This window comes from Stegostoma tigrinum, chromosome 13, assembly GCF_030684315.1.
Source record: "Stegostoma tigrinum isolate sSteTig4 chromosome 13, sSteTig4.hap1, whole genome shotgun sequence".
Taxonomy (NCBI): Eukaryota; Metazoa; Chordata; class Chondrichthyes; order Orectolobiformes; family Stegostomatidae; genus Stegostoma; species Stegostoma tigrinum.
Window position 1 is genome coordinate 289433 of NC_081366.1, and position 253068 is coordinate 542500.

Below are 253068 nucleotides of genomic sequence, written 5' to 3' on the forward strand. Positions count from 1 at the left end.
CAGGAGCAAAGAGGTCCTTCTGCAGCTGTACAGGGCCCTGGTGAGACCGCACCTGGAGTATTGTGTGCAGTTTTGGTCTCCCAATTTGAGAAAGGATATTCTTGCAATTGAGGGAGTGCAGCGTAGGTTCACAAGGTCAATTCCCGGAATGGCGGGACTATCATATGTTGAAAGATTGGAGCGACTGGGCTTGTATACTCTTGAGTTTAGAAGGATAAGAGGGGATCTGATTGAGACGTATAAGATTATTAAGGGATGGGACACTGTGGAGGCAGGAAGCATGTTTCCGCTGATGGGTGAGTCCAGGACCAGAGGACACAGTTTAAAAATAAGGGGTAGGCCATTTAGAACAGAGTTGAGGAAAAACTTCTTCACGCAGAGTGTGGTGGGCATATGGAATGCTCTGCCCCAGAAGGCAGTGGAGGCCAATTCTCTGGAGGCTTTCAAGAAAGAGATAGACAGAACTCTTAAAGATAGTGGAATCAAGGGTTATGGGGATAAGGCAGGAACAGGATACAGATTGTGGATGATCAGCCATGATCATAATGAATGGTGGTGCTGGCTCGAAGGGCTGAATGGCCTACTCCAGCACCTATTGTGTACTGTATTGTATTGTATTGTATTATCCTAAGATCAAACTACCCTGTATAACCTACATTTCACTATCATCCATGTGCATATCCAAGAGTTGCTTGAATGTCCTTAATGTATCTGACTCCACTACCACTGCCAGCAGCGCATTCCACATTCCCACCACTCTCTGTGCAAACAACCTACCTCTTACCTCTCCCCTATACCCTCCTCCAATCGCCTTAAAATTATGCCCCCTTGTAATGGTCATTTCTGCCCTGGGAAAAAGTCTCTGACTATCCACTCTATGTATGCCTCTCATCATCTTGTAGACCTCAATGAAGTTACCTCTCATCCTTCTTGCTCCAATGGGAAAAGCCCTTGCTCCCTCAACTTTTCCTCATAAGACCTGCCCTCCAGACCAGGCAGCATCCTGATAAATCTCCTCTGCACCCACTCTAAAGTTTCCACACCCTTCCTTTGATAAGGTGACCAGAACTAGACACAATATTCCAAGTGTGGTCTAACTAGGGTTTCACAAAACTGCAGCATAACCTCATAGCTCTTAAACTCAATTCCCCTGCCAATGAAAGCCAACTCACCATACACCTTCTTTACAACCCTATCAACTTGGGTAGCAACTTTGGGGGATCTATGGATGTGGGCCCCCAAGATCCCTCTGTTCCTCCACAGTGCCAAGAATCCTACCATTAACCCTGTATTCTGCATTCAAATTCCACCTTCCAAAATGAATCACCTGACACTTTTCTGGGTTGAATTCCATTTGCCACTTCTTTGCCCAGCTCTGCATCCTGTCAATGTCCTGTTGCAACCCACAACCCCAACAAACTTTGTGTCATCAGTAAATTTACTAACCCACCCTTCCACTTCCTCATCCAAGTCATTTACAAAGGTCACAAAGAGCAGAGGTCCCAGAACAGATCCCTGCAGAACACCATCGCACACCGAGCTCCAGGATGAATATGTTCCATCTACTACCACTCTCTGTCTTCTATTCGACAGCTAATTCTGTATCCAGACAGCCAAATTTCCCTGAATTCCATGCCTTTCTACTTGCTGAATGAGCCTACCATGGGGAACCTTATCAAATGCCTTATTAAAATCAATATGCAACACATCCACTGCTCTACTCTACCTTCATCGATGTGTTTTGTCACATCGTCAAAGAATTCAATAAGGCTTGTGAGCATGACCTGCCCCTCTCAAAGCCATGTTGACTATTTCTAATCAAACTGTCCAAATAAGCATAAATACTAACTCTCAGAACCCTCTCCAATTATTTGTCCATCATAGACGTAAGACTAACCAATCGATTATCCCTATTCCCTTTCTTGAACAATGGAATAACATTTACCACCCTCCAATTATCTGAGACTATTCCAGTGGACATTGAGGGCACAATCTCTTCCTTTGCTTCCAATAGTAGTGTTGGGTATATCCCATCTGGGACAGGGGATATGCTGAACGGAAATGCTGTTTCACATCAAGCTACATGATATTTTTGATTGGTTTCAATGGAATGGTATAACTTTTCAACAAAATGACTTCTTTTTGTTCAACACAAGTTGTGGAGTCAACACAACTAATTCCACTGTAAGAACAGAGCTTGCAGCGGTAAATGCCATTTACAGTAAAATGATTGTTTTATACTTCACACACTGCCTCTCCAAATTATAATCACCTTAGCTATACCATGATCCAATTAAAAACACAAGAACTAGGAGCAGAAGTAGCCCCCTCAAGACTGCTCCACTATTCAATACAATTGTGGCTGATCTTATCTCAGCCTCAACTCCACTTTCCTGCCCACTCTTCATAACCCTTCAACCTGTTACTAATTAAAAGTCTGTCTATCTCCTCCTTAAATTTACTCAACGTCCCAGTATCCATCCCACACTAAGGTAATGAATTCCACAGATTCATGACCCTTGGAGAGAAGTAATTTCTCCTCAACTTTGTTTTAAATCTGCCATCCTTATCCTGAAACTATCACCTTCCCATCTTAATGAAAAATTCAAACATTGAACTGTAATATGTGATGAAGTAGAACTTACTGAAATTGCAAGTGGAAATCCTAAATTCTACATAGAATCCCTACAGTGTTAAAGCAGGCCATTTCGTCTATTCAGACCACACTAGCTTTCTAAAGTTCATCCCACCTAGACATCCCTGCCCTATCCCCATAACCTTGCATTTCCCTTAGCTAACCTACCCAGCCTGCACATCCTGGACACTATGGGCAATTTAGCATGGCCAAACCACCTAACTGACACATCTTTGGACTGTGGGAGGAAACATCACAATGTTTTAATTTTTAGTTTACCAAGTGAAGTTTCTAACACATGATGTGTTTTTAATCTCATAGTACTCATTAAATAAGCCTTATAAAGCAGCAGCATTCAGCCTTCAGAATGTTAACCTAATCAGTGTACACTGTTTTCCAAAGAAGCCCTGATATTCAGATACCGAGAGAGTAGTGTATGCAGCATGATAGAAGTGACACATCAGGACAATGTGGCATCTCTAACACAGCAGACTGCTTGGGAATTGTCTGGAAAATTGTTTTTCCACTGGGCAATTCTTCTGCATCTTGAACCTCCAAAAGTATCTATTTCATTTGGAGAATTTGGAGGCTTCAGCTAGAGGCAAGTAGCTATGGACCAACGAAAGTTGAGACAACTAAATACCTTGCATATCTCCTCAGCTTCTGTTCAACTGACTCTGCCACTTAGCTCACACAGGCCTCCAGACCCCCAACACCCCTTGGACTCTGAATTAACACCCGTCTTCCTCCCTGAGACCTGACGACACCCCGACCCCACCAGAGACCCGATCCCTTTCCCCTACTGCTGGTCCCTGTATCTCACAAGATCCTTGGTGGGTACAAACACGGCTTCCAAGGACATGATACCACACCCTGCAGACACTCCCCCACCTCCAAAGGACCTGACAACCTCTCCATATCATACCGAATATTTCTCACCCGCCCTGACTAACCAACCTCACATTGACTGATCCCCTTTACCTTTGGAGTAGAAACCCCATCATTGGACATCAGTTTTCCCCCTAACTAGAACAGACAGCCTCCTCAACCCGCAAACTGACACTCAACCCACCAGACTTGGAAGCTACCAATCCCCCGGTCTGTCTGAAACACCTACTCTACGCCTGAAACACATCCCTCACCAACATCTGCCTAGACCCATCCCATCCTCGTCAGAATTTGCCCGTTGAGCTAAACACATCTCTAGAATTATTCAAGGCCATTTCAAATCTGTGTTTTCTAATTAGCTCTACTCACTCTCTTTCCCCACAAGTCTTTGTTTTTTGACAATACATTCAATTGCTTTGTAAGTCTGTGTTTGAAACTGTTAATAGCATCTCTCCAGCCGCTTCACCCCAGATTATAACACACGGCATTAAAAAAAACTCTCTCCAGCTGCATTTCAAACACTGGGACTGTCTGCATTAGAAACAAAACCAAATTGCATGTTTCCAATTCACTGTATTCTCATTGAGGCACAGTTGGGTCAAAATCCTGGAATTCCCTCCCTGAAAGCACTGTGGTAAACCTATAGCAGGAGGACTGCAGCAATTCAAGGCGACAGCTCACCACCACCTTCTCAAGGGCAATGCCAGATGGGTAAGAACTGCTGGCCAGTTCGCGACGTCCACATCCCACAAACGAATAGAATAAAATTCTCATCGATTTGATGTCAACACTGGAAACTGCTATCACAACGTAGCTAGTCAATCGCTTTTTTGGTTTGTTGTAAGCACCTTTATTGCCTGTACCTTTAGCTTTATGTGATATTGCTGTGAATCTCAAAGAACATCACAGCACAGGAACAGGCCCTTTGGCCCACCAAGCCAGGTTTCGACACCTGCCAACACCCCTCCCACAGCTGCTTGACACCTAAACAATCAACAGAAAATATGGAGCAAAATGTCCAAATGATCAAACAAATGAAGTTAACAAAACATACACCAGCAAAAGAAAGAAATTGTATTTGTAAGTCTATATGAAATAGGATCAGGAGCAGGCTGTTCGGCCCATCAAACCTATTCTGCCATTCAATAGGCATGGCTGATCTGACATTCCACATGTCCACCTTCCTGCCCTTTCCCCATGGCCCTTGATTCCCCTACTGAATAAGAATCTTTCTATCACAGTTTTCAAGATACATGAGCATTCTTCCCCCACAGCTCTCCATGGCAAAGGAGTTCCAAAACTCTCAACTCTGAGGGAAGAAATTCTTCCTCATCTTCATCTTAAATTGGCATCCCTTTGTTCTGAGACTATGCCCTCTAGTCCTAGACCCTCCCACAAGGGGAAACATCTTCTCAGTATTTACCCTGCAAAGCCCTTTAAAACGTTTCAATGAGATTATCTCTCATTCTTCTGAGTTCTGATGAGTAGATGCCTTTCACACCTGTCACTGCTGAAGTATTTATTGCCAATGAAACAGTCATCAAAAAGTGGTCACATGAAGTAAACTGTTGATGCAATACTAATGTACAAATCTGTGACCTATCAGCCACATGTTCTGCCTTTTTAAACTGAGAGCTGTTTTCCTCTTTTCGTTACATTTCCATTTGTGATTACTGCATCTGTAAATGTTGAACAGTATCATTAAGTATGTTTTAGAGCTGTGTGCATTATTGTATATGTTTCATATTTGTTAAGTGGTAAAATTCAGCCATGTTGCACTTCAAGGGATTGAGGTTAGGCCTCTACTTTATTGCTAGGATTATTATAGAGAATACAGATGAGTTAAGGATATAACTGACATGTGGAATTCCGGTGTTGTTGCCATCACTGAGATGTGGTTGACAGAAGGACAGGACTGGCAACTCAAAATTCCGAGTACAGAAGTTTCAGGCAGGGCAGGGGAGGGGTATAAAAGAGGCCATGGTGCTGCATTATTAATTAAGGAGCCACTTACTGCAATAAGGAGCAACATATGTTGGAAGGGTCATCAAATGGGTTTTGTGGATCAAGTTTAGGAATAAAAGGGGGGACAATCACATTACTGGGAGTGTATCATAGGCCCACAAATAGTCAGCGAGCAATGAAGAAGCAGGGATGTAGACAATTCACTAGGATGTGTAAAAACAGTGAAAGCATAATTACAGAACAGTACAGGCCCTTCAGCCCACGATGTTGTGCTGAACTTTTACCCTCAACCCAAGGTCATCTAACCTCCACCGTTACATTATAGTATCATCCATATGCCTATCTAATAGTGGCTAAAATACCACTAATGAGGCCAACTACCCTACCCTCTCTGGCAATGCATTCCATGCCCCTGCCACTCTCTGAGTAAAAAACCTATCTCTGACGTCTCCCCGATATCTGCCTCCACTTACTTAAACTATGTCCCCTCGTAAAAGCTACCTCCACCCTCGGAAAAATTCTTGGGCTGTCCACTCTATCTAAACCTCTGGTCACTTTGTACACCTCTATCAAGTCACCTCTCGTCCTTCATCATTCTAGTTCTCTCAACCATTCCTCATAAGACCTTACCTCCATTCCAGGCAACATCCTGGTAAATCCTCTCTGCACCTTCTCTAATGCTTCCACATCTTTCCTGCAATGAGGTGACCAGAACTGGACACAATACTCAAGATGGGGCCAAATCAGGCTTTTGTACAGTTGGAGCATAACTTCACGGCTCTTGAACTCAATCCCTCTATTAATGAAAGCTAACACACCATCCCCCTTCTTAACAGCGCTATCCACCTGAGTGGTAGCTTTCAGGGAACGATGGACACGAACCCCAAGATCCCTCTGCACCTCCATACTGCCAAGAATCTTCTGTTAACCCAGAATTCTGTTTTCAAGTTTGTCCTCACACTTTTCAGGGTTAAACTCCATCTGCCACTTCTCAGCCCAGTTCTGCATTCTATCAATGACCCTTTGTAACCTAGAACAGCCCTCCACACTCTCCACAACACGACCCAACTTCATATCGTCTGCAAACTTGTGAATCCACCCTTCCACTTCTTCATCCAAATCATATACAAAAATCACAAACAGCAGAACATAGAACATAGAACATAGATCTCAATGTTGTGCCGACCTGTGAAGCCAATCTGAAGCCCATTTAATGTACACTATTCCATTATCATCCATATGTTTATCCAATGACCATTTAAATGCCCTTAAATTTGTCAAGTGTATGACTGTTGCAGGCAGGGCATTCCATGCCCTTACTACTCTCTGAGTAAAGAATCTACCTCTGACATCTGTCCTTTCTCTATCACCCCTCAATTTGAAGCTATGTCCCCTTGTGCTAGCCATCACCATCCAAGGAAAACGGCTCTCACTATCCACTCTATCTAACCCTCTGATCATCTTGCATGTCTCTATTAAATCACCTCTTAGCCTTCTTCTCTCTAATGAAACAACCTCAAGCCCCTCAGCCTTTGCTCATAAGACCTTTCCTCCATACCAGGCAACATCCTAGTAAATATCCTCTGCACCCTTTCTAATGTTTCCACATCCTTCCAATAATGTGGCGACCAGAGCTGTACGCAATACTCCAAGTGCAGCCGCACCAGAGTTTTGTACAGCAGTAACATGACCTCATGGCTCCAAAACTCAATCCCTTTACCAATAAAACCTAACACACCATACGCCTTCCTAACAACCCTATCAACCTGAGTGGCAACTTACAGAGATCTATGTACATGAACACCAAGATGCCTCTGCTCGTCCACACTACCGAGAGTCTTACCATTAGCCCAGTACTCTATTCCTGTTCCTCCTTCCAAAGTGAATCACCTCACACTTTTCTGCATTAAACTCCATTTGCCACCTTTCAGCCCAGCTCTGCAGATTATCAATGTCCCTCTGTAACCTGTAACATCCTTCCGTACTATCTACAACTCCACCGACTTTAGTGTCATCCGCAAATTTACTAACCCATCCTTCTACGCCCTTATCCAGGTAATTTATAAAAATGACAAACACCAGTGGCCCCAAAACAGATCCTTGTGGTACACCGCTAGTAACTGAACTCCAGGATGAACATTTCCCATCAGCCATCACTCTCTGTCTTTTTATAGCTAACCAATTTCTGATCCAAACCGCTAAATCACCCTCAATCCCATGCCACTGAATTTTCTGCAATAGCCTACCGTGGGGAACCTTATCAATTGCTTTACTGAAATCCATATACACCACATCAACCACTTTACCTTTATCCACCTGTTTTGTCACCTTCTCAAAGAGTTCAATAAGGTTTGTGAGGCACGGCCTACCCTTCCTAAAAGGTACACCACTCGTAACTGAGCACCATGTTGAATATTTTCTATCCACTACCACCCTTTGTCTTCTAAGGGTCATCCAATTCTGAACCCAATCTGCCACATTTCGCGCTCCCCATGTCTCCTGAACTTCTGCATGAGCCTACCATCGGGAACCTTATCCACGTATACTACATCTACTGCTCCACCTTCATCCACGTGTTTGGTCACCTCTTCAAAGAATCCAATAAGGTTTGAGAGGCATGATCTACCCCTCGCAAATCCATGCTGACTATCATGAATCAAACTACACCTTTCTAAGTGATCATAAATCCTGTCTCTCCGAGCCCTTTCCAATAATTTTCCTGTATAAATATTAGTGATTCCAACTCACCCAACATTAATTGGGATAAAGATAAAATTGCCAGAGTCCTACCAGAACATGGGACTGTTCTCTCATTCCAGAGTGATGACCAGTGATAATTTAACCTGAGGGCTAACACATCTCAGGCGAGGGGCAAGGCTGAGAAAGAGAGTTCTTCAGGCCAAATTGGGTATTAGATTGCAAAACCAGGCAGCACGCAAACTGAGATAACAAGGTGTAGAGCCACAATAGGATTAGGAAGGAGGGTCTAGGACCAAAACATCGGCCTTCCTGCTCCTCTGATGCTGCTTAGCCTGCTGCGTTCATCCAGCTTTACACTTTGTTATCTCAGATTCTCCAGCATCTGCAGTTCCTACTATCTGTGAAGCAAGTGAACTGAGCTCTCTGATTCCTATTACCTGGATCATCATACAATGAGGGATTACAGGAGACAGATTCTTGAAATCAGGACAACATTTTATTGTGAACATGTAGAAGGTGCAGCAAGGGATCTAATTTTGAGAACAAAGCCAGGCAGGTGTTTGAGTAGCAATGAGTGGCCATTTTAGCAAAAATGTCCACAACACCATATGTTTTAAGCTTGTTCTGGAAAAGGAGAAAAGTTAGTCTGCAAGAAAGGGTAGTTGGAATGGGGAAAGCTGATATTATAAAAATAAGACAAGATCTGACCAAGATAGACTGGAACAGCTACATCTGGGTATATCTACGGCAAAACAGTGGGAGGTGTTCAAAATGGAATCAGTGAGAATACAGAGTCAACGTGTTCCCTTTAGAGCGAAATGTAAAAGCAACAAGCCCAGAGAAGCCTGGATGTCAAAGAATATTCAGGACTCTTAAGAAGGAAAAGGGAGAATTTATCGGGTACCAAAGGATTAAACCAACAAAGGTCCGAAAGGAGTATAGATAGTGCAAGGAAGACTTCAAATTCCATTAGGAAAGCAAAGATGGGTCATGAATAAACACTGGCAGGCAAGATTTGGGAGTATCCCAAGATACTCTGCAAGTATATCAAGGGAATAGAGTAACCAGGGAAAGAGCAGGGCCAATTAGTGACCAAGGGGGCAATTTGTGCATGAAACCAGAAGAGACTTGCAGAGTTTGTGTTTATTTGGGAGGAAGATGTAGGTTCAGAATTTGAGAAGAGGGAACTGAGAGATTCTTGGGTAGTTTGACATATGGAGTGAGGTGTTATTAGAGGTTTTGGCGGGTTTAAAAATGGACAAATCCCCAGGTCTAAATGGTTGTATCCCAGGTTTATGTGGGTGTTAAGGGAGGAAATTACAGGGGTCCTGACTCAAAATTTTAGTTCCTCTCTGGCCACAGGGGAGATGCCAGAGGACTGGAGGATAGCTAATGTGGTTACACTTTACAGAAAGTGTGGTAGAGATAAGTGAGTCAATTAGGGACAATGAGTCTCATGTCAGTAATAGGGAAACTACTGGAGAAAAATCTGAAGGAGAAAATTAATTCATCAGGTATAGTCAGCATGGCTTTGTTAGAGACAGATTATGCCAAACAAATTTGACTGAATTTTTGAGGAGGCAATCACATGTGTTGATGTGGCGCAGTTGATGTAGTTTATTCTGATTTTAGCAAAGCCTTTGACAATTCCACAGGACAATTTTATGGGATCCAGGTTAACTTGACAAGTTGGATCCAAATCGGCTTAATGGCAGGAAACAGAGGGTGGTGGTAGGAGGCTGTTCTGTGACTAGAACCTAGTGTCCAGTCACATAATACAGGGGTCAGCGCTGGGTCCCCGACTATTTGTGATATATGCATACGTTGATAGTGAGGAAGAAGGTCTGAAGTTCCAGGAGGATAAAGGCAGATTGGTCAAATGGGCACAACAGTGGGTGGTGGAATTTAACCCTAGTACATGTCAGTTGATTCACTTTGGCAGAAGAAACAAGACAGTACTCAATGAACTGCAGAGTATTGGAAGCTTAGAGTAGCAGGGAGAGATCTTGAGATGCATGTTTATGATCCTTGAATGCAGCAAGACAGGTCAATAGGTTAGTTAAGAAGGTCTGGAGGACAATTTCCGTTGTCAGTCGTGGCATTGGTTCCAAGAGCAGGGTGGTCATGTTAGAGCTGTACAGCATTTGGTTAGGACACAATTGGAGTAATATGTGCAGTTCGGTCACCATACAATAGGAAGGATGTGATTGTATTGGGTGGGGTTTGTTGCAGAGGAGATTCACCAGAATATTGCCTGGGATGGAGTATTTCAGCAATGAAAAGAGGCTGGTAAGCTTGGATTGTCTAAGGGAGAACCTAGCATAGGCATATAACATTATGAAGGGAATGGATAGGTTGGATAGAAAGCAAATGCTCCTCTTATTTGAAGGATCAATAACAAGGGAGCATACCTTTAGGGTGAAAGTCAAGACATTTTAAGGTGATTTGTGGAAAAATGTTTTCTGTCAGAAGGTATGTGACTCCAGGATGCACTTCTGGGGAGGGTAGTTGAGGTGGGAAACCTCTCAATACTTGGATTCTCTTGAAATGTCATAATATGCAAGGTGTTCAGTCTAGTTTGGGAAAGAAGGACTGGTGTAGATTTAGTGTAGTCCTTTGTTGGTGTAGACTTGATCGGCCAAAGGACTCTTCTCTCCTGTATGATGCTATGATCCTATGAAAATGCAAACCAGTTGACCCTGGGGCATATGTGAGATAGGGACAGAAAAACAGAGTTTAACAGAGTCTGACCATCTGGGTTGACAGGTTGCAAACAATTAACAAGTTAAATTTTAACCCAGTACCCAGGACACTGCCATGGATTTCTATTGCCACAATTACGTTGTTAATTGTTACAAATCAGCAACAGATTGGAAATTGCAGCCAGTGCCCATATTAGAGGGAGAATAGGGTAAAATCAAAACTGGTCATAGATTGAGATCCTGCTTTCAATTCTGCTGTTTCCTAATGACATTAAACAACCAACTCCATGTAAAAAAAGGACTGACATAAATGGAAAAACAATTTAAAACATAAAAGCAAAGAACTTGGCTGTTTTACCTGCTAACAGTCCAAAAGCAAGCAGCTGCAAATCTTAAAGCCAACGCTATATTTCCTTTACTTTATGGGCTGTGGGTGGCGTTGGCTGAGCCAGCATTTGCCTGTCCGTAGTTGCCCTTCAGAAGGTGGTGGTGAGCTGCCGTCTTGAACGATTGCAGTCCATGTGCTGTATAAGTGGACCCACAATGCAGTTATGGAGGCAATTCCAGGATTTTGACCCAGAGGCACTGAAGCAACAGCGATTTGTTACCAACTCAGAATGACAAGCTGCTTGCAGGGGGTCGTGCGCCCATGTGTCCGTTGTCCTTGTCCTTCTAGATGGAAGTGGTTGTGGTTTGGAAGGTACTGCCTAAGGATTACACTGCTGCTACTGATCATCAATGGTGGAGGAACTGGGTGTTGGTCGATGTAGTACCAATCGAGCAGGCTACTTTGTCCTGGATGGTGTCAAGCATCTGGAGTGTTGTTGGGGCTGCACCCATGCACACAAGTCGAGAGTATTCCTTCACACTCCTGACTCGTATCTTGTAGATGGTGGACAGGCTTTGAGGAGTCAGGAGTTGAGCTAATCACTGCAGGATTCCCTGTGTCTGACCTGTTGCTAAGGGCTCCTGGGGTGCAGTGGTAGTGTCCTTTCCTGTGGGCCAAGAGGCCTGTATTCAAGTTCCACCTGCTTGAGATGTGTGTATTAACATCCCTGAGTGGGTTGATTTTGAAATATTTAACCTGTTGTCATCACAGCCTTTATATTGGCTGGTCTAGTTTATTGTTCCTATGTATCTGGCGTCCTTTGATACTTTGCACTGGAAGTGAAAGTGGAAGAGAGTTCCTGACTGGCTTCTTTATTATGATGATTGAGGCACTGGTGTGAATTCATATCTGAAAGTAATGTCAGCAATGAGGAAATATTTTCAGGTCAGCAATGAGGAAATATTTGCAGGTCAGATTACTTCATCCTTGTATGCTTTTGGAACTTGTAAAATGTAAAAAAAGCTCTAAAATGTGAAGCAAATTTTAACTCATTAAATAATCTTCAGCAAGTGGGTCTAATACTTTAGGTGCCAGAAGCCGTTAACCACAATGTCTGCTGACTCAAAACCTGAATTTAGAGAGTCCATGTTCCAGTTTCTTGGAGTCTGATTCAGAAAGTGTCATATTTTAAATAATCAGCAATTGACTGAGTCCTTCAGAGATCCCAAACACTGGCAGGATGTTTCAGCAGAAAAGCTCGCTCAACTTTCCTTCTCTGAATTTCATAACGGATGTTGAACACATTGATTGCCTATGGCATTCTTCTCAGAAAGATTATTTTCGATAGAGTTTAAAATAGCACATATCACTGAAACAAGTCATTTGCCCAACTAAGCTGTATTTTACATGGTTCAGACTCCTTACAAGTCCTAAACTATTGGAGGAGCTAAACTAATGGTCTCACCTCAGCCTTTCAGCATCATTCTATTCACTTTTCTCTCATATTTTGAAAGCAAGGCTCTCTCTCTTTTGAAAACATTTTTCAGCTCAGTCACTTGTGGTGATTTGAGCTTTTCCTTACGTTCCTATTGGATTTTTTAAAATCACTTTGTAGCATTTATAGCTCCTCGACTTGAATTCTCTCCCATGGAAAGATTTTTGCTGAATCTACCCAGTCCAACAAATTCGTACTTTTAAAGACCTCTGTCAGGTCACCTCTAAGTCTTTCGCTCTTCTTAGGAATAGAAAAGCACAATTTGTTCAAGATTTCCTGACAGATGCAAGCTTTAAGTTCCGGCACTATCTCTACACATTGTTTTTGTGCTTACTCCTGTTTTGCTGTGCTTTCAAAGGAAAACTGTTCTCCAGCCTGCGTCATATCAAAATACACTTACGAATCTAAATCTAAAGTTCCACAGAACTTCCCTGTTGTTTTCTCTAGAAATTAATGCCAGTGTACTTTTAAACATTTTGATTCCTTTCTTTAACCTGTTATGCTGTTGGCAAAGATATGTAATGCTTTGCAATGTTGTTTATAATGATTATCGTACATGTATCCCTTGATCCACAACCTCGGCTACACCAATCAGCTTTTCCCTCTTCAATATGTTGGTGTTATTTCTGTTCTTCGTGTCAATGTATGTGAAAGTAATATCAAACAGAAAGAATGAGTATAGCTTTGATGCATCGATCTCTGGACCATGTGTCACTCTACATCACACACAAGCCTGCGCAGATAATTTATTCACGATCTGTTCGACTGTATGTGACCTCCTGCAACATCCGAATATGTGAAGTGAAGGTAAGTCCAGATGATTATCAGAAACACAAGTGTAGACATTCTGAGATAATAAAATGTGAGGCTGGATGAACACAGCAGGCCAAGCAGCATCTCAGGAGCACAAAAGCTGACGTTTCGGGCCCAGACACTTCTTCAGAGAGGGGGATGGGGTGAGGGTTCTGGAATAAATAGGGAGAGAGGGGGAGGCGGACCGAAGATGGAGAGAAAAGAAGATAGGTGGAGAGGAAAGTATGGGTGGGGAGGTAGGGAGGGATAGGTCAGTCCAGGGAAGACGGACAGGTCAAGGAGGTGGGATGAGGTTAGTAGGTAGATGGGGGTGCGGCTTGGGGTGGGAGGAAGGGATGGGTGAGAGGAAGAACAGGTTAGGGAGGCAGAGACAGGTTGGACTGGTTTTGGGATGCAGTGCGTGGAGGGGAAGAGCTGGGCTGGTTGTGTGGTGCAGTGGGGTGAGGAGACGAACTGGGCTGGTTTAGGGATGCGGTGGGGGAACGGGAGATTTTGAAACTGGTGAAGTCCACGTTGATACCATTGGGCTGCAGGGTTCCCAGGTGGAATATGAGTTGCTGTTCCTGCAACCTTCGGGTGGCATCATTGTGGAACTGCAGGAGGCCCATGATGGACATGTCATCTAAAGAATGGGAGGGGGAGTGGAAATGGTTTGCGACTGGGAGGTGCAGTTGTTTGTTGCGAACTGAGCGGAGGTGTTCTGCAAAGCGGTCCCCAAGCCTCCGCTTGGTTTCCCCAATGTGGAGGAAGCCACACCGGGTAGAGTGGATGCAGTATACCACATTGGCAGATGTGCAGGTGAACCTCTGCTTAAAGTGGAATGTCATCTTGGGGCCTGGGATGGGCCTGAGGGGGGAGGTGTGGGGGCAAGTGTAGCATTTCCTGCAGTTGCAGGGGAAGGTGCCGGGTGTGGTGGGGTTGGAGGGCAGTGTGGAGCGAACAAGGGAGTCACAGAGAGAGTGGTCTCTCCGGAAAGCAGACAGGGGTGGGGATGGATAAATGTCTTGGGTGGTGGGGTCGGATTGTAGATGGCGGAAGTGTCGGAGGGTGATGCGTTGTATTTGGAGGTTGGTGGGGTGGTGTGTGAGTTCATCCACTTCACCAACGCCTTCCTCCCCAACCTTCAGTTCACCTGGGCCATCTCCAGCACATCCCTCACCTTCCTGGATCTCTCAGTCTCCATCTCAGGCAATCAGCTTGTAACTGATGTCCATTTCAAGCCCACCGACTCCCACAGCTACCTACAATACACCTCCTCCCACCCACCCTCCTGCAAAAATTCCATCCCCTATTCCCAATTCCTCCGCCTCCGCCACATCTGCTCCCACGATAAGACATTCCACTCCCGCACATCCCAGATGTCCACGTTCTTCAAGGACCGCAACTTTCCCCCCACAGTGATCGAGAACGCCCTTGACCGCGTCTCCCGCATTTCCCGCAACACATCCCTCACACCCCGCCCCCGCCACAACCTCCCAAAGAGGATCCCCCTCGTTCTCACACACCACCCTACCAACCTCCGGATACAACGCATCATCCTCCGACACTTCCGCCATCTACAATCCAACCCCACCACCCAAGACATTTTTCCATCCCCACCCCTGTCTGCTTTCCGGAGAGACCACTCTCTCCGTGACTCCCTTGTTCGCTCCACACTGCCCTCCAACCCCACCACACCCGGCACCTTCCCCTGCAACCGCAGGAAATGCTACACTTGCCCCCACACCTCCTCCCTCACCCCTATCCCAGGCCCCAAGATGACATTCCACATTAAGCAGAGGTTCACCTGCACATCTGCCAATGTGGTATACTGCATCCACTCTACCCGGTGTGGCTTCCTCTACATTGGGGAAACCAAGCGGAGGCTTGGGGACCGCTTTGCAGAACACCTCCGCTCAGTTCGCAACAAACAACTGCACCTCCCAGTCGCAAACTATTTCCACTCCCTCTCCCATTCTTTAGATGACATATCCATCATGGGCCTCCTGCACTGCCACAATGATTCTACCCGAAGTTGCAGGAACAGCAACTCATATTCCGCCTGGGAACCCTGCAGCCTAATGGTATCAATGTGGACTTCACCAGTTTCAAAATCTCCCCTTCCCCCACCGCACCCCTAAACCAGCCCAGTTCGTCGCCTCCCCTCACTGCACCACACAACCAGCCCAGCTCTTCCCCTCCACCCACTGCATCCCAAAACCAGTTCAACCTGTCTCTGCCTCCCTAACCTGTTCTTCCTCTCACCCATCCCTTCCTCCCACCCCAAGCTGCACCCCCATCTACCTACTAACCTCATCCCACCTCCTTGACCTGTCCGTCTTCCCTGGACTGACCTATCCCCTCCCTACCTCCCCACCTATACTCTCTCCATCTATCTTCTTTTCTCTCCATCTTCGGTCCACCTCCCCCTCTCTCCCTATTTATTCCAGAGCCCTCACCCCATCCCCCTCTCTGAAGAAGGGTCTAGGCCCGAAACATCAGCTTTTGTGCTCCTGAGATGCTGCTGGGCCTGCTGTGTTCATCCAGCCTCACATTTTATTATCTTGGATTCTCCAGCATCTGCAGTTCCCATTATCTCTGTAGAAATTCTGAAGCTATTTTAATCCTTCAACTTTGAGTTGTGTCAGATAGGCATTGTTCTGACTGCACACACAGTAAGTTTATAGAATTGACTTTTCAGATTGAAGGTCTAAGGTAGATTTTGTAAAATCTATTGGAAGTATTTTATCTACTGCTTTAAGCAGCAGAGAAGAACCTGCTCCCGACTTTACTTGAAAGCTTCAACAAATTAGTCTGCTCCTTTCATGTGGACTTATTTATTTAAAAATAAATGCTCTTTAAACTCAGTTCTCACATTAAAACTTTTAGTTCTTCCAGGAGACAAAAGTGCCAGGTGGATGATCCATCTTGGCCTCCTCCAGTAATACAGATGCCAGTCTTCAGCCAATTTGATTCACTCCAGTGTAATATCAACAAACTGTTGGAGACACTGGATACTATGGGCCTTGATAACATTGTGGCAATAGCACTAAAGACTTGTATTTCCCAACTTTCCCTCGCCAAGCCATTGTAGTACGGTTCCAATTCTGGTAACTACCTGAAAAGGCAGAAAATAATCTGAATCTTCTCTGTACACAAAAAGCAGGACAAATCCAGCCCAGCCAGTTACCGCACATCAGTTTACTATCAATCACCTGTAAAATGATGGAAGGTGTCACCGACAGCACTATCAAACAGCATCTGCTTAGCAATATCATAATCAGAGACACTCAGTTTGGGTTCTTATTTCTCCTATTTCTTATGTTGTCATTAAAAGAATTAAGAGTTATAGTGAGTGGGCAGGTGAGTGGAGCTGAATCCACAAAAAAGATCAGCCATGATCTTTTTGCATGATGGAGCAGGCTCAACAGGCCAGATGGCCTACTCCTGCTCCTATTTCTTATGATCTTATGCTCCTCCAGAGCCACTCAGCTCCTGTAGAAGAGTGGACTTATTAGGGACAGTCAGCATGGCTTTATGCAGGGAAGATTTTTTCTCACAAGCTTGATTGAGTCTTTCAAAGGAGTGACACAGATGATTAATGGAGAGTAAGTTAGTAGATGTTGTCTGCATTGGCTTTACAAAAGCAGCCAACAAGATCCCTCTTGGTAGGCTGGTCCAAAAAATAAAGTTGCCTGAATTCTATGGGGAGTTGATAAGTTGAATACAAAATCCATTTGGCCATAGAAGACACAGGATACTTGTGGAGGGGTGTTTTTATGATTGAGGGTCTGTGACCAGTGGTGTTCTGCAAGGATTAGTGCTGGGACATCCATTGTTTGGAACATATGTAAATGATTTGGAAAAAAATGTAGGTGATCTGACTAATAAGTTTGCAGATGAAACGAAAATTATTTAGTGTGAATAGTATGGAAGGATATCAAAGGATACAGCAGGATATAGATCAGCTCGAAAGTTGAGCAAAGAAATGGCAGAATGAGTTTAATCTGGACAAGGGTGAGGTGATATATTTTGGGAGTTCAAATCCAAGAGGAAGATACACTGTAAATGGCAGGGCCCTTCGCAGCTTTGATATACAGAGGGATCCTGGAGTGCAAGTCACTGAAAACCTCCTGAAAGTGGCAACACAAATGGATAAGATGGTTAAAAAAAAACATTCAGCGAGCTTGCCTTCATCGGTTGGAACGCTATTATAAAAGTGGGTAAGTTCTGTTGCAGCTGTATGAAACTTTAGTTACGTCACGCCTGGAGTACTGTGTCCTGTTCTGGTCCCCACATTATAGGAATGATTTGGAGGCTTTGGAGATGGTGCACAAGAAATTTGCCAGGACATTGTCTGGGTTGGAGTGTATGAGCTATAAGGAGAGGTTGGACAACTTGGACTGATTTTGCTAGAGCATCGGAGGCTGGAGGGTGACCTGATAGAAGTAGATAAACTTATGCGAGGTATGAATAAGGTGGATACTCAGAGTCTCTTTTCCAGGTGGATATGTCAAATACTAGTAGGCATAGACTTAAGGTGAGAGGCAAAGTTAAAAGGATGTGTGTGAGGAAAGAATTTTTACACAGAGGGTGGCAGGTGCTTGGAATGTGCTGCCAGGGGAGGTGGTAAAACCAGTTATACAATGTTTAAGAGGTATTTAGACAGACACATGAACAGGCAGGAAACAGAGGGATATAGACTATGTGCAGACAGATGGAATTAGTTTGGAATAGCATCATGGTAGGAACAGACATGATGGGCCGAACAGCCTGTTCCTGAGCTGTATTGTTCTATATTCCATGTTCCATGTTCTATGAGCAGTGGCCACTGTTGGTTCTACAAACAGTCCACAAATTCAAAATTCTGGACTTTGGGGTCAGGTAACTGCCATTTGTTTGGCTTTAGGGGAGGGGAGGTCCCAGGTCACTGTGGAGAGGCAGGTGGATGAAGAGAGCAAGGATCACTTTATAGGGAAGCCTTCCCCAATCCCAATGATCAAACAGGGCAGCATGTGGGGCTATATTCCATCCTTCCATCATATCCTTAACCTCCTCTCAATAGCCTCAAAGCTGAAAGCAGTTGGGAGCACTCCTGAGATGGATGTTAATTTGTGCCCTGAAATGTGAGAGCAGGTAAGAGGTGTAAGGTAGGACAGTGAGTAATTTTATTGTCAACTCACGCCTCCCCGCCTGAGCTGCAAGCCGTGACAACGGGAACTGCAGATGCTGGAGAATCCAAGATAACAAAGTGTGGAGCTGGATGAACACAGCAGGCCAAGCAGCATCTCAGGAGCACAAAAGCTGACACTTTGGGCCTAGACCCTTCATCAGAGAGGTGCAAGCTGACCTGCAAGCTTGCTGGAAAGGAGTCATCAAGTCCCAGTGCTGGTATCTTTTCTCTCGATGGCAGTTAACAGGCATACTAATCTGGGCGACTTCCAACAACTTCCACATTGTGTGAACAGAATTTAAGAAAACAGGAAGTTTAAGATGATGTGGCACTTCGGAATGTGTTGGCTTGGAAAGCTGCCAAACAGTAATTATCACTTAAAGGCTTATTGCAAGCGAGATTCCACATGAAATCTAACTCTGAGCAGAAGATTTGAGTTTAAACCCAAATTCACAGCTTGAGCTGACAGTTAGTATTTCTGATATGTTAAACCAAGGCATTGGCTGCTTGTTCAATTGGATGTAAAAGCTGCACAGCACTGTTCGTAATGAGAACTAATAATTCTTTTGATACACTGACTAACATTCCTCCCTCAATGGTTACACTGAGAACAGATTAACCAGTCATTGTTAATTTTAATTTACTGCTTGTGGCACTAGGCTGTGCACTGCATGCTGTTCACACCTTCCTGCCCAGCAGGGTTGAGGCAGCTTCAAATCTAATAAACAAAGACAAGTAAAATACTGCTATTGCAGGAAATCTGAAGTAAAATAATCTAAAGAAACTCAGCAGGTCTGAAAGAATTAACTTTTTGGATCTAATATGGCTCATCTTCACAATTCAAAAGTAAGTTGTTCTTTGTGAAAATCTGAGGACATAAAATAATTTTTACTATGTTGAAGAAGAAAAAAAAAATCAAGCTAAAGATGTAAGATTGAATTTAACAGCGCAGAGGTATAACACTGAGGCCCTTTCTCCTGTTGGAACAGGATCTAAAGAATCCCAGCACACCATTTCAGAAGAGAGCAGGGGCGGTCTTTCCTGTGTCATGAATAATAATTACCCCATAATCACCATCACACAAACAAATTATCAGGTCATTATCACATTAGTCATTCCAAAATATTGTTGCAAATGTCTCGGGTTATTAAAGGGTGCCCATAAAGTGGAAACAATAACAACATGTGAAACATTGATTATATGTTAAATTGGGTAACAAAAAATATTCAGTTTTATACTTTTCACCTTAAGTTTTCAGTTTGTTTTGATTATGGGATGGGAAAAGCTTTACCTTGAGACAAACACAAGTGAGGCTTACATCTCCTGGTCAAAGGATGGAGGGTTAAACTTGGATAATGCCAGGTTGTGGGACACATACTTACAAATTAAAGATAATGGGAACTGCAGATGCTGGAGATTCCAAGATAATAAAATGTGAGGCTGGATGAACACAGCAGGCCAAGCAGCATCTCAGGAGCACAAAAGCTGACGTTTCGGGCCTAGACCCTTCATCAGAGAGGGGGATGGGGGGAGGGAACTGGAATAAATAGGGAGAGAGGGGGAGGCGGACCGAAGATGGAGAGTAGAGAAGATAGGTGGAGAGAGTGTAGGTGGGGAGGTAGGGAGGGGATAGGTCAGTCCAGGGAAGACGGACAGGTCAAGGAGGTGGGATGAGGTTAGTAGGTAGCTGGGGGTGCGGCTTGGGGTGGGAGGAAGGGATGGGTGAGAGGAAGAACCGGTTAGGGAGGCAGAGACAGGTTGGACTGGTTTTGGGATGCAGTGGGTGGGGGGGAAGAGCTGGGCTGGTTGTGTGGTGCAGTGGGGGGAGGGGATGAACTTGAAACTGGTGAAGTCCACATTGATACCATATGGCTGCAGGGTTCCCAGGCGGAATATGAGTTGCTGCTCCTGCAACCTTCGGGTGGCATCATTGTGGCAGTGCAGGAGGCCCATGATGGACATGTCATCAAGAGAATGGGAGGGGGAGTGGAAATGGTTTGCGACTGGGAGGTGCAGTTGTTTGTTGCGAACTGAGCGGAGGTGTTCTGCAGTTCGCAACAAACAACTGGACAATGTGTAGAGCTGGATGAACACAGACCCTCTAGGCCTGAAATATCAGCTTTCCTGCTCCTCTGATGCTGCTTGGCCTACTGTGTTCATTCAGCTCTACACCCTGTTATCTCAGATTCTCCAGCATCTTCAGTTCCTACTATCTCTAGAAGCTGAAGAGTCTGATTAGATTCTGATGTGTCATTATTTCTGGGCCATTTTGAACACAAGATTCTTCAGAGCAGCACTGAAGGAGTTGTTATTTTTAAAAATGCAATATTGAACCAATAACCTGTCTACCAATTGGATCAGTGTAAAATATTCCATAACTATTCACATGTGAGCAGTGAAGTTCTACCGAGCCAATAGTTACTCCTCAATCACATCGCTAAAACATTATCTGGTCATTTATCACTGTTGTTGCTAGGATTTAAGAACTGCAGTGGTTCAAGAAGGCAGCTCACTGCCACCTTCTCAACTAGGGACAGGCAATACATGCTGACGCAGCTAGTGTCCCCACATCCATGAATAATGGAAACAAACCAATTTCTGATTTTCCTCTACTACACCAGTAACTGGTATAACATAAATGCAAGTCTTTTCCATTCTTTTCACCTGCTGGAAGAAATTTGAGTAGCAGCACTCAGAGAACAAAAACATAAACTAGAGCAGAACGGAGACTAAAAACTGAAAGAAAAATGAGAGAATTTGGAAACTTTCTTTGTTGCTTCCTGTCGATAGTCAAAGCTGACTGAATGATGTGATTGTTTCAAAGGCTTTGATTAGAACAAATGTTTAGATATTGTTTTGGCTCCTTCCGTTTCCAGCAATTGTGTTCCCACAATTGTGTTCCAGTTTACTTCCTTTCCTGTGTAACCTACAAGACCTCACACTGAAAATATAATTCTCTCCAACTTTGGAACGTACTACACCAGTTTTCCGAGTAATTAGAGGCACAAATACTTATGCCAGCTGGGTTCTTAAACACCCCTTTCCAAAAAAAATTGGTGTTTTGGCAAGACTGGCCAATTACTGTACTGGAACTCAGGAACAAAGTTGAAGGACCTTCAGGTCTGCCCCACAATTCAATACAATCTTGGCTAATCTACCCACAGCCTCAACTCCACTCTGCTTTCCGTCCCCCAGTCACACCTCCCACAACCTAACCACCGCTACCCCAACTCCCCAACCCCACCTTCTCTGACTATCAAAAACAAACAGTCATGGTAAAGTAGACTGTCTCATTGCAGTGAGAGGATAATATTGGCCAATTTTCAGTATATTCCAGATCCCAACTATGTAATGCATAAAAAAATCCTCTTCTTCTTTTACCTGTTATCATTCTAGTCATCGACCGTCTGGCGAAAGAGGTTACTCAGTCTCTCAGTCTTGAAAACCTTCTGTTGCTTAAACAGATTTTTAAGCTGCCAATTCCAGGCCTGTTCAATATGACTGTTACTTCACCAATTTAATTGCCTATTCCTACTTTGAATGTCTGCAATGATCAGTGCTGCTCCCAGCAAATGCACATCAGAACTTTCTTCATGAGACAGCTCCACCTAAGCACCTAAGAACAATTAACAAAGAGATACATCCATTTCCAAAGTAAGTTAGTCTTACAAGCAAATCTGTTCAAAGACAAATGTGTTTCCAGCAAAAATATATCAGAAGCTGAAAATGAAAGATCACGGTGGCTCAGTGGTTAACACTGCAGCCTCACAGCACCAGGGACCCGGGTTCGATTCCAGCCTTGGGTAACTGTCTGTGCAGAGTTTGCACATTCTCCCCGTGTCTGCATGGGTTTCCTCTCACAGTCCAAAGATGTGCAGGCTAGTTGGATCGGCTATGCTAAATCGCCTGTAGTGTTCAGGGGTGTGTTGGCTATAAGGGGCTGGGTCTGGGTGGGATGCTCCAAGGGGTAGTGTGGACTTGTTAGGCCAAAAGGCCTGTTTCCACACTGTAGGGAATCTAATCTTCTCTTGGGCAGCACGGTGGCTCAGTGGTTAGCACTGCAGCCTCACAGCGCCAGGGGCCTGGGTTCAATTCCAGCCTCGGGTAACTGTCTGTGTGGAGTTTGCACATTCTCCCCGTGTCTGAGTGGGTGTCCTCTGCATGCTCCGGTTTCCTCCCACTGTCCAAAGATGTGCAGGTTAGGTGGATTGGCCATGCTAATTTGCCTGTAGTGTTCAGGGGTGTGTGGGTTATAGGGGGATGGGTCTGGGTGGGATGCTTCAATGGGCGGTGTGGACTTGTTGGGCCGAAGGGCCTGTTTCCACACTGTAGGGAATCTAATATGCTAACTGAGACCAAGTTTACCAAAACTCCTGAAGAGTTCTGAAAAGTGACCACTGGACCCAAAACATTAACTCTGATTTTTCTCCACAGATGCTGCCAGACCTGTTGAGTTTTGCAGCAATTTCTGTTTTAGTCACCAAAATTTCTGCTGTGTGCAGTCTGGGGTGTTTCACTTTATCACAAATAGAAGTGCCTTACCTGAATAAATCAGTAAAATAGCCAAAGAGAAGAATTCTACTCTGTAACTTACTGTTTACGGAAAAATACCTTAAACCTGACCTCAACAGAAACAGAAATTGCTGGAGAAACTCAGCAGGTCTGCATGGCCACTAGACTCAAACATTAACCCTGATTCTTCTCCATAGGTGCTGCCAGACCTGCTGATTTTCTGTCTCAGTTTTAGATGTCCAGCATCCCCAGCTCTTATTAATACTGACCTAATTTCCCAACTGTGGAATGACTTGACAATTTGCTGTGTCTGAGCCACTAATACTTGTTTCACAGTTTACAGTCATAGAGGTCTACAGCACAGAAAAAAGACTGTTCAGCCCATCGAGTTTGCACTGGTCCAAAAAAAACACCTAGTTATTCTAACGCAATTTTCTAGCACATGGCCCATAGCCTTGTGGATCGTAGCATCACAACTGCCCATCTGAATACTTCTTAAATGATATGAGGGTTTCTGCTTCTACCACCCTCACAGGCAGTGAGTTCGAGATTCCCACCGCCCTTTGGGTGAGATAGTTTTTCATTGCATCTCCTCTAAACCTTCTGCCTTGACCTTAAATCCTTGCCCTCTGGTCAATGATCCCATCAAAACAGAACAAGTTCCTTCCTGTCTACTCGATCTACACCTCTGATAATTTTATACATCTAAATCATGTCCTCTTTCTGTATCCTTTGCTCCAAGGTAAACATCCCGAGTCTGTCCAATCTCTCTTTATAACTGAAACTCTCTAGACCAGGCAACATCCTGGTAAATCTCCTCTGCAGCGTCTCCATTGCAATCATATCCCTCCTAAAATGTGAACTCCAGAACTGCACACAATACTCGAGCTGTGCTCTAACCAACTCTTTATACAGCTCTAGTATCACCTCTCTGCTCTTAAATTTGCCTTGGTATTAAAGGCAAGCATCCCATATGACGTCTTCACTAAATTTATCTACCTGTCCTGATCCCTGAAGGAATTGAAGGACATGCACACCGAGGTCCCTCTGATCAGAGTGCTACCATTCATCATGTGTTCCCTTACATTTTTTGTCTTGCCCAAGCTGCCCACACCAAAGGGATTCTATGATTCTATGTGCATCAGCTGAGGGTAGACTAAGAAGGTGATGAATAAATTGCAACATTGACCCCCTTCTCCATCAGAAAGAATATTGAGGATCTGATCTGTGCCCCTTCCCAGGAAGCAATGCTTCCAAGGAGGTTAACATAGAGATTGATGTCTACATGAGAGTCAACAAAGTACCATCAATCTTTCAGTGACTTCACACAGTTTGGAAGTCCAACACCACTCAAGTGAAGCTGCCACTCTAAATGTTGATTGTAGTACCAAGCATGATCTATGCCAGCAAGAACATAGAACATAACAGCACAGTACAGGCCCTTCGGCCCTCGATGTTGTGCCGACCTGTCATACTGATCTCAAGCCCATCTAACCTACACTATTCCATGTACGTCCATATGCTTATCCAATGATGACTTAAATGTACTTAAAGTTGGCAAATCTACTACCATTGCAGGCAAGGTGTTCCATTCCCTCACTACTCTGAGTAAAGAAACTAGCTCTGACATCTGTCCTATATCTTTCACCCCTCAATTTAAAGCTATGCCCCCTTGTGCTCGCTGTCACCATCCTAGGAAAAAGGCTCTCCCTATCCACCCTATCTGACCCTCTGATTATTTTATATGTCTCAATTAAGTCACCTCTCAACCTTGTTCTCTGTAACGAAAACAGCCTCAAGTCCCTCAGCCTTTCCTCGTAAGACCTTCCTTCCATACCAGGCAACATCCTAGTAAATCTCCACTGCACCCTTTCCAAAGCTTCCACATCCTTCTTATAATGCGGTGACCAGAACTGTACACAATACTCGAAGTGCGGCCGCACCAGACTTTTGTACAGCTGCAGCATAACCTCTTGGTTCCAGAACTCGATCCCTCTATTAATAAAAGCTAAAACACTGTATGCCTTCTTAAGGTAAGATTTAGTGACCCAACACCGACCCTTGTGGTACACCACTAGTAACTGGTCTCAGAATAGAACAAAAAGATGTCACATAGAATGGAACATCTTACATTCGTATTTACTAAACAAGGTCGGCACAACATCGAGGGCCGAAGGGCCTGTACTGTGCTGTAATGTTCTATGTTCTATGTTAAGGTCCTGGACATCAATTGAAGTAATAGCATCACTGATAAGGAATTGCTGAAAAGAACTGATCTGAAGTAGCTGTGTTACATTGTGATAATATAAATAAATATGAAGTTATTCATTTTGGAAAAAAACAAAGGCAGGATATTTATTAAAAGGTGAGAGATTGGGAAGTTCAAATGTCCATGGAGTGTCTATCTCCATGAATCACTAAATTTTAGCTTGTAGGTACAGCAAGCAATTAGGAAGGCAAACAATTTGTTAGCCTTCATTTCAAGGGTTTTTAAAACACAGGAGTAAGGATATCTTGCTGCAGTTGTGCAGATCCTTGGTGAGACCTTTTCTAGAATTGAGCAGCACAGTGGCTCAGGGGACAGCACTGCTGTCACACAGCACCAGGGGCCTGGGTTGAATTCCAGCTGTGGAGTTTGCACATTCTCCCCGTGTCTGCGTGGCTTTCCTCCGGGTGCTGTGGTTTCCTCCCACAGCCTAAAGATGTGCAGGCTAGGTGGATTGGCTGTGTTAAATCGCCCATAGTGTCCAGGGGTGTGCAGGCTAGGTGGATTAGCCTAGGGAAATATGAAGTTACAGGAATGGGTATGGTATTAGGATGGTTAAGATGACTTGATGGTCCAAATGGCCTCTATCTGCATTGTCTTATGTATTATATAGTTTCTTTCCCTTGCCTAAGGAAGGATATATTTGCCAGAAAGAATGTGCAACAGAGGTTCAGCAGATAAATTGTGGGAAGCACAGACAAAGTTGATCATGAGGTCTGGAGGGCAGAAGGTTAAAGTGAGGAGTAAATAACTTAAAGGAGATCTGAGAAAAGTGGAATATGATGCCTGAGGGGGTAGTGGAGGAAGGTACTCTCACAACATTTAAGCAGCATCTGGATGGGCATTTAAAATAACAAAATAAAAGTACAAAGAAGTGTAGGACTAGGCCTTTTAGCTGCCTATTCATGTGTCTGTCACAAAGCCTCTGAAACATTGCTATTGTATCTGCCTCCACCATCTCCTGTGGCAGCAAATTCCAGGCGCTTACCACCAACTGCTGCGAACCTACTCCATTTTACCTTAGATAATGGGAACTGCAGATGCTGGAGAATTCCAAGATAATAAAATGTGAGGCTGGATGAACACAGCAGGCCAAGCAGCATCTCAGGAGCACAAAAGCTGACGTTTCGGGCCTAGACCCTTCATCAGAGAGGGGGATGGGGAGAGGGAACTGGAATAAATAGGGAGAGAGGGGGAGGCGGACGAAGATGGAGAGTAAAGAAGATAGGTGGAGAGAGTGTAGGTGGGGAGGTAGGGAGGGGATAGGTCAGTCCAGGGAAGACGGACAGGTCAAGGAGGTGGGATGTGGTTAGTAGGTAGCTGGGGGTGCGGCTTGGGGTGGGAGGAAGGGATGGGTGAGAGGAAGAACCGGTTAGGGAGGCAGAGACAGGTTGGACTGGTTTTGGGATGTAGTGGGTGGGGGGGGAAGAGCTGGGCTGGTTGTGTGGTGCAGTGGGGGGAGGGGACGAACTGGGCTGGTTTAGGGATGCAGTAGGGGAAGGGGAGATTTTGAAACTGGTGAAGTCCACATTGATACCATATGGCTGCAGGATTCCCAGGCGGAATATGAGTTGCTGTTCCTGCAACCTTCGGGTGGCATCATTGTGGCAGTGCAGGAGGCCCATGATGGACATGTCATCAAGAGAATGGGAGGGGGAGTGGAAATGGTTTGCGACTGGGAGGTGCAGTTGCTTGTTGCGAACTGTGCGGAGGTGTTCTGCAAAGTGGTCCCCAAGCCTCCGCTTGGTTTCCCCAATGTAGAGGACGCCGCACCGGGTACAGTGGATGCAGTATACCACATTGGCAGATGTGCAGGTGAACCTCTGCTTAAAGTGGAATGTCATCTTGGGGCCTGGGATGGGGGTGAGGGAGGAGGTGTGGGGACAAGTGTAGCATTTCCTGCGGTTGCAGGGGAAGGTGCCGGGTGTGGTGGGGTTGGAGGGCAGTGTGGAGCGAACAAGGGAGTCACGGAGAGAGTGGTCTCTCCGGAAAGCAGACAGGGGAGGAGATGGAAAAATGTCTTGGGTGGTGGGGTTGGATTGTAAATGGCGCAAGTGTCGGAGGATAATGCGTTGTATCCGGAGGTTGGTAGGGTGGTGTGTGAGAACGAGGGGGATCCTCTTGGGGTGGTTGTGGCGGGGGCGGGGTGTGAGGGATGTGTCGCGGGAAATGTGGGAGACGTGGTCAAGGGCGTTCTCGATCACTGTGGGGGGAAAGTTGCGGTCCTTAAAGAACTTGGACTTCTGGGATGTGCGGGAGTGGAATGTCTTATCGTGGGAGCAGATGCGGCGGAGGCGGAGGAATTGGGAATAGGGGATGGAATTTTTGCAGGAAGGTGGGTGGGAGGAGGTGTATTCTAGGTAGCTGTGGGAGTCGGTGGGCTTGAAATGGACATCAGTTACAGGCTGATTGCCTGAGATGGAGACTGAGAGGTCCAGGAAGGTGAGGGATGTACTGGAGATGGCCCAGGTGAACTGAAGGTTGGGGTGGAAGGTGTTGGTGAAGTGGATGAACTGTTCGAGCTCCTCTGGGGAGCAAGAGGCGGCGCCGATACAGTTATCAATGTACCGGAGGAAGAGGTGGGGTTTGGGGCCTGTGTAGGTGCGGAAGAGGGACTGTTCCACGTAACCTACAAAGAGGCAGGCACAGCTGGGGCCCATGCGGGTGCCCATGGCCACCCCCTTAGTCTGTAGGAAGTGGGAGGAGTCAAAAGAGAAGTTGTTGAGTGTGAGGACGAGTTCCGCTAGGCGGATGAGAGTGTCGGTGGAGGGGGCCTGGTCGGGCCTGCGGGACAGGAAGAAGCGGAGGGCCTTGAGGCCATCTCCATGCGGAATGCAGGTGTACAGGAACTGGACGTCCATGGTGAATATGAGGTGTTGGGGGCCAGGGAATTGGAAGTCCTGGAGGAGGTGGAGGGCGTGGGTGGTGTCACGGACATAGGTGGGGAGTTCCTGGACCAAAGGGGAGAAAATGGAGTCCAGATAGGTGGAGATGAGTTCGGTGGTGCAGGAGCAGGCTGAGACGATGGGTCGACCAGGGCAGGCAGGTTTGTGGATTTTGGGAAGGAGATAGAAACGGGCCGTGCGGTGTTGGGGAACAATGAGGTTGGAGGCTGTGGGTGGGAGGTCGCCTGAGGTGATGAGGTCGTGAATGGTGTTGGAGATGATGGTTTGGTGCTCGGGTGTGGGGTCATGATCGAGGAGGCGGTAGGAGGTGGTGTCGGAGAGTTGGCGTCTGGCCTCGGCGATGTAGAGGTCAGTACGCCATACTACCACTGCGCCACCCTTGTCTGCGGGTTTGATGGTGAGGTTGGGGTTGGAGCGGAGGGAGCGGAGGGCTGCCCGTTCTGCGCGGGAGAGGTTGGAGTGGGTGAGAGGGGTGGAGGGGTTGAGGCGGTTAATGTCTCGACGGCAGTTGGAGATGAAGAGGTCGAGGGAGGGTAGGAGGCCTGGGGGTGGTGTCCAGGAGGAGGACATGTGTTGGAAGTGGGTGAAGGGGTCAGTGGAAGGAGGGTTGGGTTCCCGGTTGAAGAAGTAGGCATGGAGGCGAAGACGGCGGAAAAACTGCTCTATGTCCGACCGTGACTGGTATTCTTTGAAGGGTGGTTGCTACCTAGAATACACCTCCTCCCACCCACCCTCCTGCAAAAATTCCATCCCCTATTCCCAATTCCTCCGCCTCCGCCGCATCTGCTCCCACGATAAGACATTCCACTCCCGCACATCCCAGATGTCCAAGTTCTTTAAGGACCGCAACTTTCCCCCCACAGTGATCGAGAACGCCCTTGACCGCGTCTGCCACATTTCCCGCGACACATCCCTCACACCCCGCCCCCGCCACAACCGCCCCAAGAGGATCCCCCTCGTTCTCACACACCACCCTACCAACCTCCGGATACAACGCATTATCCTCCGACACTTCCGCCATTTACAATCCGACCCCACCACCCAAGACATTTTTCCATCCCCTCCCCTGTCTGCTTTCCGGAGAGACCACTCTCTCCGTGACTCCCTTGTTCGCTCCACACTGCCCTCCAACCCCACCACACCCGGCACCTTCCCCTGCAACCGCAGGAAATGCTACATTTGTCCCCACACCTCCTCCCTCACCCCCATCCCAGGCCCCAAGATGACATTCCACATTAAGCAGAGGTTCACCTGCACATCTGCCAATGTGGTATACTGCATCCACTGTACCCGGTGCGGCTTCCTCTACATTGGGGAAACCAAGCGGAGGCTTGGGGGCCGCTTTGCAGAACACCTCCGCTCAGTTCGCAACAAGCAACTGCACCTCCCAGTCGCAAACCATTTCCACTCCCCCTCCCATTCTCTTGATGACATGTCCATCATGGGCCTCCTGCACTGCCACAATGATGCCACCCGAAGGTTGCAGGAACAGCAACTCATATTCCGCCTGGGAACCCTGCAGCCATATGGTATCAATGTGGACTTCACCAGTTTCAAAATCTCCCCTTCCCCTACTGCATCCCTAAACCAGCCCAGTTCGTCCCCTCCCCCCACTGCACCACACAACCAGCCCAGCTCTTCCCCCCCACCCACTGCATCCCAAAACCAGTCCAACCTGTCTCTGCCTCCCTAACCGGTTCTTCCTCTCACCCATCCCTTCCTCCCACCCCAAGCCGCACCCCCAGCTACCTACTAACCTCATCCCACCTCCTTGACCTGTCCCCTCCCTACCTCCCAACCTATACTCTCTCCACCTATCTTCTTTACTCTCCATCTTCGGTCCGCCTCCCCCTCTCTCCCTATTTATTCCAGTTCCCTCTCCCCATCCCCCTCTCTGATGAAGGGTCTAGGCCCGAAACGTCAGCTTTTGTGCTCCTGAGATGCTGCTTGGCCTGCTGTGTTCATCCACTCTCAAATTTTATTATCCATTTTACCTTAAACATGTTTCTTAGTCATTCAGTTTTCTACCCTGGGATAAATACTGTAATTATCCATTCTGTCCATGTCTGTCATTGATTAAGTTTACAAAACTATCACATGTCATCCTTCAATGTTCAAATGAAAAAAAAAGTTTGTCCACTCTCTCTTCATAGTTAATACTCTCCATACCAGACTGCAGCCTGGTAAACTGGTTCTGTACCCTGTCCAATCCCTCCACATTCTATGGCGGTGTGGCGACCAGAATGGTACACAATATTCCAGATGTGGCCGAACTAAAGTTCTATACAGCTGCAACATGATTTGGCAGTTTTTATAATCTACAAACCAACTCATGGAAGCATTCACACCATATGCCTTCTTGACCATCTTATCCACTTGTGCTTCCACTTTCAGGGAACTGTGGACCTATGCCTGATCCCTCTCATGGTTGGGTGCTGCTGGGGGTTCTTCTATTTACCGTAAACTTTCTGCCTGTATTAGATCTCCCAGAATGCATCAACTCACATTTGTCCAGATTACATTCCATCTGCAGTTTCTCTGCCCATGTCTCCAGCCTACCTATATCTTGCTGTATCCTCTGGCAATCCTCCTAACTAGCTGCAGTTCCACCAATCTTTGTGTCATCTGCAAACTTAATAGTCAGCCACCGGCATTCTTCTCCACATGATTGATACATATTACAGACAACAGGGGTCCCAGCACTGAACCCTGTTGAACCCTCATTGGTCACAGATCTCCAGTCAGAAAAACATCCTCCCACTGTTACGACTAAGCCAGTTGTGTATCTATTTTGCCAGCTCACCGTGGATCCCATAAAACTTCACCTTTTGTAACAGCCTGCCATGAGGGACTTTGCCCAAGGCTTTGTTAAAGTTCATGTAGACAACACTGCCCTCACCAATCATCTTTGTCACTTCATCAAAAGCCTCCCCGCACAAAGCCTATTGCCTGTTGCTAATAAGTTCATATTTTTCCAAATGTGAATAAATCCTAGTCCTAAGAATTTCCTCCAATAATATCCTGACTGCTGATTTAAGATTCATCAGCCTGTACTTTCCAAGATTATCGCTGCTGCCCTTCTTAAATAAAGAAACAATATTGGATATTCTCCAGTCCTCTGGACATCCCCCGTAACTGAAGAGGATACAAAGATTTGACACAAGACTCCAGCAATTTCCTTACCTGCCACCCTCAGCATTCTGGGATAGATCCTATTAGGTCCTGGGGACTTGTCAATAGACAAAAGACAATAGGTATTGGAGTAGGCCATTTGGTCCTTCGAGCCAGCACCACCATTCATTATGATCATGGCTGATCATCCACAATCAGTATCCTGTTCCTGCCTTATCCTGATAACCCTTGATTCCACTATGTTGAAGAGCTCTATCCATCTCTTTCTTGAAAGTGTCAGGAGTGTTGGCCTCCACTGCTTTCTGGGGCAAAGCATTCCATATATCCGCCACTCTCTGGGAGAAGAGGTTTTCCCTCGATGCTGTTCTAAACGGCCTACCCCTTATTTTTAAACTGTGTCTTCTGGTTCTGGACTCACCCATCAGAGAACATAGAACATTACAGCACAGTACAGGCCCTTCGGCCCTCGATGTTCTGCCAACCTGTCATACCAATCTCAAGCCCATCTAACCTACACTATTCCATGTACGTCCATAAGCTTATCCAATGACGACTTAAATGTACCTAAAGTTGGCGAATCTACTACCGTTGCAGGCAAAGCTTTCCATTCCCTTACTACTATCTGAGTAAACAAACTACCTCTGACATCTGTCCTGTATCTTTCACCCCTCAATTTAAAGCTATGCCCCCTCGTGCTCGCCGTCACCATCCTAGGAAAAAGGCTCTCCCTATCCACCCTATCTAACCCTCTGATTATTTTATATGTTTCAATTAAGTCACCTCTCAACCTTCCTCTCTCTAATGAAAACAGCCTCAAGTCCCTCAGCCTTTCCAAATAAGACCTTCCCTCCATACCAGGCAACATCCTCGTAAATCTCCTCTGCACCCTTTCCAAAGCTTCCACATCCCTCTTATACTGCAGTGACAGGAACTGTACAAAATACTCCAAGTGCGGCCGCACCACAGTTTTGTACAGCTTCACCAGAACCTCCTGGTTCCGGAACTCAATCCCTCTATTAATAAAAGCTAAAACACTGTATGCCTTCTTAACAGCCCTGTCAACCTGGGTGGCAACTTTCAAGGATCTGTGTACATGGACACTGAGATCTCTCTGCTCAACTACACTACTAAGAATCTGACCATTAGCCCTGTACTTTGCCTTCTGGTTATTCCTACCAAAGTGCATCACCTCACACTTGTCTGCATTAAACTCCATTTGCCACCTCTCAGCCCAGCTCTGCAGCTTATCTATGTCTCTCTGCAACCTACAGCATCCTTCGTCACTATCCACAACTCCACCGACCTTAGTGTTGTCTGCAAATTTACTAACCCATCCTTCTATGCCCTCATCCAGGTCATTTATAAAAATGACAAACAGCAGTGGACCCAACACCGACCCTTGCGGTACACCACTAGTAACTGGTCTCCAGGATGAACATTTCCCATCAACTACCACCCTCTGTCTTCTTTCAGCAAGCCAATTTCCGATCCAAACTGCTATATCTCCCACAATCCCATTCCTCCGCATTTTGTACAATAGCCTATTGTGGGGAACCTTATCGAACACCTTGCTGAAATCCATATACACCACATCAACCAGTTTACCCTCATCTACCTGTTTGGTCACCGTCTCAAAGAACTCAGTAAGGTTTGTGAGGCACGGCCTTCCCTTCACAAAACCGTGCCGACTATCTCTAATCAATTTATTCTTTTCTAGATTATTACAAAATCCTATCCCTGAGAACCTTTCCCAACACTTTACCACCAACTGAGGTAAGGCTCACTGGTCTATAATTACCAGGGTTGTCTCTACTCCCCTTCTTGAACAGGGGAACCACATTTGCTATCCTCCAGTCATCTGGCCCTATTCCTGTAGACAATGACGAGTTAAAGATCAATGCCAAAGGCTCGGCACTCTCCTCCCTGGCTCCCCAGAGGATCAGAGGATAAATCCCATCCGGCCCGTGGACTTATCTATCTTCACCCTCTGAAGGATTTCTAATACCTATTCCTTCTGAACCTCAATCCCACCTAGTCTAGTAGCCTGTATCTCAGTATTCTCCTCAACAAAATTGTCGTTTTCTAGAGTGAATACTGTTGAAAAATATTCATTTAGCGCTTCCCCTATCTCATCTGACTCCACACACAACTTACCACTACTATCCTTGATTGGGCCTAATTTTACTTTCGTCATTCTTTTATTCCTTAAATATCTATAGAAAGCCTTAGGGTTTACCCTGATCCTATCCGCCAACAACTTCTCATGTCTCCTCCCGGCTCTTCTGAGCTCTCTCTTTAGGTCTATCCTGGCTACCTCGTAGCCCTCAAGTGCCCTAACTGAGCCTTCACATCTCATCCTAACATAAGCCGCCTTCTTCCTCTTGACCAGAGATTCCACCTCCTTTGTAAACCACAGCTCCCGCACTCTACAGCTTCCTCCCTGCCTGACAGGTGCATACTAATCTTGGACACAGGAGCTTTTCCTTGAATAAGCTCCACATTTCTAATGTGCCCATCCTCGGCAGTTTCTTTCCCCATCCTATGCTCCCTAAATCTTGCCTAATCTCATCGTAATTTCCTTTCACCCAGCTATAACTCTTGCCCAGTGGTATACACCTATCCCTTTCCATCACTAAAGTAAACATAACAGAATTGTGATCACTATCACCAAAGTGCTCACCTCCTTCCAAATCTAACACCTGGCCGGGCTCATTACTCAGTACCAAATCTAATGTGGCTTCGCCCCTTGTTGGCCTATCTACATACTGTGTCAGGAAGCCCTCCTGCACACACTGGACAAAAACTGACCCACTATAGTACTCGAACTATAGTGTTCCCAATCAATATTTGTAAAGTTGAAGTCCTACCATGACAACTACCATGTCTCTCTCACTCCTATCGAGAATCATCTTTGCTATCCTTTCCTCTACATCTCTGGAACTATTCGGAGGCCTACAGAAAACTCCCAACAGGGTGACCTCTCCTTTCCTGTTTCTCTCCTCAGCCCATACTACCTCGGTTGACAAGTCCCCAAACATCCTGTCTGCAACTGTAACACTGTCCTTGACCAACAATGCCACACCTCCACCCTTTTTACCATCTTCTCTGTTCTTACTGAAACATCTAAACCCTGGAACCTGCAACAACCATTCCTGTCCCTGCTCTATCCATGTCTCTGAAATGGTCACAACATTTAAGTCCCAGGTACTAGCCCATGCTGCAAGTTCACCCACCTTATTCCAGACGCTCCTGGCATTCAAGTAGACACACTTCAAACCAACTTCTTGCTTGCCGGTGCCATCTTGCTTCCCTGAAACTTTATTTCGGACCACCCTACTCTCAACCTTTTCTATAGTCGAGCTACAATTTTGGTGCCCATCCCCCTGCCGAATTAGTTTAAACCCACCTGATTAGCCTTCGCAAATTTCCACCCCAGGATATCGGTACCCCTCTGGTTCAGGTGAAGACCATCTTGCTTGTAGAGGTCCCACCTACCCCAAAAAGAGCCCCAATTATCCAAGAATCCAAAACCCTCCCTCCTGCACCATCCCTGTAGCCACGTGTTCAACTCCTCTCTCTCCTTATTGCTCACCTCACTAGCACGTGGCATGGGCAACAAACCAGAGACAACTCAGTTTGTCCTAGCTCTCAGCTTCCATCCTAGATTAGTCAAGCACGATTTCCCCTTCATAAATCCATGCTGACTCTGACCTATCCTGTTACTGCTGTCCAAATGAGTCGTAATTTCATTTTTATAATTGACTTCACCATCTTTCCTACCACTGACGTCAAGCTAACTGGTCTATAATTTCCCGTTTTCTCTCTCCCTCCTTTCCTGAAAAGTGGGACAACATTAGCCACCCTCCAATCCGCAGGAACTGATCCTGGAGCTATAGAACATCAGAAAATGATTACCAACGCGTCCACAATTTCTAGAGCCACCTCCTTAAGTACCCTGGAATGCAGACCATCAGGTCCCAGGGACTTATCAGCCTTCAGGCCTAACAGTCTATCCAGCACCATTTCCTGCCTAATATAAATTCCCGTCAGTTCATCCGTTACCCTCGGTCTTTCAGCCATTATTGCATCTGGGAGATTGCTTGTGTCTTCCCTAGTGAAGACAGATCCAAAGCACCTATTCAACTCTTCTGCCACTTCCTTGTTCCCCATGATAAATTCACCCATTTCTGGCTTCAAGGGCCCAATTTTAGTCTCAACCATTTTTTTCTTTTTACAGTCCTAAAAAAGCTTTTACTATCCTCCTTTATATTTTTGGCCAGTTTTCCTTCATACATCAGTTTTTCTCTTGGTCACCTTAATGTTTTTCAAAATATTCAACACCTCCATTTTTTTATGTTGTCATGCTCCTGAATATCAACGTACCCCTTCTTAGACTCACCATCCACCATGTCCTTCCCTTTTGTGAATACTGATACAAAGTACTCGTCAAGGACATTATCCACCTCCTCCTGTTCCATGCATAAATTCCCTCCTTATTCGTTGAGTGGACCTACCCTTTCCTTAGCTATACTCTTGCTTCCAACATATGTTAAAACACTTGGGAATTACTTAATCCCATTCACCAAAGACATCTCATGGCTCCTTTTAGCCTCCTAATTCCTTGTTTGAATGCTTGCCTGCTATTTTTTTTGTCTGTCTTCAGTTCTCTAAACCTTATATAAACCTTCTTTTTCTTTTTGACTGAGCTCTCAAAATGTCTTGACATCGAAGGTTTCAAATTTTTGTCATCCTTGTCCTTCATTTTCACAGGAACACATCAGTCCTGAGTTCTAAGCAACTCACATTTAATAGATTTTCACATGCCAAATGTGAATTTATCCTCAAACAGCTTCCCTATTTACATTGCCTGGTTCCTGCCTAATATTGTGGTGGTTATCCTTCCCCCACTTACATAATTTTACTTGAAGGCTACGCTTGTCCATACACATCAGCAACATAAAGCTTCCATAATTATGGTCATTGTCGCCAAAACACTTCCCCACTAAAACTCCAATCACCTGACCAGAGGTTTTTGCCATTAGTAGGCCATGGACTAAGTGTAGTTAAATGGAATTGCTGTAGTTTGGTGTTTGCCGGTTAAAACAGAATTAAAAGGGCCAAAGATCCTGTTTCTATTCTGTATGATTCAATGACAGTCTTTGGGGATTCAGAAGATGAGTTGCTCGTTGCAGTATTCCTGGCCTTGTAGTCACTAACTTGATTTGGGCAATGGTAATCCCAAGGTAGTGGAGGCTAGGTGCCATAATGAATTGGCTTGTAAGGACCGTTGTTCTGAACTTTTATTTCTTCATTTTCTATTTTTTTCATGTAAAAACTAATGCTGGACTTCTTATTTCTTTATTTTTTCTTCCTAAGAGCTTGCACTAAAGAATCTGTACCTAGGTTTCTTTGAACTTAAGATGATGCCATAAGTAGTGACTTGTAAACTTTTCATTGAACTCATGTGAGTATGTGTAACAATAAAGCTAATTCAATTCAATTCCATTCAATTCAGTAATGGCGATGCCATTAAACATCAAGGGATGATTGTTATAATGTCTCTTGCTGGAGATGGTCATTGCTTGCATTTCAAGTCATGGCACGGTAACACTGACTATAATATGTCTAAATCTTACCTTCAATTTGAGGGAGAGTGGAATTGGTCCCAGATTTTATTTTGAAAGAAGTGCAACACTAAGGGCATGAAAGTAGAGCTGACTAAAATGAATTGGGAAATTACTGGAATTAAGAATCTAATGATGATCATAAATCCATTGTCGATTGTTGGGAAAAGCCCATCTGATTCACTAACGTCCTTTCGGGAAGGAAACTGCCCTCCTTACCTGGTCTGACCTACATGTGACTCCAGTCCCACAGTAATATGGTTGACTCTTAACTGCCCTCTGGGCAGTTGGGAATGGGCATCAAATGCTGCCTACCCAGCGACACCCTCATCCCATGAATGAATTATGAAAGAAAAAATAGCTAAAGGATAGATCAATAGAGATGCAATGTAGATATTTTAAGACTGAAATAGATAGGGTTATCAAGGGTTTATTATCAAGGGTTTATTATCAAGGGTTAAGGGGAAAAAGTAGGAGAATGGAGTTGAGAAACTTATCAGCCATGGTTGAATGATAGAGCAGACTCGATAGCCTAATGGTCTAAATTTTTGGTCCCATGTCTTATGGTCTTATTTATGGGGATTTTAAAAGTACATGGGATAGATCTATTCTAATGAGTCAGTCAACCAATTTAAAAAGAGGTGAGATGAAATATTTTCGCTCAGAGGGTCGTGAATCTTTGATGGTAAAATCAGAGGCCTTTAATTATAATTTTAGGGCAGAAGTAGGTAGATTCTCCATAAACAAGGCAAAAGGCTATTGGGTTTGGTGGAAATGTGGATTTGAAGTTACAATCAGATCGGGCATCATCCTTTCCAATGGCATAGCAGGCTCGAGGAGCTGAATAATCTATTCCTGCTCCTTGTTCATATGTTTGTTTATATTCTGTTGTATCTTTCATAATGTTCAGAAAGTTTTCATGATGGATTGTACCAGTCTATGCTGTCATTTACTCACTGTTGAACTTAACGAACATAAGAATGTAAGAGAGAGAAAACAGAGTCAATGTTTTGGGTCCAGTGACCCTTCCTCAGAAATTAACTCTGTTTTCTCCTTCACTAATGCTGCAGACCTGCTGAGCTTTCCCAGCAACTTTGTTTTTGTTCCTGATTTACAGTGTCCGCAGTTCTTTCGGCTTTTATAAGAATGTAAGACACTGGAGCAGGAGCAGACAATCAAGGCCCTCAAGCCTGCTCTATTGCTCAATATAATCACGGCTGATCTCATCTTGGCCTCAACTCCATTTTACTGCCTGCTCCCCATAACCCCATAGCCCATTACTAATTAAAAATCTGTCTGTGTTAAATTTACTCAATGTCCCAGCATTCATCCCACTCTGAGGTACTGAACTCCACAAATTCTTGACCCTTTGAGAGAAATAATTTCTCCTCAACTCTGTTTAAATCTGCTACCTCTCATATTAAAACTATGATCTCTTGTTCTAGCTTGGTCCACATGGGGAAACATCCCTCTGTGTCTATTTTATCAATCCTTTTTTGCATCTGATATATCTCATTTAGATTTCCCTATTCTTCTTCACTCTGCACTATATAGGCCCAAACTGCTCAACTTCTCTTCATAAGTCAAACCGGAATCAACCCAGTGATCGTCCCCTGATCTGCCTCTAATGCAATGAAATCCCTCCTCAATTAAGGGGACCAAAACTGTACACAGTACTCCAGGTATGCTTTCACTAACGCCTTTACAATTGCAGCAACACTTCCTTACTCAACAATTGTCAACACCTGACATTGGGCTGAACTCTGTTGCTGACACATTGAATTCAATACTGTCAGGTCAATTGGGAAAGCTGAGCGAATGGCCTTCAATTCTAGTTATGTACTGCATTGACTGGAGTTAATGCTAAATTCCTTCAGTAACTGCCCCTTGATTTTGTGTAACTTCCCTTCCTTTGCCTTGCATAGTAAACAGGCAATCTAATTACGCTGCAGAAAATGACAGAGGCCACTCACATTTCCTCAGTGTCTAGACTGAGGAAAAGACAGTTTCATAAAAAAAAGACTGCCGGTGCTGGAAATCAAAAACACAAACAGAAATTACTGGAAAAACTCAGCAGTTTTGGCAGCATCTGTGGAGATAAAGCAGGATTAACATTTCTGGTCCAGTGACCCTTCTTGAGAACAGGCGTCATATCCAAACATTTGACACACAACTCATTCTAGTTGTAAAAAGTATATTTGCAAGTTTTGCATTAGTCATCCAGTGTTCCCTGCTGGGCTCCAGTTTGATGTCACTGGCGTGTATATTTTGGGATATTTCATTCTCTAAAGGTTTGTGTAAATGGTTTTGCTGCCTGGTCATCCCTTCCAGCTGAAAACACTCACTTTGATTTCAGGAGAGTGAGATTTTTTACGGCTGCCAGCACTCTCTGTCTGGATGAATGGACTTTGCACAGCTCAACAATGTGTGTTTGATTACTGCACAACATGTAAAAAATCAAAGCTTGTGATTTGAATACACAAATCTCCCACGCAGGAGTTCCACAAATGGAGGTTTGGCTGGTGCTGACTAACTCAACCAATTACTGGCAATAACATCAGGCTGTGCTCAGACATGTCCAAGGCCCTCCCACACAGCTGAGTTTGCTGAAACAGCACTGAGGGGTTCACAGAATCACTACTGTTTGGAATCAGGCCATTCGGCCCAACACCATCAGTCTGAAGAGCACCCCATCACACCCATCCCCCTATCCTGTAACTCTGCATTTTCCATGGTTAATCCATCTTATACACCCCTGGGCACTCTGAGCAATTTAGCATGGCCATTCCACCTAACCTGCACCTCTTTGGACTGTGGGAGGAAATCGGAGCACCCGGAGGAAACCTACACAGACACGGGGAGAATGTGTAAAGTCAACACAGACAGTGTCTCGAGGGTGGAATGAAACTCGGGTTCTTCGCGTTGATAGGCAGCAGTGCTAATCGCTAAAGTGAAACATCACCTTTTTTCCTCTCCACAGGTGTTTCTTCACGTTTTGAGTATTTGTAGATTGTTTGTTGATCATTGAGTCATTTCCCAGGAATATTGTTTCTCAATCTACAAAAACTGGTATTTTCCAATAAACCTGACTCTGTTCAACAGTGCCTTGCATCCTTACCCTCCTATCCCATGACAAATTAAAGCTGCTGTAGTTAAGGCTCAAGCTCACACCCTTGGCATTTAAGATGCCTCTACACTACCAGAGAAACTTCTCTAATCGAACCAATTTCATTGATCCCACCCCATCACTGTACCCAACCCCCTGGCACCACCACAGCTTCTGGGAAACTGACCCCAGGGCAAAGAGTAGAATGTTATTTTTAAAATTCTCATTGTTGTGTTCAATGTACTCCCATGGATTTGGCCGCAGCCCATATCCCAGCAATATTTTCTCAAAGATAATGGGATATTTTCTCAAACACTGCTTTCCTCTGAGCTGCCTTCTTGGTGTATACCTCACCTGTCTTCCTTTAGCAACATTATTGTCAACTGTGTAGGCTCTAATCCCTGAAATTCCATCTCTGAGTCCTGATCATCAGCTGTGAGTCACTCCTTCATTCTACCACTCCTTCTAAACTTACCTCTTTGACTAAGCTTCCCAAATCTTGGCCCAGTGTCATTTTGTTATATATCTATGCCTCGGTGAAGATTTTTGAAATGTTTTGCTAATTAAATGAAAGTTATTGTTGCAGTCAAAAAGCCAGACATATTTGTTGCCCCGAGATCTATTACAGGCAGGAAAAGCAAAGGTTAGAGATTGAACAAGTAACTAAGAAAACCTGAAAATGAAGTAAAAAGATGAAGAAGAACTGGAAACCCTCAACTGGGTCAGATGGAAAATAACTGAAACTTTGGCTGACAGAGCCTGGGTTGTTCAGGAATAAGCTAGCTCACTGAAGGACAAGGGCAACAGAGGCATGGGAACACCACCATCTTCAAGTTCTCTTCCACGTCACTCACCATCCTGACTCGGAAATATATCACTGCTCCCTCAATGTTGCTGGATCAAAATCTTGAAAATCCCTCCATAAAGGCATTGTAGGTCAATCTACAGCATATGGACTATGGCTGTTTTCCAATCTGCAGGAACCACCAATGTGACGCCACAGTTTAAAAAAGGAAGTTGACAAAAAGCAGGTAACTACAGGCCAGTTAGCTTAACTTCGGTAGTGGGGGAAATGCTTGAATCTATCATTAAGGAAGAAATAGCAAGACATCTGGATATAAATTGTCTCATTGGGAACACCCAGCATGGATTCATGAAGGGTAGGTGATGTTTAACTAATTTGGTAGAATTCTTTGAGGACATTACTTGCATGGTGGACATTGGGGAACCTGTGGATGTGGTGTATCTGGATTTCCAGAAGGCATTTGACAAGGTGCCACACCAAAGGCTGCTATATAAAATCAAGTTAAATGGTATCACAAGTTAAATGGTATCACAGGTAATGTATTGGCATGGATAGAGGATTAGTTGACCAGCAGAAAACAAAGAGTAGGGGTAAATGGGTGTTTTTCTGGCTGGTGGTCAGTGGCTAGTTGCATGCGTCAGGGATCAGTGTTGGGACCTCAATTGTTTACAATTTACATAGATGATTTGGAGTTGGGGGCTAAGTGCGGCGTGTCAAAATTTGCAGATGGCACTAAGATGAGAGGTAAAGCAAAGTGAGGAGAAGACACCGAAAGTCTGCAGAGGGATATAGATAGTCTAAGTGAGTGGGCAAAGGTCTGGCTGATGGAGTACAATGTTGATAAGTGTGAGGACATCCATTTTGGGAGGAATAACAACAAAATGGACTCTGTTTTAAATGGTAAAAAATTGCAGCACGCTTGGATGTGCTTGTGCATGAATCACTGAAGATGGGATTGCAGGTGCAGCAGGTGATTAAAAAGGCAAATGGAATTTTGTTTGCCATTGCTCGAAGGATAGAGTTTAAAACAGGGAGGCTCTGCTGTATAGGGTCCTGGTGAGACTATACTTGGAGTGCTATGTGCAGTTTTGGTCTCCTTACTTGAGAAAAGGTATACTAGCACTGGAGGGGGTGCAGAGGAGATTCACTTGGTTGATTCTAGAGTTGAGAGGGTTGGATTATGAAGAGAGACTGAATAGTCTGGGATTATACTCATTGGAATTCAGAAGAATGGAGGGAGATCTTATAGAAACATATAAGATTATGAAGGGAATAGATAAGGTGGAGGCAGGGAGGTTGTTTCCACTAGCAGCTGAAACTAGGACGAGACAGCATTGCCTCAAAATAAAGGGAAGCAGATGTAGGACCAAGGTCAGGAGGAACTTCTTCACCCAAAGGGTTGTGGATCTGTGGAATTCCCTGCCCAGTGAAGCGGTTGAAGCTACCTTGTTGAATGTGTTTAAAGCAAGGCTAGATAAATTTTTGAACAATAAAGGAATTAAGGGTTACAGTGAGTGGGTGGATAAGTGATGCTGAGTCTCAAAAAGATCAGCCATGATCTTAATATATGGCAGGGAAGGCTCGAGGGGCCAGATGGCCTACTTCTGCTCCTGGTTCTTATGTTTCTATAGCGATTCAAGAATACAGCTCACCACCATCTTCTGAAGGGCAACTAGGGACAGGTGATAAATGCTGACCCAGCCAGAGCACACACATCCCATGAGCATCCTGCAGTCCTGAGTTCACAGCTATTTAAGTGTTTGCAACATTTTCTGTTTATGTTTCAGATTTCAACACCTGTCCTGTTGTGTTTTTCTTCATTTCAATAATCTGCAGCCATTGAGACAATGACGCATCCTCCAATCAAGCAATTTCCTGCAAGATGTAAAAACATTGGACGGGAAGTCTTGGGTCTGTTTAGCAATAACTGAGGAATTCTTCTCCCCCAACTCAAAACAAAGCTGCAGAAGCTTGTGGTTTCCTGCTTTTTTCTTCCAATCCCAATCAACTTTCAATTTACCAAGAGTGTTCACCCTCAGAATCTTTGCCTGCTCCCTCATGAAGAAATTAGTTTTACTTGGTCAGTTAGTTTTACTTTGGGATGTAATTGAGCTTATTTTAACAAGAAGAGTCACAAACATTTTCCCATTTCAATGCTGGACAATTGCACTGACCTCTCAATGAGTCTTTAAGTGTAAAAGGATTAGGTGTGGGGAGTCTGTAAGAACAGGTTGTGAGAAGATCTCTTGGTTCTTTCTTTACATACACACACAGCCTGTCAGGGCTGCAGGACTCAAGTCTTCAGGTTGCGTTGTTTAGGCTTCACACACAGTTTGAAGAAATGTTAGGATTCAAAGCTATCTCACATCTGTTCATCAGTCAGGTCTCTATGGCACCATTGCTCCTTCAAAATGTACTGCTCACAACTCCAACATTTCAGCTCAATTCAGGTCACAAACCCACTTTGAGAAGCCTTATTCAAAACATTAGGAATCTATCACTTTTCAAATTACCCTGTGAAATCTTACTAATTAACACATGAATCTGGAGTCTCTCAATCACTCCTCAAACTGCAATAGAAGATGATTTAAACCTCTCAAAACAGTGAAAAATAGCTGTCATCATTTACCCAGGGTTCCCATGAGATTTCCCACAGGAACATAGGTGACAAATGGTCACTGGAAGGGAAAGGAGTTAATGGGGAATGGAAATGGAAAAAAAATTGTATGACTTTTGTTTATTGAGGGTAAAATGGAGACATCTGAGTCACTAGTAATCAGGGAACACAAAAGGAGGAAAGGATTTCAATAGTAAAAGTAGTGAAGGTGTGGGAAGGGCTTCAGCAGGTTGTCAGCCAGAGGCAAGAAAGATTAGATGGAAGTTAGAGGGAGATTAGCCCAAATTCTGCGGCCTTTGACCTCAACAGCATAACTTGCTAAATCCGGGAAATGACGGTGCAGAGATGATGTCACCAATAACTTCACGGTGTAAAGGATTCAAATCCACAACAGATTTCCTTAATAAAGTTCATGGAATTGAAACTGGAGCTGAATTCGGAATGAGATTCAGTGCAAACTGAATTCAGGAACAACTCTTGTCAGTTTTATACCATCACTGTGTAATAATGAGAATTACAATGATAGCCCTTCTGACATACTCCTGACAGAATTTCTACCTTCAATAAACTCTCCTTCTGTCAAATGTCAACCCTACCCTTATTTGGCATGAATTATTGTCCTGTAAGTTTCTGTTCTTAAAGTTTGATCCTGAAATAAAACAAAATCTAAGAGGATTGAAACACTTGTATGAAAGAAAAATGAATGACACTTTGTCATGTATTATTCATGTTTTTTCAGAATGAGTAACAATGTCTATCTACTCATGTCCCGACATAATTCATGCTTGTCCACATTCCTGCAATGGTTCCTCATACCATGTCCATGTCAACTTGAACTCTCATCCACTTTCAAAAGGCCCTGGTGCATTCCATGACAGTCCATACCTTGCAACCAAACCAATTGCCCTCCATGCCAAGCTGTAACTCCAATTCACCTTGATGCCTCTGTCGCCCATATGTCAACTCAGTGCCAATCCACATTCCCCCATCCTTTGTTCTTCAACTCTCAATGCCAACACAGCCAGTATTCACTTAAAGGAGAACTCAGAAGCCATGATGATATTAAATAAAGGTCTAAAATCCATCACTTTGTTCATTAAAGTGAAAAAAAACTAATTTATAAAGAGGCCACTCAAAATGTTTTGATCTCCTTATGTCCTTAATTTGTTCTAAAAGGTATTAGTTAATGGTGTTGGATTGGGAAATGGTAATGTACAAAGGGACCTGGGTTTCCTTGTGCACCAAGCACAGAAAGCCAGTAGGTGCAGCAAGCAGTGAGGAAGGTAAGATGTACATTGGCATTCATTGCAAGAGGATTTGATGCAGGAAATCTTACTGTCGCTGTCCAGGGCCTTGGTGAGACTGGCCTGGAGTATTGTGCGTGATTTTGGACTGCTTTTCTGAGACAGGATATACTTGCCTTAGAGAGAGTGCAGTGAAGGTCCACCAGGCTGGTTCCTGGCAAGGCAGGTTCGTGTACAAGGAGAGAGTAGGTCACTGGATTATAGAAGAAACAGGAGGGTATTCAATTCTGACAAAGCTGGTCAGATTGGATGAGATAATGATGATCCCCCCTGGCCTGGGTGTCCAGAACCAGGAACCACTGTCTCAGGACATGAAGTAGGGCATCTTGGACTGAGATGGGGAGGAATGCCTTCACTCAGAGCGTGGTGAACCTGTGGAATTCTCAGAAGAAAATTGTGGAGGTGAAGTCACTGAGTGTGTTTAAAAAATTAATAAAGAGATTTCTTGAAGCTGTGTGTGTCGGGGCATGAGGAGAAAGCAGGCATATAGCATTAAGATTGAAAATCAGTCATGATCATGGGTAAATTGCTGTCTTAATGAGATGAATGGCAGGCTCCTGCTCTTTATGTTTCTTTGATTGAAAACAAACTTGCGTATTCACAGCCTTGTGTTAAAGACATTGAATGCTTTAATGAGCATTTCATGCTCATAATCAAACTATGAACTCTTAGCCTTCACTGTGATCACAAATAATTCTACAACAATTGCAGTTATGGTTATGTTAAAACACTGCTATTAAAACTGCAAGCACACATTCATTTCAGCTCATAGACAAAGTCAGGGGCTGAAAGAGTCGATTATTGAAATAATTTGCCAATTAGTTAAAATTGACAGTTCCACAAAACTGTAATCTTTCTTTTATGAGAATTTGGCTATACTCTAAAAAAAGTCATATTTGCCCCACCATGGGATATGGCTATGGGAAAATGGGGTCAATTTGACCTCAGTACTGACCAGAAATGCCCTGTAAGATTCAGATTTTCCCCATGAGTCATGACTTGTCACCATCCCTATTCCACTGAAATTAGGATCTTTTGGAAATGGGGCAGGAGTTCCAGCTTTATGTTCTAGTGCAATTTTGGACAGACAATGGAGTTCACAACTCTTAAAATCTGTAATTATGTGCTTTCGGTTTCAATCATTCCATAATCTGTCAGCCATGTGTACTTCTTGTATGCTGTTAATTTTAAGGCAATCACTGAGAGTAATGCCTCTAATCTAAAGGGAATGCAACAGAATGCAGTTTTGCTTTGTGAACTTTTCAATACTTTAATAAGATTCAACTGTGGTATCTCACATTTTCAAAACCTCTATGTTCAGAGAATTTGACTGTTAGTTAGACTGACCTACAACAAACACAGAGAATGCTACAGAAACTCGATAGGTCTGGCAGCCATCTGAGGAGAGAGAAACCGAGTTAATATTGAGTTTCTCCAGCATTCCTTGTTTGTTTTAGGTTTCCAGCATTTGCATGACTTTGCTTTATATTGTTGTACTGATTCACTGCAAGTCATGCTGAAGAAATCTTGGAAATAGACAATGGACAATAGACAGTAGGGGCTGGAGTAGGCTATTTGGCCCTTTGAGCCAGCACCACCATTTATTACGATCATGGCTGATCATCCACAATCAGTATCCTGTTCCTGCCTTATCCCCATAACCCTTGATTCCATGATCGTTAAGAGCTCTATCCACCTCTTTCTTTAAAGTATCCAGAGAGTTGGTCTCCAGTGCCTTCTGGGGCAGAGCATTCCATATATCTACCACTCTCTGGGTGAAGAAGTTTTCCCTCAACTCTGTTCTAAATGGCCTACCCCTTAGTTTTAAACTGTGTCCTCTGGTTCTGGACTCACCCATCAGCGGAAACATGCTTCCTGCCTCAGAGTGTCCAATCCCTTCATAATCTTATACGTCTCAATCAGATCCCTCTCATCCTTCTAAACTCAAGTGTACACAAGCCCAGTCGCTCCAATCTTTCAACATATGATAGCCCCACCATTCTGGGAATTGACCTCGTGAACATACGCTGCACTCCCTCAATAGCAAGAATATCCTTTCTCAAATTTGGAGACCAAAACTGCACACAATACTCCAGGTGCGGCCTCACCAGGGCCCTGTACAGCTGCAGAAGGACCTCTATGCTCCTATACTCAATTCTTCTTATTATGAAGGCCAGCATGCTATTAGCTTTCTTCACTACCTGCTGTACCTGCATGCTTGCTTTCAATGACTGATATACAAGAACACCTAGATCTCGTTGTGCTTCCGCTTTACCTAACTTGACTCCATTTAGATAGTAATCTGCCTCCTGTTCTTGCCACCAAAGTGGATAACCACACATTTATCCACATTAAACAGCATCTGTCATGCATCCGTCCACTCACCTAGCCTGTCGAAGTCACCCTGTATTCTCATAACATCCTCCTCACATTTCACACTGCCACCCAGCTTTGGGTCATTGGCAAATTTGCTAATATTACTTTTAATGTCTTCATCTATATCATTAATGTATATCGTAAACAGCTGCAGTCCCAGCACCGAACCTTGTGGTACCCCACTGGTCACCACCTGCCATTCTGAAAGGGACCCGTTTATCACTACTCTTTGCTTCCTGTCAGCCAGCCAATTTTCATTCCAAGTCAGTATTTTGCCCCCAATACCATGTGCCCTGATTTTGCTCACCAATCTCCTATGTGGAACTTTATCAAAGGCTTTCTGAAAGTCCAGGTACAGTACATCGACTGGTTCTCCCTTTTCCATCTTCATAGATACATCCTCAAAAAATTCCAATAGATTAGTCAAGCACAATTTCCCCTTCATAAATCCATGCTGACTCTGACCTATCCTGTTACTGCTATCCAAATGAGTCGTAATTTCATCTTTTATAATTGACTTCACCATCTTTCCCACCACTGACGTCAGGCTAACTGGTCTGTAATTTCCTGTTTTCTCTCTCCCTCCTTTCCTGAAAAGTGGGACAACATTAGCCACCCTCCAATCCACAGGAACTGATTCTGAATCTATAGAACATTAGAAAATGATTATCAATGAGTCCACAATTTCTAGAGGCACCTCGTAAAGTACCCTTGGGATGCAGACTATCAGGTCCCAGGGACATATTAGCCTTCAGACCCAACAGTCTATCCAACACCATTTCCTGCCTAATATAAATTCCCTTCAGTTCGTCCATTACCCTAGGTCCTTCAGCCACTATTGCATCTGGGAGATTGCTTGTGTCTTCCCTAGTGAAGACAGATCCAAAGTACCTCTTCAACTCTTCTGCCATTTCCTTGTTCCCCATAATAAATTCACCTGTTTCTGGCTTCAAAGGCCCAATTTTAGTCTTAACCAGTTTTTTTTTCCTTTTACTTATTTAAAAAAAGCTTTTACTATCCTCCTTTATATTTTTGGCCAGTTTTCCTTCATACCTCTTTTTTTTCCTCTGTGTATTACCTTTTTAGTTATCCGCTGTTGCTCTTTAAAAGCTTCCCAGTTCTCTGGCTTCCCACTCATCTTTGCTATGTTATACTTCTCTTTTATTGTTATACAGTCCTTAACTTCCTTCGTCAGCCACGGCCACCCCTGCTTCCCCTTAGGATTTTTCTTCCTCTTTGGAATGGACTGATCCTGCACCTTCTGCATTATATCCAGAAATACCTGCCATTGTTGTTCCACTGCCATCCCTGCTAGGGTAGTGAGCCATTGAACTTTGGCCAGCTCCTCCCTCATAGCTCCATAGTTCCCTTTATTCAACTGCAATACTGACATTTCCGATTCTCCCTTCTCCTTCTCAAACTGCAGATTAAAACTTATCATATTATGGTCACTACCTCCTAATGCTCCTTTACTTTGAGGTCCCTGATCAAATCCGATTCGTTGAACAATACCAGATCCAGAATTGCCTCCTCCCTGGTCGGCTTCAGTACAAGCTGTTCTAAGAATCCATCTCGGAGGCACTCCACAAACTCCCTTTCTTGGGGTCCAGTACCATCCTGATTCTCCCAGTCTACCAGCATGTTGAAATCTCCCATAACAACTGTAGTAATATCTTTGTGACAGGCCAATTTCAACTCTTGATTTAACTTGCACCCTTCATCCTGACTACTGTTTGGGGGCCTGAGAATAGCTCCGATTAGGGTGTTTCTACCCTTAGAACTTCTCAGCTCTATCCATACTGACTCTACATCTCCTGATTCTAGGTCCCCCTTTGCAAGAAACTGAATATCATTCTTCACCAACAAGGCCACCCCACCCCCTCTGCCCATCAGTCTGTCCTTTCGATAGCACGTATAGCCTTGAATATTCAAATATGGCTGTCGCACAAAAGGCAGGCATTCATTTGGTCTTGATTAGATGCAATCGGTCTTCTCCTTGCCCTCCTGCACTTCAGGTCATTTTGAGATACCCACAGTCGTGTTTGTGGTGGAGTTGCAGAGTTTTAACCCAGGGAGACTGAAAGGTCACTGATTTAGTTCCAAGTCAGGGTTCTTTATGGCTGAGAGACTCTGAGATGCTTAATTTTCTAAGCCCCCAAACTCTACCAATGAGACTAAGGGCAGTAGCCTGTCAACTTCAACATGTTCTATTTATTTCTATTCTCTTTGTTCTGTCAGTTACCGAATCTCCTTCTCCAATGAGAAATAGTTGAGAAGGTTGCATTTGAACTTATTGGAGTTTAAAAGAATGAGAGGCGACCTTATTAAAACAATTAAGACTTAGAGGACTTGGCAAAGAGGTACAGCATATTATTAGGAAGGATGTTGCAATTACTGGAGGATTTAAGTTATAAAGAGACACTGGATAGGCTGAGCCTTTTTTCACTGGACCGTAGGAGGTTGGGAGGAACTTTATAGAGGTTTATAAAATCATGATGGGCATAGATAAGGTGAATAGCAAAATCTTTTCTCTCGGATGGGGGAGCTCAAATTGAGGGGCGTTGTTCAAGATGTGAGGAGAAAGATTTAAAAGGGTCCTGACAGGCAATTTTTTTCACACAGAAAATTGTTCAAATGTGGAATAAACTGGCTGAGGAAGTGGTAGGTGCACGTACAGTTACAGCATTTAGATGGCATTTGGAGAGGTACATGAATAGCAAAGGCTGAGCGGGATATGGGCCAAATGCAGGAAAGTGGGACTGGTTTAGTTTGGGAAACTTGGCTGGTGTGGCCAATTTGGATCACAGTCTATTTCTGTGCTGTATCACACTATGATTGCTAGCATTAATTACAAGGGGATTAGTGTACAAGATGAAAGACATTTTGACAAAATTTCACTAGACTTTGATGAGACCACATTTGGAATATGCTTTTTGATTTTGTCTCTGTTTTTAAGAAGGACTGATTTCAATTGACAATAGTAGCAAAGGTTCACTTGTTTGGTCCTAGGATTGAGAATGTTGTCCTATGATGAGAAGTTGAGTAAATTGTTAGAAGAAGGAAACATAATTACAGTGAAATGCCAAAGATTTGGAAGTTGGTTTACCAAAATGAGATGGTCTTCAACCAGGGCATGTGAATCTTTGCAGTTCTCTGACTGACAATGCGGTGAATATACCTTTTTTTGACTCTAAATTAGGCTGGTGTAGACAGAATTTTGGTCTCTCAAGTTATTAGCAGTGGATGGCAAAGTGGAATTGAAACAAACAATTGTATTAAATGGTAGAGAAGGATCAACAGGTGAGTGGTCCTCATCAACTCCCAGTTGTCATGTTCTTACAGTATCAGGGTGAGACTTAAGTTAATATTTGTTCCCTCCCTGGATTAAAAGCACCCAAGTAACTGCAGTGCAGCTGATGAGATCATCTACTCAGGAAAACTGTGATTAGCGACCCCATTTCGACAGAAGTTATACATCTCAGATTGTCCAGCTCCTACCATGAAGCCCCAGATCGAAGCCCTGATCTCACTTCCAATCATAAACAGAATACTCAAGCTCATGTTTATTATTTGATGAATTTTTTTCTCCTGAGTCACTAAAAGAGAGTCTATGGGTTCAATCTCTAATTCTAAGGCATTGCTGATGGAAAATCAATCCTGTCCTGTGGCCTCAGCACTCTCAGGAATCCCACATACCCTTTAAACCACAATGGCCACTGTTGTTTTAATGTACAGTTACTGCAGTAAGATATAATACTTGCGTGTCATTTTCATGGTCTAAAAATGTTGGTGAAAATATATCATTGCACAGCATGGTGACAAAGTAAAAGAAATGTCAGCGCTGGATCCCATTCCGTTAATGGGATAATCACAGAGTATTTTCATCCACTGTGAAGTAAACAAATGTTCACAGCTGTGCCACATTCCTGCACTGAAGGGCCAATGCAACAGACGGAACTCATTAGAAACTTCAAAAGGCACTATTTCAGCTGACTCCAACTAGTCATTGCCGATTAACTGAAGGGTTAAAAATAGGTAGTGGGCTCTGAATAGAGCACAGTGTTAGCATCCTTGCCTTTAGGCCAAAAATCTTAGTTTCAAGTTCTACCTGCCCTGGAGGTACGTTGTAACATGTTTGGGCAGGTTGATTGAAAACACACTTTTTTAAAAAAATGTATTAACAGGCAACGAATGAAATAGTCATGGAGACCGATGAGCAGGATACAACAGCAGCTAAACCCATTGCCTGAAAAACTTGAATGTAGTGTTAAATCTGAGGAAGAGGCCATTCAAACCTTCAAGATTCTTCACTGTTCAATTAAATTTTGCCTGATCTGCATTTTGATTTTATCTGCCCAGGATCCTTGAACCCATTCTCAGGAACAATGGATGCCCCGAGATCTGTCAAACATCTCTTTCTTCCTCAAGCTAGCTTGCTTTTAAAGGCATGATTTCAGCTATTGAATTAATTGGTTCAATTAATTATTTCTCTTTCTGACTCTACCCACCTTTGGTGTTCTGGCTCTGAACTGTAGCCTGTGTTTTTCATCCCTGGCTCACAAGTATGTGGTGATGTATTTTGGGATCAACTAGGAAGTTGGAGAAATGGCAGTTGGAGTTTAATCTGGATAAGTGTGAAGTGATGTATTTTGGCAGGTCAAGTGCAAGAGGAATGTATACAATCATGGCAGGATCCTTAGCAGCATTGACATATAGAGGGATCTTGGGAAGCAAGTCCATTGTTCCCTGAAAGTGGAAACATAAGTTGATATGTTGGTGAAGAAGGTTCACAGTATCTTGCCTTCATTTGTCAGGACCTTGAGTACAAATGTTGGCATGTCATGTTGCAGCTGTATGGAACTTCACTTAGGCCACATTTAGAGTATTGTGTGCAGTTCTGTTCCCCGCGTTATAGGAAAGTTACGGAGGCTTTGGCATGGAAGAGATTTACCAGGATTGTAGTGATTGGAACCAGGTGGACCTCATTGACTATGAGGCTCGTGATTGGGGCTGTTAACCAGGGCCAATCAGGAAAATGGTAACACAGTGTGGAACTGGAGGAGCACAGCAGACCACGCAGCATCAGAGGAGTAGGAAAGTTGACGTTTCGAGTCAGGGCCTTTCTTCAGAAAGCCAAAACATCGGCTTTCCTGCTCCTCTGATGCTGTCTGGCCTGCTGTGTTCCTCCAGGTCCACATTGTGCTACCTCTGGCTCAGCATCGGCAGTTCTTACTATCCCCAATCAGGAAAGTCTTGGCCGACCAATATAATCAGGAGATTAATATCTCCTCAGCTGATGACTGGCTCCATGCTGGCTGGAGTGTACTATATACTAGTAAATAAAGTGTGACTTGGTGACAGGACACCAGCCTTTGTGCAGTTAATTACAAGGATGTTGCCTGAATTGGAGTATATCAACTATAAGAAACTTGGGTTGTTTTCATTAGAGCATCAGAAGCTGAGGGTTGACCTGAGAGAAGTACATGAAATTATGAGAGGCATGGATAGGGTAGATTGTTGGAGTCTTTTCCCCAGGGGTCGAAATGTCAAAAACCAAGGGGCATAGGCTTAATGTCAGAGGTTGAAAATTTCAAGGAGAGGTGTGAGGCAAGTTGTTTTTATTCTTTTTTTTTAATATACTCAGAGGGTAGTAGGTGTCCAGAAATCAATGCCAGGGAGGTGATAGCAACATTTAAGAGATGTTTCAACAGACATAGGATATGCAGTTTGGATAAACGTAGAATGGCATCAAAGTCGGCACTGAAATGATGATCTGAAGGGCCTGTTCCTGTGCTACACTGTTCTATGTTCTGTGTGACCACTCCTGATACCTTGTAATATTTGCCGACTCTCCCAGTGTGTGGTACTGGGGAAGAGTTTTTGGCTTAGTTCGCTGCCACCATTCGTCCTTTGCGTTGACTAGATCTTGGGTCTATCTAGTGATTCGTTGTAGAAGATACACCACTGTTCAGAAGAGGGACTGTTCAGAGGCAACCATAGAAGTTATTGCATGATAACAATAAGTACAGCTACTTTTGATCAAGCAGAACAATCAGGACCTTAACAAGCTGGTACAAATATACCCATTCCCTCCTTGATCAGAACTCCTTGTCTCCACATTTTACACTTGGTCCTTTCTCTCAATTCTTCACATAAGAGGCAACAAAGATTAGAAGAGAAAACAAAATAGCCCCAGTAACAGATTTATGTCATTTGCACTATTGAATAGGCAATCATAATTGGGAAAGTATAAAAGTTGGAATAAAAGGGATACAGATATTGTGCAGGGGTTCAATTTCAGGGCACAATTTCGTTATTTCAGAAGAACACAACATGTGGAAAGACAGAAAGTGGCTGTTCAGCCCAGAGATTGACACTGATGAGAAACAACCGCCTAACTATTCTAATCCCATTTTCCTGCATTTGCCCTCGGCGTCTCAAGCGTCACGTTTCAGTACTAGTTAAATGTGATGAGGGTTTCTGTCTCTACCACCCTTAAGGGCAGTGAGTTCCAGATCTCCACAGGCAGTTTCACCCTCTTGGGTGAAAAATATTTCCCTCACAGCTCCTCTCAGCTACCTGCTTTTATCTGAAATCAATGACCCCGGTCAATGATCCATACCACCAAGGGGAAAAGGTTTCTTCCTGTTTATCTGCCTATGTCCCTCACAATTCTTTATATCTCAATTATGCCCTGCTCAAAGGAGTACAGTCTGTTCAATCTCTCTTCTTAACCAAAATTGTCCAGCCTAGTCAACATTCTAGTAAATCTCCTCTGCACCCTCTCCATTGCAATCACATCCTTTCTAGAATGTGGATTCCAGAACTACACACAATACTCTAACTGTGATTAGGCTAACATTTTATACAATTCCAGCAAAACTTCCCTTCTATTCAACTCTATATCTCAGCTAATAAGGTTAAGTATCTCTTAAGCCATCTTAACCACTTTACTCACCTGTCCTGATACCTAAAGGGATCAGTTTACATACACACCAAGCCCCTCTGTTCCTTGGTGCTTCCCAGGGTCTGAATGTCCATCATGTATTCCTTTGCCTTGTTTGACCTGTCTAAGTGCATCACCTTACACTTATCTGTATTGACTTCCATTTGCCATTGATCAGCCCATCTGACCAGCCTATTTATATCTTCCTTTAATCTAAGACTGTCCCCTTCATTATTTACAACACTACCAGCTTTTGGCTCAACCAGTAACTTACTGCTCAACTTTCTGACATTAAAATTGAGGTCATTTATATAAACCACAAGCAGCAAGGGCCCCAACACTGATGCCTGTGGAACCTGACTGGACACAGTCACAAAAACACCTCTCAACCCCTGCCCTCTGCTTCCTGCCTCAGCTAATTCTCGATCCAATTTGCCAAATTTCCTTGGATCCCATGGGGTCTCACCGTCACTATCACTACCAATTTGATGAAGATTATTTCCATATTAGCATTCATTAACCTGTATTCTGAAGTGGAAGAAGCATGTTGAGCTTTGGGTTTGACTTTGTATTCATCCACAATGTGTTAAGAAAATGGAAGACAGCTTTTGTTTCATTTTGGATTTGTTTAGATTTGTGGTACAGGGGTGCATGAACTTTGCTTACATACATTTAAAGAGATGTGTAAACCCTTGAGTTGTGCAGGTTAATGCATTAGGAAAATAATGGGTAGAAGAAAAATTGCTGGTTAGTGACAAGACTGCAATATCACAAAAGCATTTGCGAAAAATCCATAGGCAGAGGTGCTATTTGTTTAGCAGTCTCAAATACGGTCTGGCAGAAAATAAGACTTAGTGGCTTAAAAAGCATATAAGACACAGTTCCGAGATAATCGGAACTGCAGATGCTGGAGAATCCAAGATAACAAAGTGTGAAGCTGGATGAACACAGCAGGCAAGCAGCATCTTAGGAGCACAAAAGCTGACGTTTCGGGCCTAGACCCTTCATCAGAAAAGGGGGATGGGGAGAGGATTCTGAAATAAATAGGGAGAGAGGGGGAGGCGGACCGAAGATGGATAGAGGAGAAGATAGGTGGAGAGGAGAGTATAGGTGTGGAGGTAGGGAGGGGATAGGTCAATCCAGGGAAGACGGACAGATCAAGGAGGCGGGATGAGGTTAGTAGTAGGAAATGGAGGTTTGGCTTGAGGTGGGAGGAGGGGATAGGTGAGAGGAAGAACAGGTTAGGGAGGCAGGGAAGAGCTGGGCTGGTTTTGGGATGCAGTTGGGGGAGGAGAGATTTTGAAGCTGGTGAAATCCTTTTTAATTCTCATATTTAAAGTTCTTCTTTAAATTTTAATCAACATATCTCACTTTGATTCAAAAACAGCATACAAGCAGATAATCATTCATATCTGAGCTGCACAAAATCAGTCCCAGTGTTACTCACCAGAATCGCAGACATTTTCTCGAGAAATATTTATGCGTCACGGAGTCAAGCAGCACAGAAACAGACCAACCAGTCCATGCCAACCGTGCTCCCAAACTAAACTAGACCCACCTGACTTGTTTTGGCCCATATCACTCCAAACTTATCCTGTTCACAATCTTATCCATATGCCTTGGAAACATTGTAACTATTCCTGCATCCACCGTGTCCTCCGGCAATTCATTTCACACACTAACCGATCTGTGTTAAAAAAAAGGTCACCCCTCAGCAATGAGACCTCAGCTATTCACCTTATCGATGCCCCTCGTGATTTTATAAAGCTCTATAAGGGATTATCCCTGCACCTTTTACACTCCAGTGAAAAATGTTCTAGCCTTTCCCAAGAACTCAAACTCTCCATTCCCAGCAATGTCCTGGTAAATTCTTCTGAACATTCTTCAGTTCAATAATATCTCCCATATAACAGGATGACCAGAACTACACACAGTACTCTAGAGGAGGCCTCACCAAGATCCTGTACAATCTCAACATGACATCCTAACTCCTAAACTCAAAGGTCTGAGCAATGAAGGCAAGCATGCTAAAATTCCTTCTTAACTACACTGTCTACCTGTGACACAAGTTTCCAAGAATTATGTACCTGAATCCCTAGGTCTCTGATCGACAACATTATCCAGGGTCGTCCCATTAACTATATAAGTCCTGCTCTTGTTTGTTTTACCAAAATGCAAAATCTTGTATTTATTCAGAAGAGACTCCATCTGCCATTCTTCAGCCCATTGACCCCATTGATCAAGATCTCTTTGTAATCTTAGATATACTTCTTTACTGTCCACTATGCCACCAATTTTGGTATCATCCACAAACCTACTAACCATACCTTCCATATTCTCATCCAAATCATTTATATAAATGACAAGAGGACCCAGTACCAATCCCTGTGGATACCAGGGGGCCAGAAGCTTCCAGTGCCACTCTCTGTCTCCTGCCATTAAATCAATTTGATATCTGAATGGGAAGCTCATCTTGAATTCCATGTGATCAAACTTTAGTAATTGGTCTATCATGCGAAACCTCAAAGGCTTTACCAAAGTCCAAGCAAACAATGGTTACCGCTCTATCTTCAAACTTTTCTTGTTAATTCCCCAAAAAACTGAGTTAAGTTTGTAAGAATTGGTTTCCCTCACACAAAACTGTGCTGACTATCCCTAATCATTCCTTGCCTCTCCAAATGCATGTAAATCTTATCTTTCAGAATCACCTCCAACAACTTACCCACCACCAATATTAGATTCACAGGTCTATAATTCCCAGGTTTCTCCTCACAGCCTCTCTTAGATAAAGGCGCAACATTAGCCAACCTTCAATCTTTCGATGCCTTGCCAGTGATTATAGATGATACAAATATTTCTGCTAGGGGCCCTGAAATTTCCTCCCCAAACTTCCCACAATGTCTGAAATATTTTTGATCAGGTCCTGGAGATTTATTCACTTACATGGAATAGTGTAGGTTCGACGGGCTTGAGATCAGTATGACAGGTCAGCACAACATCGAGGGCCGAAGGGCCTGTACTGTGCTGTAATGTTCTATGTTCATGTTCTATGTTCATGTTGAACAATAAGTGAGTTGAGCTAGCTATAACTAATGCAAATAGCATGAAATGCATGCAGGATGTTGCCAGAAAGAACTTGATTACATTTTTGCCAATTTAACAAGGAGCTTTAAACTGGAAACAGAGTACTCTTAACTGATAATAAAATGTGAGGCTGGATGAACACAGCAGGCCAAGCAGCATCTCAGGAGCACAAAAGCTGACGTTTCGGGCCTAGACCCTTCATCAGAGAGGGGGATGGGGGGAGGGAACTGGAATAAATAGGGAGAGAGGGGGAGGCGGACCGAAGATGGAGAGTAAAGAAGATAGGTGGAGAGGGTGTAGGTGGGGAGGTAGGGAGGGGATAGGTCAGTCCAGGGAAGACGGACAGGTCAAGGAGGTGGGATGAGGTTAGTAGGTAGCTGGGGGTGCGGCTTGGGGTGGGAGGAAGGGATGGGTGAGAGGAAGAACCGGTTAGGGAGGCAGAGACAGGTTGGACTGGTTTTGGGATGCAGTGGGTGGGGGGGAAGAGCTGGGCTGGTTGTGTGGTGCAGTGGGGGGAGGGGATGAACTGGGCTGGTTTAGGGATGCAGTGGGGGAAGGGGAGATTTTGAAACTGGTGAAGTCCACATTGATACCATATGGCTGCAGGGTTCCCAGGCGGAATATGAGTTGCTGTTTCTGCAACCTTTGGGTGGCATCATTGTGGCAGTGCAGGAGGCCCATGATGGACATGTCATCAAGAGAATGGGAGGGGGAGTGGAAATGGTTTGCGACTGGGAGGTGCAGTTGTTTGTTGCGAACTGAGCGGAGGTGTTCTGCAAAGCGGTCCCCAAGCCTCCGCTTGGTTTCCCCAATGTAGAGGAAGCCGCACCTACAACCCCTACAACCACACATCAACGAATACCAGTCACGGTCGGACATAGAGCAGTTTTTCCGCCGTCTTCGCCTGCATGCCTACTTCTTCAACCGGGAACCCAACCCTCCTTCCACTGACCCCTTCACCCGCTTCCAACACAAGTCCTCCTCCTGGACACCACCCCCAGGCCTCCTACCCTCCCTCGACCTCTTCATCTCCAACTGCCGTCGAGACATCAACCGCCTCAACCTCTCCACCCCTCTCACCCACTCCAACCTCTCCCCCGCAGAACGGGCAGCCCTCCGCTCCCTCCGCTCCAACCCCAACCTCACCATCAAACCCGCAGACAAGGGTGGCGCAGTGGTAGTATGGCGTACTGACCTCTACATCGCCGAGGCCAGACGCCAACTCTCCGACACCACCTCCTACCGCCTCCTCGATCATGACCCCACACCCGAGCACCAAACCATCATCTCCAACACCATTCATGACCTCATCACCTCAGGGGACCTCCCACCCACAGCCTCCAACCTCATTGTTCCCCAACCCCGCACGGCCCGTTTCTATCTCCTTCCCAAAATCCACAAACCTGCCTGCCCCGGTCGACCCATCGTCTCAGCCTGCTCCTGCCCCACCGAACTCATCTCCACCTATCTGGACACCATTTTCTCCCCTTTGGTCCAGGAACTCCCCACCTATGTCCGTGACACCACCCACGCCCTCCACCTCCTCCAGGACTTCCAATTCCCTGGCCCCCAACACCTCATATTCACCATGGACGTCCAGTCCCTGTACACCTGCATTCCGCATGGAGATGGCCTCAAGGCCCTCCGCTTCTTCCTGTCCCGCAGGCCCGACCAGGCCCCCTCCACCGACACTCTCATCCGCCTAGCGGAACTCGTCCTCACACTCAACAACTTCTCTTTTGACTCCTCCCACTTCCTACAGACCAAGGGGGTGGCCATGGGCACCCGCATGGGCCCCAGCTATGCCTGCCTCTTTGTAGGTTACGTGGAACAGTCCATCTTCCGCACCTACACAGGCCCCAAACCCCACCTCTTCCTCCGGTACATTGATGACTGTATCGGCGCCGCCTCTTGCTCCCCAGAGGAGCTCGAACAGTTCATCCACTTCACCAACACCTTCCACCCCAACCTTCAGTTCACCTGGGCCATCTCCAGCACATCCCTCACCTTCCTGGACCTCTCAGTCTCCATCTCAGGCAACCAGCTTGTAACTGATGTCCATTTCAAGCCCACCGACTCCCACAGCTACCTAGAATACACCTCCTCCCACCCACCCTCCTGCAAAAATTCCATCCCCTATTCCCAATTCCTCCGCCTCCGCCGCATCTGCTCCCACGATAAGACATTCCACTCCCGCACATCCCAGATGTCCAAGTTCTTTAAGGACCGCAACTTTCCCCCCACGGTGATTGAGAACGCCCTTGACCGCGTCTCCCGCATCTCCCGCGACACATCCCTCACACCCCGCCCCCGCCACAACCGCCCCAAGAGGATCCCCCTCGTTCTCACACACCACCCTACCAACCTCCGGATACAACGCATTATCCTCCGACACTTCCGCCATTTACAATCCGACCCCACCACCCAAGACATTTTTCCATCCCCTCCCCTGTCTGCTTTCCGGAGAGACCACTCTCTCCGTGACTCCCTTGTTCGCTCCACACTGCCCTCCAACCCCACCACACCCGGCACCTTCCCCTGCAACCGCAGGAAATGCTACACTTGTCCCCACACCTCCTCCCTCACCCCCATCCCAGGCCCCAAGATGACATTCCACATTAAGCAGAGGTTCACCTGCACATCTGCCAATGTGGTATACTGCATCCACTGTACCCGGTGCGGCTTCCTCTACATTGGGGAAACCAAGCGGAGGCTTGGGGACCGCTTTGCAGAACACCTCCGCTCAGTTCGCAACAAACAACTGCACCTCCCAGTCGCAAACCATTTCCACTCCCCCTCCCATTCTCTTGATGACATGTCCATCATGGGCCTCCTGCACTGCCACAATGATGCCACCCGAAGGTTGCAGGAACAGCAACTCATATTCCGCCTGGGAACCCTGCAGCCATATGGTATCAATGTGGACTTCACCAGTTTCAAAATCTCCCCTTCCCCCACTGCATCCCTAAACCAGCCCAGTTCATCCCCTCCCCCCACTGCACCACACAACCAGCCCAGCTCTTCCCCCCCACCCACTGCATCCCAAAACCAGTCCAACCTGTCTCTGCCTCCCTAACTGGTTCTTCCTCTCACCCATCCCTTCCTCCCACCCCAAGCCGCACCCCCAGCTACCTACTAACCTCATCCCACCTCCTTGACCTCTCCGTGTTCCCTGGACTGACCTATCCCCTCCCTACCTCCCCACCTACACCCTCTCCACCTATCTTCTTTACTCTCCATCTTCGGTCCGCCTCCCCCTCTCTCCCTATTTATTCCAGTTCCCTCCCCCCATCCCCCTCTCTGATGAAGGGTCTAGGCCCGAAACGTCAGCTTTTGTGCTCCTGAGATGCTGCTTGGCCTGCTGTGTTCATCCAGCCTCACATTTTATTATCTTGGAATCTCCAGCATCTGCAGTTCCCATTATCTCTGATACTCTTAACTGATGTTTGAGTATCTGTATGGTTGGTGTTGAGACAAAGATTGGTTCAATCTTTACTTCTATTATTTGTAATAAGACTGTTTTGAATAATTCTTGCATGCTATAACATAGTTCATGCTTTATCTCGGTTGTTGTGCAATAAACTTTAATGTTCTATCACTAAAAAAACACTGGCAGCCTCTTGTGAATTCATTCAGTGATTAGATACCACAGCAATGAGACATATAAGATAATCAAAGGGTTAGATAGGGTGGATAGGGAGAGCCTTTATCCTAGGATGGTGACAGCGAGCACGAGGGGCATAGCTTTAAATTGAGGGGTGAAAGATATAGGACAGATGTCAGAGGTAGTTTCTTTACTCAGACAGTAGTAAGGGAATGGAACGCTTTGCCTGCAACAGTAGTAGATTCGCCAACTTTAGGTACATTTAAGTTGTCATTGGATAAGCATATGGACATACATGGAATAGTGTAGGTTAGATGGGCTTCAGATCGGTATGACAGGTCGGCACAACATCGAGGGCCGAAGGGCCTGTACTGTGCTGTAATGTTCAATGTTCAATGTTCAATGGCAAAAAATAACTTACAGATAATTATAGACCATAGTCTATTTGAGTATTGTGTACTCTTGTGGGTGCTACGTAATTGGAAACTCGCAATTGCATTGGAAAAAGTGCAGATGCAATTTACTAGGATGGTTCCAGGAAATTTCAGCTATGAGGATAAACTGAAGACTTTGGGACTATGCTCCCACAGAGAAGGTTGAAAGGAAATCAGGATGAAATTTTAAATATCATGACCAGGCTGAATTGAGTCGGTAGGGTGAAGCTGTTTCTGATTGTAAAGAAACACGAATGAGACAGTAGAGATTTAAATTAATGTGCATAGGAAGAAAGACTAGCACAGTAAGGCATATATTGCTGAGAAACATTTTTGGAGCAGGTTCAATTGATGCCTTCAAGAGGGTGTTAGATGGTTATTTGAATAGGAATAGTGTGCAGGGAATGGGGCAAGAGACTGACATTCAATGATAGAGTTAGTGCGGGCACGAAGGGCCAAATAGCTTCCTCCTGCACCACAACAACTCTGTCGTTTTGAGAAGGAAAGTTTCACACTGGGGATGTGAAAAAGAACCAAAGTGCTGGAGAAACTCAGTGGCTCTGGTGGCATTTGTGGAGAGTGAATCATTTCGAGTCTGATATAAGTCTTCTTCACAATTCCACACCCCTACTGCATCAAAATCAATGCCACTGAAGGTAAGCTCATAGGAGCAACTTAATCATCAGAATGAACTCAATTAACAATATAGGTGACTTCACATTCCTGTTCCACCCCCACTGTCCTCCCAACCTCACAGGACCCAGTAGTGAAGTTTTAGAACTGGATCAATCCAATTGGGCACACAGAAATCCAATCCACAGAGTACAAAAGTGAGAAAGTAAAACAAATAGGGCATCACAGTGGCTCAGTTGTTAGCACTGCAGCCTCAGAGCGCCAGGGACCCGGGTTCAATTCTAGCCTCGGGTAACTGTCTGTGTGAAGTTTGCACACACTCCCCGTGTCTGTGTGGGTTTTCTCTGGGTGCTCTGGTTTCCTACCACAGTCCAAAGATGTGCAGGCTAGGTGGATTGGACATGCTCAATTGCCTGTAGTGTTCAGGGGTGTGTGGGTTATAGGGGGATGGGTCTGGGTGGGATGTTCCAAGTGATGGTGTGGACTTGTTGGGCCGAAGGGCCTGTTTCCACACTGTAGGGAATCCAGTCTAATCTAAATCAAAGGAAGATGTGATACAGGGCATTGGTTAAGGGCTCCTGTGATACAGTGGTGTTATCCCTGCCAGGAAGTCTAGTTTCAAGTCGCATCTGCGCCAGAGGTATGTCATGAAAACTCTAGACAGATCCATTCAAAAAATATTGACAGGGCATCAATGAAACCACATTTGGAATAAAGTGAACAGGATTGGTCCCCTTATTTAAGGAAGGATACAGGAAAAAAAAGAGTTGGAAATATTTTGGAGTAAAACCTGGAATGAATAGGTCTTCAGACAAACAGTTAAACATACAACACAGAACATAGACTAGTACAGCACGGTACAGACCATTTGGCCCACAATGTTGTGCCAAACTATTATCCTGCGATAGGGCTACGGTTCCCCTACATTTTACTATCCATGTGTCTATCCAAGAATCGCTTAAAAGCCTCAAAAGTATCTGACTCCACTACCACTGCAGGCAGCACATTCTACATGCCCACCAGTTTCTGTGAAGAAACTACCTCTGACATCTCCCCTATACTTTTCTTCAATCACCTTAAAATTATGCCCCTTTGTAATAGTCATTTCCGCCCTGGGAAAAAGTCTTCGACTATTCATTCCATCTGTGCCTCTCATCATCCTGTACACCTCTAAAAGTCACCTCTCATCTTTCTTCGGTCCAATGAAAAAAGCCCTAGCTCCCTCAACCTTTTCTTGTAAGACCTGTCCTCCAGTCCAGACAGCATCCTGGTAAATCTCCACAGCACCGTCTCTAAAGCTTCCATATCTTTCCTGTAATGACATGACTAAAGCTGAACAAAATATTCCAAGTGTGGTCTAATCAGAGCTTTATAGAGCTGCAGCATAACCTCACAACTCAAGCTCAATTCTCCTGCCAATGAAAGCCAACACACCATACACCTTCTTTACAACCCTATCTACTTGGGTAGCAACTTTGAGGGATCAATGGTCGTGGACACCAAAGTCCTTTGTTCCTCCACGCTGCCGAGAATCTTGCCATTAACACTGTATTCTGCATTCAAATTCCACTTTCCAAAATGAATCACTTCACACTTTTCTGGATTGAATTCCATCTGCCACTTATTTGCCCAGCTCTGCATCCTTTCAATGTCTCATTGCAACCTACAACAGCCCTCTACACTGTCCACAACTCCACCAACCTCCGTGTCATCGGCAAACTTACTAATCCACCCTTCCGCTTCCTCATCCAAGTCATTTATAAAGATCACAAAGAGCAGAAGTCCCAAAACATACTTTTGGCACACCACTGGAAACCAAGCACCAGGCTGAATGCGTGCCATCTACTACCACCCTGTCTTCTATTAGACAGCCAGTTTTGTATCCACACAGCCAAATTTCACTGAATCCCATGTCTCCTTACTTTCTGAATGAGCCTAACATGTGGAGCCTTGTCAAATGTCTTGCTAAAATCCATACACACCACATCCACTGCTCTACCTTCAATGTGTTTTGTCACATCCTCAAAGAATTCAATAAGGCTCATGAGGCATGATCTGCCCCTCACAACACAGTGCTGACTATTTCTAATAAAACTATGCTTTTTCAAATATTATCTCTCAGAATCCTCTCAATTATTTCCCCACCACAGAAGAAAAACTGACCAATCTGTAATTCCCAGGATTATCCCTATTCCTTTTCTTGAACAAGGGAATGACATTTGCCACCCCCTCAAATCATCTAGTACTACTCCAGTGGACAGTGAGGATGTGAAGATCATTGCCAAAGTGTCAGCAATCTCCTTCTTCACTTCCCATAGTAACCTTGGGTATATCCTGTCTGGCCCAGGAGACTTATCTGTCTTCACGTTTTTCAAGATGTCTAGCACATCCTCCTTCCTAACAACAGCCTGTTTGAGCTTATCTGCCTGTGTCATGCTTTCCTCACAAACGTCAAAGGCCTGCTCATTGGTGAATATTGAAGCAAAGGATTCATTAAGGATCTCCCCTTCCGTCTCTGGCTCCGCACACAAGTTCCGTCCACTATCTCTGATTGGTCCTACCCTCACTCTGGCCATCCTCTTGTTCCTCACATAAGTATAGAAAGCCTTGGGGTTTTCCTTGATCCTACCTTACAAGGTTTTCCCATACCCCCTTCTAGCTCTCCCAAGTCCATTCTTCAGTTCCTTCCTGGCTACCTTGTAGACCTCTACAGCCCTGTCCGATCCCTGCTTCCGCAACCTTAAGTAATCTTCCTTCTTCCTCTTGACTAGGTGTTCCACATGTCTTATCATCCAAGGTTCCTTCACCTTACAATCCTTTCCTTGCCTCAGTGGGACAAATCCACACAGTACCTATAGCAACCGCTCCCTAAACAACCTCCACATTTCTGCCATGCATTTCCCCAAGAACATCTGATCCCAATTGATGCTCCATACTACCTGCCTAATAGCATTGTAATTCCCCCTCCCCCTATTAAATACTTTCCCATACCATCTGCTCCTATTCCTTTCCATGACTATAGTAAAAGTCAGGGAGTTGAGATCACTATCACAGAAACGTTCTCCCACCGGGAGATCTGACACCTGACCTGGCTCTTTGCCGAGCACCATATCCAATATGGCCTCCCGTCTAGTCGGCCTATCTACATGTTGAGTCAGAAATCCTTCCTGGACACACCTGACAAAATCTGTTCCATCCAAGCTATTTGCAATTAGGAGGTTTCAGTCTATATTAGGGAAGTTGAAGTTACCCATGACAACGACCCTCTTACTTCTGCACTTTTCCAAAATCTGTCTCCCAAAAGAACATAGAACATCGAACATTACAGCACAGTACAGGCCCTTCGGCCCTCGATGTTATGCTGATCTGTCATACCGATCTCAAGCCCATCTAACCTACACTATTCCATGTACATCCATAAGCTTGTCCAATGATGACTTAAATGTACTTAAAGTTGGCGAATCCACTACCGTTGCAGGCAAAGCGTTCCATTCCCTTACTACTCTCTTGAGTAAAGAAACTACCTCTGACATCTGTCCTTTATCTTTCACCCCTCAATTTAAAGCCATGCCCCCTCGTGCTCGCCATCACCATCCTAGGAAAAAGGCTCTCCCTATCCACCCTACCTAACCCTCTGATTATTTTATATGTCTCAATTAAATCATCTTTCAACCTTCTCTCTAACGAAAACAGTCTCAAGTCCCTCAGCCTTTCCTCGTAAGACCTTCCCTCCATACCAGGCAACATCCTAGTAAATGTCTTCTGCACCCTTTCCAAAGCTTCCACATCCTTCTTATAATGCAGTGACCAGAACTGTACACAATACTCCAAGTGCGGCCGCACCAATCTGTGTCTCTGTTCCTAATTTGGGGGGGGGGGGGCGCGGTGGGGGGGAGCAGTTCTACAGTTCTTTAGGAGGGTTTAAACTAGTTTGTCAGGGGGGATGGGAGCCAGAGCTACAGATCAGAGAGCAGAGAGTCTTTGAGGAAGGGTAAAGAGTTGAAGGCCAAAATGGCAGTCAGTGTGACAGGTTGAGGTGTGTCTACTTCAATGAAGGAAGTGTCAGGAAAAAGAGTGACCAACTTAGAGCATGGATCAGTACTTGGGACTATGATGTTGTGGCCATTAATGGAGACTTGGGTCACATAGGGGCAGGAATGGTTGTTGGATGTTCTGGGGTATAGATGTTTCAAAAGTAGGAGCGAGGGAAACAAAAGAGTTGGGGGAGTGGCATTGTTAAATCAGGGATGGTATCAAAGCTGCAGAAAGGGAGATTGTAAGGAGGGTTTCTCCACCGAGTCAGTATGGGTGGAAGACAGAAACAGGAAAGGATCAGTTGGACATGTTCAGTTTGTATCCGCCAGAGTTTAGAAGCATAACAGGCAACTTGATCAATATAAAATCCTGAACAATCTTGTCAGAATGTGGACACAGTGATTCCACATGTGGGAGAATCTAGAACTAGGGGTCACTGTTTAAAAATAATGGGTCACCCATTTTACACAGATATGAGAAGATTCTTTTTCCACAGAGCAGGTCGTGAAATCTGTGGAAACTTCTATCTCAAAAGATGGCGGAAGCAGAGTTTTTGAATATTTATCAGATCAGCCATGATCTATAGAATCAGAGTACAGCTTGAGGGGCCTGCTCCTAATTCGTATTTTTTTTTAAATGTGTTTTTGTCGTCTCTGTTCATGGGCTGAAAGGCCCTCTTCTTACTGTAACATTTCTGTGATTCTCTCCATTACTCTTTATCTTTCTCTTCCTTCTTTTTCACTGCTATTTTCCTTACTTCGATCGTACTCTCCTTTCCTTGGGTAGTTTGTTTCCTATCAGTTCAAAGTCCACTGAAGTATACAATCTACTTTTGAACTTTTGACTGTTTCCAATACATGTTTCTTAACCATCTGGGTGTAAAGTTTCACTTTAATTTGTCACCCAGTTTAGACTGTCTTTTTCACTATTGAGGTTCTGGTGAGTAACAATAGAACTGACTTTATGCAGCTCAGATATTAACAATTATTTTCTTGTTCATGAGCTGTCTTTGAATGAAAGCAGGATATAAGAGTTTATATGAGAGCTTTAAGTGTGCGAATGAGGGAGATAATGTGTCTCTCATATTCTTTCAAGTTTTCCACAAATGGTAAGAGGCCATATTTTCTGACATTTAATCACTGGTTAATACCAGCAGCAGAATAGCTCAGACAGAAATTTAATCAGGAAGTGTTACTTGAACTGTACCCATCAAAAAAAATACTCTGCTGATTTCTCAAACTAAGACCCGATATTTTGAAATCTATTTTAGTGCTCATAATTTCAATTCAAAACTTTTACTGTCTCTAAGTTTGGATGAGCTTGATTAAACCTGCAATGACAGGCGGGGTCCTAGGACCATTAGTCAAAAGCAGGAAAAGAAAGCTATTCAGTCCATCAAGTCTGCTGTACCATTCAATGAGATCATAGCTGATCTGATAATCCTTAACTGCACTTTCCTACCTTTTTCTCATAACCCTGAATTGTTTTAATGAATGAAAAGCTGTCTGTATCAGCCTCGAATATACTAAATGATCCAACCTTAAGTGAGGAAGTTTCTTAAATAAAAGCTGCTTTGTAAGTAAGCATCTGTTAATTGGTAACCAAATATCTGACTTTTCTGAACATAAAACTGATTTACTGCAATAAACAGTGTGTTGCTGGGTGCAAGTTTTTGTTGTAGTGGGAGGTGTTAGCATTGTATTGTGAAAGTCTCATTCCTGCACAGTCAGTGCGTTGGACTCTAAAGGTCGCAGTACACATTGAGGGAAGAGAAAGTAGTCACACAGCGGGTTAAACGGTCACCAATATAGGGCAAAATGAAGTGGGAGTAGGGAGAAACAGTCAGTGCTGGAAGCACAAATAATGGGCATAATGACAAGGAGCAGTGAGCTTAACAGAGAGATGAGTATTGATAATTATTGAGTGGAAGAGAACAGTTCAGGAGAAACAGGTAGTGAGGGTTAAGCTGAGAACAAAACACAATAATGTGAGTGGGGAAAATTTTCTCTGATGGAACTTTTAACAAAAACTTAGATTGTCAACAATGGAAGGAATTGAAAGAGAAAATGGAGATTGTGGTGTATTCTAATGAGGAATGAGGTTTGCAAACTGGTTTATTTCCTAACCACATGGTTAAGGTGAGAGCATAAAGATGTTGTCAAACTGCAGTAGATAGTACAGAACTGTATTTTTAACCTAAAAACAGGCCACTGGCCCAATGTACACCAATCTCCTCCTAACCATCAACATGGGAGAGAAGCAGCAGAATCCAGCACTCTCCCTTTCCACTGCTATTGATTTGTTATCATGACGTTTTCTCATCATCTTCTCAAAATGCGATTTGTTACAACATGAGTGGGTGAGCGATTTGATGCGTGCATCAAACTACTTCACGTACAAATCAACAAATAGTGGTTTGGTCAGTTCGGCAATATAGGTCAGGACTTCTCAAAGTGGGGGTCATGAGCTGAAATTTTGGGGTCACGAGCTTTGAGACAGCAGCTGCCAATCCCCTTTTTGCCTGCTCTCTCCTCATCCTCCTGCTCTGCCTCTCACTGAGGGTTTATGACTGTTTTCACGCCTTGATTTAGGGTCATGGAGTGAAAGGGTTTGGAAAGCGCTGACCAAGGTGGGGGCGCTATTAGATTAAGAAAGCTGATCTTTGCATCAAAAGAAGCAAGTTGTTTTGATTGTGACTCAGGTATTGGGTTGAGGAAGACTTCTATGCATGGCGGTAAAAGTTTTGGTTGGACAGCCCTGTTTTAAATCCCGAAATGTTTCATTTTGTCTATTGGAGGTTTTATCATTTCCAAACGGCAAGAGTTCATTCCCCACACCTCTGACCGTTCATTACAATGACTGACTAACTTTCCGGGTCACTGCTTGTACACGACGTTCTGAAGTATGAGCAGGGACTATTAGCATGGTACATATTCGGAAACACTTTGAATCAACAACAAGCTCTTTTTCAGACTGTGAAACAAATGCCAGTTGAGAAATGACAGTGAAACTGGGCATCTCTCTCATGTTCAGGAAATGTGAGTCAATCACTTCCAGACATCTTCTCCAGCAACACCCCATCTTCCTCCTCCTATTTAGCTCTCGAGACATGGTTCTAATCTGTCCCTTGACGAGGCTGACCAAAGGCAGATTCAGATAGGGCAGGGATGGCAGGATGCAGAGGGAGGGGTGTCAAGGAGGGCTTGCTGCCATGCCCACAAAACTTCTGAGGAATAGTAGTCCAGCTTTCTACTTGTATATAGCTCACTCGCTCATTCTCTCACCCTTCACACCCCTCCATGCTTCCTCTTTCCCCCATCCTCTCTCTGTTTTCCATAACTACTCATCCAGTTTCCACTATGGTGAGACATCAGGAACTATGTAATAGGAATGAGAACTCTTTGAAATAGATAATGAATAAGTTGAAATCTTTCACACTTTTGAACCCTTTCTTGTTTAATTCAGGTTTCAGGGTATTTGACTTCAATGTTGCTTGTCAATTATAATGTCTAGTACAATTTCAGGGGGAGAAATAAAGCAGATTACAATCTGGCAAACTCTGCTGGATTGCAGTTGAGCATTGGGCATTGGGCATGCAAGAGCCAAAAGGACTGAATTGCTGCCTGATGTTGGATCTCCTGACCCTAAGTGAGGTCAATTAGTCCATATCACTCCATTCCAGGTCATTCCTGTGCGCTGTTGGTGACCATCTGATTCACTTATTCTGTTTGGGATGATTAATATTTATTTTATGATTCTCTTCCGAGGGCAGATCTACATCAGCAAGAGTTGTGTTTGGTTGTAGCACAGCAGTGGTTAGCAGATTGTTTTCTTGTACTTATGTTTGTAAGACAACAGTGGCTGTGGAATCAAGAGTCGTATTGCCTTTTATATCCAGGTGACACGGGTGTTGTTGGCTAGTCCAGTATTTATTGCCCATCTCTAATTGCCAAGAGGGCAGTTAAGAGTCAACCATATTGCTGTGGGTCTGGAGTCACATGGAGACCAGAACAGGTAAAGATGACAGATTTCCTTCCACAAAAGGACATTAGTGAATGAAGTTGTCAGAAAAAAAACAAACAATCAACAGGAGTTTCAGGATCATCATTAGACTCTTGATTCCTTTTTTTTTCAAAAATTAAATTCAAGTTCCACCATCTACCATGGCAGGATGCAAACCTGATACCCAAAATGTTACCTGGGTCTTTGGGATTAATAGTCCTGTCACAACACCACAATGCCATTATCTCACTGTTAGCATCTTGCTGTTTCCTAAAGAAGGTCACTGTTTCTAGTGATAATGGGAATTGCAGATGCTGGAGAATCCAAGATAACAAAGTGTGGAGCTGGATGAACACAGCAGGCCAAGCAGCATCTCAGGAGCACAAAAACTGATGTTTCGGGCCTAGACCCTCTCTGATGAAGGGTCTAGGCCCAAAACATCAGCTTTTGTGCTCCTGAGATGCTGCTTGGCCTGCTGTGTTCATCCAGCTCCACACTTTGTTATCACTGTTTCTAGTGACTTGAAGCCAAGTGGCTCGACCTCCTGTGGAAGGGTTGGGGTTGGAGTTTCTTTCTCACCCAAGGCTGTGACTGTCCCACTGGACAGACTCGATGACCAGCTTAATGCCTGAAAAAGTTGCAAATGTTCTCGCTGGATTCAAGAAGGCTGAGAGGAAGTTTGATGGAAGTTTTCAAAATCAAGAATCACTAGACTGATTAGATCGGGAGAAGCGGTTCCCACTTATAAAACAAAAAGAACAAGATGGCATTGATTTAAATTGATGTGCAAATGAAGTCAGTGATGTCAGAAAAAACCTTTTTCAAGAAGCAAGTAATTAGAACATAGAATGCACTGGTGGAGGCAATTTCAATTAAGACATTCAAGAGGGAAATGGATGATTATTTAGAGAGAAATAGTGTGCAGGGAATTGGAGCAAAAGGCAGAAGATTGGTACTGGGCAACAGATGGACCAAATGGCCTCCTTCTGCATGAACACAATTCTGTAAGTTTTTCTTTTCTCAGATATCTAACAACTTCCTAGAGTTGTCACTCAAACAAAGCATTTATCCTGACAAATACCCAAGTGGTCAACCAATTGTTAAAAACAAACAGACATCCACTCAGACACCATAGAAAGATAATAATCTTTCAAATAACCCCTTATGTATCGCTCAGAATATTTATACAATTGTTGCTGATTTGAGAGGTGTAATAGCTTCTGAAACTCAGCCAACCACATAGGGTGGGGTTCTCTCTCAAAACAACAATTGAAGCTCTCAACAATGAAGTCTAGATGAGTCTCCATCTCAGGCAACCAGCTTGTAACTGATGTCCATTTCAAGCCCACCGACTCCCACAGCTACCTAGAATACACCTCCTCCCACCCACCCTCCTGCAAAAATTCCATCCCCTATTCCCAATTCCTCCGCCTCTGCCGCATCTGCTCCCACGACAAGACATTCCACTCCCGCACATCCCAGATGTCCAAGTTCTTTAAGGACCGCAACTTTCCCCCCACGGTGATCGAGAACGCCCTTGACCGCGTCTCCCGCATTTCCCGCGACACATCCCTCACACCCCGCCCCCGCAACAACCGCCCCAAGAGGATCCCCCTCGTTCTCACACACCACCCTACCAACCTCCGGATACAACGCATTATCCTCCGACACTTCCGCCATTTACAATCCGACCCCACCACCCAAGACATTTTTCCATCCCCTCCCCTGTCTGCTTTCCGGAGAGACCACTCTCTCCGTGACTCCCTTGTTCGCTCCACACTGCCCTCCAACCCCACCACACCCGGCACCTTCCCCTGCAACCGCAGGAAATGCTACACTTGTCCCCACACCTCCTCCCTCACCCCCATCCCAGGCCCCAAGATGACATTCCACATCAAGCAGAGGTTCACCTGCACATCTGCCAATGTGGTATACTGCATCCACTGTACCCGGTGCGGCTTCCTCTACATTGGGGAAACCAAGCGGAGGCTTGGGGACCGCTTTGCAGAACACCTCCGCTCAGTTCGCAAAAAACAACTGCACCTCCCAGTCGCAAACCATTTCCACTCCCCCTCCCATTCTCTTGATGACATGTCCATCATGGGCCTCCTGCACTGCCACAATGATGCCACCCGAAGGTTGCAGGAACAGAAACTCATATTCCGCCTGGGAACCCTGCAGCCATATGGTATCAATGTGGACTTCACCAGTATCAAAATCTCCCCTTCCCCTACTGCATCCCTCAACCAGCCCAGTTCGTCCCCTCCCCCCACTGCACCACACAACCAGCCCAGCTCTTCCCCCCCACCCACTGCATCCCAAAACCAGTCCAACCTGTCTCTGCCTCCCTAACCGGTTCTTCCTCTCACCCATCCCTTCCTCCCACCCCAAGCCGCACCCCCCGCTACCTACTAACCTCATCCCACCTCCTTGACCTGTCCGTCTTCCCTGGACTGACCTATCCCCTCCCTACCTCCCCACCTACACTCTCTCCACCTATCTTCTTTACTCTCCATCTTCGGTCCGCCTCCCCCTCTCTCCCTATTTATTCCAGTTCCCTCCCCCCATCCCCCTCTCTGATGAAGGGTCTAGGCCCGAAATGTCAGCTTTTGTGCTCCTGAGATGCTGCTTGGCCTGCTGTGTTCATCCAGCCTCACATTTTATTATCATGAAATAACTACTGACCACTTCTTTTTAAGTGCCAGTTGGCCATAAGAAGATAGCTGCCTTTTTATTGAAGTTCAATCTACAGAATAATTTCTACAAAGGTAAAGAGCTATTAGTTCATTTCAGATCACCAAATTCCAAATCACTGTTTCTACAATTTATAATGTATAGTTGCACTTCTTTCACAGAGAAAACTACCCTAATGCTCTTCAGTACTGATACAATGATACTGATGGTCAACGTGATAAAATCAACTTATCTTTTCAGAAATGGCTAAACAGGTTAGGCCTTTATTCAGAGATAATGGGAACTGCAGATGCTGGAGAATCCAAGATAACAAAGTGTGAAGCTGGATGAGCACAGCAGGCCAAGCAGCATCTTAGGAGCACAAAAGTTGACGTTTCGGGCCTAGATCCTTGTCTAGGCCCGAAACGTCAGCTTTTGTGCTCCTGAGATGCTGCTTGGCCTGCTGTGCTCATCCAGCTTCACACTTCGTTACCTAGGCCTTTATTCAGGAGAGTTTAGAAGAATGAAGTGTAATCTTATTGAAATAATCACGATTCTGAGGGGGCTTGTTAGGGGAGATATTGAGAAGATGTTTCTATGAGAAGAAAGTCTCAAACAGCGGACTATAGTTACAGAGTAAGGGTGAACACATTTATAACTGGGACGCAAAGGAATTTGTTCTCCCGGAGCATAGCAAAAATCTGGAATTCTCCAACCCAGTGAGTTGTACAGGTTAGATCACTAAATATATTTAAAGGAAAGCCAAATAGATTTTACCTGAAATATCAGGGAGCTGAAGATTATGATGGTTTGGCAAAAAAGAACAGATGAGGCCTGGGCAAATTCATGACCATCCTACAGAACAGAACTGTAGATTTCAGGGGCTGAAATGGCTTACTTCTGTATCTATTTCTTATGTTCCTATGAAAGCGAGAATTGAATAAACAAGTGTCTGAAAAGGCTTTTCAGACCCTCAAATTATATTACTCCAAGACACTGAATATTAACATCCAGACGCCCTGAATGTCCCTGGGTCCTTTCACCCAGGAACACATGTCTGGTAAGTTATTCAAATAATCTATACTTCCGAAATAAAACTCTTCCTAATATTTGTTTCTAATTTAATTTTTAATTGTTTCAGTTTAGATCCCTCGTTCGACTTTTCTAATTGGAGAAATATTTACATGTTAAATGCATTGTAACTCGATTGAGTTATTTTCTGGACCATCTCTGTCTTGACTAAGAACTAGCTTGCTGCAAACTCTCTCTCGACTCAGTGACTTGCACTCAGTCTGACCCCAGTTTAATTTTAGCTTGAATTACGATGTACAAGGAGAGCGTTGTTATTTGATGGCCTTCTACATGTGTTCTGAAAGAGTTTATTAATCATTTTCCCTAATGACTGATCACAAATGAATGTTTCCTTTATCAAGGAAATTCACTGAAATTTCGACGTGCCTCTTTTCAGCATTCACTGGACAGGGAAGCCATTTCTAATTATAAGTAAAGATAGGTCACAATGTCACAGGAGGTCAGATGTGAACTCCTCCTCTGCATTCCCATTTCCATTGCAACAGATTCCATAATATTTCTCATATACATTTCATTCAATGTTGAATATTTTGTGATGGAAGCTTTGAATTATTTTAATGGTAGCAACAGGAGCATCAAGGGTGTTTTCAAAAACATAATAAAATCAAGTATTGGTTTCGTCGATTGGGGTCAAAAGCTTCATATGTTGTTAAAATCCCAGATCTCTTTGGTCATCAATCATTTTAAAATCCTCCAGATATACTTTCAGGCTTCCCAATGGATTTTTCAAGTTCTCATCTAAACATTGCCAGGACCCAGGAGAGGCCATTAATGTTAAAAAGCATTATTTGTGTTCCATCAATCAACAGGGATTTCTCTCTTTACTCCTAACTGGGTAACTAAATCTTCCATGTGAACAATTCATCTGCTTAGATCTTCTGTTGTCCTAAATATCAGGAATATTGAATTACTTGTCTCTACAAGATTTCACTGATCTAAATTTTCTCTGAAGAAGCCCCTTCCCCAGCTCTGTACTCACATTTTTCTCTTGATTTTCTGCTATTTTCTCCACCACTGACACTCAGTAGCAACAGTATGGGCTATCTACAAAATGTAAGGTTCAAAGATCCTCACACAGCACTGTCCAAACCCTCGACCACTTCCTTCTATAAGGACAAGGGCAGACGACACATGGCAACACTATCCCTTGCAAGTACCCTTCAAGCCACTCACCATCCTGATTTGGAAATACATTGCTGGTCCTTCACTGTCACTGGGTCAAAATCCTGGAACTCCCTCCCTGCTGGCATTGTGGGTCAACCCACAGGTGGGCTGCAGTGGTTCAAGAAGGCAGCGGTTCAAGAAGGCAGCTCACTGCCACCCTTTTAAGCGCAACTAGGGACAGGCAATAAATGTTGGCCAGCCAGCGATACCCGCATACCACAAAAAAAAATCTCTGCCTCCTGACGTCTCATTGTCTCTATAGAAGTTCCTGTTTAGTCATCTGCCCAATATTTCCTTAAAGCAGGTTATATCTTGTTTGAAGATAGTAACAAGAAGGATCCCCGACCAGAAATGTCAGTTTTCCTGCTCCTCTGATGCTGTCTGGCCTGTTGTGTTCCTCCAGCTCCAGACTGTCATATCTTGTTTGACTGATTGTGATTCTGCAAAGTGGAGTATTTCATTATTTTTAAAAAATCAAGTTGTGGAATATTGTTGTCGATCATTGTCACGATCACATCTCAATGCAGCTCATGGAAATTCTGTTTTCTGTTATTTTCTCACAAATCCTTATCTCAGTTTATCTGGCATGTAGTGTCAAATATGTCAAAACATCAATGTGCTCATGAATAAATAAAAAGGCTTTTCACCTTGTGTTGAAATTCATTCTATTGCACTCAGGGCAAGTCTCTTAATGTTGGTTTAACCAAATCCAGCACTACTCCAATACACAACCTCATCTCGGCAGGTCAATATGTTTCACTTATCACTTGAACATGATAAATGTTAGAGAAACGTTACTAATGATATGTCACAACTGCAGAGATGGACAAGAAAGTATTGTTAAAAATACAATATTTCAGGAAAGGGAAGGATTTCAGGTAATCTAATTGCATCACTATTCAGTTCCAAGGGAGATCAACTGGCATTCCGGTAAATCATTCGAATACTTATTTAAAAACACAACGATCCTGAGAAAGGAACAGCAATTTGTCACGTGAAGTGAAGATATGATTACAGTCCATTTGCTTGTGATCACACAATGCAACACTGAAATTGCTAATAATGGAAACAGGGAAACCATATTCCTGGCTATTGGATCAGAACCACCCTTACCCCGAGAAAAAGAGAGCAAGGAGAGGACTAGTCCCATTTCAAACTTTTCATCAGTTGTCTTCCCTTGGTGTCACATGTTTCTCTAGAAAATTTTAACTTTACTCCTATCGGCATAGACAGGCCTTGCACATCTTTGTAGAATCTTTATTTCTGTTTCAAGTTATTGGATTTTCCAATGACAAGATGCAATATTGAATGAAAATTGTAAGTTTCTGAAAAATAATCTGAAGTAGTTCAGTCTCTGGAACTGAACAGTTATAAATGACTAAGAACGCACTATATTTCTTGTTTGAGCATCATACTGTTGTCTTAAAGACAATATCTCTTATTGAGCTGCTCTCTACACTCAAGTATCGATCTAAAGTGGTCATGAATGATGACTCAGCCAAGACAATGAGCTGGTAACATTTCTTTTTAGATGAATGTGCAAGGTGACCGGTATTTATCATGTTTATCATGTAGGCACTGTCGTGATGCTGGAAATGTGGCAGCTTGTGTGCACATAAAGATCCCACAAGTGGCAATGGTATTGTTTTATTAATGGTCATAGTATTGAGGGGAATTCCCCTGTATGCCTTCAAAATAGTCAACATAGAACAGTACAGGCCCTTTGGTCCATGAAATTGTGCCAACCTATTATCCCACTAAGTCAATCTACCCTGCATACCCTACATTTTACTATCCTGCATGTGCCTATCCAAGAGTCGCTTAAAAATCTCTAGTATCTGACTCCACTACCACTGTCAGGAGCCAATGTGAATTAATTTTTCATTGCTTACGCAGTGTCTAACAGATTCATCAAAACCCACTTTGTCTGTTCGCTGAGACTGAATTTCATCCAGAGTGTCAATAGAATGGACCATGATGGCCTGCATGCTGTCAATTCCATTGCCCATGCTAAGTTGCTCTGCTCAGAATTTAATGGGCTGTCATTTGGAATTGCTCTCCTTGAACCTACAGCTGTAGGCATCCAAAGTCAAAAATATAACACGGATTAGAATCATACTGAGAAGACTGAGGGAGCACCACACTGTTGGGGGATCAGTGCTGAGGGTGGGGCAGACTGAAGGACAGTTAGAGATAAGAGATTGCTGTTGGAGATGCAGTCCTCTAGATGAATGTAAAACTGATATTAAGGTAAAAAGGGTTAAGTTTAAAAAGAGATGAGAGAGGCAGGTATGTTACACAGAGGGTAGTAACTGCCTGGAATGCACTGCCACAGGAGGTGGTGGAGGCGGATGCAACAGCAACATTGAAGCAGCATCTGGACAGATACACAAATAGCAGGGAATAGAGGGATACAGACCATTTAATGGCAGAAGATTTTAAGTTTAGAAATGCATCATGTATCAACATAGTCTTGACAGAACTGTTGGAGCGAAGGAAGAGACGAGACTTGCTAGAGATATACAAGATCATGAGAGGCATAGATAGAGCAGATAGTCAGACTTTTTCCCCAGGGCCGAAATGGCTATTACCAGGGGTCATAATTTTAAGGTGATTGGTGGAAGATATAGGGGAGATGTCAGAGATAGGTTCTTCACACAGAGTGTTGGGCGTGTGGAATGCGCTGCTGACAGTGGTAGTGGGGTCAGATACTAGAGATTTTTAAGTGACTCTTGGATAGGCACGTGCAGGATAGTAAAATGTAGGGTATGCAGGGTAGATTGACTTAGTGGGATAATAGGTTGGCATAATTTCGTGGACCAAAGGGCCTGTACTGTTCTATGTTGACTGTTTTGAAGGCATACAGGGGGATTCCCCTCAATACTATGACCATTAATAAAACAATACCATTGCCACTTGTGGGATCTTTATGTGCACACAAGCTGCCACATTTCCAGCATCACGACAGTGCCTACATGATAAACACCAGTTAATGTTTTTAAAATTCACAGTGCAATGCAAATGGAAACAAAAAAACCCGTGATCCATCTGTGATGAGGATAAAGTCCACACTGAACAATCTGAATAACAGGAGTCATGTGACCACAGCCTGCCTTAAATTTCAAACTGACAATTGATAGAAACACCTTTCATTCATTGGTCAATGCCAATGTCAGAAAAGTGCCAATAATTCCAGATGCGCGTCAAAATTCAGCAGATCATTTTGAAACTCTGATCTTTTCTTCAGTGACAGATTCCACTAAAAATTCTCAAAGGACTTAAAGATTTTGATAAAGTGCTATGATTGTTTGTTCTTGTGAATCTTAATTACTATTTTCAAATGGAGATTTAGACAACAGTTCTTTTTTCTTTATTTATTTGTTTCTTTTAGAAAGAAATGAGCTTTTTTTGATATAAAAGCCAAGGTCTAGCTGCACAAATATGCCACAATGGTTCCTGTTTTATTACGGTATTTAAGGCTGGGTTCATTCCCACCCCCCTGACCACTGAGAATGTACATTGCAAAGATTTTTGCATCCAAAGCAAAATTACTCTGTTTTTCTTCAGCTTTTGTTCATGCCTGTTTCATGTTTGGCATCAAATGCAGCTTTCATTCTGCATTTAATGTTTTCTGTTGCAATGCATCTCCTGTATTTCTTAAAACTCAGTAAATATTGACACACAAGACAAAAGAGGAACAAAGGCTGGCTGGAGGCTTGTGGCTGCTTCACAAACTCAATATGTACCTAGGTTGTAAATAAAAACACTTTGTTGGATTCATCCACAGTAATATTTAATATAAAAGCTCAAGTCTTGTCCTGTTTTTGTTCTCTCCTTTCCATGGGCTGCTGACTCTAAATGGGTTATTCCTCAACAATTTGCATTTACATAGCATCTTCGGGAGTAAACCAACAATATCTCCAGCAGAAGCTCAGTGGGACTCACCACATAAACACAGTGGCTACAAGATCAGAGATAACGGGAACTGCAGATGCTGGAGAATCCAAGATAATAAAGTGTGAAGCTGGATGAACACAGCAGGCCAAGTAGCATCTCAGGAGCACAAAAGCTGACGTTTCGGGCCTAGACCCTTCATCAGAGCTCTGATGAAGGGTCTAGGCCCGAAACGTCAGCTTTTGTGCTCCTGAGATGCTGCTTGGCCTGCTGTGTTCATCCAGCTTCACACTTTGTCTTGGCTACAAGATCAGGTCAGAGGCTAGGAATACTGCAAACGAGTAACTCTCCTCCGCACCCCGCAACCCCAAACATTCCATCATCTACAAGATTCACGTCAGGAGTGTACTGCAACGCTCCCAACTTGCTTGATGGTAGCAGCTCCAGCAACACTCAAGCAGCTTGATACTATCCAGGACAAAACAGCTCACTTTATTGGCACTACATCCACAAGCATCCACTCCCTCTGTCACCGACACTCAGTAGCATAGTGTGTAGTATGTATAAGATGCACTGCAGAAATTCACCAAAGATCCTTAAACTGCAGTTTCCAAACTGATGTTACGTCCATCTGGAAGGACAAGGACAGCAAACACATGGGAACACCACCCCCTGCAGGTTCCCCTCCAAGCCACTCACCATCCTGACTTGGAAATATATTGCTATCCCTTCACTGGTGCTGGGTCAAAATCCCAGAATTCCCTCTATAATTGTATTGTGGGTCTACCTACAGCATAGAACATAGAACATTACAGCACAGTACAGGCCCTTCGGCCCTCGATGTTGTGCTGATCTGTCATACCGATCTCAAGCCCATCTAACCTACACTATTCCATGTACGTCCATATGCTTGTCCAATGATGACTTAAATGTACTTAAAGTTGGCGAATCTACTACCGTTGCAGACAAAGCATTCCATTCCCTTACTACTCTGAGTAAAGAAGCTACCTCTGACATCTGTCCTATATCTTTCACCCCTCAATTTAAAGCTATGCCCCCTCGTGCTCGCCGTCACCATCCTAGGAAAAACCCTCTGATTATTTTATATGTTTCAATTAAGTCACCTCTCAACCTTCTTCTCTCTAATGAAAACAACCTTAAGTCCCTCAGCCTTTCCTCATAAGACCTTCCCTCCATACCAGGCAACATCCTAGTAAATCTCCTCTGCACCCTTTCCAAAGCTTCCACATCCTTCTTATAATGCAGTGACCAAAACTGTACACAATACTCCAAGTGCGGCCGCACCACAGTTTTGTACAGCTTCACCAAAACCTCTTGCTTCTGGAACTCGATCCCTCTATTAATAAAAGCTAAAACACTGTATGCCTTCTTAACAGCCCTGTCAACCTGGGTGGCAACTTTCAAGGATCTGTGTATATGGACACCGAGATCTCTCTGTTCATCTACACTGCTAAGAATCTTACCATTAGCCCTGTACTTTGCCTTCTGGTTATTCCTAGCAAAGAGCATCACCTCACATTTGTTTGCATTAAACTCCATTTGCCACCTCTCAGCCCAGCTCTGCAGCTTATCTATGTCTCTCTGCAACCTACAGCATCCTTCGTCACTATCCACAACTCCACCGACCTTAGTGTTGTCTGCAAATTTACTAACCCATCCTTCTACGCCCTCATCCAGGTCTTTTATAAAAATGACAAACAGCAGTGGACCCAACACCGACCCTTGTGGTACACCACTAGTAACTGGTCTCCAGGATGAACATTTCCCATCAACTACCACCCTCTGTCTTCTTTCAGCAAGCCAATTTCCGATCCAAACTGCTATATCTCCCACTATCCCATTCCTCCGCATTTTGTACAATAGCCTATTGTGAGGAACCTTATCGAACACCTTTCTGAAATCCATATACACCACATCAACCGGTTTACTCTCATCTCCCTGTTTGGTCACCTTCTCAAAGTGGTCCAAGAAGACAGCTCACCACCACTACCTTCTCAAGGACTAGGGACAGTCAAGAAATGCTGATCCAGCCAGCAATGCCCATGTCCCACTAGTGTATAAACAAAATCTCAATGCCTGATGGATGTTATAGTGATAGGAAGAAACGAAGCCAAGTCACAGAAAGTGGTCTTTATGCCTTAGACTACTCTAGTCTATAGCTTTACCTAGGGAACCATGTTCCCACCACGTCCTGGTCTGTGATGCCAGGAACTCCACTGTCAGAGGGTCCCTCTGGCCAATACTAAGACGGAAAAGTGCTCAGACTCAACGTCAGGGAAATGACAGAGGAAGCTGCCAAACAAAGAATTTCTGCAGTAGGATACTGAATGGAGGAGAGTGGACTAAATCCAGAAATCACTCTCATGTTCCTATTGCACAGTGGAGTGACTCAAGTGTAGCAACTAGGATTAATCTGGAAACATATCAATTCCACACTGACTAGAGACCATTTGAAGAACGAACCGAAACAACACCATCCGGCCCAGAAGCTCAGCAACAGCTCCTGAAATCAAAATACACAACACATTCCGCCTGATACTCGGGAACATCTGGAGAAATCGATGCCTTATCCCAATGGCTCCATCAACGAAAGTGTCATTTCTAGGTAAAGACTGAAATAAAGCTGCAAGATAGCAACAAGGTGATAGATTTGTGCTGATATCTGGAGAACAATGTCCTGTGCTCAGACCAGCAAAAGGAGCAGAACGGAAACACTGAATCAAGACGCGGACACTGGAAAGGGATGAAAGTCCAATCGAAAGGAGATTAAAACTCTGCAATTCCTGCTCACAACCTCTTCTCAAAAGCCCGGTAACAACAATTAACTATAGCCAGCAACTCGGAAAGAGTTGCTGGTGTGAGAGAGAAATTGCGGTACCTTTTCCTGCTCTTGGTGTTAACTCCGGGAGTAGGAATTTTCCTCAGGCTTGTGTGTCTCTGTGCTCCGGAACCTCGTTCAGCTGCCTCCTAACTTCTCTAGTTGCTGTTTGAAGCTGTGGGGAGGAGAGTTTCTGTGAGATCAGGTTGAGGAGGAGGAGCAAAGGACTTCAGCGTTTACACAGCGAGGATTACACGCTTAAAAATCAGTCGCCTTCTTCCCCATTCCGGTCCAATTCTAGGCTGCAGGGTTCACAAAACTCCATTTCAAGCAATCAAACTGTCAGATATTCATGATCTTTGCGACTGTAAATTGAAATTAAAGTCCTGTCGATACTGATATGTCAGCTGTCAAGCCCTATCTGGTTCACTAACGTTCTTTAAGGAAGGACACTGCCATTTTTACCTAGGCTAGCCTACAGTTAACGCCAGACCCACAACAATATGGTGGACTCCGAACCTCTGGGAAATTAAGGATAGACAATAAACGCTGTCAGAGCCAGCTACACACATTCCATTATAGAGGATAACAAAGCGTGGAGCTGGATGAACACAGCAGGCAAGCAGCATCTCGGGAGCACAGAAACTGACGTTTCGGTCCTAGACCCTTCATCAGAGAGCCTCTGATGAAGGGTCTAGGCCCAAAACGTCAGCTTTTGTGCTCCCGAGATGCTGCTTGGCCTGCTGTGTTCATCCAGCTCCACACTTTGTTAGCTTGGATTCTCCAGCATCTGCAGTTCCCATTATCACTTCCATTAGAGAGGATCAAGGTTAATGTTTCCAATCTAGTAGGATTCTTTTTCAGAACACTGATAAATTGGGCTTCCTCATGCTTTTTCAGGTGGACGTCAAAGATGCTTTGGCACAAAAAAACTTCTCAAATGTCTTGGCCACTATTCCTCCCTTAATACCAGTAAAAGCAGATTACTTGGTCATTATCTCAATGCAATTATATGGAATCTTGCTGTGTTCAAATTGTTTATAACATTTCCTACATTAAAACAATGATTACACTTCAATCATATTTCATTGGTTGTAAAATGATTTGGGAGATGTGATTGGTGCCATGTAAATTAAAATCTTATGATTTGGGCGGAAGAGGCCAGTTGAACAGAGCTCAAGCAGTGAATGCAGTTTACTTATAATTGGGCAGCCCCTGATTCCAGTTACTCTGAGTGAAAATACTCCAGCTCTGTGCAGTTGAAACAGATGAAGGGGTGATGCCTGACACTTTGTTGGTAATAATTTAGAATTACAATCTCTATCTGGTCATCCTGCTGGAGGAATCATCACAAAGCATCCCCCACCCCCTCCCCCTGCAACACCACTGGCAAACCCTTTCACTCCCTCCAATGATTACCTGACTTGCATGGTACTGTTCATCATGCCAATCACAAACTGAACAATGTCTGGGTGCTGAATCTTCCAAGAGAGGTTGAAGTCCTGCCATTATTTTGAAGTTAGGAGGTGACCTGACTTCCATGTGCAAAGGGAACTTGAGGCATACTCTGAGGAAGGGTCGCTACACCCAAAATCTGCTTTCTCTTCACAGATGCTGCCCAGAACTGCTTTTTTTTTCCAAGCACTTTCTGATTCTGTTTATTATTTCCAGAATCTGCAGTTATTTTTATTTTGAGGCATATTTCATTGGCAGCACTAATTAAGAGGAAATCATGGGACTACTGTCCAGTTGTGGAAAATGGACTATCCCAAGGGTTGCCAACCCAGTCAGAGAGTGGACAGTTCAGCAAGAACAGCTTTGCAGACTGTAACACATTTGCAGCATTCATGATCAATTTTGCTTAAGATTCAGAAAACAATTTCTGTAAAAGAATGTATTTCCTGGTTCATTACCATATACTGTGATAGTTCCTTCTTTTTCTCTTCACTCATGAACTGTTGATATCGAAAGCCAGCTTTTATTTTCACTCCCTGATTGCCTCTGAGACAATTGAAGGGCTGGTTATGCGGGTTTAGTGAGCAGCCATGAATTAACTACAGTCAGAGGAGGATGTTGTTGTAAGTGACAATAAACTGGCTAATTACGCACATGTTCGTAACAAATACTAAAATAACATGAACAACTAAATTTAAATCCTAACAATAGCTGAGATTAAGATCACTGGCATAAACTTTACTGGCTTCTGACAAACAGTACGTAGCTAAAACAGTATACTGATATTAGGTACAAATCATTTCAGTAAAGGTGGTTTGGTAATGGGAGTATCTGTGGCTGAATAGAAATAATGAGCCCCATTAAAACAGAAGCTCCAGCAACAATTGAAAATATGAAATGAAATAGTTCAATGTCCACACAGGCTAAGACTCCTGTGAGAAAAAGCGACAGCTCTTCAGCTTTCTGTTTACAGTCTTTACAGCCTGAAACACAACAGTGATTTCAATAATAGAGATAACACAGTGTGGAGCTGGAGGAACACGGCAGGCCTGGCAGCATCAGAGGAGTAGGAAAGGTGACGTTTCAGGTCAGGCCCCTTCTTCACTTTTCTGAAGAAATTCACATACATGGGAATTGCATCACCTTCAAGTTTCCCTCCAAGCAACTTAACATCCTCACTTTAAATATATAGCTGTTTCTTCAGTGTCACTGGGTCAAAATCTTGGAACTCCCTCCTTAATGGCATTGTGGGTCAACTCACAGCATGTGGAATGCAGCTGTTCGTGAAGGCAGCTCACCACCACCTTCTGAAGAGCAACTAGGGATAGGTAATAAATGCTGGACCAGCCAGCAACATCCGCATCCTATAAATGATTTTTTTCAAAAGTTGCTTTGCATTGGTAAGATCAGGGAGATGAATGCATGGCTTTTGTGGGATAGGCAAATGGAATTTGATGTAAATTTAAAGATGGGGAGCAGAGCTTTGGATGAACTGAAGTGTTCAGACAATAAAATGTAGGAGACCAGCTAAAAGTGTGTTAGAATAGTTATGTTCAGAAGTCGCAAGACAAGAAATAGGTTTACAGCGACAGATGAGCTAATACAGTGTTAAATTGAACAGCGTTGCGGAGGAGAAAATATCTCATTGTGTTGTAGGTTAATCCAATGAAGCACTGTGGAAAGATATGGCACAGACAGAAGCTATTCAGCCCATCTGTACTGACTCTCCAATTGTATAGCTCTCCACTTAGTCCCGTAATTTTCACTTTTCCCTACTGTCTACGTAGATTTTCTCCTTTAAGCATTGATCCAATTTTTCTTTGAAAGTTATTATTGAAGCTGCTGCCACCATTTTTTCAAGATGCACATCCCATTTCATTACAACTCACTGCGTGACAGAAATTCTCTTTTACTCTTGTCTAGTCCTTTTATGAATTCCCTTTAAACTGTTGCCCTGTAGTCACTGACCATCCTGCAGCTAGAAACAGTTTCTGTTCATTTTTGCTCTCTTGACTTTGAGCACTTCTATGAAATATCATCTTCACCTTCTCTGCTCTAAGAGGAATAATTCCGCCTTCTTATATCATGCAACATAAAAGTTAATTCAATAAAGCAACAGCAGAGGAGCTTTGAATGTAAGATGTTCCAGGGTACTTCAAACGGTCAGTCATTAAGAGGTAGTTAATAGAATTAAGAAGGTACCCTTCCTTTCACCATAGGTGTTTGGGACTGGATCCGTTTACGTCCTTCCCAATACCTCTTGAGTTTGTTGTAACGCCAAACATTGTACTTTTTATTGCACATTCTGGAGCCTAGCTGGCTGCCAGAGGCAGTACACTGCTGTTAACCTCTTGCCTCTTGTCTTGGCCATGAAAAAAACAAACATGGAATGGTGTCAGTTGTCAGCTTTTACAGAGGAAACAGGAACTCACTGACAATGCGAGATTAGAAAACACTCGTGTGCTGGGTTCCACGAAAATAATCCTGACCCCACATTCAGGGGAACTGTTATTAAATATTATTCAACCAGCAAGGGAAAATCTGCAATAATAACTGCCAATAATACGCCAGTTATTGATGTATTTATTTGTTTGCTTATTTACAGATACTCTATTAATTTGACATTGCCGGAGAGAGCAGATGAACTTCCCCTGTTGGGTAGACTAATGATGTGTTAAGTTTAGGGATATAATCTGCCCCTGCCATAATAGGACTATAAAACGTTGGAACAGAAGTAGGCCATTCAGTCCATCAAATTTGCTCTGCCATTCAATAAGATTGTGGTTGGTCTGATAATCGTCAACACCCTTCCTACTTTTTCCCTATGACCTTTGAATCCCTCACTGATTAAACGTCTATCTCAGCCATAAATATACTTAGTGGCCCAGCCTCAACAGCTCCCTGTGGTAAAGAATTCCGCAGATTCACTATCTTCTGAGAGAAAAATATTCTCCTCATCTTTGCTTGAAATAGAACATAGGACATAGAACATTACAGCAAAGTACAGGCCCTTCGGCCCTCGATGTGTGTGCCGACCTGTCATACTGATCTCAAGCCCATCTAACCTACACTATTCCATGTACGTCCATATGCTTGTCCAATGACGACTTAAATGTACCTAAAGTTGGCGAATCTACTACCGTTGCAGGCAAAGCATTCCATTCCCTTACTACTCTCTGAGTAAAGAAACTACCTCTGACATCTGTCCTATATCTTTCACCCCTCAATTTAAAGCTATGCCCCCTCATGCTCACCATCACCATCCTAGGAAAAAGGCTCTCCCTATCCACCCTATCTAACCCTCTGATTATTTCATATGTTTCAATTAAGTCACCTCTCAAACTTCTTCTCTCTAATGAAAACAGCCTCAAGTCCCTCAGCCTTTCATCGTAAAACCTTCCCTCCATACCAGGCAACATCCTAGTAAATCTCCTCTGCACCCTTTCCAAAGCTTCCACATCCTTCTTATAATGCGGTGACCAGAACTGTACACAATACTCCAAGTGCGGCCGCACCAGAGTTTTGTACAGCTTCACCATAACCTCTTGGTTCCGGAACTCGATCCCTCTATTAATAAAAGCTAAAACACTGTATGCCTTCTTAACAACCCTGTCAACCTGGGTGGCAACTTTCAAGGATCTGTGTACATGGACACCGGGATCTCTCTGCTCATCTGCACTACTAAGAATCTTACCATTAGCCCAATATTTTGCCTTCTGGTTACTCCTACGAAAGTGCATCACCTCACACTTGTCTGCATTAAACTCCATTTGTCACCTCTCAGCCCAGCTCTGCAGCTTCTCTATGCCACTCTGAAACCTACAGCATCCTTCGTCACTATCCACAACTCCACCGACCTTGGTGTCGTCTGCAAATTTACTAACCCATCTTTCTATGCCCTCATCCAGGTCATTTATGAAAATGACAAACAGCAGTGGACCCAACACCGACCCTTGCGGTACACCACTAGTAACTGGTCTCCAGGATGAACATTTCCCATCAACTGCCAACCTCTGTCTTCTTTCAGCAAGCCAATTTCTGATCCAAACTGCTATATCTCCCACAATTCCATTCCTCCGCATTTTGTACAAAGCCTATTGTGGGGAACCTTATCGAACGCCTTGTTGAAATCCATATACACCACATCAACCGGTTTACTCTCATCTACCTGTTTGGTCACCTTCTCAAAGAACACAATAAGGTTTGTGAGGCACAACCTTCCCTTCACAAAACCGTGCTGACTATCCCTAATCAATTTATTCTTTTCTAGATGATTATAAATCCTGTCCCTTATAACCTTTTCCAACAACTGAGGTAAGGCTTATTCTGAGATTTTCCCTCTGGTCCCAGACTCTCCCGTGAGGGGAAACAATTACTCAGCATTTTCCCTGTCCAGTTACATAAAAATCTTGTATGTTTCTAAGGTTGCCTTTTATTCTTCTACACTCAAATGAGTGTAGGCCCAACCTGCACAACCTCTCCTCATATATCAGTCCGTCTGCACATGGAATAAGCCAAGTGAACCTCCTCTGAACTGCCTCCAGTTTAATTTAGGGCAGTACCTCCCCAACCAGAGCTTATCTCCACAGTACTGAGGATGGGGTGGCTGGGCACCAAAATTGCAGCTTGCCCACAATAGCTCAATAAATGATTCAGTCACATGAGCTGGCCAAAGCTGCACACACCACAGTTCGGCTGGTTTGAGATGTCGGGTGGGAGGGAATGGGGAACTGAGGAATTCATGATTCCTTTTGAAAATGGATGAGGGATTTTCAAACAGGATGAGGGACTGTAGTTGCTGTCATTGCAGGGTGACCCTTATCAGGAACAGCCATAACACAATAGCATATCCCCCAACTTTGTTTCTACCTGTGCATCCTTTAAGGTGGTCCTCCTGTGTGGGTATGCCCGCAATCCTGGCACCATCATTACCGGGTTCTGGTGTTGCTGGGGGTGTTGGAGATCCAGAGTTTGGGATTTCCTCTCTCTGAGCTGGGGAGGGGATTATGTCAGACTCTGCTTCAATGTAACCACCTCTTGGGGCCATATGAGGCTATAAGGCTGGATTTCCATGTGGCCAATGAGTTTACTTCAGTGATGGTAATGCGCATCTCCCTGAGATCTTCTGCCTCACGATTACTTTGAAAAGGTCAAATGGTCTTCTCCTTCTCCATTTAATGTTGCTTCCACACAGAGATTAAAGATTCTTTTTCCAATCTTCTGCTCCATATTGAACTAGATCTAGTAAGGGATGGGTGTTGGAGGTGACACTGAAGGTCATTTGATTGGTCGCTGGGATGGAGAGATTAAATTATGAAGAGGGGGAAAGCTAAATAACTTGTGTCAACAGTTTCTGACACTTGGTTAAATAACAGGCAAACCCGTTGAAAGTACAAGATTCTGAAGGGGTTTGATAGAGTAGACCCTGAGAGATTGTTATTAATGAGCCAATCTAAAACTCTAAAACACTGGCACACAGTCTCAGGATGAGGGCCAATTGTTCCAGACTGTCATGTGGAGATGATATTTCATTCAAAGTGAGTAATTGGAATTCTCTGACAATAGAGTTATGCATGCCCTATGAACAAATACTTTGAAATCTTGGATAAACCGTGCTTTGATCTCAGAGAATAAAAGCATATAGGGAGCAAGCAAGAGCATGATGTTGAAAAACAAGATTAGCCATGTTCTTTTTGAATGGTAGAGCGGGTTCAACAGGCTGAAAACTTTACTCCTGCTCTATTTTCTATCCAAAAATGGTGGCACAGTGGTAATATTCCTGGACTAAGAATTGATTTGGGTCTCTCAATTATATCAAGGGATGTGGCTTAAAGCAAAATATAGGAGTTGGGAGGTCATGTTGCGGGTGTAGAGGGCATTGGTTAGGCCACTTTTGGAATACTGCATCCAATTCTGGTCTCCCTTCTGTAAGAATGATTGTCTGAAATTTGAAAGGGTTCAGAAAAGATTGACAAGGATGTTGCCATGATTGTAGGTTTTGAATACAGGGAGAGGTTGAATAGGCTGGAGTTATTTTCCCCGAAGCATGAGACGCTGAGGAGTGACCTTTTAGAAGTTTATAAGATCATGAGGACATGGGAAGAATGAATACCTAAGGTCTTTTCCCCAGGGTGGGAGAGTCCAAAACTAGACAGCATAGGTTTCAGGCGGGAGGGGAAAGATTTAAATGGGATCTAATGGGCAAACTTTTCACAAAGAGGGTGGTGTGTGTATGGAATGATCTGCCAGAGGAATTGGTGGAGGCTGGTACAATTACAGCATTTAAAAGGCATCTGGATTGTTATATGTATAGGAAGAGTTAAGAGGGATATGGGCCAAATGCTTGCAAATAGGACTAGATATATTTAAGATATCTGGTCAGCTTGGATGAGTTGGACCGAAGGGTCGGTTTCAATGCTGTACACTTCAATGACTCTATGATTCTAAAGTAACAGCTGGTAGATAATTCAAATTCAGTTCTTAAATCTGGACATGAAAGCTATTCTCAGTCATGGTTGTCATTGATTGTTATAAAACTCCACCTGATTCACTAATGTCTTTTAGAGAGGGAAATCTGCCATCCTTACCTGGTCTGGCCTACATGTGAGTCCAGACCCACAACAATGTGTTTGACTCTTACCTGCCCTCTGACATGGTCGAGCAAGACATTTTATTCAAGAGTAATTAGGGACAGGCAACAAAAAGCTGGTCTTGCCAGTGACACCCACACCCTGTGAAAATGATTCTGATCTGTGATGGTACCGCGATAGGGCTTTGTGGAGAATCAGAGTCTGGTGTTTAGGCCTGGCCTTCCTCTATAGGAACAGGAAATAGTGGAATTACTCAGGAGATTACAATAGACAACATGTATGCAGAGAGAGAGAGAAAGACAGTTGGCCTTTTAGGTAAATGAAGGTCACTAATACTTGGATAGCTTTTAACCAGGAGAGTCTATCCCCACTCTGATTCATTCTGTAGACATTTAACTACCATTGGTTTAGATTGAGCCTTCCATCATCATCTGGAAATGACATCCTGCCTCCAATTGCTGCAATCAATCAAATGATTGGCAGTGCTCCAGACTAAGCAGTACCACTGGAATTGATGATCACTCCTGAAACTACATCCTGACCTGAAACATGAGGAGCCACAGAGCATGAATCAAAGGTCAGGTGGCGGTGGAGATGGCTTTGATGAGGCAAGACGAGAAGACTTTAGCAAGGGGAGGCTGGGGAGCAAAGTGGGAGGTACACAGCATGAGTCAGAGGTAAGTGGGAGGTGGGTTGATAGCCTCAGCTGAAAGGACAAGACAGTGGATACAGAGGTACACCACCCTTGCAGGTTTCCCTCCAAGCTACTTCCAGTACTGTCTGGGAAATATTTCACCGTTCCTTCACTGTCATTGGGATAAAATTCTGGAATTCCTTCCCAAAAGGCATTTTGGATCAACCTACAGCAGATGCACTGCAATAATTCAAGAAGGCAGCTCACTACCACCTTCCTGAGGGCAATGAAGCACCGCTCCTGTTCCTAATTGGAGTGTTATAATAAAGATGAGTAACAGGTCCTGGTGTAGCCAGTGAGGGCTAGATTTTTTTTTAAATTAATCAAATTACAATATAGAACTTGGAAGGAGACTGTCGTGTGAAAGATGTGGGGTGTGTGTTTTTGCATGGTATGAGGAGGAGGCATAGGGTGAGGAAGGGAAAGGCCAAGGATGTGAGGGCACACCTCAGTGTGAAGAGATGATCTTTTAGAACTGAGATGAGAAGGGTGGTGAATCTGTGGAACATATTGCCACAGGAGGTTATGGAAGCCAAGTCATTGAGTATATTAAAGACAGAGATAGATAAGTTCTTGATTGGTGAGGGGGTCAAGTGTTATCAGGGAGATGATAAGAGCTGCATGGTGTTTGAAAGTTATTGGAGAGGAGGTGCAGCTATCTATCCTTACTGGTTGTGGTCTGTGGGCCATGTCTACCAAAATACAGTGAAAAGCTTTATTTACAAGCAGTACGGGCAGATCATAGTATGAAAAGGATGTACAGATCGGAAAGGCTTAGACAGAGGCATACAGGTTACATTGCGCAGGGTGTGCACTAGGCAAGATCAATGTTTGCAAGACCAGCATTATTTGAGGCTAAAGAGCCCATTTATCAGTCTAATAACAGCCAGGAAAAAGCTGTTCCTGAACCTGCTGGTGCCTGTGAGCAGGTTTCTGTATCTTCTACTTGCCAGAACAGGCTGTAGGACGTCATTACCGTGGTGCGATGGGTCTTTGATGATGTTGGCCGCCTTTCCACAGCAGCGAGCCGTGGAAGGTTGGCTTCTGTGATGATCTGGGCTGTGCACACCACCCTCTGTATTTTCTTATGTTCCTGGGCAGAGGAGTTGCCGTACCAGGCAGTTATGCACACAAACAATATGCTTTCAATGGTGTATCTGTAGAAGTTGGTGAGGGACCTTATGGATATGGAAACTTTCCCGAGCCACCTGAAGAAGAAGAGGCATTGTTGTGTCTTCCTGACTGTTGCATTCACGTGGGAAGTCCAGGTCAGATTGTCAGTCATTATCACTCTGAGGAACTTGATGCTCTTCATTCTCTCAACCTCAGTTCCTTTGATGTTAATGGGGGTGCGTTCTCTTCCTTTCTTTCTGAAGTCAATGATCATGTTCTTTAGTTTTGCCAACATTGTGAGACAGATTGTTTTCATTGAACCATGTCCCTCTAACTCCCTTCTGTAAGTTGACTTATTGTTGTTAGATATTCGTCCCACTACGGTGGTGTCATCAGCAAACTTGTAGATGGTGTTCATTCGGAAATTGGCAACACAATCGTAGGTGTACAGGGAGCACAGTAGGGGGCTGCGGACATGCCTTTGGTACTGGGGCTCCAGTGAGGGTTGAGGGTTATTATGGAGGAGGTGCAGTTACCTATCCTCACTGGCTGCAGTCTGTGGGTCACAAAGCTGAGGATCCAGTTGCAGAGAGCGGAGCCAAGACCCAGGTCACAGAGTTTTAAGCTCAGTCTGGAGGGGATAATGGTGTTAAAAGTGGCACTGCAGTCAATGAGCAGGAGTCTGACCTAGGTGTCTTTGATGTCTTGGTGTTCCAGGGATGAGTGCAGGGCTAGGAAATGGCATCATTTGTATCTGTGATGTTGGTAGGCAAACTGTTGGGTATTGAGGGGGATTGGGAGACTGGAGTTGATGTGGGGATGACCAACCTCTCAAAACACTTCATTACTATTAAAGTGGATGACAAAGCAGTCTTGATAGGCTGAATGGCCTCATTCTATTCCTATATCTGTTTTTTAAAATGATTTTATGGGATGGAGGATAATGAGGGGGTAGAGAGTTAAAAGGGGACACAGGATAAGGTGGAATTAGTGGGTCACATGATATTGTTGATCCACCTATGGACTGAGGGCTCATTTAAGGAAACCACACCCCCACCTTCCCCAACAATCTTGTCTGTCATCAGCCCATCCAGTGCAAGCTGCTGCTGGGCAGAGACCTAACATGGGTCTCTCTTTTCATGGGTAAAAGTGAATGTTGAGCTGGGGGTTACAGGGACTAGCAGTACATGTGTATGAATGTGATTTGCTGTATTTAATGTGACTCTCTCCTACTTGGCACTACCAATTGGCAGTGAAAATCAATCCTTTTACTGTTTGTTTCCACAGAGACTGCCTTACCTGCTGATTAATTCCAATATTTCCTGTTTTCATTTCAGATGAAAGATTATTGGGGATATGCAGGAATATACAGTTGATGTTAAAATCAGATCAGCTGTGATATTATTGAGTGACAGAGCAGGCCTGAACAGATATAGGGAGTATTCTTTACCTTGTTCATCTCTGTGATTACCAGTATCCATGTAGCTATCTGTTGGGTAGGGAATGGCCTGGTGGTATTATTGCTTGACTATTAATCCAAACACCCAAGTAAAATCCTAGATTTGAATCCGCCATGGCAGTTGGTAGAATTTGAATTCTATAATAACTTGGAATTAAGAGTCTAATGATGATCATTGCTGATTGTCAGGAAAAACTCATCTGGTTCACTAATGTCCTTTCAGGAAGAAAATCTAGCCACCCTTGGATACTGGAAGCTAGAGTCAATAGATGTGAAGCTGGAAAAGCATAGCAGGCCAGGCTGCATCCCAGGAGCAGGAAAGTCAACATTTCAGACCAAAACCTTTCGCCAGGACTGGGAAGATGTGGGGGGACCCCAGAAATAAATAGAAAGAAAAGGTGGGGCTAGGGGGAGGATAAGTGGATGCGGGCAGGGGTTTATTGTGGTTGGAAGGGTGGAGAGGATAGGTGAGTAGCAAGATGGACAGGTTGGGGATGGAAGAATTTTGAAGCTGGTAAAGTCAATATTCAGGCCATTGCGCTGTAAGCTTCCAGGGCAGAATGAGATGTTGTTCCTCCAGTTTACATTTAGTCTCACTCTGACAGTGGAAGAGGCCAAGGATGGACATGTCACCAGGGGAGTGGGAGGGTGAGTTAAAGTGGATGGCAACCAGAAGGTCAGGCCAATTGGTGTGTGTAGGGAGTTAATGTTCCACAAACCAGTCCCTGAGGCTGTGTTTGGTCTCCCCAATAGACAGCAGACCACATCAGGAGCAATGGACACAACAGGTGAAATTAGAGGAAGTGCAGGTGAATTATCTATCGGATTTGGAAGGATTGTTTGGGGCCTTGGACAGAGGTGAGAAGGGAGGTGTAGCATCTCCTGAGGTTTCAGGAAAACATATGGTGTGTGGTGGAGGGGTGGTCAGTGAGTGTGGAATTGAAGCGGGAGCCATGGAGTTAACAGTTCTTGCGGAATGTGGACAGGAGTGGACAGGGAAATATCGTTTTGGTGGTGGGGTCTGATTGTAGGTGATGGAAATGTTGGAGGGTGATGTATTTGGAGGTTTGTCGGGTGGTACATGAGAACTAAAGGGATTCTATCCTTGTTGTTGGGGACAGAGGGTTTGAAGGCAGAAGCGTGGGAAGTGAGGGAGATGCAGTTTAGGGCATCCTTAAAAATAGAGGAGGGGAAACTACGTTCCCAAAAATAGGAGGATATCTGGGTAGACATAACACTGTGTACAGTTGGATGACCATAGCAGGCCAGGCAGCATCAGAGGAGCAAGAAAGCTGATGTTTTGTGTTAGGACCCTTCTTCAGAAAGAGGGGGAGGGGGAAGGGAGCACTGGAATAAATAGAGAGAGGAGGGTTGGGGCTGGGGAAGGTTGGTGGGATGGTGATAAGTGAGTGCAGGTGGGGATTGGTGGGAGAGAAGATGGACATGTGTCAGATCAAGGAGGCGGGGTTGAGAGAGAAGGTGGTCGTGGGATGATGCCGGGGGTGGGGAGATTTTCAAACTGGTAAAGTCCACGTTTAGGCCATTAGACTGTAGGCTGCCAAGGTAGAATATGAGGTGCTGCTCCTCCAGTTTCCAGGTGGCATCATTGTGACACTGGAGGAGGCCCAGGATGGGCATGTCACCCAGAGAGTGTGAGGAGGAGTTAAAATGGGAGATGTTGTCATTTGTCACAAACAGAGCGCTGATGCTCTACAAAATGGTCTCTAAACCTCCGCTTGGTCTCACCAATGTAGGGGAGGCCACATAGGGAGCAGTGGATGCAATAGACCACATTGATGAATGTGCAGGTGAAGCTTTTTCGGAAACGGAAGGTTTGTTTGATGCCTTAAATGGAGGTGAGGTAGAGAATCTGCCCCCCCGGTTTGTGACAAATGACAACACCTTCTAGTCACCTCCTGCTCCATCCTGGGCCTTCTCCAGGGTCACAATGATGCCAACCAGAAACTGGAGGAGCAGCACCTCATACTCTGCCTTGGGAGCCTACAGCCCAATAGCCTAAATGTGAATTTAACCTGTTTCAAAACCTTCCCACCTGTGGCCTTGTCTCATGACCAACACTTCCTCTCATCCCTGCCTCCTTGAAAACCTGTCCATCCTCTTTCCCACCTATACACTTCACCCACCTCACTGACCAATCCCGACCACTCCCTACCTGCACTCACCTATCACTATCCCACTTACCTTCCCCAGCCCCAACCCTCCTCTCTATTTATTTCAGAGCTACCTTCCCCCTCCCCCATTTCTGAAGAAGGATCCTGACCTGAAATATCAACTTTCCTACTCCTCTGATGCTGCCTGGCCTGCTGTGTCCCTCCAGCTCCACACTGTGTTAGATTCTGACTCCAACATCGGCAGTTCTTACTATCTCTACATATCTGGGAAGTCCTAGAGTAGAACGCCTCATCCTGGGGTCGGATGCGGCGGAGGAAATATGAAATTGAGATAGAACTTTTATAGGAGGGTGAGTGATAGGATTTATATTCCAAAGTGTGATGGTCTAAACGTTATTTGGATTTCTACATTGTAATAGTCTATTAAAAACAGTGAGCTCTGCTCATTTTTGTAAGCTGTACTGCACCTGCTTGCTTATCCCCCATGGAGTCTGTCTGACCTGCTGTGCTTTCCCAGTGCCATATTTATTGAATCTGCCACCCTTACTCAGTCTGGCCTACAGGAGACTCCAGACCCACAGCAATGTGGTTGACTCTTAACACTCCTCTGGACAATTGGGGATGGGCAATAAATGCTGCCTGGCCAGTGACTCCCAAGTCCCTTGAATTAATTTTAAACGGTGTATACTGCTTTTGCTGGAAACGTTTGAAGTTCCATTGTCTGAATATTGAGATATGATCAGCATGGATCTGCAGTGACATCAGAAAGCAGTAATATGAATTTGAGTTATTTGTGATGCCCCTTTTCCTGAAAGCTTATATTAAACAGCCCAGGAACCTAATGAGAACCCCATTGCAACTTGTCCAATAGAATTGTGTTTTTCTGTTTGTAGTTTAAAGCCCAAACTCCCCCAGTAGAAACTGTCCTTTTTTAATAAAGAAATCATCATTTTCTGTCCTTGTCATCATTCCCAATACACTTTAGTTGAAATAATTGGGGGTGCCTGCTGAAATTGGCATGAGAGAAATTGTTGTTCAGTTGAATAAAAGTAGCAAAGTTTCTTCATAGAAGTTGAGGAAACAGGAACAGAAACAAAACTAAATTCTTCAAGTCTAAAGAGTGCAAGCATCTTCCCATGGCAATTTAAAAGGTGAAAACCATAGAAGTGTTTAAGTTTTGCTAAATAAAGGCTCAATTATGTTGATACATGACTTAAGCAAAGTGCAGTGAAGAAATATGAATCTCCATTAATGTGGGAGGATAAGGCACATGGATCGAGTACTGACAGCACGACTGCAGCAACAAAGATTCAGGAGAAGAAAGAGGCCTTTATACTAACACATGAAAACCAGCCAAAAACAGTCAATGGATCAGCGAAGGGGAGTATACAACAGCCCCTGGGTTTATTGTGGCTGTAAAGATGGCGAGACAACCGAATTACTGTCAGCAACTCAGAGACAGATGGAATAAGATTAGAATGGCCAGGTTGATGTCATCTTCTGTTTGTCTGGAAAGGCTTGATTACAGCCATTCACAGGGAACCTCACTTTGTGATTCTCAAATTAGTTTTAAACCATTTCCTTGTTTTGCCAAGAAGCTACCCTCATTCAAGTTTAGTCAAACCCAAACAAACCGCACTCTGTTAAGATTTAGAACTCTAATTGAAAAGTGGAATTGTTTCACCAATCAGAGAATGAAGATGGAACAGACTTTGCCGCCACCCCCCTCCCCCTCACTAGACCAAAAAACATCAACATGTTTTGAGATAACACAGCGTGGAGCTGAAGGAACACAGCAAGCCAGGCAGCATCAGAAGAGCAGGAACGCTGACATTTTGGGTTGGGACCCTTCTTCGGAAATGGGAGAGAAGGAGAGGAAGGGGGCTCTGAAATAAATAGAGGCAGTGGGAGTGCGGGTGGTAGGCTCGGGATTGGCCAGTGAGGTGAGGAATGGATAAGTGGGAGAGAAGACCGATAGGTCAAGGAGGCGGGGATTAGAGGTGGGGGTGGTCTTGGGATGAGGCCAGGAGTGGGAAGAATTTGAAGCTTGTATAGTCCTCAGTGAGACTATTGGGCCATAGGTTCCAAGACGGAATGAGGTGCTGCTCCTCCAGTTGCAGGGTTGGGTTGTTTTGACTCTGGAGGAGGCCCAGGGCAGAGATGTCATCCAGGGAGAGGGAGGGGGCGTTCAAGTGGTTCGTGACGTGGAGGTGTTGTCGTTTGTTGCGAATTGAGCGTAAGTGTTCCAAAAATCGGTCCCCGAGCTTTCGCTTGGTTTCCCTGATGTAGAGGAGACCACATCGGGGACAACGGATACAACAGACCACATTAGCGGATGTGCAGATGAACATCTAAGATAATAAAATGTGAGGCTGGATGAACACAGCAGGCCCAGCAGCATCTCAGGAGCACAAAAGCTGATGTTTCGGGCCTAGAGATGAAGGGTCTAGGCCTGAAACGTCAGCTTTTGTGCTCCTGAGATGCTGCTTGGCCTGCTGTGTTCATCCAGCCTCACATTTTATTATCTTGGATTCTCCAGCATCTGCAGTTCCCATTATCACTGGTGCAGATGAACATCTGTTTGGTTTTTGTTTTTGGGGCCTGGGATGGAGGTGAGGAGAAGCGTAGGGGCAGGTGTAGCACCTCCTGCGGTTGCAGGGAAAAGTTCCAGGGGTGGTGTGGCTAGTAGGGAGTGTGGAGCAGACACGGGAGTCACAGAAAGAGCAGTCTCTTTGGAAGTGGGTCTGGAGTCACATGTAGTCCTGAACAGGCAAAGACGGCAGATTTCTTTCCTTAAAGGATATTAGTGACCCAGATGGGGCTTTACAACAATCAACGGTAGTTACATGGCCACCATTATATTAGGTTTTAATTCCTGATTTGTGTTGGTTGGAGAAAGATCTTCGTAGTGGGGTCAGATTGTATGTAGCAGAAGTGGTGTAGAATGATGCATTGAATCCTGGACGTTAATGGGGTGATACGTGAGGACAAGGAGATTCCCGTCTTTGTTTTTATTGCTGGGACGGGGTGTGAGGGCTGAGGTGTGGGAAATGCAAGCGATGCAGTCGACATGTTATTATTGTTAAACAGTAATCAATGGAGATACAAGTTCAGCTCAAGGAAGTACAAAACAGTTAAGCATCATCTCTAGAGAAAGGGGGAATGTTGAGATTGCAGCTGGAAACGTGCAAGGATATTAAATTTAAACTACAGATTGAAGGTTCTCAGACATGTGACTCGAGACCCACAGCAATGTGGCCAGCTATTAACTTGCCACTGGATATATAGAACATAGAACATAGAACAGTACAGCACAGAACAGGCCCTTCAGCCCACAATGTTGTGCCGACCATTGATCCTCATGTATGCACCCTCAAATTTCTGTGACCATATGCATGTCCAGCAGTCTCTTAAATGACCCCAATGACCTTGCTTCCACAACTGCTGCTGGCAACGCATTCCATGCTCTCACAACTCTCTGCGTAAAGAACCTGCCTCTGACATCCCCTCTATACATTCCACCAACCAGCTTAAAACTATGACCCCTCGTGCTAGCCATTTCTGCCCTGGGAAATAGTCTCTGGCTATCAACTCTATCTATGCCTCTCATTATCTTGTATACCTCAATTAGGTCCCCTCTCCTCCTCCTTTTCTCCAATGAAAAGAGACCGAGCTCAGTCAACCTCTCTTCATAAGATAAACCCTCCAGTCCAGGCAGCATCCTGGTAAACCTCCTCAGAACCCTCTCCAAAGCATCCACATCTTTCCTATAATAGGGCGCCCAGAACTGGACGCAGTATTCCAAGTGCGGTCTAACCAAAGTTTTATAGAGCTGCAACAAGATCTCACGACTCTTAAACTCAATCCCCCTGTTAATGAAAGCCAAAACACCATATGCTTTCTTAACAACCCTGTCCACTTGGGTGGCCATTTTAAGGGATCTATGTATCTGCACACCAAGATCCCTCTGTTCCTCCACGCTGCCAAGAATCCTATCCTTAATCATGTACTCAGCTTTCAAATTCGACCTTCCAAAATGCATCACCTCGCATTTATCCAGGTTGAACTCCATCTGCCACCTCTCAGCCCATCTCTGCATCCTGTCAATGTCCCGCTGCAGCCTACAACAGCCCTCTACACTGTCAACGACACCTCCAACCTTTGTGTCGTCTGCAAACTTGCTGACCCATCCTTCAATTCCCTCGTCCAAGTCATTAATAAAAATTACAAACAGTAGAGGCCCAAGGACAGAGCCCTGTGGAACTCCACTCACCACTGACTTCCAGGCAGAATATTTTCCTTCTACTACCACTCGCAAATATGATTGGCCCAGCCGCAATGCCCATGAAATGTTGCGCCATAACATCCTTTATAATAGAATAATATTTTCAGATGTTAACAGAAGTTCAATGCACGGTCTAACCGTCCTTTTTGCCTCCTTTCCTTTCTGAACAAGTTTCTTAAGTTGGCAGTTTTCCACTTGTCTGGGACTTTTCCAGAACTGAAGCATCCCAAGGCCATGATTGACCTTGTTTCGTGCTGTGCTAATTTTGTGATTTGTTGATCTTCTTGACTTTGCACTACAAATCACAATATGCACACAGGACTTGGCACAACAAAGGTATTGGTATGCCAAAGTAGGGTGGGGTTTCTTTGAATAAGTTTTGACAATTGCAATGAGAGTGATGTTTCTTCAGTGTGATCTTAAATTTATATTAAGCCTGTGCTCCATTCCCCGTGCCATTAGCTGGCAGTCCAGTGATGCCTCTGTTTTCAGACCCTTCCATGGCTCTACTTTGTCGCTGACTTACCTTCCTCAGCCCCATGACACTCTGGGGCACTTGCACTCTCCCAACTCTGATCTCTTCCGAATGACCAACTTAAAGGTTCTTGAGTAGACTTGTTGCTCGGGTTGTGGATACTGAGCTGTTTCGTTGGTTCGCAGACATTTTGTTACCATTCTGGGTAACAGCATCGGTGCAGCCTCCGATGAAGTGTTGTTGTTTTCTCCCACACCTGGTATTTAAACTCTGGGGTCTGTTGGAATTGGTTACTTAATTTCCGGTTTCTCTTTGCAGTGGTACGTATATATAGGGTCTATTTCTACGTGTTTATTGATGGCCGCCTTGATGGAGAACCAGGCCTCCAGGAATTCCCGTGCTTGTCTCTGTTTGGCTTGCCCTAGGATCCTGACATTGTCCCAATCACGCTAGTGGTTGTCCTTGTCTGTGTGTATGGAAACACGTGAGTATTAGTCATGTCTTTGTTGCTAGTTGGTGTTCTTGTATTCTCGTAGCCAGGTTCCTTCCTGTCTGTCCAATGTAATGTTTGTCACAGTCCTTTTATGGAATTTTGTATATTACATTTGTTCTGTCCATAATGGGTAAGGGGTCTTTGGTTCTTGTCAGCAATTGGTGTAGGATTGATGTAGGTTTGTGGGCTACTCTGATGCACAGTGGCCAGAGGAGTCTTATGGTCAGTTCCGATACATTTTTGATGTACGGTAATGTGACAAATGTGTCGGGGTGTACTGTCTTCGTGTAGAAGATATCTTACACCCTAGAGAAACACCACTGCAAAGAAAGACCGGAAATAAGGTAATCAATTCCAACGCACTCCAGAATTTGAATAACATGCGGGAAAACACAACAGTGCTTCATTGGAGGCTGGACTGATGATATTCCCCATCAGGATAATGAAACATCTGCAAACTAATGAGCTAGATCAGTAAGCAAACTAACCACACAACCAACTTTATTTTCAATCAGCCATTAATGCAGTCTTCAGTTCCTTGGTTCACAAGTTCTAGAATTGTGAGTCTAAGCCTCTCTCTCACTTATTTCTTTATAATTGACCACTTTGACGAAGCTTTTTGTTCTAACATTCCCCCATATGACTTCAGCAATTTGAGACTTCTTGGGATAATTCACACTGTTACAGATTCCAGGTAAATTGATGCTTTGCTTTGTGAGTAAGGAACATACAATAACCAATAAAACAGAATTGCTTTGGAAGTCAGGAGTGAAATGTAGTTTTATTTTAATTTTAATTTTCATGAAATGTAAGAAATCTTCCAGACTTACAAACTAACAAACAAAGTGCAAGAATATCTGAAACTTGGAATCGGCAAAATGGAATACAGAATCTCCCGTTTCAATCACTAAGTCATGAACATCAACAGTTGATCAATACATTGATTCATTTCAACGATAGCCGTTGCCTAGATTTAATCCTTTAACAGCTCATGTCATTCAGAATAAGTAGTTCTTGCTTAGAAATATGATGCAATGTAAATGCACACAGTAAAAAAAAACTGATTTTGCAAGGTGATCCACTAACAGAAACCAAACAGATCTTATCTGATAACGTGGTTTGGGGAAAGGGGAACTGTGCTCCTAAACTAACTTTCAGTTAGTGATTTAACAACGATAATTGAAACTAATTCAATTGCTAGCTACTCCAATTTCTCACACAGTTTGAACAGTTTAACAATATTCATTCCACGTTGAAACAAATTGAAGGTGAAAGTGCAATGGCAGATTCTGATTGATGTAAACTGGGGACCATGTCACCCTCACACAATTGTCAACACATAGGAGGAAGGAGGCTATTTTATCCACATGAAGATGTGCCTCCTCTAAAATTACAATGGTACAAGGTGTGGGGTGGCACATGTAAAATTATTCAGAATGTCAGGTTTACTAAAAGCAATTTCCTTCTTCCCTCCCTTTTCTAATACTATAGTCTCTGAATTACTTCAATACATATTCTGCATCCTGATTACAGGATGTGTTTTGAAAACACTCAAATCATGGTTTCTCATCTCCTCCAGGCTTTCTCAAAAGGCAAGGTCAAAAGTCACATGATACCAGGTTATAATCCAAGAGGTTTATTAGAAAACAAAAGCTTTTGAATGCTGCTCCTTTGTCAGCCTGATGAAAGGGCAGCACCCTGAAAGCTTGTGATTTCAAATAAACTTGTTGGAATATAATCTGGTGCTGTGTGACTTCTGACCTCGTTCACCCCAGTCCTACACCGGCAACTCCACATCATTAAAAACGGCACACATGATCCTCTCTCTGGAGATGTGGTTTATGATAGTGACTGAACTCGGTCAAAATGACACTTTGTACAGCACTTTCCTACTGAGTTGTTGTACCAGTCAGAAATTATCGGATTATTCAATGATCATATGCACAGATACTGAATGTAAAGTTGTCTAATTGGAGAAGAATGACAATCAAAAGAAACAACTGACTGTGATCATGCAGATAAAACTGTAGCTGGCAATGCATGTATTGTACCATTTATTGTCACCCTGTATTTGAAATCAACACTGACTCCTCCTTTCAAACCACGTCAGGCAACTAAATATACAATGAGCAAAATTAAGCAAACTATCAGAATGCACAGCAGCAAACAGCACAAAACTCGAAAATTTTAATAACATCCTTTAATGTCAATTTGCTTTGTTTCACTGACAAAACAGTGTAACTGTAGCCAGTGCCAAGCGATTGGAGGCCTCAGGCAGATTAACTCTTAAAGAGGTGAAGACCAAGCCCTGACACTGCTTATGAGGCGCTCAAGAGTGTGAGAAAGATGTGTGTGCACATAAGTATGTGAGGAGGGAGTTCTTTGTTCCAAGTTTTGAAACATAAAAGTTGCAGAATTTTATTCTGAATGACAGCTTCCTATGGTGTTGGACAGGGTCTCAGATTGCATCTCTAGGTGATGGTTGAATTTAAGAATTCTAAGCTACATTGGAAATGGATGCCGGAAAGTAAAGGTATTGCCTTTGAATAATCATTCCTTTTATTTTTAGTGTCCTAGAGTCATATGGCACAGAAAAGGCCTGTTGCCCATCGAGTCTGCACCAACAATGCCACTTTTTGTTTAAGTTGCTAATTTTATTGAGTTTTGACTGGCATGTGTCATATGTTCCAAACTGGCCAAATCTAATTCAGGCAATTAAAGACAATGTTAATATAAAATCCAAATACTGCAGATCCTGGAAAACTAGTAAGACAAGCAAAAAAGAACAAATGCTGCAAATCCTCAGCAGGTCAGACAGTGTCAGTGTCAGTGGGGAGAGAAGCAGCAGCCCGTAGGTGGTTTAGAATGATGGGAGCGGAGTTATTTTGCTGGAAGGAGTGGTAGAGATTGTGGTAGGAGTAAATTGTAGGAGAGCTGAGGCTGTGGGCTTCCTTGATACATTTGTGCTCCTGTGGTATTATCCAGGGCTGGGAATGGCTAAGGCTATTAGATGCTGAATAGGTAAAATCAGTCAATGCTGCTTCCCCAGTACTGAGTAGAGGCATCATTTCCATCGATTCGTGACTCAGGACATCCATCATGTACAGGGGGTACAAGGCTCAAAGAGGAGGTCTCTGGACTCTGGCTCCTGCAGCAACTTTTGGAGGGGTTTGTTCAACAATCAGCAGGGCTAGACAAATTCTATCCCCCTTCTGCATGGCTGTTTCAGCATGGAGAGATTGTCTTTCCTGATTGGGTGAGCAGTATGAAAAACCAGCATGCCATCTATATTGGAGCGCACTCTCAGTGGAAGTCTCTCAATTGGCTGCTGCCAAGAATTATTGTTACCTTGGTCTCACTGAACTCACACTCGACTGGAGATCTACATTGATTCCAGTAGTGGTGATTCACACATCTTAGGTCATGATTACATTTAATACCCACTATCTCAATCCCAATTGGCTGACAAAGAATGGAACTCAACATAATACTTTTCTTGATAACTGTTATATTCACAGAATGCAGCGTTACACACATCTGCTTCCTATCTACTAACCTGATATTCCAGCAGTTCCTTTTTATAAGTGCCCTCAATACTTGATAAAACAATCACTTTCATCGATATTGTGGCTGAATTAACCTACCATAACATAACTCTTCTCAGATACTACTGAACTGCTGAGTATTTCCAGCATTTCTGTTTCTGGATCATACTAAAGCTGACACAAGTATCTGAAGAGAATGTAGATTGGCAAATTCATCCTCAACAGAATACTTGTAAAACCTATAAATTAGCCTCAAAGATAATCCATCTGTGAGAAATTTAAAAATTTTGTTTAGGAATGTAATGCATAGCAACTGGATTAAAACAGTATTGATCTTAAACAAGATTTAAGAATCTATCGTGATAAAGTAATAAAAGTAACTTGCTGTTCCATTGTTAATTTCTCTAATTCTACATGGAATGAAGGTACTGAAAATCACTAAGCCTTATACTTACAAATGAAAATCATAGAATTTTCATTTTAAATATTCACTACTTGAAGAGTTATGGAATTTCTACCAGGTAAATTCTCTATTGTCTGACAAAATAGGCATTCTCCTAATTCCCAATTACAAAACAAATTCATTCATTGTCAGTTTTTAAAACTTAGAACGGAAGCTGCAAAAGCCCCTGGCTAAGGTATTAATGCTATTGACAGCACAGTGGTTCTGCACTGTCAACATTTTTGCACAAATAGCATGAATCAAAGCCAACTTTCAATGAACAAAACACTGTTGCTGCTGGAAATCTGAAAAGAAGCAGTGAATGCTGGAGAAACTCAGCGCTCTCAACTCTCCAGCACTTTCTGGTTTTAGCCCTATTATTCAAACCTTGTCCATTGTCTATCATAGACAATACAGTTGAATGCCTCTTTCTGCACAAAAGAAAATCTATGGCAGCACTACATCATGATCTGATGGAATAATTGATTATCTCAGTCTTTGTACATTCTTCTGTTTAGTTGCACCTGTACTTTATAGTTGATTTCTGATCTTTATTAATCAAGTTTATCATTAGTTTGACGCGAGTATCCAAATCCCCCTCCATTATGTAATTTACAATGTCATCAGAAAATAAAACCTGATGTATACACACTGTGGACATGGGTCAAAAAATTTCTGTCCAAATCAAAGGTGAGAAATATAACTTTTACAGTTAACAAGCATGCAAATTCCAAAAGACATTTAGTACTCTAAAGGGTTAAGTCGCGGCTTTGTTAATTGCAAGCTCCTTGATAAATAATTGACTTTCCTTTACAAGCTCCTGCACCATTTAATTGGTATATTGACTAAATTTAAAAAAAGGTCTCTAGCACACATTTGAAGGCAGAAGATTTTTAAGCACAAAAACTGTAGGCTCTAGTCACTTGCACAAAACAGATTAAAATCTAATCCTACTGTTAATAGTCATTTTAGGATGTGAATTTAAATAATAAATAGAACACAATTCAAACTCCTTCAAGCTGCACAAACATGACTGAGGGCATTTAACTTAAAAAAGAAAATTATTCTGCATATCTGAATCTTAAATAGTCACTCTGAAAGAGAAAAGTTGAACAATATATTTTAAATTGTACAGGTCTAGACAATTTGATTTAGATTTCGCCGGTAATACCTCACAGCATCTGCTAATTTATCCTAAAGAAAGATCCTGTTGAGTTTGCAGTACAATCTATTATAAATGAAGGAGGTTGTAGACTTGCTCATTGAGCCAGTGTGTTTGGTTGCAGATGTTTCATCGCCCCGTTAGGTATGACTGGGACCCGTTATACGAACCTCTGGAGAACAGAACCGGAAGTAATCTCAACGACCTCAGAAAACTGACGCATGTAAATAACAAGCAGGACAGAAAACCAATGCTTCACTGGAGGTGCACTGGCTGCAGGGTGATGAAATATCTGCACCAAACCCACCAGCTCAGCGATCAAGCCTACAACCTCATCACAACCCGAGCTACAAATGTTCTCAAAAACTTTAAATGAAACTTACGTTTTCAATTAAAGTATTTGTAATCCACTGTCAACTAATTTACATTTTACTTTTCATGAATAACCATATATCTTATTGTAGTCTTAAATTTTTTGGAGAATCCCAGGAGGTCTTCACATTACACTGATGATAGAAGACGGCAAAAGACTATGGAAGGCAAGTCATCGAGTGTGTTTAAGACAGAGATAGATGGGTTCTTGACTAGTTAAGCTGATCAATGGGGAGAAGGCAGGAGAATGGGGTTGAGAAACATTTCAAGCCATGATTGAATGGTAGAGCAAACTCCATGGTCTGTATGGTCTAATACTTATATTTTATAATCTTATGGACTAAATTCATACTAATGAGTGTCAAATTAAAAGAAACAAATGTCATCTTAAGGAAACATCTGGGCACCAAACTACATCCCAGAATTGAATTCATGTTTGTTTAAATAGAAATCAGGTATTTTTCGAACAAGGAGTCAAAGTAGACCCCTCGAGCCTGCTCTGTCATTCAATGGGACAGGTTGAGAGGATCTGAGAAAAAATATTTTCACCCAGGTGGTGGTGGAAATATGGAATGTGCTGCCTGAGAGGGTGGTGGAGGCAGGTACTCTCACAACATTAAAGATGCATCTGGATGGGCATTTTAAATTTCAGGGCACAGTAACAATGGACCAAGTGCTGGTAAATGGGATTAGTGTAGCTTGGTGTTTGTTGGTCGGCCTTGACATGGTGGGCCAAAGGGCCTGTTTCTACGCTGTATGACTCAATGGCTGTGACTCTAATTTCATGGCCAATCTGACTATAATCTCAAATTCACACTCATGTTTATCCCTGATAATATTTCACCTCCTATTTACTGGAGTGAATCCACCTCTGCCTTAAAATATTCAAGGACTCTGGCTCCACCAACTTTTCAGGAAGACAGTTCCAAAGACTCATTTTTTAAGAGTAAACAATTCACTTCTTCTCTGTTTTAAATGAGTGAACTCTGGTTCACAATTCTCCCATAAGAGGAAACATCCTCTTCACATTCACTTAGTCAAGACCCTTCAGTGCTTTATATGTTTCAATCAAGTCATCCTTATTCTTCTAACCTCCAGAGGATATAAGCCTAACTACCCAACTTTTCCTCACAAGATAAACCACTTGTTCTAGGTATTTGCCTGGTAAACCTTCTCTGAATTTCCTCAAATACATTGATATCTTTTCTTAAATAAAGCGACCAATACTATATGAGGTTCTCCAGATATGGTCCCGCCCTGTATAAATGGAACATAACCTTCTAACCTTTGCTTGCAATTACTATTGTTGTAAATCATAACATTTTATTATCTTTCTGAACTATTTGCTATACCTCTTGCAATTTATGCAGCAGGTCACCCAGATCTCCCTACATTTCAGAGTTCTTCAACCTCTTATCATTTAGATAATATGCCTTTTTTAAAAAATTCTTTCTGTCAAAATGGCCATCTTCACATTTTTCCACATTGCGCTCTTTTTGCCAGCTCTTTATCTGCCAACGTAATTGTTTATATCATTTTGTAGCATTGTTGCGTTCATTTCACAACTTGCTTTCTGAACTATCTTTTATCACCAGCCAATTTTGTAACTATACCTGCTCTCTCTTGATCAAAGTTGTAGATAGTTGAGGCACCAGCACTGGCCCCTGTGGCAGACCATTCATTGAACCTTGCCAACTCACTCGCTGCTTCCTGTTAGTCAGCCCAACTTCTATCCATGCCAGTTTGCTAAACTCCTGTATCATCAACTTCTTTAAAACCCAGTGTGATAATAACTTTCCCACATATATCCGGGTGTTAGTTCTGATAGTGTGCGGTTCTGCAGGTAGTGGGCATACACGACTTTATATATACTAACATGGGCAGTAACTGTTGGTGATCACACTTTGAAGCTACACTCTGAATGATGAAGAAGTATTACTGGTGAGACTGATTTTTTTACCGCAGGTAATACTCGAAGAAATGCCAATGAGGGTTTCACATAAACCATCACCCTAATTGACTGCACTCAGTTCATCATGGAACAGATAGGGAGTGTAGGACTTCCGTGGTCACACACATATACTGGGAACAGGAGAGGTCCTTCAGCCCCTGGAGTCTTATCAACCTGACACCTCTATTAACTTGCCTTTGTTTCCCATCACACAATACTGTGACCAGTGAAAAATTTATCAACCTCAGATTTGAAAGTCTGTTACCCAAGCATCCATTGACATTTCAGGCAGAAATTTCCAACTCTCTTTGATCCTTCGTTCTGAAAAAGTGTTTCCTGATTTTCTTCTGATTGGTCCACACAAGCCATGCTGACTGTCCCTAATAAGTCCATTCTTCTCCAACTGTGAATAAATCCGGTCCCTAAAAATCTTGGTAATAATTTCCCTCCCACTGATGTAAGGCTTGCAGTCTTATAATTTCCTGGAATACCCCTGTTGCCCTTCTTAAACAAAAGAACATCATTGGCCATTCTCCAGCCTTGTGGGACCTCAGCTCAGGCTATAGAGAATGCAAAGATTTCTGTCAATGTCCTAGAATCTCCTTCGTTGCCTCCTTCAGTACCTGGGCTCAGGCCCCAGGGATTTCACTCCCTTTAAGTTGTTTCAAGACATTCTAATCCCTTGTTTAAGTTCTTTCAGGCTTCCTTTATATTCCTCACTGAACTTGTCTTAGTTCAGTTTCCTGAATCTCTCATGTTTTTTTTCCTCTCTTGACTAAATTTTCAATATCTCTTGTTATCCAGGGTTCCCTAATCTTGCCATCCATACCTTTCATACTTGAGGAACATGCTGGTCCTGAATTTTGATTGACTGGCCTTTAAAAGACTTCCATGTCCGATGTGGATTTATCCTCAAAGATCTACCCTCAATCTAATTTCTCTAGTTCCTGCCTATTGTTATTAGCCTTTCCCCAGTACAGCACTTTCAGCCAAGGGCCGGAAAAGTCCTTGTCCATAACTATCTTAAACTAATGAAATTAGAATTACTGTTCCCAAAATTCTCCCACATTGAAGCTTCAATCATTTGGCTAGTCTCTTTCCCTGATAGTAGGCCTTGTATAGCCCTTTCCCCATTTGGATTATCTATATATTATTGCTCCATATGTTTATTGTTGAAGAAACCCTCCTGGATGCTCCCAACAAATTCTGCCCCATCTAAGCCCCTTGCAGTAAGCAGGGCTTATCAATATTGGGGAAGTTGAAATCAATCACTTTCTGATTAGGACAATGCAATGCTAGTGCGGCAGCTCAATATTGTGGCCTGTGTCACAACACAAGGATGTTTATCCTCATATTGCCAATACCAACAATTTTACCCAAAATTTAGAGACTGCCTAAATGTAGCCATTATTTTTCAGACTAGCAATTGGAAGCAGTTGGCAATAACAATGCAATTGAAACAATTGTCGTCTGCAAGGTGTTAGAAAGGATTCTGAGGGATAAGATTTATGACCATCTGGAAGAGCATGGCTTGATCAAATACAGTCAACACGGCTTTGTGAGGGGTAGGTCATGCCTTACAAACCTTATCGAGTTTTTTGAGGATGTGACTAGAAAGGTTGATGAGGGTCGAGCTGTGGATGTGGTGTATATGGACTTCAGTAAGGCATTTGATAAGGTTCCCCATGGTAGGCTCATTCAGAAGGTCAGGAGGAATGGGATACAGGGGAACTTAGCTGCTTGGATACAGAATTGGCTGGCCAACAGAAGACAGCGAGTGGTAGTAGAAGGAAAATATTCTGCCTGGAAGTCAGTGGTGAGTGGGGTTCCACAGGGCTCTGTCCTTGGGCCTCTACTGTTTGTAATTTTTATTAATGACTTGGACGAGGGAATTGAAGGATGGGTCAGCAAGTTTGCAGACGACACAAAGGTCGGAGGTGTCGTTGACAGTGTAGAGGGCTGTTGTAGGCTGCAGCGGGACATTGACAGGATGCAGAGATGGGCTGAGAGGTGGCAGATGGAGTTCAACCTGGATAAATGCGAGGTGATGCATTTTGGAAGGTCGAATTTGAAAGCTGAGTACAGGATTAAGGATAGGATTCCTGGCAGCGTGGAGGAACAGAGGGATCTTGGTGTGCAGATACATAGATCCCTTAAAATGGCCACCCAAGTGGACAGGGTTGTTAAGAAAGCATATGGTGTTTTGGCTTTCATTAACAGGGGGATTGAGTTTAAGAGTCGTGAGATCTTGTTGCAGCTCTATAAAACTTTGGTTAGACCGCACTTGGAATACTGCGTCCAGTTCTGGGCGCCCTATTATAGGAAAGATGTGGATGCTTTGGAGAGGGTTCAGAGGAGGTTTACCAGGATGCTGCCTGGACTGGAGGGCTTATCTTATGAAGAGAGGTTGACTGAGCTTGGTCTCTTTTCATTGGAGAAAAGGAGGAGGAGAGGGGACCTAATTGAGGTATACAAGATAATGAGAGGCATAGATAGAGTTGATAGCCAGAGACTATTTCCCAGGGCAGAAATGGCTAGCACGAGGGGTCATAGTTTTAAGCTGGTTGGTGGAAAGTATAGAGGGGATGTCAGAGGCAGGTTCTTTACGCAGAGAGTTGTGAGAGCATGGAATGCGTTGCCAGCAGCAGTTGTGGAAGCAAGGTCATTGGGGTCATTTAAGAGACTGCTGGACATGCATATGGTCACAGAAATTTGAGGGTGCATACATGAGGATCAATGGTCGGCACAACATTGTGGGCTGAAGGGCCTGTTCTGTGCTGTACTGTTCTATGTTCTATGTTCTATGTTCTATATAGCTCATATCACTGAATCAGATGAACCATTACTCTTTGTACACCCAAAATGTACTTTGGTGAGGATGAATCTGCCAAGTGGTGCCTTTGAAGGAGTCTGACTGAATGATGGAAGCTGTAAGAATTTTAAAAGAGGTAGTATCCCTTTTGACATTGGCTTCGCTGTTTGGTGTTCTGCAATAGTAGCAGCATCAAAAATTAGGCAAGGTTCAGTGGGAGTGGGAACAGATTGTTTCTTTTGTGATAACTTATTATAAGAAAGACAATGATGCAGCAAAATCCCAGGCCAATCCATCCACACTTAACAATTTACCACTCAGTGCTACACAATAGAAGATGGTCATTGTCCTTTTGGGGACCAGGGGGAAAATGTAGCCAAACCTTTAGAACCTGTTACATATTCAAAGGAATTCAGTCCTGGATCTAACTGCAAAGTGTCAGTTTTTGTCAATAATGACACACCGAATTATTAATAACCTTAAAGGCCTGTGTTTATGGTTTCATTGCTGCAGAAACAGACTAGTCTGAGGCTTGGTTTAGGTGTGCCCTGGATGTAAAAGGGATACTGAATCTTTAATTCCACATAAATGATTCTATCACTTGTTTTTCTTAAAATCCACTGCCCCTGTGTGTTTGTTATGATTCCTTGGAATAGCTATCCTCCTCATCACTGATGTGAACCTTCTCCTCTGACAAGCTGCTTTCATCAATGTTCTCGAGTGAGGAGGCATGCTGCAGTGAGAGTTCTGAAAGGCTCACACTCGGCAGTGTATTCTGCTCAGGATAGACCCATGGTTTGAAGTTAGGGTTGTGTCTCTGCTTCCACTCAGGATATTTCAAACAGGCTTTGTAAATCCGCTTCATAGCCTGGAGAAAACAAAGAATGCAGTCTTGTTTCAGGCTTAGAATCATAGACTCACACACTATAGAAGAGATTATTCAGCCCAATAAGTCTGCACCAATAAAAATTACTTTAAATCAACATTTACCAGCATTTGGCTTATAGCCTGGAATGTTATGATAGTTCAAGAGTCATCCAAGTACTTTTTAATGGTTTTGAGGTTTTCCACCTCACCTACCCTCCTAGGCAATGTATTCCAGGTTCCCACCACCATCTAGGTGAAAAACGTTTCCCACAAATCCCCTGTAAACCTCTTGTCTTTCACTTTAAAATGATTCTCCCTTGTTACTGACCTTTCAACTAAAGTGAACAGCAATTCTGAAGAAGAGTCACTGTACTGAAAAATTACCTCTGCTTTCTTTCCACATATGCTGTCAGACCTGTTGAGGTTTTCCAGCAATTGTTGATTTTTCTTTCTATTCACCACAGCCTTAGGTTTATTTACTTCTTCAATATATTGTCACTTGTACCCTAGGTACTGTGATAATGTCTCCACTTTCAGTTACCATCTTGGATTATAGAATAAATGACTGAATAAATTGGACAATTGGTAAAACACTGAATAAATTAATATTAAATAGATATTACTAAGACTGAAACAGTTTCAAAACTTTATCTTTCGCTCTCCATAAGCTTCGCCCTCTCTGCTCCTTCAGTTGTTGCCATCTGACAATGTCCCCAAGATCCTGGCAACATGCTCCTCTCCTGCCACCACCATACTGTGACTTCCACATCCGCTGCGTCCCAGCTGGAGACATTCATGCAGCATGAGTCTTGCACCTCCTCCAATGCTGGACATCGACTGACTGGGTCCTGGCTCTGAGTCGATGTACAGGGTTCTGGCCTGTCTCCTGATAGTGCCACCCAAGCTGGAGCAGGGTTTGAGATACATGGGATCCTGGCCTCCCACAGGAGGGCATCAGGAGGCGGCCCCTGGGCAACAAAAACCATAAAAAGTGTTACCGAGCTGGAAAGACAATGAGGAAGCTGTATAGATGCAACAGGATTTGTTGCCCAAGCTGTGAGTGGCTGTGCCCTGTGTTCAGGAGCCAATTACCTGTCAATTCCCCTCAAAATCTTACACACCTCTATCAGGTTCCCCCCTCGGCCTTCGTTGCTCCAAAGGAAACAATCCCAGTGTATCCAGTCTCTCTTCATTGCTGAAATGCTCCATTGCAGGCAATATCCTGGTGAATTTCCTCCGATCCCCTTCCAGTACAATCACATCCTTCCGACAGTGCAGTGACCAGAACTGCACACAGTACTCCAGCTGTATAATGTCCCAGCTCTTTTAATCTATATCATGACTAATAAAGGCAAATGTCCCTTCTGCATTTTAACTACCCGATTACTCTGTCTGGCCACCTTCAGGGATGTGTGGACAAACACCCCAAGATCCCTATGTTCCTCTGACCATCATAGTCTCCTGTAATTCTTGAGTACTCCCTTGCTTTGTTCCTTTTTCCAAAGTGCATCTCCTCACATTTATCAGGATTACATTCTATCTGCCACTGATATGCCCATGTGACCAACCATTAACCTTCCTGTCACCTAAGACATTCTTCAGCATTGTTAACATCTGGCCTATCTTTTATCCTACCCCAAGTTCTCACTACATCATTTGTATAAATCACAAACAACAATGGATCCTGACCCCTGTCATATGCCGCTGGACACAAAAACAGAAGTTGCTGGAAAATCTCAGCAGTTCTGGCTGCCCCTGTGAAGAAAAATCAGAGTTAATATTTTGGGTCTGGTGAGCCTTCCTCAGAACTGGACTGGATGCTGGACCCCAGTTACAGACACAGCCTTCCACCACCTCCCTCCATCTCCTGCCACTGCAGTGATTTTAGATCCAGTTTATCAAATTACTCTGGATCCCGTGAGCCTTTCCCTTCTTCATCAGTCTCCCATGTGAGACCTTGACAAAACCCTTGCTGAAATCCATGTAAACTACATCAATTGCACTACCCTCATGTACATGCTTGGTCTTCTTCTGGAAAACTTTAACCAGATTTGTTAGGGCTGACCTCCTTCTGACAAAGCCATGCTGACTATTCCAAATCAAACTATACCTCTCTAAGCGGAGATTAATTCTATCCTTCAGAATTTTCTCCAAAAGCTTCTCTATCACTCTGGTTTATCTCTGCCACCCTTTTTTGAAAAAAGGTAATGATCAACGATAATCACTTCCTTTTGATTAAGTGACTTGTATTAACAGCAGGAGGTAAATGTAAGATCAAGTTTCTGTCCCTCCTCTAGGTCACTGCTCCCAGATTTCTGGCTGCATTTCAGGCCCTTGCTCCCGACCATTGGCCACCAGTGCAGGCCAGAGGGACTTTCTTGTAGGCCTTTGCTGCAGTGTGGCCAAAGTGACCAAGGTTAGAGATGGTCCAAGAGAGTGTTATTGATGCCTCTCTCTGGGCTTGTCTGCACAAATGGCTTTGGAGAACAAATGTGCAGCTTTATTATTATGATTGCTGGGACACTGTGCTGCAGTGCATTGTAATAATATTATATGCATTTTATTCTAGCCTTTTGCGTTTTCTGAACATTAACTTCTTTTTACCAGTCACGGCTGTGCCTTTAGATACCAAGAGCCCTAGGTTCTGGCATTCCCTCCCTTAACCCCCGTCTTTCCTTTAAAATAGTCCTTGAAACTCATCTCTTTGTCAATGCTTTTCGTCATCTATATGTAGCTCAGTGTCAATCATAGTATCCTGTCAATCAGTGATATCACACCTACAAAATGCCTAGGGTTGACTTACTAGGTTAAAGATGCTGTAGAAATATGAGCTGTTGCTCTTTTGATATTTCTTTTGGGTTTAAATTCTTTTATTAAGAGGGTCAGTTTCATGTTTCTTCTGGAGGGTGTGAGTTCAGTTCTGAGGAAAGGTCACCAGACCTGAAACGTTAACATTAGTTTTCTGATAATGAATATCTTATTGTCTCAAACTCAATTTAGCAGGTGGAATCATTTTGGACTAGTTCAAAGCATTTCACTGAACAGCACTCATTCTCGTGGGGATGTGGTGTTGTGGTAGTAATATCCATGGGTGCATCATTAGAGCCCCAGACCCTTGATCTGGCAATGTGGGTCTGAATCCCACTATGACAAATGGTTTACATTTTAAGTCAATAAAATCTGGAAAAGAAAGCTGATCAAATGGTGACCATGTAACCATTATTAATTGTCATAAAAATCCATCGGGTTGATCAGTATCCTTGAAGGAAGCAAATCTGCTGTCCTTACCTAGTCTGATCTACTCCAGACCCACGGTAATGTGGGTGACTCCCAGTTACCCTCTGGGTAATTAGGAATGGGCAATAAATGCTGGACCCATATCCCACAAACAAGTAAATCAAAATCCTTACCTTGGGAGCTACAAACTGGGAAACTTTATTCACAACCCATTTTGGTAAAGACCCTGTGAAATATAAAGGGAACAATTTAATAAAAATTTAAGAATAGTTTAATCATCCAAAACCATTTTGCCTGCAATGATTCGAAATTACAGCACTCATCCAATCTTCACAACTCCAAACAGAAAGGAAATTTGATTCCTGCTGTAAAAATAAAACTAAAAGGTTCAATGAGAAAAGATATTAGTTGGAAAATGTTCTGCCCAGATTCTGATTTAGCTGTGAGTACAGACTAGCATCTCATCGCTGGATTGTAAATGAAGGGGAGAGATGGACTCATTCTTTACTGATTGTCACATGACTAACAGCTTGCTACATCTGCCTCCTCTGCCAGTAGGTAGGGCAGGATAAGTGTTGTTGGAGGCAGTTCGCTACCATCAATCATCCTTTGTCTATGCTGTCTCCAAGTCTTGACTATTCATCAACTGTAAAGGGTAGACCACTGCTGAGTCAAAATCAAAGAGACACTTGCCTTACTAAGATGGCTCACTAGTAAGATGAGCACGACTCATACAGTCAGTCATGCAAAATTATTAGGACTCCTACAAGGAGCTATGCAGAATACATCATAGAACATAGAACACAGAACACAGAACACAGAACATTACAGCACAGTACAGGCCCTTCAGCCCTTGATGTTGCACCGACTTGTGAAACCAAACTGCAGCCCATCTAACCTACATTATTCCATTAGCATCCATATATTTATCCAATGACCATTTAAATGCCTTTAAAGTTGATGAGTCTACTACTGTTGCAGGCAGTACATTCCACGCCCTTACTACTCTGTGAGTAAAGAATCTACCTCTGACATCTGTCCTATATCTATCACTCCTCAATTTAAAGCTATGTCCCCTCGTGCTGGCCATCACCATACAAGGAAAAAGGCTCTCACTGCCCACCCTATCTAATCCTCTGATCATCTTGTATGTCTCTATTAAGTCACCTCTTAACCTTCTTCTCTCTAACCAAAACAGTCTCAAGTCCCTCAGCCTTTCCAAATAAGACCTTCCCTCCATACCAGGCAAAATTCTGGTAAATCTCGTCTGCACCCTTTCCAATCTTTCCACATCCTTCCTATAATGCGATGACCAGAACTGTCCGCAATACCCCAAGTGCAGCCGCACTAGAGTTTTGTACAGCCGCAACATGCCCTCATGGCTCTGAAACTCAATCCCTCTACTAATAAAACCTAACACCCCGTATGCCTTCTTAACAAACTTATCAACCTGGGTGAGAACTTTCAGGGATCTATGCACATAGACACCAAGATCTCTCTGCTCATCCACACTACAAAGAATCTTACCATAAGCCCAGTTCTCTGTATCCCTTTTACTCCTTCCAAAGTGAATCATCTCACACTTTTCTGCACTAAACTCCAATTTCCACCTCTCAGCCCAGCTCTGTAGCTTATCTATGTCTCTCTGTAGCCTAAAGCATCCTTCCGCACTATCGACAACTCCACCTACTTCAGTGTCATCCACAAATTTACTAACCCATCATTCTACGCCCTCATCCAAGTCATTTATGAAAATGACAAACAGTAGTGGCCCCAAAACAGATCCTTGCGGTATACCACTAGTAACTGAACTCCAGGATGAACATTTCCCATCAACCACCAACCTCTGTCTTCTTATAGCTAGCCAGTTTCTTATCCAAACTGTGCTATCACCCTCAATCCCATGCCTCTGTATTTTCTGCAATAGCCTACCATAGGAAACCTTATCAAACGCTTTACTGAAATCCATATACACCACATCAACTGCTTTACCCTCATCCAACTGTTTGGACATCTTCTCAAAGAACTCGATAAGGTTTGTGAGGCATGACCTACCCTTCACAAAATCGTGTTGACTATCTCTAATCAAATTATTCCTTTCGAGATGATTATAAATCCTATCTCTTATAATCCTTTCCAACACTTTACCCACAACCGAAATAAGGCTCACTGGTATATAATTACCAGGGGTGTCTCTACTCCCCTTCTTGAACAAGAGGATAACGTTTGCTATCCTCCAGTCTTCTGGCACTATTCCTGTAGACAATGATGACATAAAGGTCAAAGTCAAAGGCTCTGCAATCTCCCCCCTAGCTTCCCAGAAAATCCTAGGATACATCCCAACTGGCACAGGGGACTTACCTATTTTCACACTTTCCAGAATTGCAAACACCTCCTCCTTGTGAACCTTAATCCCATCTAGTCTAATAGCCTGTATCCCGGTATTCTCCTTGACAACATTGCCTTTTTACTGTGTGAATACTGATGAAAAATATTCATTTAGCACCTCTCCTATCTCATTGGACTCCACGCACAAATTCCCACTACTGTCCTTGACTGGCCCTAATCTTACTCTAGTCATTCTTTTATTCCCGACACAGCTGTAGAAAGCTTTAGCTGTTTTCTTGATCCTGCCTGTCAAAGAAGTCTCCTGTCTCCTCCTGGCTCTTCTGAGCTCTCTTTAGGTCCTTCCTGGCTAACTTGTAACTATCAAGCACCCCAACTGAGCCTTCACGCCTCATCTTTACATAAGCCTCCTTCTTCCTCTTGACAAGAGATTCAACTTCTTTAGTAAACCACGGTTCCCTCGCTCAACCACTTCCTCCCTGCCTGACAGGTACATACTTACCAAGGAGACACAGTAGGTGTTCCCTTGAACAAGCTTCACATTTCAATTATGCCCAGCCCCTGCAGTTTCCTTCTCTATCTTATACATCCTAAATCTTGCCGAATCGCCTCATAATTGCCTTTTCCCCAGCTATAACTCTTGTCCTGCGGTATATACCTCTTCCTTTCCATCACTAAAGTAAACGTAACTGAATTGTGGTCACTATCACCAAAGTGCTCACCTCCTTCCAAATCTAACACCTGGCCAGGCTCATTACTCAGTACCAAATCTAATGTTGCTTCGCCCCTTGTTGGCCTATCTACATACTGTGTCAGGAATCCCTCTTGCACACGTTGTACAAAAAATGACCCATCCAAAGTACTCAAACTACAGCGTTTCCAGTCAATGCTCGCAAAGTTAAAGCCCCCATAACAACTACCTTGTTACTTTCGCTCCTATCCAGAATCATGTTTGCAATCCTTTCCTCTACATCTCTGGAACTTTTCAGAGGCCTACAGAAAACTCCCAACAGGGTGACCTCTCCTTTCCTGTTTCTAACCTCAGCCCATACTATCTCAGTAGACGACTCCTCATCAAACATCCTTTCTGCCACCGTAATACTGTCCTTGACTAATAATACCACACCTTCCTTGATCTTACTGAAACATCTAAACACTGGAACCTGCAACAACCATTCCTGTCCCTGGTCTGTCCATCTCTCTGAAATGGTCACAAAATCAAAGTCCCAGGTATCTATGAAGGCTAGAAATCAGTATCTCCCCACAAAGCCTGATGTGACATCATCACGCTGGGTGAGCGCAATGTAAGATAAAAATTAACTCCTTCAGGACTATAACCCTTTCACAACCTTTGAATATCCCAAATTGCTTAATAAAGAAAGGAGCACGAGTTTTTTAAAAAAAATGCAATCCCTCTGGAGGAAAAGCAATAGACAATCGTACAGCAAGATCCAAGTACATTCATGTGACAATGACCAGATTATCTGTTTTTAATGACAGTGGCTTAAGGACAAATATTGGCCAGGACACCTAGGATCATTTCGTTGCTCTGGCCATCTACTTTTGACGATGGGTTTATTTGAGGGTCGGCTTACGACTGTTTAGCTGAGCTTCAGTTCCTAATGCACTTAGCTCTGCAGCAAGATTGACAGAGCTGCAGATGGAAGGGCATGTTTTGTTAGAATTGACATGTCGACTCCCTTGTCAAGTGATTTTTATTCTTTGTAGCTTTCCAACACTTATGTGTTTATTTACTCAATTAAGAGGCAAAGGTGAACAAAAGTTTCTGAGATTGATAGTATGTAATGTTGTGTTTAGATGGCAGCTTTATGAGAGCGATAATTTATTTGAACAGGAATGTTAATCAGTTTTCTTTCGCTGTTTTTCAATTCAGGTTTAAGATTCTCTTGTTTCCCAAATCCTCTGTGCAATAGTGAACCACTCTTAATGGAATGGGACCCTCCCTATCACAGCTTTTCAGGTTTGAAATGCACAGACTTTATAACCAGCCAGCAAGACCTATGGTGCTACACACAGGCTGCCTCCAATAGGCACCATCCCACTTCGGCCAAAGTTACTTGAAAGGAGGTGAAAATCCAGGATACAGGTCCTAGCTGACAGTTATAAATCTTTACCCACCTCCAAGATGAAACAGGATAATAAAATGTGAGGCTGGATGAACACAGCAGGCCAAGCAGCATCTCAGGAGCACAAGATGAAACAGATGGGTTAGAAGCATCAAACCTCAGTATAAAGGACAGCAGCTTTGCAGAATCTCTTAGCAACAAAACCCAACTCTACACAGCCAATGTCAAACACTGACATAAACTAGGCGTCCTCCAGAACTCCATCATCTACACACTATGAGTCTGTGAATATGGGCCAGGATCTGGCAGTGTTAGTGAAAGCAATGTCAGGCAACTGAGGGGGGAGTATTGGGTGGGAATAGAGGCTGTTCCTTCATTCCAAAGAAAGCACAGGAAATCAACAATGTCAACTTTCTGAATTAATCACTGGAACATGAGTTTCATTGCTGAATTGTATCTGTGTATCCTATCAGTAAATCACGTTGGAGTGTTTTATAAGAACAAGGCACTTGAGAAATACAAGTTGTTGCTTTTGTTGATATTGCTGTAGGCATTATTGTTGTTACAGGTACAGAGTCATATAGTACAGAAGCCATCCCTTTGGACCATCATGACTAGGGCTGTCCATATCATGGCCACTGGCTCTCCTTGGTCTAACTTTTTTAAAGTCAAAAAAGGTTCGTCCAGGATATCAGGGATCATTCCAGTGAACTTTCTCTAAACTGGCTCCAAATAAATTGATGCCAATCCTTGAATAAGTGGACCAAAACTGCTCATTTTTTTTTTCCAGATGTAGTTCCACCACACCTTGCAGTAAAACTTGATCGAGAGTAGACCTGGCTGAACAGGTGTGGCGGCATGGTGGCTCAGGGGTTAGCACTGCAGCCTCACAGGTCCAGGGACCCGGGTTCGATTCCCCCCTCGGGCGGCTGTCTGTGTGGAGTTTGCACATTCTCCCCATGTCTGCGTGAGATTTCTCTGGGTGCTCCGGTTTCCTCCCACAGTCCAATGATGTGCAGGCTAGGTGGATTGGCCATGCTAAATTGCCCGTAGTGTTCAGGGGTGTGTGGGTTATGGGGGGATGGGTTTGGGTGGGATGCTTCAAGGGGCGGTGTGGACTTGTTGGGCCGAAGGCCCTGTTTCCACACTGTAGGGAATCTAATCTAATCTAAACGCAGCAGGTCAGGCAGCACCAGAGGAGCAGGAGAGTTGGTGTTTTGGGCCTAGACCCTTCATCATTCCTGACTTGCTGTGTTCGTCCAGGTCTACGGCGTATAGTTCTGGCCACCACATTACCAAAAGGATGCGGATGTTTTGGAGACGGTGCAGAGGAGGTTCACCTGGATGTTGCCTGGTATGGAGGGCACTACTTATGAAGAGAGGTTGAGTAGATTAGGATTATTTACATTAGAAAGACAGAGGTTGAGGGGAGACCTGATTGAGGTCTACAAAATCATGAGAGGTATAGACAGGGTGGATAGCAAGAAGCTTTTTCCGAGGGTGGGGGACTCAATTACTAGGGGTCACAATTTCAAGGTGAGAGGGGAAAAGTTTAAGGGAGATATGCGTGCAAAGTTCTTTACGCAGGGGGTGGTGGGTGCCTGGAACGCGTTGCCAGTGGAGGTGGTAGAGGCGGACACAATAACATCATTTAAGATGTATCCAGACATGAATGGGCAGGGAGCAAAGGGATACAGATGCTTGGGAAATAGGTGACAGGTTCAGATAGAGGATCTGGATCGGCACACGCTTAGAGGGCCAAAGGGCCTGTTCCTGTGCTGTAATTTCTTTGTTCTTTGTACAATGTATTAACTCTGAATCCAGCATCTGCAGTTGTTACTACCTTGCAATAAGACTTCCCCGGTCTTATAGTTCAACCCCTTGAAATAAGAGCCATTACTTCATTTGTGGGGCAATAGCCCAGTGCTATGATCACTGGGCTGTTAATCCAGAAACTCGGATAAGGTTCTGGGGATAACAAGGTGTAGAGCTGGATGAAAAGATTTCTGAAGAAGGGTCGAGGCCCAAAATGCCAGCTTTCCTGGCCTGCTGTGTTCATCCGGCTCTACACCTTGTTTCTCAGATTCTCCAGCATCTGCAGTTCCTATTACCTCTGAAATAATCTTCTGGAGGCCCTGGTTCAAATCCCACCACAGCAGATGATGGGACTTGAATTCAATAACATATCTGGAATTAAGACCCTAATGATGACTGTGAATCCAATGTCAATTGTTGGAAAAGCCAAGATAACAAAATGTGAGGCTGGATGAACACAGCAGGCCAAGCAGCATCTCAGGAGCACAAAAGCTGACGTTTCGGGCCTAGACCCTTCCCATCTGGTTCACTAATATCCTTGAGGGAAGGAAACTGCTATTCTTACCTGGTCTGGCCTACTTGTGACTCTAGACCCATAGCAATGGGGTTGAGTCTTACCTGCTCTCTGGGTAATTAGGGATGGGCAATAAATGTTGCCTTGCCAGCGACACCATCATCCCGTGAGGGTATAAAGAAAAATAAATTAGCCTTCTCGATTACCTGCTGCACCTGTGTACTAGCTTTCTGTGTTTCACACACAAATTTCCCTCTGTTCCTTTGTGTTGCAGCTGTCTGTAGTTTCTCTCCAAGTTTCTTGAGTAGATCTGTAGCTCGGGTTGTGGATGCGGTGGTTGGTTTGCTCGGCACCTTGGCGAGCGAACCAACCAGTTACTCTCCATTTAAATAATAATTCATTCTTTGATTCTCCCTTCTAAAATGAGCAACTTTGCATTTTCCCACATTAATCTCTACATTTCATAACACATCTATTGGTTCCCCTCTATTCACTTTGGTTGAGACTTCCTCAAAAAACTTTAATGAACTGGCCAGTATACTTAGAACATTTTAAAGGCATCTGGATGGGTATATGAATAGAAAGGGTTTGGAGGGATATGGGCCAAATGCTGGAAAATAGGACTAGCTTAATTTAGGATATCTGATCAGCATGGACAAGTTGGATCGAAGGGCCTGTTTCCATGGCATACGTCTTTATGACTCTAATTAGTCAGGCACAATTTCTCTTTCATGAGGCCATGCTGACTCTGCTTGATTAGATGATAACTTTTGAAATGTTCTGCTATTTTGTGCTTAATAATAGATTTCAACACTTTTCCAACAATAGATGTCAGCCTAATTTGGACTATACTCACCTGCATTTTCACTCCCTCCCTTTTTGAATTGGGTGTGCTTCAGGCTTAAGGGATCAAAGGGTCTGGGAAAAATGGTCAGCTATGATCGTATCAAATGGTAGAGCAGGCTGGAAGCGGTCAAACAAATGTCTTTCTACTGGAGTTGAGGGAAATGACAGAGTGGAATTCACTATCCCAGCAGTGCATCTATTTTCTGCATTTCCCTGGACAGCTGCACATTTTCCAACAGAATGTTGGTTTCCAACAGAAGACTGGAGGATAGCAAACATTGTCCCCTTGTTCAAGAAGGGGAGTAGAAACAACCCTGGTAATTATAGAACAGTGAGCCTTATTTTGGTTATGGGTAAAGTGTTGGAGAGGATTATAAGAGATAGGATTTATAATCATCTAGAGAGGAATAATTAGATTAGGGATAGTCAACATGATTTTGTGAAGGGTAGGTCGTGCCTCACCAACCTTATCGAGTTATTTGAGAAGGTGTCCAAACAGTTGGATGAGGGTAAAGCGGTTGATGTGGAAAAATGGGTTTCAGTAAAGTGTTTGCTAAGGTTCCTCACGGTAGGCTACTGCAGAAAATTCGGAGGCATGGGATTGAGGGTGATTTAGCGGTTTGGATTAGAAATTGGCTAGCTATAAGAAGACAGAGACTGGTAGTTGATGGGAAATGTTTATCCTGGAGTTCAGTTACTCGCGGTGTACCACAAGGATCTGTCTTGGGGCCACTGCTGTTTGTCATTTTTATAAATGACCTGGATGAGGGCATAGAATGATGGGTTAATAAATTTGTGGATGACACTGAAGTAGGTGGCGTTGTGGATAGTGCAGAAGGATGTTGCAGGTTACAGAGGGACATAGATAAGCTGCAGAGCTGGGCTAAGAGCTAGCAAATGGAGTTTAGTGTGGAAAAGTGTGAGGTGATTCACTTTGGAAGGAGTAACAGGAATACAGAGTTCTGGGCTAATGGTGGGATTCTTGGTAGCGTGGATGAACAGAGAGATCTTGGTGTCCATGTGCATAGATCCCTGAAAGTTGCCACCCAGGTTGATAGGGTTGTTAATAAGGTGTACGGTGTGTTAGGTTTTATTGGTAGAGAGACTGAGTTTCGGAGCCACGAGGTCATGTTGCAGCTGTTCAAAACTCTGGTGCGGCCGCACTTGGAGTATTGCGTACAGTTCTGGTCGCTGCATTATAAGAAGGATGTGGAAACAATGGAAAGAGTGCAGAGTCAATTTACCAGGATGTTGCCCGGTATGGAGGGAAGGTCTTATGAGGAAAGGCTGAGGGACGTGAGGCTGTTTTGGTTAGAGAGAAGGTTAAGAGGTGACTTAATAGAGACATACAAGTTGATCAGAGGATTAGATAGGGTGGACAGTGAGAGCCTTTTTCCTCTGATGGTGATGGCTAGCACGAGGGGAAAAATTGTGGGGTGATAGAGAAAGGGCAGATGTCAGAGGTAGGTTCTTTACTCAGAGAGCAGTAAGGATGTGGAATGTCCTGCCTGCAACAGTACACTCACCAACTTTAAGTGTATTTAAATGGTCATTGGATAAACATATGGATGATAATGGAATAGTGTAGGTTAGATGTGCTTCAGAGATAATGGGAACTGCAGATGCTGGAGAATCCAAGATAACAAAGTGCGAAGCTAGATGAACGCAGCAGGCCAGGCAGCATCTAAGGAGCACAAAAGCTGATGTTTTGGGCCTAGATCCTTCATTAGAAAAAAATGATGAAGGGTCTAGGCTCAAAACGTCAGCTAGTGTGCTCCTAAGATGCTGCTTGGCCTGCTGTGCTCACCCAGCTCCACACTTTGTTAGATGGGCTTCAGATTGGTTTCACAAGTCGGCGCAATATCGAGGGTTGAAAGGCCTGTACTATGCTGTAATGTTCTATGTACTGACCTATTATCCTACTAAGATCCTTCTTTATCTCTTTAAACATATTCAACTCTACAGCCCTCTGGGTCACTGTGTTCCCCCAACTCTAGCTTCTTTTGCATCCACAGTGTTAATCTCTCGAGCAGTGGGGACCATGCTTTTTGCTACTTGGGCCGTAAGCTTTGCAATAATCTCCCTAAACCCCAATACACCTTACTTCTATTTTCCTTTGTTGAGACCCTATTTAATAGTTCTACTTTGAGCAATCTCATGGCTATGTGACTGAATTCATTATGGAAATGGATGTCATTTTTCTGCACAAGAACAATTATCCAACACTGTCTTCAGATGTTTTCCTGCTAGAGGTGTTGTATAAGTACAAATTTGAGAAGGAGTTGGAAAGCCATCCGACCACTACTGACAGCTTGTACAGTCGACACCAGTCCTATATTGCATTAATGTCATTATTTGGCTATCACCAGCTCAAGGACCCCAGAATTTGATCTTCCTACTGGCAGGAGACATTAACTGAAATAATTATAAGCAAAAAAAAATTCCTCATCTTTTTGAGTATCTGGTCCATTTGCACCTATTTCGGTGCGTCATCATAGAATCCCCATAGGATACTATGCAGCAACAGGCCATTCTGCCCGACAAGCCCACACCAACTCTTCAAAGAGCATCCAACCTCGGCACATCCCCCTACCTTGCATTTCCTATGTCTAATCCACCTAATATACATACCCCTCAATGCTATGGGAAATCTAACTAACCTGGATTGGACCATGATGGGAAACTCACTTAGACACAGGGAGAATGCGAAAACTTTAAAAATAAACAACATTGAGGGCCGAAGGGCCTGTACTATGCTGTAATGTTCTATGTTCTCGATCATACTACCTGGCATTTTACTATCCTCCATGTGCCTATTTAAGAGTCGCTTAAAAGCCTGTTAAGTATCTGACTTCTAGCGAGTTTTGAGAAGACTGCCACTGCTGGCAGCACATTCCACATGCCCAACACACTCTGTGTGAAGAACCTACCTCTGACATCTCCCCATACGTTCCTCCAATCACCTTAAAGTTATACCCCTTCATAATAGTCATTTCCATCCTGGGAAAAAAAGTCTTTGATTACTCATTCTATCAATGCGTCTCACCACCTTATCGACCTCTATCATCCTTCTTCGCTCCAATGGAAAAAGCACTAGCTGCCTCAACGTTTCCTCACAAGACCTGCTCTCCAGTCCAGGCAGCATCCTGGTAAATCTCCTCTGCACCAACTCTAAAGCTTCCACATCTTTCCTATAATGAGTTGACCCAAACTGAACACAATCTTCTAAGTGTGGTCCAACCACACTTTTATAGAGCTGCAGTATAAACTCACCGCTCTTAAACTCAATTCCCCTGCCAATGAAAGCCAACACACCATACGCCTTCTTTACAACTCTATCAACTTGGGTAACAACTTTGAGGGATCTATGGATGTGGACCCCCAAGATCCCTCTGTTCCTCCACACTGCTGAGAATCTTGCCATTAACCCTGTATTCTGCATGCAAATTCGACCTTCCAAAATGAATCACTTCACACTTTTCTGGGGCGAATTCCATTCTATTCCATTCTTTGCCCAGCTCAGCATCCTGTCAATGTCCTATTGCAACCTACAACAGCCCTCCACGCTGTCTACAACTCCAACAACCTCTGTGTCATCGGCAAACGTACTAATCCACTCTTCCGCTTCCTCATCCAAGTCATTTATAAAGATCACAAAGAGCAGAGGTCCCACAACAGACCCCCGCGGAATACCACCCGGCTCCAGGCTGAATACTTTCCATCTACTACCACTCTCTGTCTCCTATTGGACAGCTAGTTTTGTATCCAGAGAGCCAAATTTCCCTGAATCCCTGCCTCCTTTCTTTCTGAAGGAGCCTGTCTGTGTGGAGTTTGCACATTCTCCCCATGTCTGCGTGGTTTTCCTCCGGGTACTCCGGTTTCCTCCCACAGTCCAAAGATGTGCAGGCTAGGTGGATTGGCCATGCTAAATTACCCATAGTGTTCAGGGGTATGTGGGTTATAGGGCAATGGGTCTGGGTGGGATGCTTCAAGGGGCGGTGTAGACTTGATGGGCCGAAGGGCTTGTTTCCACACTGTAGGGAATCTAATCTAGTCTAATCTAATCTAACCTTGTCAAATGCCTTGCTAAAATCCATGTACACCACATCCACTGCTCTGCCTTCATCGATGCATTTTGTCACTCCCTCAAAGAATTCAGTAAGGATGATGAGGCATGGCCTGCCCCTCACAAAGCCATGCTGACTATTTCTAATCAAACTGTGCTTTTCCAAATAATCATAAATACTATCTCTCAGAATCCTGTACGATAATTTGCCCACTACAGAAGTAAGACTGACTAGTACATTGATACAAATTGTAAAAAATGTATGCCTCAGCAGAGACCCCTGACAGACTCCACTCATCACATGTTGCTCATAAGAAAAAAGACCCACTTATTCATACTCTCTGACTGCATACTCTGCCAGCCAACTAATCATCAGTCAGTATCCCCCTACAGCATGGACTCTTATGTTTATATGGAACCTTGTCAAATGCATTCTTGAAATCTAGCTCCTGGCCAAAACTGATGTGTTTGGTTCTCACGGTATTGAGGATGGGGCTTTGACAAAAGACTTCTCCAATGAATTGTTTAACTGTCCAGCTGGGTGCTCTGTGGACATGTCTTCTGATGCCCACTTCAGTGGGAATAAAATAAAAAGCTGATTTTAACTGTGAGCTGGATCCTCATGGAGCTACTGACCTCTTAGTGAAGACTGGCAGATTTTATTTCAATAATAAGGGGATTGATAAGATATTTCAATGGTGTATATTTCATATAATTGGATGAAATATTTTTCAAAGTTTCACCAGAAATTCAATTTCTTCAGTCACCAAACACTTTTAGAAATTGTTCTCAGGGAGACAATTATTTTCAGCTCAATTAAACACTAATTAATTGCTCTTGATTCTGCATTGAGGTGGAAGCTTTTTCAACCTGAATTTGACATCAGCAGTCACACTAGCTCCATCAAGTGGTCAAACAAATTATTTTCTGCTGGGATAATAAAATGTGAGGCTGGATGAACACAGCAGGCCAAGCACCATCTCTGGAGCACAAAAGCTGACGTTTCGGGCCTAGACCCTTCATCAGAGAGGGGGATGGGGGGAGGGAACTGGAATAAATAGGGAGAGAGGGGGAGGCGGACCGAAGATGGAGAGTAAAGAAGATAGGTGGAGAGAGTATAGGTGGGGAGGTAGGGAGGGGACAGGTCAGTCCAGGGAAGACGGACAGGTCAAGGAGGTGGGATGAGGTTAGTAGGTAGCTGGGGGTGCGGCTTGGGGTGGGAGGAAGGGATGGGTGAGAGGAAGAACCGGTTAGGGAGGCAGAGACAGGTTGGACTGGTTTTGGGATGCAGTGGGTGGGGGAAGAGCTGGGCTGGTTGTGTGGTGCAGTGGGGGGAGGGGACGAACTAGGCTGGTTTAGGGATGCAGTAGGGGAAGGGGAGATTTTGAAACTGGTGAAGTCCACATTGATACCATATGGCTGCAGGGTTCCCAGAGGGAATATGAGTTGCTGTTCCTGCAACCTTCGGGTGGCAGCATTGTGGCAGTGCAGGAGGCCCACGATGGACATGTCATCTAGAGAATGGGAGGGGGAGTGGAAATGGTTTGCGACTGGGAGGTGCAGTTGTTTGTTGCGAACTGAGCGGAGGTGTTCTGCAAAGCGGTCCCCAAGCCTCCGCTTGGTTTCCCCAATGTAGAGGAAGCCGCACCGGGTACAGTGGATGCAGTATACCACATTGGCAGATGTGCAGGTGAACCTCTGCTTAATGTGGAATGTCATCTTGGGGCCTGGGATAGGGGTGAGGGAGGAGGTGTGGGGACAAGTGTAGCATTTCCTGCGGTTGCAGGGGAAGGTGCCGGGTGTGGTGGGGTTGGAGGGCAGTGTGGAGCGAACAAGGGAGTCACGGAGAGAGTGGTCTCTCCGGAAAGCAGACAGGGGAGGGGATGGAAAAATGTCTTGGGTGGTGGGGTTGGATTGTAAATGGCGGAAGTGTCGGAGGATGATGCGTTGTATCCGGAGGTTCGTAGGGTGGTGTGTGAGAACGAGGGGGATCCTCTTAGGGCGGTTGTGGCGGGGTCGGGGTGTGAGGGATGTGTTGCGGGAAATACGGGAGACGCGGTCAAGGGCGTTCTCGATCACTGTGGGGGGAAAGTTGCGGTCCTTAAATAACTTGGACATCTGGGATGTGCGGGAGTGGAATGTCTTATCGTGGGAGCAGATGCGGCGGAGGCGGAGGAATTGGGAATAGGGGATGGAATTTTTGCAGGAGGGTGGGTGGGAGGAGGTGTATTCTAGGTAGCTGTGGGAGTCGGTGGGCTTGAAATGGACATCAGTTACAAGCTGGTTGCCTGAGATGGAGACTGAGAGGTCCAGGAAGGTGAGGGATGTGCTGGAGATGGCCCAGGTGAACTGAAGATGACACTCTCATCTGCCTAGCTGAACTCGTCCTCACACTCAACAACTTCTCTTTTGACTCCTCCCACTTCCTACAGACTAAGGGGGTGGCCATGGGCACCCGCATGGGCCCCAGCTATGCCTGCCTCTTTGTAGGTTACGTGGAACAGTCCCTCTTCCGCAACTACACAGGCCCCAAACCCCACCTCTTCCTCCGGTACACTGATGACTGTATCGGCGCCGCCTCTTGCTCCCCAGAGGAGCTCGAACAGTTCATCCACTTCACCAACACCTTCCACCCCAACCTTCAGTTCACCTGGGCCAGCTCCAGCACATCCCTCACCTTCCTGGACCTCTCAGTCTCCATCTCAGGCAACCAGCTTGTAACTGATGTCCATTTCAAGCCCACCGACTCCCACAGCTACCTAGAATACACCTCCTCCCACCCACCCTCCTGCAAAAATTCCATCCCCTATTCCCAATTCCTCCGCCTCCGCCGCATCTGCTCCCACGATAAGACATTCCACTCCCGCACATCCCAGATGTCCAAGTTCTTTAAGGACCGCAACTTTCCCCCCACGGTGATTGAGAACGCCCTTGACCGCGTCTCCCGCATTTCCCGCGACACATCCCTCACACCCCGCCCCCAGAGGATCCCCCTCGTTCTCACAGACCACCCTACCAACCTCCGGATACAACGCATTATCCTCCGACACTTCCGCCATTTACCTGCACATCTGCCAATGTGGTATACTGCATCCACTGTACCCGGTGCGGCTTCCTCTACATTGGGGAAACCAAGCGGAGGCTTGGGGACCGCTTTGCAGAACACCTCCGCTCAGTTCGCAACAAACAACTGCACCTCCCAGTCGCAAACCATTTCCACTCCCCCTCCCATTCTCTTGATGACATGTCCATCATGGGCCTCCTGCACTGCCACAATGATGCCACCCGAAGGTTGCAGGAACAGCAACTCATATTCCGTCTGGGAACCCTGCAGCCATATGGCATCAATGTGGACTTCACCAGTTTCAAAATCTCCCCTTCCCCTACTGCATCCCTAAACCAGCCCAGTGCATCCCCTCCCCCCACTGCACCACACAACCAGCCCAGCTCTTCCCCCCCACCCACTGCATCCCAAAACCAGTCCAACCTGTCTCTGCCTCCCTAACCGGTTCTTCCTCTCACCCATCCCTTCCTCCCACCCCAAGCCGCACCCCCAGCTACCTACTAACCTCATCCCACCTCCTTGACCTGTCCGTCTTCCCTGGACTGACCTATCCCCTCCCTACCTCCCCACCTACACCCTCTCCACCTATCTTCTTTACTCTCCATCTTCGGTCCGCCTCCCCCTCTCTCCCTATTTATTCCAGTTCCCTCCCCCCATCCCCCTCTCTGATGAAGGGTCTAGGCCCGAAACGTCAGCTTTTGTGCTCCTGAGATGCTGCTTGGCCTGCTGTGTTCATCCAGCCTCACATTTTATTACTTTGAACACTTTCTGGTTTAACAGTATTAGTTTGGGGGTCAGGTAGGTGCCTGGTGCTTGAGTCAGTCATATAATATGTTAACAATATTTAATTACAGAATTGTTACATTGCAGAAGGAGGCCATTCAGCACATTGTGTCTTCATAAGAACCCAGAACCAACATTATGACTCAGTGCCTTTCTCCTGACTTTTCACCATAGTCCTGTCCATTTTTTTTCCATGCAAATAACCATCTAGTACCCTCCGGAATGCTTCAGTTGACCCTGCATCCACCACATTTTCAGACAGTGCATTCCAGACCCTAAGCACGCATTGAGTAAAAATCTTTGCACATCACTGTGAATCTGTACGCTCTTGTTTTCAATCATTTTACAGCTGGGAACAGTTTCTCTCTATCTGCTTAGTCCAGCTCACACATGATTTTGAAAACCGATATGTACGTCTGCACTGGTGAAATTCAACAAAGATCCCTAGACAGCTCCTTCCAGACCTATGACCATTTCCATCTGGAAGGACAACAGCAGCAGATACATGGGAACATCACACATGCAAGTTTCCCTTTGAGTCACTCATTATCCTGTATTGGAAATATATTGCTATTGCTTCACTGTCGCTGGGTCAAATTTCCTGGAATTCCTTCCCTAATAGCATTGTGGGTCAACTCACTGCAGGTAGACTGCAGCGGTTCAAGAAGGCAGCTCACCACCACCTTCTCAAGGGCATCTGGGGATGGGCAATAAAATGCAGGCCAGCAAGTGATGCCCACATTCCATGAGTGAATATAAAAAAAGTCTCCGTCCACCCTTCTCCTTTTCAAGGAGAACAGTCCCAACTTCTTCAATCTATCCTCATCTCTGAAGTTTTGCATTTCTGAAACTATTCCTGTACCTCATTTCTGGATTCTGTCCAATGCAGTCACATCATTCCTGAAATGTGGTGCCCACAACTGTACACAATACTCCATCTGCGATAAAAAAAACGAAATCCTGTAATTCTCTTGCTAATCACACTGTGGATGTCCCGATACCCCAAAGTCTGTATCAATTGAGTCAACTCACTGCCATCTCCAGGGCCATTAGGAATGGGCTAAACATTTAGGAATTGTTTGGAGTCCAGAAGTGGATGACTAAAAATCTAATAAAGAGGGAGAAAATTGGTTTGAAAGTAAATTGATAAGAAGTACAAAACAAGCAACAAGAGCTTCATTGCACACATAAAAGAAAGAGAGTCGCTGAAGTGAGTGTGGGACCCTAGGGGGGTGAAGTTAGGGAATAGATAACGGGAAACTTGTAAACGGCAGATTATTTCAACCAATAATATGCATTGAGTAGGCAAATGGAGTATAATGTGTAAAAATGTGAAGTAATTCATTTGGGAGGGAGAACAAAAGAAGAGAAAGTCATTTAAATAGAGAAACACTGCAGAAAGTGGCATCATAACCTGTGGCAGCTGGATTTTAATATAAGCAAGTGTGAGGTTACCCATTTCAGACTCAAAAAGAATAGAATGGGGTATTTTTTAGAAAGCATAAAGTTCAACTAGATTTGGGGGTTCAGGTGCAGACCTCTTCAAAATACCACAGATGCAGAAAATAGACAAGAAGGATAATGCAATGCTGGCCTTTGTATCTGCTGTAGTTATGCTGTAGTTTTGCAAAACTCTAGTTTGACCCCACTTAGAGTACTGTCAACAGATCTGGGCAGAACACTTTAGAAAGGATGCATTGATCCTGGAGGGGTTCAATACTGGTTTACAATGATGATGCCTGGGCCTCAGGGGTTAAGTTAAACAAAGAACAAAGAACAAAGAAACCTACAGCACAGGAACAGGCCCTTCGGCTCTCCAAGCCTGCGCCGAACAAGATCCTCTGTCTAACCTGTCATCTATTTTCTAACGGTCTGTGTCCATTTGCTCGCCACCCATCCATGTACCTGTCCAAATATATCTTAAAAGACGCTAACGTGTCTGCGTCTACCACCTCCTTTGTGTAAAGAACTTTCCACACATATCTCCATTAACCTTTGCTCCTCTCACTTTGAACTCATGATCCCTAGTAATTGAGTTCCCCCACTCTGGGAAATAGCTTCTTGCTATCCACCCTCATGATTTTGTAGATCTCAATCAGGTCCCCCCTCAATCTCCATCTTTCTAATGAAAGTAATCCTAATCTACTCAACCTCTCTTCATAGCTAGCACCCTTCATACCAGGCAACATCCTGGTGAACCTCCTCTGCACCCTCTTCAAAGCATCTACATCCTTTTGGTAATGTGACGACCAGAACTGCACACAGTACTCCAAATGTGGCCGAACCAAAGTCCTATACAACTGCAACATGACCTGCCAACTCTTGTACTCAATACCCCGTCCAATGAAGGAAAGCATGCCGTATGCCTTCTTGACCACCTTATTGACCTGTATTGTCACCTTCAGGGAACAATGGACCTGAACACCCAGATCTCTCTGTTCATCAATTTTCCCTAGGACTTTTCCATTTACTGCATAGTTCGCCCTTGAATTTGATCTTCCAAAATGCATCACCTCGCATTTGCCTGGATTGAACTCCATCTGCCATTTATCTGCCCAACTCTCCAGTCTATCTATATTCTGCTGTAATCTCTGACAGTCCCCTTCACTATCTGCTACTCCACCAATCTTAGTGTCATCAGCAAACTTGCTGATCAGACCACCTACACCTTCCTCCAGATCATTTACATATATCACAAACAACAGTGGTCCCAGCAAAGATCCCTGTGGAACACCACTGGTCACAGATCTCCAATTTGAGAAACTCCCTTCTACTACTACCCTCTGTCACCTGTTGCCTAGCCAGTTTTTTATCCATCTAACTAGCATACCCTGGACCCCATGTGACTTCACTTTCTCCATCAGCCTACCATAGGGAACATTATCAAATGCCTTACTGAAGTCCATGTATATGACAACTACAGCCTTTTCCTCATCAATCAGCTTCCCTCAGTAACCTGGGATAGATCCCAACCGGACCTGGGGACTTGTCCACCTTAATGTCTTTTAGGATACCTAACACGTCCTCCTTCCTTATGTCAACTTGACCTAGAGTAAGCAAACGTCTATCGCTAACCTCAACATCCATCATGTCCCTCTCCTTGGTGAATACCAATGAGGAGAGATTAGAAGAATTAGGCCTTTATTCTCTAGAATTTGGAAGGTTAACATGTAATCTAATTGAGGTTTTCAGGATATTAGCAGGGAAAGACAGAGTCGATAAAGGTAAACTCTTTCCATGGGTTTTAGAAACGGGATCATAGTCTAAGAATTACAGCCAAGCTATTCAGGAGAGATATCAAAAAGCACTTCTACGTTACTGGAGGTTTGGAACGCTCTTCAACAAATGGTGGTTGATGCTAATTCAATTAGCAAATTTAAATCTGGGATAAAAACAAGTAACCATATAACCACTGTTTATTGCTGCAAAGCCCCAACTGGTTCACTAATGCCCTTTCGGGAAGGAAACTGCCATCCTTACCTGATCTAGCCTACATGTAGAACATAGAACATGGAACATTACAGCGCTGTACATGCCCCTCGGCGCTCTGTGTTGTGCTGATCTGAGAAACCAATCTGAAGCCCATCTAACCAACATTACTTCATTATCATCCATATATTTATCCAATGACCATTTAAATGCCCTTAAAGTTGGCAAATCTACTACTGTTGTGGGCAGAGCATTCCACGTCCTTACTACTCTGAGTAAAAAAAAACCTACCTCTGACATCCGTTCTATATCTATCACCCCTCAATTTAAACCTATATCCCCTCATTCTAGCCATCACTCTCCAAGGAAAAAGGATCTCAATGTCCACCCTATCTAATCCTCTGATCATCTTGTATGTCTCTATTAAGTCATCTCTTAACCTTCTTCTCTCTAATGAAAACTGCCTCAAGTCCCTCAACCTTTCCTCATAAGACCTTCACTCCATACCAGGCAACATCCTGGTAAATCTCCTCTGCACCCTTTCCAATGTTGCCATATCCTTCCTATAATGCGGTGACCAGAACTGTACGCAATACTCCAAGTGCGGCCACACCAGAGTTTTGTACAGCTGCAACATGTGACTCCAGGTTGACAACAATGTGGTTGATACTTAACTGCCCTCTGGGCAAATGGACATGGTCAATAAATGCTGCTTAGCCAGCAATACTCTCATCCTGTGAATGAATAAAGAAGAAATAAAATGTATTTAGCAATGATTATCTAGGGATATGGACCCAAGTAGGCATATCGGGTTAACTCTCAGATCAGCCATGATCTTATTGAATGCCAAAGCAGACTCAAGGGGTTGAATGGCCTACTCCCATTCTTTTGGGACTCTCAAAGGACTTTTGGGGGACTTGTGTACGAAACACAAAAAGCTCGCACACAGGTGCCATAGGCAATTTAGGAAGGCTAATGGAATATAGGCTTTTATTTGAGGGGTTTGGAGTATAAAATTAGGGAAATCTTACTGCAAATGTACAAGGTGCTGGTGGGAGCACATCTGGAGTACTGTGAGAAGATTTTGTCCCTTATTTAAGGAAAAATATCATTTCATTGGAGGCAGTTCAGAGGAGCTTCACTGGATGATCTAGTACGGAGGGACTATTTTAGCAAAAGTTAAACAGTTTGGAACTCTGCTACCTAGAGTTTAGAAGAATGAGAGGTGAGCTCATCAAAGCATATCTTGTGGCACAATGGTAGCATCCCTACCTCTCAGCCAGAAGGCCAGGTTCAAGTCCGACCTTTTCGAGAAGTGTGTAATAACATCTCTGAACAGATTGATCAGAAAATAGCTTCAAAACAAAATTCTTAATAGGTTTTACAGGGCAAATTCTGAGAGGATGTTTCCTTTCATGGGAGAGACCAGGGCCAGAGGATATAGTCTAAGAGCAAAGGGGTGTCAATTTAAGATTGTGATAGAGAAATTTTTCTCTCCTTTTTTTTTCACGAATACTGATTTCCTTTAAATCTGCTTTCTCACTAGGCCCCTGGTCCTTAATGTATCTGCGAGTTTATTTGTGCTGTCTTTTCTGAAGCAAGAACAAAAGTATGTGTTCAGTTCATTTGCCATGTCTTCATTTCCCATAATAACTTTCCCATTCTCTGATTGTAAGCAATCTACGTTTGTTCTCACTAATCTTTTAGTAAATAGAAGCTTTCACAATCTATGCTCTCTGCAATTTTACTGTCATACTTTATTTTCCCTTTCTTGATCATCTTTTTGCCCTGTTTTGCTATGAGATGCCATACAAAAGGCATTGCACAAGTTAGGAGGCCAGCATTGGGTGATAATATACAGTGGATTGGTTAACACATAGAAGACAGTGAACTGGGGTTAATTGGTCTTTTTCAGATTGGAAAACGGATGAAGCTTTGGAAGAATATCAGAAAGTAGGACCAATCTGAAATGAGGAATTAAGAGGGTTAAAAGGGATCATGAAATATCTTTAGCAAACAGGGTTAAGGAAATTCCCAAAGCCTTTTATTCACACATAAGGAGCAAGAGGAAAACTAGAGAAAGGATTGGCCCACTCAAGGACAAAGGAGTGAAGTTGTGTGAGGAGTCAGAGAAAATGAGTAGGGTTCTTAATGAGTACGTTGCGTCATTATTCACTGAGGAGAGGGACATGACAGATGTTGAGGTTAGGGACAGATGTTTGATTACTCTAGGTCAAGTCGGCACAAGGAAGGGGAAAGTGTTGGGTGTTCCAAAAGGCATTAAGGTGGACAAGTCCCCAGGTCTGGATGGGATCTATGCCAGGTTAATGAGCGAAGTGAGAGAGTAAAGAGCTGGGGCCTTAACAAATATCTTCGCAGGATCCTTCAGCACGGGTGAGGTCCCGGAGGACTGGAGAATTGCTAATGTTGTCCCCTTGTTTAAGAAGGGTAGCAAGGATAATCCAGGAAATTATAGACCGGTGAGCAAGACATCAGTGGTGGGGAAGCTGCTGGAGAAGATACAGAGGGATAGTATCCATTTACATTTGGAAGAAAATGGACTTATTATTGATGGGCAGCATGGCTTTGTGCAGGGAAGGTCATGCCTTACCAACTTGATAGAATTCTTTGAGGAAGTGGCAAAGTTGACAGATGAGGGAAGGGCTGTGATGTCATATACATGGACTTCAGTAAGGCATTTGATAAGGTTCCCCATGGTAAGCTGATGGAGAAAGTGAATTTGCATGGGGTCCAGGGTGTACTAGCTAGATGGATAGAGAACTGGTTGGGCAACAGGAGATAGAGAGTTGTAGTGGAAGGGAGTTTCTCAAAATGGAAAACTGTTACCAGCAGTGTTCCACAGGGATCCATGTTGGGACCATTGTTGCTTGTGATATACATAAATGACCTGGAGGAAGGTATAGATGATCTGATGAGCAAGTTTGCAGATGACACTAAGATTGTTGGAGTAGCAGATAGTGAAGAGGATTATCGGAAAATGCAGAAGAATATAGATAGACTGGAGATTTGGGCAGAGAAAAGGCAGATGGAGTTCAATCCAGGCAAATGCGAGGTGATGCATTTTGGAAGATCCAATTCAAGAGCGAACTATGTGGTAAATGGAAAAGCCCAGGGGAAAATTAGTGCAATGAGAGATCCGGGTGTTCAGGTCCATTGTACCCTGAAGGTGGAAAAGCAGGTTGTTAGAGTGATCAAGAAGGCATACGGCATGATTTCATTCAGCAGACAGGGTATTGAGTACAAGAGTTGGCAGGTCATGTTCCAGTTGCATAGGACTTTGGTTCAATCACATTTGGAATACTGCGTACAGTTCTGGCCACCGCATTACCAAAAGGATGTGGATGTTTTGGAGAGGGTGCAGAGGAGGTTCACCAGGATGTTGCCTGGTATGGAGGATGCTAGCTATGAAGACAGTTTGAGTAGATTAGGATTGTTTACATTCGAAAGACAGAGGTCGGGGGGGGGGAACCTGATTGAGGTCCACAAAATCATGAGAGGTATCGACAGGATGGATAGCAAGGAGCTTTTTCCCCAGAGTGGGGCACTCAGTTACTAGGGGTTACAATTTCAAGGTGAGAGGGGAAATGTTTAAGGGAGATATGCCTGGAAAGTTCTTTACGCAGGGGGTGGCAGGTGCCTGGAGCGCGTTGCCAGTGGAGGTGGTCGAGACGGGCATGATACCATCATTTAAGATATATCTAGGCAGATACATGAATGGGCAGGGAGCAGAGGGATACAGATCTTTGGAAAATAGGTGACAGGTTTAAATAGAGGATCTCGATCGACACAGGCTTGGAGGGCCAAAGGGCTTGTTCCTGTGCTGTAATTTTCTTTGTTCATTGTTCTTTGAAAAGTGTATCTGGCGGAATAACAGACCGAGGGCTTTGATTATCTACAATCTCTATTAATGACTTAGAAGAACCCAAATTTGCTGATAAAAATGATTGTTGAGAGATTGTGTTGCGATAAGGACGTAAGAAATCTGCATTCTGATTTGAATAGGTTATGTGAGTGAGCAATAACTTGGCAGATGGAGTCAGATGCAAGGAAGTGTGAGGTTAAATAGTGTGTCAGGAAAAAGTAGATCATAAGGTAATAATTAAGAATTCAATTTTGAGCCCTATTAATAGGGTTTGGAGTTTAAAAACAAGGAAGTCCTGTACAACCATACAGGATGCTGGTGAGGCTGCACCTGGAATATTGTATGCAATTTTGGTCCCTGTTTATAAAAGAATATATTGGCATTGGAGGTAGTTCAAACAAGATCACTTGGCTAATTCTTCAGATGAAGAGTTTTGACTTATCAAGAAAGGTTATATAAGTTTATTCAGGACAGTTTAGAAGTATGAGGGGTAATCTTATTGAAAAATTGAAGATTCTGTGAGAAGATGTTTCCATCAGTGGTGGAATTTCAATTTCGGAGACATAGTTACAGAATAGACACTCATGGAATTTCTTCTCCTGGAAAGAAGTGAATGTCTGGAATTCTCTACCACATAGAGTTATGGAAATTAGATCACTGAAAGTATTTAAAAGGGAGATCAATAGCCTTTTGAAATGCCAGGGAGTTAGTTGCTGGCTATGATGAATCAATACATAAGATGAATTGAGGCCTGGAGCAGATCAGCCACAATCTTGTTGAATGGAGGGGCAGACTTGAGGGGCTGAATGGCCAACTCCAATTTGGCCTGCTCTCATAAGATTGTAAGAATATAAGATAAAGCAGCAGAGGTAGGCTATTCAGCACAGCAAACTTGCTTTATCATTTAATGAGATCACGAATCATCTGGTAAACCTCAGCTTCACTTTCCTGCCTTTACCCCAACCCCAATATTAATCTTACAGATAATATCAATCGTATGTTTATTAATCTGTCTGTATCAGCATTAAATATATTTTACAATGCAGCATCAGCAGTCCTCTGGAGTAAAGAATTCCACAAATTCACTACCTTCTGAGAGAAGACACTCCTCCTCTCTATTTTACATAACGAGCCCCTCACTCTGAGATTACACCCTTTGATCTTAGACTCCTCAGAAGGGGAAATAACCTTTTCCTAATCTACCTTGTCAATTCCCCTTCAAATCTTGCTTGTTTTAATAAGGTATGTCTCTCATTCTTTTAAATTCCATTGAGTACTGGCCCAATCCTCTCAACCTATCCATAAGAATATTCTTCCATACATGGTCTCTGAGTCAGTCTCCTTTGGATTACCTCCAATGCGAGAACAACTTTCCTTTGAAAAGGAGCCACATCTGTTCACACTTTTCCAATTGTGTTTTGACTGGTGCTATATGTAGTTTTAACAAAAATACATGGTTTTACACTCCAGTCCTTTTCTAATAAAGGTCGATATTCCATTTGTTTTCCTTATTACCTGATGAATTTACATGCTGGTTCATGTTTTTGTGATATATGCATGAGGACTCACAAATCCCTCTGCTCTATTATTTACTGTCATCAATTTGGTTTTTAATGCTCTTTGAGTACATCCTTTATAATAGTCACCAGCATTTCCCAAAAACAGATATTAAGCTAACAACCCTACAGTTATCTGCATTTTGTCTCTTTACATTTTTAAATAAAGATTCTGGCAATTGGCAGTTTTCCATTCTTCTGGGACTTTCCAGATGCTAAAGCTTCCTGGGAGATTACTACCAGTACATCCACTATCACTGTGGCTACTTCTTTTAATATCCTAAGTTGCATCTCATCATGTCCAGGGGACCTATTGGTCTTTTGCCCCACTAGTTACCCCAGCACCTCTTCTCTAGGGACAGTTATTGTAGTTATTCCTCTCCTCACTTTGCTCCTTGATTACTTAGTAAATTCTGGAATGCTATTATTGTCTTTTACTGTGAAGACTGATGCAAAATATTTATTCATCCATTTTCTGGTTCTTCATTATTATTTCCCCAAACTTATTCTCCAAGTGGCTAATATTTATTTTGATTTTTTTTCCTCTCTATTTATTTAAAAGAAGTCCTTGCTGTCTGTCTTGACATTCCTTGCAAGTTTACCTTCATAGTCTATTTTCTCCCTCAGTATCATATTTTGGTTGTCTTTTGTTGGTTTCTAAAACTTTCCCAATCCTCTGACTTGCCCCTAATCATTGCCATGTTGTACATTTTTTCTGTTTCACTTTGATGATCTCAAATTCCCTGGTTAATCATTAAAGGATTTTCATCTTCTTAAAACCCTTGTCCCTCACTAGTATAAAAGCTGGCCCAGCCTATGACATACCATATCACATTACTTAATAAAAAAAAATGAAACGTAACAACGGAGCCTACAAGTCTCCATGCAGTGTGGGCAATTTGCTGCTATGCCCAGATCTCATGAGGATGACTTTGTCTGGCACGGTCGTTGATTGCTATTGTAATCAGTATGACTGGCACTGCATCCACTGTACCCGGTGTGGCTCCCTCTACATTGGGGAAACCAAGCAGAGGCTTGGGGACCGCTTTGCAGAACACCTCCGCTCAGTTCGCAACAAACAACTGCACCTCCCAGTCGCCAACCATTTCCACTCCCCCTCCCATTCTTTAGATGCCACGTCCATCATGGGCCTCCGGCAGTGCCACAATGACACCACCCGAAGGTTGCAGGAACAGCAACTCATATTCCGCTTGGGAACCCTGCAGCCTAATGGTATCAATGTGGACTTCACCAGCTTCAAAATCTCCCCTTCCCCCACCGCATCCCTAAACCAGCCCAGTTCGTCCCCTCCCCCCACTGCACCACACAACCAGCCCAGCTCTTCCCCCTCCACCCACTGCATCCCAAAACCATTCCAACCTGTCTCTGCCTCCCTAACCTGTTCTTCCTCTCACCCATCCCTTCCTCCCACCCCAAGCCGCACCCCCATCTACCTACTAACCTCATCCCACCTCCTTGACCTGTCCGTCTTCCCTGGACTGACCTATCCCCTCCCTACCTATCTTCTTTTCTCTCCATCTTCGGTCCACCTCCCCCTCTCTCCCTATTTATTCCAGAACCCTCACCCCTCCCCCTCTCTGATGAAGGGTCTAGGCCCGAAACGTCAGCTTTTGTGCTCCTGAGATGCTGCTTGGCCTGCTGTGTTCATCCAGCCTCACATTTTATTATCTTGGATTCTCCAGCATCTGCAGTTCCCATTATCTCTGAGTTTTTCTAGCCTCTCCTTATAGCTCACACCCTCTAATCTAGACAGCATACCAGTAAACGTCTTCTGTACCCTCTCCAAAGCCTTCATATCCTTCCTGTAACGCAGTGACCAGAATTGTATGCAATACTCTGAGTGTGGTCTAACCAAAGTCTTACAAAGCTGCAACATGACATCCTGACTCTTGCACTCAATTCCACAACCAATAAAGTCAAGCACACCATACACCTCCTTTACCACCCTATTTACTTCTGTGGTTACTGTCAGGGAGCTATAGACTCGAACCTCAAAATCCCTCTGTATATCAATGCTGGTCAGGGTCCTGCCATTAGCTGTGTCCCTTTCCCTAATAATTGATCTCCCAAAGTGCAGCACCTCACACTTACCTGGATTTAACTCCATCTGTCATTTCTCTGCCCATATCTGCAACTGATCCATATCCCACTGTATCTTCTTACAGCCCTCTATACTTCCCACATTTCCAATGATCTTTGTATTGTCTGCAAAAGTACTAACCATCCATTACATATATCTCAAACATTAGTGGCCCCAGTGCAGGTATTTGCAGAATATCACTGGTCACGACCTAATCCTATCGCTTCAAAATCTCTCCTCCCCCCACTGCATCCCAAAACCAGCCTAGATCATCCCCGCCTCCCTAACCTGTTCTTCCTCTCACCTATCCCCTCCTCCCAACTCAAGCTGCGCCTCCATTTCCTACCCACTAATCTAATCCTGCCCCCTTGAGCTGCTCAATCTCCTCCCTACCTCCCCACCCATACTATCCTCTGCACCTATCTTCTCCTCCATCTATCTTCAGTCCGTCTCCTCCTCCCTCCCTATTTCAGAATCCTCTCCCCATTCCCTTTTCTGATGAAGGGCCTAGGCCTGAAACAACAGCTTTTATGCTCCTAAGATGCTGCTTGGCTTGCTGTGTTCATCCAGCCCCATACTGCGGATCCCATGCATTTTAATCTTCTGGATGACCCTACCATGAGGGACTTTGTTGAAAGCCTTACTAAAAATCCATGTAAACAACATTCACTGCTCTCCCCGCATTGATCACCTTCCTCACCACCTCAAAAAATTCAAGCAGGTTAGTAAAACATGAACAAAAACAGAAGTTGCTGGAAAAGCTCAGCAGGTCTGGCAGCATCTGTGAAAATAAAAAAAAGAGTTAACGTTTTGGGTCCAGTGACCCTTCCTCAGAACTCAGTAAGACATGACCTAACCTGCATGAAGCCATGCTGACTGTCCCTGATTAGGCCATGCTTTTCCAAATGTGCGTAAATTCTATCCCTAATAATCCCTTCCAATAGCTTCCGATATGAGACTCATCAGTCTGTAGATAGGTTTGGATATTGAAAATGTTTGAAAATTAAGGTGAGATGCCAATTAGTAATGATTGTATTGAATGCTAGGCTGGGCTGATCTGGCTGATTGGCTCATGTTCTCAGCACATAGTGCTAAATCTATTCACTGAACCAATGGAAGGACAAATTTCAAAATCAATTTGTGGTGGAAGATTTGAGCATTCTGTTCTTGCACTCACCTCTTGGGTCCACTTGGGTTAGATAGTACAGAGTACAGCTGTTAGCTCCATTTGATTTGATGAAGTAGCCAGTTTGGAGTGAGACAGCTCGCACAATGTCCTTCTTTGGAGGGTATTTCTGGAAATAAAGGTGTTGACAGTGATACCGGTTAACAATCTAGAATTGAGAATAGATCTTTCTGTGCAACAGGAGCTTCCTGAAGACACAATTGCTTCAGTGTGTGGATTTAGTCCTAATATTTTAATCATCCATAATTCATTCAATCATTTGCAAATCTCCAAGAATGCTCATCCCTAGGAGAATAGACTGTTCAGAATCGATAAATCTCAAACTCCAGCCTGGATTTGTGGAGCCTCGTCCTCCAGCAAGTTGTTTGATTGCCCATCACTATTCATGACATGATATAATAGGACTGCAGAGCTTAGATCTGATCTGTTAGATGTGAGATCACTGACTGACTGTCACTGCTGCATTAGCCGTTTGGCAAGTAGGATCCTGTTTGATGGCTTCACCAGGCTGACAACTCAATTTTTTTCATGTATGCCTGGTGCTGCTCCTGGTATGCCCTACTGCACTCTCCATTGAACCAGGGTTGATCTCCTGGCTTGATGGTAATGGTTGAGTCGGGGATATGCTGGGCTGTGAGCTTGCAGATTGTGGTATAATATGATTCGGCTGCTGCTTCGTGGCTGCCCAGTGTTCAGTTGCTCGATCCTTTTGAGGTTTATTGCTTTTATAACAGTGATAGTGCCCAACACCATGATAGGTGCTATCCTCAGTTTAAAGATGGTGCTTTGTCTGAACAAGGATTGTGTTTGGCGACTCTTACTTCTACTGTTTCCACCACTTGCCGTGGTGGGTTTCGAGCCCATCACCCAATGTTATTATAAAGCGACCACTGCTTCCTGCTATCATATTGCTTCTATTCAATACTTACGGCTATAATGTTTATCTTCCCTCAGGTATACAGGAAAATCAGACTCTGTGTTTTCCCGAAACCATGAGGATGTCTCTCATTGGTCTGAAAATCAACCTCGGATTGTGGTCTGAAGGAGCAGTCATTTGAAATTCAGTCACAGTCTGGGCCAGTAACTGTGCAATCTCAGAATACGCTGCTTCCTCTCTTCCACTAAACTATCTGCAACAATAAAATCTTTGCCTTGTGGAAGACCTTCATTTGAACCCTGAATTTTATATTCTGTGACATTAGACAAAAGGTGCGTTCAAAAGCAAGAATCAAACCATGCTTCTCACTGGACAGGAGGAACACCCGAGGGAGTCATACTCACTGGGTGCTTCACAGAGTAGTTGATAATCATGTAGTCATTGCCAAGAGGCAGCCAGGAACGCAAAGTAACAAAGTCTCTGTTCTTCAGTGGACTTGGACATTTCCCTAAAAGAAATAAAACACAGAAAAAATATAAAAAAGTCAGTAAAAGGACAACAGCATCTTAAGGAGATATATCCCATTCTGTGTCTTCTAGCCTAGCATTTTTCCAAAAGAAAATAATACAATTATCCCATGAAATCTTGGAGTGAACCTGCCTCTATCACATGTTAACACATTTCATTCCAGTCCCAAACCACTCCTATGAACAGGGTGGCTTCTGGCTCAGTGGTTAACACTGCTGCCTCATAGTGCCAGGGGTCCAGGTTCAATTCCACCCTTGGGCGACTATCTGTGGGGAGTTTGCATGTTCTCCCCTTGTCTGTGTAGGTTTCCTTCCACAGTCCAAAGATGTGCAGGCTAGGTGGATTGGCCATGCTAAATTGCCTATACTGCTCAGGGATGTGTAGGTTATGGGGATAGGTAGGGGTGGGATGCTCTGAGGGTCAGTGAGGACTTGTCAGGCCAAAGGGCATGTTTCCACATTATAGGGATTCTATGAACCTGACTCCCCCACACTCCCGGGTAGTACATTCCAGATCTTTATCGAACTAATGCACTTTCCATTCAAAGTCCATTTGCCCACCAATCAGCACCCTCTTCTCATCCAGTATAAAGATCAATATCCCCTTAGTTTAACATTTTTGTATATTGTCCTATTAAGTGTCAGAGCTTTTTTTTTGCTCAAAATATCTTTGTTGTTGAGCTTTGCATCATACAAATTAATTTTGTGATGCATCCATTACATCAACATTCACAATTAGCTACCTACTAGAAATAGGAAGCAATACTTAAATTTTGTTTTTTATTCATTCATGGGATGTGTGTTGCTGGATAGGCCAGCAATAATTGCCTACCTGTAGTCAGGAACATAGGAACAGAAGTAGGTGGTTCAGCCCTACAATCTCTCCCAACATTCAGTGCTTTGAGAAGGTGGTGGTGAGCTGCGATTTTGAACCACTGCAATCCATCTGCTGTGGGTTGTCCCACAAAGCCATTAGAAAGGGAATTTCAGGATTTTGACCCAACAACACTGAAGGAACAGCAATATGTTTCCAAGTCAGGATAGTGAGTGTCTTGGAGGGGAACATGAAGGTCGTGGCATCCTTAGGTGTCTGCTGCCCTTGTCTTTTGAGATGGAAGTGGTCGCGGGTTTGAAAGGTGCTGTTTGAGGATCTTTTGTGAATTTCTGCAATGCATCTTGTAGATAGTACACACTGCTGCTACTGAGCGTCTGTTCACATCTGCTTTGAAGATATCACACTTCAGTGGGCTGTCTCTGACATGACAATCTTTGTCCTCAACTGAAGACTCCTTCCTTCATTGTGGTTGACAATGCCGTCAGCTATGTCCGACACATCTCCCACACTTTTGCTCATCCCTCCCTTCCTATCCACAACAACTACAAGGTCTCCCTTGTCCTCAGATTCCACAGCACTAAATCTAACCTCAACGGATCATCCTTCACCATTTCTGTCACATCCAACAAGATGCCAAGAACAAAGACACTTTGCCTCTTCTCCACTGTCAGCCTTTCACAGAGACTGTTCCCTCCGTGACACTCTAGTCCACTCGTCCACCATTCCTCAATTCCTGAAGAAGGAATAACATTTGCTCATTCATCTCCTCTGTCCTCACTATCCGAGGACCTATACACACCTTCCAAGTAAAGCAACGGTTTACCTGTGCTTCACTCAATCTAGTCTACCGTATTCATTGTTCACGGTGTGATCTCCTTTACATTGCTGAGATCAATTGCAGACTGGGTGGCCATTTTATGAAACACTTTTGCTCTGTCCATTGGAATAACTTCGACCTCCCAGTTGCTGATCATTCAATTAACACCCTTGCTGTAATGTTAACATTTCTGTCTTGGGCCTACTGCAAATGTTCCAACAAAACACAATTAAAGTTCGAGAAACAACACCTCATGATTTGTTTTGACACTTTTCAGCTTTGAGGTCTCAATATTGAGCTCCATAACTTCAGAAGCTGATAGGTGATGTTGCTTGTTCTCCATTTCCCTTCGATTCTCTTCTACCCCATTACACTCTCAGTGTTCAGAGATAATGGGAACTGCAGATGCTGGAGAATCCAGGAGGCCAATGATGGACATGTCGTCTGAGGAATGGGAGGGGGAGTCAAAATGGTTCGCGACTGGGAGGTGCAGTTGTTTGTTGCGAACCGAGCGGAGGTGTTCTGCAAAGCGGTCCCGAAGCCTCTGCTTGGTTTCCCCAATGTAGAGGGAGCCACACCGGGTACAATGGATACAATATACCACATTGGTAGATGTGCAGGGCCTCCTGCAGTGCCAAATGATGCCACCCGAAGGTTGCAAGAACAGCAACTCATATTCCGCTTGGGAACCCTGCAGCCCAATCGTATCAATGTGGACTTCACAAGCTTCAAAATCTCCCCTTCGCCCACTGCATTCCTAAACCAGCCCAGTTCGTCCCCTCCCTCCACTGCACCACACAACCAGCCCAGCTCTTCCCCTCCACTCACTGTATCCCAAAACCAGTCCAACCTGTCTCTGCCTCCCTAACCTGTTCTTCCTCTCACCCATCCCTTCCTCCCACCCCAAGCCGCACCTCCATCTCCTACCTACTAACCTCATCCCACCTCCTTGACCTGTCCGTCTTCCCTGGACTGACCTATCCCCTCCCTACCTCCCCACCTATAGTCTCCTCCCCACCTATCTTCTTTTCTCTCCATCTTCGGTCCACCTCCCCCCCCCCTCCCTATTTATTCCAGAACCCTCACCCCATCCCCCTCTCTGATGAAGGGTCTAGGCCCGAAACGTCAGCTTTTGTGCTCCTGAGATGCTGCTTGGCCTGCTGTGTTCATCCAGCTCCACACTTTGTTATCTTACACTCTCAGTGTTGTCTTGTTTATGTTCTGTTTACTTTGCTCTTACAAGAGTGGGCCCATTCACTTCGTTTTGCAGCTTATTTTATATCCACTTTACATCTTTTTTCATCTTTCATCATATTAGCAACTCCTGTGTCTTTAGCACTGGTCTTGTACACAATTTTAACTTTTGCACCTCCTCTGCCTGTGTCAAAAGTAAACAAAAAATTCTCCCAATCCCTGAAGAGTCATACCAGACTTGAGAAGTTAATTCTCTTTCTCTTTCTACACAGATGCTGATAGACCTGCTGAGTTTCTCCAGCATTCACTGCATATGTTTCAGTTTTCCAGCATCCCAGTAATTTGCTTTGATTTCAATGCAGGCGAGGGGTGGAAGAGGGATTCATTTTTAGGACAAAAGGCTAATCCCTTTCCCACCAATCCCTCTTATGATAGGAGTCTTCCCATGTGAGGAGTATTTGCTGCTTTGGATCCTTCTCATGGGCTTGAGCTACCTCAATAGGTGCTCTGGCCATGCTCCCACAACCTTCTAGCAGTGCACAAACACATGGTGTGGCCTCAAATCCTCACCTCTCTGCCCACTGCTAGTTGAGTAGCAGAGGCTGTTTGATGTGGCTGTTGAGTGGTTGGATTTCCTGCTTTCTCTTTCATTATTTGTCATGAAGAAGTCATGAGCTGAAACAATTCTTTATTTACCGTTGGTTATTTTTGGGTTACTAACTGCTCCCAGATCCTCTGTGAGCCTCTCTCCCTCCATTAACATGCGATAGGCTCCTGTGCCTGTGAACAATTTACTTGATGAAATATATATACATATATACACATCCTGAATTAACCTCTGGCTCAGTCTGGACACACAATCAGGAACTATGCAGTCCTTCATGAGTTTAAGTATTAAGATGCTTAGGGGACTCGAGGTGGTAGATGCTGAAATATTGATTCTCTTTGGAGGAGTCTGGGACCAGAGGGAATTATTTCAGAGTAAAGGGTCACACATTTCAGACAGAGATGGTGAGGAATTTCTTTTCTCAAAGGGTACAGGATCTGCAGAAATCCTTACTGCAGTGTGCATAATTGGTTCTGGGTCCTTATTCAAGGCTGAGACAGACCATTTTTTAATCAGTAAGGGAAATAAGGGTTATGGGAAAAAGGCAGGAAAGTGGAGTTGAGGATTATCAGATCAGGCAATGGTAGAGCAAACTCAATGGGCTGAATGGCCTACTTTTGCTCCTGTGTCTTATGACTGTATACTCTTAATAGGGTCTTCAGTGTTACTTACGAGAGTGTTACCGACGGGCCTGTTACTGACGGGGTGTTACTTACAGGAGTAATAACCCACATCTGCATTGACTGTCAGCCGGCCGATGTCATACGTCTCAATCATATTAGTGTCCCATTTCTTCCTGTAATGTGTGTCATGAAGTACATCATAGAGGGTGGCAGCTGAAACATCTTTGCAATTAATCCTCATCTGAAAAAGAAATGTTGGCAGTTTAATGTTGCCAGATGTAATCTCCCTGGAGTCCTGTTTAATTGAAGCATAATCTCCCTACTTTTGTATTCAGTTCTCCTTGTGATAAATGATAATATTCTGTTAGTTTTCCTCATGACTTGCTGCCCTGCATACTAACACTTGGTGATTCATGCACCAAAACACACAGTTCCCTGTGTGTCTCAGGTTTTGCAATCTCTTACCATTTTGATGATATGCTTCTGTTTAATTATTTTGCCAAAATGTACAATTCTACATTAGACCCATTTAACAGATCTTTGAAAACTCGGTTAACCTATCTGTATGACTTTGTTGTCTCCTTATGGCCTCATCATTCGTTAGCGTACCTTTGTGCCATCTATAAATTTAATAACCATAGCTTCTGTCCCTTCCTTCAGGTCACTCAAAAATCAAAAACACCTGTGGCCCCAGCACTGATCTTTGTGACACACCATTCATGATCATTTGCCAGTCAGAAAATGGCTCATTTATGCAAACTTCCCCTTTCCTCTTAACCAGCTCATTTGTTAGCCCTGAGAACATGTTACAATTATTTTCTGCAATAAACTTTGATCGTTTTAAATTTACTAGCAAACTTTGGACATCACTGGCCGTGCCAGAATTTATTAACCATTGCTAATCGCCCAGCAGAGAGCCAAGAGTTACTGTGGGTCTGGTGTCACATATAGGTCAGGGCAACAGTTTCCTTCCCTATGGGGTATTAATGAACCTGATATGTTGTTACCAGAATGATAATTATAAGGACATAGCTGCCACTAGACTAGCTTAATATTTCCAGATAATTACTGAATTCCAATTTCTGCAACTGCCATCGTGAAAGTTAAACTCTTGCCTCTAAAACAAAGCCATTGAGTGTGTGGTTCACTAGTTTATGGATGTTATTTGTATGCAACTCCCTCCCTGCAGTGGAACTTTATCAATCAAATTCAGCACATCCACCAGCTCCCCTTTGTTCACTTCTCTAAAGAATTCATTCTACATGATTTACCTTTAACAACATGGTGTTGACTCTGCCCGATTTACCTTGAGCTTACCCTGTTCTAACAGTGGTGCCTTATCACAAATTCATCTTGTACTGTTGCGCAATACCAGATCTAATACAGTCTGCTCTCTCATCAGGTTCAAAACATGCTAGTCTATAAAATTATCCCAAAAAGATTCTATAAATTCACCTTCAAGACTACTTTTGTCCATCTGATTTCGTTGCCTGTGTATAGACTAAAATTCATCAACATTACCACTGTACTTTTCTCGTAATTTCCCTTTATTTCTCTATTTATACCTCACTGTTCCATGTGGTCACTGTTCAGCATCTGCACATCAGACTTTTTACCTTTACCATTTCTCATCACTGTCAAAATGTTTTCATTTCCGAATTTCCTGAGCTTAGTTCAGTCATCTCTCTTTGACCATAACATATACAAGCAAAATTAGACCATTTGGCCCATTGAGGCTGCTCTGCCATTCAATCATAGCTGATATGCAGATCAATCCTATTCTCCTGCCTTCTCCATGTAGCTTTGATCCCTTTATTGATTAAGAACCCATCTATCCTAAATACATTCAGTGACCTGGCCTACACAGCCTTTCCTGAGTTCATATCATCAATAATTAAGACAGCCACATCTACCTTTTCCTATGGACAAGCATATGGACGTACATGGAATAGTGTAGGTTAGATGGGCTTGAGATCGGTATGACAGGTTGGCACAACATCGAGGGCTGAAGGGCCTGTACTGTGCTGTAATGTTCTATGTTCTAAGTTCTAACTGGTTGCCCTTCTGAAATGTCCTGTTTGTTTCAATATATAAGTGTCAATCTCTATAAACCTGCAGCCATGTATCTGTAATAACAATCATATACTTATCGACTTGCACTGTGAATTCATTTGTTTTCTTCCAAATGCTACATGCATCCAAGGATGGAGCTTTTACCTTTTATTATTCATTTCACCAATAGCCTTACCTGTTTATTTAATCTTAGATCCTCAGGTCCAGATAAGTTGAATCCCAAGTGCTATGAGAGATGAAGGAGGAAATTGCAGGGCTTCTGAACAGAAGTTTTAATTCCTCTCTGGCCACAAGGAGGTGCCGGAGGACTAGAGGTCAACTGATGTTCCACTTTTCAAAAATGGTAATAGGAACTTATCAGGGAATAACAGGCAGTAAATGTCAGTCAGTGGCAGGGAAACTGTTGGAGAAAATTTTGAAGGAGATAGTTAATCTCCATTTAGAGAGGCAAAGTTTGATCTGGGGAAGCCAGCAAGGTTTTGTCAAAAGGAAGTCGTGCATAACAAAACTGATTGAAATTTTTGAGGAGCTGATCAGGTGTGCAGATGATGGTAATGCACTTGACATAGTTTATATGGATTTCAGCAAGAACTTTGACAAGGTCCCACATGGGAAACTGATGAAGAATGTAGAAGCACATGGATCCAGGGTAAGTTGGCAAGCTGAATCCAAAACTGGCTTAATGAGAGGAGACAGAGGGTACTGTAGAAGGCTGTTTGTGCGACTGGAAGCCAGTGTATAGTGGCATATCACAGGGATAGTGTTGGGTTCTTTATTGTTTGTGATGTATAAAAATTATATAGAAGAAGGGGGGAATATCTTTAAGGTCAAGGGAGGTTTAGAGGGAATTTTTTTCATCCAGAGGATGGAGGGGGTCTGGCATGCAGGGCCTGGGAGGAGGGTAGTTGATGTGGGAAACCTCACAAGCTTTAAAAGGTACTTGGATGAGCATTTGAAATGTCATAACGTGAACCTAGTGGGAGAAAGTGGAAGTAGTGTAGAATTGGTGTCTTTGTCCTAAGGTATTTTATAAATACGTTAAAGGGAAGGGGTTAAGCAGGGAAAGAGCGAGGCCCATTAGGGACCAAGGGGGCAACCTGTGCTGAAGGCTGCAGGATATTGGAAAAGTGTTAAACAAATACTTCTCTTACGTCTTCATTCTGGAAAAGGAGAACTTTCACACTTTGACACGGGAAATGGGGAGGAACTGGAAGCTCTATTGGGCTTGAAAACAGACAAATCCCCTGGCCTGAATGAATTGCACCCCATGCTGCTGTGGGAGGCAAGGCGGAAAATCATAGGGGCCTAACACAAATTTTTAATTCCTCTCTGGCTATGGGGGAATTGTCAGAGGACTGGAGGATGGCTAATGTGGTTCCACTTTTTAAGAAGAGTGGTAGGGATGAACCAGGAAATGACAGACCAGTGAGTCTCATGTTGGTGGTAAGGAAACTATTGGAGAAAATTCTGAAGGTGCAAATTAATACCCATTTGGAAATGCATGGATTAAACGGGATAGTCAGCGTGACTTTGTCAGACGGAGGTCATGCCTAATAAATCTGATAGAACTTTTTGAAACTGTGATCAAGTGTATGGGTGGGAGAACAAGGCGCAGAACAGTATGAGCACAGCAGGCCGAGCAGCATCAGAGGAGCAGGAAGGCTAACGCCTTGGGCCTAGACCCTTGCTCAGAAATCATCTGCAGTTCCTACGATCTATGGATGAGAGTTCAGTTTATATAATTTATATGGATTTTAGCAAAGCTTTTGACAACCTCCCGCATTGGAGGCTGATTGGGAAGGTTAAAGCACATGGGAATTCAGGGGAATTTGGTGAGATGGATCAGAAGCTGGCTTAGTAATAGGATCCAAAGGGCAGTAGCAGAAGGCCTTTTTGTGTGACTGGAGGCTGATGTCTAGTGGTGTATATATATATATATATAAGGTATACAGGTGAAAATGTGGGGGCAATGTTAATCAAATTTGCAGATGACAACAAGATTGGTAGATTGGTTAATAGTGAAGTTGATGATTGTAGGTTTCAGCAAAATATAGATGAGTTGGTCAGATGGGCAGACCTGTGGCAAATGGTATTCAACACTGATAAGTGAAAGGTGATACATTTTGAAAGAAGAAAGAGGACGAGGGAGTGTTTAACGATTGGTGGGACACTGGGTAGCTTAGAGGTAAAAGGGATCTTGGGGTAATTATTCTCTGAAGAATATGTCTGAAGTTGGCAGGCCACATGAATAGGATAGTTAAGAAGGCATATGGGACACTTGCTTTCATAAGTTGTGCCATACAGTATAAGAAAAGGAGGTAATGATGTAATTGTACAGAACATCAGTGAGGCAATAACGGTAGTACTGTGTACAAAAAAATCAAAGTTGCTGGAAAAGCTCAGCAGGTCTGGCAGCATCTGTGTAGAAAAAAAACAGAGTTAACTCCAGTTCTGAGGAAGGGTCACTGGAACTGAAACATAAACCCTGCCTTTTCCTTCACAGATGCTGCCAGACCTGCTGAGTTTTTCCAGTAACCTTGTTTTTGTCCCTGATTTACAGCATCCACAGTTCTTTCAGTTTTCACTTGTCTTCATGAGTTCTGGCTGAGATTATAAGATCAGGAAGGTTATGTTGCAGTTATGCAGGACAATGGTTAGGCTCCAGTGAGAGTACTATGTGCTGTACTAATCACCACACTATCGGAAGGATTTGAACGCACTAGAGAGGGTACAAAGGAGATTAACCAGAATGTTGCCTGGGATGGAACATCTGAGCGATGGAGAGGCTGGGTAAGCTTGGGTTGTTTTACATGGAGGGGAAAAGGCTGAGAGGAGAACTGTAACAGGTGTGTAACATTATGAGGGACATGAACAGGATAAATAGTGAACAGCTGTTCTTTATCATTGAAGGGTTAATAACAAGGGAGCATACTTTTAGGTGAAAAGCATGAGGTTGAGAGGGGATTTGAGGATAACACGTTTCATCCAGAGGGTGGTGGGAATCTGGAATGCACTGCTTGGGAGGGCGGTTGAGGCGGGAAATCTCATATCCTTTAAAAAGTACTTCGATGAGCAATTGAAACATTCAGGCTATGGGCCATTTGCTGGAATGTGGAATAAGTACACAAAGAACAAAGAACATTGCAGCACAGGGAAAGGCCCTTTGGCACTCCAAGCCTGTGCTGATCCAGATCCTCTATCTAAACCTGAAGCTGGTTTTCCAAGGATTTGTATCCCTCTGCTCCCTGCCTATTCATGTGTTAGTCTAGATACATCTTAAATGACGCTATCGTGCCCGCCTCTACCACCTCCGCTGGCAAAGCGTTCCAGACACCCACCACCCTCTGCGTAAAGAGCTTTCCACACATATCTCCCTTAAACTATTCCCCTTTCACCTTGAAATTGTGACCTCTAGTAATTGAGACCCCCACTCTGGGAAAATGCTTCTTGCTACTCACCCTGTCTGTACCTCCATCTGCTATTTCTCCGCCCAACTCTCCAATCTATCCATATTCTGCTGCATTCTCCGATAATCCTCTTCACTATCTGCTACTCCATCAATCTTAGTGTCATCTGCAAACTTGCTCATCAGACCATTTATATCTTCCTCCAGAGCATTTATGTATATCACAAACAAAGGTCCCAACACAAATCCCTGTGGAACACCACTGGTGACAGTTCTCCATTTGGAGAAATTGCCTTCCACCAAAACTCCCTGTCTCCTGTTGCCCAGCCAGTTCTCTATCCATCTAGCTAGTACACCCTGGACCCCATGCAACTTCACTTTCTCCATCAGCCTACCATGGGGAACCTTATCAAATGCCTTACTGAAGTCCATGTATATGACATCCACAGCCCTTCGCTCATCTATCAACTTTGTCACTTCCTCAAAGAATTGGTAAAGTGTTGGAAAAGGTTATAAGGGATAGGATTTATAATCATCTAGAAAAGAATAAATTGATTAGGGGTAGTTAGCACGGTTTTGTGAAGGGAAGGTCGTGCCTCACAAACCTTATTGAGTGCTTTGAGAAGGTGACCAAATAGGTAGATGAGAGTAAACCAGTTGATGGTGTATATGAATTTCAGCAAGGCGTTCGATAAGGTTCCCCACAGTAGGCTATTGTACAAAATGCGGAGGAATGGAATTGTGGGAGATATAGCAGTTTGGATCAGAAATTGGCTTGCTGAAAGAAGACAGAGGGTGGTAGTTGATGGGAAATGTTCATCCTGGAGACCAGTTACTAGTGGTGTACCGCAAGGGTCGGTGTTGGGTCCACTGCTGTTTGTCATTTTTATAAATGACCTGGATGAGGGCGCAGAAGGATGGGTTAGTAAATTTGCAGACGACACCAAGGTCGGTGGAGTTGTGGATAGTGACGAAGGATGTTGTAGGTTACAGAGAGACATAGATAAACTGCAGAGCTGGACTGAGAGGTGGCAAATGGAGTTTAATGCAGACAGTGTGAGGTGATGCTCTTTGGTAGGAAGAACCGGAAGGCAAAGTACAGGGCTAATGGTAAGATTCTTGGTAGTGTAGATGAGCAGAGAGATCTCGGCGTCCACGTACACAGATCCTTGAAAGTTACCACCCAGGTTGACAGGGCTGTTAAGAAGGCATACAGTGTTTTAGCTTTTATTAATAGAGGGATTGCGTTCCGGAACCAAGAGGTTATGCTGCAGCTGTACAAAACTCTGGTGCTGCTGCACTTGAAGTATTACGTACAGTTCTGGTCACCGCATTATAAGAAGGATGTGGAAGCTTTGGAAAGGGTGCAGAGGAGATTTACTAGGATGTTGCCTGGCATGGAGGGAAGGTCTTCCGACAAAAGGCTGAGGGACTTGAGGCTGTTTTCGTTAGAGAGAAGAAGATTGAGAGGTGACTTAATTGAGACATAAAATAATCAGAGGGTTAGATAGTTGGATAGGGAGAGCCTTTTTCCCCCCTCGGATGGTGACGGCGAGCACTAGGGGGCATAGCTTTAAATTGAGGGGTGAAAGATATAGGAGAAATGTCAGAGGTGGTTTCTTTACTCAGAGAGTAGTGAGGGAATGGAACGCTTTGCCTGCAATGGTAGTAGATTTGACAACTTTAGGTACATTTAAGTTGTCATTGGTTAAGCATATGGACGTAAATTGAATAGTGTAGGTTAGATGGGCTTCAGATCGGTATGACAGGTCGGCACAACATCGAGGGCCAATGGGCCTGTACTGTGTTGTAATGTTATATGTTCTATGTTCTATGTCCCTTTCCTCGGTGAATACCAAAGCAAATTACTCATTAAGAACCTCACTCATTTTCTCTGACTCCTCACATAACTTCTCTCCTTTGTCATTGAGTGGGCCAACCCTTTCTCTAGTTACCCTCTTGCTCCTTATGTAGGAATAAAAGGCTTTGGGATTTTCCTTAACCCTGTTTGCTAAAGAAATTTCATAACCCCTTTTAGCCCTTTTAATTCCTCATCTCAGATTGGTCCTACTTTACCAATATTCTTCCAAAGATTTGTCTGTTTACAGTGGCCTAGACCTTATGTACACTTCCTTTTTCCTCTTTGATAGTCTCTCAATTTAATGTAAATTTAGTGTAGTTTCAGTGATAGGGACTTGATGGATCTGGATGATTCAATGGTTCATATTCAATATCCCTTTCTGTCACAGTCTGTTTATCGGTTCCAGAACAAATCCAATTCTGATTTTATCTTAATGCATGTTTTACAGTGATTTTCACCCCAACTTCATCCCTTGCCCCCAACAATGTAATTTTAAATCCCTGTTTACTTTCCTGAGATATGGTCAGGGTTAATGTTGGTATAACACAAACTCCAGCATGCTTCAGGTGGACACCATCTAAATGGGACATTCCTTAGTTTCCCAGGGCCGGTGCCAATGGGCCACAAACTGAAGCCTGTATTTCCTACACCAGTTATATTCCAATTTGCACGTGGCCCTGGTATGAATCCTGATTTTAGTACCTTGCGAGGTTATGCTGAATTTGGTGTCTATGATCACTTTTACTTAAACTAACTTTATGTTTGTTCATTACGGGATGTGAGCATTGCTGGCTAGCCAGCATTTATTGCCCATCCCCCACTGCCCTTGAGAGAGGGTGGTGGGGAGCTGTCTTCTTGAACTGCTGCAGTCCATGTGCTGTAGATAGATGCACAATGCCTTTGGGGGATTTCAGGATTTTAACCCAGCAATACTGAAGGAACAACAATATATTCCCATTTCAGAATAGTATGTGCCTTGGAGGGCAAATTGCAGGGGGTGGTGTTCCCATATATCTTCTGCCCTTGTCCCCCTGGCTGGAAATGGTTGTGGGCTTGAAAGATGATGCAAAAAGGAGCCTTGGTGAGTTTCTGCAGTGCATCTTGCTGCTACTTAGGGTCAGTGATGGCACGAGTGAATGTTGAAGGTAGCAGGTGGTGTGTAAATCAATTGGCTTTGTTCTCAGGGCTGTCAAGCATCTTGAGTATTGGTGAAGTTGCACTTCCATTTCCAGAATTTTTATTAATTAACTGAATTTAAATTCTTCCAGCTGCCTTGGTATGCTTTGACCCCATATCCCCTGAAGATAACCTGTGTTTCAGAATTACTCTAATGTTACCACTAAGCCACCATTTCCACTGTTTCAGCAAAAAATATTTATTCATCAATTATAAATGGTAGATGCTTCATTAAATCCATATCATAAAGTGAAATGAAGCCATTCTGTCTAAACTCAACCTTGAAAGAAAGATTATTGAAGTGAGATGCTTCTGCAGATTTGTCCACATTATATTGTCTTACTAAAAACTGTTTGAGTTGGGTAGACCGCTTTGGATAAACCATGGTTATCTGCATATTTCTATTATTTATAAAATAACTATCAGTCAGAGCAACTTATGCACAGCAGCTAAACTATCTTATGCATAGAACTTTCCTGCTGATGTAAAGTCAGTAGTTAAACCTTTGAAACAGAAGACAAAACAACAATTATAAAGCTGGGCTGAGAGGTGGCAAATGGAGTTAATATAGTCAGCACAGTTTAGTGAAGGGAAGGTCGTGCCTCACAAACCTTATTGAGTTCTTTGAGAAGGTGACCAAACAGGTAGATAAGAGTAAACCGGTTGATGTGGTGCATATGGATTTCAGCAAGGCGTTCGATAAGGTTCCCCACAGTAGGCTATTGTACAAAATGTGGAGGAATGGAATTGTGGGAGATATAGCAGTTTGGATCGGAAATTGGCTTGCTGAAAGAAGACAGAGGGTGGTAGTTCACAGGATGGCTTAGTAAATTTGCAGACGACACTGAAGTCGGTGGAGTTGTGGATAGTGACGAAGGATACTGTAAGTTGCAGAGAGACATAGATAAGCTGCAGAGCTGGGCTGAGAGGTGACAAATGGAGTTTAATGCAGACAAGTGTGAGGCGATGCACTTTGGTAGGAATAACCGGAAGGAAAAGTACAGGGCTAATGGTAAGATTCTTAGTAGTGTAGATGAGCAGAGAGATCTCGGTGTCCACGTACACAGATCCTTGAAAGTTGCCACCCAGGTTGACAGGGCTGTTAAGAAGGCATACAGTGTTTTAGCTTTTATTAATAGAGGGATCGAGTTCCGGAACCAAGAGGTTATGGTGAAGCGGTACAAAACTCTGGTGTGGCCGCACTTGGAGTATTGAGTACAGTTCTGGGCACCGTATTATAAGAAGGATGTGGAAGTTTTGGAAAGGGTGCAGAGGGGATTTACTAGGATGTTGCCTGGTATGGAGGGAAGGTCTTCCGACGAAAGGCTGAGGGACTGGAGGCTGTTTTTGTTCGAGAGAAGAAGGTTGAGAGGTGACTTAATTGAGACACAAAATAATCAGAGGGTTAGATAGGGTGGATAGGGAGAGCCTTTTTTCTAGGATGGTGACGGCAAGCCCGAGGGAGCATAGCTTTAAATTGAAGGGTGAAAGATACAGGACACATGTCAGAGGTAGTTTCTTTACTCGGAGAGTAGTGAGGGAATGGAATGCTTTGCCTGCAACGGTAGTAGATTCGCCAACTTTAAGTAGATTAAAGTCATCATTGGACAAGCATATGGACGTACATGGAAGAGTGTAGGTTACATGGGCTTCAGATTGTTGTGCTGACCTGTCACACCATCGAGCGCCGAAGGGCCTGTACTGTGCTGTAATGTTCTATGTACTATGTGAATTAAGTAATTATAGCTCACCCATAGATATACACTGCTGACCAGCTTTATACTTAGCATTGTGAAAAATCCAGTGTAACTACAAACTGACTCTTCAATCAGTAAATAACTTTGGCATGGCATCAATGGGAACCAACATGCAGTTGGTTTTGCCACTTTGCTTCTGATTTTAGTGATAATTCTTTGGAATTTTGTGCACAGGGGCATAGCTATCTGAGACGGTAAATAAAATAACTTTATCCTTTGGAAATAGACATTTAAGACAGGAACTGCTAATGAGACCTTTGGTGTTGGTGGATAAAGCAGCCTTCTCACTTGCCCATTGAATAACTCCACCCTTACTATGGTGTCAGGAGTGAGTAAGGTGACCAATGAGGGCTCTTAGGTCTCAGGACAGGCAGGCTCAGCCATCCACAACAACACTAATATGCATCCCACTCTGAAACAAAACATGCTTTTGCTAAGTGGGAGGACAATGAGACAAAAGGTCAACACATATTTGGAGGGCCCAAGGGCCTGGTCCTGTGCTAAAAACTTTTTCATTTTCATTTGTTTAAAAGTGACAACAGTGACATAATTGCTTGTTCAGGATCTTTTAGAGGGCTGAGGGTTTATCAAGAGATGGGGATGATTTTAGAAAATGGAGCTGAGTAGAAGAAGAGCTGTAATGATACGGAGTTGGGTATGAGGCTTGAGGGCTGATGGCCTTCTCCTGTTTTAGTTTCTCATGTTCCCGTGTTGTTCAAAGCTGAGCTGTGTTTGGAGTTGCTCGTGTTAAAGTTTTTCTGGTGAGCTCAGTGTAGTACTGTCTGAATGAGGACAGATTGCATTCAGCTTCATTGTAAAAGCTCAATCTTATTTACCAAGGGATTCCCAGTTCATAGCTTATGTGACCCAGTGGCCGCATAAAAGAACTCATTAAATCGTAATCCTACACAAGTGCAATGTGAGTATTTATTGTTCTCTGGGCACATAAAATAATCTGCCCAACAGTTGATGCGTTACGCACTTAATGCAGTTCCCTGATTTAAAAACAACAGTGTGAGACACTATTCAGCACCCTGGAGCCCAGCATTACCACACCACAGCAACATAAGCAAACACTTCCTGAGGCCTGGTGAGCCCACTATAAAAAAATAACTGGTAACTCTGGGGAAGATGAAATGAATATTTCACAGCTAGACATGATCAAAGTTCCCAATTACTACCCGCAAACATATTTTAGTAAATCTAAGCAGAAATATTCTACTTAAAATTTCTGCACTATAAGAGGAAGAGATTGCATAAAAGGTTTCAGAGTAGTTTCAGGGATGAGGAATTTCAGTCATGAAGATACTGGACATTAGAAAACTGAAGATGTAGAAACGTCCTCATGCTAGAGAGGGTGGGGATTAGATCATTTTTTCTTTTCAATTTTAAGCAATATATTTGACAAAAACATATGAATCATTTTAACAACCCTAATCAGAAACGGCAGGATGGATAAATTTGCATTTCCAAACAGAGGAGGTGGAGAAATGACACATGGAAGAAATTCTTATTTCCATTATTAATGAAATTGTAAGAACATTCTCTTACTAAAGCACCAGATCACTCAATGCGACATCGAGACCTGCAGCAAGAGTGAATTCAATGGGAGTTGGGGTCTAGACATGTGCTGCCTTGCAGTGAGGTGCAGGCATAGGGCAATTGAATCATTCAAGAGGGCACTGGATGATCAAACAGAAACAAGTGGCTCAATTTTACCAGAAATTGGCCAAGTATTAGTTTGCCTGAGTTTTATGTAGGTTTTCTTTCTGTAAGACTTAGATGGATTTATCTCAGAATTTTCCAAAACATGCCTTATTAGCTATGTACCTCTTCACAATGTTGTCTTACTTGTTGGAGCTTCACTCTTGCCTCAGCCAGGACTTGTCAGGATTCCTACTGCTGGCACCATATTTAACACAAATCCAGAGTGACTCTGCATGGTCCCTGTGAATTGTGCTGGTCAGGGCAGACAGAGGAAAATTGCCGCGCAGGATAATAAATTGTGAAGCTGGATGAACACAGCAGGCCAAGCAGCATCCCAGGAGCACAAAAGCTGACGTTTCGGGGCTAGGCAATTGCTGCCCAGTTGTTTTTGGCAGGGTCCAGGTAGGCCTGGTGAATCAGGTGGTTCAGGAAGGGCCATGCTCTTCGCCAGAGATTAGCAGTGGAGATGAGCACCAGACCTCACCAGCCTGGTCTGAGATTGCCAAACTACCATCTTCTCACTAAATTCTACAACTGCATCCATTTCCCACCAAGCCTCAGGCTCTGCCACTCTCACTATTACCCACAACATCTTCACCCACTCTCATCCATCCCAACCCTTGGCACTATTAACCCTCCATGCCCCTTGATCTGCCCACTCACTCAGTGCCCTCCAACCAGTTCCTATAGTAATAGCTGTGCCCCCTACTTTCATCTCATTTAATCCTTCTCATTCCATGAGAGGACAGTCCACGGTCAAGTAGAGAGAGAGACAGGATGACATTCAGCTCCTCACTCCAGTCAGCAGAGGATCTTGGTCCCCACCATCAAGCACTGGGATTGGTTCCCTATGGAAATTCCAAAACCTCCATGTCACAGCAAACAAGAAAAAAAGCATTGTTCATTGCAATGCTGTTCTCCCAACACCCCCACTGTTATCATTACTATACCTTTTAGCCCTTGCTCCCAAAGCATTCCTATTTTCTCTGTCTTTTTCAGTGACATCTGCACAGTCTCCGGTGTCAGGACGCTCATCCCTCAGGACATTCCCTCATCCACTTCTGAGGAAGAGTATCCAGACTCCTCATGACTGATCCTTGCAATGTCCCCCAACCCAGATCTTCAGTGGGACCATCAGCTTTAGAGAGTGTGGGAGCACAACCTGGTGAGCACCTGATTGTAACAGCTCTGCAGCTGGCTGACGAAGAAATGGGGCCCAGGCTGTCAGCATTCAGAGACCTGCCCAAGAGCAGGCACCTGCTCATTCTCAAGCAGGAAGGACTGGTTGGGGTCAACAATTTGGGGCATCAGTCAAATGCTCAACCAGAAACAGGAACAGTGGGCAGTTTACTCAGGGGTGCAGCTGGACTGCAGCCACACTGATTGTACCTTGCTGCCTCAGGCATGGGAGTACGAGGCTGTATCTATGGACGGGTTGGTGGCAACACACAGGCCTGCACTCTATCATTTAGCCACCAATGGCAAGGCAGCTGCAGGTGAGGGACCCTGACCAGACTCCAGGTGCCTCATCTTCACAAGGAGAGAGAATAGCACCAGGAGACACCCTGTAGGAGGAGGAACCATACACAGTCTTTTGGAAGTCTCCTTTCAGGACACTCCAGGGGTGGTATTCCACCTCCATCCTGCCTGCTCCCTTACCCCTGTCCCAGGTTGAACCAAGGAGGATGCACTTGCCTCTGGGCAGAACACACTCAATATACACAAGCAACCAGGGGATTGGCTAAACGATCGTCTAAGGCTTACAGCATCCAAAGTAGGGCAGGCATCCTACTTCCCAGCTCAACGCCCTGGGACTCTACCGAGGCAGAATGGGAGGAAGAGAACAAAGACTTTCTAAAGGCACATAAGGGACCATGGTGGGGAGTCTTGGGAAGTAGGGGAATGCTCTGCAGCTGGCTGACGAAGAAATGGGGCCCAGGCTGTCAGCATTCAGAGACCTTCCCAAGAGCAGGCACCTGCTCATTCTCAGGCAGGAAGGACTGGTTGGGGTCAACAATTTGGGGCATCATCACATTCATCCAGAAATGCTAATTTTTCCACCAACAGCTATGTGAGTGAATGAATGTGCAGATACTAAAACATTGAATGCCCGAAGGCTGGTCAGCTTTAGAACTACCCAATGTCCGATGGTCCCAGCTGTGAAGGGAGCGGTTCCGGCATCCTGAGACAGCTGTGGCACTGTGTGAAAGAGCCATCATCTTCCAACAAAACCCAATCCTTCTTGGCTCCTAAACATCACTTGTTCATCACAGCCATTCATTTGATTGGTCACGTTATTGTGTGATTTGGTCAAGAAGCTTTAGGATGGGATTTGGACCTACAAAGGTCAATGCCTAAGCTTCACAGGCAACATTGTGCAGCCACAGTTTCATCTCCGTACTGTTGAATGCCATTACATATTGAAGGACCTCACAGCCTCCGAAATTAGAGCCCGCTCCCTGATGGAATGAAACACTGAAACTGCCCACTCTGGCTATGCTGAAGGTCACTTCCCTCTCCACTATGTTTTTGCTACCTGCGTCCCAATGAAAGGAAACAGTAGTCACACTTCATGGAGTGAGTCACAGGGTCAGATCCTTGGTTGAGATCAGCGCCCTGAATCTGCATGTTTCCCTCTTGATTAGCTTCCCCATTAACTTTGCTCTTCTCAAGGTCCCCACCCAACTCATTTCTTGAACAATTTATCTCCCCACTTTCCCCAGAGCCCCAGTACCTGATGCATTTGTTGCTGCTGACTGTCAATAACCCCCATCTTGCCCTCCCGTACTTTATCTCCTTTCCATAGTGAGCTGTTTCCTTCACAATCATCTCTGCACCCCAACATGGAGTTTGCCCGCTTTCCTTGTACAGCAGTGGGTCTAATAATACTCTGACAAAATTTAGTAGACAGAGCCTGAGGACTAGCCACAGGCCCAACTGATTATTGACCAAATCTCTGACCAATCTCTAGGTATCCCTCCACCTGACCCATAGCAACTCCCTAGACTGGTTAGGCCAGGCTGACAGTGGATACAAAACCCTGACTCTGATCACCCCAATCAGCCAACTGGCCAGGTCCAAGCCTTTCAGTAAGAAGCATGCAAGTGTCCCCGAAATATATCCAGTTTCTGTCCATGAGCTGGAGCCCTGTCCTTGCCTGCAGAATGGTGTGGAAGTAGCTAACCATGGTAGGTGCCAGTGTGGCCCAAAGTGCAGAGTTGAGGAGCTGGACACCTCATAAGTGGATTGGCTGTAGAGATGTGCCAACTCTGACCTCTGAGTTGGGAATTGTCTCCATCTTGTTTCTCTCCAGTGGGTGGATAAATGGGAAACTACATATTAATGAGGGGAGACTAGGTAACGATGACATGCTAATGGGCCTCCCACTGCTCACTGGTGAGATTCACGTCCCACCAATGAACACTAAATTAGAGAATGGGGCTCTATTTTTAATGGTCAGGGTCTCATCATTACTGATCTCATCTGATTTTCCCAAATTTCTCACCATGTCCATGTCGGGGGTGGGGGGGTGCGGCACGGTGGCTCAGTGGTTAGCACTGCAGCCTCACGGCACCAAGGACCCGGGTTTGATTCCCAACTCGGGCGACTGTCTGTGTGGAGTTTGCACATTCTCCCTGTATCTGTGTGGGTTTCCTCCGGGTGCTCCGGTTTCCTCCCACAGTCCAAAGATGTGCAGGTTAGGTGGATTGGCCATGCTAAATTGCCCATAGTGTTCAGGGGTGTGTGGGTTATGGCGGGGGGATGGGTCTGGGTGAGATGCTTCAAGGGGCGGTATGGACTTGTTGGGCCAAAGGGCCTGTTCCCACACTGCAGGGAATCTAATCTAATCTAGTTTAAGGCCTGAGAGGCTCCTGCCTAATGTGCAGGGTTACGTGGGTGAAACAATGACACAGAGGACATTGTCCCATCACCAAGCCACCCTTTACTTGTGCACAGTACACTGGCTGTGATCAGCCAGCTCTGAGTCAGTCCCCAGAACTAAGGAGGTTCTAAATCCCGTATTTGGGTCAGCCATATTAACAACCCCAACTGATGACCTCATAGTCAATGTGCTCCACCTGGTTCCAATCACTACATCTTTCCCCCACTATGTCCAAGATATACACCTGGTCTTCGGCTTGTACATTTTCCTGCAACATTTTTACCTCCCGTCCAGTTCCTCTGATTCCTCTGTTACAAGTGGATTGTACCGAACCATAGCCCATCTCTTGTGCTCAGAATGTCTCAAGACAGATTCCTCCCCTTTTTTCAGTGGTAACAGAATAGAGGCTGCATCCATCTCGGACTCTGATGTTTCCTCAACACCAGACAGAGGGGGAGATCCAACAGGCCTTCAGACTGTTCTGAGGGCCCAGGTATGTTTTGCTCCTGGCTGTTTGAGGTAACAGCTTTCAGATGATCCATGTGTTTGTTCAGGACTTCACCTTACTCCCACAACACCCCACACCACCCCCCCAAAAAAAAAATCTGAGAACATCAGCTTTAACCTGGCGTGGAATCTTCTGCCCATCAGTAACTCCACTGGAACTATCCCTGTTGTTACATGTGGGGTGATTCTTTAATTGAACTGGAACAGGGACAGTTTGGTATCTACTGATGCTGTACACTGCTTCTTTAAACCTGCCTTCAATGTTTGGACCAGTCTTTCTGTGAGGCCATTGGACGATGGCTAGTATAGTGCTGTCCTTATGTGCCAAATACCATTAGACTTTAAGAAATATTTAAATTCCCAGCTGGTGAATGACGTCCCATATTTCATGACCAATACTTCTGGGAGCCTGTGTACAGTGAATGATGCTCGCAGCTTCTCAATCATCATCTCTCAGTTTGCCGAGCAATCTTTGTGCACGTCTAACCATTTGAAATGGGTATCCACAGTGACCAGGGACATTGGGCTCATGAGAGGACTGGCATAGACAACATGTAACTGGGCCCAGGAATTTCCTGGCCTTTCCCATAAACCTGGGGCTGCTGGTGGCAACTTTTGACCTTGTTGGCACTCTGTGCACTGCCTCACAAATGCAGTTATGTCAGCATCAAACCCTTGTTGCCAGATATAGCTTCCTGCCAGCATCTTCAACTTGGAAGCCCCTGGATGATCCAGGTGGAGTTCAGCCAGTATCTGGTTGTGACCTTACTTGGGACAATCCCCACAGTAATATGCCATTCTCTATGGTGATCTGGTCTTGCCGGGCCCAGAAAGGTTTCAATCTGGGTTGCAATGACCCTTCTGTCTCCATTACCACCAGCTGTTTCAGTTTCACTGCAACAGGATCTTTTTGTGCCCACAGTCAGATATTGTCCAAGGAGGAAGGGTGTCCAGGAAGATCAAAACCAAAACACAGACTCCTCCAGGGGAGGTACCACCGGTGGCTCAGGGTATCCGCATGAGCCACTTGGCTTCCTGGGTGGTGTTCCAGCTTGTCCTTGTATGTGCTGGGAATAAGGGCCCAACACTGAATTTGACCAGAAGCAATGGGCAGCACTACCTTGTCTTCCTGCTGTAACCCTAACAGGGTTTTGCGATCTGTTACAATGACAGATTCCTGTCTGTAAAGGGACTGCCAGAATTTCCTCACACCAAAGATGACCCCCCAATCCTTCCTTCTCTATCTCGACATACTTGCATCCAGCATCAGCCAGAGTCTGGGAAACATATACTATTGGATGTTCCTCTCCATTGAGCCACTGGTGAGCCAACGCTTCCTGGATTCGGTACAGGGCTAAGATTCGCATTGGGCTAAGATCTCAGATGCCAACAGCTGCTTTTTCACTTCCTTGGGTATGTGACCATTTGAAAGGCTGAACTTTTTTTTGGACAGGTGTAAGGGTACCAAGATGGAGGCCAGGTTATGTATGAATTTCCATAATAACTCACTAAGCCAAGGAAAGACCAAAGCTCTGGTATAGACATGGGAAACTGGGGCTCCTTTGATTGCCTTCACTTTAGCCTCTAATGGGCATAAGCCGGTTTTGTTGACCGTAACCCAGGTAGGTCATCTGGAACACAATTTTTCCTCTTTTAAGAAATACACCAGCCTGGGAGAAATGTTTAAGCTCAATGTCCAAGGTTTCCAAGAGCTGTTTATTGGTCTTCCCTGTTATTAGCACATCACCCAGTTAAATGGCAAGCTGGGGTAGTGTATGTATAATCTTCTCCATTGTCCAGTGGAAAAGAGTGCAGGCTGATAATACCCCAAATGGCAGTGTAGTATATTGACATTAACCCTTATGGATGCTAATTGTAGTGTACTGCTGGGGCTCCTCATCCAATCTCAACTGCAGGTAGGTGTGGTTCAGGTTGAAATTTATAAAGGACAGCCACCTCTCCCCGGCAACGTGTGTCCAAGCCCCCTGTGGTGATATCAGGTATTTATCCAGCTGTGAGAAGCAGTTTACCATTTGCTTCAAATCCTCAAAGGCTGGCCCAGATCCCAAAGAAAGTTTCAGCCACTTGGCATTGTTGAGGGGTTCTGCTGTGGATTGGCCTAGGGTCCCTCAGCTCAGGATATGCCATTCATGAGGCTGTGCGATTGCCTACACAAGTGGTGTTCCCCAAACTCAGTCAGACAGGTGAGGGGGTCCCATTCCATGGGATGCCCTGTAGTTCCCATGCTCCACTTGCCACATTTTCTAAAGACAAGGCCAGCCACATGGTCTGTTTGACATCCAGTTGGGCTTCTGCACAGTTATATCATTGATTCTCAACATCTCATTCTAGGTTAACCCAAAATCACATGTCTCTGCCAGTCATCTCAACCTTGTCAAAAATCTTTAAATGGATTCTCCCAGTTCTAGAACTGTCGAATAAAACTGACAGCATCACAGGATTAGAGGCAGCTTGGTGGTGGGGGTGGGGTTTGTCATATTCCTTAACCAGCTCCATTAACTCTTGGAAAGTTTTGGTGTCTGGCACCTCTGAGAAAGCTAAGGCCTTTATAACTGAAAAAGCTGCATGTCCACAAGCAGTCAGAAGGATTAATTACTGCTTTTCATCTGCCCCAGTGTCATTTGTCTGGAACAAGTATCACATTCTTTCCATATACTGAGCCCAGTGTTCAACAGCAGGATCAAATGAGTCAAGCTTCCCAAATCAAGGCAAGGTGCCAGAAATGCTTACCCTCACTTCCAGGATGACTGTTGAGAGTCAATGTTCTTCAGGCATGTTTTGTTTTCTCCCATTGCCATGGAAATAACTGCACAGAGACTAGTATCCCCTCACCCAGTCTCCCTTTATTTATTTATTTGTGCACAGTACACTGGCCGTGGCCAGTCAGCTCAGAGTCAGTCCCCTGAACTGAGGGAACGCTAAGCCCCTGTTAAAATTGGTCAGCCAGGGCTTTTCTAATTGGGCCAGGTTAACAACCCCAATCAACGACCTTGTAGTCAATGAGTTCAACCTGGTTCTGATCACTACAGGAGAAAGACAAGAGAATGATACTACTTTGTGATGCCCATTTAGAAAGCCAGTACAGACATTATAGGCTGAACAGCCTCCTGACAATTCTATGTTTCTTTGAAATCAGGGTTGGCACAGTCTCCGGTAGTTTGTGTCATACTTATCACAAAGGAAGACAGTTGCAATTTGCTGGAGGTTGATGAATGATCTAAGACGTGCAACATTGGAGTAGGAAACAGATTCAGTATGAACAGGAAAGCTTTGCATGTGGTGGGAAGGAGGGGGGATCTGGGATGTGTGAATTTGCTCTTGCAAAGAGACAAAATGTTCCAATGGACTGTCATCTTTCTCTGACTCAATAATCCAATGAACAAAATGGCCTCAAGCGCAATGGAGTGTTATTGGGTGCAGACAGACATTTGGAGGTGAGGTGAGGGTGAGATTGTACTGAATGGTACAATAGTCTTGATGGATTGTAAGTAAGGCCCACACCTGCTCCTATTTATTATATCTGACGGCCTTTGCTGTACTTCATGATTCATTAGACATTCATATTTTCAGATATCATGCATCAGAAGATTACCTTCACACAGGTTTTGTGATTGGTCCCTATTTAGAAACCCAAGCTTAACATCTGTGCAGGAATTAATGTTTGTCGTTTGTTTAACATGAGCTGGGAATGATGCTGCCTGCTCTCAGGAAGAGCAGGAGAGAGGGGGGAGGTGGGGATCTGCCATTTAGAAAATGTGATAGTATTTAGGAAGCTTCTTGTTACATAGAGCAGGCTTTGACAGCAGTAATTAACTCCTCAGTGTTCAGATTATAGGGATTGTGTCGGCCCATAACAGAGCTGTCAAGGTGCACAGTGGGTGGGTGGACAAACTTGGCTGCTCAGTTCTGAATTCCAACAAAGAAACTGCAGCTGGCCACCAAAATATCTCCCAACTGGCAACAACAGCAGCTTTTCTTTCAAAAAACTCACAATCAAGTTTTGAAAGAATTATTCACTGTACACTTATGTCACCTGGTTTCCAGATAACAAGGTCGATGTGTGGATCCACTCTGACTTTACCTTAAACCTTTAATCTTCTGTTTCTGCCTTCTACCTATGTTGATATCTGTGGATGTCATTTCCTCCTTTTTGTTTGTCATTCTCTGTATTTTATGGTGACAGCAAAATTTAACAGAAGAAACGCTGCAATATTGCAGGCGAACCACTTACATAATCATTATCTATTGAAAAGAATGGGATTTCATGTTCAGGTTCCACACAGCATTGAGACAGAGCATCATGAACATTTATTCATTCTCCAGCAGAAACCTTCATCACCTTCAAAAGCATCATATATCCATACAAAAGAGATCTATTTTATTAAATATTTTGAGAAGATGACCTGAAAGAACGGAAATCATGACGTAGGACAACAAAGGATATCAGCTCAGTAGGTCAGGAATTTTTTATTCGATGATGAAAATTTTTGACTTTATCACTCAATTTATCAACACTCTTGGCTATTCCTCTCAACACCGTTTTATTGCAATAAAATTGGCCAAATACATACTTTCATGACTGAATTATCTTAATAACCTCAAAAATAGGTTGACATTAGCATGCATTTGAAGAGAATGTCAACTCTAGTTTTCAATATTGACTCCACAATATAGAATAATCCCTGAGAATATTTCACAAAGCCTGCATCATTTAATATTTCGACCATCTTGAAACAAATCTAAGTTTCTGTCTTCTCCAGAAAGTTCTGTCTGTGGGGAGGCCAGCTTGAAGCTGCTGTTTCTGTGTTTTCTAGGTTTGAGCCTAGTCTTCGGTCAGTGCTTCCCCGTGAGATCCATGTCTCCTAACAGGGTCACTGGGATATCAAATTAATTTCATGCGCTGGGCCAGCTCCCTGAGGTAGCGCCTCCTCTCTGTTCCATCACAATACTGTTTTTTTCTGGTTATAACTAAAACTTTAGTATCAACAGGCTATCCAATACATCCTTGTTAATAAATACAAACCCTTCCAGTGAATGTCTTTCCTCTCTTATCACTATGGTCTGGGCAGTATCAGTCTCAATCTTAAGGACAGTTGCAAAGCATTAGTTTAACACCTCAGTTCCGACCATTTCCTCCACCAGTTACATACAAACAGGAGGAGGCCATTCAGCACACCCCATACCTATTCTACCATTCAATAAGATCATGGCTGATTTGTGTCCGAGCTCCTTCTACCTGTCTTTGGCCCAAACCCCTCAATATCTTTGCTTAACAAAAACGTATCTATCAGGGTTAAAATTAAGAACTGAACCAGCATCCACTGCCATCTGTGGAAGACAGTTCCAAACCACTACTACCTTTGTGTGTCAAAGTGCTTCCTAACATCTTGCCTGAATGATTCTGGCCTGAATTCTCAGACTATCCCCCTAGTTCTAGAATCCCCAACCTGTGAAACAGTCAATCTTTAGCCTGCCTTTTCCTGTTAATATCTTGAAGATTTTGATCAGATCATCCCTTCCCTGTCTAAATTTGAAAGCAAACTGGCCTAATTTGTATTATCCCATAACTTTACCACTGAAGTCCTGCTATCGTTCTTGTAAACTTACATTGTACTCCCTCCAAGGCCAATTTATCCTTGCTAAGGTGTAGTGTCAAAATCTGCTCACAGTACTCCATGTGAAGTCAATCTAAGTTTTTGTATAACTGCAGTATATCTTCTGTATCGTACTCCAGGCCTCTAGATATAAATGTTTATTTTCTGCACCTGTTTGTGACATTTTAAATATCTATGCCTCTGAATCCCCAAGTGTCCTTGGACATCCACTGTATATAACTTCATACTATTTAGACAGTATCGTGGTCTATCCTTTCTCGGTCCAAAATGGATAGCCTGACACATTGAGCTCCATCTGCCATCGTTTTGTCCATTCACATAGTCTATCAATGTCTCTTTACAATTTTATGCTATCATCTATACTGTCTACAACATTGCTCAACTTTGTCATCAGCAAATTTTGAAATATGAATTTCTATCTCATTATCCAAGTCATTAATAATGAATGTGAAGAAATGAGGCCCAACCAGACTCTTGTGGGACACCACTAGTCACATCCTACCAATTTGGGTACCTACCCATTTTCTCTACAGTCTGCTGCCTGCCACTCAGTCAGTGTCCCAGTCATATCAGTAATTTACCCTCGGTTCTGTGAACTTTTGCCTTTGCTCATACTGTCTTATGTAAAACTTTATCAAATGCCTTTTGGAAGGCCAACCAACGTCTACAGTCATCCCCCTGCCCACAACCTTAGCCACCTCTTCAAAAAATTCCAGAAGATTGTCCAGCCAGATCTACCTGTTGAATCTATGCTGGCTCTCCTGTTTAACTGAAAATTTTCAAGGTGTTCAGTTAACCCAGTGTAGTAGGAACTGCAGATGATGGAGAATCTCAGATAACAAGGTGCAGAGCTTGATGAACACAGCAGGCCAAGCAGCATCAGAAGAGCAGGGAAACTGATGTTACGGGTCTGCACCCTTCTTCAGAAAATTTTCTGAAGGAGGGTCTTGGTCCGAAACGTCAGCTTTTCTGCTCCTCTGATGCTGCTTAGTCTGCTGTGTTCATCTGGCTCTACACCTTGTTATCTCATTTATTCAGTTAACCCATCCTTGATTATTGAGTTCCCAAAAGTATTTTATTTCCTGGCCAATTATGAATTCATTTTTGTCGAGCAGATGGGTAATCAGTTTCAAAATTCAACCTGTCAAAATCCTTCCAAAATTTTCATTTGGCACCTATTGGAACTGGCTTTCCTTTTGTTTAGTTGGAACTGGACCTGATAGTAAAGGATATGGTCATGGTTTAAGAGGTCAATCATCTCAGTTGCAGGGTATCATTGCAGGAGGTGCTCAGGATAACCATCTTCAGCAATTTCATCAATTACCTTGTTGGGTGGATGCTGATGCTGTAACTGTACTGGAAGAACTTGGTTAGGGGAGCAGCAACTTCTGGAGTACACGTCTTCAGTATTATTTCTGGAAGAGTGTCAGGGCTTGTAGCCTTTGCAGTATACAGAGTCTCCAACCATTTCTTGATATTATATGGAGTGAATTGAATTGACTGAAGACTGGTATTTGTGATGATGGAGGAAGCACTGAGGGTGACAAGGGCACAGAATGCACTCAGAGTGGGGATATTAATGTACATCACCAAGAGTGGCTCAGTATATTCCTCCTGGTTCTGGTTGAGTTCTAAAGAACAGAGTTGTGAGACCGGGTCTACAGCAGGTGGTGAAGGAACCAAGAAGAAGAAAAATCATACTTGACCACATGAGTGATAATGGGAACTGCAGATGCTGGAGAATCCAAGATAATAAAATATGAGGCTGGATGAACACAGCAGGCCCAGCAGCATCTCAGGAGCACAAAAGCTGACGTTTCGGGCCTAGACCCTTCATCAGAGAGGGGGATGGGGTGAGGGTTCTGGAATAAATAGGGAGAGAGAGGGAGGCGGACCGAAGATGGAGAGAAAAGAAGATAGGTGGAGAGGAGAGTATAGGTGGGGAGGTAGGGAGAGGATAGGTCAGTCCAGGGAAGACGGACAGGTCAAGGAGGTGGGATGAGGTTAGTAGGTAGGAGATGGAGGTGTGGCTTGGAGTGGGAGGAAGGGATGGATGAGAGGAAGAACAGGTTAGGGAGGCAAAGACAGGTTGGACTAGTTTTGGGATGCAGTGGGTGGAGGGGAAGAGCTGGGCTGGTTGTGTGGTGCAGTGGGGGGACGGGATGAACTGGGCTGGTTTTGGGATGCGGTGGGGGAAGGAGAGATTTTGAAGCTGGTGAAGTCCACATCGATACCATTGGGCTGCAGGGTTCCCAAGCGGAATATGAGTTGCTGTTCCTGCAACCTTCGGGTGACATCATTGTGGCACTGCAGGAGGCCCATGATGGACATGTTATCTAAAGAATGGGAGGGGGAGTGGAAATGGTTTGCGACTGGGAGGTGCAGTTGTTTGTTGCGAACCGAGCGGAGGTGTTCTGCAAAGCGGTCCCCAAGCCTCTACTTAGTTTCCCCAATGTAGAGGAGGCCACACCGGGTAGAGTGGATGCAGTATACCACATTGGCAGATGTTCAGGTGAACCTCTGCTTAATGTGGAAAGTCATCTTGGGGCCTGGGATAGGGGTGAGGGGTGAGGGTTGCTTTCTGGAGAGACCACTCTCTCCGTGACTCCCTTGTTCGCTCCACACTGCCCTCCAACCCCACCACATCTGGCACCTTCCCCTGCAACCGCAGGAAATCCTACACTTGCCCCCACACCTCCTCCCTCACCCCTATCCCAGGCCCCAAGATGACTTTCCACATTAAGTAGAGGTTCACCTGCACATCTCCCAATGTGGGTTCCTCTACATTGGGGAAACCAAGCGGAGGCTTGGGGACCGCTTTGCAGAACACCTCCGCTCAGTTCGCAATAAACAACTGCACCTCCCAGTTGCAAACCATTTCCACTCCCCCTCCCATTCTTTAGATGACATGTCCATCATGGGCCTCCTGCAGTGCCACAATGATGCCACCCGAAGGTTGCAGGAACAGCAACTCATATTCCGCTTGGGAACCCTGCAGCCCAATCGTATCAATGTGGACTTCACAAGCTTCAAAATCTCCCCTTCCCCCACCGCATCCCAAAACCAGCCCAGTTCGTCCCCTCCCCCCACTGCACCACACAACCAGCCCAGCTCTTCCCCTCCACCCACTGCATCCCAAAACTAGTCCAACCTGTCTCTGCCTCCCTAACCTGTTCTTCCTCTCACCCATCCCTTCCTCCCACCCCAAGCCGCACCTCCATCTCCTACCTACTAACCTCATCCCACCTCCTTGACCTGTCCGTCTTCCCTGGACTGACCTATCCCCTCCCTACCTCCCCACCTATAGTCTCCTCCCCACCTATCTTCTTTTCTCTCCATCTTCGGTCCACCTCCCCCCCCCCCCTCCCTATTTATTCCAGAGCCCTCACCCCATCCCCCTCTCTGATGAAGGGTCTAGGCCCGAAACGTCAGCTTTTGTGCTCCTGAGATGCTGCTGGGCCTGCTGTGTTCATCCAGCCTCACATTTTATATACTTGACCACATGCTCAGCAATCTAGTTGTCACAAGATGTAACAAGTGGTGTGCACCAGTTCTGGGGCTTCAAAATTTAGAAATTTATCCAAAGAAAAACTCAGATTATTGAGGGGTGGAGGAATGATTGCTAAATTTTCTGGTGACACAAAGATGGGTAGGAAAGTAATTTATGAAGAGGACATAAGAAGGGTACAAAGTGTCAGGAATAGGTTAAATGAGTAGGCAAGGTTCTAGCAAGTTGTGTATAATGTGGGAAAATGTGAAGTATTCCATATTGCCAGGAAGAATAAAATAGAAGCATATTATACATAGGGTGAGAATTTTCAGAGTTCTGAGATGCAAAGGGATCTAAATGTCCAGGCACAGGAACCATGAAATATTAGTCTGCAGGTACAGCAAGTAATCAGGAAAGGAAACAGAATGTTATTTATTGAAGAGGAATTGAACACAAAAGGAGGGGTTTCTGCTTCAGTTATATTGGGCAATGGGGAAATCAGATCTGGACTACTCTACATAGATTAACATATAAGGAGAGATTGAATTGGTTGGGATTATAATCAGCAAAGTTCAAAAGAATGATGGAGGAACTCATAGAAACCTATAAAATTGTAACATGACTAGGTAGGGTAGATTCAGGTAGGGTGTTCTCGGTAATCGTTGAGACCAGAACCAGGGGTTATAGTCTAATGATATGGGGAAAACCATTGGGATAGTGAAGAGGAGAAATTTTTTCACCCAGAACACAACAGCCACAGCCAAATATTGCTTGATTTAAAGAAGGTTTTAGAGATAGCACTTGGGACTAAATGGATATGGGAACAGGTTACTGAGTTGGAATGACCAGCCATGATCGTATTGAATGGTGGAGCAGGCTCAAAGGCGCAAATGGTCTACTCCTGCTGCTGTTTCCACTGTTTTCTGGTCACTTTATTTAAGAAAAAATGTAAAAGCATTGGAGGAGATTCAGAGAAGGTTCGTTTGACGAAGACCTGGAATAGATACATCACTCATTGCATCTTGCCATGTTTCCCTGTGAGTAAAGGTTGGATAGCTTAGGCTCTGAGAAACTGTTGTGTAGCAAAGTTAGGGATAACTTATTAAAATATATAAGGCCTTGAGGGATCTTGAAAGGGTCGATTTTGGAGAATGTTTTCTCTTGCGTGTGAGTCCAGAATCAGGGATTACTGTTTAAAAATACAGAATTATCAATTTAAGGCAGAAATATACAGGTTTCTTTTCCCACAGAGCATTTGGAATTTTTGAAACTTTTCCTGAATAAGCAACAGGCAAAATCCTTGAATATTTTGAAGACACAGGTGGATGTATATTTGATAAACAAGAAAGAATAATTTGGGGTAGATGGGACTGTAGAGTGATCAGATTAGCCATGATTTATTGAATGGCTGAGTGGCCTGCTCCTAATGTTTCCAATTTTGTTCATCATGTGCAAGATTGCCTAAGTACATAACAAGACAAATCCATTCCAGGCAATAATAACCTTATAGGTCTTCTCACAATCATCAACAATGGAAGGAAGGTGTCATTGACAGTGCAATTAAGTAGAATTTAACAACAGCCTGCTCACTGAGGGCTCTGTCAGGGCCATTTAGCTCCCGACCTCAATACAGCCTACACTCAAACATGGACAAAAGAGCTGAATTCCGTGTGAGTGACTGCCCTTGATATCAAGGCCACACTTCGAATGTGACATCAAGAAGTTCTAGTAGAACTGGAGTCCATAGGAATCAATGAAAACGCTGGTTGGAGTCATTCCTGGCACATAGGAAGGTGGCTGTAGTTCTTAAAGATCAGTCATCACAGCTCCAGGTCATCTCTGCAGGAGTTCGTTGAGGTAATGCCCTCAGCCCAAACATCTTCAGCTGCTTCATCTATGACCTTCCCTCCATCATAACGTCAGAACTGGGGGTGTTCACCAATGATTGCACAATGTTCAGTATCATTTACATCTCCTCAGATACTGCAGTATTCCTTATTCAAGTGAAATATTACTGATGATTTTAGTTAGGTTGACAAGTGACACATAAGTGCCAGGTAATGACCATGTCCACCAAAAAGTAATTCAAACGCCGGTCCTTGATATTTAATAGCATCACTATCACCGAATCTCCACTATCAACATGCTGGAGGTTACCATTGAACAGAAATTGAACTGGACTCACCACGTAAATATAGTGGATATACAGCAGGTCAGAGGCTAGGAATCCTGTGGCAAGTAACTCACTTCCTGATTCCTCAAAGCCTTTCCACCACTTATAAGCCACAAATCAGGAGTGTGATGGGATAGCCCTATTTACCCAGATGGATGCAGCTCCAGCAACAGTCAAGAAGCTTGACACCATTCAGGACAAAACAGTCTGCTTGACTGGCCCTGAAACATCTACTATCTTTGCCACTGATGTTTTTCTACCGCTGATGTTCACAATGCTGTTCCTTATTCAAGATACACTGTAATAAGTCAGAAATCTGCTTTGAGGATACCTCCTAGTTACAATGACCATCTAGAATCCTTTACTCTCAAGGAACTACTCTTTACCTAGACAATTGGTCGTTGAGTCACAGAGCCATGTAGCATGGAAACAGACTCTTTGGTCCAACCAGTCCATGCCAACTATAATCCCAAACTAAATTAAACTTAAATGTTGTAACTCTGTCACATCTACCACTTCGTCAGGAAGTTTATTCCACTTATGAACTACCCTCTGAGTAAAATATTTGCCTCTCATTTTAATTCTTTCTCCTCTCACCTTAAAAAATAGGCCCCTAGTCTTGAAATCCTCCATGCTAAGGAAAAGAAACGTATCATTAACCCTATCTATACCCCTGATGATTTTATAAACCTCTATAAGGTCACCTCTCAACCTCTTAGGCTGCAGTGAAAACAGTCTCACCTTATCCAGTCGTTTTTTAGAACTCAAACCTTCCATACCCAGCAACATCCTGGTAAATCTCTTCTGAACTCTCTCTGGCTTAATAATATCCTTCCTGTGACTGGCAACCAGAACTGTACACAGTATTCCAGAAGCAGCCTCACCAATGTCTTGTGCAACCTCAACATAACTTTCTACTCCTATAATTAAAAGAATGAGCAATGAAGGCAAACTTGCTAAACACCTTTTTAAACATCCTGCCTAGGGATGTGACACAACTTCAAAGAATTATGTACCTGAACCCCTAAGATCCCTCTGTTCTACAACACTACTCAAGACCTTACTATTAAATGTATAAGTTCTGTCCCTGTTTGCGGTATCAAAACGTACCTCATATTTATGCAAATTGAACTCCATCTCCCATTTTTTAGCCCATTGACACATTTGATCAAGATTCCTTTGTAGAGTTGGAAAACTTTCTTCATCATCTGATACGCCACTAGTTTTGATGTTGTCTGCAAACTGATTAACCATGACTTTTATATTCTCATCCAAATAACTTGGTTTTAGTTTCTATCAATACCTTCAACAAAGTCCTATCCTTTAACTTGAACTTTGATGGTAACCTTTTTCTGTTCCATTGATATTACAACAATGTTTCTGGTTATCCTAGCAGCAAAATTGCAGAACTGGGGAGGCACAGAGATCTCCCACTGGCAAGAGGCAAAATATCAGTTGAGATAAATAAATACCAACACTCAACACTAGGAGTCATCACTTTGTAATGCTGCAGGTTGATTAGAGAGCACCAAGTGTTTGCACAATGCAGCCATATGAGTTTGACATCAACATCAGTGAAAATCCCTGGTCACAGCTTGAAAATTGCAAACACAGGTTCTGATTTGACAAACAAGTTTTAACTGGGCTTATCTCAGTGGTAATACACTGAGAGTGATGGGGGAAACTGGTCTTACCTGACAGCAACTTGTTTTCAGTTGTATTGTACACAGATATAGTTATGGATATACAAATACACAGTGTATTTTGCTGTTCTTTGCTGTAATGTTCCTTTATCATTCAACCTTATTATCCTGGATATGGTAAATGTGTGAACACTGAGATTAATAATAGATCAATCTATCACTTGTTAAGAGCAAGAATAAAAAATACAGTCGAGGGTTCGTTTCATATGTATTAAAATTCAAAGAAGCTTCTGGCAGTGTATCAACTATGACTGACCTCAATTGTCACTGAGCTGGGCAGATTGGTTTTCAGAATCATTAAGTGGCCACAATATTAATGAAACCCAAGAACAAGGCATGATATTGTGCTACAACAGAAGTATGTATCATTGATGAGGTATTTGGATAACTTAATGTGACTCTGCAGCCTTCATGAATGGAAAGGTCTGTAACAACTCTCCACTGCACTCAATAGGTCCTGAAATATTTATCAATGAGTCAACATCTCAGCAAAAAAAACTAATTATTAATGAAGCTCCATCCTTACTTTTTGTTAAAATATCAGGACCTTTCCATTTCTTCCTGAGGTCAAATGAGGATCTTTTGTTCTGGAGTGTAATGGGTAATTTATTCCCACTGTGTTATCTTTTCAGGGCTTAACTCAAGATTACCTGAATGAATTTATTTTTCCAGACTGAAAGCACTTTCAAGATGTAGCTCAGATAATGTTCTACACAACAACTAACTGGGCATTGGTATGATATATTTAGAAGTGAGATGAGGACAAATTTCTTCAAATGTCAATTTAGGGTTTGGAATGGACTGCCTGAGAGTGTGGCCACATTCATGTTAACTTTCAAAATTATTTGGATAAATGCACAAAACGGATAAATTACGGACCCAGAAGGAAAAACCAGTAAAAAAATACTTGAACGTGATCATACTGTTTGTATTGAGGCTGTATTTTCAGATATATAAGATGGGCCTGAAAAGTTTATGTTATTTTTACTGTTCTTTTACTGGGAAAGCGTAAAGGTTTCACATCAATTCTACTATCGTCACCTTGAGAGACAGCTGCACGTCCAGCACAGACCTACCACTGACACTGGGCACTTCATTTTCTGTTTAACTCAGTAGCTGGTGATTTTCAAAAGAGCCCACATGTTTAAACCAATCAAGGAGTTCCAGTTTATTCTGGACAATTTGAACTTGTGGTAGTGCTGCACACAGACAAGAACATCTCAGAGCATTTGAGATGAAAGGAAGAGAAAAACAAAATAAAGCCTATAATAAAGGTTTTGAGAAAAGGAGGAAATAAGTCGGAGTGATGGCTATTTCCTTTAAAACGCTTCTTCATTCCCTGATGAATTCTCAGACTATTGATTCTTCTCAAAGTGCACAGGACACCCTTTTATTTCAGCATCACGTCAATGGAAACATCACACCAATCAAAACAACCTGAAGGTATTTGATTTAAAAAGACCATGTTTGCTGTGACTCTGTGAACAAAAGATGCCCACTAAATACTAAACTGGAACGATCTGCTGTGAAGTCAACTGGGGATCGGTAGTAACACGCGTCAATCTAAGGAAGCAGTGAAAGGTTCAAGCCCAAATCCAGAGACCTGGCAACACAATCTGAGCTGAAACTCAATGCAATCCAGAGGGATAATGCTATGGTACAATGTGGTTGAAGTGAGTTTACAAGAGTAGGCCAGAAGCTAGGAATCCTGCAGTGAGTAGCTCACCTCCTGACTTCTTAAAACCTGTCCACCATCAACAAGGTACAACTCTGGAGAGTGATGGAATACTCCCCACTTGCCTGGATGTGTGCAGCTCCAACAACACTCAAGAAGCTTGATACTATCCAGGACAAAGCAGCCTGCTTGAGTGGCACCACATTATCAAACAACAACTCCTTCCATCACTGACACATAATGGCAGTAGGGTGTACTATCTACAAGATGAACTGCTGACATTCACCAAGACTCCTGAGACAATCATCTTTCAATCTCACAACCAGTACTATCTAGAATGTCAAGTGCAGGTCTGCCATCTGTTACTGATTCTACTGTACTATTTAGAGGAAGGGCAGGGGGTTTATTAATCCCTCAGCCATCATCAATCAAACAGATTATCATCTTTATAATGTTTCCCTTAAAATAATCACTGTGCATTATTGGTTGTAAACACTTTGGAAATAGTTTACTTTGGAAATAGTTTACTTTGGATAATCAATAGTGTGATACATTTTGAACATTGTTCTTGGGAAATATTTATTTTTCCAATGATTTTGAGACTGATTTGGTGTGTGTTTACAATAGTAGAAAATTCAAAGTTTTGCTTTGCAATTATTGTTGGACAACAATTTTTAGTTTATAGTTAGGGGATTCAGGTTGTTTGTATTTACTGTCTGTATAATAATGTGACTACACTTCATAAGTAATGTATTGATTGCTTGTGAATTGTATCAGTGTTGTATGGGGACACTGCAAACTTTGCAATGCCACAGTCCTCCAATGGGCCATGGCTGTTGCTGGCTAGGATAGCATTTACTGTCCATGACTAAATACCCAGAGGGCAGTTAAGAGTTAGCCTTATTACTGTGTGTCTGGAATCACGTATAGGCCAGACCAGGAAATGTCAGCAGGCTTCCTTAATGGGCATTAGTGAACATGGTGGGTTGTCATGGTTACCATTACTGAGTCTAATTTTGCACTGCAGTTTTATTAAACAAATTTAAATTCTGCTGGTTAACTTTTTTAAAAAAATCATTTACTCATGAGATGTGAATGTTGCTGGCTGGCTAGTATTTATTGTCCATCCCGAGCTACCCTTGAGAAGATAATGTTGAGCTGCCTTCTTGAACTGCTGCAGTCCATGTTGTGTAGGTTGACGCACGATGCCCTTAGGGTGAGAATTCCAGGATTATGACCGAACAACAGTGAAGGAACGGGAATATATTTCCAAGTCAGGATGGTGATCGGCTTGGAAGGGAACTTGCAGGTGGTGGTATTCCCATGTATCTGCTGTCCTTGCTTTTCTAAGATTTAGTGATCAAATTTGGAAAGGATTATCATGGAGTCCTGGTGAGTTGCTGCAGTGTACACAGTGCTACTACTGAGGGTCAGTGGCGGAGGGAGTGGATGCTTGTCGATGTGGGCTGCTTTGTCCTGGCTGGTGTCAAGTTTCTTGAGTGTTGTTGGAGCTGCACCCATCCATGAAATAGGGAGTATTCCATCACGCTCCTGACTTGTGCCTTTTGATGATTGACAGACTTTGGCAATTTAGGAGTTGAATTACATACTGCAGGATTCCTAATCTCTGACCTCCTCTTTAGCCACTGTATTGATATGGTAAGTCCAGTCTCTGTTGGTGATGGGCATTGCCTGGCATTGATGTGGTATGGATGTTTATGCTAATTGTCAGTCTCAGCCTGGATGCTGTCCAGACCTTGTTGCATTTGAATGTGGATTGCTTCAGTGTCTGAGGAGTCATGAGTGCTGCTGAAGATTGAGCAAATGTTGGTGAGCATCACCACTGACCTTTGGCGGATGGAAGGTTATTGATGAAGCAGCTGAAGATGGTTGGGCCCAGAATGCTCCCCTGAGGAACTCCTGCAGAGATATCCTTGGAGCTGAGGTGACAGACCTGCAGCACACTGGAATTTGAACCCATGACCCAGAGCTCCAACCTGGCCTGGAGATTGCTAATCCAGTGACATTACCACTTTATCTCCCACAGTTCAACTACAGTCACTACTCCTCAAACTGCCTGTCAGTTATTTTCATATCAGGCAGTACAAACAAACCTTTCTTCTGATAGACATGTAGATTTGTCATTCAATTAATTCAATACAATTTGCAGCTATAGAAGCTATCGACAAGATCTCCACTCTGAACCCCAAAACATTGCTCCTGCCTGTGCAGCATTTTAGGAAATCTTCAGCTAAAGGGGCATTACCGATGTAGGACCTTCTTTTCCCTCTCTGAACTGCTGTCCTACAGCAAAGTTTGAAGGAACTCTCACAATTAGAAGGAGTAAGGCAGAGCCCCTTGGCCCCCACAGAAGCTTTGCTGCCATTTAAAGGAAAGTGAAATTCATGGATAGAACGTCCTGATTCTGAGTTGACCTTCGTGTTCTGATGATTTATGCTCAATTTATAAAATCTCACCGTAATGTCCCTACTTGCATTGGATTAATCTACAGCAACTTGAAGCTGCAACAAAAAAGTCAAGAACCTGAAAGTGATTCTGATTATCACACTGTAAACTGAACAACTACAGCTCAGTCTAATTCTAAAATATACTATTTCAGCCAGTTAAAATCAGTAGTGACTGGACCTCACAGTAAATTGCTATCTGCAAGCAATCTGAACCTCTGAGGGTTGTGAGAAAGCAGTTTAGAAAATTCTCATTTTCCATTCAAAACAAATAACACACACACACACACACACACACACACGCACACAAAACAAATATAATATGTCTCACACTGTTGAAACAAAATGTTACTGATTTAATGAACTTAACAATGTTGCTAAAGCACTCAGGTATCAGGTAAAAGTCCTCTATTAATCCTTTAAGAATGATAGTAACCCATGTTTTATGTGTGCAATAAAATTAATTCAGAAATGATAATTTTATTATTACAAACGTGACTCCAATGCTAAAGATTTCATCAGTAACCGAGAAAACTTTGCACTCTCGTTTAATGAAGCACAACTCAAAGCCTGTTTCGTTTTAATCATAATATAAATTGCGATAAAGTTGCCAATCATGGCCAATGATGCACAATCATTTGTACCCTGTTCACCAATTAAAGAGAAATTGTTAAAGGTTTTCTGTATCTTTGTAACTTATGGAAACGTAATGAAACACCATTGATCTATTCAGCAATACCTTCTGACAGATTTCTCTTTCAGCATGGCAGTTTGAGTTAAGTTAAAGGTTCACACCAGCCACTAATGCTCTGTGGTAGTTTGTTTACCTCTGAGTTTGGGGGTGGAGGGGTGGGTTCTGATTTCTGGTTCTACATGAAGTTTTGCACTTGCAAGAAAGAAATAAACTATTGACTAGTGATTTTCAAAATTCACTGTGTGAGTTTAATACCTGAGGTTTGTATGGACCAAAATGGTTTTTTATGGGAAAAGAAACACTGTATCAGCTGACTACCCTGTGTTATCAAGCTTCAGGGAATCAACTTGAAGCAAACAAAATAACCTCACCGAAAAAAAGAGGGCAGGGATAAACTATGAGGATAACCTTGCAAGCAATGCCAAGACCGACAGCAAGACCTTCTTTAAATATATGAAAAAGAAGAGGGAGGCCAAAGTGAACACATGGCTCTTAAGAGTGAGGCTGGGAAATAACAAGGGAAAACTAGGAAATGGCAAAGGAGTTGTGTAAATGCTTGGTATCAGTTTTCACAGCAGGAGATGCTAATAGCATCTGAAAATTATTAAATAGATAAGAGGCAAAAGAAGCAGAGGAAACAAATGCACTAATCATTACTAGTGAAAAATGTTAGGGCAACTAATCAGGTGAAAGACTGATAAGTGCCCTGGAACTGACAGAATGCATCCTAGGATATTAAAAGTACCAACTATCTCTCTCTCTTTCTCTCTTCACCTCACAAGAAGGAAAAGTGTTCAGTGACAGAATGTTTTACAAAGAAAAATTAAACAGGGAACTGAAAGGGAATCTGAAATATTGGCTAATGCTGAAGACACAAAACATTAAAGAAACAAACCTGGTCTCAAATTAAAACCTTGCACCTTAAGGACACATTAAGATCTTTAAACTGCACATTTCTTTCAATTTCATATTCACTGGATACTATCCCTTTTGAAATTTATACCTCCATGTTTATTTGGCTGATTCTGCATCTTTATTATCTTTCTCAGGGTTACCAGCTCTTTCCAAGACTTTTGAAAATTTTGTTACTGGCTCCTGACTGAGTTGGAACGGCGTAACTACCTTCTTATTTGAGAGAAATGTAAGTTTATGTAACAAAAGCAATAACCAACCAGGAATATTGAAAAGGGAGCTAATTTACTCCTCCTCCATGGATCATGATTGAGACCGAACCTTCCCTCTCGTGCTGAATGGGAACTGCATCGAACGGCTGCCATCTTTCATGTGAGGTTCTGTCTGCCTGCTCAACTATATTCAAAACAAAGCAGATTGTTCTCACAGTGTCCTGATCTAAGTACCTCCCTCGGTGATAACCATTGACAAGCAGTTTAACAGATATTTGTTCACTGCTGCTTTTGGGGCCTTGTGTCTAATTTATTTGCTTTTTTAACAACAGTGAAGTCTGCTTCAAAACAAATTATTGTGAATTATTGTGAGCTGTTGATTGTGTTCACAGCACTGTCAAAATTGTCTTCTTTTCAAATTTGATTATGCTAAGTAATTCTTGTGGTTGAGTTCCCAAAAGAGTTCGGGCTGTTATATTTTAACTTTTACAGACAGACACCAGCTGTTGTATCTTTGATTTTCATAAAGAAAGGATGGAATTACAGCATCTGATTGTCAAAACACTGATGAGTGAGGTAGTGCCATCATGAAAATGTCACTGGGCTGCAGAACCCATGCTAGTGTTCTAAGAACCTGAGTTTGCAGATGATGAACTGTGAATTCAATAAACGGTTGATCTATTTATGACTATAAAACTGCCATTGAATCTTAGCTGGAATGAGGGAAGGGCATTAAATGCTGGTCGAGCCAGAGATTTCCACATCTCATGAACAAATAAAAATTATGGAATTCTACATCATAAAACAGTGTTCGCTCCTTCACTTTAAGTCAGATATTATTGGCAATGTATAGAATCCCTACAGTGTTGGAACAGGCCCTTTGACCCAACAAGCCCATACTGACCCTCAGAGCATCCTGTCCAGACCCATCTCCTGATAACCCATCTTAACTACACATCCCTGAACACCACGGGCAATTTCCCATGGCCAATCCACCTCACCTCCACATCTTTGGACTGTGGGAGGAAACTGGAGCACCCAGAGGAAACCCACGCAGACACAGGGAGAATGTGCAAACTCTACACTGACAGTTGCCCGAGGGTGGAATTGAACCTGAGTCCCTGGCACTGTGAGGTAGCAGTGCTAACCACCGAGCCACCATGCCACCTGAAATATGTGTGGTGCATATTAGGAATCCAACTTCCAGAAAGGGCTCAGAAACAAAATCAAATACTCCACTTCAAAAGACTGGAAAAAATCCTGAATGAAAGGAAAGGAAAAGTGAATTTGATCAATTCAATTATTCTACACCAGTGTCCCTCCTAAAAACCTCTCAAACATCAACACAGAAAGAATGATCTATATTTCTGTTGCAGTTTTGAACAGAGTAAACTGACAGCATACTCTTCACAGAAGCAACATGAACATTTGTATTAGAACTTGGCATGAAAGGAATAACTTAGAGGCAAGAGGAGGAGAGAGAATAGGAACGGTCAGTGTAAGAGTGGTAGGCCTCAGTCTTCAGAGGAATATAAATCATTGCCAGACAGTCATTGCACACAAACCTTTCCCAGAGTTTACTCAGTGCTGCTTTACTTTTGGGGCTTTCTGAACGCAGAAGGAAATTTGACCAATTCCATGATTCTCCAATTGTGTCCCTCCCACAAACCTCTCGCACACTATTACAGAAGAAAAAACCCCTCCCAGAAATTCAGAGTGCAACATTCCTCAGGTGCTCTGTGAGAATTTTATATAATCATGAGGAAATACCTTCTCATTACACTTGCTGCTTAATGGTAAATGCGGAGTACTAATGTGAGTGAAATGGTCAATACATGGATACGCAGTGTTGTGGGGGAAGTGGTGATAGGGAGATGAAGTGGTGGGTTGTTGGCTGGATAGAGTGGAAAGGTGGTTGGGTATTGGGAGAATGGGTAAGGAGGGTGTAGTTGGGAGTGAGGGGTTGATCACAGGAGTGGTGGTGGGAATCAGTGTGAATGATTGGGGGGATATGTTTTGAAGATTGGTACAGCCTGCAAGATTCTGGGAGGTGATGTGGAGGCTTCGGGGAGTGGTGCGGTGGAGTGCAAATTGCCTCGATCAAAGGCTGTCTGAGTCTGGCCATGGGACATTATAACAAGAAGTGGGACAACAGTAAGAAGCCATTTGTGCTGCTTCCCACCCAGCCCCAGCTGGTAGGTGCCCCTGAACTCTGCAAGCCTCCTCATGCCCCAACCACCTGTGTACAGAGGAACCATTGCTGCTCTGGAAAGGACTGAATGTAATGCCACCATGGCACCTGGTGGCAGTACCCCCACATAGCTGTCTGCCCCTGACTTGTTGATTAAATACAAGAGTTGGCAGGTCATGTTCCAGTTCTGTAGGACTTTGGTTCGACCGCATTTGGAATACTGCATATAATTCTGGTCGCCATGTTACCAAAAGGATGCAGATGCTTTGGAGAGGGCACAGAGGAGGTTCACCAGGATGTTGCCTGGTATGGAGGGCACTAGTTATGAAGAGAGGTTGAGTAGATCAGGATTATTTACATTAGAAAGATGGAGGTTGAGCGGGGACCTGATTGAGGTCTACAAAATCAAGACAGCTATAGACAGGATGAATAGCAAGAAGCTTTTTTTCCAGAGTCGTGGACTCAGTTACTAGGGATCACGATTTCAAGGTAAGAGGGGAAAGGGTTAAGGGAGATATGTGTGGAAAGTTCTTTACACAGTGAATGGTGGGTGCCTGGAATGCGTTGCCAGCGGAGGTGGTAGAAGCGGGCATGATAGTGTCATTTAAGATATCTAGACAGATACATGAATGGGCAGGGAGCAGAGGGATACAGATCCTTGGAAAATGGGCTTAGGTAGAGGATCTGGATCGCCACAGGCTTGGAAGGCCAAAGGGCCTGTTCCTGTGCTGTAATTTTGTTTGTTCTTTGTAAAGCTGGGCTCATCGCAGGGGTAGGGTGTCTGCCCACACCAGGAAGGTCAATGACTTAAAGACCCCAATGGAACTGGAAGCCCTAGCAACAGGGTTTCAGCCTCCATTGAAGAACTTTAACCCACTGAGCTCCATCCTGAAGATTGGGTGGGTCAGAGATTGCTGCAGATAGCACACCCCACTCACTGCCCACATGTGACTTCACCCACAGCTGGTAGAGTGACTATTCCACAATGAGCAATATTTTGCCTACAATGAAGATACAAAATGAGATCTTACTGACAAGTAAGAAAAATATGGACACTGCAAGCTAGGAGAGAGTTAACTTCAAAAACCTAAACATAATATTTACATTAATACTTCCAGTACCAACCCAGAGTGAATTTCTGTGAACTCCACTGTCGGAGGAGAAATTAAACTCTTGTTCGACCTCTCAGAATATTATCCTAGTCCTCATTTTGATATTTTATGCACAGTTAGCTGGGCGCTCACTGACAAAGTTCAACCGTGATTATACTTCAAATGGACTTCTTTGGCCGTAACACACTTTGAGACATTTTGAGGCCATGAAAGGTGCTATACAAGTCATTCGTCCAATGCTTTCAAGCAGGGGTTATCCCACACCCCAGTCTAAGGCTCAACATTGAACAATACTTTAGCTCAGCTTCTAATTCTCTCAGCTCCTGCTCTTTCTTAAACCCAGCACCCAAATGCAATATATGGGTGTTATTGACAAGGCCATCATTTGTTAGCCATCCTCAATTTCCTTGAACTGAATTTCTCACTTGGTCATTTCAGAGGGCATTTAAGTATCACCCACATTGCCTGTGGGCCTAGAGTCACGTGTAGGTCAGACCACGTAAGGACAGCAGATTTCCTTTACTAAAGTGAAACAGATGTGTTTTTAAGATGACAAGAAATAGGAACAGGTGTATGCCAATAAGCTCTTAAAGTCTGCTGCACCACTCCATAGCATCACTGATCAATTACAAAACCATAGCTGATCAATAACAAAATTTTAATGACTGTCATGACACTAGTTTGCTTTTCCATATTTCTTAGTTAAATTCAAATCCTGCAGCCTTTGCCAGGATTTGATCTGATGCCTCAGAACTTTGGATCAACAATCACTATGCAATCATTCAGTAAATCCTAAAGTGGGATATTGTCTTCAAGAATTCAATGATCTGTCTTTGTATAATTATAAATTCCTCCAAAGAGTGAGTTTAATGAAGCTTTATTCACTAATAAATCCAATAAGGAATTCAACTGAGACTTCTTTACCCAGTGAGTTGTGAGAAGTGGAACTCACTATCGAGTTAAGTAGGACAGATGCACTTAAAGAAACAAACGTAGAAATTGTCGGAGAAACTCACCAGGCCTGGCAGCATCTATGGACAGAACGCAGATTTACATTCAGGGTCCAGTGACCTTTCTTCACAACATATTATTTTAGTGCATTTGAGGGGAAGATGGATGGACGCATGAAGGCGGGGGGGGGGGGGGGGGGCGCGGAATTGAGAGTTGAGCTGTTAGAACTGGATAAAGAAGAAATGATCTGTTTCAGTGTTTAAAACATTCTGTAATATTAACTAATGCTTCCAGAATCTAACCATCATCCAGTTTGGCTTTGTAATATCTTGCAATAGATCACAATGTTTTCTAATGTTCTGTAGTGGTTTGTAATAATTTGTAATGGTTTGTAACACTTTGTAATGTGTTTGGAGTCTCACCGAACAGGGGCGCAGCTACAAAATTCTTTGAAAGTGGTGAAACGGACATCCGGAGTGCTGAAGCAGGAATTTGGTACACTTGCTTTCATCAGAGTTTTGAGTGTAGGAGGTGGAACATCGTGTTACAGCTGTATATTGCATTGGTAAGGACACCAACTATAAGAAGGGTATGATTAAACTGGAAAGGGAGCAAAGAAGGTTTTACAAAGCTGCTACTGAGATTGGACGGTTGAGTTATAAGGAGAGGCTGGACAGGCTGGGACTTGGAGTTAAATACTAAGTAAAAACCTTCTACGTTCTATGTTCTAAAAACCGAGAGAACCACAGATGCTGTAAATCAAGAACAAAATCAAAAGTTGCTGGAAGCTCAGCAGGCCTGGCAGCATCTGTGAAGAAAAAATTGGAATTAATGTTTCAGATCTGGTGACTCTTCCTCGGAGTTCTGTTTTTGTTGTTGAGGCTGGGGCTTCTTTCCCTGGAGCATAGGGCGCTGAGGGGTGACCTTACAGGGTTTATGAAATGATGAGGGGCATGTCGATAGAGTGAATAGCCAAGGTCTGGGGGCATTCTGGCGAAGTTTGCCGATGATACCAAGATAGGTGGACTGGCAGGTAGTACTGAGGAGGTGGGGAAGCTGCAGAAAGATTTAGACAGTTTAGGAGAGTGGTCCAGGAAATAGCTGATGAAATTCAATGTCAGTAAATGTGTGGTTTCGCACTTTGGAAAAAAGAATACAGGCATGGACTATTTTCTAAATGGTGAGAAAATTCGTAAAGCAGAAGTACAAAGGGATCTGGGACTGTTGGTCCAGGATTCTCTAAAGGTTAACTTGCAGGTAGAATCTGTGAATAAGAAAGCAAATGTAATGTTGTTGTTTATCTCAAGAGGGTTGTAATATAAAAGCAGCGATGTGCTTCTGGGGCTTTATAAAGCTCTAGTTAGGCCCTATTTAGAATACTGTGTCCAATTTTGGGCCCCACACCTCAGGAAGGACATACTAGCCCTGGAGCATGTCCAGCGGAGATTCACACAGATGATCCCTGGAATGGTAGGTTTAACGTATGATGAACGGCTAAGGATCCTGGGATTGTACTCATTAGAGTTTAGAAGGTTGAGGGGAGATCTAATAGAAACTTACAAGATAATGTATGGTTTAGAAGGAGTGGATGCTAGGAAGTTGTTTCTGTTAGGCGGGGAGACTAGGACCCATGGGTACAGTGTTAAAATTAGAGGGGGTAAATTTAAAACTGAGACAGCATTTCTTCAGCCAGAGAGTGGTGGGCTTGTGGAATTCATTGCCACGGAGTGCAGTGGAGGCCAGGACATTGGATGCCTTCAAGGCAGAGATCAACAAATTCTTGATCTCACAAGGAATCAAGGGCTACAGGGAGAGTGCAGGCAAGTGGAGTTGAAATGCCCATTGGCAATGATTAAATGGCAGAGTGGACTCAATGGACCGAATGGCCTTACTTCCACTCCTATGTCTTATGGTGTTATGGTCTTATGGTCTTTTCCCCAGGGGAGGGATGCCCAGAACCAGAATGTGTAGGTTTAAGGTGAGAGGGGAAAGATTTAAAAGGGACCCAATTTTTCCACACAAATGGTGGTGTGTAAATGGAATGAGCTTCCAGAGGAACTGTTAGAGGCAGGCACAATGACAACATTTAAAAGACATTTGGACAGGTACATGGATAGGAAACGTCTAAGAGGGATATGGGCCAAACACAGGCAAATGAGACTAGTTCAGTTTAGGAAACGTGGTCAGCATGGACAAGTTTGGCCAAAGGGTCTGTTCTGTGTTATATGACTCCATACAATAATAATGGATGAGATGAAGGATGAAATAGCAGAAAACATAAAATAGGTAAAATGGTATCCAAGGACACAACTTCAGATTGAAGGGATGACCCTTCAAACTTAGGTAAGGAGGATTTTTTTTCATCCAGAGAGCAGTGAATCTATGGGACAAACTGCTGCAGTAGGCTGTGAGAGGCCAAATCATTGAGTGTCTTGAAGACAGAGATAGATAAGTTCTTGATTAGTAAGGTGATCAAGGGTTACAAGAGAAGGCAAGAGAATGGGGTTGGGAAACACATCAGGCACAACCGAATAGCTACACAATTGAGTAGCAGACTCAATTGGCCGATTAGCCTAATTCTGCTCCTGAAGCCAATGATCTTTTGAGGAATGTTGGCCATTTGATTCCCTCTGATTTCAATGTGTGAAATATTAAACAGGATGGGAAAAATTTCCAAAACATCTTTATTTTCATCAGTGTTTCTTTGAAAAAGTTTTTATGTTTTCATGTAAAAGACCAGTGCAGGAAATCTCCCACATAATATTCACAGCCTGACTAAATCTTGATAACCAAAGGAAACTCTACACAGGTTTACTTATGTGATTGGCTGGAGAAGAATCACAATAAGCACAACTTACACCTGCTCGATTATCCATTTTGGGAACTTTTTCAGGAAGGTACTCAACATGTCTTACAAATGTTTTGAAAAGTGAAACAGTTAACATTTTAAGTCCAAGGAGTTTTTTCTTCAAACAGGAGAGAGAAGAAAAAGCTCCCCTCTCACATATGGCTTTAGAACTGACTCATTCTTAGCAAGGAAACTTGTGGAGTTTTAAATTGGGAAAATATTTTTTGTTACTTTAGCACGCACTTGATGACGAGTGAGAGAATGTTTAATGTGGTTAAAAAGGTCGATGTATGAAGTGAAAATTAAAGCTGATTGGTAAGGATTCTAAAAGGACATTTTTGATTGTGGGAATTTGAGGCTTTTTACTAACAGTTCATTCATTTATAAAGTAAGCAATCAGAATTGCAATGTAATAAACTTCTGCAATCATTTTAATGAGCAGATGTATCAATAGTTTACTGGGAAATGTCCCAATTTTTACGCAACTGTATTCCTTTTGATTAACGAGACATGCGATTTTTTGAGAGGACAGAAGTTGTTGGTCCAAACCCTCTGAGAAGTTAAGCCAAAATTTCAGTAAGGTTGGATTTCAATGCTTCAGATAATTGTCCTAAATAAAATCTCCCACTTTCCACTGAGCTTCAGTGAGGTTGCCTTCTATGTGTTGAGACAGCCTTTTTGAACTAATGGGGGGACCTAGTACGTTCCAGTCAAAGCTCAATGGCATCATCAGCAACATTTTCAATTAAACTTGAGGCTTCTGTGAGTGGGAGGAGAAGGAAGGTTAGGGGTGGTTTAAACTCTCAGATGTCTGAAGTGGCAGGTAAGGGGATTTGGAGGGTGAGGGGGATGAGAGTGAAGGTGAGGTAAGGGGGTAAGAGGGATGGGTGTTTAAAGGGAAATGGAGGGGTAAGAGTAAAGAGGAAAGAGGACATGGGGTTCAGAGGAATGGGCATAAAGGGGATGGGGGTCAGGAGGAGGGAGGTGAGGGGAATGGATGACTGAGGGGATGGGAGCAGTGGGGGGGATACAGAAGTGAGGTGGAGGGAAGATGAGGGAGATGACGCAAGGGGTGTGAGGGTGAGGGAGAGAGGGCTGCGAAGGAGTTTGAGGGGGAGGGAGAGAGATGACGCAAGGGGTGTGAGGGGGAGGGAGAGAGATGAGGGATGGGGCTTGAGGGGAGGAAGAGAGATGAGTGAAGGTGTGTGAGGGGTTGCAGGGAGGAGGGAAGGAAAGGAATGTGGAGAAGGGGTGGCCAGGCCATCACTGCAACTGACTTACAAAAGGCCCCAAACTGCTCCTGAAGGTGCTCCCCTGACATGAAGGGGAAAATCTGAAAATGGTGAGAATTTTTAAATTGAAACTTTTTGCTGAGTATGTGCTTCTCTGGCAAAGCCTGCCTCTCTCCTGCCTGCATGTGTAGCAGCTGAGGGAATGGGGTAAGTGTGAACGGTATTGATCCAAGGCTCAGATCCCAGAAATCACTCTGAGACCAGGATCTCAGACTCAGAATGGAACATCAGTCCCTATGTCTACTGCAGCCACCAACAGAAAGCTGGCTAAGTGATAGTGGGAACTGCAGATGCTGGAGAATCCGAGATAATAAAATGTGAAGCTGGATGAACACAGCAGGCCAAGCAGCATCTCAGGAGCACAAAAGCTGACGTTTCGGGCCTAGACCCTTCATCAGAGAGGGGGGTGGGGTGAGGGTTCGGGAATAAATAGGGAGAGAGGGGGAGGCGGACCAAAGATAGAGAGAAAAGAAGATATGTGGAGAGGAGAGTATAGGTGGGGAGGTAGGGAGGGGATAGGTCAGTCCAGGGAAGATGGACAGGTCAAGGAGGTGGGATGAGGTAGTAGGTAGGAAATGGAGGTGCGGCTTGAGGTGGGAGGAATGGGTGAGAGGGAGAACAGGTTAGGGAAGTGGAGATAGGCTGGGCTGGTTTTGGGCTGCAGTGGGGGGAGGGGAATAACTAGGCTGGTTTTGGGATGCAGTTGGGGAAGGGGAGATTTTGAAGCTGATGAAGTCCACATTGATACCATTGGGCTGCAGGGTTCCCAAGCAGAATATGAGTTGCTGTTACTGCAACCTTCGGGTGGCATCATTGTGGCACTGCAGGAGGCTCATGATGGACATGTCATCTGAGGAATGGGAGGGGGAGTTAAAATGGTTCACGACTGGGAGATGCAGTTGTTTATTGCGAACCGAGCGGAGGTGTTCTGCAAAGCGGTCCCCAAGCCTCCGCTTGGTTTCCCCAGTGTAGAGGAAGCCACACCGGGTACAATGGATACAGCATACCACATTGGCAGATGTGCTGGTGAACATCTGCTTAATATGGAAAGTCATCTTGGGGCCTGTAACCCCTCCTATTCCTCAGACGACATGTCCATCATGGGCCTCCTGCAGTGCCACAATGGTCCCACCTGAAGGTTGCAGGAACAGCAACTCATATTCCGCTTGGGAACCCTGCAGCCCAATGGTATCAATGTGGACTTCACAAGCTTCAAAATCTCCCCTTCCCCCACTGCATCCCAAAACCAGCCCAGTTCTTCCCCACCCCCCACTGCATCCCAAAACCAGCCCAGTCTGTCTCCGCCTCTCTAACCTGTTCTTCCTCTCTCCCATCCATTCCTCCCACCTCAAGCCGCGCCTCCATTTCCTACCTCCTACCTCATCCCACCTCCTTGACCTGTCTGTCTTCCCTGGACTGACCTATCCCCTCCCTACCTCCCCACCTATACTCTCCTCTCCACCTATCTTCTCCTCTATCCATCTTCGGTCCGCCTCCCCCTCTCTCCCTATTTATTCCAGAATCCTCTCCCCATCCCCCTCTCTGTTGAAGGGTCTAGGCCCGAAACATCAGCTTTTGTGCTCCTGAGATGCTGCTTGGCCTGTTGTGTTCATCAGCTTCACACTTTGTTATCTTAGAAAGCTGGCTAATTCTGACAACCCAGTTTAAGACACATATCCCTTTACACATTCTGGATATTACTGTAACCTTAGGCAGGAGAACAATTACTGAAAGCAATTATTGAAACTGCTCCATTACCCTTTGACCTCCCAGCGCGACCATTTCTTCTGTTTAATAAGCTATTATTAGAAGAAACTCATTTCGCAAGATCACAGAGCCGTGATCAAAAAGTGCTATTTATCACTGAAACAGTCATTCTTTCCACCTTAGACCATCGGACCATAACATGTAGAAGTAAAGTTGGCCACTCAGCCCATCGACTCTGCTCTGTCTGACACTGAGATTAAGGCTGTTCTGATTATTCCCAACTCCACTTTCCTGCCTTTTCCCTATAACCAATTACCTAACTGATTAAAAATCTTCCTACCTCAGCAATGAAAATACTTAATAATCCAGCCTCAACAGCACTCTGCAGTATACAAATTCACTAATCCGCTGAGATAAGAAATTCCTCCTCATCTCTGTTTGAAAACTATAACCCCTTGCTCTGAGATAATGCTCTCAGTTCCCAGACTTTATCACAAGGGGAAACTTTGTTAAATACTGAGTCTTATATGTTTCAAGTCTGATTCTCAGTCTAAAATCCAATAAGTACAGGTCCAACCAACTCAATCGTTCTTCAAAGAACAAAGAACAAAGAAAATTACAGCACAGAAACAGGCCCTTTGGCCCTCCAAGCCTGCGCTGATCCAGATCATCTATCTAAACCTGTCACCCACTTCCCAAGGATCTGTATCCCTCTGCTCCCTGCCCATTCATGTATCTGTCCAGATATATCTTAAATGATGCTATAGTGCCCACCCCTACCACTTCTGCCGGCAATATGTTTCAGGCACCCACCACCCTCTGCATAAAAAGACTTCCACACATATCTCCCTTAAACTTTTCTTCTCTCACCTTGAACTCATGACCCCTAGTAATTGAATCCCCCACTCTGGGAAAAAGCTTCTTGCTATCCATTCTGTCTATATCCCTCATTATTTTGTAGACCTCAATCAGGTCCCCCCTCAATCTCCGTCTTTCAAATATAAATAATCCGAATCTGCTCAACCTCTCTTCATAGCTAGCAACCTCCATACCAGGCAACATCCTGGTGAACCTCCTCTGCACCCTCTCCAAAGTGTCCACATCCTTTTGGTAATGTGGCGACCAGAACTGTATGCAGTATTCCAAATGTGGTCAAACCAAAGTCCTATACAACTGCAAATGACCTGCCAACTCTTGTACTCAATACCCCATCCAATGAATGAAAACATGCCATATGCCTTCTTGATCACTCTATCGACCTGCGTTGCTACCTTCAGGGTACAATGGACCTGAACACCCAGATTTGGTGACTCAGTGGTTAGCAGTGCAGCCTCACAGCGCCAGGGACCCGGGTTCAATTCCAGCCTCAGGCAACTGTCTGTGCGGAGTTTGCACATTCTCCCCATGTCTGCGTGGGTGTCCTTCAGGTGCTCCGGTTTCCTCCTACAGTCCAAAGATGCGTAGGCTAGGTGGATTGGCGATGCTAAATTGTCTGTAGTGTTCAGGGGTGTGTGGGTTATAGGAGGCTGGGTCTGGGTGGGATGCTCCAAAGGGCAGTGTGAACTTGTTGGGCTGAAGGGCCTGTTTCCACACTGCAGGTAATCTAATCTCTCTGTGCATCAATTTGTCCCCTGGGCTTTTCCATTTACCACATAGTTTGCTCCTGAATTGGATCTTCCAAAATGCATCACCTCGTATTTGCCTGGATTGAACTCCATCTGCCATTTCTCCACCCAACTCTCCAAATCTATCTGTATTCTGCTGCATCCTCCGATAGTCCCCTTCACTATCTGCTACTCTACCAATCTTAGTGTCATCTGCAAACTTGCTCATCAGACAATTTATACCTCCCTCCAGATCATGTATGTATATCACAAACAATAGTGATCTCAACATGGATCCCTGTGGAACACCACTGGTCACAGTTCTCCATTTTGAGAAACTCCCTTCCACTACAACTCTCTGTCTCCTGCTGCCCAACCAGTTCTCTATCCATCTAGCTAGTGCACTCTGGACCCCATGCAAATTCACTTTCTCCATCAGCCCACCATGGGCAACCTTATCAAACACCTTACTGAAGTCCATTTATATGACATCTTCAGCTCTTCCCTCATCAATCAACTTTGTCACTTCCTCAAAGAATTCTATCAAGTTGGGAATTCATGGCCTTCCCTGCACAAAACCATGCTGTCTATCACTGATAACCCCATTTTCTTCCAAATGTAAATAGATACTATCCCTCAGTATCTTCTCCAGCAGTTTCCCCACCACTGTAGTCAGGCTCACCGGTCTATAATTTCCTGGATTATCCTTGTTACCCTTCTTAAACAAGCGGACAACATTATCAATTCTCCAGCCCTCTGGGACTTCATCCATGCTGACGGATGCTGCAAAGTTATCTGTTAAGGCCCCAACGAATTCCTCTCTTGCTTCCCTCATCATCCTGGGATACATCCCACTCGGACCTGGAGACTTGTCCACACTGATGGCTTTCAGAATACACGACACTTCCCCCTTCCTTATGCTGACTTGACCTGGCGTAATCTAGCCTCAATATCTGTCATGTCCCTTTCCTCAGTGAAAATCAACACAAATTACTCATTAAGAATCTCACTCATTTTCTCTGACTCCTCGCATAACTTCCCTCCTTTGTCCTTGAGTGGGCCAACCCTTTCTCCAGTTACCCTTTTGCTCTTTATGTTGGAGAAAAAGGCTTTGGGATTTTCCTTAACCCTGTTTGCTAAAGATAATTCATCACCCCTTTTAGACCTATTAATTCCTCATTTCAGATTGGTTCTACTTTCCTGATGTTCTTCCTGATACTCTGCTTTGGTGTCTGAATGCACATATGTATGCCTGTGACTCTGGGTGTGTTTATATGTGTATGTTTAAGTGAGTGTGCAAGTCAGTGTGGGTGTGCATTTGTGTGTCTGTGTGTGTGTCTGTGTGCATGTGTGTGTGTGTGTTTGAATGTATGTGTATGTGTGACCATGTCTGTGTGTGCATGCACGCACATGTTTCTGTGCGTGCGTGTTTCTGTGTATGTGCATGTGTGTGTGTGTATGTGTGTGTATGTGTCTGTGTCTCTGTGTGTGTATCTGTGTGTGTGTATGTGTGTGTTTATGTGTGTGTTTGTGTGAGATATAAGCCTCATTCCACCATGTTGAAATCTTAGACGGGCATTTGCAGGCTGGTATTAGTGTGTGAAAGCAGTGATGAAAATCTGGCCTTGGAGATTCCTGTATTGAATGCATGCTCTTCCTGTATGCAGTCCACTCGCCAATTCCGGATGTAATGAAGATTGAATCAAATTGACTATAGGCTGATATCTGGAATGGTGGGAAGCTCAGGAAAAGACTGAGGAGAATCATCTACTCAGCACATCTGACTGAAACTGTAGTTCATCAATCACATCCTTGCTTCTGAATCAGGAGGCTGTTCATTCAGGCCCTACTTCAGGCCTTGAGGAAAAATTGAAAGAAAGTTCTCCAGTGCCGAATGAGTGCAGTTCTGTCAGATGTGTGTCTTTTTGGATTGGATGTTAAACTGAGGCTCTGACTGATTTCAGAGGCAGACAAAAGCATTCTTGTCACTATTTCACAGAAAAGCAAAAGCGTTCTGTCCTGGCTCCTGGTCAATATTAATCCCTCAATCAACACTAAAAGACCAATTATGTGAGCATTATTACATTGCTGTCTACTGAGATTGTTTTGCACAAAGTGGATCTTGTGTTTCATACCTCCAATGACAACACTTCATCAGCTGATGTGGAAAACAGTGTGGAGCTGGAAGAGCAGAGCAGGCCAAGCAGCATCAGAGGAGGGGGAAAATTGACATTTCTGGTCTGGAGCCTTCTTCATCTTTTCTGAAGAAGAGTCCCGATTGAAAACATCAACTTTCCTGCTCCTCTGATGCTGCCTGGCCTGCTGTGTTCCTCCAGCTCCTCACTGTGTTACCTCTGACTCCAGTACTGATAGTTCTTACTATCACTGACTTCGTTGGCTGAAAAGCATTTTGAGAGATCCTAATGTCTTGAAAACTATTATATGAATGCAAACTTTTTTTTTGTCTCTGGTTGTAAATGTTGTTGCCTTGTGTTTTTTTAATTTCACAAACTTCTTTGAGGAAGTGACAAAAATGATTGATGACGGCATGGCAGGAGACGTTATCAAAACCTTTGACAAGGTCCCTTATGGCAGGGTAATACAACAGGTGAAGTCATGAAGGATCCATCAGAAGCCAGTAAGATGGATACAGAGTGATAATAGGAACTGCAGATGCATCTGATGAAGGGTCTAGGCCCGAAACTTCAGCTTTTGTGCTCCTGAGATGCTGCTAGGCCTGCTGTGTTCATCCAGCCTCACGTTTTATTATCTTAGATGGATACAGAATTGGTTTGGCATAGAAGGCAGAGAATCACAATGGAAGGGTGTTTTTCAGACTGGAGATCTGTGACCAACGATGTTCTGCAGGGATTAGTGTTGGGATCCCTGTTGTTTATAGTATATATTAAGAAGAATGTAAGTGGTCTAATTAGTAAGTTTGCAGATGGCACAAAGATTGAAGGAGCTATGGGTAGTAAGGAGGATTGCCAAAGGATACAGCAGGATATAGATAGGCTGGAGACTTGGGCAGAGAATTGGCAGATGGTGTTTCATCTGGAAAATGTAATTGATGTACTTTGGGAGATCTAACGTGGGATGTAAGAATACAGTAAATGGCAGAACTCTTAGAAGCATCAACATACAGAGGGATTTCAGCAGGTCCACAGTTCCCTGAAAGTGGAAGCACAAGTGGATAAGGTGCTCAAGAAAGCATATGGCACACTTGCCTTCGTCGGTCAAGGCAGAGCATAAAAACAGCCAAGTCATGCTGCAGCTGTATCGAACTTCAGTTGGGCCACGTTTGGCATATTTTGTACAGTTCTAGTTGCCACACTGCCAGATAAATGTGGAGGCTTTAGAAAGGGTAGAGAAATAGTTTACCAGGATGTTGCCTGGTAGGGAGGGTATTAGCTAAGAGGAGACATTGGGCAAACTTGGTTTGTTTTCACTTGAAGTTGAGGTTGAGAGGTGACCTGACAGAAGTTTACAAAATTTTGAAAGCGGTGGATAGAATGGACAGTTGGTGTCTTTTATTCCCAGAGTAGATAAGTCAGTTACTAGGGGCAGAGGTTTAAGATTGAAGGGAGAAAGTTTAAAGGAGACGTGAAGCAGGTTTTTTACACACAGAGTAGTAAGTATCAGGAATGTGCTGCCAGAGAAGGAGGTGGAGGTGGATACGAAGCAATTCTTAAGAGGTAACTTGACAGATCCATGAATAACCAGGGAAGAGAGCTTACGGACCACGTGAACACAAAAAGTTTTAGTTTAGAAAGCCATCATATGTTGGTGCAGAGATAATAAGGTGTGGAGCTGGATGAACACAGCAGGCCAGGCAACATCAGAGGAGCAGGAAAGTTAATGTTTTGGGTCTGAACCCTTCTTCAGAAAAGTTGGTGCAGTCTTAGTGGTCTGAAGAGCTTGTTCCTCTGTTGTACTGCTCTTTGATCTTTCTTCTTTAAGCTCAGTTTCACCAATATTCACAATTTGTGGACCCTTTTTGGTGTCTTGTTCACTGCCTCAGTGTACACAAAATTAATGTGTCAGAGTCACATCTGACGCAGAATAAAACAAAGAACTGCGGATGCTTGCGATCTGGAACAAAAATAGAAAATTCTGGAGAAACTCAGCAAGTCTAGCAGCATCTGTGGGGAGGGAAACAGGGCTAATCTATAGAGTCTGGTGACCCCTCTTCAGTATAAATTTGGCCTGATCTGTGAGCTGTGAGATTGTGTATTGTATCCAGCTGTGGCCTATCTTGTATCATTACACTGGGATCCCCTTGTTCTGGGCTTCCTGATCAATAGGAACATCAGAAATTAATCCATAGCATCATTCAAGATGTATCTGGACGATACACGAATGGGCATGGAGCAGAGGGATACAGATCCTCGGAAAATGGGTGACAGGTTTAGATAGAGGATCTGGATCGGCACAGGCTTGGAAGGCCGAAGAGCGTGTTCCTGTGCTATAATTTTCTTTGTTCTTCGTAAAGCTGGGCACATCGCAGGGGTAGGGTGTCTGCCCACATCAGGAAGGTCATTGACTTAAAGACCCCAATGGTACTGGAAGCCCTAGTGACAGGGTTTCTGCATCCATTGAAGAACTTTAACCCATTGAGCTCGATCCTGGAAATTGGGTGGGTCAGAGATTGCTGCAGATGACACACCCCACTCACTGCCCACATGTGACTTCACCCACAGTTGGTAGGGTGACTATGGAAAATAGGCGACAGGTTTTGTTTGAAGATCTACATCTGCGCAGTCTTGGAAGGCCGAAGGGCCTGTCACTGTGCTGTAATCTTCTTTGTTCAATACACACACATTTGGACACCGACACACACAAATGCATACATGCTGTCATCCTTTCAAATAAAATGTACAACTTTACCCTTCATATTTTGCTCCTGTGAGATATTTTTGAATGTTTTACAAAATTAACATGTGAAATAAATGCAAACTATTGGTACAGTTTCTGTAAGCTGCATGATTAACATGATTACCATCATCATGGATGATAAGTCGGCTGAACACCAATGGTTTTATAATTACCTCTCTCAAACTGGATTGAGATGGAAGAGGATAGTTATCATGACAACAGACTGAAGTGAAAGTCCCCAAGATCCAAAGTGTAATTGTCAGAAGATTTCCAGATAATGGTGAATGTGCAGTTTTTGTAGATTTGCCAGGCACTTGTTGCTGAGGAATGAGAGGCCATTCATTACCCTGAAATTTGCTGCTGTGAATTTATCTTTGATTTAATTTGATTTATTACAGTGAAAAGTGTTGTCTTAGATGCTGTTATGTGCTTTGTGACTGACTGCATCTGTCAACAGAACAATCAAGGTACGCTGTTCTAATTAGAGTTAGTCCCCAGATAATGGAAGTGTGCTATACATTATAAACATGGACAAGTGCCTTGAATCAACAGGTTCATTTGCTTCCACAGTCCGCAATTCAAACTGTCTGCCAAAGTTGGAAATCTATCACTGTGCTGTTTCATTCATTGGGTCAAAGAACTGGAACACCATTCCAAACAGCATTGTGGATACATGGTCAGCACAAAGACTATAATGGTTCAGAAAGGTGGCTCACATGCACATTCTCAAGCACAATTGGAACAAAGAACATAGAACATTACACCACAGTGCAGGCCCTTGGGCCCTCGATGTTGTGCCGACCTGTCATACCGATCTCAAGCCCATCTAACCTACACTATTCCATGCACGTCCATATGCTTATCCAATGACGACTTAAATGTACCTAAAGTTGGTGAATCTACTACAGTTGCAGGCAAAGCGTTCCATTCCCTTACTACTCTCTGAGTAAAGAAACTACCTCTGACATCTGTCCTATATCTATCACCCCTCAATTTAAAGCTATGTGCCCTCGTGCTTGCCGTCACCATCCTAGGAAAAAGGCTCTCCCTATCCACCCTATCTAACCCTCTGATTATTTTATATGTTTCTATTAAGTCACCTCTCAACCTTCTTCTCTCGAATGAAAACAGCCTCAAGTCCCTCAGCCTTTCCTCGTAAAACCTTCCCTCCATACCAGGCAACATCCTAGTAAATCTCCTCTGCACCCTTTCCAAAGCTTCCACATCCTTCTTATAAGGCGGTGACCAGAACTGTACTCAATACTCCAAGTGTGGCCGCACCAGAGTTTTGTACAGCTTCACCATAACCTCTTGGTTCCGGAAAACGATCCCTCCATTAATGAAAGCTAAAACACTGTATGCCTTCTTAACAGCCCTGTCAGCCTGGGTGGCAACTTTCAAGGATCTGTGTACATGGACACCGAGATCTCTTTGCTCATCTACACGACTAAGAATCTTACCATTAGCCCTGTACTTTTCCTTCTGGTTACTCCTACCAAAGTGCATCACCTCACACTTGTCTGCATTAAACTCCATTTGCCACCTCTCAGCCCAGTTCTGCAGCTTATCTATGTCTCTCTGTAACCTACAGCATCTTTTGTCACTATCCACAAATCCACCAACCTTAGTGTCGTCTGCAAATTTACTAATCCATCCTTCTACGCCCTCATCCAGGTCATTTATAAAAATGACAAACTGCAGTGGACTCAACACCGACCCTTGCGGTACACCACTAGTAACTGGTCTCCAGGGTGACCATTTCCCATCAACAACCACCCTCTGAGATAATAAAATGTGAGGCTGGATGAACACAGCAGGCCAAGCAGCATCTCAGGAGCACAAATGCTGACGTTTCGGGCCTAGACCCTTCATCAGAGAGGGGGATGGGGGGAGGGAACTGGAATAAATAGGGAGAGAGGGGGAGGCGGACCGAAGATGGAGAGTAAAGAAGATAGGTGGAGAGAGTGTAGGTGGGGAGGTAGGGAGGGGATAGGTCAGTCCAGGGAAGGCGGACAGGTCAAGGAGGTGGGATGAGGTTAGTAGGTAGCTGGGGGTGCGGCTTGGGGTGGGAGGAAGGGATGGGTGAGAGGAAGAACCGGTTAGGGAGGCAGAGACAGGTTGGACTGGTTTTGGGATGCAGTGGGTGGGGGGGAAGAGCTGGGCTGGTTGTGTGGTGCAGTGGGGGGAGGGGACGAACTGGGCTGGTTTAGGGATGCAGTAGGAGAAGGGGAGATTTTGAAACTGGTGAAGTCCACATTGATACCATATGGCTGCAGGGTTCCCAGGCGGAATATGAGTTGCTGTTCCTGCAACCTTCGGGTGGCATCATTGTGGCACTGCAGGAGGCCCATGATGGACATGTCATCTAGAGAATGGGAGGGGGAGTGGAAATGGTTTGCGACTGGGAGGTGCAGTTGTTTGTTGCGGACTGAGCGGAGGTGTTCTGCAAAGCGGTCCCCAAGCCTCCGCTTGGTTTCCCCAATGTAGAGGAAGCCGCACCGGGTACAGTGGATGCAGTATACCACATTGGCAGATGTGCAGGTGAACCTCTGCTTAATGTGGAATGTCATCTTGGGGCCTGGGATGGGGGTGAGGGAGGAGGTGTGGGGATAAGTGTAGCATTTCCTGCGGTTGCAGGGGAAGGTGCCGGGTGTGGTGGGGTTGGAGGGCAGTGTGGAGCGAACAAGGGAGTCACGGAGAGAGTGGTCTCTCCGGAAAGCTGACAGGGGAGGGGATGGAAAAATGTCTTGGGTGGTGGGGTCGGATTGTAAATGGCGGAAGTGTCGGAGGATAATGCGTTGTATCCGGAGGTTGGTAGGGTGGTGTGTGAGAACGAGGGGGATCCTCTTGGGGCGGTTGTGGCGGGGGCGGGGTGTGAGGGCTGTGTTGCGGGAAATACGGGAGACGCGGTCAAGGGCGTTCTCGATCACTGTGGGGGGAAAGTTGCGGTCCTTCAAGAACTTGGACATCTGGGATGTGCGGGAGTGGAATGTCTTATCGTGGGAGCAGATGCGGCGGAGGCGGAGGAATTGGGAATAGGGGATGGAATTTTTGCAGGAGGGTGGGTGGGAGGAGGCGTATTCCAGGTAGCTGTGGGAGTCGGTGGGCTTGAAATGGACATCAGTTACAAGCTGGGTGCCTGAGATGGAGACTGAGAGGTCCAGGAAGGTGAGGGATGTGCTGGAGATGGCCCAGGTGAACTGAAGGTTGGGGTGGAAGGTGTTGGTGAAGTAGATGAACTGTTCAAGCTCCTCTGGGGTGCAAGAGGCAGCGCCGATACAGTCATCAATGTACCGGAGGAAGAGGTGGGGTTTGGGGCCTGTGTAGGTGCGGAAGAGGGACTGTTCCACGTAACCTGCAAAGAGGCAGGCATAGCTGGGGCCCATGCGGGTGCCCATGGCCACCCCCTTAGTCTGTAGGAAGTGGGAGGAGTCAAAAGAGAAGTTGTTGAGTGTGAGGACGAGTTCAGCTAGGCGGATGAGAGTGTCGGTGGAGGGGGACTGGTCGGGCCTGCGGGACAGGAAGAAGCGGAGGGCCTTGAGGCCATCTCCATGCGGAATGCAGGTGTACAGGGACTGGACGTCCATGGTGAATATGAGGTGTTGGGGGCCAGGGAATTGGAAGTCCTGGAGGAGGTGGAGGGCGTGGGTGGTGTCACGGACGTAGGTGGGGAGTTACTGGACCAAAGGGGAGAAAATGGAGTCCAGATAGGTGGAGATGACCCACCCTCTGTCTTCTTTCAGCAAGCCAATTTCCGATCCAAACTGCTATATCTCCCACAATTCCATTCCTCCGCATTTTGTACAATAGCCTATTGTGGGGAAACTTATCAAATGCCTTGCTGAAATCCATATACACCACATCAACCAGTTTACTCTCATCTACCTATTTGGTCACCTTCTCTAAGAACTCAAGAAGGTTTGTGAGGCACAACCTTCCCTTCACAAAACCGTGCTGACTATCCCTAATCAATTTATTTTTTTCTAGATGATTATAAATCCTATCCCTTATAGCCTTTTCCAACACTTTACCAACAACTGAGGTAAGGCTCACTGGTCTATAATTACCAGGGCTGTCTCTACTCCCCTTCTTGAACAGGGGAACCACATTTGCTATCCTCCAGTCATCTGGCCCTATTCCTGTAGACAATGACGAGTTAAAGATCAATGCCAAAGGCTCGGCAATCTTCTCCCTGGCTTCCCAGAGGATCCGAGGATGAATCCCATCCGGCCCAGGAGACTTATCTATCTTCACCCTCTGAAGGATTTCTAATATCTCTTCCTTGTGAACCTCAATCCCACCTAGTCTAGTAGCCTGTGTCTCAGTATTCTCCGCGACAACATTGTCGTTTTCTAGGCTGAATACCGTTGAAAAATATTCATTTAGTGCTTCCCCTATCTGATCTGACTCCACACACAACTTACCATTACTATCCTTGATTCGGCCTAATCTTACTTTCATCATTCTTTTATTCCTTAAATACCTATAGAAAGCCTTCGGGTTTACCCTGATCCTATCCGCCAACAACTTCTCATGTCAACATAGAACATAGAACATTTCAGCACAGTACAGGCGCTTCGGCCTTCGATGTTGAGCCGACCTGTCATACCAATCTGAAGCCTGTCTAACCTACGCTATTTCATGTACGTGCATATGCTTGTCCAATGTCGACTGAAATGTACTTAAAGCTGGCGAATCTACTACCATTGCAGGCAAAGCGTTCCATTCCCTTACTACTCTCTGAGTGAAGAAACTACCTCTGTCCGATGTCTTTCACCCCTCAATTTAAAGCTATGCACCCTCGTGCTCGCCGTCACCATCCTAGGAAAAAGGCTCTCCCTATCCACCCTATCTAACCCTCTGATTATTTTATATGTCTCAATTAAGTCACCTCTCAACCTTCTTCTCTCTAATGAAAACAGCCTCAAGTTCCTCAGCCTTTCCTCATAAGACCTTCCCCCCATACCAGGCAACATCTTAATAAATCTCCTCTGCACCCTTTCCAAAGCTTCCACATCCTTCTTATAATGTGGTGACCAGGACTGTACACAACACTCCAACTGTGGCCGCACCAGAGTTTTGTACAGCTGCAGCATAACCTCTTGGTTCCGGAACTCAATCCCTCTATTAATAAAAGCTAAACACTGTATGAGTTCTTAATAGCCCTGTCAACCTGGGTGGCAATTTTCAAGGATCTGTGTACATAGACAACGATATCTCTCTGCTCATCTACACTACCAAGAATCTTACCATTAGCCCAGTACTTTGCCTTCTGGTTCTTCCTACCAAAGTGCATCACCTCACATTTGTCTGCATTAAACTCAATTTGCCACCTCTCAGCCTTGCTCTGCAGCTTATCTATGTCTCTCTGCAACCTACAACATCCTTCTTCACTATCCACAACTCCACCGACCTTAGTGTCGTCTGCAAATTTACTAACCCATCCTTCTACGCCCTCATCCAGGTCATTTATAAAAATGACTAACAGCAGTTGACCCAACACCGACCCTTGTGGTACACCACTAGTAACTGGTCTCCAGGATGACCATTTCCCATCAACTACCACCCTCTGTCTTCTTTCAGCAAGCCAATTTCCGATCCAAACTGCTATATCTCCCACAATTCCATTCCTCCGCATTTTGTACAATAGCCTATTGTGGGGAACCTTATCGAACGCCTTGCTGAAATCCATATACACCACATCAACCAGTTTACTCTCATCTACCTGCTTGGTCACCTTCTCAAAGAACTCAATAAGGTTTGTGAGGCACGACCTTCCCTTCACAAAACCATGCTGACTATCCCTAATCAATTTATTCTTTTCTAGATGATTATAAATCTTATCTCTTATAACCTTTTCCAACGCTTTACCAACAACTGAAGGAAGGCTCACTGGTCTATAATTACCAGGGTTGTCTCTACTCCCCTTCTTGAACAGGCGAACCACATTTGCTATCCTCCAGTCATCTGGCACTATTCCTGTAGACAATGACGAGTTAGAGATCAATGCCAAAGGCTCAGCAATCTCCTCCCAGGCTTCCCAGAGGATCCGAGGATAACTCCCATCTGGCCCAGGCGACTTATCTATCTTCACACCCTGTAGGATTCCTAATACCTCTTCCTTGTGAACCTCAATCCCACCTAGTCTAGTAGCCTGTATCTCAGTATTCTCCTCGACAAGATTATCATTTTCTAGAGTGAATACTGTTGAAAAATATTCATTTAGTGCTTCCCCTATCTCCTCTGACTCCACAAACAACTTCCCACTACTATCCTTGATTGGCCCTAATCTTACTCTCGTCATTCTTTTATTCCTTAAATACCTATAAAAAGCCTTAGGGTTTACCCTGATTCTATCCGCCAGCAACTTCTCATGTCTCCTCCTGGCTCTTCTGAGCTCTCTCTTTAGGTCTTTCCTGGCTATCTTGTAACCCTCAAGTGCCCTGACTGAGCCTTCACATCTCATCCTAACATAAGCCTTCTTCTTCCTCTTGATCAGAGATTCCACTTCCTTCGTAAACCATGGCTCCCGCGCTCTACACCTTCCTCCCTGCCTGACAGGTACATACTTATCTAGGACACACAGGAGCTTTTCCTTGAATAAGCTCCACATTTCTAATGTGCCCATCCCCTGCAGTTTCTTTCCCCATCCTATGCTCCCTAAATCTTGCCTAATCTCATCATAATTGCCTTTCCCCCAGCTACAACTCTTGCCCAGTGGTATCCACCTGTCCCTTTCCATCACTGAAGTAAACATAACAGAATTTGTTCCCATTATCACTCACACATAACAGAATTTGTGATCGCTATCACCAAAGTGCTCACCTACTTCCAAATCTAACACCTGGCCGGGCTACATACTGTGTCAGAAACCCCTCCTGCAAACACTGGACAAAAACTGACCCATCTATAGTACTCGAACTGTAGTGTTCCCAGTCAATATTTGGGAAGTTGAAGTCCCCCATGACAACTACTCTGTCTCTCACACTCCTATCGAGAATCATCTTTGCTATCCTTTCCTCTACATCTCTGGAACTATTCGGAGGCCTATAGAAAACTCCCAACAGGGTGACCTCTCCTTTCCTGTTTCTAACCTCAGCCCATACTACCTCAGTTGATGAGTCCCCAGCATCCTTTCTGCAACTGTAATACTGTCCTTGACCAACAATGCCACACCTCCACCTCTTTTACCATCTTCTCTGATCTTACTGAAACATCTAAATCCCGGAACCTGCAACAACCATTCCTGGGTTGGCAATGAATGCTGGCCCAGCCAGCAATGCCCATGTCTCCTGAAAGAATGATAAAAGGCAAAGAAGGTATTTCTCTCAACAAAAAGGCACATTTTCCCATTGCCAAATGAAGGCTGGAAAAATGTGTTCTATTCTGACCAAATATGTGTTTTTCGGAGGAGAGAGAGAGAAAAAGAGAGCACCAAGAGGCTGCCGGGAAGGTAAGTTTTCCCACTTTAAAAAGCTGACCTTGAGCAGGAGCAGCCTTTAATTATTTGGGCAGGTGTAGTGTCTCCCAGCCACCCTCCTCCTCTATCCAAAAAAAAAGGACTCAGTGGTGTGTAGATAAGGTAAGGCTTTTTCAATTTCACGCTCTTTCTAATACCGTGTGATTGGCAAAAACTTTTTTCGTTCGTTTTTCATTTATCTAAGTTGAGTTTAACATTAACAATGTCAGGAGATCTCATACCCATATTACGCTCCCCGTGCTCAATGTGGGAGCTCAGGGGCACGGCTGATGTCCCTGACTCCTTCATGTGCAGGAAGTGTGTCCAGCTGCAGCTCCTGTTAGATCGCATGACAGCTCTGGGGTTGCGGATGGACTCACTTTGGAGCATACGCGATGCTGAGGGGGTCGTGGATATCACGTTTAACAAGTTGGTCACACTGCAGACTAGGATTGCTGAGGGAGATAGTGAATGGGTGACCAAAAGGCAGAGAAAGAGCAGGAAGGCAGTGCAGGTGTTTCCTGTGGCCACCTCCCTCCAAAACAAGTATACTGTTTTGGATACTGTTGGGGGAGATGGGTCACCAGGGGAAGGTAGCAGTAGCCAGGGTCATGGGGCCATGGCTGGCTCTGCTGTACATAGGGCAGGATAAAGAGTGGAAGGGCTTTAGTCATTGGGGATTCAATTGTAAAGGGAGTAGATAGGCAGTTCTGTGGTCAAAAACGAGACTCCCAAATGGTATGTTGCCTCCTCGGTGCACGGGTCAGGGATGTCTCAGATCGGCTGCAGAACATTCTGAAGGGGGAGGGTGAACAGCCAGTTGTCGTGGTGCATACAGGCACCAATGATACAGGTAGAAAACGGGATGAGGTCCTACAAGCAGAATTTAGGGAGTTAGGAGCCGAGTTAAAAAGTAGGACCTCAGAGGTAGTAATCTCAGGATTGCTACCTGTGCCACGTGCTAGGCAGAGCAGAAATGAAAGAATAGCCAGGGTGAATGCGTGCCTTGGGAGATTGTGCAGGATGGAGGGGTTCAGATTTTTGGGACATTGGAACCGGTTCTGGGGAAGGTGGGACTATTACAAATTGGACGATCTACACCTGGACCGGACTGGAACCAATGTCCTTGGCGGTGCTTTTGCTAGTGCTGTGGGGGAGGGTTTAAATTAATGTGGCAGGGGTTTGCGAACCAAACATTGGACAGAAAAGAGGTAGAAACGAAAGCCTGTAGGGAACTAGATAGTGGAGTCAGTGTGACTAAAGGGGAATAGTAGTCGGGGAGCAGATGATGAACACAATGGGACAGGTGGTCTGAGGTGCATTTGTTTTAATGTGAGAAGTGTCGTAGGTAAGGCAGATGAGCTTAGGGCTTGGATCGGTACCTGGAAGTATGATGTTATTGCTATTCCTGAAACTTGGTTGACGGAAGGGCATGATTGGCAACTAGTTGTCCCAGGATATCACTGCTTCAGGCGGGATAGAGAGGGTGGAAAAAGGGGTGGAGGAGTTGCATCACTTGTCAAAGACAACATCATAGCCTCCATGGAGGACTCAAGCGGTGAGGCAATATGGGTAGAAGTCAGCAATAGGAAGGGTGCAGTAACAATGTTGGGGCTGTACTACAGGCCTCCCAACAGTGAGTGTGAGATAGAGGTACAAATATGTAGACTGATTATGAAAAGGTTAAGGAGCAACAGGGTGGTGGTGATGGGAGATTTTAACTTTCCTAACATTGACTGGCGTTCACTTAGTGTTCGGGCTTTAGATGGAGCAGAATTTGTAAGGTGTGTCCAGGAGGGTTTTCTATAGCAGTATGTATGTAGTCCAACTCAGGAAGGGGCCATACTGGGCCTGGTGTTGGGGAATGAGCCCGGCCAGCTGGTTGAAATTATAGTCGGGGAATACTTTGGAAATAGTGACCACAATTCTGTAAGTTTTACAATACTCATGGACAAAGATGAGAGTGGCCTTAAAGGAAGAGTTCTAAACTGGGGGAAGGCCAACTATACCAAAATTTGGCAGGATCTGGGGAAAATATTTTGGGAGAAACTGTTTGAAGGTAAATCCACATTTGATATGTGGGAGGCTTTTAAAGAGAGGTTGATTAGCGTGCAGGAGAGACATGTTCCTGTGAAAATGAAGGATAGAAAAGGCAAGATTAGGGAACCATGGATGACAGGTGAAATTCTGAGACTAGCTAAGAGGAAAAAGGAAGCATCCATAAGGCGTAGGTGACTGAAGACAGATAAAGCTTTGAAAGAATATCGGGAAGGCAGGGCGAATCTGAAATGAGGAATTCAGAGGGCTAAGAGGGGACGTGAGATATTGTTAGCAAACCATGGTTGAGGAAAATCCCAAAGCCTTTTATTCATATATAAAGAGCAAGAGGGTAACTAGAGAAAGGATTGGCCCACTTAAGGACAAAGAAGGAAAGTATGCGTTGAGTCAGAGAAAATGGATGACATTCTTAACGAGTACTTTGCATCAGTATTCACCAAGGAGAGGGACATGACGGATGTTGAGGTTAAGGATAGATGTTTGCTAACTCTAGGTCAAGTCAGCATAAGGAGGGAAGAAGTGTTGGGTATCCTGAAAAGAATTAAGGTGGACAGGTTCCCAGGTCCGGATGGGATCTATCCCATGGTTTTAAGGGAAGCGAGAGAGGAAATGGCCGGGGCTTCAACAGATATCTTTGCAGTGTCCTTAGACATGGGTCAGGTCCTGGAGGATTGGAGAATTGCTAATGTTGTCCCGTTGTTTAAAAAGGTAAACAAGGATAATTATCGACAGGGAGCCTGTCATTAGTGGTAGGGAAGCTGCTGGAGAAGATACTGAGGGATAGGATCTATTCCCATTCGGAAGAAAATGGGCTTATCAGTGATAGACAACACGGTTTTGTGTAGAGAAGGTCATGTCTTACCAAATTAATGGAATTTTTTGAGGATGTGACAAAGTTGATTGATGAGGGAAAGGCTGTAGATGATATATACATGGATTTCAGTAAGGCGTTTGATAAGGTTCCCCATGGCAGGCTGATGGAGAAAGTGAAGTCACATGGGATCCAGGGTGTGCTAGCTAGATGGATAAAAAAAAACTGGCTAAGCAACAGGAGACAGAGAGTAGTAGTGGAAGGGGATTTGTCAAATTGGAGACCTGTGACCAGTGGTGTTCCACAGGGATCTGTGCTGGGACCACTGTTGTTTGTGATATACGTAAATGATTTGGAGAAAGGTGTCGGTGGTCTGATCAGCAAGTTTTTAGATGGCACTAAGATTGGTGGAGCAGCTGAGGGGATATGAGACAGAATTGACAGGTCAAGGGTGTCACACTCACCTCACCTCTGGAATTCAGCTCTTTTGTCCATGTTTGAACCAAGGCTGTAATGAAGTCAGGAGCTGAGTGGCCCTGGTGGAACCCAAACTGGGTGTCTTTGAGCAGGTTATTCCTGAGGAGGTGCTGCTTGATAGTGCTGTTGATGACACCTTCTTTACTTTACTGATGAATTGTTGGGAAAAGGCTATCTGCTTCACTAGTTCAGCAAAGACATCTGTCTTCCTTACCTGGTCCGGCCTATATGTGAGCCCAGACCCTCAGCTGTGTGGTTGGCTCTTATGAGCAATTAAGGAGGATGATAAATGCTGGCCTTACCAGCAAGGCCCACATCTCACCAACAGCAATAAAAATTAGACCATCAACCCTGCTCCACTAGTCAGTACTTCATGGTTAATCTGATTGTGACCACAACCTAATGTTCCTATTTCCTGCTGATAACCTTCAAGTCTATCATTACTAACTAATCTATTTACTTCAGTCTTCAAGATATTCAATGATCTCACCTTCACCACTCTCTGAAGTAGAGCATAGAGCTCCGTTGCAATCAGGTTAGCTTAGATTCTTCTCCACTCCAATGGATACAGGCTCAGAATGCCAGCTTTTTCTCTCAAGGCATTCATTGATTGAATTTTGAGGCGTTGATGAAGGTGATCATTGGTGGGAGAACAGTGAATGTTGTTTACATGGATTTTTAGTTAGGCTTTCAACAAGATCCCTCTTGGTTCATCCCCCACACACAACTCTTTCTCCAATTAGGATTCATGGTGATTTGGCCACATGGATTCAGAACAAAATACACACAGTACTAGAGGAAGGCTTTTGTTCAGGCTGGAGCTCTGTGACTAGTCGCAGATATGGACAGAGAAATGGCAGATGGAGTTTAATCCAAGATAACTGTGAGGTGCTGCACTTTGGGATATCAATTGTTAAGGAAAAGTATACAGTTAATGGCAGGACCCTGACCAGCATTGATGTACAGAGGGATCCTGGAGTTCAAGTCCAGAACTCCCTGAAAGTAACCTCACAAGTAGACAGTGTGGTAAAGAAGGCATATAGCATGCTTGTCTTTGTTGGTCAGGGAATTAAGTACAAGAGTCAGGAACGTGGAACATTCCTTGTTCCAGTCCTTTTTTTGGCCCCCACACACAACTTTCTCCAATTCATCGATGATATCATTGGTGCTGCTTCCCTTTCTCATCGAGATTTGGAAAAGTTCATCAATTTCGCCTCCAATTTCCACCCTGCCTCACTTTCACCTGGTCTATCTTCCTCCCTTCCTCACTTCCCTTCCTCGACATTTCTGTTTCCATTTTTGGGGATAGACTGGCCACTGATATCCATTACAAACCGACCGACTCACACAGCTACCTGGACTATACATCCTCACACCCTACTTCCTGCAAAGACTCCATCCCATTCTCTCAGTTCCTCTGTCTCTGTCGCATATATTCAGATGAGGCCAACTTCGACAAGGGAGCCTCCGAAATGTCCACATTCTTCCTCAACCGAGGATTCCCCAGCTCTGTTGTCGACAGGGCCCTCAATCAGGTCTGACCCATCTCCTGCACTTCTGCCCTCACCCCTTGTCTTCCCTGCCACAACAACAATAAGGTTTCTCTTATCCTCACCTATCATCCCACCAGCATCCACATCCAGAAAATTGTCAGACTCCATTTCCACCACCTCCAGCAAGATGTCATCACCAGACACATATTCCCCTCCCCTCCCTTGACCACCTTCCGCAGGGACCGTCCCTCTGGGACACCCTGGTCCACACTTCCTTCATCCCCAACACCTCCCCACAGCCCTACGGCACCTTCCCCTGTAACCAAAAAAGGTGCAACACCTGCGCATTTACTCCTCCCTCCCGAGTATCTGAGGTCCCAAACATAGCTTCCAGATGAAGCAACACTTCACCTGCGCTTCCAAGAATCTAGCCTCCTGCATTCACTGCTCACAATGTGGTCTCCCCTACATTGGGGAAATGAAGTGTAGCCTTGGTGACAGCTTCACAGAACATCTATGTTCTGCTTGCAAAAAAGACCCTGAACTATCTGTTGCTTGCCACTTCAATGCACCACCCTGCACCCTGACCAACATCTCTGCCTCTGGCTTGCTACAGTGTTCCAGTGAAGCCCAGCGCAAGCTGGAGAAACAGCACCTCATTTTCCGCTTGGGGACTCTACAGCCCTCTGGACTCAAGTTCAATAATTTTCAGGCCTAAACTCTCCCATGTCCCAGCCCCCCACCCCACACACCAGGCCTTGTTACCACATAGTCTGCCACTACACACCCGCTGTTGTTAGTCACTAACGATCCCCATTAACAACTACTCACCCTCCCAGCCTGACCGTTAGCAACTCCTTTGTCTGTCCAACTGTTTTTCTCTCTCTTTGAGCTCTATCCTATTGTTTACTCCCTACCCCACCCACCTCCCTATTTTCTGCGTATAAACTGGTGTTTCCCAGCCACCATCAGTTCTGAGGAAGGGTCACCAGACCCGAAACATTAACTCTGTTTTCTCCTCCACAGATGCTGTCAGACCTGCTGAGCTTTTCCAGCAACTTTGTTTTTGTACAAGAGTCAGGATGTCATGTTGCAGCTTTATATTGGTTAGGTCGCCAGATTACAAGAAGGATGTGGAGGCTTTGGAGAGGGTACAGAAGAAATTTACCAGGATGTTGCCTAGATTAGACGGTATGAGCTATAAGGAGAGGCTAGAAGAACTTGGATTGTTTTCTCTGGAGCGGCAAAGACTAAGGGGAGACTTCTTAGAAATGTATAAAATTCTGAAGTGCATAGATGGAGTTGACAGACAGTATCTTCTTCCCAGAGTTGAAATGTCTAATACCAGGGGCATGCATTCAAGGTATGAGGGGGCAAGTTCAAAGGAGACGTGGGGGCCAGGTTTTTTACATGGAGAGTGGTAGGAGCCTGGAACGCATTCCCAGGGTAGTGATGGAGGCAAACATGATAAGGGCATTTGAGAGACTTTTAGATGAGCACATGATATGCAAGGAATGGAGGGATATGGACCAACGGCAGGCAGAAGAGATTAATTTCTTTTGGCGTCATATTTGGCACACAATGCTGGGTTGAAGGACCCTTTCCTGTACTGTACAGTTCGATGTTCTATCCGTCTGCTCCCAAGAATCAGTTGAGTGAATCTTCCTTGAAAAATTATGTCCCTTCTTAAATAACCAAACCACACACAGTGCAAGATGTGGCCTCACAAGGTAAGAGACAATAGGGTCATGGCTAGTTGGCAAAAGGGACCCAAAACTGGCTTTCAAATTGGAGGCAAACAGGGCTGTTGTTATGGCTGGAAGTCTGTGGCTAACAATGTACCATATGGACAGCTGGTGGGGCCCATGCGGTTGTTTTGTACATTAACGACTTTGATACAAATGTAGATGGTAATAATTAATAAGTTTTACAGAGGACAGGACAGGCGAAGTGAATGGTCTCACGCTACAGAGATAGTAGGAACTGCAGATGCTGGAGAATCTGAGGGAACAAAGGTGTGGAGCTGGATGAACACAGCAGGCCAAGCAGCATCAGAGGGGCAGGAAAGCTGACATTTCGGGACTAGATCTAGGCCCAAAACATCAGCCTTCCTGCTCCTCTGATGCTGCTTGGCCTGCTGTGTTCATCCAGCTCTACACCTTGTAGTCTCAGGCTACAGTCTGATATTGATCAGCTGGTAAATTTTGCAGAGCAATGGCAGATGCATTTTAATCTTGATGTGTAAGATGATGCATTTTTGGAGGATCTAATAAGGGAAGAACGCACACAATGAATGGTAGATTCCTGGGGAGTACAGAAGAACAAAGCAACATTGGTGTATAAGCCCATAGTTCTCTGAAGGTGTCAGCACGTAAAGACAGGGTGGTGATGAAGGTATATGGGCAGCTTGACTTCATTAGCCTGCACGTACAATATAGCAACAAGGAAGTCTTGTTATAACTTTACTAAATGTTGGTTAGGCCACAGATGGCGCACTGTGTGCAGATCTAGTCACCACACTATTGGAAGGATACGATTGCAGTGGAGAGGGTGCAGAGCAGGTTCACAGGCTGTTGCCTGGAATAGCGAGTCTCAGTTATGAGGAGAGGCTGGACAGGCTGAGCTTGCTTTCCTTAGAACAAAGGAGGCTGAGGGGGAAAATTATAAGAGGCTTCGACAGGGTTGTTCATAGGAATCGTTTCATCATGATAGGCATGTCTAAGATCAGATAGCATAAATTTAAAGTGAGGAAAGAGTGGTTTAGAGGAGATCTGAGGAAAAAAGCTTTTCTGTTTAGCAGAACTACAGAAGGTGCTGCCTGAGAAGCTGGTGGAGGCAGGTACTCTCACAACAAATCAGACACATTTCAATTTGACTTTTTAAAATGCCAGGGTACTGTCAGTTATGGGTCAAATACAGTTAAATGGGATTAAAGTAGTTTGATATTTGTTGGCTGGCAAATACATAATGGGTTGAAGGGCCTGTTTCTATGATGCACCAACACCCTGCAGTAAAACATCTGAGTTTAATAATACATTTCCTTTGCAATCAAAAAGAAACATTCTACTTGATTTTCTAACCACTTGCTGTATGTTGTAAATTGTAGGTGTAGATAAGGTAGCCAAAGAAATGCAAGTTAACTGATCTGACAAATACTGGGCAACACAGAGTAAAGGTAATGGATAAAGGAATGTGAGGAGTATCATCTATTTCTACAACAAGTGCTGATTAGCTGTACCTTGTTGGTCATGAGTATGGGGAAGCAAAGACCCTCATTGATTTCAAATGGGTCATTGGATGAACATTTGAAGGAAAGAAATTTATAGGGTTATGGAGAATCGATGAGGGAGTGGGGTTGACCTGATTTTTGTGGAGAGCCGGGATGGAGCTCATGGCCTCCTTCAGTATTGTAATGATTCTAATAATATTTTATTGAGATACTGTTACAGTATCACTTGAAGCATTGATCTGTTCACTTGATAGCATTCAATTCACTCTCTGGAACCAGGCATTGTGAAAGAAAAACCCTGGAGGATCAGGTTCAGTTTGTATTAATCCAACTGCCCTGGAACATCAAACCCGACCGGATATAGAAACCAGGTCAGTGGATGTCAATAATAGCGTTTGTTAACAACTGCCTCATTATCATCAAAGGGCAGCAGGAACTCTTAGCACCCAGTTTGAATGTATTTGGGAGTTGTTGAGGCAGAAGTGATATGTTTGCATGATAACAAAGTGTGGAGCTGGATGAACACAGCAGACCAAGCAGCATCTCAGGAACACAAAAGCTGACGTTTCGGGCCTAGACCCTTCATCAGAGACCTCCTGAGATGCTGCTTGGCCTGCTGAGTTCATCCAGTTCCACACTTTGTTATCTTGGATTCTTCAGCATCTGCAGTTCCCATTATCACTGATATGTTTGCATATTGAGTTAGTCCCTCAGATCACAGCAGTCCTGTCTCTGAATCATGACAATGTGGGAACAAGTCTGAACAACTGAATACAAAATGAAGGATGTCAAATGCATGAGGGTGGGAGCTCCACACTTGGTGTTGATGCCTTTTTGATCAAAGCAATGACATACTTGCTCACTCAGATGAATGGAGAAAATAAAATAAAACTATTATTTCAATGAAGAGCTTTGTCATGGTTCTTATATTTATCAACTCCACTGAATGAACTGTTCATGACCTCAATGCGGCTTGTAAGAGCTTTCTGTCCAAAAATATGGCAGCGTGTTCCCTAAATTGCAACTTGAAAAGTATTCTGCAGTCTCTAGAGTACTTTCTGTCATCTTGAGATTGTGAATAGTCTTTGATAATTGCATTTATTTTTATGATTTCAAATTGTGGTTGAAGGCCTGATTGACAAGCTCGGAAATGAAGAGCTCTGATGAAGAGTCTAGGCCCGAAACGTCAGCTTTTGCGCTCCTGAGATGCTGCTTGGCCTGCTGTGTTCATCCAGCTTCACACTTTGTTATCTTGGAAATGTATGCTTTTCACATTCACAAATTGAACAGCTTACCCACAGGACTAACAAATGATCTCAAACTGAAGGATCACTGAAACAAAATTATTTATGACGCGATAGAATTTCACGTCCAGTTTGAGAGCGGGAAACTTATGTCTGAAGTTACGGTGTTAAATTTTACTAAAGGCAATTTCAAAGCTAGCAAATTAAAATTAATTGCAATAGATGGGGAAAATAATTTAAAATCACAAAGACTTACTGGTTTACTGTGAACAGTTTTGGACCCCCTAGCTCAGCTTACAAAAGTATACTGGTATTGGAGAAAACTGAGAGAAGGCTCGCGAGGTTGATTACAGGTATGGAGGGAATATCTTATGAGGAGAGGTGGACAAGATTGAAGCTTAGAAGAATGAGATCTGACCTTATTAAAATGTAGCAGATTCTTGGAAACTTAACAGGGTGGAGATGGAAAGATCAGTTTCTCTTGTAGGAGAGACTAGGATAAGAAGGTATAATTTCAGAATAAGATGTTGCACATTTATGAAAGAGATGAGGAGGCAAGTTTTGTGACAGAACACTCTTTTTTTCACATTTAAGGGATACATCCATAGCTTTGATTTTTTTCATTTCCAATTTTGAGATAGTTTTGCAGAATTCCTTGGATGGCAATTAATAGAAAAATCTGTTTGCGAAGGGGTGAAGATAGTGATGGTAGCTTTACTTTAGAGAAAAGGATTTCATGATTGTCCCAGACCAGAAGTGTATAGATAATCAGGGTTTGGGATGCAGGCCTCCCTCGTCAGCCCTTTATTCATTAGTTTCCTTGAACATGTCATCTGTTGATTGTGCTTAAGTTCTTTTCTCCCTTTCTTTCTTTGGAGTTTTTTTTTCACCTTTTACCATTGAGAACAAAATATTTGTTCAGTTTCTCTGCCAGTTCCTGTTATTACTTCCCTAGGCTTATTCCACAAAGGATCCATGTATATATATGAACATCTCTCTTACTTGTGAACGCTTGCAAATGTCCTACTGTTCGTATCTGATCATTCAGTCTGTTTTTTTTGGCTCATTTACTTTGATATATTAATTTTGCTCTTTTTGCTTTTAAAGATCATTTGCTCATTTAAAATACTTTTCCAATCTTCTAAACAAACAAAATCTTACAGAATTGTAGGGCCCTACTTTCCATTAATACTTTCCTTAATGTCTGGATTTTGGCACTCTGTAATTAGCTAAGTCTAGATTTACTGGTGTTTGATTTTGCTGAGTCTGAATTTCACCATATCCTGATATCCCCATGTCCAGGCTTGGCTGTGGATGCTTTATGCTTTCAATAGGGTCCTGTTCTCACTGGAACATATCTTTTTTGAGAGTTTTAAAATATATCCTCAAGTATCTGCCACTGCATACTTGCCATCTTAATTAAGGCTGTAAAATCTTAAGATGTAGGAGCAGAAACATGTTATTCAGCCCATCAAGATCATTTCACCGTTCAATGAAATCATGGCTGATTTAATAATCCTTAACTCCTCTTTCCTGCCTTTTCCTTATAATTGTTGATTCCTTTCCAATTAAAAATCTATCTCAACCTTGAATGCAATTAACAACTCTGCCTCTCTGCAGTCAAGAATTTCACAGCCTCACTACCCTCAGAAAGAAGAAATTCATTCCCATCTCTTACATGTGCAATCCTTATTCTGAGATTGTGCCCTCTAATTCTGGACAAACTCCAAACTATTCAACTTTTCCCATAAAACAATTTCTCCAGATCTGGTACCAGCCTAGTGAACCTTCTCTGGACTATCTCCAATCTGCCTCCCTCCTCACTCTATTTATTTCAGAGCCCTCTTCCCTTCCCCCATTTCTGATGAAGGGCCTAGGCCCAAAACATCAGCTTTCCTGCTCCTAAGATACTGCTTGGTCTGTTGCGTTCATCCAGCTCCACACTTTGTTATCTTGGATTCTCCAGCATCTGCAGTTCCTATTATCTCTGATGCAATTATAACTCCACCTTTTCCCACTAACCTTTTTTCATTCACTTAATCTGTCTATATCGCTCTTTGTGTCATGCTCACCATTTACCTTCCCACCTATTTTTATGTCATCTGCAAACCTCAGCAGTGGTCCCTGTGACTCCCCCATAGTTACAAGTTGCCATCCTGAAAATGCCCTCCTTATCTAATTTCTGTTTTCTATTAGTTAGCCAATCCTCTACCCATGCCAGTATACTGCCTTCAAGGCCTCTTACCTTATTAGCGTCTAACATGCAGCATCTTTTCAAATGCCTTTTGAAACTTCACGTATTTCATATCCAATGCTTCCCCTTTATCTGAACTGCTTGTTACCTCCTCAAAGAATTCTAATAAATTTGTCAGGCATGATTTCCCCTTTATGAAGCTGTCTTTGTGTCACCAGCATTAGCCATACTTTGCTACTTTAATGTCAGTCATTGATACAAATTGGAAGGAGTTGAGGCCTCAGCACTTACTCCTGTGGTAACCCATTTTTTACATTAAGTTTAGGCTAACAAGTAGCAAATGACATCAGTGCTACACAAAAGACAGGTGATGACCAAGAGACAATATAATCACTGCCTCTTGGCATTCAATGGCGTTATTGTCGCTGAATCCCCAACTATAAACATATTTGGCATTATCATTGACTAGAAACTCAACCGAACTCAGCACATGAAGACAGTGCCACAACAGTAGGTCGACGGTGAGGTACGCTGTGATAGGTAGCTCACCTCCTGACTCCCCCAAGCCTCTCTTACCATCTACAACTTATAAGTCAGAAGTGTAATGGAATACTCCCCACTCGCCTGGATGGATGCAGCCCCAAAAACTCTCAATAAGCTTGGCACCATTCAGGACAAATCATCTACTCCTTGTACCAGTGATGCTCAGTAGCAGCAGTGTGCAATATATAAAGGATTACTGCGGAAATTCACCAAAGATCTTGAGACAACATCTTCCAAATTCACAGCCACTTCCATTTTGAAAGACAAAGACAGCAGATACCACCAATTGCAAGTTTCTCTCCAGCCTACTTACCGTCCTGACTTGAAAATATCCTTCACTGCTGTTGGTTAACTGTTTTGGAATTCCCTCCCTGAGGGCATTGTAGGTCAGCCTGCAGCACATGGACTACAGTGGTTTCAAGAAGGCAGCTCACCACCACCTTCTCAAGGGCAACTGGGGTGAGCAATAAATGCTGGCCCACGCAGCAATGCTCACATCCAGCAAGTGAACAGAGACAAAGACCCACTTATACCTACTTTCTGTTTCCTGTGAGCCAGCCAAGCTTCAGTCTATGCCAAAATTTCATCCTCTACCCCCGGAGTTATCATTGTCCACAATAATCTTTGATGTGGATAGTTATCAAATGCCTTCTAGAAATCTAATTCCTGTAAATCCACTCGTTCCCTTTTATAAACACCACAGTTACCTCCTCAAAGGAGATTCCCTGATAGGACAAGGGGTGGTGTATTGAAATGGATAGAAAACTAGTTAGCAACAGGAAACAAAGAGTACATGGAAACAAAGGAACAGAAGTAAGTCAGTAGGGGTGAGCCTGTTCCATCATTCAATGAGATCATGGCTGACCAGTTGGCTAACTCCATAGATCTGTCTTTGGCCCATATCCTTAACACTTTTGCTTAAAAAATGGCCAAAGCAGATTTAAAATTACTTGATCCTATATCCACTGTTGTTTGTGGAAGAGAGTTCTAAATCTTTCCCATTCTTTGCATGTGGAAGTGCTGCTTAACATCTCTTCTGAATAGTCTGGCCCTAATTCTCAAACTATGTCCCCTAGTTCTAGAATCTCCTACCAGTGGAATTAGCTTATTTTTATCTACCCTGTATTTTCCTTTTAATGTCATGAAGACATCAATTAGATCACCACATAACTTTCTACATTCTTGGAAAAACAGCCTAATTTATAGAACATAGAAAAGTACAGCACAGTACAGGCCCTTCGGCCCACGATGTTGTGCTGTGGCATAATCCTAATCCAAACATAAAATAACCTAACCTACATTCCCCTCAATTCACTGCTGTCCATGTGCATGTCCAGCAGTCGCTTAAATGTCACTAATGACTCCGCTTCCATGACTACCACTGGTAAACTATTCCATGCGCTCACAACTGTCTGGGTGAAGAACCTCCCTCTGACGTCTCCTCTATACCTTCCTCCTAACACTTTAAAACTATGACCCCTCGTGGCAGTCAGTCCTGCCCTGGGGGAAAGTCTCTTTTCTCCTCATAACTTCAACCTTGAAGTCCAGGTACTTTCTTGTAAACTTACATTGTACTCCCTCCAACGCTAATCTACCCTTCCTGTGGTGTGGTGCCCAGATCCACTCACAGTGCTCCAAGTGGGATCCAACTAAGGTTTTACACAACTGCAGAATAGCTTCTGCGGCCTTGCACTCCAATCCCCTAGATATAAAGCCCGGCACTCCATTAGATTTCTTCATTATTTTCTGCGTAGCTTTGAGACATTTTAAGGAAATCTTCACCTGAACCTTCTTTGGGCATGCTTTGACTTTAGCTTCACGTCATCTAGAAAGTACAATGACCTATCCTTTTTGGGTCCTAAAGGGATAATCTCATACTTGCTTACATTGAACTCCACCTACCATTGTTTTGCACATTCACTTCGTCTATCAATATTACTTTGTAATTTTATGCTATCATCGAAACTGCCTCTAATGCTGCCTAACTTTCTGTCATCAGAAACTTTGGATATCTGACTTTTTATTCCACTAATTAATTCATATTTAATGTGAATAACTGTGATCCAAACACAGATCCTTGTGGGATACCACTGGTCATACCCTACCAGTTTAAGTACCCATCAGTAATCCCTGCATTCTGTCACCTGCCACTCACCCAGTTTCCCTGCCATGACCATCATTTGCCCTCAACTCTACAGTTTTCTACCTTAGTTAGCAATTGCATGTGTGGGAATTTATCAAATGCCTTTCGTAAGTCAATATAAACAATATCCATAGGCATTCCCATATCCACTGCATTATTCACCTCTGTTTACCAATTAATTTTAAAAGTATACACTATCAAAAAGCCTTATCAAAAGCCTTTTGAAAGTCCAAATAAACCACATCCACTGGATCCCTTCATCCCTTGTACTCACAAAACGTTCCAGTAGAATTGCGAAACATGATTTCCCTTTCTTAAACCATGCTTACTCTGTCAGATCCTGTAAATGTTTTTTTTCAAGTGCTCTGCTATTAAAGCTTTTCTAATGGACTCTAGCATCTTCACCACCACCAATGTCAGGCCAACTGGTCTATAATTCCCTGCTGTCCCTGGACATCCCTTTTTAAAGAGTGTGGTTAGATTAACTATCCAACAACCTATATAAACTGTTCCAAAAATTATACAATCTTGAAAGGTGACCACTAAAGCATCAACTATTTCTTGGGCCACTTCCTGAAATACTCTGGGATGGAGATTATCAGGCTCTGGGGATTTATCAGTCCTCAATCCCATCATTTTCCTCAACACCACTTTTCCACTATTTCTGACTCTTTCAGTTCCTCCCCATTACTTAGACCCTGTGATCTCCAATATTTTGGGATGTTATTTGTCTTCTGTTTCATGAAGGCAAAGCAAAGATATGTGTTTCATTGGTCTGTGGTCTCTTTGGTCCCCATTTTAACTTCATCTGTTTCTGACTAGACTTTGCCCAATTTCACACTTCACAGATGACTAGAAAACATTTATCCACAACAAAACCAAATTCTAACCTAGAGTCATACAGCATGGAAATAGACCCTTCAGTCCAACCAGGCCATGCTGAACATCATCTCAAACTAAACTAGTCTTACCTGCTTACTCCTGGCTCATATCCCTCCGAACCTTTCTTATTCATGCACTTATCCAAATGTCTTTTAAATGTTGTAATTGTACCCCATCCATAACTTCCTCTGGGACCTCATTCCATACACGAACCACCCTCTGTGTAAAACATTTGCCCCTCATTTTTGTTTTAAAATCTCTCTTTTCTATCTCTTAAAAATGTGTCCCTTAGTCTTAAAATCCCACATCCTAGGAAAAAAAAACAAACACCATTAACTCTATCTAAAACCCATATTATTTTATAAACTACTACCAGAAGTCACATGACACCAGGTTATAGTCCATAGGTTTACTTGAAATCACAAACTTTTGGAATGCTGCTCCTTTGTCAGATGAAGTCTGAAGAAGGAGCAGTTTTCCGAAAGCTTGTGATTTTGAATAACCCTGTTGGATTTCTGACCTTGGTGCCCCTGGTTCAATACTGGCACCTCCACATCATTGTAAACAGTGAAGAAGGTTTTCCAAGATTACAAGGGGATCTTGATCAAATGGATCAATGGGCTAAAAAAAATGGCAGATGGAATTCAATATGGATAACTGAGAGGCATTGCATTTTGGTACAACAAGCAAGAGTAGGACTTACACCATAACTTAGTTTCGTGTGGCTTTTGATACTGCCTGCTATGTCACCAATTTTTGTGTCATTTGCAGACTTACTAGCCATGCCTTCAGTATTCTCATCCAAATCATTCATATAAATGAGAAACAAAAGAGGACCCAGAACCGATTCCTGTGGAATATGCCGGTGACAGGCCTCCAGTCCGAAACACTACCTTCCATCATTACTCTGTATGTCCTGCTATTAAGCTAATGATGTATCCAATTGGCAAGCTCACTCTGAATCTCATGCAACCTAACTTTACTAATTAGTCCACCATGTTGAACCTAGTCAAAGGCTTTAATAAAATCCAAGTAAACTGCTTTAGTCTACTGCTCTGCCATCGTCTTTTACTTTTTGTTTGTCATGTAAAACACGATTAGCTTAGCATTGCTTCATTTGAAGTTGCACTTTTTTCCTAAATGGAATTCAACTCAAGCAAGGAAGACACAGGTTATGGGGGGAGTGAGCCGAGAGAATTGTCAATAAAATCAGTTACTTCTTGTTTGTGTCATCACCTTATGTTCCTTTTGGTTTGTGAGAGAGGGACTTGTCTTGGAGCAGAAAGTTGCATGTGTCAAGTGAGCATCTGGAAATGGTCACCACCAGGTAAGGGGTATAAATTTTCAAAAATGCAATTCGTGAAATAACAAAAGGAAATCAGTCCTCACTTTCAATACAGTGAAGTCATGACTATGTGCAAAGTTCTGTGCTGTCTGTTCAGTCAGTGTGTGGCTAATGTAAACACAGACTCCTGACTTACTGACATAACAGTGCAGCAAAATAAGGAACAACAGGTTTTACAAGTTTACAGTCTTTACCTTGATGGTGCTTATCAGGAAACAGAATCAACTTTGAGAAAGGGGAAGCTTCCAGATTGTCAGCTGCTGTTTAAGATCATATGGAGATAGATGGAGCTGTCAAAGCTGGAGTCAGAGATAACATGCTGTGGAGCTGGAGGAACACAGCAGTACGAGTAGCATCCGAGGAACAGGAAAGTTGATGTTTCGGATCAACTCTCCTGCTGCGTTCCTCCAACTTCACTCTGTGTTATGATTATCTCTGAGATTATATCAGGAGCCCAAGATTTGGAATGGGAAGGTTGAAAGAGAAGGCTGCAGGGTACTTTAAGGAAAATTCCTGTAGCTGCTCACTGAGATTGTACAATTGAAATATTTATCTTTCCTCATTAAGCAAAGGACAGAGTGACATTGCAAATACTGGTCTGAACCAGCTGAGGGCAATGTCTAAACAGCAGCTCTGAGTTAGAAAAAGTAAGCCACCATAGTCCCAGAGGACCATAGGGCTGCTCTCTCATTACAGAGAGACAGCTGGCAGTGGTTTAAACTGAGGAACACCCTGCGTCCAGCAATGGGCAAGGTCCAAGAGGCGGGGTCCTCATGGTGACCTCAGCCGCGTTATATTGCTGGCTTTGCTGTCCTCCCTACCTAAAGAAACACCACTCTGTATCTACATGTATTGACTGACTGGGGTTAAAAAATATTGACTAGAAAGGACAAAGCATGATGTGGCCACTGGGGATAAAACTGCTTGTGGTTCAAAGGATAGTGAAAGGAACAGGAAACCAGGCAATATTCTCGCAATGAGGTCAGATTTGGCAGTTTGGCAGTTTGATGGCCATTTTCAAGTTACTTTCCAAAGTGTTCCATTTGCCAATAATCCCAACAAGCCGCTTGTTTGTTTGCTTTCATTTTGATGTATCTCTGGAATGTTTTAAATCAAGGATAAATATTATTCTATAAACTATAGTAATATACAAAACTATATATTCGACAAATATATGCTCTACAAACGAATGCACACCCTCACAATGATGTACACACAAGGGCTTACTTGCTCAACTGGGAGAAGACATGGAGAGAGAGGGGGTGAGGGGGAGTAGGGTGGAAGGGTGGAAGGGATGTGGGCAGAGAGTGTGGAGGTGCCATAGAAGCAGAAGGAATGGGTGCTGAAATAGGCCATTTGGCCCCTCATGGCTGACCTGCTCTCGGTCTGAACTCTTATGTGTTAGCTCCTCATAGACCACAACTTTCTTATATTTCATCAGCCTCTCTACCTCTTCTTTGTATAGTTTCAGTGATCTAGCTGCCGGAACTGTCAAGGCTAGAGAGGTCCAGGCATTCTCGAGAAGAAATTTCTTTGCATCTCCGTTTTAAATGAGTATCCCCTCATTCTTAAACTATGTCCCACAATTTGATATTCTCCCATGAGTAAAAACATTTTCTCAATATCTTCCTTGTCACCCCTCTCAAGAGTTAACACATTTAGCTGTTCCTCAGGAATCATCTCTGTCATTCCAGGAACCAAACAAAATAACTTCTGTTGAACTATCTCCACTGCCAGTGCACTCTTCCTTAAATATGGAAACCAAAACTGTACACAGTGCTCCAATCTTTGTCGATAAGAAAGAAAACCCAAACAACCTTTAGATTCAGGTAAATATGTGGCACGTAGCATTCACAATACAGAAATGCTGGGCGATTATCATCTTCAACAAGAGACCATCTAATCATCTCCCCTTGATATTCAATGGCATTTCTATCACTAAATTCCTCCGCTACCAACACCTTGTGGTTACCATTGATTAGAAACTGAACTGGATTCACTAAATAAAAAGTAGGCCGTAGGCCAGAAATCTTGTATCAAGTAACTCATCCGTTGACTCTCCAAAGCCTATCTGACCCAAGTCAGGAATGTGATGGAATACTCTCCACATCCCTGGATCTGAGCAACTCTCAACAACAGGTGGCACAGTGGCTCAGTGGTTAGCACTGCTGCCTCACAGCAGTAGCTGCCAGCCTAGGGTGACCGTCTGTGTGGAATTTGCACATTCTCCCCGTGTCTGTGTGGGTTTCCTCCGGGTGCTCCAATTTCCTACCACAGTCCAAAGATGTGCAGGTTAGGTGGATTGGCCATGCTAAATTGTCCATAGTTTTCAAGGATGTGTAGAGTTGGTGGGTTACAGGGGATGATTCTGGGTGGGATATTCTGAGGGTGGGTTATAGGAGATGAGTCTGGGTGGGATACTCTGGGAGTGGATTATAGGGGATGAGTCTGGGTGGGTTGCTCTGAGGGTTGGTGTGGGCTTGTTGGCACAAAGGGCCTGTTTCCACACTGTAGGGATTCTATGACTAAACTCTCAAGAAACTTGACACCATCCAGGACAAAGCAGCCAGCTTGACTGGTGCCTGCAGTATCCACTCTCTCCATCAACACTCACTAGTAGCCATATGTATCATCGTCAAGACACACGGCAAGAAATTTACCTTCCAAATCCAGAACCACACCCAACAAGAAGGATAAGGGCAGCAGACACATGGGAACACCATCCCGTGAAAGTTCCCCTCCAAACCACTCACTATCCTAACTTGGAAATATATCGTCATCACTTCAGCATGCCTGGGTCAAGACCCTGGAATTCTATCCAGGGGAATATTGCTCAGCCAACAGAAGATGGACTGCAGCCACTCAGGAAGACAGCTAACCATCACTTTCTCAAGGGCAACTAAGGACTGGAAATAAATACTGGCCCAAATTAGAAATAATATTTCACTCTCTCCCACAGTTCTCCCACTCTCTCAACGTGCACTTAATCTTTCTGTAATCTAAAATCTAATTAAAGTCACAAATAACATCTGATGGGACTTTGGCAAATGTAAACTTTTCCTCACTGTCCTCTTCAGTTTATAAAATCAAGAGGGACATGGAAAGGGTAATAACCAAGGCTTTTTTCCCAGGTGGAGAACTAGCGAGTTTAGGTATAAGGTGAAAGGGGAAATTTGTGAAAGGGATGTAACAGGCAACATTTTCATGCAGAGGGTGGTGCATGTATGGAATGAGCTGCCAGAGGAAATGGTGGAGGCTGGTACAATTACAACATTTAAAAGGATCGGTACAGGAATAGGAAGGGTTAGAGGGATATGGTCAAATGGGGCTAGGCTAATTTAGGATATCTGGTTGGCATGGATGAATTGGACCAAAGGGTTTGTTTCTGTCCTGTACATGTCTATGACTCTATGACCTGTCAACAGCCTTCAATGTGGTGATGGCAGAGTCCTCCTTGTCCAGTGGGTGGGTCTGCTCTCATTCCACCCCATTCTTTTCTGTCTAATCAGAACCACAGGAACACTTCCATTGGTTTCTTTTCTCATGCTGGTGCAGTTCCCTCTGGTTTGCCTAAGTGTCTGTCCTTGTCCCCTGCTAATTCTCATTGACATCCTTCCCCTTGGCCACCTCCTCTGAAACACAGTGTTTGTTTTGACATGTACAGTACCCAATTCTACCCCACCAGCACTCTCTCCATACCTGTTGCTAAATTATCGGATCCCTGCTCTGACATCTCTCCTGAATGAACAAATATTGCTTCCTATTAAATATTGGCAAGGCTGATTTTGTTGTTTTAGTTCTAATCCAGATCCTGTTTCCCACCTACCCTTCCTACTCTAGACCCTGTTCTCCACCAGCCCTTCATACTCCAAACCCTGTTCCCCACCTACCCTATCTACTCCAGACCCTGTGGTCTACCTACCTTTCCTACTCCAGCCCTCTCCGCCAGCTATCCAGTCCATCCTACACCTGGCAAGAGTGTAAGATCAAATCAATGTGTTCACAACCTTAGTGTCACATTTATTCTGAGATGGACATCTGACCTCAGATCTGTGCAAACACTAAGTCTATTGCTGCCTTGATAATGTTTGCCTATTTCACCCTGTCTCAGTTTATCTGAGGGCACTTATGATCAAAATTACAGAGTCAAAATGGATCTATGAAAAGGAAACTGTATTGATCATCCACCTGAGACTGTAACTAGCAGAACAGATAAGGGAGAGCCAGTGGATGTGGAACATTTGAATTTTCATAAGGCATTTGATAAATCCCCCCAAGAGGTTATTTAGAAACAAAACACATGGGATCTGGAGTAGAGTTCTATCATGGATTGAGAATAGTCTAGCAGGAAGGAAAACAGGAAGACAAATAAATGGTTACAGAGGTATTAAGAACTGCAGACACTGGAGAATCTAAGATAACAAGGTGTAGAGCTGGATGAACACAACAGGCCAAGCAGCATCAGAGGAGCAGGAGGGCTGACATTTTGTGCCTAGACCCTTCTTCAGAAATGGTGGAGGGGAAGGGGTTTCAGAAATATATAGTGAGAGAGGGGAAGGCAGACAGAAGATGGATAGAGGAGAATATAGGTGGAGAGGAGACAGACGGGTCAAAGACGCGGGGATGGAACCAGTAAAAGTGAGTATAGGTGGGGAGTTAGGGAGGAGATGTCTCCTCGAGCTCCTCCAGCTCTACACCTTGTTAACACAAATAAATGGATTGTTTTTGGAGTGAGTGGCAGTGACTCGTGAGGCACCACAGGGATCACTGCTTGGGCCCCAGATAGTCAGAATATATATCAATGATTTGGATGAAGGAACTAAATGAAACGTTTCTAAGGTTTTTTTTCATTCACAGAACGAGGCCTGCATTTGTTGCACATTCTCAATTGCCTAGAGGGCAGATAAGAGTCAACCACATTGCTGTGGGTCTGAGGTCATCACATGTAAGCTAGAAGAGGTAAGGATGGCAGTTTCCTTCCCGAAAGGACATTCGGTGACAACACAAAACTAGTCAGGATTGTGAGCTATAAGGAGGATAGAAACAACCGCAAGGTGATTTAGCTAAGTGGACTGAGTGGCAGATATAAGGTAGATGTGGTACTTTGTGGATAAATTTCAAGTTGTTGTGGATAGAACAGAATGCAAAGTATTATTATAATGGGGATAGATCAGGAAAAGTTAATGCTCAAAGAAGCCCCAGTGTCCTGGTGTGTTAGAGATTGAAAGCAAGCAGGAGCAGCAAATAGTTAGGAAGGCAAAAGTGATGTTGGCCTTCTTTATAAGTGGCTTTGAGTATAGAAGTAAAGAAGTCTGATGATTTTACAGGGCTTTGGTAAGACCACAGAAAAGTATTGTGTGCAGTACTGCTCTCACTTGACAAACGAGTGAAGGGTTATGGGGACAGATGAGAATGTGAGTTGAAGCCATCATCACATCAGATATGATCTTATTGAATGGTAGGGCAGACTTCAAGGGCTGAATGGCAGATCCTACTCCAATGTTTATATTAGCAGCTCTTAAATATGATCACATTGATTTAAGGACACTTTTGATGATTGCTGCTAGGATTAATTTTCTTCTGTGAGTTTAAAGGGAAATTAAAATTTAAATGCAACAACTTGATGAAATTCATGAGGTGGTTTGGGGGTAAATTGCTGTTCTTACCAGACCAATGACAGACCAGGCAAATTGCCAGCACCTAGCAGTGATTCACTGTTTACAGGGCGACTCACCACTGCATTAGTTGCTGGATTATTTAATAACAGTGAATGTTGCTCACATGCTTTATTTATTCAGGCAATTTGAGACTAACATAATTTCACAATCTCACCTTCTGTCAAAATATTTCTTTCAGATAACCAAGCGCAGTTTAAAACATTGAATATCTCAGAGTGATTAGATCCTGCATCGTTTGGAAATATACTCCAGCAACATAAGAGTCCTTGTGAATTTTGTTGAAACAGACATACAATACACATGTGGACAGAACACAATGCTGACTCAGATGTAAAGACAGCAATATCTCATACTGAATTCCATCCCTTATTGTCACTTATCAATGCATAAAACTGATTACATTAGCATCAAAACTGTGGAGGTATTTTTTTGGTAGTGAGCAAACTCTATTGGCTACAGAATCTATTTTGATGAGAAGAAGAAAGTGCAAATATTGAGGAGTCAGATTTAAGTTCAGATCAATTACAATCAATAAAGCCCAAGAGATTCAGCTCAGAGTATTGTTGACAACAGTAATACACTGAAAAATTCAAACAAGAGAAATCAAGCAGAACAGCACATCTGCAAGAGTTGCTGATGTTGACTTTATCTTAATTGTAGTTGTCCTTTGAAGCTTTCATTATTTAAGCATTTTTTAATCAAACAAAAATATTCTGTTGGTGTAGTTCATTTAGAGCTAGAAAAAATCATTTTTTTCTGAGTTGGATGATTGCTTCATACAATGACTGAGCTCAGGAGGAAGGTTTCCGTTCATCATGCTGAATTTAATAGTGCCCAATATGGAAGGTGGAGCTTATCATATATCATGTAATTATCAGCAAAGGAGCAAATCAGTACTTTTTTTTATTATATCAGAAATTACGACTGAACAGCTTTATACTGAGAGAATATAATTTGGGGAGGCAATGACTAATGGCATTACTGCAAGAGTATTAATCCAGAAACTCAGCAAATGCCCCGGAACCTATGTTTGAATTCAATAAAGTATATCTGGAATTACAAACTACTGCTGACCATGAAGCCATTGTTGATCATTGGAGAAACCCATCTGGCTCGCTATAGGCATCAAGGTATGTATGGCATCAAGGACCCCTAGCAAAATTGGAATCAATGTGTATCAGGGGCAAACTCTCTGCTGGTGGGCGTCATATCCAGCACATAGAAAGGTTGTCATCGTTGTTGCAGGTCAGTCATCTAAGCTCCAGAACATTACTGCAGAAGTTTCTCAGGGTAGTGCCCCAGTCCCAACCATCTTCAGCTGCTTCATCAATGATCTTCCCTCCATCGTAAGATCAGGTGTGGGGATGCTTGCCAATGATTATGGTATGTTCAGCATTATTCATGAATCCTCAGATACTGAAGCAGTCGAAGTTCAAATGCAACAGGATGTGTGTAATATCCAGGCTTATGCTGACAAATGGTAAGTAACATATGCACATTACTAAAGCCAGGCAATAGCCATCTCCAATAACAGGCAATCTAGCCACAACTCTTTGACACTCAATGTCAGCCAACAACTACAATGATACTCAAGAAACTTGACACCATCAAGGACAAAATAGCCCACTTGATTGGCAACACATCCACAAGCATCTAATCCCCACACTGCCAGTGTTCAGTGTGCAGTGTATACTATCTATGAGATGCACTGCAGAAATTCACTTAAGACCTTAGACAGCATCTTACAAACCTACGGCAATTCTATCTAGAAGGACAAGAACCACAGATACATGGGAACACCACCACCTGCAAGTTCCCCTCCAAGCCATTCACCATCTTGACTTGTAAATATATTACTGTTCCTTCAGTGTCGCTGGGTCAAAATCCTTGAATTTCCTCCTGAACAGCATTGTGGGTCAACCTGCAACACATGGACTACAGCAGTTCAAGAAGGTAGTTCACCACCACCTTCTCAAGGGCAAGTAGGGATGGGCAATAAATGTAGGTACAGCAACTGATGAGTGACAGAGAACAATCAGAATGAGAAATAGGCTTGCAGCAAATCAGTTTATGCCAGATTAATCCCTATAGTTTTTTTTTGGACTTGCTTTGATTAGCCAATCACAAATGGTGCAACCAGGAGCTATTTACAAGAGATTTTAGACAGATGTGATCGCTCATCACTTTCAAACATCACTACTCCCAGTTTGTTCTGCATTAAGGACTTATTGCATTTGAGTTAATGAGTTCAACAATGAGCTTGGATTTTGATGTGCTCATTGATTTGTTTGATTTCTTGCATCCTTGAAAGACTGGACACAGAAGGTGGATAGGGTTGGGAGTGGGCAATTTCAATTAACCAGGGTCAAGTCAGTAACTGCAGTGAATCAGAATTGGGAGTGGGCATTTCTAAGGAATCGGATTTGAGAGTGGAAATTCCAATGAATTGGGATTGGGAGTTTGCAATTCCAGTGAATCAGGATTGAGAATGGGTAATTCTATTGAATCAGGTTGGAGCGTGTTAATTCCATTGAATTGAAAATGGGAGTAGATACTTCTAATAAATTGCAAATTGAAGCAAGTAATTCCAGTGAATCTGATTGAAGTGGTTAGTTCTAAGGGGCATCCAAGTTTTTTCTTCCAAAGATGGTTTAAATTGGATAGTGACGAAGGATGCTGTAGGTTGCAGAGAGACATAGGCAAGCTGCAGAGCTGGGCTGAGAGATGGCAAATGGAGTTTAATGCAGACAAGTGTGAGGTGGTGCACTTTGGTAGGAGTAACCAGAAGGAAAAGTACAGGGCTAATGGTAAGATTCTTAGTAGTGTAGATTAGCAGAGAGATCTCGGTGTCCATGTACACAGATCCTTGAAAGTTGCCACCCAGGTTGGCAGGGCTGTTAAGAAAGCATACAGTGTTTTAGCTTTTATTAATAGAGGGATCGAGTTCCGGAACCAAGAGGTTATAGTGAAGCTGTACAAAACTCTGGTGCGGCCGCACTTGGAGTATTGTGTACAGTTCTGGTCACCGCTTTATAAGAAGGATGTGGAAGCTTTGGAAAGGGTGCAGAGGCGATTTACTAGGATGTTGCCTGGTATGGAGGGAAGGTCTTACGAGGAAAGGCTGAGGGACTTGAGGCTGTTTTCATTAGAGAGAAGAAGGTTGAGAGGTGACTTAATTGAGACATATAAAATAATCAGAGGGTTAGATAGGGTGGATAGGGAGAGCCTTTTTCCTAGGATGGTGAGGGCGAGCATGAGGGGGCATAGCTTTAAATTGAGGGGTGATAGATATAGGACAGATGTCAGAGGTAGTTTCTTTACTCAGAGAGTAGTAAGGGAATGGAACCCTTTGCCTGCAACGGTAGTAGATTCGCCATTTAAGTCGTCATTGGATAAGCATATGGACGTACATGGAATAATGTAGGTTAGATGGGCTTGAGATCGGTATAACAGGTCGGCACAACATCGAGGGCCGAAGGGCCTGTACTGTGCTGTAATGTTCTATGTTCTATGTTCTAAATTAGAATTCTTGACTCCAAAACATTAACTTTGCTTCCTCTCCACAGATGCTACCAAGCATGCTGGGTTTTCCCAGCAATTTCTGATTTTATCTCAGCATTTTTGTTTCATTTGTAGTCACAGTAAGAGTTAAATCATGGGTTAATATGAAAAGAGATGCTGAGAATTATGTTGTCTAAAATCTAACTTGCTTCTGTCTCTTACCAGATGTGCACTGAATTTAAAAGACTCTAATAATTCACTTAGTAATAAATTTATCTCTGCAATTATCTGATACACCACATGAGCATACTCAGTGATGTGATTAAAACTCTATTCTGTTGAGTGTGACTGCAACAACAAATCAATCTTAATCCAAATTCAATGCTTATTGCAATTCAAAATTATGACCATTTTGTCATCACCTGACCTGCAATCATATGATCATCCCACCTGGAACAGCCCAGAGTGATCACTTGAATTCAGTTAATAGGGTGGCACGGTGGCTCAGTGGTTAGAGCTGCTGTCTCACAGCACCAGGGACCCGGGTTTGATTCCATTCTTGGGTGACTGCCTGTGTGTAGTTTGCACATTCTCCCCGTGTCTGTGTGGATTTCCTCTGGGTGCTCCAGTTTCCTACCAAGGATGGGCAGGCTAGGTGCATTGGCCATGCTATAGTGTCCAGTGATGTTTAGTCTAGGTGAATAAACATGGAGATAGAATGGCTCTTGGTTGGAGGCACTTCAGAGGGCAAGTGTGGACTCAATGCTCTAAACGGCCTGCTTCTACACTGTAAGGTTTCTGTGTATTATCAAATTTTGTGCTCCCTCTGTATCTAACAGGAGAATGGTGTGTTATATTGAACACGCAGTCTAAATATATACGGAACGAGGCAACAGGCAATGTTTATATGGGATACACATCTCCAGTGTGTAGAATAAACTTGACTCTCTACCTAATTAGGGGCACATTAGGGGCATTTAAACAGTCCTTGGATAAGCATATGGATGATGATGGGATAGAGTAGGGGGATGGGCTTTGATTAATTCACAGGTCGGCACAACATCGAGGGCCGAAAGGCTTGTTCCACGTTGTATTGTTCTATGTTTTATGTTCTAATCTGGAATAAAAAAACTAATATAACAGCATTGTGTAACCATAATTAATTGTAAATTGCCAGCTGGAATTTTGCCATCCTTACCTGGTCTATAAGTGACTCCAGACCCACAGCAATGTGTTTGCCTCTTAACATTGCACAATTAGGGATGGACAATAAATGCTAGCCTAACCAATGATGCCACATCCCATGAATAAATTTGGAAAGAAATTTAGAAGACAAAAAGTAATTGTGTTCAAGCTATGCAGGAACTATGCTCATCTGTCCTCCAGAAGTTTAGATTGTTGTAACATACGGAGAATACAATAAACCTATGGGGCCGAAAAGTCATAGACATGAGATTTTTAAGGAACAACAAAGTCCACCATGTCTGATGAAGGGTCTAGGCCCAAAACATCAGCTTTTGTGCTCCTGAGATGCTGCTTGGCCTGCTGTACTCATCCAGCTAAACACTTTGTTATCTCTAAAGTCCACCATCATTAAGCTTTAGTAAGGGATATTATTGAAGTAGCAGGATGAAGAAAGAAACATTTTAACTTACATTTTGGCGATTTGGCACCAGATTTAGTCAGGTGACAACAATGCAAAGAAAATATAAGAAAATAGTTGTAGTTAAGGAAAAGAAAAGTTGACAGAGACTGAACTCGGAACATTGGCAATATTTCCCTGTTAATAGGAATAATTTGCTAATGATGAAACTAGAGATATGTGTGCAGATGAACATAATACTTGAAATAATTTTGCAGAATCACCTTTATTTACATGTAGAAAATCCTTGACACTGATCCAGCTCCTTCAGAACCAGCACTCAGAGTGAACAGAACCCCTGACATTTCTGTTTATATCTTTCAGCCAGGGCTCCCTAATTGGATCAGATTAACTGCCTGGCTGACCTTGTTACAATCACTGCAATATTCCTCTAATATATGAATGATCTCATCATAGAATACCAACAAATCCACACTGACCCTTGCAGCATCCCACGCAGACCCATCCTCCTAAACACTATGGGCAATTTAGCATGGCCAATTCACCTAGCTAGCACATCTTTGTACTGTGAGAGGAAACTGGAGCAACTGGAAGAAACCCACACAGACACGGGGAGAATGTGCAAACTCCACGCAGGCGATCACCCGAGGCTGGAATTGAACCTGGATGGCTGTCACTGTGAGGCTGCTGTGCTAACCACTGAGCCACTGTGCCATCTTCCGCATCTCATCCAGAATTGGAAAAGGTTATCAATTGCGCTTCCAATTTCCACCCTGCTCTCAATTTCAACTGGTTTATCTCTGGCTCCTCACTTCCCTTCCTCGACATCTCTGTTTCCATTTCTGGGGATAGACTGACCGCTAATATCCACTTTTAACACACCAAGTGCCACAGCTACCTGGACTATACAGTCTTGCACCCTACTTCTTGTAAAGACTCCCCTCTCTCAGTCACTCCATCTCTGTTTGATTTGTTCTAATGAGGCCAACTTCAACAAGGAAGCCTACAAAATGTCCACTTTCTTGCTCAACCAAGGACTCCCCAGCACTGTTGTTGACAGGGCCCTCAACCAGGTTTGACCCATCTCCCACCCTTCCGCCCTTAACCCTTCTCTTCCCTCCCACAACAGCGAGAGGGTTCCCCTTGTCCTCACGTACCATCCCAACAGCACCCACATCCAGAAGATCATCAGCTGTCATTTCCTCCATCTCCAGCAAGATGCCATCACCAGACACACATTCCCCTTCCCTCCCTTGTCCACCTTCCGCAGGGGCCATTCTTTCTGGGACACCCGAGTCCACACTTCCATCAGTCCCAATGCGCCCCCATAGGCCCACAGCACCTTCCCCTACAACCGCTGAAAGGGTAACACCTGTGCACTTACCTCCTCCCTCCCCACTATCCAAGGGCCCAAGCATACCTTCCAGGTGAAGCAACACTTCACCTGCACTTCCCAGAATCTAGTCTACTGCATTCGTTGCTCACAGTGTGATCTCCTATACATTGGGGAAATGACGTACAGACTGGGTGACCACTTCGCAGAACATCTATGTTCTGCTTGCAAAAAAGACCCTGAACTACCTGTTGCCTGCTACTTTCAATGCAACACCTCGCTCCTTGGCCAATACCTCTGTCTCGGGCTTGCTACAGTGTTCCAGTGAAGCCAATGCAAGCTAGAGGAACAACACCTCATTTTCTGCTTGGGGACCCTGCAGCCCTCCGGGCTCAATGTCGAGTTCATTCATTTCAGGGCTTAAAGTCTTCCATGGCCCAGGCTCCTACCCCACACACCAGACCTGTTATCACATAGCCTGCCATTACATATTACATATTGTTAATCACTAACAGTCCCCAATAACAACTATTCGCCCTCCTAGCCAGGTCATTATCCACTACTTTGTCTGTCCAACTACTCTTGTCTCACTTTGGGCCCTCTTCCCACCTATTATTTACTCCTTCCCTCCCACGACCACCCCCCAGCACTTCCCCCAACACCACCACTATTAACCCCCACACTATCTTCTGCGAATAAGCCAACATTTTCCTGGCTACCATTAGTTCTGAAGAAGAGTCACCCGACCTGAAATTTTATTTCTGATTTCTCTTCACAGATACTGCCAGGCTTGCTAAGCTTTTCCAGAAGCTTCAGTTTTTGTTCCTAATTAACAGCATCCACAGTTCTTTTCATTTTTATTTAATATTTATCAATATAATCGCAGAAATCTCTTTTAGCAATGGGGTATGTGAGAGAAACCATATAGTAATAGATAAATTGGTTCTTGTATATCAGTCAGTGAAAGCAAGCATGTAGGTACAGTAGGTAGTGAAGAAAGCCAATAGCATGCTGGCCTTCATAACAAGAGGGATTGAGTATATGAGCAAAGAGGTCCTTCTGCAGCTGTACAGGGCCCTGGTGAGGCTGCACCTGGAGTATTGTGTGCAGTTTTGGTCTCCAAATTTGAGGAAGGACATTCCTGCTATTGAGGGAGTACAGCGTAGGTTTACGAGGTCAATGCCCGGAATGGCAGCATTATCATATGTTGAAAGATTGGAGCAACTGGGCTTGTGTACACTTGAGTTTAGAAGGATGAGAGGGGATCTGATTGAGACGTACAAGGTTATTAAGGGATTGGACACTCTGGAGGCAGAAAGCATGTTTCCGCTGATGGGTGAGTCGAGAACCAGAGGACACAGTTTAAAAATAAGGAGCAGGCCATTTAGAACAGAGTTGAGGACAAACCTCTTCACCCAGATAGTGGTGGATATATGGAATGCTCTGCCCCAGAAGGCAGTGGAGACCAACTCTCTGGATACTTTCAATAAAGAGATGGACAGAGCTCTTAAAGATAGTGGAATCTAGGATTTGGGGATAAGGCAGGAAGAGGATACTGATTGCGGATGATCAGCCATGATCATAATGAATGGTGGTGCTGGCTCGAAGGGCCGAATAGCCTTCTCCAGCACCTATAGTCTTTTTTCAAGTGTCTATAAAATTTTGGGAGGTCAGCCACACTCTAAATTATCATCCTCACAAATGTGGACTGTACATACAAAATATTTGATGCAGATGGCAGGTAAAGTATTTTGAAAATGGATCGAACATCTATTTGCAACAATAATCCTATTTAGAAAATGTTAGGCCTATTACTATTCGTGAAAGTAGGGCTTCACAAAAAGATGCAGCAGCTCCCAAAACTGAAATGGAAAAGTTGCAGAAGTCTAATTGGACCATGAAATAGTTGGGTTCTGTAACAAAACCACATCCAGTTATCAGGACATTTGAATTCAGTACAACCGGGAGAAATCCTGGGATAAAAGATTAGTCAGGCAAACAAAATATTAAAGTTAGTTAGAAACAAAGCATTGAGTTTTAAAATCTCCATCATGGGGAAATGTCAGAAACATGAAACTTGATGTTTATATTGAATCAGAAGAGTTTATAATTTCTTTAGAAGATGGAGGTAAATATTGTTCATTAGCTTAGAAAAATTTTAAAAATGTAAAATGCACCTCAGCAACTGAAACTGTCTCTTTTAGAGACAGGGTAGATAGGGTTAAGGGCAAAATATTGCAAAAATTCTAAAAACAGGTACAGCTGCAATTCCTGTTGAGTTCCACGTGGATAAGAAGTCACTGTGGGGTAAATTACAATCAACAAAATGTTTGAATGAAAGAAGATGAAGGATCAATTGTGCAGCATCAAGGCAATTTGGAGAATCGATAAATCTCCAAATTAAAATTAAGAAATTTTTGGAAAGACTGGAAAAATTATGTTTGGAATTCTAATGTACATAGCAAAAAATTGTGAATATAATGTATTGTAATTCTACACAATATGTTGTCATTCTGTATTTTTTGTTTTGTTTATCATCAGTGTTGAATGAGAGAATTGTTTTGGTGCAGAAGGAAGCCATTTGGCCCATCATATCTGTACCTGCCCATTAAATGAGCATCATTATCTAATGCCAATCTCTTGCTTTCCCCCAAATGCTTGTACTGCATTTTTATGCAAAAAATCATAAAATGCCTCCTGGAAAGCTTCAATGACATATACATATTTATAATAAGATACATATATTTTAAATTTAGAAGCAAAGAAGGAATCTATTTGATCTAGTGGGGTCTGGCATTGAGCCCAAATGGTCTGAGGGAAGAAGCAATAATTATATATTAATTAAAGAGATAAATGGGTAGGAACATGATTGTGTGTGCATGTAAAACAAGTAATCAGTGTTTTGGTGCTTTGTGATGTGTGTGTTGAAATAAAACTATCCCGAAAAGTGTATGCCTGTCTAATCAGCCTTTACCCTCTGCTCTCTATCACTCTGCGACGTTTTAATGATGACGTTTGTAATTGTGCTGAACTGAACATGATGATGTAAATGAAATAACCTCCTACACCAAGTTAGTCACGTAATTCAAAACATTTCTGGCTTGAATCATATTCTTTGTTCTTTTTTCCAAAACAAATAAACTGATGATCAAAATAACAACAGCATTTTGAGTCAGGGAATTAACACTCACCATTGATTGTTACTTTTCAGGAAAAAACTCACAGACAATGAACATATTTCATCCCCATTAATCTCCAATGTTCAGCAGCATTTTCTGATTCACTCGTTGGAAATGTGGTTAAAGCATGGAGGAGAATTGTGTTTCCCTTTTTGACTTAAAAATCAAAAATTTAGTCATCAAAAATTGTTGGAGAAACTCAGCAGGTCTGGCAGCATCTGTTAAGAAATACTGTTTCAGGACGAGTGACCTTCTGGGACATGACACTATCACGCAATCAGTAGGACACACTGGCTTAAAGCAAGTTGGCGACTTGAAGCTGTCAACTCCCAAGGTTATTGCTCACATAATAGATATTATGATGTTCATATGGGGGCTCCAGAAACACAAAGCTGTATTTTCTCAGCACGCTCAGTTACGGAGGAGTAAAGGTACAAATCTAAGTTATAAATGGACAGCGTGTATGCTGCTGACCCTAACTCTGAGTCCCTGGGTTTCTGCCAGTGACCGAGCCAGAACTGAAAAGGAAGGTCACTAACATTTGTCCATGACTCAGATGTTCCTAAAAATGACTCCCACATTAAACATTGACACCTCTGCAAAGGCCAGTGACAAAAAAAAACTTTCTGAAATAGACTTTAGCAGTTCTGACATAAATAAAAAACTAATTGGTTTAGACACATGCAGGTCCTGCATTTTTAATCTGCACAGATCGAAGCAGATGTAGGTGTAATGTGACCTTTATAAGACTTTGCTGACACAGTCATCATGAAATCTAAATTGAAGTTCCTCAGTGTTATGTTTGTATTCCCATTTCATTTCTCACACTGAACTTCAGTGCTCAAGTTTACTGCTTGCTGTTTCCGAGAAACAGATGCTGGAGCTACCAACTTCCCCACAACTCTTCGTTGTGAAGCTGAAATTCGTATCACTTTCAAATATATGTATATTAATAACTTTCTTAACTCTCTTAATAACTTTATCCCAGTTATTGTTCAGTCATGCACCCTGCTTAAAGATCCCAAAAGTTCACAAAAATACGTGAACCATCCAAACTGCAAAGTATCTGTGTGAGCATGTGAACCACTGGAGACACAGGAAACAATGTTTATCACTCCATTGCTCAAAATCATGAAGCACTTTGGTAGGATAAATTGTCTTGAACAGTGGAAGAATTGTTAACAAGCAGGCACAGATTTAAATCATTTGTAAAAGAATGAAAGATAACATAATGAAGAAGCTTCTCAAACATCTGTTGTTATCATTAGGAATGACTTCCATCACAACAAATAGAATATAAACATTGAAAGACAAACTGGATAGATATTGGAATGGGAATATCTGCAGGGCTGTAAAAAAAGAAAGACTGGCACTGACTGGCTAGCTCTTTTAGAGATCCAGCACAATAGCATGTTGAGTGAAATGGCCAGTTCCCGTGCTCTCAGATCCTCATTTCTGAAGAAGGGTCTAGACCTGGAAGGTCAGCTTTCCTGGTCTTCTGATGCTGCTTGGCCATCTGTGTTCATCTAACTCTACACATTGTTCTCTCAGATGCTATTACTTGATGTCGGGAAGTGCCATAGAAACCTAGTGTCTTATCGTAATCCAAATATTTCTTGGTAATTGAATTTTGAAACTCACTGTGATAGAAAATGTAAAAGCTATCCATTAATCAAAATGAGGAGGATATGGTAACAACAGAAAGCTAACATCTTCTTGTCTATTTTAATACTGATCAGGTCAAACATTTGTTGACATTCAATGTGAATGAAACAGTTGTTAACTGCCTGGGAAAACAAGTTACACAGGGAACCAATGGTTTATCTGGTTTAAATGGTAACCATTTTCCAAGCTGCCATCATTTCTGAGGAAGGGTCACTCAACCCAAAACATTAACTCTGATTTCTCTTCACAGATACTGTCAGACTTGCTGGGCTTTTCTAGCGAGTTCTGTTATTGTTCCTGATTTACAGCTTCAGTGGTTCTTTCAGTTTCTTTTTGAAACAGGTAACCATTTTTGGTTTTGTAAAACAGTGAATAATTTAGTTTTGGTTCTTCTGATTTGACATTGCTCCCGATTTAATGTTTGTGCTTCTGCCACAAAAAGATACAACAGCAGAACGAGATTTAACTGATCATCTTGTACTGGTTAATTCTAACACATCAGACAATATTTTATAATGATTGCAGTCTATCAATAACTGAATATTTTCTGAAGTAATAGAAACTTCTCTTACAGGATGAGACCATTCGGCCCAACTAGCTCCCTACCTAAGGGAGTGTCATCGGGAAGGCATATCTTAACTCAGCGATGTTCCCAGACCTGCTTTCCTGGTCTGCATGGGCAAGTTCCCTTAATGACCTTATCTATTTCCATCAACTCACTTCTTACTCTCTATTACAGACCAGTCTGCCCATCTTTTCCATGCATGAGAACCGACTTATTCCAGGTATCAGCCAAATAAACCTTCTCTGAACTGCTTCCAATATATTTATCTCCTTTGTTAAATAAGGGGATCATTACTAGGCACCATCTTAAAGCTCTTGATCAAGTACTCCTTGGCCTTCTCTTTGAGAGAGAAAAGCTCCCCAGCCTGTTTATTCCTACTGATTGTCACAATCTCTTTAATGGTATCAATAGGAATCATTGTTTCTACCTTATTCAGAGCTGTTACATTTCTGATTGTATGGAGACCAGAAAGGTACACAATACTTCAACTATTCTGAATGCGCCAGACACAACGCATACTGCTCAGCTCCACATGAAGCACGTTGTTTGCACTTTTCTGTCCATTGAACACAGCATTCTGTTTTCCCCACAACCCCTTCAAATAAACTCAGCTTTCTTACAAAACCAAATCCCATTAAATTAAGGGCTATCAAAACGGGCGACATTCACAATTCTTTATCATGGCAGGATCTTTTGACTGCTCCGATTATTACGTGAGCGACAGTTGGCTAAGTTGCCGTTCATTCGCAAGCGGCTGACGATTGAAATGAAACTAAATGAGTTTTAACAATGTAGCACACGGGCAACACTGCCTGCATTTCATTGTAGATTGCAAAATACACCTGCGTTTATATAGCACCTTCCAGCGAAATGCTTGCTGAATTACTGTGATGCAGGAAATGCAGCAAGCCATTTTCCACGCCAAACCCTGATCCAATATCCTGAACTAAAAGCCAATTCTTTAGTGCGATGCAATTTTCAGCATCAGGCTGAGGACAAGGGTCTGGGGAAAGCTAGTGTCGGAGGCTAATGCAGCAGTCCCACAGTACCTGGTGGAGGGGCTGAATGGTCAGTCTCTTGCCCTCCTTACCTTCAGTTTCTGGACAGTCCTGTTCTCCTCGGGTTGCCGGTTCCATACGGTGGTGCCTCCCTTGTTGTATTGGACCAGCCAGCCCTCCTGGCGCTCGCACTGCTCCCGAAACGAGCTAAATTGGGCATCATCGGGGACCTGCACGATCTCACCACTCGACATGATCCTTCCGGATCCCAAACAGCCAGCCGGGGCAGTATACACAACCAGGGATCCACGCAGTGCCCGCACTCGATCCCGGCTGATCTTCACTGCGATTCGCTGACTTTGCTGTCGGGTCCGTCTCTGCATCAGTTTGCTGTCAGTTTGAGAGTTGTCCTGCTGCTGGAGACCAGGGAACCGGCTCCACTGCGGCTCTCTCTCCCACACCACACACCCACCCCCTTCCCTTCCCCCGGGGACTGCAGGGGCACAGGATCAGGGAAGGACATGGGACAAGGGCTGGCATCAGGCAGGGACCTATCAGCGGAGCGCCCTGCCCCCTGGTAACATGATGCCCCAGAGAGACAGAGGGATAGAACAGCCTCACCCCCGTCACCCCCCAACACACCCACCCCTACCCTCACCCTCACACCCCTCAACACCTCACCCCAACCCACACCCTCACCTCCCAAAACGCCTCCACCCCCACCCCCACACTCACCCTCACCCTCCTCAACAGCCCCACCCTCCCTCCCCCTCACCCCTCTCAACACTCCCACTCCCACCCTCACCCTCACCATCAAACCCCTCAACACCCCCACCCACACCCACAACGTCACCCTCACCCCCTCAACTCCCCCACCCTCACCCTCACTCCCTTCAACAGCCCCAGCCTCACCCTCAACCCCCTCAACAGCCCCAGACACAACCTCACCCTCACCCCCCTCCACACCTGCACTCCATTGTCATCGTCACCCCCTCAACACTCCTACTCTCACCCTCACCCCTCTCAACAGCCCCAACCCCATCCTCACCCTCAACCCTCAACAGCCCCACCCTCACCCTCACCCCCTCAACACTCCCATCCTCGCCCCCATCAACACCACCACCCATATCCTCACTCTCATACTCACACCCCTCAACACCCCCACCCTCATCCCTCTCAACAACCCCAACCTCACCCGCAACCCCACCACCACCCCCACCCTTGCCCTCACCCCCAGCCTCACCCTGACCCTCTCACTCACCCCCTGCCTCACCCTGATCCGCAGCCTCACTCTCACCCTCAGCCCCCTCAATGCCCCCACCCTCACCCCTGCCTTCAACCCCACTCTTAGCCTCACCCTTACCCGCACCTTCACCCTTACCCTCACCTTCACCCCCACCCTCACCTTTACCCCACCCTCACCCTCAAGCCCACCCTCACCCTCACCCTGAACCTAACCTCACCTCACCTCCCTCTACGCCCCCACCCTCAACCCTCAGCCACACCCATACTCCAACTCTCAGCCTCATGCTCACATCCTTCAACACGCCCACCCACAACCCCTACCCTCACCCACATCCTCACCTCCCTCAACACCACCACACTGAACCCCCAGCCTCAGCCTTAACACTCAACATGTGACTCTCAAAACTCCACTCTCACCTTCAATTCCCTCTTCCTTACACTCACCCTCAACGCCCTCACCTCTACTCCATTACCCTCCACACTGCCCACACCCTCCATCCATGACTCTCCAACCCACACCCTCAATCCTCACCCTGACCCCATCATTCCCTCCCCTACACTCGCAACCCTTAACTCGCCAACCCCCACTCCTCTGTACTTAATCCCTTAACAATCAACTCCCTCGATCATGCACTCCTCAACACTACACCACATCAACCCCACTTCCTGAACCCTCCATTCCTCAATTCCCAACCTGCCACCCTCAAACTCCTTAACTCTCCACTCTCTGAGTCCTCCATGCCCCATAACCTCACTCTCCACTCTTCACCTCTAACATTCCCCTCAACCCTGCACCTTCGAACCCCGCACTTTCGAACCCAAACCCTCCAGCCCCACCCTCTATGAGGAATATTTAACCATATAAGCCTCAACCACTCAACCCTCCACTCTCACTCCTTCAAGGTCCTCACTGCCTCAAAACTCCACGTCAACACCTCACTCCCAAAACCCTCAAATGCCCACCCCTCAACTCTCTACACCTCCACCCCCACAACTCAACTCTCTCACACTCACCATCCAGCCCTCACAGTCAACCTTCCATTTCCTTAATCCTCAACCTTCCAATTCATCACCTTAACCCTCCACCTGTTAACCCTCCATCTTCTTCCTCAACACTACAGCTGAAGATTCTAATAAACAGGACCAGTTGGTTCAGTCAGGTTGATAAGTAACAAATCATTTGTGACTGTTGTAATGATAACATTGTACCAATATAAAATATCAGACAGACCCTGGTGCCTTGCAACACCGTGACTTTCACAGATCTGAGCAAAGCGGTCCAAATCGTCTCAAAGCAGATCCTAGTGGAGTACACTACGTGTTCACATGTTTCACATGATTTTCTGGGGAGTGTCATCTTGAAGTGGATGAGTACAAGATATAGAAACAGAAAGAGACCATTCTGCCTCTCAAACCTTTCCCACCAATTCTAGACTGATTCAGTAAATGCTGAGGAAGTTCCAGCTGCTCTCAAGGCCAGGCTGAAAGGCAAAGTGGAAAAGCTGGAAAAGGAAGAGTATTCAGGAAAGGGACAATTCCAGAATGGATTAGAGGTGTGGCAGATTATCCCTTGTCCTTAATGTCCAAGGCATTGTGTTTTCAAGGAGATATATATATAGCTCTTGTAGCTAAAGGGATAAAGGGATATCAGGGTGGGGAAATGGAATTAGGCTATTGAAATTGATGACCAACCCTAATCATGTTGAAAGGTTGAATGGCCTACCCCTGCTCCTATCTACAACATTTCTATATTTCATTGTCAGTGTAAACTTTATGTATGACGATCAGTGTTCTCTGAATAATGCCCTACTTAAATGCAATTAAGTTGCTCCACCCTTTTAGCACAAATCAGTATCTCCTTTCCATTGGACTAGAAACACGGAGCATAATCTAGGAATGTTTATCCCTCACTGTCCCATACATTAGCACAATACCATTGGTCATCCAGTCAGCTTTGTTCTCCCAGCACACCTGGTGACTTCCCTCCCTTCCCTGGAGCTGAACCACCCACAATACAATTGACTTGTCTCTGCCTGACTCCACAGTCAACCATCCCTCTCATTACCCATCTGAACTGAATGCTGATTGGCCTGTTTCTTTTTGGTGACCTGCTGGTCTCTCTCCCTACATATTCTTAACCTGCAGTGACCACATCTGGAAAAATACTGACAACAACCTCACAGAATTCATACTGCTGCAGCTGTGGTTATCCAGGAAACTCATAATATCTTGTCCTCATGGAACAGGATGTTCACTCCAGGGCTCTGAGCTGAACTCTTCATCCTTTATCCATCAGATCATAAAACAGATGACCTAATGTAAATATACGCAAGCTATTCGCTTCTCTTTACTGTTGTCACTTTAAGACAGAGAAGTTAATTGAAATTCCATAATTAGCCCTATCATAAAAATATATTTTTTCTTATTCCCCCTGCTCCTTAGATTGATATCCTAACTTTGGGAAAAGGAAGACAAACCTGCAATACTCTTTATCCAATCAAATCACAACCTTTTCATGTTTCAATACAGTTTGTTTTCTTCTTTGTGACACTGATTGGCCATACACTCAACTCATCTCATCTCATGATACCGTTTGGTGAGATTTGAATCTATATCCTCAGAACTTTAACATGTGTCTCTAAGCTATTGGCACCATAAAACTATAAGATATAGGAGTAGAATTAGTCCATTCAGCCCATCGCATCTGCTGTACCATTTGATCGTAGCTGATATGTTTCTTAACTCCATTCTCCCCCTAACCTTTGATCCTCTGACCAATAAAGACATGATCTATTGCTGCCGTAAAGACACTCAATGACTTGGCCTCCACAGCCTTCTGGTTGACACCAGGTATGAGGGGAGATTGAGAACGTTGGGAACAAAAACAGGAATTTTTGGGAAAACTCAGCAGGTCTGGCTGGGTCTGTGGACACTAAACAGAATTGAAAGCAGGTTTTTTACAATATGTTGGCAATGAGTTCAACAGATTCACCACCCTCTGGTTGAAGAAATTTCTCCTCTTCTTTGTTCTAAAGGATCATCCCTTCACTCTGGCACTGTGCTCTCAGGTCCTAATATCTTCTAAAATTAATTCGCGCCTCACAAGCCTTATTGAGTTCTCATGCCTCACAAACCTTATTGAGTTTTTCGTGCCTCACAAACCTTACTGAGTTCTTTGAGAAGGTGACCAAACAGGTAGATGAGAGTAAACCGGTTGATGTGGTGTATATGGATTTCAGCAAGGCGTTCGATAAGGTTCCCCACAATAGGCTATTGTACAAAATGCGGAGGAATGGAATTGTGGGAGATATAGCAGTTTGGATCAGAAATTGGCTTGCTGAAAGAAGACAGAGGGTGGCAGTTGATGGGAAATGTTCATCCTGGAGACCAGTTACTAGTGGTGTACCACAAGGGTCGGTGTTGGGTCCACTGCTGTTTGTCATTTTTATAAATGACCTGGATGAGGGCGTAGAAGGATGGGTTAGTAAATTTGCAGACGACACTAAGGTCGGTGGAGTTGTGGATAGTGATGAAGGATGCTATAGGTTGCAGAGAGACATAGATAAGCTGCAGAGCTGGGCTGACAGGTGGCAAATGGAGTTTAATGCGGTCAAGAGTGAGGTGATGCACTTTGGTAGGATTAACCGGAATGCAAAGTACAGGGCTAATGGTAAGATTCTTAGCAGTGGAGATGAGCAGAGAGATCTCGGTGTCCATGTACACAGATCCTTGAAAGTTGCCACCCAGGTTGACAGGGTTGTTAATAAGGCATACAGTGTTTTAGCTTTTATTAATAGAGGGATCGAGTTCGGGAACCAAGAGGTTATGCTGCAGCTGTACAAAACTCTGGTGCGGCCGCACTTGGAGTATTGCGTACAGTTCTGGTCACCGCATTATAAGAAGGATGTGGAAGCTTTGGAAAGGGTGCAGAGGAGATTTATTAAGATGTTGCCTGGTATGGAGAGAAGGTCTTATGAGGAAAGGCTGAGGGTCTTGAGGCTGTTTTCATTAGAGAGAAGAAGGTTGACAGGTGACTTAATTGAGACATATAAGGTAGCGAGTTTTGAGAAGATTTGTAGCTCAGGTTGAGGTTCTGGATGTGAGTTTGCTCGCTGAGCTGGAAGGTTAGTTTTCAGACGTTTCGTCACCATTCCAGGTAACATCATCAGTGAGCTTCCGACGAAGCGCTGGTGTTATGTCCCACTTTCTATTTATCTGTTTAGGTTTCCTTGGGTTGGTGATGTCATTTCCTGTTCTTTTTCTCAGGGGATGGTAGATTGGCTCCAAATCAATGTGTTTGTTGATGGAATTCCGGTTGGAATGCCATGCTTCTAGGAATTCTCATACGTGTCTCTGTTTGGCTTGTCCTGGGATGGATGTGTTGTCCCAATCAAAGTGGTGTCCTTCCTTATCTGTATGTAAGGATACGAGTGATAGTGGGTCCTGTCGTTTTGTGGCTAGTTGATGTTCATGTATCCTGGTGGCTAGCTTTCTGCCAGTTTGTCCAATGTAGTGTTTGTCACAGTTCTTGCAGGGTATTTTGTAGATAACGTTCATTTTGCTTGTTGTCTGTATAGGGTCTTTTAAGTTCATTAGCTGCTGTTTTAGTGTGTTGGTGGGTTTGTGGGCTACCCTGATGCCAAGGGGTCCGAGTAGTCTGGCAGTCATTTCGGAAATGTCTTTGATGTAGGGGAGAGTGGTTATGGTTTCTGGGCACGTTTTGTCTGTTTGTTTGGGTTTGTTGCTGAGAAATCGGTGGACTGTGTTCATTGGGTACCCATTCTTTTTGAATACGCTGCATAGGTGATACAGACAAACCAACGGTACACCCGTGGGATCTCTGATGTCAGGGTTCTTAGCAGAGGCAGTATTGCAGAGACTTGAACAAACAGCTCTGCCAATCATCCAACCCAAACTTTGGGTCCGCTACGTGGATGACACCTTTGTCATCACTAAACAAAACAAATTAGAGGAAACCTTCAAGACCATCAATAATACCGTTACTGGCATAACATTCACAAAAGAGGAGGAAGACAACAACAAACTGCCATTCCTAGATGTCACAGTAGAGCGAACAGCCAATGGGGAACTTCAAACCAGCGTCTACAGAAAAACAACACATACGGACCAAATATTGAACTGCAGGAGCAACCATCCCAACACCCGCAAATGAAGCTGCATTAGAACATTATTCCAACGAGCCACCACACACTGCAGCACAGAGGAACTACGAAGAGCAGAAGAAAATCGCCTATACAGCGTATTCAAAAAGAATGGGTACCCAATGAACACAGTCCGCCGATTCCTCAGCAACAAACCCAAACAAACAGACAAAACGGGCTCAGAAACCATAACCACTCTCCCCTACATCAAAGACATTTCTGAAATGACTGCCAGACTACTCGGACCCCTTGGCATCAGGGTAGCCCACAAACCCACCCCCACACTAAAACAGCAGCTAATGAACTTAAAAGACCCTATACAGACAACAAATAAAACAAACGTCATCTACAAAATACCTTGCAAGAACTGTGACAAACACTACATTGGACAAACAGGCAGAAAGCTAGCCACCAGGATACATGAACATCAACTAGCCACAAAACGACAAGACCCACTATCACTAGTATTCTTACATACAGATGAGGAAGGACACCACTTTGATTGGGACAACACATCCATCCTAGGACAAGCCAAACAGAGACACGTATGAGAATTCCTAGAAGCATGGCATTCCAACCGGAACTCCATCAACAAACACATTGATTTGGAGCCAATCCACCATCCTCTTAGAAAAAGAACAGGAAATGACATCACCAACCCAAGGAAACCTAAACAGATAAATAGAAAGTGGGACATAACACCAGCGCCTCGTCGGAAGCTCACTGATGATGTTACCTAGAATGGTGATGAAACGTCTGAAAACTAACCTTCCAGCTCAGTGAGCAAACTCACATCTAGAACATATAAGATAATCAGAGGGTTAGATGGGAATGATAGGGAGAGCCTTTTTCCTTGGATGGTGACGGCGAGCACGAGGGGGCATAGCTTTAAATTGAGGGGTGAAAGATATAGAACAGGTGTCAGAGGTAGTTTCTTTACTCAGAGAGTAGTAAGGGAATTGAACGCTTTGCCTGCAACAGTCGTAGATTTGCCAACTTTAAGTATATTTAAGTCGTCATTGGACAGGCATATGGACGTATATGGAATCGTGTAGGTTAGATGGGCTTCAGATTGTTATGATAGGTTGGCACAACATTGAGGGCCAAAGGGCCTGTTCTGTGCTGTAATGTTCTATGTTCTAAATGTCACCACTTAGATTTGAGCCAAGTACCCTACAACATTAGTATGAGGATGCTAGCCCAGTGACATTATTACAATGATACCACCAACCACCAGAGTGAAAGCAACCTTTTGAGGGTTCTTTGTGAGATGTCCCATTGGGCTACTTTACGGTTTCATGTGCACTTTTCTCGGTCTCAATAACTCATTGATTAGAGGATGCCATTGTGCAGTTACAATTCATGTTGTATTTAGGCTGACTTTTTTTTCTTTAAGGTTTTAGTCTTTTGGAAGTTAAGATGTCACAATTGCCAATGATGTAATGCAAAGTTACTTCTATTAATTCTTTCAACTTGTAATCTATAAATAACATATTTTTTGCTAATTTATTGAAAATGAATCTCTGACTAATACTCGGTTCTCTTCGCAAAACCTTCCTCCCACTCAGTGATCATGGGATCAACTTACACCTTCTGCCCCACTTCCACCTCCTCCGTGCGAGCAGCGCTGTTCCTCAGGTTTAAATCTCACTCCCTGCTCACTCCTCTCAAAACAATTACTCAAAATTCAGATTATCTACTTGGTGTTATCTGTCATGTTTCCTATATTATGTAGGATAACAATGCAGAAAAGTCGTGAACCATAGAATGCTTTGGGATATCACAAGGTTGACACTCGGTATGAGGGGCGGTTGAGTATGTTGGGAACAAAAACAGAAATTACTGGAAAAACTCAGCAGTTCTGGCAGGGCCAGTGGACAAAAACAGTATTGTAAGCAGGTTTTTTTTTACAATGTGTTGGGTTTGAATTCATTAGAGTTTAGTAGATTGAGAGGCAACCTTATTGAAATATGCAAGATTTTTCGGGAACTTGCGATAGGGTAGATGCTGAGATTTTGCTTACACTTGTGGGAGAATCTAGGGCCAGAGGGTACAATTTCACAGTTAAGGGGTCACATATTGAGTCAGTTCCTCAATGTCGTGGTCTAAAAATCCAACTTGGACATATCCTAGGAATTCATCCACCACTGTATTAGTATGGTGTTTGATCCATATATAGATTAAAAACATCCCTGATGACTGTAGCACCCTTGGTGCAGGCAACAGTAATCTCCAGGATAATACCGTCTCCTGCTTCACCTCTACTGGTTAGAGGCCTACCGATAACTCCCAACAAAATTTTCTGCCCATTGTTGATTCGTAGTCCCACATCCAGATTCCTGACCAATAACCTTTCTCACCTTTACATTGATTTCAGCTTTCACTATCAATGCCACTCCAGTTCCTTGTGCATTTTTTTCTGTCCATCAAAATGATTTACTATGTTTGGGTATTCACTTCCTGATCTTGGTCAGCCTGCAATCCTGCCTCCATAATCACTTTCACACTGTTCACAGTTTTTTACATTCGTAGCTCGGGTTGTAGATGAGGTTGTAGACTTGCTCGCTGAACCAATGTGTTTGATTGCAAATGTTTTGTCACAATGCCAGGTAACATTGTCAGTGCACCTTCACTGAATCATCAGCGTTCTACTACTCTGCCAATTATTTATCTGCCTTGGTTTGCTGGGGGTTGGCATCACTTCCAGCTGTTTTTCATTGGTTTGTATATCAGGAACAGTTCAATGTATTTGTTAATGGAGTTCCGGTTGGAATGTCGGGCCTCCAGGAATCCCCTGGTCTCTGCTTGGCTTTTGCTATTATGGGTGTGTTGCACCAGTTGAATTCATGTCCTTCTTTGTCTGTGTGTACTGAGACCAGTGAGAATTGATCACGTCTGTTGGTAGTTAGTTGGTGTTCATGTATCCTTATTGTCAGTTTTCTTCTAGCTTGGCCTGTGTAATGTTTCTCACAGACCTTGCATGGCATATTATGTTAGTTTTATTGATTGTAGGTATAGGATCCCTAGCGTTCGTCAGTAGCAGTCATAGGATGGTTGTTGGTTCGTGGGCTACTCTGATACCTAGGGGTCTGAGTAGACATATCTCTGATCTGTCTCTGATGTATAGTAGAGTGAATAGTGTGTCTGGCCATGTTGTGTCTTCTTGTTGTGGTGTCATGGTAGTAATGGCAGATTGTGCCTTTTGGGTCTCCATTCCTTTTAACAACTCTGTGTAAGTGCTCCTATTCTGCTTTGTGCAGTTCTGGGTTATTGTGGTGTGTTGTGGCTCATTTGAATAATATCCTGATGCAGCTCCATTTATGAGAACTGCAGTAGTTGCTGGAGTATATTGTGTTTGGCCTGTATTGTTATTGTTCCCTTCTTTTGTGAATTTTATTTTGGTGAGGATGTTATTTGTGTGTCAGTGAGTTTTTTCCAGTCTTGTGAGTTTGATTAATCACAGCTACTGTCGAATATAAAGGGTCCCATACCCACAACCAACAAAACCAACGTAATATATAAAATACCATACAAGGTCTGTGAGAAACATTACACAGGCCAAACTGGAAGAAAACTGACAATAAGGATACACAAACATCAACTAGCCACCAACAGACAAGACACATTCTCGCTGATGTCAGTATACATGCACAAAGAAGGACACAAATTTGACTGGGACAACATATCCATAATAGCACAAGCCACAGACTTGCCAGGGAATTCCTGAATGCTACCTGTCTGCTCTGATGTCTCTATGTAACTCATTAATATTCTGCATCTTCATGTTGCTGTGTGATGCCTTGGGCAATTTATTAACTTACAGTTTCTGTGTGACTGTAATTCATGCTGTTTCACTCAGGAATGTAATGGAACTCAAAACTAGGCTTCCCTCTCTAGGTTACATTTGGAATCACTCAGATTTCAGGATTTCCTCAGTGATGGCAAATTCAGGGGCAGACTTTACTATTTGGACTCTTGGCAGCAGAGGGAGGTGATTGAATAGACAGAGGCTGATGCATTGATAACAAGTGAAGATTCTACTGGCAGACGAGATGTTGGTTGTGACATAGGGATGAAAGGAATCTGTTTGGTCTTTCCACTCAAAATACATTGATGTTTGAAATTGATTGTGAAACCTTGTTTGCAATAGTGGGTGCGGTTGTGTCATCATCTTGAGATTCTGAACCAATTACTTGACATTTCAGCACCAGACCCTGATACAGATTGAAATCATTTGCATTTACATTTGTCAGATTGAGAATTGTCAAATTGAATCAGTGAATAATGCAGTCACCAGATATTTAAAAGAAATTAAACTGGCATGAGGCGGAGTTATTTTGTTAAACTACAGGAGTCCACTTCTAACTGTGATGACCAAACGTGCA

At 43.8% G+C, this 253068-nt stretch overlaps 2 protein-coding genes across 4 annotated transcripts in view; both read right to left on the reverse strand.

Moving 5' to 3' along the window:
- The window catches only part of arap3 (ArfGAP with RhoGAP domain, ankyrin repeat and PH domain 3), a 350166-nt gene extending 268233 nt beyond the window's left edge, over window positions 1–81933 (reverse strand). For 2 of the 3 annotated variants that reach the window (XM_059650534.1, XM_059650535.1), the window contains exon 1: window positions 81787–81932. The gene's annotated coding sequence lies outside the window, so the exon portion shown is untranslated. Of the gene's footprint in view, window positions 1–81786 lie in introns of all 3 variants that reach the window. The other variant, XM_059650536.1, reaches the window with a different exon arrangement.
- Window positions 81934–110772: 28839 nt separating this feature from the next.
- Window positions 110773–242617, reverse strand: stard15 (StAR-related lipid transfer (START) domain containing 15). The gene is made up of 6 exons (XM_048543650.2): window positions 242369–242617; window positions 148060–148207; window positions 143768–143871; window positions 142478–142595; window positions 114984–115036; window positions 110773–111574 (listed from the first exon to the last, which is right to left on the reverse strand). The coding sequence occupies exons 1-6, from the start codon at window positions 242528–242530 to the stop codon at window positions 111344–111346; spliced, it is 816 nt and encodes a 271-aa protein (XP_048399607.1). The 5' UTR covers window positions 242531–242617; the 3' UTR covers window positions 110773–111343.
- Window positions 242618–253068: the final 10451 nt, after the last annotated feature.

Excerpts from the sequence above, each read along its gene's own strand:
- stard15 (XM_048543650.2), bottom strand. The coding sequence starts at position 242,530 with ATGTCGAGTGGTGAGATCGTGCAGGTCCCCGATGATGCCCAATTTAGC. Across the intron at positions 143,872-148,059 it reads AGATGTGGGTTATTACTCCT|GGAAATGTCCAAGTCCACTG; the intron begins GTAAGTAACACC and ends TATTTCTTTTAG. Across the intron at positions 142,596-143,767 it reads ACTACTCTGTGAAGCACCCA|AAATACCCTCCAAAGAAGGA; the intron begins GTGAGTATGACT and ends CTTTATTTCCAG.